Source organism: Urocampus carinirostris, chromosome 6, assembly GCF_059441175.1.
Source record: "Urocampus carinirostris isolate Australia breed hairy pipefish chromosome 6, RoL_Ucar_1.0, whole genome shotgun sequence".
Lineage (NCBI taxonomy): Eukaryota > Metazoa > Chordata > Actinopteri > Syngnathiformes > Syngnathidae > Urocampus > Urocampus carinirostris.
The window spans coordinates 32,565,900-32,851,431 of NC_142354.1; the positions used below are offsets into that span (position 1 = coordinate 32,565,900).

General features: G+C 38.8%; 6 protein-coding genes, 1 long non-coding RNA gene and 1 pseudogene across 9 annotated transcripts; 5 read left to right on the top strand and 3 right to left on the bottom strand.

The window, feature by feature from the left end:
- Positions 1-484: 484 nt before the first annotated feature.
- On the bottom strand, positions 485-38,320 carry LOC148364612 (mitogen-activated protein kinase kinase kinase 12-like). Its single transcript, XM_088338768.1, has 14 exons — positions 37,988-38,320; positions 34,241-34,768; positions 27,476-27,659; positions 24,469-24,660; positions 24,230-24,388; positions 17,590-17,748; positions 17,395-17,503; positions 13,701-13,810; positions 10,974-11,090; positions 10,766-10,897; positions 7,320-8,019; positions 6,449-6,516; positions 3,689-3,977; positions 485-2,139 (listed from the first exon to the last, which is right to left on the bottom strand). Exons 2-14 carry the CDS (start codon positions 34,740-34,742, stop codon positions 2,062-2,064), a joined length of 2,799 nt encoding a protein of 932 aa, XP_088194894.1. The 5' UTR covers positions 34,743-34,768; positions 37,988-38,320; the 3' UTR covers positions 485-2,061.
- Positions 38,321-63,491: 25,171 nt separating this feature from the next.
- myg1 (myg1 exonuclease) lies at positions 63,492-99,781 on the top strand. Of its 2 annotated transcripts, XM_088337229.1 has the most exons (7): positions 63,492-63,829; positions 66,846-66,958; positions 75,735-75,894; positions 79,968-80,117; positions 81,403-81,525; positions 81,605-81,786; positions 99,263-99,781. In XM_088337229.1, the coding sequence occupies exons 1-7, from the start codon at positions 63,560-63,562 to the stop codon at positions 99,450-99,452; spliced, it is 1,188 nt and encodes a 395-aa protein (XP_088193355.1). In that variant the 5' UTR covers positions 63,492-63,559; the 3' UTR covers positions 99,453-99,781. The 2 variants fall into 2 exon arrangements, with proteins under 2 accessions (XP_088193355.1, XP_088193356.1); XM_088337230.1 differs by lacking the exon at positions 99,263-99,781 and having other exon boundaries at positions 81,605-81,790.
- Positions 82,500-84,756, top strand: LOC148364614 (uncharacterized). Its single transcript, XM_088337308.1, has 2 exons — positions 82,500-83,192; positions 83,992-84,756. The coding sequence occupies exons 1-2, from the start codon at positions 82,752-82,754 to the stop codon at positions 84,754-84,756; spliced, it is 1,206 nt and encodes a 401-aa protein (XP_088193434.1). The 5' UTR covers positions 82,500-82,751.
- An 8,444-nt stretch (positions 99,782-108,225) lies between the features above and the next one.
- On the top strand, positions 108,226-108,311 carry LOC148364615 (U2 spliceosomal RNA; annotated as a pseudogene).
- A 3,953-nt stretch (positions 108,312-112,264) lies between these two features.
- Positions 112,265-126,966, top strand: LOC148364616 (leucine-rich repeat-containing protein 3-like). Its single transcript, XM_088338773.1, has 3 exons — positions 112,265-112,408; positions 119,032-119,148; positions 122,631-126,966. The coding sequence occupies exons 2-3, from the start codon at positions 119,115-119,117 to the stop codon at positions 123,413-123,415; spliced, it is 819 nt and encodes a 272-aa protein (XP_088194899.1). The 5' UTR covers positions 112,265-112,408; positions 119,032-119,114; the 3' UTR covers positions 123,416-126,966.
- Positions 126,967-128,706: 1,740 nt separating this feature from the next.
- col2a1b (collagen, type II, alpha 1b) lies at positions 128,707-194,718 on the bottom strand. 2 transcript variants are annotated; one of them, XM_088338775.1, is made up of 54 exons: positions 194,402-194,718; positions 189,049-189,258; positions 184,976-184,992; positions 184,633-184,665; positions 183,268-183,300; positions 183,106-183,159; positions 181,954-182,055; positions 181,141-181,221; positions 174,926-174,970; positions 173,499-173,552; positions 172,915-172,968; positions 171,756-171,809; positions 170,543-170,596; positions 170,401-170,454; positions 169,581-169,625; positions 167,638-167,691; positions 167,520-167,564; positions 167,249-167,302; positions 162,396-162,494; positions 162,269-162,313; positions 162,089-162,187; positions 161,913-161,966; positions 160,168-160,275; positions 158,844-158,897; positions 156,989-157,087; positions 155,216-155,269; positions 154,805-154,903; positions 153,289-153,342; positions 153,163-153,216; positions 152,998-153,051; positions 151,411-151,464; positions 150,897-150,941; positions 149,967-150,065; positions 145,911-146,018; positions 145,700-145,753; positions 144,306-144,359; positions 144,172-144,225; positions 144,037-144,090; positions 142,263-142,370; positions 142,100-142,153; positions 141,974-142,027; positions 140,604-140,765; positions 138,123-138,230; positions 134,952-135,059; positions 134,308-134,361; positions 134,126-134,233; positions 133,989-134,042; positions 132,832-132,939; positions 132,712-132,765; positions 132,534-132,641; positions 132,172-132,460; positions 131,203-131,390; positions 130,648-130,890; positions 128,707-129,092 (listed from the first exon to the last, which is right to left on the bottom strand). In XM_088338775.1, the coding sequence occupies exons 1-54, from the start codon at positions 194,490-194,492 to the stop codon at positions 128,946-128,948; spliced, it is 4,476 nt and encodes a 1,491-aa protein (XP_088194901.1). In that variant the 5' UTR covers positions 194,493-194,718; the 3' UTR covers positions 128,707-128,945. The 2 variants fall into 2 exon arrangements, with proteins under 2 accessions (XP_088194901.1, XP_088194902.1); XM_088338776.1 differs by lacking the exon at positions 189,049-189,258.
- A 43,979-nt stretch (positions 194,719-238,697) lies between these two features.
- nckap1l (NCK associated protein 1 like) lies at positions 238,698-275,999 on the top strand. The gene is made up of 32 exons (XM_088338777.1): positions 238,698-238,842; positions 242,707-242,817; positions 242,905-242,997; positions 244,308-244,364; positions 247,275-247,417; positions 247,493-247,583; positions 249,526-249,663; positions 250,218-250,266; positions 250,366-250,522; positions 252,043-252,099; positions 252,164-252,260; positions 253,424-253,533; positions 253,634-253,766; positions 253,847-253,928; positions 257,223-257,281; positions 257,400-257,545; positions 257,615-257,747; positions 257,833-257,952; positions 258,035-258,174; positions 260,281-260,412; positions 260,903-261,121; positions 261,530-261,660; positions 262,183-262,280; positions 265,802-265,895; positions 266,590-266,672; positions 268,829-268,909; positions 270,848-270,941; positions 271,003-271,119; positions 274,493-274,602; positions 274,853-274,933; positions 275,697-275,831; positions 275,912-275,999. Exons 1-31 carry the CDS (start codon positions 238,753-238,755, stop codon positions 275,811-275,813), a joined length of 3,363 nt encoding a protein of 1,120 aa, XP_088194903.1. The 5' UTR covers positions 238,698-238,752; the 3' UTR covers positions 275,814-275,831; positions 275,912-275,999.
- On the bottom strand, positions 270,609-277,848 carry LOC148364619 (uncharacterized). Its single transcript, XR_015850772.1, has 3 exons — positions 277,698-277,848; positions 274,473-274,648; positions 270,609-271,261 (listed from the first exon to the last, which is right to left on the bottom strand). It is a non-coding gene; the product is annotated as an uncharacterized LOC148364619 (long non-coding RNA).
- Between the last annotated feature and the right edge of the window lie 7,684 nt (positions 277,849-285,532).

Genomic DNA, 285,532 nt, shown 5'->3' on the forward strand with positions numbered 1-285,532 from the left:
ACACCCAAACAAGTTAGGCACCTCGGCACCTAAGTTGGTCTTGCTTGTGTCCCTCCAGATGAAACGGGACACCAGAAAGCGGCCATGTCACTCGGGTCAGGGTGACACAACACACTCTTATTCAACAGCAGGTCCTGACAGCTTTCACTGGTTTACCCCTGCCGCATCATACAGGTGCCCTGCCCATCCCTTAGAACGCGTCCAAACATCCCACTATCCTTTCACAACACTTCTCCACTCATCCCTATGACCAACAAGAGCTCTAGCTTCCACTATATTTAGACCTCTTTCCTGAAGTGCATTCATAACACCATCCATCCACGTCAATCGCGGCCTTCCCCTTGGTCTCCTTCCATTGACTTTTGCTCTGTAGATGTAAAACTAAAATGGAATATTCTGATACAAAAAAAACAATATTGCGATAAAAGGTTGTGTTTTGTGACTCAAAATAGACGAGCAAATATAATTTTGGATAACAAAAAAAGACAAAAACAATTTAGCAAAAAACAAATCTGCCATCTTTATTGTATCCATTCAGTGGTCTCTCCTTACAAAACTGCTTCCTTAAACAATAAATATCCACTTTTTATATACTAGAAGCATGCTTTTTTTCTTTTTAAGTATATACATCCAGTGAAACCGTTCAGTAAATGCTTCATAAATTAAAGGATGTATTGCTGCTTTGTTCACATGACGCTTCAGCTTTTGTTCTCGAGCAACGATACATTCAACTAACAAAAAAAGCTTCGTCTGGTCAGAAAGTAAAAACGTCAGCACCGTTTTTGTTTGTTACAATCTCGTATGTTGGAAACGTGTTCTTTTACACCAGTGGCTTTCGTGTGCACGTAGAAAATGGCAACGTAATCCTTGAGAGGCCGTTTGAGAAGTATATCATTCTTGATTTCACATATAATATCATACTCTCAACACATGAACTCCAATGCTCTCAAATACACAGTCATACCCATGCACAAACACTACTATACTGTAAGAGTATAGTAGTGTGTATTTAGAGTAGTTGTATGTGTGAGATAGAATAGTGGTATGTATGAGAGAGTATTTTAGTGTGTACGAGAGTACCATATGTATGAGCGAGTGTAGTAGTGTTTCTGCATGGGCATGCCTGTCTGGACAGATGCTGCTCAACCTACGAACAAGTAAGTTCCGGACGATCGTGAGTTGAATTGGTTCGTAAGTTGCTTTAGTGCTATATTTTGTATGTTTAAGGTTTGCATAAGTAACCTGTATTGTTCTGTACTAAAAATTAAACCTTTCATAAAATAATCTGCTCTATAAAAATAAAGCGAAGTTTCATTTACTTTTAGGAGATGCACTTTTAGAGGTCCTCTGTGGTAAAAAGTGGCCGAAGAAAAGTTTTCCGACCATTTTCTCAACCGCATCAAGCTTTCTTATTCCACTTTCATTTCAAAAGAAACGGCTTGGGTCGTTTTTACACTTTACGCCAACTATATTGATCGGATGGAAGAGATATTCAACAACAACGTCAAGGTTTTTAGCGTGCTAGCGATACAGTACATGTTGTAAAGATTACACATGAACCAGGAAGTAGAATCCGGATTTCTTTTTCGGGGTGGATGCTGGGTGACCTCTCGCAGCGCGGCGGAAAGAAGCACTACAGTCCTGTCCTGTACTCGGGAAAAGTTGCACAATACAAAATCTAACTTACAGCAATGTCCGGATATTTTTCCACATCCCGAAAAATATGTTCGTATCTACCGTTTTACATAAGTCGAATGATCGTGAGTAGGGGAGTGTCCGTATTAGCGTATAGTTGAGAGTATCACGTTTTTTTTGTAAGGGCAAGAATGATTTACTTCTCAAACGGCCTCTCATAGTAATCCATGATGACACAATGTAAACATTCATAATAACAAATAAGTGCATGATCGCCCCCCCCCCAAATAAAATTAAGTCACGTGACACAGTTAGAAACAACATCTATTGTTCGATTGGCTCCTCAAGCGTCCCGCCTTGGCGTTTGTGCGTGAAATGAGCCGTTGACTGCCGTAAAATGTGCAGTTTTGGGCTGCTGGTCCGTTTTCACCAGTTCTGGTTGGTCTCCCCAAGGCCCGGGTGGTCCAGTTCGGCGCTGTCACAGTCTGAATCGTCGTAGAGAACCTTGGAGGGGGAGAACATTTTGTTTTTAACTGGGTTATGGCTTTTACTTTCAGATGTAAAATACCGTACTTTCCGCACTATAGGTGCACTGGATTATAAGCCCTCTAGAAAAACTATTTCGTCATATATCTAGTATGAATCTTATCTAAACTTAGATATTTTTGAATCCTGCTTGTGTGTATGTGTGTGTATTCGTATGTTCCCTGCTTAGAACCATTAGATTATTGTTTACAGGCCTTTTTCGGACAAGGCACACTTTCAATAAAGGGACAGTATGTAATATTTAGTCAAGTCATTTGTTATATGTGGCGCCCTTAATCACAGACCACAGATTATTGCAAACCACAGACTATTATGACCAGGGTTGGGTAGGGTTACTTTAACTTGATCACTTTAAATTACTTGTGGATTACTCCAATACCAAATATGCTAATAAAAGACAAAAGAAACTAAATATGAATAAAATGACTAAATTTTGTGCAGGCTTGGGGAGTAACGGAATACACGGCAAAAATGATGTTGGCAAGCTGTTTGGATCTATTTTCATTTTGTTTCTGTCGCATTTTATGTTAGTTTTGCCGGAGATCAAAGAGATCAAAGCCAGGAGAGAAAGCTTACCACGTGTTGTGAGTCATCATTTTATTCATATTTAGTTTCTTTTGTCTTTTATTAGCATATTTGGTATTGGAGTAATCGAAAAGTAATTGAAAGTAATCCAGTTAAAGTAACCCTACCCAACCCTGATTATGACACCATCCCCTGATTTAAAACCTACATGTTGTGCCTTCTAGTGGTACCAAACAAAAATGCATAATACATGAACAATCGTACCAATGTTATTTTGTATTAAAAATCACAAGTGGAGGAATTCTTATTTCTTTTAAATAGTGGAATCCTTACTTATGTCGCTTCCATGTTTGTCTTGTTCCTGGCACTGGTTTTCGTTCGCACTAGCCAACAGGGCCATCTAGTGGTCAAACAGTATACACTGACGATTTAGGAAAAAATCAAGGCTAACTGTCCGTCAAAAATAATAATTCCCGGCACGAATTAAATGTTTATTTTAAAGCATTAATTATCACGTTGCCTAAATAGACAGTTTGATTTTCCCAGCTCTGTAGCCTAGATGGTAGGGCGCCGGTTCAAGCCTCGGCCGAGTGATACCTAAGACTTACAACATTGGTACTCATTGCCTCCCTGCTTGGGGCTCGGCATTAAGGGTTGGAATTGGGGGGTTTGCTCACCTAATGACTAAAATGGCTGCGCCCTGTTTGGCTGCATCGACTCGCTACAGTTTAACTGTACAGGTCAGGTGTATCGACATTTTGTTCTGTGTGCATGGTTACAAAGAATGACAATAAAAGTAAATTCTATTCTATCCTAAATCTTTATATTTCCCAAAGAAAGGATTACATCTTGATGGGTAAAGTTTGAACAGAAACTTGTTGGACTTAGTGCCACTCCTGATATGTGCACAATCATAGTGTCCCATGTGACAGGGCTATGAGAGCCCCCTTTAGCGCCGCGCTGCAAAGGAAGTTAAAATCACCTCGTCGTATGTAAGCTCATTCGTGGCGAGCTGCGTCCTGACGTGTCGGACGGCGGCTTCCTTCTCGGACAAGCCGTCGGATGCAGCGGGGTCTGCGGGGATCTCGGATCCTTGCGACAGGAGATCGTCGCTTTTGTCGTCCAGGCGCTCGTCCGTGTTGGTGCTCATTACGTCAGGCGTGCCGCTGTGCGAGTGGTCGGTTGTGTTGCCTTCCTCGCCATCCGACACCGACAAATTCTCAGAACTGAACGTGGACAGCGACTGGCATTTGCTCATGCTCGCCGGACGCCTGCCGGAAAAACAATTCAAAAACAAAAGTGTTGGCCTATCAGGATCAGTGATGTGCATTGAAGGGAGGCAGGTGAGACAGTGCCTCACCTGTCAACATGGAAAGATAAAATTAAAACACAGTAATCCTGTTTTTTTTTGCAGAAATTAAAAGCCTTTTGTTAGCCTTAAAAAGAAGGAAACACATACTGAATGTGTGTGTCCTTTTGCCCTATAATAGAAACAACGTTATTTCCCATTAGCAAACCTTTGTGCAAAGGCGCCAGGGAGCCACTAGGGAGCGCCAAAATGCACATGCAGTTCGACAACAAGTTTAGCAGGTGGAGAAGTCCAACTTTTGCTTTCGTCAATCCAGAGCATTTTGATAACATGAAAACTTTTAGAGAAACTTGAATTTGAAAAAGATCCGTGCAACTCAGGCCGCAATATCATTGACGCGCAGGTGACACAGGCAAAATGATGGGCGGGGATACGGTTGAGCCGATCAGAATACAGGACACAGTGCATGTTACCAGCTCAGTAGCCTAGATGGTAGGGTGCCCGCTTTGAGACTGGGAGGTCGCTGGTTCGCGCCTCGGCCGAGTCATACCTAAGACTTATAACATTGGTAAAATGGCGGCGCCCTCTGTTGGCTGCGGCTGCATCGGCTCGCTACAACGGGTCAGGTGTATCGACATTTCGTTCTTACAAAGAATGACAATACAAAGGAAATTATTATTATTATTATTATGTTGAAAATCTGCAAAGTAGCGAATCAGCGACACATTCGGGATTACTGTACACTAAATGGGTATATTTATTCAGTGGTATGATGATAAGATAGAAACCTCATTGTACGTCACACTAATCCTGGTATAGCTTAGCGCAGGGGTCACCAACCCTTTTGATGCTTAGAGACACGTTTTTGTTACTGTTACGCTAGAACCAACAGTTAGAGAGGCATTTTTAAATTAACAAGTTTTTTAATAACTGTTACTATTATGGGGGCGGCAGTAGCTCAGGAGCTAGAACGCTGGTCTTGGGATCAAGGGATCCCAGTTCGAATCCCGGCTTGTCCATGTTACATGTCGAAGTGTCCTTGGGTAAGACACTGAACCCCTAATACCCCCAATAAGCAGGTTAGCGTCTTACATGGCTGCAATAAGAGGCCGCTATTGGGAAATGTGGAGCACATTGTAAAGCGCTTTGGGAAGTCCTTGACTTGAAAAGCGCTATATAAATGCAGATCATGTCATTTTATTTCATATTATGTTATTGAGAAGTTGTAATTATTACAAGTAGGGTTAAAATAGGCTCAGTCAACCACAGACACATATCAGTTTTCAAATTTCCTAGAAAATCACAATAACCTAACATTGGTGAGCTGTTTTCATAACCAGTCAGTGGACTATTTGTTTTTAGGGGGTGTCCCCTGGTAAAGCAATTATACGTTCATACAAACTTTTAGCATATTTAAATGTTTTACTGCATATATTAATAATTTTCTGAGTTTTTCAGTAATATCCTTTTCATTCTTTTTAATCTTCGCATCAATATTTTAAATAGGTTCATAAATCAAAGGTAATTACAGTAATGCATTTTATGATCAAACATATTTTCAAATTCACTTATATCACATATTTAACAACTTATTAATTAAGCTAGTCGTTATACAGTCTCTACACTGTTCTAAATGGTGTTCCGAGGCGTGTTCAGGAGAGTGAGTGATTCCTACCGCGAGCTATCGCTAGCTTCTGAACGGCCAGTGATTATTGAGCGCTCGCGTGCCCGAGTAATCACGGGAGAAAGACCGCTTACTTTGATTTCCAACATGGCGTCGACAGTGCAGAAGATGGAGGATCTCACCCTGACGAGTGCTGTTGGCGATGTAATATATCGTCTTACATTGCCTGGTAATGTTTGTGAACAATGCAAGACAGGTATGACCCTTCCACTGCGTTTAGGATAACCTTAACTGTGTCAATATGCGAACTGTCGCTCATATCAGCCAACTCGCTCAAAGCAAGCTGTAGAACGAAATCCATTGTACTGTCGTCGGCCATTTTGGATCAGTAAGGCAATCACAATGAGCGATTACAAAACGTTCAGCAGTGCGCGGCAAGCGATTATCAAGAGACTACATGTCTGATCACTCTCCTGAACACGCCTCTGATTTACTGTTAGGAGGGAAACTGGTGCCTTGGCGATTTTCCACTAACTTCTGTGTTCTGCTCCTTTGGTATATAAATGATCTGCACTTTGAAATCGCACTAGAGAAAACATTACTCCTTGGTTCTGTACTCCCAAGTCCAGAATATCAGTATTATTTATTTTATTTGTCTTATTGTAGTAAAAACTTCAAACCGATCACGCCGGAGCTTGTTCTTACCCATCTTGTCTGGCGAGCCGGATGTTGATTCAAACACGTTAAGCAAGAAAAAGTCTGTCCTACTTCCTAAATACAGACTCAATAAAAAAAGGGTGACCACTCACCATCGTCTGGGCAGCTCCACTTCGCTATCTACTTCACCTTCCTCTTCCTCTGATGACAATCCACGTCTCTGCGGGAAACATTCACACACTTGGTCAGTCAAAAATTCAGAAGAATACCTCAAAGCAAGAAAATGTTTCAGATTTTTTTAGACCGCTTGTGTCAACGCAACTATATTTGTACTTAACACAACAGTGTTAATCAGCATCCAACACGCTAGCTCGATTCGGAAACCTATTACTGCCACGCTGACTAAACAAACACAAAAATGAGCAGTAAAGCATGAAAAGCTACATGAGTGATCATCAAACATAAAAACAAATGATAATGGAAATACTAAAAGAAAACCTGTATCATAATCTGGGTGACATTTCTGACCAAAACATTTCTCTATCCATCCATCCATCCATCCATCCATCCATTTATTATGTCAAAATTTGGCATGATTAAAACGATTATTTGTAACACTTTGACATGATAATTCATACCCAAATGGTGAAAGTAAGAAAAGGACTATTTCAAAGAGTCCAAACATTAAACCCGGCAAGAAGATTAAAAAAAAAAAAGAACAGTTAATCGAGCTCATTTAAGAAATCCACGTATTTGCATGAAGGAGCTTGACAGAGGCTGCAATGATGACTTAAGCCAGAAGATGGCACCAGAGAGTAGAAAATGTCCAAATTCTGGACAGCACCTTTAAGTTTCATATATGAATAGGACAATTTTCCTAATTTTTCCCCCTATATTACGTATTCACGTTATAATAATTTCATCAAAACTTGAAAAACATTTTTTTGTTTTTCAGCAATATGTTTGTCTAGCGCCCAGCTTGAGCTTGTTGTGCTCATTTAGCGTCCGTGGCGTTCATCTGACCTGACTCCGCGTGACAGCCGCCCGGTAGAGCAGTGCCGATGGCGTAAGGCGTTGACTCCTGGGCGAGCGAGTGATCACCGTGCTTTCCTCTTTCTCCTCGCCGTCCTGTGGTAGGCGATGGCTACCGGCCGAGGACGGCCGTCCCACCGTCGCCCCTCGGCCGCACGGCGAGTCAGGGCTGCTGGTGAACGGCACGGAGGCGGCGTCTTCGCTCGGCGTGTCGCTGCGCGGCGGCGTCTCGGCCGGTTCACCCGCCCTGACGCTCACGTCCGGTCCTGTGTTCGGCCTGCTTTCCTCCAGTCCGGCGGAGGCGCTCTGGCTGCCCGCCCGGTCCAGGCCGGGCACTGCCTGGCCCTTGCGGCGTCCCTCGGCCTCCAGTGTGGTGGAGATGAGGTCGGGACTGGAGGACGACATCTTCTTGAGTAGGAGGTCGTGCTGCAGGCCCCGCAGTGCAGCGCCGGGGTCCAGCCGCTGCTTGCCGCTGGGCACGGAGGCGGTGGCGCTGATTATGGCCAACGAGGACGACAAGGTGGCCTTGAGCTGAGCCAGCTCACTGCCGCTGCCTTTGCCCGCCTTCCTGTAGCGGGGCTTCCCTCGCCGGGAGCGGCCGGGGGACGTGGAGCTTTTGGTCGGGATGGTCACTTGGGTCATGGACGAGTCCAGCTTGGGAAGGATAACTTCTGACTTCAGCAGGTCGGGCCTAACAGGAGACACGTTTAATATGTTTTATCAACAACTTAATAAATTGAGGCAAACATGAAAGAGGAGGTTGATGCAGATTCTGAGATTCGGTACAACGATACATTAATAAATTCCTTTTAAAAAAACATAATAAATACCGTAAAATTATCAAAATATGACATACCGTAAATTCCAGACTACAGAGTGCAAAAAAGCCGCATTTCATCGTTTTTGTCAACAAAACTTCTAGAAGTTGCAGGTGGCGCTGTTTTTTTGCATGCGTTCCATTTGGTTTTGTTGCAAAATCTGCTTTAGATTGTTCCTCAATTTTTGCGATGAAAAAATCTGTCAAGGGAATGCCCGCCAATGGACAAATCATCCACAGTAAAATTGAAGGCATTGCCCATCTGCTCTTTATAGCGAGCTCAGTGATCACTCTGTGCTGTGATTGAAACGGCTTTTTGGGGACCAAATGACTTTTTTCAAATATTGAAGTAGACAAAAAGACTCTAAAACAAAAAAAGTAACTAAAGCAGCAGGTGTTTTCTGAAAATAATCATAAAGGTACTCCTAAAAACCCCAAATTGGTGACACATTTTAACCAGTGCACGATGTATACTGGAAAATCCGGTGGATACAATTGGAAATACATAGTGATTGCAAGTGGTCTGCCTTTGAGAAACATACAGAGTGATATTGGCGGCTGGGTGGTTAAGGCGCAGCCCCACCGTACGGAGGTTCAGGGTTCAAGTCCAGCTACCACAGCTTCCCCGTGTGGAATTTGCATGTTCTCCCCGTGCTTGCATGGATTTCCCCCAGGCACTTTGGTTTCCTCCCACATTCCCCAAAACATGCATTTCAGGTTAATTGGCCGGTCCAAATTGTCCCTGGGTGTGAAAGAGCGAGTGAGTTGTATCTTTCTGTGCGCCCTGCGACAGTTCAGGGTGTCCCCTGCCCACTGCCCGAAGATGGCTGGGATGGGCTCCAGCACCTCCGTGACCCTACTGAGGATCAGCGGTGCAGAAAATGGATTGATGATAGCGTGATATTGAAATGCCCTCTTGTGGTTAACGTGTTCATTGTTTGCCAACTCTTGAGCGTTCATTACCAATCCCCCTTTTTGTTACTTTTGACAACAATTGTCCGTAAGTGGGGATAAAGGAGGGGATTCCATTGTCCTATTTTATTGTACGCTGATTTTTTTTAATAGTTTTTAAGCAGCACTTTGAGTGGCAATACATTTATTTGATTTTATTGCATATGTATACGATTCAGGGCAAAAAATGAAAAGAATGACGATAGTGTAATCTAAAAGTTAATTTATATTTCCATTTTTTATTTTTCGAGGAAGATGATAGTTAACTGGTGTTGTCTTTGGCTTTCGAGCAAACTGTTCCTTGCTGTACATTAAAACGCCGCAAGAGGTCAGTATTGTCGTGCAAACGCTGTTCATATTTCCCCCCAAATTCATGGTAGTTTAATTAAATGGTATAATATAGTAATAATAATAATAATAATTTCCTTGTATTGTCATTCTGTGTAACAATGTACACAGAACGAAATGTCGATTGCACCTGACCCGTTGTAGCAAGCCGATGCAGCCGCAGCCGTCATTCTGTGTAACAATGTACACAGAACGAAATGTCGATTGCACCTGACCCGTTGTAGCAAGCCGATGCAGCCGCAGCCAACAGAGGGCGCCGCCGACCACTTTTTAAGTCTTAGGAATGACTCGGCCGGGGCGCGAACCACCGACCTCCCAGTCTCAAAGCGGGCGCCTTACCATCTAGGCTACTGAGCTGGTGTGCAGGGGTTTCCAACTCTTTTCAAACCGAGGCTATTTCCTTTGTCACTAATTAGTGCAAAGGGTCTCAGTTTGAAATGCATTTCTAAAATAACATCTTATCATGTTATTACTATGTTTTTACAAGGTTAATTATTTGATTATTGGTTCGATAGACTCAGTCAACCACTAAAAAAATATTTTACTAGAAAGTCACAATTACCCAGCACTGGTGAGCTGTTTTTAGAAACTGTCCGCTGGCCCCTCAGCTGTCCTTAAGGGGTCCCCACAGGCACCACATTGGAGACCCCTCATATAATGGCTAGCTTCCTGGCATTTCACATGTATGCAATTGTTACCTTTAATATTGCAATTAAAAATGAATCAGGTTGCAATTTGGAGTCATTTGGATTTGTTTTTTTTTTCATTTACAAACGTAAAAACATACAGATAGTATATATCACAGCCCAGAAAACCAAGGGCTGTTCTTTGCCATGTCTGGGGGACATTGCTGGCTTGTGATGAGCAGCAGAGCCATTACCATTACAAAAGACTCTTATCACCCTGCCCACCACCTCTTGCTTACATAATCCTTCTCTCAGGTTTGGTTTCCCCTCTTTCTCCCTCTCATTTGCCGTTAACTTATTTGGTCACTCACATCCTGGCTTTAATTTCATTACCCTCCAATCACATCTCTCCCTCTTCACTAATTACTCGGTGCTAGTCCATTGGCTCTTTTGTCACGTGCCAAGCCTTGTTGTACTATTCCTATACAGTTTATGAACTCTCATCGCAAACAAGGTTCAGAGGGCTCTTTTATCCTATTTTTCTCTTTAAAGTATTTATTAGATGCTTATTCTGGAGTGCCATATTAAATCTCATTGCAAACAATGTTCTCTATGTTGCTATCAATGACAAAAAAGACTATTCAATTTAATTTAGTTTAACAGCAAGTTGATTGCAAGAAATGGCTAATACTGACCTTTTGCTGTGCCCAGGGAGCTTCTGGGGAACGTTGCGCTTCTTCATGAGTTTCTCCATGGAGTTGGAGGAGGCCGATTGTCTGTGGTGTTTGAAGCAGCCCGGGTATTTCTTGTCCAGCGACTGCTCCCTCCTGATGACACAAAAGTCAACGTTCACCAGTGACATCAGGGAGAAACCGAATGCTGACGTGACGTTTGTTTTCGTACTTGAGCAACTCTTTCTCCTTGATCTCCAACTGCAGCATGATAGCGTTGAGTTCCATGTAAAGGTTGTTGGCTCGCTCCAGCTTCCTCTCGTAGTGCTCCCGGATGTCCAGAGCATGTCTGTGTGGAGGAAAAGATGGTGTAATGTACAGTAACAACAAGAGATGATTCATCCACTCATCGATTTTCTAGCCTGTCTATCCTGTCTAGAATCGCAGGCGGTGCTGACACCCATCCCTGTGGGCAGTGGACACCCTGAACCGGTTACCAGCAGGGCACATAAAGACATGTAATCATTCCAACGCCCAATCTTACAGTATGTCACAAAAGTGAGTACACCCTTCACATTTCGGTAAAGATTTCATCATAATGTTTGAGTAAACAACACTGAAGAAACATCACTTTGAAACAATAAAAGGTAGTCTGTGTGAAGCTTATATTGCAGTGTAAATTTATGCTCCCCCTCAAAAAACTCAAAATCTAACCATTAGTATCTGAACCCCTGGTAACAAAAGTGAGTGCACCCTTAACTAAAAGTTCCTGAAGTTTAATATTTGGTGTGGGCACCATCATTTTGCAGAACGACCTTAATCCTCCTGGCCATGGATTTCACCAAAGCCTCAGAAATTGCAGCTGGAATGCTCTTCCACTACTCCATGTCTACATGACTGAATTAGGGGATACTCAAAATCTTGTACTTCTCCACCCTCCGCTTTAGTGTAACCCAATGATATTCTATTGGATTAAGATGTGGAGACATGCTTAGCCAGTACATTCCCTTTTCCCTTAGCCCCTTTAGAAGAGCCTTGGTCATCTTAGAAGTGTATTTGGGGTCATTGTCAGTTGGAACATTTCCTTGCAATACAGTTTCTGGAGGGAGGGGATTATTCTCTGCTCCACTTTTTTAAAGTACATCCTTGAGTTTGTGCTTCCTCTAATGAAAGGCAACTCCGCAATTACAATTGCACCCATGCAGCCCCAAACCATGATATTCCCACCACCATGCTTCACTTAAGGCACGCCACTAACATGTTTGTACCCTTTGGTTTCCGCCACACACGCTTCAAATCATCTGAGCCAAATCAATTAATCTTTGACTCATCAGAACAGAGGATATCTTTCCAGTAACCTATGGCCGTTGTTGACAGACTTCTTTGTGTGGTATCAAAGCGATGTTTCTTCTGTGATGTTCTATTAAACATTATAATGAAATTGCTCCAGAAATGTGATATACTGTACATGGGATTTATTAATTCATTAATTATTTGTATGTATTTCATATGTACTTTATTACACAGTTCAATTTTTTTGTGTGTTTTCAAAAAGTCAAGCTAAATGAATGTAGTGAAAAATTAAAATATGGGAGTCATTTTTCCTGGTAAAATATAATTTTGCCATTTTAATATTATTTTTCTTATTTTTCACATTATTTTATAAACTATCTTAAATATAAATGAACAACATATGGCTCATATTTCTCATTTCATGACTTTATTTCGAGGATATGTTTGAGTGAAATAAGAAAAATAATACTTAAAATGAGTGAAAATATATGCGCACTTTAAATATTATTTTTCTTATTTTGATTTATTTAAAGAATAAACCTGAGTGAAATTAGAAATATAATACTATGATAATTATCCCGTCACAAGCCATTTCATATAATGTTGCTCTTATTTTGATATCGTAAAAGAGATAAAATAAATATTGTTTGAAATATTTGTAATTTTGCAAAGTAATCAATATATTACATCATGCAGAAAATGAGAAAAGGTACTATTTTACTAATAAAAACGTGGTATTTTAAAAACAATATTTGAAATGAATGAAATGATCTTCTTACAAAAACAAAGTTATAATCCAGGATCAATTACAATAGAACTAATATAAAAAATGCTTTAAGGTTAACTGTTATGTGGAATGTCCTTACTATTGTGTTTTTTAGTGCTTATTAACATTTAAATATATTTTAGATAATGTTGCTCTTTTTTAATTCTGACAAAGAAGAAAAAATTATAGATAAATAGCTAGACCAATAAGAAAAAAAATATTCATAGGTTGAGAAATCAAGACATTGCAAGAAGCCAACAACGAGAAAAATTACAATTATAAATAATAGCTGTATAAAAAATATATAGTAATATAAAAAATAATATCTGAAATAAGAAAAGGTATTCTTTGACAAGAACAAAATTATAATCCAGGATGAATTGTAACAGAATGAATATTAAAATGTTTACAGGTTTACAGTGAGTTGGAATGATAATAATATTGTTTTTTTTGTGGTCATCTATATTTAAATATTATTTCCCCTTATCGAAATTAGGGAATGTACAACCACAGTACAAAAAGGTGTGGACATTATACACTGAACATATTCATGAAATTTAAATCTATGTTTGACTTTTCAAAATAAAAGCAACTCTTCCCTGTTTTGTTTTCTAAAATAAACCAATTTTGGTACTCACAAATGTATTCCATAGGATATTGCATCATGTGTTTTCCAGTAACAACTTCGCTTCATTCTCTAGGCTTTTATTTTGTAAAATTCAAATGCCAGCAAGCCGGGGTTCTCATGTAAAATAATTATTAGATATGACTAGAACATGTTGATTTTGAAAGCCCCAATATTATTGCGTGTAAATTTACTTGATTTTAAAAATGTGCTACTTCCGAAAATGTTGCACACTCAATCAAAATGCTTAGTTCATTTGAGTTTTCTATTGTGACCTGAGTTCCTCTCTCCTTCGTTTGATGAGTTCCTCATCCAACCGGTGAAGACAAGTTCCCTCCGACTTGATCTTCTCAAAGTGGTGTCTGACCTCGTCCCTCCACTCCGCCTACAAGGAAAGAACAGAAAACCCCGATCAATACTTTTTGGAACAAAAACTGCAACATTTAAATAACAATCAGCTTCTCCGGAACGTCAGCAATCTTCATAGGAGGGAAAACCCGTTCTCTGCAATCGACAATCGATATTCAGGGAGCAGAAGTGGACATGAACTGACATGCCGCAAACACACACACAAACACGGACGGTGAATTTGATATCCGTCACGGTGCGGGGGTCAAATATTTGCGTGTGCGCGTTTGGCCCCGTGCAAGTGCGACGCGCTCCTTATTAAGCTAATGGACTGGATGTGCGCTCTTCAATATCTCCAGGCCCTTTTTTGTGCTGCTGGCTCCACACCATTAAAGAAATCAATACACTCCAGCAGCGGCAAATTTTTTTCCCAACGTCACAAGAAAAACCCATTACGGGCCGGGGGAGTGAGGAACCGTGGCGGATCGAAAGGAAGAATAAAGGGGCGCTTGATGGGGATTTTGTGCCGTGACCTTTAAAGGAAATAAGCAATTGGTGTGTTTTTTGGGCTCACACACCCTCCTGCTATGACACACTCCACTGGCTTAAAATGACGGAGGTTGGCCCGGAATTATCGAGTGAAACGTGACAAACACAAAGCAATAACAGTGGCAGTGTGTCGGCAGGCTCAAAAGGAAGCTCAATCATTAGCGGGCTCCCGGGAGGGCAGAAGGGGCCCCCCGATAGAGCCTCACCAGACTGGAAACAAATGTCACGCCTTTGACGGCCAATTATTAATGGGAGCTCTTCACGGGTTTTCCAGTGGATAAACATTTTGCGAGGACAATTTAAATTGAGTCGCTTTTCATTGGTGGGATTTTGTGCAAAGCAGGTGCCGCTGGAATGAGCTCAAGAGCTGTTTGAGGATTATTTCTGCTCTTAAAAATGGGGTAACTGGAAAAACACACAACATTAAACACATCAGTGGAAGCAGACAAATAATACATGGGAATCGTATAAGTGTATTCCGCTTTAATACTCGACACTTGCCAAAGAGATTGCATAGGATGCCAGTTTATTATTTGGACTTTTTGTTGTTTTTGACTATTATAAACAATTTATATCATTTTCACTTTCGGCTATTCATGTTTTCCACAGGCTTTAGGGCAGAGCGTTTTGGGGAATCTAGAAGATTTAAAAACAAAAGCTTCGAGGTCAGGAGGCCCTTAAAACAGGATGGAATCTCTTATCTGAGGGTTGGCTTCTCTCCGCAAGTCCAAAATCTATTGATGTCTCCTCTCCTCATTCTGAGTGTCTACTAGACTTGAAACTTGTCAGAAACCACTTCTCATCAAAGTATGTTTTATACTAAGGGAAGAGAAATATTACGAGTCAACAGTGAAAAAATGCAAATATCACTCAACTTGTACGTATTTATCAAAATGAGACTTGCTAAGAACCAACACCAATAACAATTTAGAAATAGTTTTAGTTTTAAATATAAATGGGGTATTTGATGAGAATAAAAAATCTGTTATGTGTATTAAATAATTTTTTTGAGCTTCTATTGTTTATGAGCAAAATATATATTATACGAAAATTTATACGAAAAAAAATAAAATCTCACGGTCAAATGGTCAAAAAAGCAAACTAAACTACTTGAATTTACACTACAATAGTAGTGCTATTAAATTTTACAAATGTAAAAAGGTGTCTTAGTTCATCGTATTAAAAAAGCAGTATCTTATGAATTTAATTTTCACTAAATAGTGTATCTGTTACCTTAATTGATTGCCTGGGTACCAGCTGACCTTTTGGGAGAGAAGCAGGAAGCTCTTCTTACTATTCCAGGCTGCTTTGAAATCTCAAGGGTGCTGACAACCAGGCCTCCAGGCTTCCTGTTCCGCTTGGAGGGGTTTGGACTAAAAGATTCACCCTTTTATAATATTAAAAGCAGTGGTGTCGAGGCGTCTTCCTCTCAGGGCCATATACATGACTATCGAAGGATGTAAATCATTTATTTTTAATTTAATTGTTCACAAACACTAAAATTCCTAAATGTAATTATTGTATTTTGTTCACACATTTGTGTTTTTGTATGAATGCACCTTCAATACAGTTATAAAATTGTAAAGGTTTTCACAATAAAGTCAAAATAAAAACACACAAAAATCGATTCAAAATTACTAATGATGTTCAATACCTTATATTTTCAGGGCAATGCCGATCACCAAATATTGAGTAGCAATCGAAACTGATACGGCATAAAAATATTATTAGTACATCATTTTGAAATACCTTGGAATAAAAAAAAATTCTTTCTTCAATTTTGTGTTTTTGAATGGCAATTTATAATTCCTATATTATCAGGTTTCTGATTGATAAACAGCCATTAGAAAGCACCTGATAAAGGCATCAGCTACCATAAGAAGTTCTGATACCTTAAAGGGACAGTGTGTCATATAAACATGCATGTTTTGAAATACTAGCAGGTTGATAAATACAGGTACTAGAAACCTCAAAAAGGCTGGGCAAAAATTTAAGAAATAAAATGGCGCGCTTTGGTGACTTTGAGTCTGTAGTTTGTATTCCATCTTGATTTTTATAGCACTCAATTTTGGTTGCACCAGCAGCAACATTTAGTGGTCAAATAATACACACTGTCTTTTTAAAACAAGCTGGTATTGTCACAGACACCAGACATTAATACAAGTAAAAAATACATATACACTGTATATACTCAGTGCAGCACGGTGGTTAGCACGTGTGCGGCACAGTTCTGAGGTCATGAGATCAAACCTTACTGTGTGGAGTTTGCAAGTTCTCCCCGTGCTTGCGTGTGTTTCCTCCGGGCACCCCGGTGTCCTCCCACATTCCAAAAACATGCATATCAGGTTAATTGGCCGGTCCAAATTGTCCCAAGGTGTGAATGAGTGAGTGGGTTGTCTGTCTCTGTGTGCCCTGCGACTGGCTGGCAACCAGTTCAGGGTGTCCCCTGCCGACTGCCCGTAGCTGGGATGGGGTCCAGCACCCCCGCGACCCTACTGAGGATAAGCTTTGCAGATAATGGATGGATGGATGTATATACTCATTGAAATACAACAGTTATTTACATCTTAACCTATTTGAAAACTATACATAGACCCCATTTTCTGGAATATAAAGTGCACCAGATTATAAGGTGCACCCTTAAAATATTCCTTGATAAAAAAAAACAACAACATAAGGCACACCTGACTATAAGGCGCATAATATTAAAACAATAGCAAGAGTGAAGGTTGCCCAAAATATATGTCAGCAAATAAAAAATCTCATTTATAGAACATAAATATTAGAAAATCTGTTTCACAACACAAATGATTTGATTCATTCATAAATCGTTACCATATGTAGAAGTAATTCATTGTGACTTTATTCACCGCATGTCCAGTCTATAAGGCGAACCTGATTATAAGGGACACTTGAATTTCTGGGGAATGTCATTTTTTTAGATGCGGCTATAGTCAGAAAAAATACGGTATATTTGGTAGGCCATGAGTGGCTCCCAGACTATTGATTGGACACTGCAGCAATAAAGTCAGCTGAATCTAAGTGAGGGCTTTTCCAAGTGTAAAATTTCACCTGCGACTGGAAGTATGTTTCTTGCGGGGTCGACAAGATATCCGCCGACGCGATGTCCAGATGCAGGAGAATCTGGCGGAATGAAGGCCTGTTCCGCGGTTTGCCATTCCTGTTGAAAAAAGCCAAAGTGATCAGTGTGGTGGCAAAAAAAGAGCTTATTTAAAAAGATTTTCATTCTTTTGGGTGTACGCTCACCAGCTCTGCCTCAGGAGCAGTTTGAAGCTGTCAGGGCAGCTGTCAGGTACGGGCAGCTGCAAGCTGTTGTTGCCTACCCCCCAGATAATGGCAGAGGAGTCCACGTCCTTGTAGGGCACCTCTCCCGTCAGCATCTCCCAGAGCACCACACCGAAAGACCTGCACATAAACACGCACGTTTATTCCTCAAAAACATGAGACTAGATCGGTGGGCGGGATGCCAGGTATGGCTCTTCTCAAGAGGACATCTGGCTTTGAGGTAAAATACCGGCCACTTCGCAATTTTTGTGGCCGTAAAGCTAAAGCAAAACAATAGTCCTAGTTCGGTCCAAAATAAATAGGGCAAAGTTTATACTCCGGTTTATACAGTCCCGGTGTTACATCAACAGTCCCTGTTTAGGATGCACGTCCTTTTTATGGAGGCTCAATAAACATCTATGATGAAAACCCATAGAAAAAACTGTAAACACCTGAAATATGTAAGGGAAATTATGCTCTAAATGTGCCTTTTATAATATATTTTATATTCTTATAACCAATATATAACTTTATACTCTTATATCTTATATCCTCTTATATCTCATATCTTATATCTCTACGTTTATCTTCCAGTGGGGCTAAATAATTGTGTGGTTTTATGATTTCGCAAACACTTTCAAAGTCAGGAGAATAAGTTCTCAGGCACCCAGGAATGTGCCTCTGATTAAAAAGCTACAAGTTGAAGGCCACTATGAGGCCTGCTAGCTGGTTAATTAGAGATGGCTTTGACTCCCATCAAGATGGCTTTGACTCCCACATTTCAAGCCGGTCAAACGCATGCGTTTCTTCTCACAGAGATGCATTGTGTTTACAAAGTTTCACTCATTTACTATACTCGCATGCCATCTAGCAACCAACATTATGCACTGCATTTAAAAATGTGATTCCTGTCTAAACCAATCAGATTCCTTTCCTGTGTTCATATAAACCAATCAGATGTGTAGTTTCCTTCTTGTGTTTTACAATAAATAAGCCTCCTGGAAAAAGTAGGAGCAGGTTTTTTCCCTTTGTCGATCCTGGAAAAACGAACCTCCGATCAAAAACCTAAATCCTCGACTCAAAGTGTGTTCTTTTCTTCATTCTACTACAATCTCAAGTTTTAATCTTGACAAAAAGGCCATCTAAATGCCGTGATTAAGTGAGCAGAAGGGATGGGCGGATGTCTGCACACATAGCCCACTCCCCTAGATACAATTGTATCCTTCTCCTTTGCAGTATTTTGTGACATTTTTACATATGAACTCTAGTCGCCCTTGATTTGAAACCATTATTTACAACGAAAATGACGGTCAAAATGAGCTTCAAGTGGTATATTTGTTGATATGGGACACAGGCACGGGCATTATTATTATTTCATAGATTTTATCAAATCATAAATCAGTGAGATAAAATAGGCTGAAGAATTACTTTTGTCTGAAGAGCGGGCTTGGTAGTTTTGTTGAATTTTGTCTTAAAATATGCGGTGTGGCTCTCAAAAATACAATACAAATATTTTGCTTTCATTGCTATCTGAATAAAAAGGGTTCCCGAACCCTGGACTAGATGAAAGGTGGCATTACCTAAATGTCACACTTGAACATTATGGAAATGCATCATGCCTTCTTTGCGATTATTATCTATGGTTGACACTTTTGGATATGGAAATCGTACATTTACATTTCAGATGTGATGACATTTTTCTCAGGTATGGCCAAAATATTGAACAAATTATTGTTGTCATCGATGAGCACCCCAGGGGAGGTTAGCGTTCTACAGAAAGTCTGTTGTTGGCACCTTGCTTCTGTTGCTATGGTGACAAGATTTCCAAGGAGCCAAGAGCATCACTCACACGCAGCATCCAGATGGCGTGTTTACATTAGTAACATTGACATCTCGCAGCTCGTCGGCTTCTCGGCTTGAATTATCAAACATCTGATCAGCATGGTTGCTTGTTAGGGTTGAAATGCCACGGCTAACTTTTGATAAATACCAGCGCTCGCGTTTCTAGCTTTGTTACGGTGAATTCAGATTGCTTACTTTGGTAGGACGCACTGGGACCTCACCTCACAGGTTCATGAGCTTTCGCATTGGTGCTGCAGCTGAAATGCAGCATTTTTCTATATTTTACTAAGTAGCAGTAAATGTTGGAACATTCTAATAATAACAATTACACTGTATCATTGTTAGTTGTGTTAGCATTTACCTGTTAGCGTGGTATTTGGGTCAAGCTTATGCAGGGTATGGTTGCAGTATTTAGCATTTACAGCAGGCGTCCCAAACTCAAGTTACTTGGGGGCCGCCAGAGCTAGGGTCGGTGTGACATTGGGTTTAGTCGGGTTTCTCACAAGAAAACCTGTGCTAAAAAAAATCCACTGTACTCAAATATCATTAAAGAATGCATATTTCTCAGCCTGCGAGTATTTTGAAACATGTACATGGTTCATGTATTTTTTAAATCAATATTGTTTTTTTAATTGGCTGTAGTTTGAGCTACCCTGGCCATGATTTCTGGTTTTGACCCCTCCTCTGTTACGACAGCTCCAAGAAAATTAAATTTGGTGACAGGCTCCAGCTCTCTGTGGTTGATGGTGATGATTGTGGTGATACCTCGGGAATTTTTGGTCATTACTTTTGTTTTTTTCCTGTGCCGATTACCATCCCATACTGGTTTGATGCTTTCTCCAAGTGATTGACCAGATCTCTGAGTCCCTGTTCATCTCCTCCCAAACCGGCAAAATCGTCAGCAAAATGGTGGTAAGTGATGTTGTGTCCCCCAACACTGACTGTACCTTCATGTTGCTTCAGAGCTTCGGACATTATCCTCTCCAGGAAGATCTTGATAAAGTTGGAGAGGGAATGAAGCCTTGTTTCACACCCACTGTGGTTTCAAACCACGCTCTAATGGTACCATTGATCAGTGCCGCACTGTTGGCATTTCATACAGTTGTTTAATGTCAGAAGTACTTTCAGGCCCATGTTGGACTTCCGCCTGGTGGCCCATAAATCGGCTTGCCATACTCTGTCTAACGCCTTCTTGAAATCAACAAAAACGTGATAGAAGTTTCTCTGGTGTGGTTAAAACTTCTCACATAAGGTGCGCAGATTAATAATCTGTTCTGTGGTGCTCCTTCCCTCCCTGAAACCTGCCTGTTCTTTGGCTAGGATGTTTTCAGCTTGTGTCAGTCTGTTCAGTGAGATCTTTAGCATAACTTTACTTGCATGGCTTATGAGCCTGATTTTTATGTAGTTGTAGCATAGTTGAAGGTTTCCTTTCTTTGGTAGCACGATTACAGAGATTTTGTTCATGCAGATGACCTTTCTGATTTCCAGATGTTTCTGCAAATCTTTGTCAAGATGTCTATAGTTTGCTCACCACCATTTCGTTTGAGTTCTGATGGGATGTTGTCGATTCCTGGAGACTTTCCGTTCATCAGCGAGTTAATTGCTGCCTCTACTTCTTTTTTGAGGATAGACAAGTCGTCAGTTTCCCCTGGGCCGGAATTCTTAAGGACCTGAGGGTCTTCTTGTGCCGGGATCTTGTAGAGTTTGGAGCAGTATTCTGCCCATTTATTCATGATCCCTTTTCTTCAGTTAGCTTATTCCCTGCCTCATCCTGAATGCTGCGATGACCCTTCGTAAATGTTAGATTAATTTAATACTGTGTCTTTAAACGTCGTGGACAAAATTTTAGCTGCAACTTTCGTATGACCCTCTTCTGGAATATTCAAGTAGCACTGAGAATATGATCACCAATGAAATCTGGGATTGTAACAGCTCTTGTAGTATTTAAGATAAGTGTAAGCTAAGTGTGTGCTCAAGTGACCAGTGATCAAGTAATTTACATAGATGAGTAGCCACTCTATAACATGCATAGGCGATGTGCTCTCGTTCTACATCGGAAAAGCTTTTTAATCCTGTTTTCACCTCTTGCCTAATGCACTGCTGGCCCCGGGCCAAAGCAGCCGCAGGATTGGAAGGTTATTCCAGCCTCTCCTGAGCACTGCAGCATCTGGCAAATCAATTATTAAATTAGCCAGGCTCCTTTTTACGACAAGGGAAAGAGTGATGCAGGGATGAAGAAGGAGGGAGAGTGAGAGCGAGGGATGAGTAGTGGCAGAGCCGAAGGTTTAGCACAGGGCAACCTATCAAACATGGCAGGGAGCCTATAGGATTTCTTGTAATGAGATCTTATGATAGATTTTCTTGAAACAAGATCCCTTGCTTTGTACAGTAGTAGGGTTTTTTAAATTGGGGTGAGCAGTTGCCAGGGGGAATGCAGAACTCTTTGTAAAACCATAGAATCACCAATTGGAAAACGGTTTAAAATCAAACAAATAAACACCATACACTTCAAATAAAGAGCAATTAAATTCTCCAATGTGATTCTCAAAAATACAGTTAGACTACCCTCATTCTTTGGTAGTGTTGACAAATGTTGAGGAAACACCAATTAATTTATGTTTTTTTTTCCAATCTTAAGATCTGTGATAATGATTCCACAATAACTGAACAGCTAAGTAGTAAGGGTTAGTGATAAGGCAGCATGGCGTCAACAATTTTTTTGTCACACTTGAACATTATGGAAATGCATCATGCCTTCTTTGCGATTGTTATCTATGGTTGACACTTTTGGATATGGAAATCGTACATCCCACATGCCGACATTTCTTGTGTAAATACCATGTAAATTATAACTATAGCCTTATCCTATTTGTTTTATAACCTTATCTTCTCTGTTCCTTTATCTTCTTGGCTCATACCTCACTGTGAATGTGTAAAACTGGAGTGTCATGCCCAATTTCGTTGTCACAATATGTTAACCCATTTTGTAACAATGACAATAAAGGTATATTCTATTCTATTCTATTCTAATATAAGGGTCTCTTCTCACCCGGCCACTTCCTCTTTGACCTGTTGCCCTCTGGAAGGCGCTACAGATTTCCTTTAACCAGGATGGATAGCCTCGTAGACAGTTTTCTCCAGAGGGGCAAAAGCACCCTAAACACGCACGCAACACTGTGAAAATATATATCTTGCGACTTATTTGGGAATTTATTTTTGCTAAATGTTATTAAACTACTTTTCATTTCACTATTATTGCGATGCACTATTCCTTCATTGCACTATATTTATAACTTAGACACTTCGTTGGAGCACTACATTTAAAATACTTTTGCTTATTTATCCAGATAGTCTTTTATCAAAATTTTTTCTTTAAAGTCTTTATTACACGTTTATCCTTGAGTGCCATTTCTAATCGTGTTGCATACAATGTTACACCACATTGATATTAATGACAATAAAGACAATTCAATTCAATTTAAACTGTATTACATGAATCACATACGTCTGACATTTGTATACATAAACTACATTCAAGTTTTTTTCAGATGTTTTAATATAGAAAAATAGCATTATTATTCCTAATATTATTATTGCTATTATCTCTATATTTAAAGTGTTTTTTTTCTGGATTAATCGTGACATTATTCAGAATGAAGTTGTATTTCTTAAATATATTTTTTCTTCTGCTGTTAAAGTTTGTCTTCAGTACTACAATTGAAAAATCCACTCTACCTCTTGTAGGAGGTTTATCCAGCAAAGATATGTCTATGTTGTAAAGAAAAATCTTATTGTGCATTTTTTGTGAAATCAATAATGGACTACTAAATTCTGATAATACATATTTTTTCATCCCCCAATTTCTTCATTATAAATATGCATTGTGTTTATTCTTTTGGCTCCTTGGCAGGCACATTGAACATATGGCCCGAGGGTCAGAGCCGGCTAATTGGAGGGTTGAATACAACCCGCCATAAATTTCTGAGTAGGTCAAAAAAAATAAGAAGTGAGGCTATAGGTCATTTTTATCACAGATTATGATGTTTTTAATTATACAAACCAAGTGCTCTCTATGGCCACTAGAAGGCAGTGTTCAATTTGTATAGCATGGTAAGTAGGTTCAGGTGTAAAACTGCATTCATTACAACTGTTAAAGTAAAGCAGTCAACACATTCAATGCCAAACATGAAAATCTTTGTTCCTATTATCTATGAATAAATGTGTTGTGTTTAGAAAATATTCCGAGTCATCATAATTATAACATGTAGGGTAGGTTACAAAACTAGGCAGAAGGATAAAGCATAAAACTGAAAAACATAACTAATAATTTGGGGTTGACATTCTTTTACTAATCTGGCCCAGAGTCAAACTGAGTTTGATATCCCTGCTCTAAGGTGAGCATGTGATAATTGTTATGTTGGTTTTAAAATTAATATCTTAAAGGGCACGAATTTTTTAAATTCATTTTGGGAAACACTTATCATAATTAGGGTTGCAAGGATGCTAAAGCCCATCCCAGCTAACAATGGGCAAGGGACACCGTGGACTGATTGCCAGCCAATCACAGGACACACATACAGCGATTCACCCGTGCATTCATACCTAGGGACAATTTGGAGTTATCAATGAACCTGCCATGCATGTTTTTGGAATGTGGCAAGAAACATGCCTAGAAAACCCATGCACAGGGAGAGCGGTACCTGAAATAGAACTCAAGACCTCATATATGTGAGGTGAACAGTAGAATACACATCAGAAAAGTCCAAAAACCACTACTTACCAAATATCAACCTTCTCTGAGACAGGCTCATTCCGTATGACCTCTGGAGCCATCCAGGCCACCGTCCCGGCAAATGACATCTTGGTGCTCTTGTCGCTGAGCTCCTTAGACGTGCCAAAATCAGAAATCTTCACTGCGTCATCATACGTGATGAGAATGCTGAAATGGAAATCATCATCAGAACACGTTGACACAATTTTTGCCTTCTGTTAATTTCCAGAAACAAACGTGGAGCTCACTTTGGTGATTTTAGGTCTCTGTGGATGATCTTGTGTAAGTGAAGGTAGTTCATCCCACCAGCTACGCCCATAGCCCAGTCCATGAGGAGCGACGGCGTGATCTTTCTGCCTGCTCTTAGCACCTCGTAGAGCTGGCCCTGGGCGCAGTACTCCATCAGGATGCAGTAGCATGGAGCCTGGGTGCAAATTCCTCTGTTGGAGGGATTTAAGCTTGTCAGTGGACAGCAATCATGATAGGACACATACATTTTTTCAAAGAGCTTATGAGACAAATTCATCCAATGAAGAAGCTCTTGTTTTGGGGTGCTTTTTTAAATTGAACCAAAATCACATTAATCCATTCTACAGAATAAAAAAAAACCCGTAATCATATAACCAATGCTCAACTGTTTGTCAGTCATCAATACCGGAACAAATGTTACAAACCCCTTCCTCAACAATTTGGAAGAAATGCCTACAAATTCCAACATACAAAATGTGCTTAAAATTTCAAGAAATTAACAGGCTTAGAGAAGAGAATATTATTCCCCAGGTCCATCACCCGCCTAAACAAGAGTGCAAAACTGTTAAAAATATATCTTGGCAGCTCCATCAAAAAAAGTGTATTCAAATCTTTTTTCGGCTTATTTTGGATTTTTTTGTTGCTGCTGAATGTTACTGTACTATTTTTATTGCACTATTATTACAACTTGGGCCAGTCTCCAAGAACTACCTTGTAAATATTTTGCATCTCATTTCAATATTTTAAGTCTTTATTGCGTGTTTAGCTTGGAGTGCTGTCTAATTTTGTTGCAAACAATGTTCACAACATTGTTATTAACGACAATAAAGTCATTTTAATTTAATTCAATTCAAAATAATTAAAATATAAAATTCATGTTTCTAGTTCCTGATTGTAAAATTGACATTAATAAGCAGCTGATACTTGTTTCAGCCAATCACGAGAATCTCTTTCTTCAAATAAGGCAGTCATGGGTATTCGCCTATGCTGAATTTTTTTTCCCAAAGTAATTGTTGCAAAGAAAAAAAATAAGATGGATAGAGCCCTGCAAAGATTAATACCTTATAACTTTAACTCAAAAGTTAAAACCCTCAATAAAGTAGGTTAAAGCATGTTTAACTCAGAGTTAAAGATTCAAATGTTAGCCCAAAGTTAAATTTCTCATGTTTGACACCATAAATACAACAGTATAGAACAGGGGTCGGGAACCTTTTTGACTCAAAGAGCCATAAAAGCAAAAAATATTAATTTTATTTTGGGAAAGAGCCACACCATATATTATGAGACAAATTTACTAAATTGCTAAACCCGCGCCCCAGACAAAAGCTTAGTCTTCAGCGCATTTATTTTTGATGATTTGATAATGCCAGAGCCCCTGTCCCAAAATCAACAAACATACCACTTTAAACTTGTCTCTTTCTTGCAATGACTCAAGATCGGTTAAACTCCTTTTGACCCTTTTTTATCATACATATTGGTTTCAAAACCAGATGCAAGCATTTATTTTGTAAAAACGTCACAACATTCTGAGAATAGGGAGCCTTATGTGCTTACCTTTGGCGAGAGATGGGAGGGAATGCTTGTACTTTTTGCATAGCTCCACCCATCCCTCCCACTCACCCAATCAAATGACTAAGTTCTCTTCCGGTGTTTTGGCGTATTTACAGTTCTGTGGATTCATCATAAGGTATCTGAACACTGAACACAGATTACATAGTGAACTTTTATATAAAGGATTTTTTTAGCGTTGTACAGCTAAAACGAGTTTTTTTTTCCCCATTTTTTTGTGTGACACCTTGACTGTAAATTGTAGTGAAAAACGTGCCATATATATACTGCGAAGTAATCATTTATCAGTAAGTTTCGGTTTGGCTTTGCGTGTAACTTAATGGGATTGACAAACCAAGTTTTGGACAAGATGGAGAAATTTTGCATGCAATCAAATCTGTCTCTGAGCCACAGATACTCGTAGAAAGAGCCATATATGGCTCGCGAGCCATAGGTTCCCGACCCCTGGTATAGAACATTAACATAACTAAATAGAAATAATTAATTAGTGGTACACTAAGATGATGTTCACTGCTATAATCATAATTAAATAGCTTAGTCATTTTTCAATAGAGTAAAGAATTGTATTTTTAAAGATTACTTATGAATAAATCAATCTGTCATTTTTTGTCAATAAATTGTCTTTCTTTTGGACAAAAGCTAAAACAGTCTGCTTTCATGGGGGACTACTCTAATTGGAGACTATGGCTAAAACCCTCAATTAAGTAGGTTAAAGCATGTTTAACTCAGAGTTAAAGATTCAAATGTTAGCCCAAAGTTAATTTTCTCATGTTTGACACCATAAATGCAACAGTATAGAGCATTAACATAAATAAATAGAAATAATTAATTAGTGGTACACTAAGATGACGTTCACTGCTATATTCATAATTAATTAGCTTAGTCGTTTTTCAATAGAGTAAAGAATTGTTTTTTTAAAGATTACTCATTAATAAATCAATCTGTCATTTTTTGTCAATAAATTGTCTTTCTTTTGGACAAAAGCTAAAAGAGTCTGCTTTCATGGGGGACAACTGTAATTGGAGACTATGGCCAAAAACAATCAATTCTAAAAATAAAAGAAAGACTCGCTAAATATCTAGTAGCCAACTGCTATCATCAAACTCACATTTGACAGAATTATTTTTGAGTACAAAAAATATTTTCAGCAAAATCTGGATGTTTTTATGTGCTTAATGTTCCTGCTCCCATTCGGAACTGTTCAAACAGAGGTGTAGCACTACCAGTGTTGACAGCAAGCAGCAGCATGATGACAGATCTCAGGAGAGATCAGATAATGGAAAGAGGCTGGAGTTGATACTAGCACTGGGTGCTATTCGTTGCAGTTAGCAGCTCTTTATCATATAACATTTGGTGTTTTCATTCATTTGACACAAAATGCCACGAAACAAAATAACAATGAAAAAAAACCTAAATGATAAGCAATAGTGGACTTACTTGAAAGTAATGATGTTTGGATGCTTGAGTTTGCGAAGGTGCTTGATATCCGTCTCTTTGATGTTTCTCACTTTCTTCACTGCCACTTCCTGTCCGTGGAGCTTGCCTAGGAAGACGGCACCCTGAGCCCCGCTGCCCACCCATTGCAGGTCTGAAATCTCCTCAAAGGGGACTTCCCAAGCCTCTGCAAATAGAAAGTATGTGTGAGCGTCACTGTGTTCCAAAATCCATTTTAATTGAGTACAAAGTTGACTGTCAGGTAATATTCGTAGAAGAGTTGTTGGGCTTTGGCAACTGTCCTGCTGATTCTGCTTTTAGTATTGAACACCTGCAAAGGAAACTGCATGACATGCCTTCTCTTAATTTTGACTGTTATACCTCACTGTTGTTTGTTATTTTAACAATTATGCATTGTTTACTTCATAGTCACTATTGGCCAATAGCTTTGCTGTTCTTTAATTACCGCACCCTTTAGGGCGTATCTCCTTTTTATAACCTTAGAGATTTAATAAAAAATAAAAAAGTCAGGGTAGGGCTTTTTTATCTGAGGGTTGGGTCCTCTCCTGTTCTAGGTGCAAGTACAGAACCCATTGATGTCCTCTCTCCTAATTTTGAGTGTCTACTGAACTATAAATCAGCTGCACAGTACACACAAACATGATTAAATAATCGGTTTCTTTCATATAAACAAATATCAATTACCATGTTTTCCTGACAACATTGCATTAGGCCAACAAATAAACAATTTTAAAAATACATACATAATCTGCACTGCAGTTTAAAGGGCAGTTTTGCTGCCTCCGCAACAATGTTACTTTAAGGGGTAGCAGATGAAATTTGTAAACAATACATCACTAGTTTTCGAACAAGAAGTTGGTTATTTTCTCATAGTCGAAGATGAGCCTTTGCTTGTATTAAGAAGTATGCTACCATACTTCTGCTCGCTATGCTCGCTATGCTAGTCTTTGGGTCGCTTGAAGCACAATTTAACACACATGGAAACTTCAAGAGTGTTTTATGTATAAATAACTAAGGTGAATATGTTGCAGCAACTGCAACTTCCAATCTACAAAATCGGCTATATTAATCATTAGTTATTTTACCAATAGATTTGGGAGAACTTTTTATGCCCATTGTACATAAATTCTCGAACGCAGACAACGTTCACTACATTGTTATCAATGTCAAAAAAGACTATTCATTTAAATTAAATTAAAGTAAATTAGCCCTGCATCTGGCTTGCAACCATTTCAGGGTGTCTCCTACCCACTGCCTGAAGATAGCTGGGATGGGCTCCAGCACCCCCGCGGCCCTAATGAGGATAAGCGGTGCAGATAATGGATGGATGGATAAATAAAATTAAATAAAATCAAATAAAAGTAAATAGAATTAAATTTAATTCTATTCTATTCTATTATATGTCTTAAAGTTGCAATTACATGAATTTTATTTACTTTTTGCAATTGCAGAGAATCAGATTTTATCAAAACTGCTTGCATTTTGTATAATAAGTTACATTCAAGACTTAAGAACTAGGTTTGTGTGATTATTACACGTTCAAATATCAAACATAAATAAACTAAAATATTTCCGCCAGTCCATTTGGAATTTATAGAGTTTTTCCCATTAAATCTTTGGTGCTTGATAATGAAGATAGATAAATATATGTATGAGCTATATTGGATTCATTGGAGTTAACCTTTAAAAAAAAAAAAAGAACACAATTCATTCAGGAAATTTATATTGACACACCTTTTTCTTGCTGTACAGTTAAGATTTAATAGATGTAATTATTAATATGTATGTAGCACGTTTACATCCTGATCAATCCTCCCGAAACATTTTCATTCCTGCAAAGCATTTCAGGTGCTTTTCTGCTCTTTGCGGTAAACCTAAATGTAATAAATTTGTAGCCGGCGCCGAAGCTTTTAATCTCCCGTGTGTAATTCTGCCTCAGCCTCCCAAATCCTCCTTAGAACATTTGTGGGGCTGATGCAAAACAAGTGTACATCCCTCAGTAAGGGGGAAGGGGATGATTTGAGATCTCTCGAGTTAAATGTACAGACGGGGAGTAGACGGGTAAAAAAGAAGTGTGGGGGATCTCATTGAGGGGCGGCTGATGACAGGCTGTTAATGCTGATGCGAAATACAACAAGATTCAGACACATTTGTCATAAATAATCAGGACGCCATGAATGATTAATGCTCGCTATGGCTAATGAGACGTTTAATGCCTTTAAGGTGAAGTCTTATGATTGATCTCCGCTGTTTTGCTTTGTGTGGTAAATGGAAGAAATCCAGGGCAGTCGGATGAAAATCAATAAAAGGCAATTTTGCAGCCTTTTCTCTCTGCAGAGAGAATAGCTTCGTCACCATGGAGCGTCTCAGAAGACCATCTATTTTTTACGATATTTTACACCTCTGCCAAAGAGGCTATTACTTAAGGCGACTTCACTGATTTCTACAGCTATGCAGTCTTTACCATATTTATTAAACCACCCGTCATAAAGGGAGCATTGCATGGTGCATTAAAACACTCTTTACATTTTAGTGAGATCTTGACATTGAACCTTTTTACGGAGGGCTTTTACAGTTAATTTAGTCTTCAACCATCTCGATAATGGGTGGAGATGTTAATTTCTTAATTTAGTTAAAAAGGGAAACTTATATTAAATAAATTACAGAAGTATCAATTAAAGAAAATACTTTTCCAAAATCCAAATTTTACCAGGACAGGAGGATATTTCAGTTTTGTTGTGGTTAATGAAGCTCTATACACTACTAGAATAGTTGAGTCTTATACTGTATAAAAATGGTCTACCCTACAGCCCGTGACCTAATTGTGGCAGACTGGCCATTTTCTTTAGCCCACAGCATATACTAAAAAAACTAACCTGGGAAAGTCACAGACAGGAAGTGTCGTACACTTTGACAAAAAGAACAGAGAGCTAGGAAAAAGAAAATGTAATGTATAAAAATATATAATGTAGTGAATAAAAATAAATGAAAAAGAATTAAAAAAACATGGTGGTTTAGGGTTCAATTCCAGCTACCGCAACATCCCTAGGCTGAGTTCTTCACATGCCTGCATAGGTTTCTCCTGGTACTCCGGATTCCTCCCACATTCCAAGAAAATGCATTTCAAATGAATTGGCCGGTCCAAATTGTCCCTAATTGTGAGTATGTGTCCTGCGACTGGCTTGCAACCAGTTCAGGGTGTCCCCTGCCCACTGCCCAAAGATAGCTGGGATGGGCTCCGGCACCCCCCGTGACCCTAGTGAGGATAAGCGTGCAGAAAATGAATGGATGGGTGGAATGAAAGAAACATACATAATCTAAAGAAGAACAAACATGAACATGCCAATAGGGTTTTGTTCATGAAGAAATGAAGTAAATTAGAGCTCAAAAAACAGCAAGCTACCAAATACAGTTAAAAAATTCAAAGTGGCAGCAAGCAGCATCTTAATTCTATTCATTATACGGCTGCTATAAAAAGGCTTCTAAATTAAGTCTCACCATGGCGATGGCCTAATAAGTAGTAGAAATGTCTTCATAGAATGATTTAGATATCACATAGAAAATAATTGAAAAAACCTATGTAGTCTGAAATAAATTAACTTTCTTTACAATACTTTTTACTGAATCTCCTTTGTGAAGGTCATTGAGTTAAAATTCACGAGTGAGAGGGTGCTGATCAAAATTTGGTCTGCATGACCTTGGCTGGATGTCATGATGCTTGTATATTTTTTTACGAGTGAGGGTGCCGATGAACTGGGAGTGATAAACAGTAGGGATAAAGGAGGGAGAGAAAGACAGAGTGGAGGAAACACTGTACAAGAGGACATGGATGGGATGGTGGAGAATAGCAAAAAAAAAAAGAGAGAGAGGGTATTAAAGCGAGTCATAAAAACAAGGGTATGTATAAATCTGCCACCCGCGTGAGCAATGTGTAATGTCTTTAGTTTGACTTCGTCTTCTCCCACTTTATTGGCTGGTGCCAGGCGGTGCTTATTAAACGTTTTCTATTTGCAGCGCTACGGGTATGCGCGTGCTTGAGCGCATGCGTTTGGCGGTGCGCGTGTCAGGTTAATAGAGATGAGAGGCAGAGGGGTCAGAGCGTGGACATGCATAATACATGAGGCAGATTTGGCAGAGGAGTCCCATGGGATCGCTGCACTATTGTAGTGGCTGCAGACATAAACAACAGTGCGTCAGAGGGGGTTGGCTTCATTAGAGGGCTGCAGCGGGATGGATGGATGGATAGAGATGGGGGCGGGCACGTGCATGTGAAGCTGGGTATGGGGGTGGTGAGCATCAGGGGGAAAAGGAGACAGGCGGAGCTTTTGATAAAGGATCTTTGAATTGTGAAGAAACTGCTTGTTTATGACTATTTATATACAGTTTGCTTTCAAAACATTCACATACGAGAACAACAAACCAACAGGAACTCAATGGCACAAATGTGAGCAGAGAATTTACGTTGCGTTTGGATCTTTTTATTTGTAAAATTATTTTTGCAAAAGGGTAGCACGGCGGCGCCGTGGTTAGCGCGTGTGCGGCACAGTTCTAAGGTCTTGGGAACCTCCTGTGTGGGTTCAAATCCAGCTACCGGACTTCCTGTGCGGAGTTTCGTGGGTTTCCTCCGGGCACTCCGGTTTCCTCCCACATTCCAAAGATATGCATTTGAGGTGGATTGGCCGGTCCAAATTGTCCCTAGGTGTGAATGAGCGAGCGAGTTGTCTTTCCCTGTGTGCCCTGCGATTGGCTGGCAACCAGTTCAGAGTGTCCCCTGCCCACTTCCCGATGATTGCTGGGATGGGCTCCAGCACCCCCGCAACCCTACTGAGGATAAGCGGTGCAGCTAATGAGATGAGATGAGATTTGTGCAATACACATGCCCGGAAAACATAACTTGGATAGTACCCAAAAATGGAGAAGGAGATCTTGGAGTGATTTGAAGCCCAGAAATAAAATGGATATGGAGTGTCTCGGCTAAGTGTTTATTTGCAAGCTTTCAATATACCACAAGTCAAGCAATATTAAATATGAGTTCACTGCTTCCGCAGGCTGGTGTACACGTTTTCGTTTATTTCTCTTTTTATGTTCCTATTTTATAGTAGTTTTAGGGGGTCAGCTTCTTTTTAAGTGTATATGGTCATTTGTAAGTAGTCACTTTCGGAGTAACATGCCACTTTTTGATGTTGGTAATCTAGGGGGTAACTGAGTTACTTTTTAAATGAACTAGTCATCAATAGATCTGACGGAGAGCGCTAAGCAACGGCCTCCATAGTTACGGTATCCATGTATCACAAGCGTAGCAAATAGGACGGCCGAATCAACAGCAAGCAACTCTTTAGTCGCTGTTTCTGATAGCATAGCCAGATTTTTTTTTCCTTAATATGCAAACTTATTTCAAAAGACAGTAAAAAAAGGTTCTCAATCACTCTATGCAGAGTTACGTTCATGGCATCAAGGTGTCCAAAGACACTGATAACCTTGTGATGCTGGCGATCTATGAGGAAGTCGTCAGCACTGTATCAACTTCATATAGAAACTGATTCAGATTTGTCAGCTTTGACGGACTCTTACTGCAGATGTAAGGCAGGGTATATGCACTTTATTGTTTTCCCTTCTAACAGACCTTACGTTTTAGATATGTCACCTCAATCTTATTTCTTGGCACATATAATGCGATGAGAAAAGCAACATTTTTTTAGGCTGCACATAATTTTAAAAGTTCATATCCATGACAGTACGAACCCAATCCGGATTTTTTTAAGGTGTGTCCAGGTTTCTATTTCATGGTAATATAAATTAACGTGGCAGGGAGAAGCTACATGTCATGAAGTGAGGCTCATAGGGTGCTGTGTTATAACCGACCCAACAGCAGTGTAAACTTCAATTTAATAAAAATAAAACGCTTACAGTAGCACTTATGACTTTATTCCAGTTCCCATCAATCATCTTCATTTTGAGTTAAACGTGTCAGCAAGAGGATGCCTTTATGCACTTCCAACTCTTCTCCAAAATAATTTTTGGCTGAGGAAATAGGACAAATCTCACCCCTGCCAATCATTTTGAATACCTCTGATCAATGTTCCAAGTGCCCCAGACACATTGTAAAACCATTTTTGATACAAATCTTTCAGGTTACAAAGCTACTCCCAGAACGAAAGAAATTCGTAACTAGACATACCAAGATACAAGCTTGTGGATCAATGTGATACAAAGATGGATGACCGGCTGTCGTCATCTCCCTGTTCTGATTGGCTGAGAACAAGCGCTGCTGGATCTTTTAATTGTAACTAATTACTTTTTTTCAATATTGAAAAATGAAAGTTAAATATTTTCTCTATTAAAGTGACCGTGTGCAATATTTAGTGCTTTCTAGTGGTACAAAAAAGTTTCATTCAGTAAAAAGAACATTAATTTAAGTTTATTCAAGTGTGTCTAAGAAATGCACGTACTTGCACGCACATCATGAATGAGCTGACTAAGGCTGCGATCATGACTTTAAGCCAGGAGATGGCAGCAAAGAATAACAAAGTTTCAAAGGTTGTACTGCTCATTTATGTATGTTCCTTGAAAGATTTAATTAAATTAACTGATAGGGGGATGATGCCCTACCCCTGGTATGCAACTGTTTCATGAAATTAATCTTGGAGGTATTATCATTTAATTAGCTTGAGCAAAGTGGCTGAGTGGAATTAAACAGGTATGCTAATGATATCCTGAAGGGAAAAGCGAGGCATCGACAAAACCTACCGTCCAGATCGTGTTTGTGTTCAGTGGAGTATGCCTTCCCAATCATAGTCCAGACAGGTCGCAGACAGCCAAACAAGCCCTCTAGGAAGCCTCCACCTCCTCCAGTGGACTGGCACTGAAGTCTGGCGTTTTCCGCCTCACGCCGCACAACGCTGCAATCGGCTTGCGTCCCTTCTTCTTCCGTCCTGGTTGGACCACCATCGTGGTCGTGCAGCTTGAGGACGCTGTTTGCAAAATGTTCCTGCTGCTCATCGCCTGGCGTCTGGTTGGGCCCGGTCGTCGGCCCGTCTCCACCTTCGCTTCCTCCTCCAACGGTCTCTACCGTGCCCCCCATGTCTATAGAGAGGACGTTCCGGAGTACGCATTGGGTGGGCGTTAGGTCCATTTCGGGGGTGCACGGTGTCTCTGCATCAAGCCGGCGAAAGGAAGGGGGGTCAGAGAGTGGGGTGTTGAAGCCAGAGAGGGATGGAGATGGGGCACGGGGCTCGTGAATCAGGGCCATGGGGGATCAACTGGAGAACGGGCAACCTTGAAAGACAGGGGGAGGTGTGACGAATAAATTCAGTGTTAAATAATTGCATCTCTGCATGCCAGACCTGTATGCAGATGTAATTATCCCGCAAGAGTAAAAGTCAAGGCAAACATGCAGTAACATGATAAAAATATCATTATTTTCTGGGCTAATAGGCACACCTAAAAATCCCCAAATTGGACAGAAATTTAAAAGTGCACCTTATATAAAGGAAAACGCGGTGGATAAAGTTGAAAATGTATCCTTACAATTATATCATACTGCATACGTAAATTGTTCTGCCTTTGAGAAACATATCGAGTAGTCTTCAAGTGCCCTCTTGTGGTTAATATGTTAATTGTATAAACATGCTTGTTGATGCAAGGGTTCTTATATTAACCAAAATGCAACAATAGTACCAGATTTTTCAGAAAAAATATATTCTTTGAGATGTAAATATCACAGAATGTACATGATTAAGGCAACCGAAATTAAAAGTAATCATGTTAAAGATCATACAATTTGATCTTATAAACCTGACTGAGAAATTCAAAAGCATGTGAATTACATGAACAATTTTACAAATGTTCAATATGCGCACTACCTGGGAAACAATGAAGCATATCTTGGGTAACAGTCTCCTGCAGATTACTATTTATTTCATTTTTATAAAAAAAAAAAAAAAAAAATTGGCCCCTGAATTAGTTCAGGGAAAGGTGTATATTTATTATGATAATTGATTATTAATTTAATTTTCAGGGCTCTGTCAATTATTTGAGAGCTTTTCATGCAACAATTTGTATTTCTCAATTGTGTATGTTTACTCAAATACATATAGCTAATGTTTGGTTCACAATCATTTTTGCCGGAGTTAGGTCACTGTTCTGCCTTTGAGAAACATATAGAGTAGTCTTGGAGTGAGTTATTTTGGTTAACATGTTAATTGTTGGTTGCTTAAAGGGATAAAAAGAAAAACACAGAAATTCAACGGCAGAACAGAAGCTGACTTTGGAATATTCGTTGTGAATTATTTTTTTGTTGTTTTATGTTGTTCATTAGCTCTTTAGCGGGAGAAAAAGGGCAGCACGGTAAACATTTATGAAAAAATTAATTTTAGTGGTGAAACCATATGTCTTAATGTTAATTTATGTTCTATGAAAGACATTATTTTAATTTAAATGTATCAGTTTATTTTTTATGCAACCCCCCTAGTTTTGATTTCACGCACCCTATTAGTCCAGTGTATGAAAAATACATTGGCGGTGCGTTTTACAGTGTGTAAAATATGGTACTTTTATTTCAAATTGGATTATGTCAGTGAAAGAAATGAAATTGATAAGTGGAAAGGTCAAACTCACATTTATGCATCAATCTCATAAAAATAAACTGCATTTATGGTGCGCTCCACCACTGACTACTACACACTAGAACTCCAATCACCCTTTTAAGGCGCAATATAATTAGAAGCATATAGATGCATGGTTATGAAGAGAGCTCACACTGTTGCCATGACACCTGTGAGGCTATATTTATACTCACGTCCAAGCTAGCAGTCAAGTCATACATCCTAACAGCACACATAAATCATCTGATGAATACAGGAATGCAGTTTTTTAGTGACAATGTGAACTGCGAGGCTTATTACTCTATTAAAATTGGGTACGTGACACATCTGGTGCCACCCAACCACCTTAATAACATAACCAACAAACTGATTGTGAAAGCTGTTATACCACCTTGCATGTATTGAACTGTGAGCATAGGATATGCTATTAATACAGACAATAAAACCAAGCTAAGTTAGTGGGCTTGGTCTACGAGAAAATGGGGTAGGAATGAAGGAATTGAGTATTACATGTATGTGCTGTGTAAGTTATGTTTAACATAAATGCTAGGTTTGTCACCATGTAGGCAGTTGTCCCTTGCACCAAGAAAAACGTATTCCGTAAAAGGAATTCAAAAAAAGAAAGCGGGAACCCTATTTTTTTAGAGTTAAGGTGTATTATCAAGTATATCAATCTGAGGATCACAAATAAAATGCAGTGAACCCTTTCTATAACTTGGTACACTTCAGAGTCTCGCTACTTCATTGATTTGCACCGTGCAATGTGTTCTGCGTTCTGAATGGATAAACACTCATTCCTCTTTGAGTTTACATTGATGACAGTTCATTATTTATTAATGTAAATAAACATTTATTCTGCACTTGTATTTTTTTAAAAAATGTTTAGCATGTAAAAGCCCTTGCCGTTTGGTTTCATAGTAAAAACGGAAGTTGAATGTAATTCACATTTAAGAAGCCATTGTGAATAACATATTTGTTGATGTGATGCCATTCTTTCTTATTTTGTTTGTATTCATTATTTAAGATTGACAACAATCAACCAATCCATACACTTTCCATTTGGCTTGTACTCAATAGCATTACGGCTTACCCTATCCTTGTTGTTTTGGGGCAAATAAACCCATTGACGAATATCCCCTCACCAAACTTTCACCCCACCAGTGACGCAAGCATTTACGTATTTTATATGTTTTTTATGATCATTTCAACTTGTTTGTATCACAATTGTTGTATGGGTTATTTTAACGAAAAAAAAATGTTGATTTTTTGTTGGACCCAGACCAGTCCCCAGACATCAGTCCCAAGGGGGGCATATCAAATGCATGTGGGGCACAATAATTATTACATACAAAACAAAAAAACAAACAAACAAAAAAAAACACAGAATAAATTCCCAGTGAGGGGGCACAAGAATTTGGACCAATCTCGTTTTATTCATTTCGGCTTTTACCAAGATTGTCTCAGTCACTGGTAGCAGACAAAAACGTCATTGTAAACTAATAGTATTGTAACGGTATTCTAAATAGTCTGTCTTGTTGTGAGTAAATAGGTGCTGCACTGTGTTTGTAAGGTTTAATAAAGCTTCATAAAGGGAATCACATCCATTAATAAGAGGAGCAATTGGTTAAGGTTGATAGGTATGTAAACATGCACATTTAACTTCAATCAAGTATTGAGACAACACCAGTGTAATATGAAATGAGCAAATAACATGCATCCCAATACTACTGGAACAATACAAACAAACGAGCTAATCAAATCTGACAACAATATACAACTCACTTTAGGCCCCGTACCATTATTTTGAGAACCTTATCAACCTCATGTCACGTTATATGCTAACACGACTGCTGCATATTTACCAGCTAAATAGAGGCAACGTTTCTCTTACCTCAATGTTGAGAGCTCACATCCATCCCTCGTGTAGTTAAATCCTCGTTTACTGAATGGAAAATGATGTAAAAACACGAGTAAATTGTGTTTATTTTTGCGTAACCGCCCCTCCGCGTCAAGCTAGGCGCATCCTCATCCTCAGCATCCAACCTTCAATCACGGTGACATCGACTAGACTCCTCGCGTCAGTTCCTCTTTTTTTCTTGTTTTTGTTGTTTAAAATGATTGTTTGGTTTTCTTACTACACCTTTTCCATCTTCTCTCCTTTGAGAATGCTACGTGTCCACACCGGGATTATATACGGCGACCGTAGCTCACGTTGTAGTCAGTAAACAGGCTTAGAGAAGGGAGGAGGACGACGCAGATGGGGCGGGGTTTCACGGGAGCTATTACCCAATTGGATAAGAGATGTCTGATGACGTAGGTAATGCCAATGCAGGTAGACGGGTGGATGCGAGTGAGGCTACTCTTGGGTATGGGGTGGGGGGAAATCTAGATTGGGGAGAAGGAGGGTCAGCTGGTATGTGAGGTGATCTGAATGATGTCATCCACAAAGCACGCAGCAATTGACTGGACAGGGTCATGTAAATCCTTTTCAAGCCCTATTAACGCCTTCTGGATGGAGTTTAATTGGTGCATAATCTGAGAGACAGCTACCAACTACCCGCCCCCCCTTCACCTTCTGCCACAATGGGAGTCACAGGGGAGAGAAGGTTATGTTATTCTCCCTACCCCAAGGTTTATTCGTTTAAGCAGAGTTGGGCCCGTTACTGAAAAAAGTAATTAGTTATAGTTACTAGTAGATTATTCAAAAAGTAATTGTGTTACCCCCCCATATTACTGACACACAAAAGTAGCGTGTAACTCTGAAAGTAACTATGTAGTTACAAATGAACGCATATAAAAATGACCCCTGAGCCATAGGTTAGATAGATAGATAGAGAGATAGAGAGATAGATAGAGAGATAGATAGATAGATAGATAGATAGATAGATAGATAGATAGATGGATGGATGGATGGATGGATAGATAGATAGATAGATAGATAGATGGATAGATAGATAGATAGATAGATAGATAAATAGATAGATGGATAGATAGATAGACAGACAGACAGACGAACAGATAGACAGATAGATATATAGATGGATAGATAGATAGATAGATAGATAGATAGATGGATAGGTACTTTATTCATCCCCGTAGGGAAATTCACACTTCCAGCAGTATCCTTGTGTTGAAAAATGAGATAATAAAATAAAGATATAGAATACAAATATACCCAATATAACGTTTTGCTATAGAGTATTTAAATAGTGCTATGGAAAATAACTATATAGTTACAAATTAACGCATTAAAAATTACCCTTGAGCCCTAGGTTAGATAGATAGATAAATAGATAGATAGATAGATAGATAGATAGATAGATAGATAGATAGATAGATAGATAGATAGATAGATAGATAGATAGATAGATAGATAGATGGATAGATAGATGGATAGATAGATAGAGAGATAGATAGATATAGATAGATAGATAGATAGATAGATAGATAGATAGATAGATAGATAGATAGATAGATAGATAGATAGATAGATAGATAGATAGATAGATAGATAGATAGATAGATAGATAGATAGATAGATAGATGGATGGATAGACAGATACTTTATTCATCCCCGTAGGGAAATTCACACTTTCAGCAGTATCCTTGTGTTGAAAAATGGAACAATAAAATAAAGATGTAGAATACAAAAATACCCAATATAACGTTTTGCTATAGAGTATTTAAACAGTGCCACGGAAAATACACACTGTGATGAAAATAGGGTAATATTCTAATGTGGGGGTGGGGTTTAATGTGGGTTTTTACTCCCCCGGGTGGAGTTAAAGAGTCTCATGGCATGAGGAAGAAATGATCTCCTCAGTCTGTCCGTGGAACAAGACTGTAACAGCAGTCTGTCGCTGAAGCTGCTCTCCTCTTTGGAGATGATGCTGTGTAGTGGATGTAATGAATTGTCCATGATTGAGCGCAGCTTGTTCAGTGCCCGTCTCTCAGCTACAGTTGTCAGGCTGTCCAGCTCTATGCCCACAACACTGCCTTCCTCACCAGACCAGTGATTTTCAACCACTGCGTCGCGGCCCACTAGTGTGCCATGAGAGATCGTCAGGTGTGCCGTGAGAAATTATCCAATGTCGCTTTTTAAAATTTAAAATTTTATAAAACATTCATGAATCATTTTCTGCAAATATTATGTCATAGTCAAGTGTCTGTGCTGTAAAAACTGGGGCTATTATAAATGATATTGTAATCAAACGTACTGTTCTGTGTCATTTTATAAAATTTTTGGCTAGTGGTGTGCCGCGAAATTTTTCCAATGCAAAAAAATGAGCCCTGGCTCAAAAAAGGTTGAAAAACACTGAGTTAGACAATACTGATTTGAGAAATGAACACAAATGGTACCACAACTAACACTCACAAATCCTTTAACACATTTAAACCGACCACTAGTACTGCTTAAAAGATTCCAAATAATAACAAAATAGAAGCTGTAGAAGCAGTGAACTCTTATGTTCCGGTCCAGAGCCTTCACTCTGAAATTGCTGGTCAACTAATAATCCCAAGAGCCAAGAAGAGAACCGCACGCTCGAGAGCGTTCTCCATTCGGGCCCCGGTGTTGTGGAATCCTTTGCCCCCTGAGATTCAATCAGCAAACTCAGTGGAACTGTCTAAATCTAGGCTTAAAAACACTTCTATTCTACAGCTTATTTCATGTTGACAATATCTGTGTATTATTTGTTATTTCAACATCCATTGCATCCTGGTCATCCTGGAAGGGTGATTGCCTCATGTGTGGTTCTTCTGAAGGTTTCTTAATTTTCTTACCATTAGGGTTAGGGTTAGGGTTAGGGTTGTGGGTCAAACTAACTTCTTATCATTATGTGAAATATTCTTACTGGGACTGCCAGGTGAATGTGACCATTTCAATGTCTTGATTAGGCCTCTGTACTCGTCCATTCCTATAGATAATTTCCTGTTTTGCAATATGTAGATCCATTAGTTATTTTTCTCTTATTTTGCACAATGTCCAAAATGAGCAAGAGGAATCACAGAACTGAACCAGTGCATCCATGCATGCAAAATATTGCTTTATTTATGAGGGTTGTGAACATTGGCCAAAGAAAATGACGATTAATAAAATAAAATATTTTTCTGTATGTATGTATTTAAAAAAAGTTAAACCTAAAAGAAAAAAATAATCTAGTTTTTAATACATGTTTATTGAAAATGTTGCTCAAAAATTTGCATAAACAATAACATTTCACAACTTTACAGGTATGTACTACGTCACAATCAAAATGGCACAGTTGTCTTTTTTATGAAAATCAAGACAGAACTACAGTCATTGTGGGGTGGAATCCTTGCATTGACTCATATTTTTTAGTATACAATAATATTTTCTTGGCATAACCCAAATATTGATACATTAAATGAATGGTAGCATGTGAAACAGTCCGCACAAAAACTGTAATGTACCAAGAAAACCAGATGCATGTGTTTTTGTTTTGTTTTTGTTTTTAAACATAATCATGAAATTCATTTCCATAAGGAAAATTCATTATTTGTTTAAATGATCATATTTATAAAAAAAAACAAAAAAAACAAAACATGTACAGACAAAATAATACTATCATGCAGAAACTGAAAAAAATGCCCCCTGAGCCAAAGGTTGGACAAATGATACCACAGCAAACACACACAAATCCTTTAACACAACTAATCTTCGTATATTCCTTATCCTCTGCAAAGAATAGCTAATATTACTCTGGAGCTCAGAAGTTGAGAAATTCCAAGCCCACAGTCAATATTTCTTTTTGAGTTAAAGATAACTTTCTAATTTATCACACTGTGATTGACTAAAATGTTAAACATCAACAACCAATAATAATCAAGGTAAATTACATACTGCCGTAGAGTATACAAAAAAAAAAATCCAGATTCATAATAGTTATTTTTGTCTTTGTGGGGGAAAAAAAATCTATTGTCTTCTGCTATATAAATAAAATAAGTCGAATTGGAAAGATTTGAAATGATGGTATCCCAATGAGGACAAAATATTCCACTATGGACTTACTGTAAAGAAAGAAATTAATATCAAAGTGAAAAGGAAACATATTTTTATTTGTGTTACAGTCGAGATCACTTTGTGTTGGTGTGTGAACCTGATGGTCAGAGCTACATGACCCTTTTTGAGTGCTAAATCCAAATCCTTTATCTGTCGGATTTGGCTGGGTTTAAACCCCAACGATGACCTCATCGTGCTGCTTGTAGACAGTGGGGGAAACCCTAACCAGCGCATGTGCATGCCCATACAAACACATGCACATGCGCACACATGGTACAGGAGTTCCATGAGACACAGAAATGTTTAATGTCTTAATCCTCTTTCATTCCAATTGCGCTATGCAAAATAATGATAATAACAGAACAGTTGTTAATTGCTTTGCACTGTAAAATCTCTGTGAGGTTCATCAATTTAAAAACCAGTACCACCACTTTCTATTGTACTTAATTGGACTGTAAAATCAAATCATGCCGAGTATGCAGTATTTTATTTCTATGATGTTGATATTTTATGAAAATACCCTGTTGTACCAGTGCTACAAGTCAAGTCAAGTCACATTTATTTATATAGCCCTTAATCACAAAAATGTCTCAAAGGACTGCACAGGATTACAATTACACAATTGCATAATTACCTGATCTTAAACCAGCATGCGGGTAAGGAACAACTCAAAAACCTCAGCGTGAGGAAAAAAGAGAAACCTTGATAAAGGACCTCACATGGGGTTCTCCCCCTTCCAGGATTGACGAGGGTGAATCGCAATTAGCATTACTGTACACAGAATAGTAAACACTAGGTAAGATGTTGAAGATGTCCGGAAAGTGCAGGACAGCAACGATGCCCCCAGCCTGTAAACTAGTCCAGAAAGTGTATGACGGCCACGACGCAGCTTCCCATCTCTGTTAGCTGGTAAATGCAGGGGTTGACATGCAGGGGAAAGCAAGAATTATGATTCTAGCATGCATGGTTCAAAAGTTATTGTCATTATTAAATGATGCCTTTTTTGAGTGTTTCAGGCGGAGATAAGCTCAAAAAAAGCCATTTTCAGCCTGTAAGTCACACTTGTATACACTGGATATAGAAATAGAGAACAACTCATAAACAAAGTGAATCATTTAAAAATAATACCGGCTTCACTGTTCCACAGTAAATTACATCTGATCGTGTCTATATCATGATACTACAACACTTTTTGTTAAAAATGACTAAATGCACTGTTGGAAGAACAATCAGAAGCTTACAACAGTCAGGAATTAGTAAGAAATGTACAGGCCTCTGCTGTGAATGACTTCAGCACATCTCAGCCACAGGATAGCACAAGTCTATCACACTGCTCTCGTGATGTTTTTAGTCCGTTCATATTTCGACTTCCTCCACAGTTTGGTGATTGTAGTGGGTTTCTTGACCATAACCTTGCCAGCAAGGATTTTCCAGAGGTTCTCTTTTTTGTTGAGATCAGGACTCTGAACAGGCCATGTCATTCGTTTAATGTTTTCACCTTCAGGAAGTTCTTTACCCTTTTTGCTGTGTGACATGGAGCATTGTCCTGCATGCAGACTGATGGCTGATTGGGCGATGAAGTAAGGGACCATGTGCTGTTCAACAAGGTTCTGATACACATTCGCACTCGTTCGGCCATGTAGCTGTACAAGAGGCACAACTCCTGCTGCAGAAAACATGCCCCAAACCATGACAGTTCCTCTTCCACCTTTCACTGACTTTCTTAGACACTTTGGGTTTAGTCTTTCTCCAATGTGTCACCGAACATATTGCTCCCAATGAGACCCAAATAAATTAAATTTGCTTTCATCACTGAAATGAACCAGTTCTCAGCTGTCCACATAACAGTCTCTTCATCATATCTCAGTCTAGCTTTTTTGATTATTTTATTATGCTAATGAGAGGTTAGGTCACTGCAGTGTGGGCCTTCAGTCCAAACGCTCTTAAACGGCAATACGCTGTACATTTAGACAGACATGTTTAGAGCAAATCGAGGTGCACTGTAGAAACTATTACCCATTGACATTCTCCGCAGTGACCAGTCCTCTCTTGCATTTGTTTTCCGTGGAGAACCAGTCTTCTTGTGCGACCTGAATAGGTTTGTAGTTTTGTAAGGATTCAATATTCTTAAAATAAGAGATTTGGAACTATCAACTTGTCTTGCTATGGCTGATATGGTCATCACTTTTGTTTACATCTGTACAACTTGCTGCCAGAGGCCATAAGTCACTTTAGAACAGCCCAACGTCTTGCAAAGTTGGTGTAACTGGTAGTTAGAATGCCAGTTAAATAAGGGTTGACAGATGATCAAGGAAATTAGCACTATGTGCTAGATTGTCACCATTAATTTTGAGGCACCTGAAAGTGTTCTCAAATTTTGATAAGTGCAGATTTGGCTAATACAGTTTTTTTTTGTTAAAATACTTAATCTATTTTATAAAAAAAGTGACACAACAAAATGTCGTTAAACATTTGAGTGGTAAAGCTGCCTTTTTTTTCAGAATTACTCAATTGTTTGTAAGTTGTTCTCTGATTTTGATCTCCATGAATGAATGGAACAGCGAGCTCTTATGATGCATTTTTATTGAGAAAAAAATCCGGGTATATGTTGAGAAGTTAACATAAAACACTTTACCTTTTTAATTACCAGATTGTTAGGCTTCACACTACACACTTATAACTCTTATAAAGCAACTTCACTACACACATTTTAGGTAGGCTAGTTGAAACAAAAAAAATCCTCTTAGCAAAGCACTTGTATTTGCAACTTTGTTGATGACAATGTTACCGTCTAACGACATGAGAATTTACTTTTCAGTGTACATCAGCAGGAAGGCCTCCAAAGGTTTCTGAGACGGTGAGATTTTTAGCCTAGTTTTCACACATTTTAAAGCAGTGAAGCTCTGCTTACATGCAACCTGAGTACAGGAAAGGCTCAACAGTAATTTATATGCCAGCCCAAGGAAATGGTGGGCATCTGTGAGGAGGTTAAATTGTGAGAGGACCTATTTTTTTCTTCTTTTTCCATTTCTTTTTATTTCTTTTCTTTTTCCTTCTTTTGTTTCTCTTGTCTGATTTTTTATTTTAGCATTTTTCCTCTTTTTCTTATTTATTCTCGCTTTTCCTTCTTTTTTTCTCAATTTCCCTGTATACTTTTGATTCTTCTAGCCTTTTTCTATTTTTTTCTTCCTTCATTCATCATTTTACCTTTATTTTTATTTTTTTCTTCTGTTGTTTCTTTTTTCATGGTCTTTTTTTCTTCTTTAGCTTTATTTGTCTCCCAAAACTATTTTTGTGCATAATGTTACATACAGTTTATGGATAAAAGCAACAAAAACAATCTAAAGAAGCTGTTGTGAGCCAAAAAAGCCCTTTTTAGTGAGCTGAGGTGAAAGAGCTGCTTCTCGAAAAAGAGGCAGAATTCCCATCACTACGAACTTATTTGAGTAACTGTTAAATTCGGCACACAACCGAGGACACACAGATGACAGGCAAGCCGTGCAGGATGAGTGAAATAAATGATAACATTCCATCTTTTAACACCTTTTGATGTCTTTCCCCGGCTCTTTGGGCTCCAACTTGCACCTTTCTGCCCTATATGGTACCTGACTCATATCATTTGCACTCTTGTGTTCATTTTACCGCTACAGAAAGGAAGAATGGTTGTGGGTCAAACTAACTTAAAATTTGAGAGGTGAGAATTCCCCTAGATGGTAAAACTCATCTCATCTTCTACGTTGTTGTTGCGCTGAATGTGGCCAAATAGCTGACTAGAGATTTAATGCACGAGTAAGGTTAGATAGTGCAAGTGACAGATACATGTACATGTTAAATCATTTTTCTTATCCAGCCAGCCCAAACTGTCACGAACCAGGACAGGAAACAGGAATGGAGAACCCAATCGCGTAACTTACTCACAGTTTATAAGGGAGAGGAGGAATGTGCACACACTCGATCCGGGGTTCTATGGTCGCGGAAGTGGATTGAAATCCGAACAAAAGAGTTGTCAAAATCAAACAAATTAGGCAAATTCACAGAACTAGGCTTTTCACACAGGGTTTAACGGCAGTCTTGCAGAAGTTTCACAGACGCTCAGACCACTAACGGCTCAAAGGACCGCGTTTAAGTACTCCCAAGGAGCAATCAGTCAACACGTCTCAGCCGGTGTCCATGGGCGGGGCATACTAGGCGCCATGGCAACCGTGACACAAACTCCACCTTGACATTAGCCGACCCTTCCCGATTAGCCACTTCGGCATTGGATGAAGGTAAAACTAAATTGCAATGCACACAATAATCCTGAAATCAAAAACAAACAAACAATCAAAGAGCAAAACTCCTGGGTGAATACCAATTATGAACATGTGTTGGGTTAGGTCATGATTAGCGTCACTCTTCTATCTTGACACTGAGGACAATCGTTCTGATAAATCCAAACGAGGGAATGACGAGGGAACCTAATTATGCATGGTTTGATATTTTACACCCATGTATGACACAGGAGGAAGTATCACATCACTGTCATTTAACATCATTGATTTATTGTCTTAACCCTATTCTTTGAAAAGATGCGGTAATGTTACCCTCAGGATGACTTGGTTGACATATTCATTCATTCTTGGAAAATTGTATCTGATAATCAGTAATCAATCTGAAATACAGTTACAACTAGTCCAGAATGAAACTGCTCTTGTTTTGAAGGGTATAAGGAACGTGCATGTCATAAATATGTGACGTACCCATCTCTGAGTTGTTAATATGGTTATTAAAAAAAAGTTAAAAACAGAGTAAAGCTCAATATTGTTCAATGCCAAATGTATGTAAACGTTAAGAAACTTTCAGACATATGTGCTTTACGGAGTTTTTCCAGAACCAGAACCAACCAAAATGAAGCAGCATTCTTTTTTTATGCTACTCAACTCTGGTCCAATTTTATGAGAATGAGATGGTCTCAAGGTGCCAACATTCAAATATCTATCCAATAAATTGTTCACATTATTTGAGGAAATTTTGACAAAGTGTTTGCTTTTACTTAGACAGTTAGTTAGTTAATTACTTATTGACACGATTACCCATTGCCCTCATCTGTGCCTGCTCGTTTTGCTTCAGCTGCTGCTCATCACCTGATTGGTTACCGTCCTATTTCAACTCAGTACTCCATTGGGGGCGGCAGTAGCTCAGGAGGTAGAGCGCTCGTCTTGGGATCAAGTGATCCCGGTTCGAATCCCGACTCGTCCGTGTTACATGTCGAAGTGTCCTTGGGTAAGACACTGAACCCCTAAGACCCCCAATAAGCAGGTTAGCGCCTTACATGGCTGCAAGGCCGCTATTGGGGAAATGTGGAGCACATTGTAAAGCGCTTTGGGAAGTCATTGACTTGAAAAGCGCTATATAAATGCAGATCATTTCATTTTTTCATTTCATTCACTCCTTGTTAGTCCGTCAGCGAACCGCCGCACACGCAAGGCAAGCACTATTTGACTCTGGCTCCTGTCTGTACCGTCTTTACCTGTATCATGCTCATCTGCCCCTGGCTTCCCAATCGTCTCGGGCTCCCTGACCTTTTTCTGCCCATCGACCACGCTCCGATTGCCCGTCCTGGCTACTCAACTCGTTCCCGCCATCCGACCACGCTCTGATCCCGTGAGCTCCATGCTCCTCCTGCCCAGCGATCGCCCGATTGCTGGCACTTGCTTTCCCATACCTAACTTCTCAGCTTCCGCAATAAAGTTTATTGTGAAACGTTACGCGTTTGGGTCTACCCTCTGTTCTGGTTCTGACAGTTATAGAAGGTTCTGTCTGTGTGAGGCCAAAGATTGCACTATAGTGCGTTATTTCTTATTCCTATTATAATTCTGAGGGGAATTAGGACCCAAATTAAGATGAAGGGATGGTGTCATAATAGTCTGTAATAATAGTTTGCAATAGTCTTTGATCTATGCAGCCCTTTGAGACTCTTTGCGATTAAGGGCTATACAAATAAACATGACTTGACTTAAAGGGGCAGTTTGTTTTGTCTGACCACTAGATTTCACTGTATTGTAGTACAACCGAAAACGGGTGCTACAAAGTACGGAGACTTAAAGTAACCAAAAAACACACTTTACTTATATTTTTTTTGCCTAGCCTTTTGCTATGTTTTCTTACCATTTTTGTTTACCTACGAGTATTTAAAAAAAAAGGCACGTTTATATGATAGCGAGTGATAATGCAAAAACTTGACAAAGAAAGTAAGCTAAGTAAGGGACACTGACTTACAATTCATCAAAGTATAGCTGACCCAAGGGAGATAAACAACAAGACACATGTGGACTTGATAAGGCTTAAAGTCAAGTCAAGTCATTTTTATTTGTATAGCCCTAAATCACGAAGAGTCTCAAAGGGCTTCACAGATTATTACACTATATTACACAGACTATTTTTCAGCCAACGAGAAGAGTAGGTTATTCATATGCTATGGAGTAGAAGTGAGTTTTAAGCTTCGACTTAAACATTTCCATAAACATTAAAAAATAAAGACTTTAGGAAGTACAGAATATAACACATCCTTTTTAATTTGAACTTTCATTTATGTAAGGATTTTACAGAAACTTAGTATTCTTTTAATTTATTCCTGTTTGTAGTCATTTTTCTTTGCTTCAGAAACAGAAATTTGTGTATACATGTTGCTCAAAAAGGGCAGCGCGTTTGCGGCACAGTTCTGAGGTCGTGAGATCGAACCTCCTGTGTGGAGTTTGCTTGTTCTCCCCGTGCTTGCGTGGGTTTCCTCCGGGCACTCCAGTTTCCTCCCACATTCCAAAAACATGCATTTCAGGTTAATTGGCCAGTCCAAATTGTCCCTAGGTGTGACTGAGCGAGCAAATTTTCCGTCCCTGTGTGCCGTGCGATTGGCTGGCAACCAGTTCAGGGTGTCCCCTGCCTACTGCCCGAAGATAGCTGGGATGGGCTCCAGTGCCCCCGCGACCCTACTGAGGGTAAGCGGTGCAGATGATGGATGGATGTTGCTCAAAAATAAATTTGAGAACCAAATAATTTTCTCACATGTTTACAGTCTTATATATCAGCTTCTTTATGAATATTTTAACATCTCTGATATCTGTTGTTTGAATCTCAAATGAAGTAGAGGCAAGGGCAACAAAAGAGGCACTTCAATTATTCCTGTTGCACTCTCAAGGATCCCTTCAGTACTGCATCTTCAGACGATGGAATTGTGCACTCTTTTGTGTTGTTTTTCCAAACTTTGCTAATGATTTATTTATATGGCGCTGGCGGATCAGTGCTGCTTCTGTGGTGATTCCACATGGACCAAACCAAACATGCCCTATATTGTTGAAATTAATGTGAAAGCTCAACATTCGCAACATGAGAGGTGTATTGAAAGCAGCTTGCTTGCATCTCCTCCCAGAACATTGCAGCATGTTTTGGCAAGGTGCCTTTCGATCTTGTAGGAACAGATTAACATAAAACCTCCAATGAAGGATGCTGGGATGTCTTCAATGCGCATAGTGTAGATGCCTTCAAGTGCATACGAGTGTACAGTGCCAGCCAGGCCTTGTGCCAATTGGATGCAGATTGCTTTCAATTGACTTGTATAGTGGTGGAGGAGAGGGTGATTTCTTTGGGTCCAGGATGGTGGATTGAGAAAGGGGAGGGCTGGTCGTGACTCACGAAGGCTATTTATGGATCCTCATCGAGGGCCCTCATGTTCGTCATCGATTGTCAGTTTCTTTGCAGCAGAATAGATTGTCAATCACCCACATCCATTTGGTCCTGTACCGCAGAAAGGAGACAAAGCAACATTAATTAATTATGGAAGTAAACTGTATGGCAAAATATTATTGCAAAGAAAAGGGAACAAAGATAACACAAAAATTATGCTTTTGTTGTTTAACTCTTTTGAGTTGCATAAAAAATATGGTAGATGCGCTAGATCAGTACACAGATAGACAGTAAGTGGAGTTAAAGCTCATGACTTCCCTCAAAAGTGGGCCCTTTTTGAGTGATTGTTGTTGATGTTTTTAAAAACTGTTTATGAAGGTTGTTATTGACTGTCACGATCTTTTAAAAAAATCTGCATTAATAACTAATGCACAAAAAGCTAAATTTTTAAGATTCATTTTTAACTTAGTATTTAAGAAAAAAATACCTGGGAGATGATTTTTCTCGGGGTTGTTTAAAAAGTTGCTTTTCTAATTAGTAACATGCACTTCCCTTTCTAAAATGTCAGCATTTGTAAAAAAGCATGGGAAACCTACATTTTTTTTGCATTGTAATGCATACATTTTTAAACCATTTCAAACCTACTCTGTAAAATACGCAAGCTTATTTTTTATATTGTAATTTAACAATACAGAAGTTATTTGAAAGAAAGAAAAACATTTTATTTGTTAAAAAATACTTGAGCATTGAAATATGGTTTGTTTTTGAGAAATAAACAAATAAAGTTTTTTACTTTGCAGGTTTTGAAAATCCCAGAACGCAACCCACTCAAAAACAAGGAGTAACTGTATTTTAAATTAAAAGAAAGGTACATTTTTTAAACAATAATGGCACATACACACGTAAAACAAAATCAGCAAATAAATATATTACCACACAAGGCCAAACGTGAATTCAAGTGACTAAGGCAAGAGAATAAATACAAATAAACGTCAAAGCATTAAAAAGAGTGGATCAGCCTTCAAATCTGCTCCCTAAATATTATTTATAACTGATTATGAAGCGGCTGCTTGTCACTTTTCCAACATTCCCTTTGAAACTATCCATTTAGAGCCCCCCGTTTACCTCAAGTGCGTTTTAAAGGATACTTATCTGGTTACATTTTTGGCCGTTTTAAAATGCCAATTCTACACTGGAAAGGAGGTCAACGTGCTGTTTTCACTCATTTGCGAAAAATCCAGAACATTTATTGCGCTCCAACCAATTACTGGATATTTTTCATTTAAATTTTTTTGGGGTATTCTATTACTGAACCCACAAACTACTGTCCTTATAAACTGACTTATTTTCAACAAAAAGTGAACATTTACACATTTGGGAAAGCAGATTTTAATGCCATACAGGTAAATATCTCATCTCATCTCATTAGCCGCACCGCTTATCCTCATTAGGGTCGCGGGGGGGCTGGAGCCCATCCCAGCCATCTCCGGGCAGTGGGCAGGGGACACCCTGAACTAGTTGCCAGCCAGTCGCAGGGCACACAGAGACAGACAACTCATTCGCTCATTCACACCTAGGGACAATTTTTGGACCGGCCAATTCACCTGAAATGCATGTATTTGGAACGTGGGAGGAAACCGGAGTGCCCGGAGGAAACCCACGCAAGCACGGGGAGAACATACAAACTCTGCACAGGAAGTCCGGAGCTGGATTTGAACCCACGACAGGTTCCCATGACATGAACTGTGCCGCACAAGCGCTAACCACTGCGCCGCCGTGCTACAGGTAAATATGTTTAACTATTAAATTTTATTGATCCCTCTTTATTGTCATTTATATCAAGGAGATTAAACTATATCTTTGTTCAGTTGTAATGTCTGAAAAATTTGATCAATATTTAGGCCAAAATTTGTTCTCCAGATTTCTTTTTACCAAAGTCACCCCAAATGAGGAGGTACAGTAAATGCATGTGTTGATGTCAGAGTACATTGACCTTGAAGAAGAAGCATGTCATCAATCAGTAACCCAATATATTATCTGTATTGTCTACTGTAGGATTCATTAAGAATGGCGCCATCCAAAGCGAGTTTGGCATGAAGTGGATATGTAATATGTAGTAAGAAAAACTCTCCATTGCAATGAGATGATCTCATCTCCTGTCTGCTACACAGGAAGACGAGTTTTCATTCATAAACTTGATGTGGTCATGTGGCAACGTACATACTTAGCTGGCACTACCGGCAGGAAGTGAAGGATGCTGCCATGAACAAAAAAAGGAAAGTGAGTGAGATCACTGCCGGACCATATAACGTTATGGTCAATCTTTATTGGATTCATTTAAGGGAAGAACACATTTATTGATGATGTTGATAAAATACATAAATAGAAAAATAGATAAATAGATAGACGGACGGGCAGGTAGGCGGGCAGACAATGGACGGACGGACAGACAGATAGATAGATAGATAGATAGATAGATAGATAGATAGATAGACAGATAGACAGATAGATAGATAGATAGATAGATAGATAGATAGAGAGATAGAGGGATAGAGAGATAGAGAGATAGAGAGAGCGAGAGCGAGAGCGAGAGCGAGAGCGAGAGAGAGATAGATAGATAGATAGATAGATAGATAGATAGATAGATAGATAGATAGATAGATAGATAGATAGATAGATAGATAGATAGATAGATAGATAGATAGATAGATAGATAGATAGATAGATCAGTCAAGTCAAGAATGGTGTTGGGAATGTCAAGGTTTGGGGCTGTACGAGTGCAACTGGAATTGGGGAGTTGCATTTCGTTAAGAGAAACACAAAATTAAGAATGTACAGTAAAAAAATGGAGAAGAGAATGATCCCCTCCAGAAACTGGGTCGCAGGGAAATGTTGCAGCCTGACAATGACCCCACATACACTTCTGAGATGACCAAGGCTCTTCTAAAGGAACTAAGGGTAAAGGGGATGGACTCGCCAAGCATGTGTCCACATCTAAATCCATCAGAACATCTTCTGGTTATCCTTAAGCGGAAGGTGGAGAAGCACAAGATTTTGAATATCCCCAGGCTCAGTCATGTTGACATGGAAGAGTGGAAGAGCATTCCAGGGGGGATTTCTGAGGCTCTGGTGAAATCCATGTCCAGGAGGATTAAGGTTGTTCTGCAAAAGGATGGTCGCCACACCAAATATTGAACTTCAGGAACTTTTACTTTAGGGTGTACTCACTTTTGTAACCAAGGATTTAGCTTCTAATGGCTATTTTTCTAGAATTTTTTGAAGGGAAAAATAAATTGACACTGCTATATAGGCTTTCCACTGACTACCTTTCATTGTGTCAAACCACTGTTTCTTCAGTTTTTTTCAATTAAATATTCTGATGAAATATCTGCAGAAATATGAGGGGTGTACATTACTCACTTTTGTGACGTTCCGTAGGTAGGTATGTAGCTAGGTACTGTAGGTAGGTAGGGAGGCTCATTTTATTGAGGCAATCAAAATACTTTTTTTCCCTAATTGTTTATTAGGAGGATCTTACTTTCTTTTATTTATTGGACTTACCTGAAACATGACTTGTTTTCATAAAAAAACCTATCTTAAAAAAATTAAAGATGGTTCTCGAGCTCTCTCCTATTCCTCAAATGCTCTTTGGGCCGAGTTCAATAATGCACCAAGCCAGGGGTTTGCAACCCAAAATATTGAAAGAACCATGATGGTCCGAAAAAGAAACAAAAGCAAATATGTTCTATTTTTTTGCAACAATATTTTTCGATCAAATAAATAAAAAGTCTCTCTTTCATAAGGATTGGAAAACGCTGTTTGTCTCATGTTTGTCCTGTTGCAGAAAAACACATTTTATATATATATATATATATATATATATATATATATATATATATATATATATATATATATATATATATATGTATACATGTATATAAAGTCCCATATTTTTCAGTTTCCAAACATTTCTGAGAAGCTCCAGCGAGCCACTAGTGGAGCCGAAAGAACCTGGAACTGCAGGATGCTGGCTCCCGGACCAGGAATAGGTGGTCTGGACCCCCTACTCTAACCACCCTTGCTTCTGAAACCTTGGTTCCCCACTTCTGACCTTGAAAACATTACTACAAGGCACAACCCATAATGAGTCCTACCATACAAGTGGGTGCCTTGGTAACTGATTCACTCCGATGCAATTTAAAAATATGCTAATGCAAACATTTCGATCAAGGGATGCTTTGATCTGACAGGGGGAGATTAGAGAAGATTCGCCTCGGAACACTTCGAGAGCACCGAGGATGGCGAGGAGAGGGTTAATCGGCATAGAGGGGGAGCTGGGAGAAGCCTTCCTGACAGTCACGTGGTCCCTGCCGGGAAAACGATGGAGAAGGAGAGGGGTGGGGCAGGGTTGGGGAGCATGTTGCCGTAGAAACAGAAACCTCATTCGGCCAGTGTGAAGTCAGCTGCGCAATATAAGGTGGTGACTGCAGTTGGATGGAGGTGGGCGATAGAATCCGTGTGTGACACATAGCGAAGGACGCAGACCGAATTTTAATGGACACACACACACAAGCACAGAAACACACAAATAATTGGCGGCATTGTTTACAGCCCAGGTGGGGAAACATCTGACGGGTTCAGCCTTTGTTGTATGTTTTTGTATTACAGAACCTTGGATCTAAGGGTTAGCACATCTGCCTCATTTTTTGGAGGGTTTGCGATTTAGATATTTTTGTCTGGAATAGGCATCTTCTACATTTTTAATGCAGTCCTGTGAGGTTCATGAAGTCATGAATTTTTGTTTATGTGATCCCCTTTGCAGGTACACTCCAGGGGGATCCCTCTTCTCTTGCGATATTCTAAAAACAGGCTTTCTAAACAAATTTGGAAAAAAACTCCAAAATCTGCATAAAATAATTTTCGCCCCCACCCAAAAATACATTAAAAGAGGGGTTAACCAACCTTTTTCAAGCTGAGAGGTACATTTTGTTATCAATTGCTCAAAGAGCTACCAGTTTGATTATGCATTTCTAGAATAAAAACGTATTATGTTATTAATACTCTGTTACTATCTGATTTATAGAAGTAGAGTAAAAAAGGCTTAGTCAACCACTAAAACTTGATTTCCTAGCAAATCACAATGACCAATCACTGATGAGTTCTTTTCAGAACCTGTACGCTGACTACTCAGGTGTTTTCAGTGGGCCCACTGGCATCACATTGGAGACCCCTCGGCAACAGGGTATCAGAAGGTTAGCACCAGAGTTGGGTAGGGTTACTTTAACTTGATTACTTTCAATTACTTTTGGATTACTCCAATACCAAATATGCTGATAAAAGACAGAAGAAACTAAATATGAATAAAATTATGACTCACAACACGTGGTAAGCTTTCTCTCCTGGCTTTGAGCTCGTTGATCTCCGGCAAAACTAGCATAAAATGCGACAGAAACAAAATGAAAAGAAATCCAAACAGCTTGCCAACATCATTTTTGCCGTTCCATGTGTTCCGTTACTCCCCAAGCCTTCACAAAATTTAGTCATTTTATTCATATTTAGTTTCTTTTGTCTTTTATTAGCATATTTGGTATTGGAGTAATCCAAAAGTAATTGAAAGTAATCAAGTTAAAGTAACCCTACCCAACCCTGGTTATCACCATTTAGTTCAGATGAGTAATTGTCAAACAACAAATATTTATAAATTCATGTTTGTACTTATGTTCCTAACTGCTTGTCTTCACTAGTATCGCGCACAAGGACAAGTAAAGAAACAATATTAACATGTGTTTTACACATGAACAGAAGTTTTAAAAATCAACCTTATCAAAAATTTGTGGGCTTTATTTGGGCCAGTAAGTTGCAAAAAAAAAAATACCCCTGGAGAATCCAAGAACCCTTTTATTCTTTGTAAATGTATAATCCATGGGTTCTCCAGGGTAAAATAGTCCTTGTATAATTCTAATTTTCTGTAAGTGTCTGTCAAAGGAAAGGTTTTGATACCTCCGGTCTCTTTAATAGAATGTCAACCGTTACAATTTCTTTATAGTTTGTTATAAGCATTGGCACGAGTATAAAAGAAGCATTCTATTTACTATTGCGCTCGTAGAACATGCCTTAAGCAAAAAAGACCCATTTAGATCCATTACAGTGGACAGTCATATTGTTACTTGCTGTCTAGAGAAAATATACTTACAGCAGGTGAAAAAAATGCTCGAAAGATTAATAAAAACAGGTAAATATTGGTTCTCATCTCATATCAGACCCATAGACTTGCTTCTGTTTGCCTGATATAGTCCAGCACCCATGAGAAGATCACTGTTGCCGGAATAGAATTTTAAATTGGGCATTCAGTGCAAGTGATAAGATATATTGTACCAAAGGAGCTGGAAATAATGAAAAACCTGGCCCTAAGGGTACATGTGCAAGTGGGAAAAATCTTGATTAGTGAATCAATTGGAAAATACTGTGTTTAACACAACTGGACATCGAGAACATTGAGGAAGTTTACCTGCTGTTCTACATGCTCCTCAGAGGAATTTTTGTTGGCGTTTTTATATGGAGTTTGTTAAAACGGCTGAGGAATATGGCTGACCAAATGCTCAGAGATCAGACCGGCGAAATTGAGGTTTTACTTCAATGTTGTGATGTCCTCCTGGCAAACACAACCGCAGAACAGAAAACCACACTCGCAAAATGCCTTGATCAAGCTGAAATCTGATCTCCACAAACAAATTTGACCACAAGTTCTATGACTAGAAATTATACATACATACATCAACCTGTTCAGGTAGTCAGCGTTTTGTTCTAGAACGGTTTGTTCTAATTCTCGCACCACACATCCTGTTTCATCCATCACGCGCGTCATGCAGATAAGCAGCATCCTCCAACAAAACACTCTATGCTTATATTTTGATTCCCTGTAATGCTTGTATTTTGATTTTCCTTTAATATATATATGAAATGAAATGATCTGCATTTATATAGCGCTTTTCAAGTCAATGACTTCCCAAAGCGCTTTACAATGTGCTCCACATTTCCCAATAGTGGCCTTGTATTGCAGCCATGTAAGATGCTAACCTGCTTATTGGGGGTATTAGGGGTTCAGTGTCTTACCCAAGGACACTTCGACATGTAACACGGACAAGCCAGGATTCGAACTGGGATCCCTTGATCCCAAGACGAGCGCTCTACCTCTACCACCTGAGCTACTGCCTATCTATCTATCTATCTATCTATCTATCTATCTATCTATCTATCTATCTATCTATCTATCTATCTATCTATCTATCTATCTATCTATCTATCTATCTATCTATCTATCTATCTATCTATCTATCTATCTATCTATCTATCTATCTATCTCATCTCATCTCATCTCATCTCATCTCATCTCATTAGCTGCACCGCTTATCCTCAGTAGGGTCGCGAGGGTGCTGGAGCCCATCCCAGCAATCATCGGGCAGTGGGCAAGGGACACCCTGAACTGGTTGCCAGCCAATAGCAGGGCACACAGGGACAGACAACTCGCTCGCTCATTCAATTTGGATCGGCCAATCCACCCTGAAATGCATGTCTTTGGAATGCGGGAGGAAACCGGAGTGCCCGGCGGAAACCCACGCAAGCACGGGGAGAACATACAAACTCCGCACAGGAAGTCCGGTGGCTGGATTTGGACCCACGCAGGAGGTTCCCAATATATATATATATATATATATATATATATATATATATATATATATATATATATATATATATATATATATATATATATATATATATATTTATATAAAATTTGTTGTATTATTTGTAAATTTCTGTATATGGATAGATTTTTTTTTTTTGCATTGACATTGCCCCCTCATATTTGATCAAGTCTCAATTTGGTGTAAGATTAATTTCTACAAGAAGAGCCAAAGGTTAATCTCGATCTGATCAAACCAGTTTAGCTGGTCTGTCAGGCAATAGTTTCCATTTTTATGTTGAAGACCTCAAACTAGTGGTTACATTTGGTTGCTTTAACTCAGTTAAAAATGAGTTGACCAAAATTCAGGAGGGCCTTTACAGTAAAACAAAAAGGAAGTCTGGTATTTCAGTTTAAAGCAGCCATTTTATACATCCTTCAAAGATTAATTTGTCTGATTGCGACCCAATTTGCTCAGCATAAATGAGCAGTGATAAATTAAATCTATCTATGCAGTTTATAGTTTGATGACTAGTCATAAAACAGTGAACTCCGGTACATATATTCCATTAGAATACCGATGCAAAACCAGCTAATAAGGCATATAATGAATTGAACATATTATTGGTGAATGCATTACTGAGTGCTCGTTTAAAGAGAGGCAATTTCTTAAAAAGGATGGACACGTTAACTACTACAGAGTAATTGGTGATGGTATAATTGCATAGGCCTGCCTATCCTAATTTAAGATATAATCTGCATAAATCACACTCAAGATTACTATTGGATTAACTACATTTGCCAAATACCCAAGAGTATAGAGGCTCACCAGCTGCGAAGATTGGGCGTGGAAGCCTTAATAATGACATAGACCATTATTATTTTTAAGATCTTGTTTTGAGTGGAAAAGGGGTGCTTGTAACAAATCAGACATGCCGTGACCACAAACACAAACAAGAACACAGCTCAAGTTACCAAACATGTCTTCATGCTGGTAATTAGACTGAACATTTAGATTAAATCCCAAATATATAAATTATATTACTTTGCGCAGAATAAATACAGCCTTATGAATTATTCATGCTATTTTAAAAATCAACTGAATGGCATTGTGTGTTCTTTCACTAGATGTATTCTTAGGTCCAAACACAATAAGCTGAGCAGAGAATTGATGCAATTTACCGTGTTTATTGTCGTATGAAGAGTCAAGATATATTTTTAGCTTGCGGGGTTTTCACTTATTGCCATCCACATGGAAACTGACACATATAAAATAAATAATGAGAACAAAAAATTCAAAACAAAATCAGAATACAATAAAGACATTATATCGCAAAAAGTCATATATTGCAAGGTTGGAAAATCAATATAGAGAATGCAAAAAACCTCCTGCGTGGGTTCAAATCCAGCTCCAGACTTCCTGTGCGGAGTTTGAATGTTCTCCCCGTGCTTGCGTGGGTTTCCTCCGGGCACTCCGGTTTCCTCCCACATTCCAAAAACATGCATTTCAGGTGAATTGGCCGGTCCATATTGTCCCTAGGTGGGAATGAGCGAGCGAGTTGTCTGTCCCTGTGTGCCCTGCGATTGGCTGGCAACCAGTTCAGGGTGTCCCCTGCCCACTGCTCGATGATTGCTGGGATGGGCTCCAGCACCCCCGCGACCCTACTGAGGATAAGCGGTGTAGCTAATGAGATGAGATGAGATGAGATGAGAGTTAATGACACACATGGATTGCTTTGAGGGCAGGAGGTATTGAGAGGGGGGGAAATTAAACAAACCATATTTGTGAGGGGGGAATTCTGAAGTACAAAATAGAGCTTTTGGGCATTTCCATAAGAATGTGTACATTTAATAAATAAATAGACATTTTGATATACGCAAATGTTAATGGTTCATCATTTTGTAAAAGGTTGGCTGTTTTTGTATTTTTCACCTCAGTAAACAGTTTTGCTATAATTTCTTTTGAAATAAACTTTCAAAAAGGGGACTTTTTTGCCAAGGTGCAAGTGTGGTAGCCGCACTTCAAGTCTATCTCTGTATGCCACTGATGAGTGTGTAAACGGGTATGATTGAAAAACATATGTAATTTTTTGGAATACAAATCGTCATTAACTTAGTAAAAAAAAAAAAAAACTTTGCGAGTTAACTGTAAGGTAAAAGCATCAAACTTGGGCCAGATGTAGTCCATCACATGATTTCATTTGATGAGGTCCAACTGTTTGCTTCGGTTTCACCCTGGTTGATAATTAAATGTCATGTTTATTAATGTTGAAATATCACAAGGATTTTTGCTACTGATCTACATTCAGAATTACCCTTCAATGTTTCAAGAGTAAATATATATTTATAAAGAATATGTTGGAGTCACAACACATTATCTCTCTCCTTTTTCTTAGGTAGGTAGATACCAGACATGGGGACTTGAGACTTAGTGACTTGGACTCGAGTCGACTCGAGTCGCTGTTTTTATGACTTGTGACTTGACTTGGACTTGGCAATCTAAGACTCGGGACTTGACTTGTGACTTGACTTGCCCAAGAAAAAAATACTTGGGACTTACTTGGGACTTGAAGGTGAAGACTTGAGACTTACTTGAGACTTGCACATGTGTGACTTGGTCCCATGTCTGGTAGATACAATACACAAATGTTTTGTGTTTGCCACTGCGACAAAAAACAAAACAAAACAGTGCCCTTGAAGCTCATAATTGACGTTTTGACCGAGTATAGGAGAGTCACTCTCTTCCTTTTAAGGCAAACAGAGAGCAACTCATTTCCTGTTATCGCCGCGTGTAAAACTGGAAGCAGTGAGCAGAAAGAGGAGGAGGGATGGGGAATAATTCTCAGAGAGCATGTGATGTTTCTGCACCTCATGGTTTTTGGGTTGTGAGGGAAAATGGGGATGGGGACCAATGGAGAGGGAGCATTGTAGGAGGCAGACCGATCAATATTCATTCCCGGGCTTGTTTATTAAGGTTTATCGGTGTGCAGAGTGACTGGAGCAAACCATCTACTTTATTTCGTTCAACAGCGGTCAAAAACAGAATTCAGTACAGATCCAAGCAAAAGTCAGCACTTATAATCAGCTAAAGACATGATAATCTTTTTAATTAGCATATTTGTCATCACAAACCAGAGACAGCTGCATTGTCTCCCCTTCACTTGTTCTCTTGTCGCCAATCGTACATAGATGTGCTAATGAGCCTCTTGACTGTGTGAGGCATTAGCGAAATGAAGGGTCATTTATTCGGCTGAAAAGGATTTAGTTGTGACAAATTAGAAAGAAAGTGTCAGTACAAGACAGATTGTTGTTTTTTTTTGTGTCTAAAGGGATTAGCTGCGTAATCCCATCAGTAAGAGAAGAAACGTTTATTTGAAGAGCGGATATAGGACGCTGTCCGTGGTGCTGAATTAAGTCTAAAGCCTTAAAGTAAATACTGCTGATTGCCCCGAAGGCTGCATGGTCACTACATCACTCATCTAGAGAATCCACTCGAAAAAAACTTTCAGGCACCCAATATTGGGACACGAATGCTGAAACGATTGCAGATGGACATTATAAAGACACTCATGACAGAGGCATGTATTATTTATTCTTTGTGAGTGGCAGACAAGGAGCCTAAAGCATCCCCGCATAGTTATTAGACTGCCCCCAGATGGTCAAAAGCATGCACAACAGAAGGAAGATTACACTTTACATTAATATTGAAGCAAATGATGCAATAAAGTTTCAACATTTATTTCCGTATTCAATAATTTAGCTATTCCACATGTTTATTATGTTTGGCAATCCGTTTTCTGTCTTATAAATATCTTAAAGGTTTTTATTTCTTATATGCCGTGTGGGAGCACACTCATATGCCCCAAAAACAGCCGGAAGATGGATGGCCGGCACTAGGCTGTACTGAGACACACCAAAGAGTGTAGTAGCCCTATGACCCAGGTAGTTGAGGGATCTGTAACACCGTGAATGGAGAAATGAATGTCATTTTTAATCATTTCATAATTAAATAAAGAGGATTTTTGATGCTTCGAGTTAAGTCTTTAGTCAGAAAACGCGTTCAACTGATATGTCAAGGCCCCACAGTTGCCTATCTGGTTCTACCTAATACTCGGACTTTACATAATTTTGCCCACAAACCATGTTACTTGTGTTCACCATATTATTTTGAAACGATATTTATCTATAAATGATAAATGCTAACGTTCAATATAAAAATAAAAAAAGTAAATTTTCGTATAAAAGAATAAAACATTTCCAAATCTTGACTCTAATAAAACAACCGCCACCACCAAGATTGTGCTTGTTTAAAGCATCTTGAAAATGCAATAGCCTTAGCCTTCACTCTGAAAATGCTGGTCTACTAGTGATCCAAAGAGCCAAGAAGAGATCCGCAAGTTCTACAGCATTCTCCATTCGGGCCGGGGTGCTGTGGAATGCTCTTCCCCCAAAGATTCGATCTGCAACCTCAGTGGAACTGTTTAAATCTAGGCTTAAAACACGCTTCTATTCTATGGCTTATGAATGACCTTTATTTCATGTTGACAATATCTGTGTATTATTTGTTATTGCAACATCCATTGCAGCTTGGTCATCCTGGAAGGGGGATTACCTCATGTGCAGTCCCTTCTCAAGGTTTCTTTATTTTCCGCATGTTGAGCTTTTTGAGTTTTTGCCTTGCCCTCGTGTAGGTTTAAGATAAAGGAATGGTGTAATAATAGTCTGTGGTTTGCCAAAATCTTTGGTCTGTGTAGCCCTTTGAGACTCTTTGTGATTAAGGGTGTCATAAATAAACATGACTTGACTTGAGTCAGTTATTTTTTGTACTGTACTTTGCTTTTCAAGGCTTTCAGTACTTTTTGTCGAGACAGTGGGGGTGGATGACAGGCTTCAATACGATACAGAAAAAACTTTAGTGTGTCTCCACACTTTATTAGAATTAAAGCACATTGTCATTTTGTGTGTAGAATACACTATACATACAAAGCAGCTTTGCCCTAAAAAGTCTTCACACTAAAATAACTATTCAATTTGAACATTTTGGGGGTTGCACTGTTAAAGAGATTCTTATATTATATTCTTATATTTTTATTGTTTACAGATGATAAAAAGCACAAGGAAGTGACAAACCATGCTATTATTCTGCCATTCTCCCCCCAGTCAAGAGGTATTTGGGCACCAGTAGCAGCAAGATGACGAACAGTTCTTTCAGCTCACATCTAGAAGGAATTCATGTTGTGTGAAGTAAATGCTAATTTCTAGACCCACAAGTATAAAAAATGCACGTCTACATGATAGTTCATGTAATTTTGCTTACTATTTATATAAATGTTTTTTATTATTCTCAAATTAGGATTTTACCACCAGTATGCACTAAATAATACACACTGTCCCTTTAAAGAAGTTAAATATGACTAAGGGGTTTCAAACCAAGCCCAACAGTCACGGATGTCTTAAAGTACAGCGCGCTCTACTGGTCATAACCAGTACTATGGGTGGCAAGTATCATTTTTAATTTCTTTTTTAAGAGTTCCAGAGCACCCAAATTAATGAATGAATGAATGGATGAATGAATGAATGAATGAATATATACTATGATCATTTGCGGTTCTACACTGAATTACTCCCTGGGTATACCCCCGGCAGTTGGCCTGTATTTCCAAAGTTATGCGTGATTTGCGTTATTTGGAAGACAGAAGCCCCAAACTAATTTATTTATGCATAATAATGCAGTGATTCTTCCCCATGCACAAGTGAGCACAAATTGTATTTAAATTTGTCGCAAGTCGACGGTTTGTATAGAACGAAATAGAGAGGGGGAAGAGAAGGGGACATACTTGACGGCTCTATTTCTACAAAGAAAACAAATGAAAACACAAAATACGAAAAGAAAAGCTTTTCCCATACATTTAAAATAATGCTTGGAATCTAATTTCAGATAACATCGGTTTTGGGGAGTCGGAGAAGAATAAACGTAATCACCCGACTTTAAAATTTCCTGGAACTAACAAAGGTATACTATTTGTTTCTACCGATCTCTAAAACTACTGGACTGCAACCGGTCCTACCCTTAAATCTGCCCCGCTCAGCTCGTCGCATCAATGAGGCGTGCGTATGTGCTAACAAAACATTTTGCTATAGCAATTGACACAGCAACTTGTGTTAAACTTCCAAAACTCACTCCAACGCATCCCTGTTATCAGCGTGTCGCATTTGCCTTCAGCGTCTCAGGAAGGCGACACATGTCAAGTGAAGCTAAGAGGTTGTGCATTGACACCATGGCCGCCAAAAAGATCGGAACACATAACGGCACTTTTCACTGTGACGAAGTACTTGCTTGCTTCTTTCTCCGGCAGCTACCTGAATATAAGGTAAACGAACTTACTATCTGTGGTACAAAATGCACGGCTTTACGATTCATTACCGGCGAATTGAGTGTTTGGCATTGTGCCACATAGAATTAGCCAGGTAGTGGCGCTGTTGTAAGACACTTGGCGCAGGGGCAAAAGCACGTTATTTGGTATTATGCTATACTACTGTATCAACATGCTTTTCACTTAGAGAAAGTGATTCTGTGATGTTAATTTTATATTGAAGCATTGTTCGATTAGCTTGAATTTTAGCGTACTCATTTGCTTTACATTCTAATAAGAGAGAAAAACAAAGAACCGTAAACAGTGTTCCCTCTAAGCTGCGCGCGTGCGCAATTGCGCACTGCTCGCACATTATCAGCGCACAAGAAACTCTAGCCAGCGCACAAAAATGAGGGCTCAAAATTACTAATTAAGAAGCGATTTAAGTCAAAGTCACAGTGCATGAAGGTAAAATTACATGGGTTCCCCTGACGTTGAGTCCTAAATGCGGTATTTTGAAGTCGAGTCGAAGTAGAACGAAGTTGAGTTAGTAGAGTTTGTCGAGAACCGGCTTCTTCGGCTCGGCTCACTAAAAGGAACCGGCTCTTTCGGGTCCTAAATGGCTCTTCGGGTTGTTTTTGCTTCTTTAATCCCAACATGACCAAATATTATGTAAAATTATGCACAAAATGACTTAAAGGAAGGGGGGAATAGAACAAAAAAGAAAAAAATATCAAATTGAAAGAGTAGTGAAAAGCTGAGAAAAAAGAAACAAAAGGAAGAGAAAAAAAGAAGGAAAATTTAGAAAAAAGCCAGAAAAAAAGAAAAATGTAGGAAAAAAGTAAATAGAGAACAAAAAGAAAAAAGTAACAACTCGGAAAAAATAAACACTATGAGATTTTTTTAAAGGAATTTAAAAAAAAGTTGAAAAAGAAGAAAAAAATTGTGTTGCATTCAAATAATTTCCAATTATATCAAGTGAATCTTGTTGCCAACATTGTACTTCCACTAAAAATGTGATAAAGTACAGTTCTGGACCTTACAACCGACTAAATAAGCCCCCCAAAATGTTAATATTATGCGACAAAATATATCAGGAAATAAAAAGATATGGATATCTTGTGAAAGAATTGTAAGAACAAACGACGTTTGTAGGCCGTACAACCTTTGCAATCGTACATGAGTCAATTCATTCAAAAGAGAAAAATAATTTTGCATTGCCGGAAACTCAGCAAAATGTAACGTGATGTCAAGTTTTGGACATGTTTGATGGTTGCTCACTGTTGTTTCAAGCGTTGCTCACCGACTTTGTGTGAACGCTCAGACCCGTGGAAAATTAGAGGGAACATTGACCGTAAATGCAACGACGTAGTTTGGGCATGCAAGAAAGGGACATGTCCCCTCCAATAAATAAAAAAACATTGTTTTGTTCAAACTTACACTAAATTATAAGCTTCAAAAACTGTGTCTATCGAGCAATCCATGTTTTGTCCCCCAAAATTTTCATCCATCCATTATCTGCACCGCTTATCCTTAGTAGGGTCGCGGGGGGTGCGAGAGCCCAGCCCATCCCATCAGACAGTGGGCAGGGGACACCCTGAACTGGTTGCCAGCCAGTCGCACAGAGACCTAAACTCACTCGCTCATTCACACCTAGGAACAATTTGGACCGGCCAATTAATCTGACATGCATGTTTTTGGAATGTGGGAGAAACCCAGAGTTACCATAGGAAACCCACCCAAGAACGGGGAGAACATGCAAACTCCACACTGGAAGGTTCGATCTCATTATCTCAGAACTGTGGCGCGGACGCGCTAACCACTCCGCCGCCGGGATGCCCACAATAATATTATGTGCTCGCTTAAAATGTGCTCTGCCAAAATTCAATCAGAAAAACTGGACAAATATTAAAGTACAAGTAATATAAACAAACACACATAGAATTGCACTGTTTTGCCTCTCTATTTCTCATGTGTTTGCTATCTATCTTCTTTCATTACTTGTTTCAATTGCTTGCTGATATTGGTAAACGACTTCATATGTACTTCAGGGCTCCACAAGTGTCTTTAGCTAGGTTTCGTGTCAAGGCACCCCAATAAATTAAAAAAAAAAACGACAAGCATCTGCTTTTGTGAGGTTCAGATTCAGATTCAGATTCAGATCTACTTTATTGTCATTCTAGTACACGTGTATACAGAACGAAATGTCGATGCATCTGACCCCCACAGTTTCCTTGAATGTACAGATATAAATAAAGTTGTATTGTATTTTGGCTACGTATAGTATTTTACCATAGTGCCGATAGTGCAAGAAGAGTAGCTAACCAGATGTGCAAAATGGGCAGTCAGGTTAACAAGTCAGGTACACAGTAACATTAACACTGTAACAATAACGCTGTAATTACAATAGTGCAGAGAGCAATGTGCAAGGAGTGGCAAGCTATAAAAAACTGCCAGTAGTTCAACACACTCTGACTGTCAAATTGTGTACTTAATCTCCTGACCATCGACCACTTCAAACAGCCCAATGCAATCTTTCGGCTCAGTGTTGCTGGGCCATTTTACTCTCTCTTCTATTTATTTTCTTGTGTTTTACTGTAATAAAATAACTGTCATGGATGGGTCTCCATACATACATCCAACACATGCACGTATATCAAAATGGAGATGCATTATTTTTTGTAAGGGTTAAGACGAAAGATACAGCAGCTCTCTCTTGGAATAGAGCTTGTGGGATTTTGCAGAAGTCCTTATTAATGAACACTGCTAACTGCTCCAAGTTTAACCAATGATTGATTGGCTAATTTAAATATTTAACTTGGTCCCTCCTTTGAGTCCAATTAGGATGTTGAGTTCAACAGTGTGCAGCAAGCGCCAAACTAAGAATTATAAAAATTCCTATTCAACTACAGCCAATCGGTTTAGGACAGGAAAATATGACACTTAGATGTCTCCAGCTGTATTTTTCTCAATTCCTTTCCCATTTGACTGTCACTTGCTAGATAATTGCATGTCTGTTCCGTTCCCTACACAGGATGCAGAGATAGTGCGGACCAGGGATCCTGCGTTACTGGCTGGCTGTGACATCGTCGTTGATGTTGGAGGAGAATTCGACCCACAGAGGCACCGCTACGATCATCATCAGAGGTATGAGATCATTGTTTATGGCAGTACGGAGGAATTTATAGCACTTTCTGCTTAATAGTATTGTCCAGTGGGAAAAACCATTTTGTTGAACCAGATTTACTGCTTTTAAATTGTTTATGAATCTTTGTATTGAAGATTGGCTGGGGGTGTTGTGATGGGTGAGCTGTCAATGTCAAACGCGCTGTTCAAGTGAAGTGGGAACACTCATGGAAGTTAACCCGATTTCCCACTTCTTATCTTTAGGTGGTGATCCAGTGTCTCTAACACATCCTTAAACTCTCATTTGGTGCACACACATCTTCGAAGTAAGACTAATGCTTATGCAATTTTAATACACTTCAAAACATTTTTTTTCACTTTAAAGGGGAGCTATTATGGAAAAATATGTTTTAGTTTTGAACTTATCTTGAATAATACATGCATAGTTCCTCATAAGACCAATGGAGAGTACTGATTTTGTTACCATGACAACTGGAAGTGGGGACCTACTATATCTTCTACTAGTTGGAACAGTGTGGGGAAAAACTGAGCCTGAAATTCACTCAGGGTGGTAGAGCTTCAATCAGTACACTGCCTGCATGTGGCACGCAAAGAGATTACCAAACCATAAAAATGCCCCAACTGATCGAACACATATTCAAGTCAAGCAGACATGCAGGAAATGTCTTTAGAAGTTCAGATAACTTTGCATTGTCGTGCAATAAAGCATGTATAATGCACCTATAATTACCTTGGCTTTTACAGCAAGGTCATAGAACTAATGAGGATTGTATTATTATTTATTTGCCCATTTATTTGTGCTTGCATGTGGAAGATTATCCTACACTTTAAAATAAAAAAAAATATTTCACATCCAGAGGAGAGCCAGGCTTTACTTTGAAATGACTAGATAATCACATAGCCTCCCTGGTCATCATATTGGCAGAAATACTTTGTGTGGGGCTACCTAATGACCGACTATTACTTAAAAAGTGTTTTCTTCTTAACAAAAGTAATGACAAAATATAGCAGATAAAGATTTTTGGTTTGATAATTTCAAACTTGATTGTTTAGCTGACAGTTCTGCGCTCCAACTATTTTTATGGCCACTTAAAAAGTCCACTTTACATAATATGGTCCCACAAGGCATGTTTTCCCTTGCTTTATAAGTATTTGGAAATCATAGAACTGTTGCATTCACATCACGTAGGGTTGCAGACTCTTATTCATAGATCCGACAGCGAGCGCTAAGCCACACCCACCATGGTTACTATATCAACGCATCACAAGAGTAACAAAATACAGCGAGCAATTCTTTAGCTGGATCAAATCTTCCTGATTATGCAAACTTCTCAAAAGTGAGTATAGAAAGGGTTATATTTATCATATACAGAGTTATATTGTTGGAATCAAAGACACTAACCTTAAAAGGTTGGATGCAAAATGTTGGCGATCTATGAGGAAGTCAGATGCCCCGTAGCAACTACGCATAGAAATAAATTCAGATTTGTGAGAGAAAATGGTCTACAGAGGATATACAATGAGTGATCAGTATCTGAAATTTATGAAATGAGTGATGTAATTTCTATTTGGTCCTAGTCTCCTGCGAGGAACAAATGGAAATTACATCACGGGTTTCATAAATTTGATGTACTTTATCACAAGTTGCAAATCCTATTCAACCCATAATTTACAAGTTTTACTTTAATTACGAAACGTCACCTTTGCTTGTTATTGTTTTTGTCATATGCTAACAAGAGCACAATGATATACTCAAAGAAAGTGCAAGTAAAGTGTCCGCAGTAACTTACAAACTTCATGCCGGTAAATGAAGAACCCATTGGTTACTGTAAATATTTATTCAACTGGTACAAAACACATACAAGAAAGTTATCTGTTTATTTTAGACAAATTAGACATTATTATTTCTGCACATTAAATACTGCGATAACTGCATCAGCCGATCTCCGACCACGAAGTGACCGATGTCACATCAGGCCAAGTTTTTGGCCAAAAGCTAATGGTACCATATTCTCTTACTGACAACTAACCAACCCACCAGCAGCGTAATAAAAATAAATCACTTAATGTAGAAAAAAATAACATTGTTTCAGTTCCCATCGATCCTCTGCACGTTGAGTTGATCTTGAAACTGCCCGCATGCCTTTATCCATCTCAAACATTTTTCCAAATTAGTTTTTCCTGAGAAAAAGGGACAAACCTCTCCTACCAATTGTTCTGAATACCTTTGATCTACATTACAAGTGCCCCAGGCACACCGCCCAACCCTTTTTATACAATACACTGTATAAGCGTGTGGATCACATGTGCATCGTCTGTGATGCAAAGGTGGCCGACCTAAATTGGCAGCCATAGGCTGTCGTTTGCCTCGCGTTCTGATTGGCTGAAAACGAGCTCTGTTGGATCTATGAATTGCATACATGAACCTTGTCAAGCCTCTCGGTGTATTGAACGCCCTCATTGTGTCTCGAGCCATTTTAGGAAAAATATTTCACACAAAGAGGAGAGCCAGCTCCTTAAATATTGGTCACATTCACTCTCTTGTAGTGACTGGTCAGCTTGGTGTCCCGATGTTGACAGCCATACATTCCCAGCCTCCAACAACTACCTGTATGATAAAGCCATAGCGGGTCCCTTTTCTCAGCAGGCGGCTGTTGATAATTAGTGCTCTTCTATTGATCGTCCTTTCCCGCTGGGCGTTCACGAGGCACATCGGCTGCCGCCACACCACCGGGGGCCCAAAGGGAAACGTGGATGTCACTCATATTGCACATGGTAGATGTTAGTAAAAGGATTAAGTGGCTAAGAACAAAATCAGCTTAACAGATGGTGATGGTAGCCAAAACATTATTTGTATCTGTTAGCGTCGAGCATCAATTTAGTGACTAGTGTCGTGGCTGCTACGTGCATTAGGGATCGTCCTAGAGAGTGACATCAATATTGTCTCTGTGTTGCTTTGGTTTAATTTGTTCGTATCGCATGAAAATGCTGAAAGTACGAAAAGACTTGCTCCAAGAAGAGTCCAAACGCTAAGCCAACCCCGAAGACGGAAAAGAGTTTATCTGTGCGCGTCCAAGAGATGAACCTACTTGCATGCGCATCCTGAATGAGCTGGCTGAGTCGACAATGATGGCATAGGCCAGGAGATGGCAGCAGCGAGTAAAAAAGACAAATTCCGTAGAGCTCCCTTGATCTTGATATGTTCACAAAATATGGATCTGCCTAAATAGATAGATAGATAGATACTTTATTCATCCCCGTAGGGAAATTCACACTTCCAGCAGTCTACCCCGTTGTTTATTAACAGATTAACATGATACCCTAAGGGTGCTTGTAGCGGAGTGGATGACGTCACGCCAGTCCAAAAGTTCGACATCCCTGCGGCAGATGGAAAACTTTTCTTTGTGAAAATCCAGGGATACACCACCTCGTGTATACCCGTTAAATTTCGGACGATAGGGCACATCTGATTAAAAGCCGCAGCCCGTATATTTTCAAAGGAAAGACCATTTTGTACATACATAAGCTGCTCCTGACTATAAGCCACATGTGCCTACATTGAAACATGAGATAATTGCGTCACGACCAATAATTGGAACGCTTAAACTCTTTTGATTAAAGATATGAAGACTATTTTAATATATAGTCATCAGAGAAAAATCACTATCGGTCTGAAACAAGATACCAGAGAACTATAAAGCCGAGGTAACTCACCATTACATCCCCTGGGCGTCTTCAACTTATTTGAATGTCCGCGTAAATGACTTATTTACATCAAGGACAATCCATAGAATCCAACCATGTAGAATATATACTCCAAAACACACGATGATGCCGACAGATAAAAAGGAATCTACCATAAACATTTCTGCTTCGTTGGATGTTGCTCTTTGCAATCAGTTCGTTTCGCCACATTATTTCTGTTTACATATAAACCACAGGTGTCAAAGAGGCGGCCCGCGGGCCAGATCAGGCCCGCTAAGGGATTGAATCCGGCCCGCGAGGCAACACTCAGAGAAGCGCAAGAGAAAAACAAGCTGCAGGTTGAAATATGTCCACTTGATGTTGCCGAAGCCAGGTGCCTCAAAGACACTGTACTTGTATCTCCTCTCTCTCTCTCTCGCTCTCTCTTTTTTTTCTTTCTCTTTCTCTTTTTCTTTATTTTACTCCTTTTTCTTTTTTCTTTCTTTTTCTTTTTTTCTTTCTTTTACTCCTTTTTCTTTTTTCTTTCTTTCTTTTTCTTTTTTTCTTTCTTTCTCTTGAATCTACAAGTCTGGCCCCCGACAGAATGTTTGTTCTATCACGTGGCCCCCGAGTAAAAATGAGTTTGACACCCCTGCTCTACTGGTTCTAGGACTTCTCTCTCTTACTCTCTCTTTCTTTTTCTTTTTTTTTCTTTCTCTTTTTTTCTCTTTCTTTTTTTCTCTGTCTTTCTTTCTTTTTCTTTTTTTTTCTTTCTTTTTTTTCTTTCTTTTTTTCTTTTTTTAATTTTTTGTCCTTTTTCTTTTTTCTTTTTTTCTTTCTTTCTTTTACTCTTTTTTTTCTTTTTTTCTTTCTTTCTTTTTCTTTTTTTCTTTCTTTCTCTTGAATCTACAAGTCCGGCCCCCGACAGAATGTTTGTTCTATCATGTGGCCCCCGAGTTAAAATGAGTTTGACACCCCTGATATAAACAAACTCGTAAAATGATTCCCAGTACAGTACTTATCCTTCCCCTTTCGATTGATACCTTTTCCATGATGAGGGTCTGCTCATGCTAGTTTTATTTATGGATAAAGCGCGAAGTTACATTAAACTTGCGTCTTTCTCGACACATATTACACCCGTTTCACTCTTATTGCTCGGGCGCCATTGGCAGGCGTGAGAAAAAATGCACAAATTAGCCGCATCATAACATAAGCCGCAGTTTGGGAACAAAGTTGCGCCTTATAGTCCAAATTTTACAGTATGTTACTTGTCAGGATGAGAATCTTTTTGTGTCAACCAGAAACTCTTTCAAACTCTTTTGTCCTAGTCTGAAACATTGTTAAACTGTTCTTTTGTTTTTTCAATAGTTCTAGGAAGGGTATACAACTATAAGGTTTTGAGCTCTTTAAGTAAAAAAAAACATTTTATTGGTAAGGTAGGGGTATTTGGCCAGAAAATATCATGTACAGTCTGGTAAGAGGGTTGTCTACTCCTCTGAGGCCAACGCAGACTAATTTTGAATGCAGTGAACATTTAAGAAAAGGAGCAATGGAACTAAGTGAGATCTGGCACTAATTTACCAGACAAAATCAAAATTTTACTTGGAATCAATATTGAAGATGAAAAAAGGACATGGATAACAAAATCAGACTTTCTTATTACAATCTGCATTAGCAGGGTGGCACCTTGGCCTTACACACACACATTCGTCTTATTCTCTACCTTTCTGTTCACTTCGCCCCTTACTTGGTAATGAACACGGGGATGCTTCAGCTTGGCCAATTAGTATCTTTAATGGTGCTTATTACCCCCCACCCCCGCCTACCGCACATGTCACTCATTCACATGTCAGTTATTGGTTTGCTGCAGCTTGCTCGTGTCTTCCAATTAGGCCTTAGTCAAATGGCTAACAGTGCCACAATGCAGCCCGATAAGCAAACCCTCACCCCCCTTTATCTGTGCACATGGCTGCTTATTCATGTGCACTTGTGTTTCATGGGCACGCTGCACCACCCGCTATTGCTCTGTCTTTGTTCAACGCTAGCTGAGAAAAAAGCTTAATGAACTATTATGGCATACATGATAATGTGATTGTCATTGAAGTAAACACACCCAGTAATGCATCAAATATTTGGATTCACAAACAAGTTGAGAGTAAGTTTACAGTAGAAAATAATAAAATATTGTTTGAACCATCCATCACATCCATCCATTATCTGTACCGCTTATCCTCAGTAGGGTCGCGGGGGTGCTGGAGCCCATCCCAGCCATCTCCGGGCAGCGGGCAGGGGACATTCTGAACTGGTTGCCAGCCAGTCGCAGGATTGTTTGAACCAAAATCTTATATTTATTTTCTCTTCCTGACCTCTCCCCTACTTTTTAAATTCAAAATCATTGGTAAAATCGAAGGTGACATTTAAGTATTTAGCTGTGTTGATCTATGTATAATGCCCATTAAAATGACGTGCACCCCTATTTTTTTTTCAAGAATTGATATACATTTTTTTTCTTTCCCCCAACTTAAACTACTGATCATAGGGGACAAACTTTGTTGAATACATGTGGCCATATTTATAATAATTTAATTGCAAAGTGAACTATAAACACAATCACTGTTTACAGGTCCCTTTACTGCCAGGGACGTCCGGGTACCACTTCTTGTGGTGTGTCTTGGGCAAGTACAGCCTGGCGACATCCATCCTTCTCCAGGCCGGATTTTTGGTTAGGGGTTTGCTCCCCCACCTGAAACAGATAGCACCAATTTCCATGGTTAACAGTAGCAGGAGAAACCTCCTGATCTCACTCAGATACAGCACCTTTATCATCTGGTTGCTGTTGTTTATCGGTGTAAAGCGTCATCTTCCTCTTCAGAAATTAGCCGAACCTTGCATCACACCTTTCCCCCCAAAGCTTTCTAGTATGCATATGACACCGATGGCTGATAGCTGATCCTTTATCACTGGGGAAACTCAAAACGCTTATTTTTTGAGAACATACGGGAAAAAAAGCCTAAATCTGTTTCCAAAATTTTAGGTAGGATTGTTTCCTTCTAATTCACATCGTACAATACGCATTGCATCAATTGTGGCTTTCAAGTTTTGGTTAAAAAAATAAGGAATTTATGTAATGTTCTTCAAAGTCTGATTAATCTTAGGATACACCAAATGTTTTTTTCCCTTGTTGTGCTTTGTTGCATTTGTTTTTGTCTTTCGGGACAAGTTTCTGTTTTCTCCATTACATAGTGTGTGATAATGAGATAAAACCTAATCCCTTTTATATGTTCTAGAACTGCAACGAATGATTGTTTTAATAATCGATGAATTGGTTGATTGTTTCGATCCATCAGATTAAAAAAAAATAATAATAATTTACTCCTACATTCAAATATTGAAGTTTTGAGCTAATGGAAAAATATAGTCCACAACACAACAGAATATTCTTTAATATAAAACAATAAAACAAAACAAGTGTTTTACAAATAATAAAACAAAATAAAATAAAAATACATACAAATGAATGCTATACACCTGCAAATGTGTAAGATACATTTTTTTCTACCAATTTATCCAAAGATCATATTACATTTAGATTCATCACACAGAATAACTAAGAGCAATTAATGACATGTTGATCAGCCCAAAACTATTTAAAAATGTATACCCCTTTTAAAACTTGTCATTAACTTTGTTTTTTGGGTGAATTATTTGATTACTGACGCTGCCCTACTTACAAAAGAGATTCCGGTGTCTGATGCTCGTTCGTAAGTTGAATTTGTTCGTAAGTTGCTTCATTGCTATATTTTTTTATGTTTAAGGTTTGTATAACTATGTTTAAGGCTTGTACAAGTAACCTGTATTGTTTCGTACTAAAAAAATAACATTTCATAAAATGATATTCTCTGTAAAGATAAGGTTGACTTTGACTTACTTTTGGAAGGGCATTAAGAGATTCTCCTCTGTGGTGAAAAGTGGCCGAAAAAAGCGTTCCGACCATTTTCTCAACCGCATCAGGGTTTCTTATTCCACTTTCACTTAAAAAGAAACTGCTCACCTCTTCTTTACACTTTACACCAACGATATTGAAAGGATGCACAAGATATTAAACAATAAAAAATGTAAAAGTTCTTAGCACGCAAAGATTCAGTACAGTATATTTACCCTCGAACTAGGAAGAGGAAGCGGATTTTTTCTTTCGGGTGGTTGCTGGGTGACCTCTTACAGCGCCACCAGAAAGCAGAAAGAAGCATTACAGTAATGTCTTGTATTCAGAAAAAGGTGAACACAATACAGAATCTAACTTACAGCAATGTCCGGATATTTTTCAACATCCCGAAAATAATGTTCGTTTCTACCATTTTTCGTAAGGCGAATGGTCGTAAGTAGGGGAGCGTCTCTATTTGCGTTGATGAACATCCTTGGTGGCTCGAGAAATCGTTGAGGTAATTAGTTGCCAACTTTGTTAATAATCGATTTTAATGATTTTTTTTCTTCTATTCGTTCTTGCAACCCTCACATGTTCTTAATATTACTTGTTGTCTAGTGATAAGGATCTGGTGCTCTCCCACGACCCGGGTTTGATTCCAATTGCATCCAATGTTTTACAAAAGTAGTCAGCGTAAAATATTGTATATAACACGTGCCCAAACCTTGAGTTATCTTAGAAAAAGAGCGCGTTATACACAGATAAATACAGTATTGAATCTCAGTCCAATTGTATAACAGCTGGGTTTGCTAGGTTTTGTGTTAGGAGCGTTGATTTCATTGTTCTTAAATCATCTCTAATAAACTAAAAAAAAAAAAGAATCAATATATCGCCAGGCCTATGTGGAACTGACAGAAACAAATCATTACACTTTAACGAAGAAACACACTTACTGGAATCTGGGTGTTTAAGCATGCCGATGCTCCCAAATATGCATTTTTTTTTTTCCCAGCTCGACGATAACCAAGCAAGTAAACTTCAGTCCTTAGTGAGGCCGTTGTTTCTTTCAACTAATGTGTCAAACACGGCAATGAATTTTAATGATATGCATTGGTCCAGAAATCATGGGAACGTTCATTTGCCTTTCACATTATCTGTCTTTATGTTTAGGACCTTTGAAGAGACCTTCCACAGCCTGCGTCCTGACAAGCCATGGGTGACCAAGCTCAGCTCTGCCGGCCTGATTTATCTCCACTTTGGCCGTCAGTTGCTGGCTCAGCTTTTGCAGCTGAAGGAGGGAGACAAACAGCTGGAAATCCTCTATGACAAAGTGAGTTTGACAGGACAGATAATGTGTTTGACGCTTCTCAGGGATTAGCGTGCATTGTGGTCTGCCTGATGCTTTTTCGTATCTGACCCAAGCTGAGGAAAAAAGTCAATACACAAATAAAAGGGGACGGCAAAATTTATTTGGTCGCAAATCTCAACAACTTTAGTTTCTGAAAGTCAGGATGTTGGAATTAGTGCTTAGATACCAGCCTAAGATGTAATAATAGTGCAATCTTCATGAATCAAAGCATAGTCCATCGTAACAATAGTGCAATAAAACAAAGTGCAATAACATTAAGCAGCAACAAAAAAAGAAAATAAGTCACAAGGCATATATATTTTTACACTTGCGTGCTATTGCATGTGTTTTTGGTTTTGTGTAGTAGCAGCAAAAAACAAGTCGTAAGATATGTTTTCAGGTTTGTGCGCTCATTTAGGGGGATGATGGCTGCAGAAGAAGCTGTCCCTGAGCCTGTTTGTCCTAGTTTTGAGGGTTCTGTTGCGCCTACCACAGGGTAATAGGTCAAAGAGTTGGGGGCCGGGTTTACATGCTGCGACTAGTAGGATTAAGAGCAAAATTTTGCCAAAATATATATTTTTTAAAGCCATGTAAATGCTCAAGGTTATCAGAATATGCTCTTATTCGGACTGCTAATTGGGTTAGGTTGAGTTCATAGTGTGATCACTTGTTCATGTCAACACATTCTGCTCATCTGATGATTTAAGCTCATGCTATATTTATTTTAATCTGTAACTTATTTCTTCATTGATACTACCAAGAACTTTGTACAGAATCACATTTTACATGCCAACTCTGGTTGATCTATACATATCTGTAAAGCTCTAAAGCAGGGGTCGGGAACCTTTTGGACCCAAAGAGCCATAAAAGCAAAAAATGTTTTAAAAAGAAATTGAGAGAGCCACATCATATATTTTCAGACAAAATTGAAAAAACTGCCAAACACGCTCTCTAGACAAAAGCTAATTCTTCAGCACATTTGATTTCACTGTGTGTCATTTGATGATTTAATCAAATGTATGAAATTATAATAATGCCAAATCCTGTGCCCCAAATCAATGTAAATTTGCCATTTACAACTTGTCTTCCACCTTCAGTTAAGATTGTTGAGGCAATTCTTTTCCATGAAATTTGTCCTTAACGGTTTCAAAACAATGTGCATGCAAAGTTCTTTTGTAAAAATGTCACAAAAACTGCAAATGATAAGCATATCGTCATATTCACTTTCGTGTAGACTGCACGGAGCGAGCGAGCGAGAGAGAGAAAGAGAAGGAAGTGCCTTGCGCTGTGTGCAGGGATCCGCCCACCTGTACTGCTCACCCAATCAAAATCGTTTGCCACCGTTTTTATTTATCAGGTTAAATGGTTTCTTATCAAACTTCTGCATTATGTTGCTTCGGCTTTATATGGACCAAAATTGGGAGGAAATCACTTGACTTTTAAACGCCACAGAGAGATGTGCAATAGTTATTTTATTTCGGAGCCATACGTACTCATGAAAAGAGCCATAGGTTCCCTACCCCTGCGCTAAAGCATAGGTCTCTGTGCAATTGAGTTTGACAACCCTGCTCCAAACTATACAAAACACAAAGCTAATATTCCTAAATACATTTTTAGCGGGTTACAGTAAAATAGCTGGCAGGCTGCAAGTGGCCCTATGGGGCCAGAGTTTGAATCCCCATCTTCTAGCCAAAAATGTGTCAGATAAAAGATTCCTATGAAATTTATTGCACACATTTGCATTACACCTATTGCACGGACTATTCTTGTGACTATAATTTTTCCATATGTTCTGGACCCCTAGTTGCGACTTCATTTAGCTCGTCCCCCAGTTGTCGTACTAACCAATACTAATTGGCCTCAAGTAAAGGGGGTTGGTGAACATTTGCTAGGTAAGGTTTGAAATTGACTCGCATATTAAAGACATAAACTGTGACGTTCTGTAACCTGCAAATAACTTGGTGTCTCCTTAAAGCATTAACAGAACATTTTGTAAAAAATAATTTGCAAGTTTGTGCCGTCCTTTCTCCATCTGAAATCTGGCAGTAGGGAAGGACCAAAAATGAAAGCAGCTCTTCTAAAGTGTGACAATTCCGTTGAGCCAGGCTCCCAGCTGAGTATACTGCAATTCTATTTATTCTGCTTTGGACCTGTCAGCAGGAGGCTTTTATGCACGCCTCTTTGCACGGTTCATTAGGCTCTCCAAATCTTTGTCCGCCATCATTGTACCGTATTTTCCGCACTATAAGGCGCACATAAAATCAGATTTTTTTTTTTTTAAAAAGCTGACTATGCGCCTTATAATCCGGTGCGCCTTATATATGGATCAATATTGAATTACAAGGTCTCGCAACTTACGGTAAGCAGCCACCGACTCCATTTTTCGCGTAGAAGAAGTGCACTGTGCATACTGGGAAATATTAAACAACGATTCTCTTTTATTTGTGCGTTTGTATAAAGACCCTGAAATGGCTCCTATTAAGAGACACGCTTACAACGCAGAGTTTAAACTCAAGGCGATCAGTCACGCAGTAAAACACGGGAATACAGCGGCAGCAAGAGAGTTCAACATTAATGAATCGATGGCCAAATAAGGAAGAATAAACAAAGTTTCCGTGGCAATAAAAGCGAGATGGCCACAGTTGGAGGACACACTTGAACAGTGGGTTGTTGAACAAAGAGCAGCAAGTAGAAGTGTCAGTACAATAACTATTCGAATGAAGGCAACAGCGCTGGCACGGGAACTTAACATTAAAGAATTCAGAGGTGGTCCTATTTGGTGTGTGTTTACGTTGTAGCGGGCAGAGACGGGAGTCGTAGGTGGAGTGTCAAACAAAGGTGCCAACGAAAGCTGCTTTAACGACATTTAAACTTGCAATCGAAACTTACAAAACAAACCAAAACACGAGAGTGGCTCGAGCCGGCAGAATTAAGAGTCCCCCTAGGAACTCGCTAACTGAACAATGGTTCCATGGGTGAATTATGTAAAACCCACTACAACGTTTTACATTTTACAGTTATTATGTTATCGCTTTACTGTTATTGTTTCGCACTTGTTGTTTTTGCACATTACGAGTGTCAGTATATTGCGATTGCACTAACGTTTAATTTACCATAACAGTATCAGACGTTTTTTTTTGCGTGTTGACTAAATGGAGGAAAAGTAAAATGTCATGCCTTGTTGTTGTTCAAAGATGTTAAAGATGTGTCACGAAAATGCTTTACCTCAGAGAAAATAATAAAACAGCTGTTTATTCATTTTGGGAGTGAATGGAGTTGTGGAAAGCTTGTTTGTTATCTATTAATAAAGTTTGACTGTTTTGTTGACATTCCCTTTAGTGCGGCACCATCTAACGGTTGCATCACGTAACTACATCCTCTACTGTAGCCAAGTCAAATCAAGTCACATTTATTTATGACGCCCTTAATCACAAAAATGTCTCGAAGGACTGCTCAGGATTACAACTACAAAACTGCACAATTACCTGATCTTAAACCAGCATGCACTTATAGCGCCTTATAATGGGGTGCGCCTTATGTATGGAATTAGTTTAAGAATATATCATTCATTCACGGTGCGCCTTATAGTGCGTAAAATACGGTAATCACTATTAGCTTGCATCAGCTCTATTCTCTGTGAATATTTCACAATGTTTTGTCCGTGCCTTTTGTCTTTTTTTGTTTTATCTTGCGAGAGTTTTATCACCGTATATACCCCTTTTTTATGTCAAATGATCAACATGTTACCTAGGATGTCCCAAAGGAAAAGAGGACATTTTGTATGAACTACATCTCTTTTGTTGCTCTTCTATGGCTCCCTGTCTAACATTTTCCAGTTAACTGTAAAATAGCAGCTGTTCTCCCTGGTTTAACAAGCTTGCAGTGCACTTAGCCTTCAGTTACCTTCAATACATTGGATCTTAATGGCCCCTAATGTCTTGTTTCCACTACCCCTCGTCTTGCAAAAAGTGTTACATCCATGGTATGATGTAGTAGTTCCTATTTCAATGTCGTTAAGCGTTTATTAAGCCCTCCATACTTGTCCTTCCTGGCAGCTCTATGAGAACTTTGTGGAGGAGGTGGACGCCGTAGACAATGGCATTTCACAGTGTGACGGTGAGGCACGGTACGCCATTTCCACCACGCTGAGTGCACGTGTGGGCCATCTCAATCCGCGTTGGAACAGCAAGAGTCAGGACACCGAGGTGAGCGTGTGCGTGCTTTGTAGTGGAAATCGCTGCGTCTCATCAAAAAAACACCATGTGGAGCTCAACATAAAAGGCAGTCACAGCTCAAACGTCGTGATTGTTGGCGAAGCTCAAAGACTTCTATACCATCCCATTATTCCAAATGTCACCCTCTAAGCAGAATTAATAACTTTGATAGACACAACGGTGCTTGAAGTTTGTTGGCTAAATGTTTGAACAATGTAATAACTATGTAGGCATTTGCAAATGAAATATACAAGGCTTTATTTTTTCCTCTGTGATAAAGCATAATCCCGTTCATTCATAGAGCGTTGATATGTGTAGCGTGATGCACAATATTCCCCTTGCTGTCTTGAGGTTTGACTCAGTGCACCGGGTTTTTTTTTTTTTACAATAAAGACATATAGATAAAACAAAACATCAAGTCAAATTTACGCTTGCATTAGATTTTGCTACTTAGATGAAAAATGACGCCTCGATACTTTGGTTTGACCATCATGGCATTGATTTCTAGTTGTAAGTTTTATCTCTTGTTGATCGTTAAAACGGTACAACGTAATTGATTTCAGCGTCTATGCATTGTACACCGCTGGTGCTGCATTCGGTTTGTTTCCCCTGTTGTGTGTTGTTGCTTGGTTTTGTCCTAGGAGCATATTCCACCTCCCAAACGTAATTTGACCTGGTGATTGGTGACCCTAGGAATGGGAAATCCCGGTAAACTCCAAATCAAATAAACTCCATTAATTCAGCATTGTTAAAAAAAAATAATCAAAATTTTAAGATAAGCCTAATTGTGAAATCAAGATAAGACATTGAAAGGTTGCTCAAAGATTTTTTTTTTTTGCACAAGTGTCAGAATGCTGGATTGGGTGGTTTATAGTACATGGAGTGGGAACGAATTAATTGTGTAAGAACTACTTGATTGTGGTCAGGCAAATCCTTCAATGTTTTTTTGCGCATACTATGAATATTAATCCTATTTGATAAAATCAGCTATTTTGCCAAAGCTTTCTGTGTAGGATTATTTTTGGCATTAATCTTGGTTTGAATAAATGACTGATTGATAAGGATCTTTACTGAGTTTAAAAATCAAAATTCCCTGTGATGAGTCGTAACATCAAGATGATCACAGGCAAGCTCAATTTGAGAAGTACACTTGTTTTTTAGGAATTAACAAAATACAATAAGCAAACATCTAGCAGGGCAAAGTTACTATCACACAGTGTGACAGCACAATTGTCAAAATATATCAAACATGCTAATAGTACTCTTTTATCCACAGGAAGGGTTCAAAAAGGCCTTGGCTTTAGCTGGGGCTGAGTTTCTAGACCGTTTGGATTTCTACAAGTCCTCCTGGTTGCCGGCTCGTAAGATCGTGGAAGAAGCTCTTAATGAGCGGTACAAGGTACATAAAGTACAAAAAGCCCATTAAGTGTTTTAAAAAAAAACTTGATAAAATTCTGATGAGCCCCTCTGGTTTCCAGGTAGATCCCAGCGGACACGTGATGGAGCTCTCCCTGGGCGGTTGTCCCTGGAAGGAGCATCTGTTTGCCCTTGAGAAGGAGCTGCATGTCGAGACTCCTGTCAAGTACGTGCTGTACTCTGACCAGAACGGACAGTGGAGGGTCCAGTGTGTCCCGGCGGGCCTCAACACCTTCCAGAGCAGGTGATAACAGATTTTGAAATAATGTCTGCTTGACAGGGTCCAGCTGTTAGTTACTGTCTGGATACAAAGTATTGACAGGCTAGTGCTCTGAAGCATCCCTGATGTGTTAGTTGACTCACTGCTCAATGGACCGTTTGACAACAACTCATGGAAGTACAAAAATCGTTGTTTGTTGAAAGAGCCAAATCCTTTAGTTGAAGGGGAGTTCATCGCTCTGGAGAGAGCCCGACTTTCAAGATGTAAACACATCCTTGTTGCGTCAGAGCCACCTGAGCCCTGGATGTCAGGTCTGTGAAGCGCTATATAACCCCTGAGCCTACTTGACACATGCTTTCATTTACAACCACTCCTTTTGTAAAGGTGAATTTTAATGAATGTGAACACCACAAGTGTAATCTCGCTAGCAACATCCCGTTATTGAACCAGGCTCTTTAATTAGGCCGTTACTATAGGCGACTCGCCTCCACCCTTGGGAATGCAATGGAACAAGTGCAGGCCAAATTTGCATCACTGTATTTGTCAATGTCCACACATAATGACATTGGAAATGCATGTCATCTTCCTTTTGTGTAGTCTCGCTTTTACTTGTATAGATCGTCAAAGGTTTGGGGATCAAGAGCAAGTGATTAAGGGTATAAAATATTAATCGAGCAGCATAGAGCAGGGCTTTGGGACACACATTTCCTTTACATTGTAATAGTAGAAGTGCAGGGATGTGATTTTTCCGCTAATTCGCGGAATTCCGCTTTTTTTATCTCCAAAAATAAAATTTTAAAATTTCCGGTGTTTTAATTGGTAAAAAAAAAACGATTTCGTCTCGACAGCATGCCATTTGAGTGTTTCCGTAACTGAAATGAAACGTACTTGCGATTGGTTGAAGTCTCGTGTTGACCAATAAACGCGCTTGTTATAGGAGTGTGCCATTGTTCATTTCTCACACGTTTTTGCCGGGTGTTTAAAGAAAGATGTCCGTGATCGAACGCAAAGATGCTCCGCGAGCTAAAGAAATTGATAAGATTGTAAAAAACAAGTTTCGATGGGACTGGTTGGAGAAGGAATTATCTACGAATGTTGGAAAGAAGACTGTGACGAATTTGTTCAATGACTTTATTCGGAAGATCGATCGTGCCGGGAAAGCACTTTGCATTTGGTGTCATGATACCATCGACTATGGTGGGAGAGGTTTCAAAGCTCTTGAAAGTCACGCAAAGAGCAAAAAACACGTGAAAGAACTCCAGTCAAGAACGACAAATTATTCCATCGCTGGAAGTTTCGGTGCCCAAACGAAAACTCCAAAACTTTACGGCCTCCATCCCTTATTGACATCACAATCGGAAGCGGTAATAAAGAGACGTGATCCACCCCAACAACCTGTACCAGTTGCTGATAGAGTCGTGAATTTTGAGGTAGGTGGTAAACTTTTCAAATTTATTTGACAGTTTTCCCATTTTTTTCGAAAATATTATAACGTAATAAAAATGGCCATAAATATTTAACAATTACAATAATAGATTTTCATGTGTACATTACACCAACACTTTACTGTAGGGCCTATACTTATTGTACTTTCATTTATCAAATACTTGGATACGCTGCTATTAAAGAAATAAATTATTACATTTAAAATATGATTTAGGAAATTTAAAAATATTATTAAGCCTAATAGTAATCAAAACTATTGTCAGTATTTATATTTTTTAAATTAAGTACTTGTATGATATTCTACCATTGATTTTCTTAATGGCCACGATATTATTATGGTACATAATTTACTTAATATTAATAACATGGTTAATCATTGACACAAACTCAAATGAATGCTGCATGTTTGCACTTTTTAGGTTTCAAGATGTTGAGTGTCTTGATGTATGCAGTTACAGAGATGATCTTAGTCGAATGCATGATTGTGTTTTTATCAGAGCTTGCTGCATGAGGTATTTTATGTTTTTGTTATCCATTATGTATTAAGAATGATTGATTAAATGATTTATTGCATGGTAAATATTATTTCCAATGGTTTGTAGCTAATTTTCAACATTTTTTTGTCACCATAATAAATACTCTGACATGTGAATGTGCATGAAAGTTTAGACTAAATCCTTTTTTATTTACTTTGGTCGCATGACATTTTGGATTATAATTCAAATAATTATTTAAATTATTTAATTGTTTACTGATTATTGTTAAATTTCTTTTATTCTTCAGGCAATGCTGTTGGGAGTGCTGGCCGAAAATTCTCTTCCGTTCACCATGGCCCCAAAGCTCATCACACTGTCAAAGGAACTGGCAAGGGATCCAAAAGCTCTGAATGGACTGTCCATGGATAGAACCAGTGCATCCTACAAAACAAAGTATGGCCTTGCCCATACTATGCTTGATGAGACTTTAACAAACTTAAGATCCTCCCACTTTTCAATGAACATTGATGAGTCCACCAGCAACAATCTACACCGTGTCCTGTGTGTTCTCGTCAGCTATTTCTCCCCGTCGACAAAGTCTGTTGTGGTGGAACATTTAGCATCTTTGAGTGTTGTTAAAGTTGACGGCAAATCTCTCTTTGATGAACTCTCAGCCCTCATGACCAAGAACAATATTCCCTGGAGCAATTTGGTGTCTGTGTTGATGGACTCATGTGCAGTGATGCGGGGTTCCAAATCTGGAGTTGAGACGCGTTTGCGAGAGGGACCAGCACCACATCTCCTTGACATAGATGGGGATACCTGCCACCACATCCACAACGCCTCTAAGCATTTTTGCAAGCCATTTGAGTACAAGATTGAAGGACTCCATAATGATCTCTTCAACGATTTCAAGTGGTCAACCGATCTGAAGGAAGCTCTTCAAGAAATTTGCTTTCTGACAGGCATCACCTTCACCATGCCAGAGAGATTTGTCAGCCATCGATGGCTTTCAAACTATAATGTTTCAATGTCCACCTTACGCCTCATGGGGAAATGTTTTTTAATGTGACTGATTTTGAGTTGACTTAAACTGTAATTTTATATGGGATAGTTCAATATACATTGAAAATTTATGCTGTTGTCTTGTCTATTTCTTTGTCATCTGAGTGCATTGAAAGTACTTAAAAAAACCCATGAGCTCCGGGGGGGGGGCTTCGCCCCACTTTTCCCCCCACCAGGGCACTGCCCTGGTCCTACCTGGTTTCCCCCCCCCCCCCAGCTAGCAATCACCCCCCCCCCCCCCCCCCCCCCGCTAATTTTCAGATAATTTCACTTTGGTCAAATCACATCCCTGGAAGTGTCCTTGATTATTGTATTTAATGCACTCAGTTTGACGATGAATCAAATTTTTATCTTTATTTTGGCTTGATCTGTTAAACATAATGGTCCAAGAAACATGATTAAAGTTCCCTACTTTGTAAAAGTTCAAGAGGGCACCATATTGCCAGTCATAAGCCTGGAGAAAAGAATTCTGCTGTCCCTGTGAAACTTCAAGCTTCCAATGACACATAAGTTGGAGGTATCTTGAAACGAAACACTAGACATGAGGAATTAAATGTATTAGGGTGCTGGAGCTAATCCCAGCTGACTATGGGCCGTGGGCAGGAGACACTTTGGGCTGGTTTCCAGCCAATCTAAGGGCACAAACAGACAGATAACCATTCTACATACACTTATTGTACCTGGAACTTTGATCAGTGAGGCAGAAAGTCTAACCTGTCATCCAACTTGCAGCCACCATTATTAATTTTGGGGTGATTTATTTGGGAACCGTACAAATGACGAGAATAAACATTTCAAATCAACCATCTGTGCAATCATCTATCCAATGCCATTTGTCCGCTGCACTCTGAGCTAGATAAGGCCCACCAGGTGGTAAGGTGCACTATCAAATTTCTGGCCATTTTGGGGAAAATATGGCAATTTTTCTCCCACCAATCTTACTGATTTAATTGAAGTGACAATAGTAAAAAAATTGTCTATGGGCTTGTCAGATGATTAGTACCCATCAATAAAAGCTAACGTTTATCCTAAGAGAAAATGTTTACTTGCCGAGCCTGTCCGCCAAGCTTTTTATTTTACATCATCAGCGGCCTCAACGGAATTTTATAGTTGCTATTATTGACTGGTTCCCAGCATGCCGCACTCACGTGAGCTTATTAAAAATATCACCTTTGTTTTCCTCACTCACAGCCCGTTAGTCTCTTTTTAGCTGTGAGTTGTGGTCACTGCCCTGCCATTGTTGGCGGCTCTGGCCGTTTGTGGTCAATCCCAATTTATCCCGATGATGCAGCACCACCAAATGGACACGGTTTTGGCACATGTTGACTTCAACATAAGTGCCTGTCAGATTGCTGCACAGCAGAGCGCCCGAATGCCGGCTGCCGTTCTTTGCCTTTTTTCTCCCCTCACTCCTCCGAATGCGTCTCTTTAAAAATGTTCATAGCGGCTTTTGTCTCCGAGCAGCTGTTCAATGGAGACAACCTTGAAACAGGTGTAAGGGCCTCATTTGTGTTTTGCCAAGGTGTGGCATTGAATGGCATTGTGGGGACCAGCAATTACTCTGCACAAACAAACTCGGATAGTGCCCTGGGGACCAAGCTCCAACAATAATTAATCACTGTCATTTCCTCTTAACTACTTGGCCTCATAATTTCAATTGCAGTATTTTGCACCCTAGACCTCCAAATTGGAAAGATTATTGATCGTGCGCCTTATAACCCGGTACACATGGATGGTTGTTCACAATTGCATTATATTAGATACAACAGGAATTAAACCAAGATTGCTGTTGGAAGAGCGCTGGATCCCATCCACTAGTGATACAGACAACTCTCAAAGGAATTAAGTCTTATCTCATCATCACACTATTTTTAGTTATGGTACAAAATGTGTTGGAGAAATAACAAAAAGTGATTTATAACCGGTATTAAATGTTCTTTTACTTTTTCTCAGCTAAAATTAAACATAGTACTGTGCCTAAAGTTTTCAATACGTACTACCAAGTGTTTATTCATATATTTTTAGACAACACAATTACTTCCTACGATGCCTTTTTTTATTCTGTGTAGAATCTCGTGTTTCTCGTGAAAAATTTGCAAGTCGCGATGCAATACTGTATTTCATTGATTCCCAACCTTTTCTGTATCATGAATACCACCATATTCTCGCAGCCCGGCCCAATTATAACATCAACTATTTGGTACCATGTCTAAAAACATTGTGATGATGAGATCAACCCGAAGCCTTTTAAAAACTCATCTGTATCCCTATTGGTCTGATAGATGGGAGCCGGTGCGGTCACGGCGACTTGGGTTTGATTCCTCTTGAATCCAATGTTATGTTATTGTAACCTGGGAACCAATGTTATGCAAATGGTGATCAGTGAAATATCACAACAGGTTCATTAATGCACAAATGCGGTAATTATTGAATTTTTGTAAAACCTTAGCCCTAACAGTATTTATAGTTATAATTCCCTGCGCCTTACGAAATAAAAATGGCAAAAGATTATTTTTAGGGGTGCGTTTTATAGAATTAAGTCGCTGAAAAAAAAAGGGCAACGGCAAAAATTTATAAGTGAGGGACACCACATACTTCTAAGGCTTTCGGTTTACAAGCACAAACTAACCTGGGAAAAATACTGTTTTGTAAAATCAACATACCTATTATGATGAGAAGTATGTGCCTGTTATAATCTCAAAGTAACCAAATGGCACAAGCCATTTTGACGTGGTCTGCTTGGCAAATTGCCACATTGGTGACGTAACAATATACAGGTAGACGTTTGGTTGTCCAACTACTTCAAAGATGTTTTAACGTTTAAGGGAAATAAATGTCCCGAGGCAGAAGAATCTCACTCCTTGCACTGGCTTCCGCTGGCTGTTCTCACATTATATCAATAGTTTATACTTATTTTTGATTACGATCCCATAGTTGGTTCTGTTGGTGCAAAATGTTACCTTGTTGTTACACTTTTTCTTGTTAGATGTCCTTACTTAAAATCCTTGCCTCATTTTGGAATATAGTCAATGTAAAACATGCTGTGTTTTCCTTTGCAATTTTGAGGATTGGGTTTAAAAATCTCTTATCAAGTTTACATTTTGTGATATTGACTCCAAATCATCTCAGTGAGATTGCTGGCTACAAAAAAGGACGTCATAGTTTTTAGACCTCAAGTATCAGCTGACCACAAGCAGTACTTTAGAAAACCGTAATTGGGTTTTTTTCTTTAGAGAAACAGAAAAAATGAAAGTCTTTGTACAGTGATGATATTTATATAAAAAAAAAACTGCTTTTTAAGTAATTAAAAGAGGGAAAGCTAAATAAGTTTCAAAACTGGAAGGCCTGCATTACCGAGTCTCCCTCTTATGGTATTAAGACACGTTTACTGCACATGCATAAGACACACAAATATAAATATTCATGATTGCATGGGGAAAAAACACCAGATGGCTGTGTTAAATGTTATCTGTTGAGTCCAAGCACAAAACACTAATTATTGTTCTTCAAGGTTGGGGTTTTCCCCATGTGAACAAATACAACTGGAGGCCTTCCTATAGGAAAAGAAGCATTTTGAGATAAAAGACCATATAGCACAAATTCCATCACAGATCCTTCCCCAGCTCTGGGCAACTTTGTCATTTAAATGGACTTGCTTTGGCCAAATAGCGACCTGCCAAATAGCGAACTTGTACAGCAGCTCCTCCTCCACATTCATATTCTATCAAGGAATATTCAAAATATATGAACAAGTAGTACAACTGCTTCTTTTTGGTTGAATTAATCTAACAAACAAAAACATTTGACCAGTCACTCCCTGCACATAGTTTAAGGTAAAATTGAAAATGTTTTTTCAGGGCCTTGGTTAAAAATGAATGCATTATCTATAAATCTTGATTCAAATTAAGGAATGTAGTCAATTGGAATAGAATTAAACTCTTTACAATCAAATTCATAAAGATGATTATTATTGACAAGCATAATGGCCAGGCGTTGCCGGGAGTGGTGCTATTTTTTTTATGCCAGTGAGCCACTAGGGAGTGACAAAGAGCAGTATGAATGCATGCAGCTCCAGAGATGCTTTTACACCAATGGTTTCCCAAACATTTGCAGGCTGGCGCCCCTTTAGGTCCCCAGTGTATTTCTATAATTTTTAAGGTGCTGGTACAAATTACTTGTGTTTCCTCTGGACCTAGCGACTATGCGAAAATAAAATCTGCTACGGGCGTTTTCTTATGTTCCACGTCCGCTTCGTCAAAACCAAAATAGGTCCAAACAACTGATGTACCGCCCTTCTTCAGTGCAAGTTTCGTTTCTTTCTTGTTTGTTGACTCTGGGACTATGTTTACGGAGACCGCCATGACACTCAATGAGCTCACACGGTGGTTGTGGCATAGTGTCGTGCTTGCAAACTTTGAATCGCATTTATTGGCTTGTGCTATTATTTAAACTTGCCTCTGATTGGTCGGCGCATTTAAAACTTGAACAGTATCAATTGTGGTTGGCCAAAACTCACTACAAAACCTTGAAAAAAACGCAGTGCTTTGCGGTTTCACAACCGCACTATGTTCAAACTTCTGACTTCGGACTGCCGCCCCCCCTACCGCCCCTTTTTCCTCACCGCCCCCAGGTACACGAAAGTAGATGCTTATCGATTCTGTTGATATTGTTGGGGTAGCCTCGTCGCGAAACCTAGCTGAAGATACTCCTTGAGGCATAAGTACTACTGTGTAACTGTTTCCGAAAATCAACAAATGAACGCACACATACACAAACATGAGCACCCACGCAAATCGTGTTTTATAGTCTAGATTTAGATTACCAATCCTAGAAATTTCTCATATTACCCAGAAGATCAAAACATTTTGGATCCCATATTAGTATCAGAGGTGTCCAAACTTCTTCATAAAAGGCGTGTACAAAAAAAAAACTTCCATTAGGTCACTTTTTTTAATGAACCAAAATCCAATTTTTCCATGTTTTTCAAAAAGAAACCCAATGTTAATTTAATATAAAACAATGATCTATTTTCTGGAAAACAATAGTACAGTGTGTAAAATTAAAGAACATGTAATAGTCAGTATATGATTCAGGAATCTAAATTATGCTCACTGGGCCGCAGTTCTGACTTTTCTGGTTGAATGTAAATCTATTTTGGTCCCAAATCAACTACAATCAAGTAAGATTTTCAGGGTTTGTACCGGTGCTTTAAATCATTGAAAATACTTGAACTCTATTGTTGTTTTCAAGGTTTTAAAAGTACTGCTGTTTTGGCGGAAGTCCTTGTAAATGCTTAAAATTGTTGCCACATTTGACATTAAAGCTGCTTAAAAATGACTTCGTCACTGCTCTGGTGGCTTTGCTTAGCCATAGCATTTCCTCCTGCGTGATTATCGGCAGCTGGCATTCGTTTTTATGGTATTGTCCTGTGAATTGTCAACACTCCCTATGCGTCGCTACACCTATACGGGGAACTATAAAAGGAAATGTGTATTAGTGCAAGTATTGTGTATCAATTATGGACATTTATTATGGAAAAAACTAAGGTAGCATTTTGCAGTGATAAATTGTAATGAGAAGAACTTCACGCAACTGGGGGGAGGGGTGGGTGGTGTTTGGTGGTTGGTCACCTAATGACACCCAACTACAGGCTTTGCGACACATTGGTTGGGTTGAGCGAGCGGGCTGGGAATCCCCTCCCCTGTATCAATTTCCTAGAGTCGAGAATGTGTGTGTGTTCTCGATTTTAGCCACCTTCTATTGGGGGGATATGGCTCTGTTAAATACATACAATACCTATAGAGGGAGATATTTGTCATAAACAAATATTTGCAATTTAATCAAGATCCAAAAATCAAATGTCTTGAGTAACCTGTGCAAAATAAATGATTCTCACTAGACTTTTTCTTTTTAATGATATTGGAGAAATTGGAAAATCGTCTTTGAAAGTCCTTAAAAGGGCTTGAATTTGGCCATAAAATGGTGTTTGGACCCTAGATTTAGAATTATTTCATCTAAACAACTTCCAAATATTCTTATATGTTCATGTTTAAAATGTAATCAATTACTTGCCATGCTATAAAAATCAATCGCTAAACATTTGCAATTAATCATTTGTGCATCAAATCCAACAAGTCAGGCACGCATGTGTCGGAATAAAATGATAAATACATCACCCTATTACATGAAACGACGTCTAACATGCATGTTCCATCTTCACTCGCCCCAACACGCCGTTGTCACTTCACTTACTCATCTCCCAGCAGTGAAAGAGCAATTTGCATGTTCTTGTGCATATAGCATGTTTGGGCGGTAGCAAGTGCTTATTAAATCGTGTTGTTTTCAATTTTGGTTCCTCCGCCTCAAGCTCGAATCATCCACCATGCAATTGCTTTTTTTGTACTTTTATTATTGTGACCTCGATTTTCCATGTATAGCCCACCTCCTAGTCTATACACATATTCACCCAATTCTTTTCGTCGCACGGTGGATAATTTAATTTCAAACCCTGACATGATTTATTTTATAAACAAACATTTTCCCATTATAATATAGAAATGCAGTTTGTTTCTGTCTGGCTTCTACCCGAAGGGCTTCTTCTGTATAAAAGAGGCGATAAGGTTCTTCTAGTATTTGTTGGTAACCTGTAACTTTCTTCTGTGTTTAAATAATTGGCTACTCATTTTTTTGTAATGTGATATAAAAAACAATAATGTCCTACAATTTTTAACTGAAATACTGCAAATCCTTACTTCAAAATTGTTGATTATGGCTTACAGCCTACTAGTATACTTTTTCATTAAATTGTGATATTTTGCAATGGGATATTTCTTTGTGCCATGATCAGCAATAATAAAACGATAAGATGCATATTAAATTCCAGAATGTATGGCATGTTTGTTAGCGCCGGTGTTTCAATCACAACTTTACTTTTCATGGTGTTTTTACTGTTGGGTTGCTGTCTTTTAGCCTGCATTACTTCTAACCTGCACATCTGCAGAAAACGTTAAATAATGCTGCGAAATCACACAAAAACATTTGAATGGTCACTTGATCCCAAACATGTTATCAACATAACTTGAAGCCTCTCTGAAAAGGACGACTGGGGGAGCAACCGACACTGACAATGGTGCTGATCACCAACGGACTCTCATATTGTATGGAAAGAATGCCACCTATAATCATGTGCACCTTATGTGTGTTAAATACAGCAGTGCCACATATAACTGAGCCTTTTACTACAGTATGTCTTAAATAAGTTAAGCTATTTTCAAATTTGTTCCATGTCCTAATCAGGTATTCTTTGTGAGGCTGACTGGTGCCTGCGGGTACCACTTTGGTGACCCCAGCTTTAAAAGCTGAGGCTGTATTTTTGACTTAACCATTATTTTGAAATACTTGCTTGGCCAGACTTGTCATTAGAGGTAAGATCGGGCCAAAAAAAGCACCCGAGCCCGACGCAGGCCCGAGGGGTATTAAACCCGACCCGGACCGAGCCCGACTAATTAACTGGATTTGCTGGCCCGGCCCGAAAGGGGCCCGAAATTACATATTTTATTTATAAGGAGGGGTGATTTATGATAACAAATTAAACTCTGCCTTTTGTTACAACATCTAGGCCTAAGTTAAATAAAACTGTATAAACATTTACATCTTTTATATTTCTGTGTCTGCACTGCAGATGTTACATTAAGCGACAATCTGTCATTGACGTTTTTTTTTTTTTGAGGTAGCGAAAACATTTAAGGGCGTCCGTCATTTTGACGACTTGATCATTGGGCCATAATCCACAGCAGCAGTAGTAGTACGTCCTTAAGATTTTAGCGCAGCACTTTCATTGAGGGGGTGTTGACGTGTTGTGCCCTTTTCCGACTCCTATGCAAATTCCCCCCCCCCCTGATCGTATTCTATATAAAACGCTTATTAAAACAATAAAGCGAGCTAATTATAATAATTGGGAGATCCTAGTCTATATAACGCGTTTATTTAAACAATAAAGCGTGATTTTATTCTGCAAATTGCGTTTTTTAACGCGGATGAAAATGTCACCAACGTCAATGTACGCTTCCGACAAAAGCGATCGTATTCTATATAAAACGCTTATTAAAACACTTGTCTGTGATGGCTTGCTTAGCGCGAAGAGGGACTGTCTTTGGGACGAATGATAATATAGATGTCTGACGTTCATTACTTTTGCCAGGACAGCTTTTTAAATGTCTGATCAGCGTCGAGGTCCCAGTCTTTTTGCTATCGTATGCGAGCAAATTGCCACATTGACACTCAGCGAAGCCAACGCAAGTCTCTGTATCATTTTCTACTATCAATTTGAAATTGCTCCACACTTCACTCTTACCAGAGTGCGTTTTCCTCGTCAGTTCTCCTCTCTTGAGTTTATCCTTAACTTCTTGTTGGTCCGACTCCATATCGGGGATACCAGGCCAAAATCACGCGAATTTGCGGAGGGGAAGATTATTAAGAGGACAGCATTCACGTCACGTCACGTGCACAGAGCAGAGCATGCTCTGGCTCCGTTAAAAGCAATTACAGCTCCTTCTCCGTTTTATCCAAATTATTTATTTTATAACAAGTATTCCTTGGTCTAGTATCCATACATAGTTTAAGTATATATTTTTAATGAACATATATTTATAATTATTAATTAATTAAAAAAAAAAAAAAAAAAAAAAGCAGGACCGAACCCGACCCGACCGTATGACTGACATTTCAGGCCCGACCCGGCCCGAAATTGCCTCGGGTTCGGGTTCGGGCTCGGGCCATAAATCTTAGGTCTACTTGTCATAACCAAGACGACGCATGCTAGAGCTAATACTTGATGGATATTTTGCCTTAGCTCAGTACATGACACACACTCAACAGGAGGACCGTGGCAACGTTATTGTAGTATTTCATTTAAACATTATTCATTACCAAGTCTCCAACATTCATTGAGCATAGGCATTCATTTGTAAAATATAATTGCAGTTTTTTTGCAATAAACTTACAAACGGATTTTTTTCTTCTATTGCATCCCATTAAATGGTGTTCTGGCCTTGGGTCCATGCAGCGAGTGTGTCCCGCTGATTCACTTACAATTTGCCAGTCTGCAGGTGATGCAGACCATTTTACCTCTCCCTGTAGCCTTTGTAGTTGTTGTTTTCAACACAGATGATCGTTCCACGATATAGAAAAGTATGGGTACGGTGTCATCAGCGCCTCCCTAGAGGATTTCAGAGAAGAATGATGCTAATTTGAGATGGTGGGTTAGGTCTAATTGCCACCTGTGAATCACCCGCCTGTCTTCTTTTATCCTCATATTAAAGATTCAAGAATAGAAAGAGGCGTGGACCATTGCTGTACTATTTTCACCTTGGTCCACGGCCTACATTGAACCCCCCCCGCCCCTATCTGCAGTGCTCCAATCGCCCCTAACCCACCACCTCATCTTGTCTTTAAGCTGCAGACCCAACCATATCAGCTTTTTCCACAGTGGATCTTTTACCATCCACACCCTATCTCCCTGCCTCACCTGTCACATGTACCATCACTCGAGCTCCTTTCCACTCCGCTGCAAAATCTCATTAGCAGACTGCGCCTGCTGAAGTCAACTCTGAAGCTCGCCGAAGCTTTAATTTGATGCAAGCAGAAGCTCCCATGATTAAATAAGTGGCTAAATGGCTAAGACAAATGTTGAAAAGAAAATGGCTTTCTCTTTAAGATTCTCAGCATCCTCCAAAGAGAGCTATGCCATTGGTCTTTTAAGGGTGTTGTTATCACCTGTGTCCCTGCCGCAGCACCTGTGGTGGAGAGCGGGGAGAGGTTTATTTTTATCAAAAATGTGTGCAAGGACAGGAACCAAAACTGGAAGCAGTCCTTCCTTGGAAAGGTGATGCAAGCGATAGGTGAAGCAGAAAGGAAAGATACGGGCATGACTACAACATATTATCCTGCACTCTTTTGCCCAAAGAATTTGCTGTAGAAAAGGCAATAGGGTAATTGTTTTCCTGTTTTTGGTGCCAGAGATGTCAAGGTTATTACTGCTTGGGTATATGAACTTATTGGAATGTTTTTATCCACATCAACAAGTTTATTAGTCTGCAAACATTTTGTTTGCCGAGATGTTTTAAGGAGTGTTGACATTTTTATGTGTGTGACCTCTCTTTTCAACAAAAACATTTTTAAGGGCAAGAATTTAAAGCCAGATTCCAGAACCATCTCATTAAGGTGGGCAGTGGTTGGAATTTGAAGGCTGAACTCCTCACTTGATATCTTGATGTCAGGCCAAAATAGAACAAGAGCAATTTGATTTAAACTTTGCTTATTTGGCACCTAACCACCCTCCATATTTGGACGTACAAGTCTGGACCAAAGATTGACAAGATTTGGTCAATGGGTTTTTTCTGTTAATTAAACCCTTCTGCTTTAAAAAAACAAAGAGCTGTGATAAGGTGATGTTTAGAGTTTAAGCAATTAAATTGTTTAAATAAAACAAAAGAATAATGTAATTAAAAATTAAAATAATGCATTGATTCAACTAATTAAATTCATTAAATTATTTGGAAACCTGTCCAGTACTATCTGTTTTAAGTGAATAAACGGAGCCCAACCCCAAAAAACTGCCTGGTGTTATGGTCACCGCCAGGCTGTCCTTACCCAACACACACCCAGATGTAGTGCCCTGACAACCCTGGTGTTTAATGGATCCATGAACTGTGAATTAAACTAATTTTTCTTCACATGGGAATTGTACATCACCCTATGGTGGGGGGTCTCCAACCTATGGCCCGGGGGGCAATTCCGGCCTGCAAGACCATAGTTTGAGGCCCTGGCTTAAATATGAAACACAGATACCAGGCATAAATACTAGTAGACAAAATTCGCATGCCTTAGCAAAAATAATCAAAGGAAATAGGACTACTCCTACCTTCCAAAGGACAGTATGTATAATCAAGCACCATCTAGTGGTATTTTTTTCTTTTTTTATTTAAAACAATGACATTGATTTAAATCTTAAGCAAAAATACACAAAATTAGGATATAAACTTACACATTTTAAAATAATTGTTGGTCGAGAAATTGGCATTTATTTTACATAACATTAGCCTCACATAGAGGGAGCTGACTGTTGTCCGCCATCATGCTTCTACAGGTACCCAAAAAAACAAGTACCTCGCAAAAGGCTGTCCAAAAAGAGTGAAGAAATATAGGGCAGTATGGTCTCTTTGAGTCTCATTAGTTTGTATTCTTCCTTGAGCTTTGTAGCACTAATTTTCTGTTGCACTCAAAAACGCAGTGAATTTTGGTGGTCTAATAATAGTCTTTTTAATGTTTGTGCAGCCCACATAAATTATGGATTCATGTTTTACTGATATTTTTCACATTAGTTTTTGATATTTGAGAAGACTTGAAGGTTTTTATCAACGGTTTTCTTGCGGAAAACCATTCAGCCTATCCTCACCCAAACCCAAGCTTTGGCGACCCCCATGTAAATCAAGTTCGAGACCTCTGCTCTTTCCCTTATTTACCACTCCCAATAAACTTTGGAAGTTCTACGAATATATCTTTGATGCATTGTCTATGCCTTGTCTTAGAAAATATAATATGCCGATAATTCTACTCCGTAAGTCGCATGCTCTGTTGATAAAAATCACTCATATCCCAGGCAAAGCAATTATTCACTAATTACACTGGATTCACAGAAAGTTCAAACACTAAAAACTCAGTCAGTTAATGTATTCAAAGAAAAAACTCTTTTTTTTCATTTATGTTCCATAAGTCTGACGTCTATTTGCATCTTTCAAATTATGTTTTTCAAATGATCTTTACTTGATAATCACTATCACAAGCATGTCCGAGGAAACAAACGTACAGTTAAGGGTTCCCAGTGGTCGCACTCTGTTATACTCTTATAGATTTTCATGAGATTGGAGGGAGAGAAAAAATGCGCTGGAATTCTCACAGGATGATTCAAGCGTTGACTTTGTGGAGCTAGGAATTAGCAATTTTAATTTGGAAAACGTTCCTAAAGGGTTTATTCAGTTTTCCATCCGTACATAAGATTGCTAACTGCTGTCCAACGGTAAGGTGGGGTGCTACTTCAAAAATATAGTCTTAAATCATCCGTCTGTGCTGATGGTAGGGACAAAGAGTTGTTGTGCTATTAGAGGAAACTCATTCCTGCCCTTTGCAAGACCTTGTCCTTTCGATCACGACATGCAGCCTGTGACAATAAGAGTGGGAATGTAGATTGACCAGTAATTGAACCCTAATCCTTCTCCACAGAAATTGATGATATTGGATCCATAAAAAAGGGTTTCTCCTGAGTCCAAAACCTAATGGAAGCAAATCTGAATTGGGTCACTACACACAACGCATTCCTCATTTTTACACCCATACCTGTTGCCGGTGCTGTAGTTTTGTCATATTCATTTAAATTTTTTTTAAATTTGAATAACCGATAATTTTCTTTAATTGGTGAGACATTTTTAGGCTTCCGTTTTTGGGACAGAATCACACCTCGTAGTGCCTTTCACAATCTTGCTGTACAGCGAAGGTCTACACAGCTAATTAGCTTATTTCGGACTTTCTATTTGGAGCGGTCATTCAGGATATCCCGGCTTCCTGACCTGTCATAACAGCCGCTGCAAACCCTCCCACTCCTTCCCTCATTACAGAGGCTGTTGACCTTTTCCAGGAACGCACCCATACAATGGAGATATCGACCGCTTGATTCATTTAACTGGGATTATGGCTGTTCCTTGCTCAACCACTCTAGGTTGCCTTTATGGGGATGAGCATGAAGTGACACGATTTCATCGCACTAGGGGCCGGAACATGATTGTGTGGCACCTTACTAAAGAAACAGAATTAATTCTAGGTTGACAACAACTGGACATTGTTCAATATCAATCTTGTCAAATCATCACACTGTCCTAGAGTTGGTAAAATAATTTCCAACTGTGAAAAAAGTTCTGTCTTTTTTTAATATGACAATGCTGATAAATGCAGCTACGCTGTCTTTGATGACTCCATTGATCCTTGCTAAAGATCTTGATACTCACACTTTTGGAATTATTTAAAGGCAATATTAAAATGGCATTCAACAATGTTTATATACAGCACAAAATGACTACCTGGATATGTGTCAATTCGATGCTATAAAGGTCCAATTTCTTCTAAGACTTGGACTCAATCCCATTACTCCCATCCCCCTCAATTTTACTACTTTCTTTAGCAAAGTCAGTTCACAATGGAGGTATCTGAGTCCCAACCTTCTAAAGTTTAGTGAAGGGGACACAAGCCAGATTGAGAGCACCGTAGCTTACTGACCAGCTGAAATCAATTGTCGGATACAATAAGCCAATTATATATGTTAAGAAGAAAGAAGAAGAATAGAAATAATGTTAATGTGAACTCCTACAGATTGTGCTCGGAAAACAAAAAAAAATCGGAGGCACAGGAGAAGTGGTTGCGGAAAGATAAGGAACGATAAACGAGTGAAGCGCAGTACTTATGAGGCGGCTTAGTTATTTGTTTTGTAAGTTAAATACAACAGCTTGCTTTACTCACACTGCTTTGAGGTGAGTGAAATAAAGAGGAAAGAACAGTTATCTCATGTTGTGTCATGATGGGCATAGCTAAAAGTGATGATCTGATCAGCTGGAAGTATGTTCCTTATTCCCAGAGGAATCATTCCCTTGCCCTCACAAAAAAAGTGGGAGGAGGACGAGGAAAAGGATGAAAAAGACAGATTGAGGAAGAAGTAATGGGATTGAGCCTTAGTTTACGCCAAGACACTTTATTTTTTTTATTTTTTGCAACAATTACAAATGGCTGGTATTGGAATCCTCCAGCCCTGCTTACTGAATTAAATAAAGATCAATTTCTGATACCTGTTAATTTGCTGTACCTTTAAATTGTATTCATGCTGTGATTACTGTTTATGAGGAATTTATAAATATCGATGCATTTCTATTTTGTTACACGAGTTGCCAAGCCAACGGTCATATAGATAAGCAAGTGTTTAACGCATAATTATATATGATCATAAGGAAATCATAAGCAGCAGAAGTGAGAGCTGTGTCAGAATGTAAAATAGCAAGGTAATGATCATAAAAGGCACATCACAATTTGCAGCATGTGGATAAAGATGCAGAAACATGTGTTTTGCTTTCAATTTGTCATGTGGCAAATCATCCTTTCACTATTCTCGGGAAAAGAAGCATATTCATAAATATAGCTCCCGTCAAGCGCTTAAAAGAATGCTTTAGAGATGAGGTCAGCCAGTCGTGGAGTCATTTTTCTCCCCTTAACAACAGTAGACTCCGCTGCCCCTGTGTGTCTCTGATTTTTCACGTAATTGCAGGCGAAAAAAAGGGCTGATTGCTTCTACTGGCCTATTTGCAGCATCTGATTGAGGCCACTCTACGGTTCACGCCCCTCAGCTCCAAATTAGGAGCAGCATAGACATAATATGTTTTGTACAGCGTGGCGACTGACCTCTCTTTTGTCTACAGGCTGCCCCTGCTTGAAGAGTGGCGCGGTATCCGCGACGACGAGCTCTCCCGGCTCAGTGGCATCGATGGCTGCGTTTTTGTGCACGCCTCTGGATTTATCGGTGGTAACAAGACGCGGGGAGGCGTCCTGGAGATGGCCCGAAGGACCCTGCAGGCCGCAGCCAAGTCGGCTTCCAATGGCGACTGCTGATAATTCGCTTTGACTTTTAAGTTTTTCTTTTTCTTCAGGTTAGTCCACAGATGATTACAGCTCACATTATTAAGTCATGAGCCTGACCCAAATTTTGGCCTGGGTCGGTGCTAAAATGTCAATCGTTGCGTTTGGGTTAGGCCAGGCGTCTCCCTCTGTTTGGGCTTTAATACCCGCGGGCCAGGGTCAGGTCAGGCTGGATTTTCTAAGGCCCGGTCTTACCTCTGTTAAGTACATGTGCATGACCAGATATGACATTTTTTGTATTTTTTGGTGTTTCTAAACTCAATGACCTTTACTGCCATTTCAATAAAATCCACTTCTTAATACTTTGTTTTATGCCATCTTTGTCCAACAGAGAGGCTGCTGCTTTGCTAAATCAGATTACGTTATTGCTGTCGGTCATCTCCTACTTTACCTTCGAAGCCACCTTCAAACCACATATATTCGCCTTTCAGGGTAGTGCACTTCACTCAGGCCGCTTGCAAGCTACAAAGGTGGGCTCGGGCTCTTTACACCACGCTCCCAATCACAGAGTCAGCACAGAGTCTTGATTAATACAGAGAAATTGAATATTTAAAACTATCATGGTGGCAGGCCAAAGAGACGCGGTCTCAGTTTGTAACATATTCTTCGGGTCATACTGCTACTACATCGTTTTGTGTTTGCATGGTGTTGTCAAAGCTATATTTATGGCGGGGGTTCTGCAGTCCAGATTTTTGCTTTCTTCTTTGGGTGCAATGCTCATTTACAGACTGTATCCTATAAACGTGGTTTGCTCAGTAGAAATAGCATCTGAAGAATATTAGTTCCCCTAAAATCGCAATTCAAGACGTGCCCAAAGTAAATTGAATGCTGTTATTGAATTATTTGGAGAATATGGATGGTTTGCGTCTCTTATTAAAGGTAATACTATGAAGTTTTGTCTCAAACTCAATCACTACACATTTTTCTAAGGCGTCTCCAAATTACGGCAATTTGAAGACGACCATTTTACTGCACTAAAAGCTTTGCAAATTTGTGAGAGTTGTAAATGTTTGACTTCTCTTGCCCGAAGTCAAATAAATGATTGTGCACACTTGCAGGCTGGGGGCGTCGCTGCTGTCATGCACTTTCCGGACAAATTTTCAACATGTTACCTAGTGTTTACTATGTTTGTGTACTGTAATGCTAAATGTAATTCACCCTGGTCATCCTGAAAGGGGGATTACCACTTGTGAGGTCCCTTCTCAAGGTTTCTTTTTTTCCTCACGCTGAGGTTTTGAGTTGTTCCTTGCCCGCATGTTGGTTTAAGATGAGGTAATTGTATCATTGTAATCCTGTGCAGTCCTTTGAGACATTTTTGTGATTAAGGGCTATATAAATAAATTTGACTTGACTTGACTTGCGCGTAATGGTGCGTAAAAATGTTGTGTAAAATGATTAACAAATTGCTTTGCACACGTTTAATTTCGGCTATCATTTAAATACACATTGAAAAATCTTTTACATTAATGTTGGAAATTTTATTAGATAATGTGTCAATCATCATTCGAAATGGTTACTCCTGGCTGAAGATATTTGGACCAGTAGAGGCGATATCTGTTTTATCAAACCGGTCCATATAGGCTAATGTGGGCTGTTCACCGTGAAAAAAAACCTGCTACAGTGGAACCTCGGTTTTTGAACGCCTTCCAGTTCGAACAAATCGGTTCTCGATCCAAAATTTGGAGAAGTTCTTGCTTCGCTTTTCGTTCAAAAAATCGGAGTTCGAACGCCGGTACGCTAGGGGCGATGCTGAGCAGCGTACGGGTGTAGATTGCCCCCACCCCTCTTGAAGAACTGTTGTCACGTGAGTGCGCATTCCTTTTTGCTCTCGTTTTTAATATCGGTGAACGTAGTGTTTTAACCCCTAATTATGCCTCGGAAGAAGGTCGGTGCAAGCAGCAAAGTTGCTACAGGTGAAAAAAGAAGAGTAGTGCGTACAACTATTGCATTTAAGAAAGAAATAATTGCAAAATATGAAGAAGATGCGCGAGTTTCCCTTCTTTCGAGAGAATAGAGCATGGCTTGTGCAGACCACCACAAAGGTAAGAAATCCTATTCATAAATCTTTTCTTTATCCTTTAACCGCTCACCACTTGTTGTGGAGACCCGGGTGCTAAATGACGTGTAAACGACCTGATTTTTTTTTTACACAGTCATGTTAGCGTAATCTTTCGTACGGAAGATTACGCTAACGCGAACGTACGATTAGCCTGGGTTAGCTCCATGTTTACGGTCATGGTAAACATTCAAGGGTGTTGGAACGGATTAAAAGGATTTTACATTACTTTTAATGGGAAAAACGATTTTCGGTGATCGACCATATCGGTTTTCGAACAGGGTTCTGGAACGGATTATGGTCGAGAACCGAGGTTCCACTGTATTTGCAAAGAAAGTTGTCAATCAAAGAAAAGGCTAACCACCATATTGGGAATCATTTTACGTTTACAACAAACCCATGTATAAGTTATATGCGCAGTTCAAGCCGGTATAATAACGTAACTGTATCGGAAGTCATCTACCGCAATGATGAATATTTTATTACAATTTGATGGGATAATAACATTTAAAATGTGGCAATATCTAAATGGAAAAATCGCAGACCAAATATGCAGTCCTCTTTGTTTTTCCCCAAAAAAACATGGCTACTTAATGAAAACTCAAAGCAATGGCAGTAGACACATGCAAAGCTTGTGTGAAAAAGTTGCCAACGATTCATACTAAAATAGTCTCCAATCAGTGCAAGCGTAATGTCTGTTATTTTTATTCTTGGTAATCACCTATTTCAGGTTTTTTTGGTCCAGGCACAGCACAAAACAACATCAACCACTAATTAACAAAAGGAAACAACAAATTATATGCAAAAAACAGCTGTACAATACAATATTATAATACATAAACATCTGCCCAAATGGAGTAGGTTGAAGCGAAAGCCTTTAAATGCCAACCCCTGCATATCATTTTTCAGGGCAGCACGGCGGCTGGGTGGGTAGCGCGGAGCCCAAGTGCGGAGGTTCAGGGTTCAAGTCCAGCTACCGCAGCTTCCCGTGTGGAGTTTGCATGTTCTCTCCGTGCCTGCGTCGGTTTCCCCTGGGCATTCCAGTTTCCTCCCAGATCCCAAAAACATGCATGTCAGGTGAATTGGCCGGTCCAAATTGTCCCTAGGTGTGAATGAGCGAGCGAATTGTCTGTTCCTGTGGGCCCTGCGACTGGCTGGCAACCAGTTCAGGGTGTCCCCTGCCCACTGCCTGAAGATGGCTGGGATGGGCTCCAGCACCCCCGCAGATAATGGATGGATATCATTTTTCAAATTAATAAATCAGGCCACGTGTCTATACAATACAGCAGCTTTCTTCTGTAATCGCATGAGCCATTATATATATATATTTTTCTTTCTATTTCTGGCTGTCGTCTTCTTACACATTTTATTCTTTGTGACCACATTCCTCGTTTTCACCTGCTCAGCCAGTATATCTTGCACATTTAATAGTTTTTATGGGACGGGAAGGGACTCACTCTTCAATGCAAACATCATGTTGAAATTCTTTAACTAAATGTTGCAAATGTGGCTTCACTTTGGCCCCCGTTGCGGTGTTTGGACATTACTGGTATAAGTACAACATTTTCTTATATTATTAATTAGGGGCTGTCCAATTACTGGGAAGATAAAGCTTTTGTACCTTACTCCCATTCCTTGCTGTCCACTTTTCTTTGTGGTCATTTTGCATCTCTTGATTTTTTGGGGGGATTTTTTGTTTTCCCCTCAAGTGGTATCCATCGTTCTGTCATATTTGAATTCACCGCAATTACTGTGCCATTGTTGTATGGGGAGTAATGAATGATAATCACTGACTATGGAGGATGAAGCAGCGCTAAGGTCTGCTTCGCCGCAGACTCTTATTATAGGAAGATTTTAATTAATAAAATATGCTCTAATAAGTCTGGCACCATCATACATTCTCTCACATCTGGTTTATTTATAAACTGTGGCTGCCCGCTGAAAAATACCTTCAACACCAACTTTAATTACACGTAGAGGAATTTATTTTCTTCCTTGAGCTACTCTGGAATGATTCCCCAGATCCAGATGGTCCAGTTTTGGTCGTTGCAATGTGTGAGGGCATTCGCTCCTGTTATTCTGTGTTATTCTGACAATAAGATCATTTTTATTATTTTAGAGTTGGGGTGTCAAACTCATTTTAACTCTGGAAGCCAGGTGAGAGAAAAAAAACAATCTCACAGGGGCAATCATAAAAGAGCATCATAACATGAAACAAATACATGTTAACATTAGAATACTGAACAGTAAACATAAAACAAGAAGCACTTTATGTAAAAAAAAAACAAAGAATACTGTAAAGGAAGTAATAAAAATTTCTTTTTTTCCTCACGTTTTTTGAAAAACTGTTCCAACGACGTCTGCTTTGCCAATCCGTCAGAAATGCACGGGGCAAACGTCGCAATAGCTCGACTTGTCAACACTTTTTCCGGCCGATTTCTTTCCACAAATTCCGAGATTTGTTGGAATTTTGCTTTAATTTCTTTAATTTGGGCTGACTTAATGATGGCTGCGTCCTCTCTGCTATCTTGCCAGAACTCCCCCTTGTCATTTCGGAACTCTGAATCGTGATGGTGATGACACCAAGAGCACGCTGGGAGCACACATGCGCACTGGGTTGCCAGGCACGTAGCCAGTTTGTTTACATTCGGGAAACTCTGGGATCGCCTATTAGCTGCGCATACTGTACTTAACTGTATTTTCAACTTTGTATCCTGAAACTCCTTTGCAATATCTTCATAACCTGAACCTTTTGTATTTAGAGACATTCATAAGTAGAGGCACCCTTGCATATATATATGAATATATATATATATATATATATATATATATATAAAAATGTTTTCATTTATTGATATGGAATACATGTGTATGTGTTTATTCATACATTTATTTCTTTAGTTGAATTTCATTTGATATTTGTTCTGTCGTTTTTACAATGGCAAAATCAGATAACATCGGAGGTCTTTTTTTTGTCACGTGTATGGTTACAGAACTCCGACAAGGGTAAGGGGTCCCGCGTGGTGGAAAAAATGTCTACAGAACCACTGGCTTAGCTGAACACCTGCCCCCCCCGCTGACCCCTTGTTAGTGCTTTTAGTCCCACGAGAAAAAACAAGAAACGCTTCCATGCTTCTCCCCTATCGCGTTCTTGCTGCGTGTTGTCTCTCACTGATGTTGACTCGGTCTTTTGTGTTTGTCGCCGTATCATCTTTTCCTCTGTTGACAAATGAGCGCCGGCTTCATTTAGTTTGCTCGGCTATGTCCGATTAGTCATCAAGTTTGTCCGGGCTGACTGGTCCTTGCTTCTTCTTTGTTATCTTCTTGTTCCTCAATTTTTCTCATCGCTCTCGCTAGAAATCCGTGACAATAATCGGTCTGTTTTTTATCGAAAAGATAAAGTAAAAATCTGCGCCCCAGAAATCTCTGAGGCATGACTTTATGGAGACATGTTTCCCAGAGCTATATAGTTTTTATTTTTGTGTTTTCAAAGGGAAACTGTAATACTGGACCACTAGATGTGTCTGGGCCAGCATGGCAGCGCAGCGGTTAGCGCGTGTGCAACACAGTTCTGAGGTCATGGGATCAAACCTTCCTGTGTGGAGTTTGCATGTTCTCCTCATGCTTTCGTGGGTTTCCTCCGGGCACTCCAGTTTCCTCCCACATTCCCCAAAACATGCGTGTCAGGTTAATTGTCCGGTCCAAATTGTCCCTAGGTATGAATGAGCGAGTGAGTTGTCTGTCTCTGTGTGCCCTACAACTGGCTGGCAACCAGCTCAGGATGTCCTCTGCCTACTCCCTGAAGATAGCTGGGATGGGCTCCAGCACCCCCGCGACCCAACTGAGGATAAGCGGTGCAGATAATGGATGGATGGATAGATGTCTCTGCATTATGTAGTGCAAACTAAAACGAGTGCGATAAAGCACAAGGATACAAACTCTTTCTTCTCATTTTTTGTCCAGCTTATAAATTCCTTTGTGGGGGTCGGGGGGCATTTATTTTCAGATTTCATATATCATATTACATGTATCTCACAATTTATGATGTTGTGAATGTTCTCATTTGCCAATCCAAGTCTCCCCCAGAAGAGAGTTGAGAAAAAAGGAAATGACGCAAAGTTAATTGTCAGTTATTTGCTGGTTAGTTCCCTACTGCGGCAGTATGTATTACTTGACCACCAGATGTCACTGTACTGTGTAGTGCAGATGAAAACCATTGTGATAAATAATAATGATAATAATAATTTCCTTGTATTGTCATTCTGTGTAACAATGTACACAGAACGAAATGTCGATTGCACCTGACCCGTTGTAGCGAGCCGATGCAGCCGCAGCCAACAGAGGGCGCCGCCGACCACTTTTTAAGTCTTAGGAATGACTCGGCCGGGGCGCGAACCACCGACCTCCCGGCCGAGAGCACAAGGAAGGATACAGGTAATTGTCAACATAGGCAACCATTAACCATAGATACAGTATGTAAAACAAAAACAAAACGCTTTTCTTGTTTTTTAAAGGATTTATTTCCAAGTTAGTGTTGAAAATACGTATTTGGCCACAAGATTTCTGTCCGTCAAAGAGGTCTAACTTCTTCTAACTTCATCTTCTGTATTAATGGTATCTGTTTGATCTATGTAACCGTATAGAAGACACCTGTCCACAACTTCAGTCAGTCTCACTTCAAACTCCACTATGGCCAAGACCAAATAGCTGTCGAAGGACACATGAGACAAAACTGTAGACCTACACCATGTTGGGAAGACTACATCTATAATAGTAAAGGCCTGGTGAAAATAAATCATCGGTGAGAGCAATTATTAGAAACTAGAAACATAATAGACCACTGATAATCTTTTTTGACCTGGGAATCCATGCAAGATCTCACCCCTTGGCTTTAAAATGATAACAAGAACAGTGAGCAAACATACCAGAACCACGGAGGGGGACCTAGTGGAAGACCTACAGAGAGCTGCAATTACAGTAACGAAGGCGACTGTTGGTAACACAAAGCGCTGCCAGACGTGTCTCTTGCTGAAGCCAGTACACATCCAGGTCCGTCTGCGGTTCGCTAGTGAGTATTTGGGAGTGGCGTGGTCAGATGAAAACACAATAGAACTTTTTTTTCAATGTGCTATCAAATTTTACACCAATAAATCATTGTTTCTTTTGTGCTGCGTAAAAGTATTTCTGTAGACTGGAATGAGCATATTTTAACAGTCATCATTTTGAATTGATTGTCAAGCCTGAATCTCTCACTCGTCTGAATTGGAAGCCCCTTGATTTTAGTTTGAAAACGAAAAATGATCAGGCCACTCGAATACAAAATGTCCTACTTCCAGTTTGCGTTTATCCATTAGTAAAAGGCAAAACCCGAGACTGTTCCCAGTGCTGCCTTCTACCTGCATCACATTGATCGCAACTGGGCCCCTTTCTGGTTCACTCCAGTTGCGATCAATTCGATGCCCCGAGAATAAAATGAGCTGGATGAATAGAACATTCACAAGCAGCCTGCACCCATTTATTTTTCTATAAGAGGTCATTTGACAACCAGAGCAAGATTGATACTTAAACTGGGAAAAATGTCAAAAAATATAACAATTACTTCGTGTAGGGGGCACACTGCTTTGCTAGCTTGACTTATTCTCGATGAAGCATCACCCATGAATAAATCATTTTGATACTTTTTTTGAGTGAGTGAACACATATAGCACCCCTGCCATTTTCACCGACGGACATATCAGCGATATAGCTGTTTTCAAAGGGTAAGATTCAACTCACAAATGTAGCTAAATGTATTACCGTAAATTCCGGACTATAAGCCGCTACTTTTTTCCCAAATGTTCAGCCCTGCGGCTTATTCAGTGAAGCGGCTAATTTATGGAATTTTACTAACAGCCACCAGCGGCGCTGGAGTATAAAAGGTAAGATTAAGACCAGTAGAATATGTGCGCCAAGAAGGACTGCAACCTCTAAGTTTAAGCATACATTGTAAAGTTAAGGTACGTTCCAATAATGAGGAAGACGCCCTTGATGGCGACAGTTATGAGGAGGAAATTGAGGACGATCTTCCGTGAATTTCACATTTACGGGATGCTTTTTATTAACAGACACGTTTGATAAATTGCGAGCGTGATCCTACTAGCGTGTTGGTACCTTTCAAAGGCACGGTTTGGGATGAAAGTTATATTATTATTATTAAAGCTTTGAAAACTCTCTCGGTGTACCGTCTTTCTTCGTAAATATGTGTAACCATGTATGATATGTATTTGCAACTGTATATTTTGGTAATGTATTTATTTTAGAGATTTATTCTGTTATGTGTACTACGGACGAATCAAAAAGGAGGGGCGGAGCAAACGCAGGCTGATGGGAATTAGGGTAAAGCTGAGTTACCGGTAGATCCGTCTGTTGTCGCAGCGGACAATAGTGGACATATATTTTTCCCACCCTTAACTTTGGAAATATACATTTTGTTACCTTGGATTACTTTCAACAGGACCCAGACTTTACAAGTCTGCATCATACGTTAATTATGGGTATCATTTTCCAATTATGATGTAAACTGTGGTTCTAAAATTGTGTGCTATCTATGTAGATACAATACTTATGTGGCAGAGGAGATACCATGTTCATGAAGGTGGTCAAATGAGAGCATTTAAAAGTGTTGACATGTGGCCTTTGCCATGATCTTCGATTTTTGCAATCCGGAGATGGAATAAGAGCTTGCTCTGTCCACTCCACGCATCGGCCCGGTATTGCAGTACCTCCGGGAACGGTGCATTCGCAATGATCGCAGCAAGGCTTTAGGGCTAGGACCTTAGCTTGGCCTTTTGGCTGAGAGTAAGTGTCCCGGCTCCTAGACTTTGTAGCGTATTATGAACTGACCGATAACGGATAATGGATAATGAATAACGAAGATAGATCAATAACCCTTAAAAACCCCAAAACCCCACAATCGTGGAATATTCAACCTAGTCTGGATTAAACACGTGATTGTGTCTCAAGTGTTAATGCATCTCAATTGTTAATGCGGGCGCACGCGGTTTATACAAGGGTGCGAATTATGTAAGTACAAAAGTGGCAAATCACCTAAAAAGTGGAGGGTTCGGCTTATAAACAGGTGCGCTCTGTAGTCTGGAATTTACGGTATATTGCAAACGTATCTTCTCAATGTAAAATAACACTGAATTTATCACGTATTCAAGTCGCAAAAATGACAGGTATATAATATGCTACTACTACATTAAGTCTAACAAAAAATACAAAATCTTCTTGGATATTTCTGGCTTAATTTCTCAATTTCACCCATTAGCGTTTATATAGAAAGACTAACATGTTGTGGAGCTTCATGGAAAGTGTAGTTGAGAGGCATTGTGGGGAACAGGATTGGCCCAAGCCTTCATGGGGGCCTAAGCAAAATTAGATTTGGGGCCCCCTATTACTTGATCTTTTGCATCCATACTAGAACTCATTCCCTGTTCTACTCCAGGGGTGGGCAACTATTTGTAGTCAGGGGCCTCATGTGACATGTTATACTTCCTTTTAAATAGATTAGTTTCATCAAATTGGTTTTGAAACGACCAAAATTAGAGCAAGAGAGTATATTAGGTCTCTGTTTTAAGCACTTTATTTGTTATCTAGTTTTGAAGTATTACTGTAGGTTTCCTTTTTTTATTGCTTCAGAAGTCTGATTTTTATTTAAGTTCTGCAGTTTTTTTGTCGTCACTGTAGTTTTATTTTTGTACTATTTTTGTGGTATTTCTGAAGATATTTAGTATTTCCATAGTCATATTTTTTTTAGTAATTCTGTAGTACTTTTGTTGGATTTCAAAACTAGATTTTTTTGTTGTATATCTGTAGTGTTTTCGTTGTATTTTTGTATTAATGCAGTAGTTTTATAAATGTAGTATTATTCATTATTCATTCATTCATTATCTACACCGCTTGTCCTCAGTAGGGTCGCGGGGGTGCTGGAGCCCATCCAAGCTGTCTTTGGGCAGGGGACACCCTGAACTGGTTGCCAGCCAGTCGCAGGGCACTCGGGACTGAAGGATTTTATACATTTGACTATAAAGGATTTTGTACGACCAAATGCAAATTACATTTAAATGCAAAAGATATTCACTTGCTGAGCTGTTGTTCGAGGTCAATTCAAACTAGTGGAGAATGATCTTTATAGGAACAGCGGGGAACTGGGACAAAGGGCTGATAAGATAATCAGCACTTCTCGACGCAGACGGCCCTGGCGACGTACAAACGCTCGTGGATGTTTTGACTATTTCAGACATCGAGGCGAGGGGGCTTTCCTGGCACGCCCATGGGAGGAGCTGGCACACCAGCTCACGGAAAAAAACGTGGGCCAGGAGAAAGAAAGCAGAAGATCGAGAGAGGAGGCTGGTCGGAGACTCGAGCGACACAAATTCGGCTAATTCGATGGAGTTCACTTAGTTCAGTTATTTAAGAAATTAAATCTGCCCCCGTGTGGAAATGCCGGTCTCTTGTTCATTTTTATATCAAGAAACGAGCGTGCATTGTTAGGTGAATGCAGGTTGTGTTTGGTTAACGGAGTCAGATAACTAATTCGAACAATTTGGTAAATGGTACATCTTAATATTTAATTCCTAACAGGACAGACAATTCACTCGCTCATTCACACTTCGGGGCAATTTTGGACCAGCCAATTAACCTGTCATGCATGTTTTTGGAATGTGGGAGGAAACCGGAGTGCCCGGAGGAAACCCACGCTATCACGGGGAAAACATACAAACTCCACACAGGAAGGTTCAAGCTCATGACCTCAGAACTGTGCCGCATACGCGCTAACCACTGCGCCCTCTGTAGTATTATTTTTTAAATGTTATTTTTGTACTATCTCTGTTTTTTTTGTAGTATTTCCATATAAGAAGGTTTGCTGTATTTCTGTAGTTTTTCTGTAGTACAGTGTTACTGTAGTTTTACTTTTTTGATATTTCCATAGGATATTTTTTACTATCACTGTATGTGTAATTTGCAGTATTTCTGTTGTGAACCTCTTGTAGTAGTATTTTTGTAGTAACATTAAGCACTAAATTTGATCTTTGGTTTTGTAGTTATAGTGTAGTACTTTTGTTGTATTTCCCTAGAAGTATTTTTGAGTGGACACACGAAGTGACAATGGGGACAATGTTGGCACCAAAAAGGTTAACCACTCTTGGGGGCCCCCTAGTGGTTGCAGGGCCTCAAGCAGCCGCTAAGCTTGCTTATGTCTTGGGCCGTCTCTGGTGGGGATGGTAGTTTTTGGTGAAAGCACTTCTTTGACTGTTTTACTTTCAAGCTCTCCTGGGCCAGACAAAATGGTGTAGCCGGCTAAATTTGTCCCGAAGTGCATGAGTTTGACACATTTGATCTATAGCAATTACAGTGGTTTTCGACCGCCTCTCAGTTCGAACAAATCGGAGTCCGACCAAAAATTTCGAGAAATTCTTGCTTCGCTGTTCGGTCTAAAAATCTGAGTTCGAACGCCGGCAATGTGTGAGTGTGTACGCCAGGGTGTGATGCTGAGCGGCGTAAGGGTGTAGATCGCTCTTTTCGTGACCAACTGTTATCGCGTGCGGATGTGCTTCGTTTTGCTTTCGATTTTAATATAGGTGTACGAAATGTTTTAGCCCCTAATTATGCCTCCGAAAAAAGTCAGTGCAAGCAGCAAAGTTGCTACAGGTGAAAAAAGAAAAGTAGTGCGTACAACTATTGCATTTAAGTAAGAAATAATAGCAAAATAAGAAAGAGGTGTGCGAGTATCTGATCTTGCCTGCGCCTTCTGCTGACCACCACAAAAGTAAGGAATCCTATTTATAATTCTTTTCTTTATCCTTTTTTTTTATTTGTACACGTTTATGTTAGTGTAATCTTTCGCACGGAAGATTACGATAACGCGAACGTACGATTAGCCTGGGTTAGCTTTATGTTTACGTTGAACATTCAAGGTAAACTTTCAGGGTGTTGGAACGGAGCCCCCTTTCCAATGAACCGCTCACCACTTGTTGTGGAGACCCGGGTGCTAAATGACTTGTAAACGACCTGGGTTAGCTTTACGTTAAACATTCAAGGTAAACATTCAGGGTGTTGGAACGGATTAAAACGATTTACATTATTTTTAATGGGAAAAATGATTTCGGTGATCAAACAAATCGGTTTTCGAACAAGGTTCTGGAAGGGATTATGGTCGAGAACCGAGGTTCCACTGTATAATGTACTTGGGAGACTATTGCGGGACCTTCCTTAAAAATCAATATTTTTATCATGACTTGTTGCTATTCAATTCCGTGTGCTGCTCCTTGTGGTGCGCCCGCCTTGGCCACCAGGTGGCAGTGAGGTGCGCAAGTTGCTCCACCGTGTGGAAACCTGATTGTTTTTCTTTTAGATTTTCAAATGTCCCCTATATAATGTTTATTCTTGTTTTGGAATCAACACCTTCACCCACACTGGGGCATCTTCTTGAAATATCCATGCATTCATTTTTCTTTTGACGTCACCACAGAAGACAACAACAACTTGAGAGGGCGCATGACGTCTGTAATCAATAAGATGATGATACTTTGGTTCACATGGCGCCCGAGCGAAGATGCTGACACGTGAGGAGAGGAGATGCTCCCGGGTGAGAGAAAATGTGAGCCGGTGCGAGATTAGACACGCCCTCCCTTCTCCCTCTCCTCTTTAACACAGGCGCTCCTTCGCTTGCGCTCCACTTACGGATGAGCGCCTCGAGCACACGCATCAGAGTATATCGCGCAACTTAATTTGGTTTTATGAGCACTTCCGAAGACGATCGGCGGACTTTCGAACTGCACAGACATTTGGAGGAAATTGAAGGAGCGACTTTTGAGCGGCTCATTCACGCGTGAGTTGATCGATGTCGTGCGCGCAGAGTTTTTACGATATCAAATCATTCAGATTTGCTTTTAGTGTCTTGCATACACGAATTTATGTGCAGGGAAGTAACGTTATCTCAAGTAAGTGCAGTGCACTACTAATTGGTGGAGAGAATGATATAGGATAGGATGGGATGGGATAGGATAACACAGGGTAGGACAGGATAGGATAGAATAGAACTGTATTCATTGTCATTTATATCAACCCGGTGAAATATGCAACAATATGCATGGCAGTCCAGGGTAAATCATGTAAAAACGACTTTGAAAAGAAAATGAGGTAAAAGACTAAATAGGCAGAAAAAGAATGTGCGGCATCATAATCATTTGTTGTTTTTCGCTTTGTGTTCATGGAACCATTATTTATTATCACGATTAAATACAATGGTATGATGTATTTTGTCGTGACGTGCAGTCAGGTTGGTGTCTGTCTGGTAAGTCAGTCCGATTTACAAATAAATGAACCTACATCTTTTTCATCATGTGTTTGACAGAGCAATATATAATCTGTAGCATAGAAAAACATGTTATGGTCTTACCTTAACTTATAAATGAAGTCTCTGTGGTGCTTCTTTTGAATAAAAGCAATAATATATAGGTAATCTTCCATTGTGAAAAATTTCCGTACAGCGAGAAATAAACCACTGGTTGGCTTGGCTTGTTAGCTTGTTGATACTATAACTAATTATATTATTTCGGCCTGATTAGTGCACCAGATATGAATCCTAGGTTTCACTATCACCTTCTGCCAAGAGGCAAGAGAATCGCGTGCATCATCCTTATCTGGTTTCCTATCAGAACAATTATACGTCACACACTTCTCCTTTTGTGTAAGAGCAACAATAGATAGGTAATCCTCTATTATGAAAAAACATTCGTGCAATGAAAAATAATTACGGTTGGGCTTGATTTGCTGTTAGCTTGCTAATACAATCGCTAACTCAATTATTTGTGGCTGAGGTGTGCCAAAACAGAATCCCCAGTCTCACTATGCCCCTCTGACATGAGGCAAGAAAAATGTGTGCCTCACTCTGTATCTGCAGATACAGTATCATGTTACATACCAATTGTATTAATAGTACTTAAAATAAAACGTGGAAATTCAGAAAGTTTAAAAAAGAAAATACCCAAATTGAGAAAGAACTTCAGTACATTAAATTTACCAACATATTTTATTTTGATCTTGATATTTCCGTGATGGCAGGTGAGGCACAGACTAACATGCCTCCCATGACTTAACAGCTTTGTGTTTTTGCTTCCTAGATAGCTAACATTGTGTGGTCGATTTTGGGGTTTGTATTTCTTAGCTACCAGGAAGCAGGACAATATGATTTTTTTTCCTGACGATAAAGAATGTTAGTGTTTGTAGCGCTCAAATTTAATCCGCACACAAGATTTTCAGTGTTAAAATCTTGTCAAAATGTCGACCGATTTTGATTTTACTTTTATTTTCTGTCTTACAGCGAGTTATCGTAGGAATACGTATTTAACAATTTTAATGTTTTTAGGTTTTATTTTTTATTTTAAAGGGACAGTGTGTAATATTTGTCCATGAGATGTCACTAAAATGAGTACTGAAAAGCAGAAGGAAAATTAGTTACTGAGGAGACTCAAAGTGACCCAAGACCAAAACATTTTTCCTATCAATTTTTTGCTCAGGCTTTCATGAGGTTATTTGTTTTTTCGGGTATTTTTAGTAGCAAGATGTCCGAAATTTATATCAGCTCCTCGTAAGTGAGCCCCATGTTATGTAAGATTAGTACAATTGTTTCTACTTCGAGTACCATGGTTTAAAGAAACCTCATTTATATGATAGTTTGTGTATTCTTGCTTATGTTTAAAATCTTAATTGTTTAATCTTACCACTAGGAGGCGCTAAATAATACACACTTTCCCTTTAAATGTCCCTATTCCAGAGAGTGTTATTAATATATAATTTTTTTTATAAACTCTTCAACTCTAGAGTTGTCTTTGATACAAATTCCAGATGCAATCCCTCCCAGTACACAAAACTCCTTCTCTCCCAACACGATATTTTTGCTTACAATCCAATCACATTAATGACAGTAGTCAGTAGTAAATTCAAATAGTCAGACAGCAGTAGTAGTAAATTTTGATATTATTGGTACTCCCAGAACCTCAGATTTGATTTCTGAATCTTTTTTCCATGTTTTGTTCAATAATAAATGCACTATAAATTCATTTTTTTCCCACTATCCCATTGTCTGAATTTATATTTTTATTTGTGTTATTATATTTTCCTCAACTTCTATAACCAAAATGGCTGTTTTTCTATATCATGACTTCCCATAAAAGCAAATGAATGCCCCTTTTAGAGGGGGGGCATCATTCTTTTCGTTGCCACTTGCCGTCATTTAAAATGTCATCACGTCGCCTAAGGGCTCATTTCGTGAAAATTGCATTCACAACAAAATCGCTAGTGTTAGATTAACACAAACGAATGAGTGTTACATTTTTTACCTTTTCACTTTATGATAATGATGGCGTTAAAAGCATCCTATAAATAAAGTTAAAGGGACAGTTTGTATTATTTAGCGCCTCCTAATGTAACAGCATTGATTTAGATAATAAGCAGAAATACATGAACTATCGTACAAACATGCTTTTTAAAATACTCGTAGGTCGAGAAATGTGCATTTTTTACATAAAACCAGCAGCACATAGAGATCTGACATTATTGTCCGCCATCATGCTGGTACAGGTACCCAAAATCTTTCAAAAAGGCAGGGCTAAAAATGAGAAGAAAAATCGTTCATTCTGGTCACTTTTGAGTCTCTGTAGTTTGTATTGTTCCTTGTGATTTTTTAGCACTCATTTCCAGTTGCATAACCCCATACAGCGAAATTTAGTTGTGAAATAATAAGCACTCTCCCTTAAACATTGGTGTTTTAACACATACTTATGACAACATACTCCAGTGAGTTGAAATATTTGCATTTGCTAATGCCTCTTGAACTAAATTCAGAAAACAGTTGATTCCCTCTTAGACACTCTGATGTCATTTGTTGCAAAATGTCCGACCCCTTGAGTTACATTACTAGTAGGTTGATGTTTCTGTATTATTTCTAAAATTTTACTAAATCACAAAACAGGTACTGTACTCTGACACGTTTCATATTTTTTTTTCTATTCAAAACATTAGCGGACCATGTTAAATAAAACAACAAATATTATAAATAAAAACACAATTAGAACAGAATCCCCTCATGTTACAAAAACAACACAACTATATTCATATTAAAATGCACAACAATTGGAGAAGTTACCTCCTCTTTAAATGGACAATGTGTATCATTAGACCACTAGATGTTGCTGTAGTGTGTAGTGCTACTGCGCTAAAAAGCACAAGGAAGAATACAAGCTACAGAAAGTCAAAGTTACCAAAATGCTCCATTCTACTTCTCATTTTTTGCCCAGCCTTTTTGAGGCTTCTTGGTACCTGTTGGTGTACCTGTAGGTGTGGTTTATTAATCCATCCAGTAGCTTCCGCCTATTCGGAGTTTGGTCGAGGGGGCTGCAACCTCAGCAGGGAAGTTAAGGCTGCTACCTCCCTATCCCCAGTCAATTCATTCACCTCATCCAATGAAATCTCCAGGGGATCCCCGGGCCAGCCTAGAGATGTTGATTGGGTCGTCTTCTGGGCCTCCTGTGATGCTACTTGGTGGATTTTCACTTCTTGCAAGTGGTTCTGGGCCCCATTAGTTGCGAAAACCAAGGGATCTCTGTATAAAAAAATACTCATAGGGTAAGGGATTTGTATTTATTTTACATCACATGAAGCTTACCTAAAGGGTGCTGACATGATTATCCAGCATCTTGCTGCCACAGGTACCCCCGAAACCCTAAAACCTTGCGAAAGGCTGGGCAGAAAAATGAGAAGAAATTTGGTGCCGTGTGGTCACTTTGAGTCTCTGTAGTTTGTATGCTTCCTTGTACTCTGTAGCACTTTTTTTTGGTTGCACTACAAATTACAGCGGCATTTGGTGGTCAAATATTATGCTGTGTCCCCTTAACAATGGCTGAGACACTCCACTCTATTGAAACTGCAAGGGGTCACCAGGTCTTTCTTCCACATTAATCCTTTCCCCTTTTTCTAACCTTAGTCCACACAAAGCACATGTAATAGGCAGCGGCACTGCAGTGAAACATGATGAAGGGGCAGAGGCATCATGGGAAATAAAGAGCGGCGGACTAGAGCGCATAATGTGATTCTTTTCTTTGGTATGAAAAGGCCGCCGTTCGTTGTGTTTGCGGATCTCCGTGCACAAATTAAACATTTGCTGTTTGCTCAACAGTCACGTGTTCTGTAGCATGCAAAATTAGACAAGTCGCTGAAACCTTGACCAAAACCCATTTTTAATTTTGTTGTTTTCTTCCAGCAAGTTGATGATCTGCCTTTTTTCTTTCAAGAACCTGGAGTAGACCTATTTTATTGGATCAGTTTTAAAATAAAAAGTTAACATTTTTTAAAAGAATGCCGTGCCCTCGCACACCTCACGCTGTTTTCAGCAGCGTCGCTTTTCAGTTTTGCTCCCAGTTGTTTAGGTCTTGTGTTTTCGGAACATGTGACCATTCAAGATAACGATTCCAAGGACGAGCACATACAGAAAACAAAAATAAAGACTGCATCGTGTTAAATGTGAGCCCTACATTTCTAGACGATAGCGCAATGGCAATCAGGAGTTCCAAAATTGCAACACAGACACGTCTTTTGTGTTATGGTTATTGGTGGTTTCTGCGGTAATGGACAAAATTGCATTCGCTTGCCATCGTCTCTCGAGGAATAAAAGAAACCTTACATTGATGACCTTACATTGATAGTAATGATACAGAAAGAGAACTGTATCATTTTTATGGTTATTTTCCATTTGGATGGATAAATTGAGGACTCGATTTCTGGAGGAAAACGTTGAAATAACGTGAGTACGTAGTACATATTAAATAGAGTACCGTCAAACCTCCCATTTTGCTGCTTTCTATGTAATATTGGCAAAAGTATTTCCTCTGGAACATAGATCTCCAGCCCTTTTCAAGCTGAGAACTACGTTTTTAGTTTCTAATTAGTGCAAAGGGCACCTAGTATGATAGCGCAATCACCTGCCACTTAAAAGGTCCCCAGTTAGAGCGGATGGAGTGCCCAATACAGATAATGGAGAATCATTTCCAAGTCAATTCAAGTCATGGTTATTTGAATAGCCCTGAATTACAAGAAATCTCAAAGCGCTGTTCAGGCTACAGACTATCATTACACCATCCCCTGATCTGAAACCTAAATGAGGGTAAGGAAACACTCAAAAACCTCAGCTTGTGGAAATGAAGAAAATTAAAAAAGGGGCTGCACAAGAGGTGATCCCACTTCCAGGTTTACCCAGCTGCAATGGATGATGCGAGGGGATTTATGTCATTACCAGGTTAATTTTTGGAAGTAAGGTTAAATAGACTCAGTCAACCACTAAAAAAAATCATGTCACTAGAAAATAAAAATGACCTAGCACTGGTAGGCTATTTTCAGAGCTGGTCTGCGGGTATCTCATTTGTCATTAGGGGGCACTCCAGTTGGAGACCCTTTCTCTAGAAGGACATGATAAATATTTTCAGACGTCATAGCTGTGTTTTGTATTCATATAGCTGTGTTTTGTATTCATAGCACATGTGTTAGGGAAAAAGAAAGCGCGCAGTGTTCCTCGGTCCCCTGCACACTTGAGGAACTTGGCGACGAGTGCCAAAATGATCAAACAAGTTTTCTGCCAAAAAGTGCCCAAGCACACTTGATGCCAACAGCAAAATTGCCAACGCCAATGGCATCACAAAAGATTGGCGCCAAGAGGGGCTTTAGCTTCATATCAAGCCTAATAAATCCTGATTTATCTAAAGTTTTTGGTTGACAAAAAATAATTGGTTTGGTAAAAGATCAGTATCGCTGTTAGTTCAGATAGGAAAACATGGTACAGTAATAGTAAGACAAATACAATTCTAATAGGTTTTTGATCTATTTCAGAAAGGTTTTGAAAAATCTGCTTCTCTTAAATTTCAACATGACCGGAGTTTGTAAAATAATGCAGAAAGGGCTCTTCTGAGACATGTAAATTGCCATTGCCCTATGTAACTTTCGGATAACTAAAGATAGAAAGAGCGCAAGCTTTGTGGAGAGGAGCAGCTCGCCATTTTTCTCTGTGCCGCCACGGATAAAGAAAATATAGGTCTGCAATGGATTTAAAGCTGCAGCTTTTTAAAAAAAAGTCAACTGGCTGAGTAAAAACAAACAATAGATGTCTAAAGTGTGGCCTTAGATATAAGATGTTTCATCCAATTTGTACGAAACCCTGTTATAAATAATAAGCAATAAAAATAGAAATTCAAAGTGTTTGATTGTCCACAATCTGATACAAAGTTTTGAATGTTGCCCCATTCAAGAGGTCCTCTAATAAATGCTCGACATTACAAAAAGTTGACCTTTGCTAAACCCATAAGCTGCAATGATGAACACAAGTCAGCAGATTTGTCAGAAAGGAAAATAGATTGCACCAAAAGTAAGCATGCCTTCTAATTTTTCTTCCCTTTATGGTACCAGACGGTGCCGGTGAGGTGCGACCGTGGCTGCCAGTCAGCAGGGGGCGAGGTCGAGGCCATGAGCCACGTTTTGCCACACCAGTCATGGAGCGGACCGCGAAAACCACAAGACCTCCAGGTGAGGCTGCCCGGCCTTCTGCCTTTTAAAAGATCCTGCCATATGAAGAACTACATAATAAATCATGTAATATCTAAATATGAGATTGACATAAATACAATCTATTCATATACAGTATTTCTGCATTTTGTCATTTACTTTTCCATGTATTTTTGCGTTTTTTTTTGTCTCGTTTAGTTTGTGTCGTATATTTTGCATCACCTATTTTGTGTCACCTATTTTGTGTTGCGTATTTGTTCCTTATTTCGTCTCCTTCTTCGACTTGTGTAGACATACCTATTTTGACGCGCATATTCTGTTGCCAGGGTTGGGTAGGGTTACTTTAACTTGATTACTTTCAATTACTTTTGGATTACTCCAATACCAAATATGCTAATAAAAGACATAATAAACTAAATATGAATAAAATTATGACTCACAACACGTGGTAAGCTTTCTCTCCTGGCTTTGATCTCTTTGATCTCCGGCAAAACTAACATAAAATGCGACAGAAACAAAATGAAAATCAATCCAAACAGCTTGCCAACGTCATTTTTGCCGTTCCATGTGTTCCGTTACTCCCCAAGCCTGCACAAAATTTAGTAATTTTATTCATATTTAGTTTGTTTTGTCTTTTATTAGCATATTTGGTATTGGAGTAATCCAAAAGTAATTGAAAGTAATCAAGTTAAAGTAACCCTACCCAACCCTGTCTGTTGCATATTCTGTTGCAAAAATAAAAATGTTTCTTTCACATGGCAAACAAGATATGCTCTGTTTTAGTTTACATCAAGAGGATGTTGAAACCCAATATCATTTTAATGGCTAAGCCCCGCCCCCTTTACACACTCAGACAAACATTAAACATTTAACATTTTGTGAAGTGTCACTGTAGGAGACATTTCGCAGGAGGCAATTTATACTTTTTGGGCCCAGAGAGATCACATATCATCTTAAAGCCACCAAAAGGACCTAAATTATGCAGTGGAGGGTTATATTAATGATTTAATTTTTGAGAAAGTTGATGGAAAGCTTTAGCTGGTCTAAGTCTAAGCTGCATATTTTCCCAGGACAAGCCTTTTTATCATTTGTAGGCTACTCGGAGTGACTCCGCGTTAGTCTGTTGCTGCAGTATTTAAGTTGAATCAATCAGCATAACTTTGGCAACATTTGATATCTTATTATAGTTATCTACAGGTAAAAAGCAAAAGTTGATGTGTAGGCTCGGTTTACACTGCAGAGCTTAATATTCAATTCCGATTTTTTTGGTGGAATCCGATGTTGACTAGAGCCCTTTGGGCAACAGCTAATAATCAGGTATGATTAACAACGAACGAAACATAGTACATAACAGGCCACTGAAATCCCAGTACACAAACATGATGTATTACGCGGCTAAGAGCTAACCTCAGCTCAGCCTAACGTTAGAGATGTTAACGTTATAAATAACTTCATATTTTTCTCCAGCAATATATAAACATATGTTCCCTTAAATAATATGTTCTAATACCTTAGGACGGATGCAGATATCCTTTTGAATCGTATCCACCTTGAGTTGGTGCAGTGGTAACTGCATAACTTTATCCAAAGCAGACACTTATCTCGATTTAGACGAGGCTAAATTGGGTGAAGAATATCACCCATTGCCCAGCCTCTCAGGATAGGTCGTATCAGATTTACTTTGACCCAATGCACACCGTTTGACCGTTTTAATGTTTAACATGTTAAAAAAAACACAAAAAATGAACAAATACTGCCAAACTGCAATGCAAATAAATGGACATGCTAGCAGAGTTTGTCCGAGTGTAAGGAGTCTCCTATGCGTTCTGTGATTAGCTCATAGGGTTTGAGGGCAGGGCTTAGCCAAAGGTCGATTGTTCACTTTCTAAGTTTTCAACAAATCTTTTTACCTGTTTGAAGTGAGTTCGCCAAACCTCTTGAAAGTACAGTATTCCGATTTACGTTGCTAATTATTCTCAACACATAAAAATACAGTGATCAAATAGTGGATTTTGAACAACTATTAACTGCAAAATACTAGCGAGCAACTGCCTAGTGCCCAATACGCTCACAATAGCAGCCTCACAAAACTGCAGACTCACGCCAAATCAACAAAATGAGTGCCACAATGAAAAATAAATCAAATAAAGTCAAAGAGAAAAGGGCTTTTACCTGCAACACACTCTGACAAACATGCACTGGTAGACAAAATGCTGATCTTTACAATCTGTGCAACAGAATCGGCCCGTGTGTGTGTGTAATGCTAATCTCTGTCTCTCCTGTGTCAGTGATTGAAATTATGACAAGATTGGTATATCAGCGCATTATGTAAATGAAATACAGTTTCAAATAAATTTTTTAGTCTGCAAAGTAATCATTTTTTAGAGCATTTCAAGATAGTGTTTATTTAAAATGATTTTTTAAAGGGACAATGTGCATTAAATAAAGCTTCTTAGTGGCAAAAAAAAGGCAATTATATAAAGGGATATTGATTCTAAAGATTAGCATAAATACATGAAGCATCATATGATCGTGCCTTTTTTAAAATATACTCGAGGGTTTTGAAATGTGTATTTTACATTGCAAAAGCCCTGCGATTGACTGGCAACCAGTTCAGGGTGTCCCCTGCCCACTGCCCAGTGATTGCTGGGATGGGCTCCAGCACCCCCACGACCCTACTGAGGATAAGCGGTGCAGCTAGTGAGATGAGATAAGATTGCAAAAGCCACACCTAGCGGGATCTGACATAATTGTAGACTATCCTGTTGCTATGGAAACACACTAAATTTTGTGAAAAGGTGGGTCAAAAAAGAAAAAGAAAAACAGTGAGTTGGGTCAAAAAATTAACATTTACTTTACATAGAGGGAGCTCACATGGGCGTCCACCATCTTTCTGCTAAGGGTACCTTGAAAAAAATCCATAAAGGGCAGGGCAAAAAATGAGAAAAGAAATCATGCTGTTTGGTCACTTTGAGTCTCTGTTGTCTAAATTCTTCCTTGTGGTTTATGGCACAAATTTTTGTTTGCATTAAACAACACAGCGACATCTAGTGTTCACATATTACAAAATATCCCTCAACAGCTCAATTGGACGGACATAATTTATTATACAATTTGACACCAAGTTTCAATAGATGTTAAGTTTAAACCTTAGTAGACACTCAAAATAAGGAGAGAAGACATAAGTGGATTTTGGACTTGCAAGGATGACTGGGAGGAAAGCCTTCAAATAAGCCTTCTAAAGTCCTATGCTGAGCCACTTTTTTAAAAAATGAAATCTTTAATTACAAAAAATAGATCAGCCCTAAGGTGTGTGGTTATTAACAAATGGCAACATGATTGGCTGACAGCAACAATGATGTAATGGTAAAAACATAGTCAAAATAAGGAACTGGACTCCTACAAAATGTGTTTTGAATCTGTCCAATATTAAAAAAAGAATCAACCAATCAATAGTACCACACATTTGAGCTTTCCTTTCTGTCTACCTGCATATGTACCAGGAGGCCGGTGGCTGTTGGGCGTCTTTTTCCTGCTTTCCTTGTGGAGCTCTGCACGTCCGCAGTGTCCTGACGGCTGCCACTGCGCCTGGGACACGGCCACGGTGCTCTGCTCGGATGCCGGTCTCCAGGAAGTCCCTTCGGGGATCCCGCCGGACACAGTGTCACTGCATCTGGAGCGCAACAACATCCGCAGCCTCCCTGAGGGAGCCTTCGTGGAGCTGGCCCGGCTGCGGGACCTCTACCTGGCCCACAACCGCATCGACTCGCTGTCCTCGGGGGCCCTTCGCCGCCTGGGGCCCGAACTGCGCCTTCTGGACCTGTCGCACAACCAGCTGAGGCAGGCAAGCCGCGACGAGTTCGGTGAGACTCGGGCCAAAACGCGGCTCTACCACAACCCCTGGCACTGCGATTGCACCCTTCAGGAACTGATGGAGACGCTCAACCTAGAGCCTGAGACAGTCAACGGGATCGTGTGCGAAAGTTCGGTGCGGGGACTGGGCGAGGCGGGCCGCTGGGAGGACCCCGGGGTCCTGGGCGAGCACGCTGGACAGCCTCTGGTCCGCTTGCTGGACTCGGGTGTCAACTTCTGCAACCTGCAGCGCAAAACCACCGACGTGGCTATGCTGGTCACCATGTTTGTCTGGTTCTTCATGGTCATCGTCTACGTGGTCTACTACGTCCGGCAGAACCAGGCCGAGGCCCGCCGGCACCTGGAATACCTCAAGAGTCTCCCGAGTCCCCGGAAGACCCCCACTGAGACAGACACCCTGAGCACCGGCTTCTGAATGGAATCAACCTGGCCCCTGAAAAAACGGTATAGCTTTTTGGTGGATCCAAGAAGGACATTTTTGGGTCAAACCAAAATCACGGACCCCCACTAACAATTCAAATACACCAAGGATGTCCAATCTACGGCCTGCTGGCTTTTTTTGGCCCACTGACCATTTCTCTGCATTTACTACACTGTACCCCCCCCAAAAAAATATGCCATTGGCAAAACCTATTTTAGTTATTTATAATTTTTGTAATTTTTATCTCAAATTTGAAAACACTTTTAAAGGGACATTGTGTATTATTTTGGCAGGGGTCTTCAACAGGGCACCCGCGGGCAGGTTCTGAAAATAGCTCACTAGTGATGGGACATTGGGATTTTCAAAGAAATTTGATTTATAACTGGCATGATGCTTTAGTGGTTGACTTAGCCTAATTTAACTCAACTTCTGATAATTACTACCTGGTTATAACCTATTAACAACATAGTAATTACACAATTTTTTAAAAAAGTGTATATAGTGTATATCAAAATTGTAGCCCTTCACCCCAACACTAACAAAAAGTAGTTCTCAGCTTTAAAAAGATTGTTGACCCCTGATTTAGTGCCTCCTATTGGGAATAAAATGCCCACTCAATAAAAAAACAATAGTAATATGAATAACAATCAAAAATACACAAACTATTTTTTAAGAGTTTCCTTTTTTTGAACTCGTAGTTGGTGAAATCTGCATCTATTTTACACACCATGAGTCTCCCCTAAAGGGGGTTGACTTATTTGTCGACCTTCTTGCTGCTTCGGGGACCCCCAAAAACCAAAAACCTTGTAAAAGGCTGGGCAAAGAAAGAGTGAAGAAAAATGAAGCAGTAAGTTATGTTGAGTCTCTTTAGTTTGTATTCTTCCATGTGATTTGTAGCCTTTGTTTTCAGTTGGACTACACAATGTAGTCGCATCTAGCAGGCAAATATTACACTGTATCCTCTAAAAAAAACTTGTTTTTGTTTACATTTAGAGCAACACAAGATAGCTCACAAAAACATGTCTCCAAGATGTGCGTTGGCAATTTTTTTGGGGCGGTAATTTTTTCGATTATTGTTTGGATAGCAATGGGTCCGATTATTACCACAGATTGCTAGCCGGAACTACGAAAAAAACAAGAAAAAAAAACAAATGAGAACATAGGAGAAGAAGCAAGGACCAGTCAAGCTAATCAGCAGCATCTAGTGGTCAAATATTACACACTGTCCCTTTAACCCGTGTTTCTCGTTAAATAATAATAAGAAAATGGTCAAATATGTCAACTAACGTTGTTGATTTTGGTAAAATTTTGTGAGTAAATGATTATCTAGCACAGGGGTGGCGAACATGCAGCTCTACATCCACATGCGGCTCTTGGCCAATAAGAATTCGGCTCTTTGCCTTATCATATTTTCTATTTAGTGTGGCTCTTTGCCTCGTTTCATGTTTAGTTTTTTTCCCTCTTAAAACACACTTGAATCCACCAGAGTTAATAACAAATAAAAAATAATATTTTGAAATTAATTTGGCAGATTTGTTGTTTTTATGCTGCTCCGGACAGATAACTGACTGCCAATCATCTGCGTTACATCTAATGCCGGTCAGGTCCTGGTGTGGCTCTTTGACTCTCACGGTTAAAAATTTCGGCTCTTTGTGTCAAACTTGTTCGCCACCTCTGATCTAGCATGTATAATGTAGTTGAGCATTCATGATCACTTTGTCAGTTGAGAATATCGTAAACTGCTAAAATTCTAAGCTGACAAAACAAAAACACATTTTTGTATGTTAGCTAAAAATGTGTAGGGAAGCACTGACCTGCACAAAACTGACCCGAGAGTGCTTTAGACCTCAGGCACTAGACTGTAGCAGAACACTTAACAAATTGGAGCCACCAGGGGGCGCTGTAGCCCGGGCTGTCTAAATTAGAGGCAAGAATATTTCAGGTCGTAGAGTGGTCAAGAAAAAGAACAAATCAAAAGTAAAAACTCAATAAAGACGCTTGATATGGCAGGGGGTGGTATTGGAGAAAAAAATGACAAAAGAAAAACTTTGCTGACTTCCCCTTTAAGTGATCCATTCCACTGTGCCCTTGAAGTGTCTTTGCAAGGTCGAATTGGGATGAAGTGACACTTGATTGTCGTTCTCATCGTCATCTGGATTGTTTGTCACTGTATTGATGTGTAAACAAAAATCTGGACTCCAATAATAGTGTGTTTTCACTGCTATGAAAGGGGACAGTGTTTATAATTTAGCGCCACCTTTTGGTAAAAAAATCATTCATTAAAAAAACAATATTGAATTAGTAGATCAAAAATGTTGCCTTTATTTACATGACATGAGCCTCACCTAAAGACAGCTCATTTAATTGTCCACTGTCTTGCTGCTATGGGTACACAAACAAACTCCAAAAGACTGGGCAAAAAAATGTAAAGAAAATGGTGCTTTTTGGTCACGTTGAGTCTCTGTAGTTTGTATTCTTCATAATTCGTTTTTGGTTGAACGACAATCTCCAGCAACATCAAGTGGTCAAATAATACACACTGTCCCTTTAACTGATTTAACTGGTGATTCATTTTTCTTTTAATAGACCAAGCAGGGACTTTTTTTGACAAACTTTTCTTTTAATTGGTAATCAGAGGCTTTGTTTGTATTCCTTTCTTTAATCATGATTTTGTTTTGTAATGCAGCATTTGTTTATTGTAGCAGGTGATTTATTGCGTAGCAAATAAAAAACAAGACGATTAGGCAGGGGATTTTTTTCATTTTGAGGTATATTTTATGATTTCAACTTTAAATGTATTTGATAAGCAGTCCATTAGTTTTATTATTATTTCTTTTAGACATTATGAATGAATGCATTATTAATAATATTTTCTTTGTATTCTTATTATTAGCAATATCATTTTCTTTCTGTAACATTTAAGCACTGGACCAGAAGAACTGTTGATGTATCCTCAGGAATGTAATCATATCATTTTGGGGCTCAAATGAAGTGTGTTACAAAGTATTTTAAAAATGTATTTAATACCAAATTCAAATTATCTAGAAAAGCAATTTCGTCCCTAAATTCAAAATTCAAGCTTCTCGCAAGTGCCTGCGTTTAATTTTTGTTAACGTTTTCTATGAAGTCCTTTATGTTTACGTTTCTGTGAAAATACTTTTCTTCCTGCCTCTTGCTCGGAGGTTCCTTTTTCCTACGTCTTGGGTCATTTGCGTAACAATAAATGATGTGTGCACGCTGTATAGTCAAATCAAACGTAATGTAATGTGCTCTTCGTGACATCTACTGTTGTATAAGTCTAGTGTTTTGTTTTTTTGTTTGTTTTTTATAAATGTTCAGTCCTCCTACTTTTTTATTATTGTCATGTAAGCGTCACAATAAATATGTACATGGAATCTGTTTTTTTGTGTTAATGTAACAAGCAAGCAGTGTCGGTACTAACGCGTTACAAAGGAATGCGTTCTGGAATGCAACGCTTTATTAATAATATTCGGTAACCGTACTTTCGTTACCATGTTAATTTGCTACTTTATGACTGCAGATCGTCGATTTTAATGTCCTCTAATTTCTTAGTACTCTTGCTTCACCTACGTTGTCACATTTTCCCTGAAGGATGTTAATATTTACCTACAAAATAGGGCTAAATACAGAGCTATGGTGGTGCCATCTCAAGCACGGAGTGAGAGCATGCTGTATTTCTCATGTAGATATTCTCCTTATCATATATACTAGTACCTTAGCCAAATTCACATCCATAAAATAAAATACTGAAGTCGTGTCAGCTTATATGTGCAAATTTGGTTGTCTATAACCAGCAGCGAATGGTAGGCAACGCGTGGGCAGGGGGTGTGGCTTATACAGGAATAAGGAAATCAATGGGGCAAACCTAAGCACAGAATTTACGGTTATTTGGCTGAATATTTGTAGACCTATTTTGCAATACATCATCCCTGGAAGAAAAAAAAACAACTAACACAGTACCCAGAAATAGAGAGGGAGATTTGAGAGTGGCTTAAATCCTAGAGACAAAATGGATATGGTGTGTCTCAGCTAACTGTTTATTTGCAAACTCTCAAGATTGCACAAGCCAAGAAATATGAAGGATTTACTGCTTCCACAGGTTGGTGTACAAAATTCCTTCTATTTATTTTATTATGTTGCTATTTTGATGCAGTTTAAGAGAGTCAGGTTCTATGGAAGAATTTATGGTAATTTCTCATGAGATAGTTACTTTTAAAGTAAAGATCGACTTTTTGGTGCCGGTAATAGGGGGTAGGTTAACTGAATTAGATTTTAAACAAAGTAACTAGCAACTGTAACCACACCTTTTCATTATATACGCGCCTAACACTGCATACTAGGAGCACAGGTACCTTCATACATGGCAGTCCAAACTTTTGGAGGCACCTCTAATAAAACTGGTTGGGTGAATCAATCTGTAAAAATAAGACACCTTTATTTTATTTGAAAACTCCCAAAAATTGACATTTTTTTAATGACAAACTGCTTTTCTTTAAAGATATATTTACCCAGTTTTTAAAATAGTCCAGATTAAAATGCACTGGAAAATGATTAAAAACGTATCTTTTTGCCTAAAATCGTCGTGCTTTTTATTTTTACTTTCTCTCGTTTTAAACAAAAGTGAACAATAAAACACTGAACATGTCGCTAAAACTGAGTCACACGCTTTTAATTTCAACGTATTGATTTAATAATCCAAAAAACAAAAATCAGCCTTCACCTTTTTTATCTTTTATTTTCCAATTTACATTGACAAAAAGCCAACATCATATAATTAATATAACCATACTTTTATCAATTTTTTACTATCAATATTATAATTATTTAAAAAAATGTAAAATATACACAACCTCACGCATGTGTGTGAGTTTAAAAAAGTCAAGTCACACCTTGTGAGGATAACAAGCTTCACTCCTTGTTTTTTGGGGCCTTGGGGGGTGTTGTCACTGTAAACAAACATTTGGTCAATTTTGGTCACGTTTTTGTCGTTGAGTGAGGTAGCTTTACAATTGGATAACATATGAAGGGACAATGTCCGAGTTGGTTGTGTAAACAAAACAACGCCGTAAGTCTGCCCACATATTTATTTCTTGGGAATAAACGAGGTTGGGAGAATAGCACCGTGTGAGCAGAGACAATCTTTGATCTCGTGATATTTTCTTTTCTTGCTTTCTTTTTTTTTTTTTGATTGTGGCGAGCGACACGTGTAAGCGGGCATTTTCTTGACTTAAAAAGGAACGCACAGCCTGAATAATAAATAATAAAAAGGGACACATGAAGCTTTGAAGGTGAGATGCTGCTGCTGGTTGCTGCCATTCAGTGCGGGGCGTTTGGTACGACTTGAACTCAATTTCGTGGGTAGGGGTACATAAAATACTTTTACTTATAAAAAGAGTTCCCATTTATTAAAGGGAGCAAAAAAAGTGTCTTAATTTCTCTCCTCGTGCTGCGCTTTCATTTATTTGGATTTTTCCTCGCCTCTTCTTGCATTTCGGTGTTGGGCTTATAAGAAGCAGACGGCGCCGACTTCGACTCCGAATTCTTGATCGGAGCCACCGATGTCCAATGGAGCGATATCCACGATGGGAAGGCGAGACGTCTTTTGCGACCGATACTCCATAACTGTCTTGCCCCACCGGCCTGTGTGTCTCTGCAAAAAATGGCACATTGGATTTCTTTCAAGACTCGGTTGCAATTCATTACAATCATGATAAATTTGTGTAAAGATTCTAAATTACTGTACAGGGATTTCCAAAAGTCTTGGGTACATTTCAAGTACCCATATCTCCTTAACTATGAATGGTGATAAGCTGAAAGGCTATTGATTTTTTTAATTACTTTTCAGGCCCAATTAATGGCGTTCACTCAACCAAAAAAGGCGTTTTGTGTACTTAGAGTCACAAAAACTGAATAATGGATTGTTGTTCAATGTGCATTTCACAGACAATTAGGAAAGGAGAAAGAAGGGAGGAAGTCCATTGTGAGATGGCATGGTAAATTCATAACGAATAGGTGCTTATGCCCAGCTAAAAAATTGAGGTACCCTTCAAGATGTGATTGAACATGCTCAAACTACTTTATAGTGAAGACAATGTAAATTGATCAGAAGATCCAGGGGGGAACTTCAGGTTCCTCGATTAACTTTAGTGTGTCTTAAGATTATAAATAGACATGTAACCTTACTTGATACAGTTAGTCCAACAGTTGAAAGACACTGATGCACCTTGTTGTGACTTTTGCATTGCAATGCAAAAGAAAATGGAAGATGGCGGATTTGACGACCGGCTTGTTTTTAGCGATAACAACTTTCCAGGTAAATGCCAGAGATAACAAGCATAACTCTCGCATATGGGGTACTGAGAACCCACATGAACTCCTTGAACACCAGCAAGATTTCCCAAAGGAGACCGTGTTTGGTGTCAAAGAAAGCTGTTTATGGACCATTCTTCTTTGAAAGAGCAATAGTCAACAGTGATACATACCTCCACATGTTGGAAAACTGGTTAGTGGATAAATTGAGTGAGTCTGGTGACTTTATTTTCCAACAGGATGGGGCGCCACAACATTGAAGCTTGAGGGTTAGTTACTGAACACAGCACTGCCAGACAGATGCATAAGACAGTCTGGGCAGAATAGTGATCTAATGTCCTAGCCACCCAGATATCCAGACGTCACAATACATGATTTATTTTTGTGGGTATTTTAAAAATGCTTAATTAGTCGATGTGACCCGTACTCTACGATTTAGTGTGGCTAAGCTGAAGGCATGAATAACAGAAGCTTTTGCAACCATTGACAATAAAATGCCAAGATGCATTTTGCAATAATTTGATTATTGGCTTGATGTGTGTTGTGTAACAAATGGTGCACACATTAAACATATTTGTCAGTCCATGTAAAATTTAATCGTTTTTTGTGCTCGATATTACATATTGTCACCATGGGTCAATCAATCAATGCTGTACTTTTTTCAATACCCTTTAGGGCGGATCTACTTCCATAACCTAGAAGATTTAATAAAAAGAAAAGCCTCAAGGTAGGGCCTTTAGAATAGATCGGAATTTATTACCTAAAGGCTTCTTGTCCTCCTTGCAAGTTCAAAATCCATTAATGTATTCTCTCTTTATTTTCAGTGTCTACTTAAGTTTAAACTTATTAACTGCCCGTGTTAAAAAGATTTCAAGGCGCTATTTGCAAATTCCTACCGTGCATCCGTCTTCCATGACACTGTAGGTGAAGCGGCTGTTGCCCTCGGCACGTATTTCCACGTCATTGGAGCCCTGCAGCAGCACGGCCTTCTTCAGATTTCCGGCTGAGGCGTCCATGTAGGCCACGCTATTTTTACAATGATACGTGACGTTTTGCGACGCTTCGGTAGACAGAAGGCGCAAAAACGTCATCTGGATGGCGGCCGTGTTGGGCGCAAGGTCGTCGTCGCCGTAACTGAACTGCCGGGAAAGCCAACACAGAATGGTTAGATATTTCCAGAGTGTGAGTGGAGCGATAGTAAAGGAGGACAACCTAGAGCACAGTTGGGAAAACTACACCCTGTGGACAACATGCTGCACATCATGGCTTCTTAAACATTGCATGCCAAATGTTAAGAAAGATAATGATAATGTGTATAAAATGGTAAAAAAAGGACTACTAATAAAAATGTGTTCATTTGGTGCCACTCATGTCCCCAATGTTTCCAAAATTTAAATAGGTGGCTACTTTTTTCTTTATTTTGCTTTCCCCCTCATTTTGCAGGAGCTTACATGGAATCCGCCGTTCATGGTCTCTCCGAACCAGACGTGTTTGCGGTCTTTGCTCTTGCTGGACCACCAGTTCTTGCGCGGGATGCTTGGCGGTCTGGGGCGGACACAGGACTCGCCCGTCTCCATGTCGCAGAAGACTTTGATGGCATCTACGCTGCTTCCCTGGTTGGGATCGATCCAATAATCTCCTGCGGACCCACGCGGAAGACAACACCATTTGAAAACATATTAAGAAATTGTATTACAACCGTGCACAATATTTTGAAAATAATGTTAGTTGTGAAAGTTAAGTGTCATGTGGGTCTCATTCCCAGTATTTGGCTTTCGGGTCCAAGGAAGAAGCCCTTTTTGCCCTGTTGCCGTAGTGCCAACAGGTTTTTGTTCAGGAACAGTAACATTTTTACATTTTTGGTTGCCGCTCATTGCCCCCTGCAGGGGAAGCTTTTTTTCTGAGTGCTTTTGTAAATTTGTGGTTTTGCCACAGTAGCGCACCACTTTAAAAGCCCATAAAAGCCTGCGCTTCCTGTTTGCCTCTCATTTATAGTGATCAGGCTGCTCTTTCTCTCTCCCTTTGCCCTTTTATCAGCCTGGCAGGCGGGATAAAGCAGGCCTGCCAGTAGAAGAAGGGGTTAAAAGTGTGCCTGTCAGTCACACACTCGGCTATAGACTCAGTTGCAGAGGGTGCTGACTGAGAGGGAGAGCGGGTGCATTATCTGGGCAGAGAAGAAGCGCTTTCAGAAAATTGGTGGAGGAGGAAAGTATCGATCTAGGACAATGGTACAAATCTGATCCATGTACTTGTTTAGTATCAATAATTTCGATATTTGGATTGATCTGCCTACCCCTAATAAAAAAGCAGAATTGAAATGATTTGATGCTAAGTAAGCTTTAGCAAAAACTAAGCTGAGCTAAAATACCATTTTTTTCTTCCTCAAAATCTTCAACGCTAACAGCTTATTTTTAACGCACCACTCTTCCAGTCAGGATGGCAGAGCTTGAGGTCCCTGCAGGTACGAGCTGGGTTCTTCTTGGAGCCCTCAGGGCTTCGGATGTTCTCGATCTGGTTGTTGAGGGACTTGAGTGTGGCGTCCACCTCAGCGTCGTGCTGACGCAGGTTTCCGGAGGCTTGGTCAGCTCTCATGTACCGGAGAGGATCTGGAGCCTTCTCCGTGTGACCCAGTCCGGCAAAGGCGGACATGTCAATTCCAGGGCCTGGGGGACCGGGAGGACCAGGGGGTCCAGGGTTTCCGCGAGGACCCTGATAGAGAAATTCAGTCACTCATTTGCTTGGTCAGTAGATTGATTGCATAAAGCCTTGGGTGTGTACTTACTGAAGGACCGGTCTCGCCACTGCGTCCACGAGGTCCCGGTGGACCGATGGGTCCTGGCATACCGTTTGAACCCTCCTTACCTCCAGGACCAATCGGCCCTGGTGGTCCCTGTTTTAAAATTATACAATTTAAGCCACCATCATTCTGCAAAGTCAAGAAGAAATGTTGGTCTCCTTACTCTTTGTCCAGAAGGCCCAATAGGCCCAGTAGTACCCTGGTCTCCAGATTGACCCTAGAAAAGGCAAGTAGATGGTTTTTAATTGCTCTTAGTATCAAATTTAAGAAAGGGGCTGCTTACAGGAGGTCCGGGCAGACCCTGCAGACCAGTAAAGCCTCTGTGACCCTTCTGTCCTCTCTCACCAGACTCCCCACCTTCACCCTTATCACCGCGAGGTCCTTGGGGCCCCTGGGAAAAAAGTCACTTTATTCTTTGTGTTTGAGTTCTCAGTGTCTACGAGACCAGTGATTTTCAACCAGTGTGCCGGGACAAACGAGTGTGCTATAGGTCTGGTGTGCCGCAGGAAAATGCCCAATCTTCCATCCATCCATTTCATGCACCGCTTATCCTCACTAGAAATGCGGGGGTGACAGAGCCCATCCCTGCTATCTTCCGGCAGTGGCCATAGGACACCCTGAAGTGGTGACTCGCCAATTACAGGGGCATTGGTTCAATATTTTTGCGTTCTTCTAATGATCAGCTGAGTAGCTGTAACATTCATCCATATCAGTAGGTGGCAGTAGATGACTTCTTTTCATTGATATACTAATTATCTGTTCATGTGGTAGTACAGCATATTTTTTGACAAAGCCATTTATAATTCCACTGCAAAAAAATAATAATACACATTAAATAAACGAAAAATCTTGGAAATAGTTTTGCTAGTTTTAGTGAGTACAAAAGACATTTAGCAAAAAGGTATTATTTGGTCATTTTTATCAAAAAACAATAACGAAAAAACTTGAAAAGCAGGTTAAAATATAGTAAAATCCAAAATGTCAGAAACATATATTACTATATTCATTCAATAATAAAACAATTTTCATCCAAAGGTTTTGGGGTATGTTATAAATGAGGACTGTGGTGACATGTCTAAATGGAATGTGATACCCCTCTTTTTGCAATGGTATGCCCCAGCGGCAGTGTTTTAGTGGGTGACATTGTGTCACACTCCCTGGAGTTCGATACAGTTTGCTTCAGCATACACTTCAGATCATCATTATTTCTGCAGCTCATCCAGACATAAATGGCCCGCTTGGATGTATTAATATATATTTTTTGTGCAATGATTTAACAGACAATGATATCGGTGACAACAATCATAAAAAATTGAATGCAATCACATCTTTTGACCCACATGATACCAATGGTCTATTTTAGTATCACTATCCCCCAAAACAAGTGTGCCTTGGCTCAACAAACGCTGGGAATCACTACTAGAAAAAATGGTTACATACAGGCATTCCTCGGGCTCCAGCAGGTCCTGGAGATCCAGCAGGTCCTTGTGAACCCTAAGCATGACACACAAGGGAGAATTGCATTGAGATTTTCAAAAAAGAGTCAAGAATGTGACTACCGCCAAGCTGGCACTTACAGCCTCTCCTCTGTTGCCTTGTTTTCCAGTGGGACCGACTGGGCCGGTGGTGCCAGGAGCGCCCGGGGCACCAGGAGCGCCAACAGGACCGGTATTACCGCGGTCACCCTGAAGCATTCAAAAGCAAGGTAAAAACTTTTGACGACCAACTTAGTGACGACAGTTGGGATGTAAAGTTTCACCTTGATTCCGGCCGAGCCGTCTCTACCAGGAGGTCCATCAGATCCAGGATTGCCCTGTCACATGAATAATAGATTACTGGGCTGTTTTATGGATGCTCTTAAAATAGTCTCCCTTAACTACATACCAGGCCTTAATTAATCAGATATGTCTCCCCCAGAGTATATATCCTCCCATCTGATCATGTTTCAATTTAGATGTAGAACACAAGGAATGGCTAATCCTCTTTTATAATGTAATGGTAACGGTAGACGAAAAATCCCGATCATTCAGGAAGCGCAAGATATTTGGACCGTCCATTTATAAATGAATTCCTTTTTCAACTGCTTGTCCTCATGGGGGTTAGCAGACATTTTTGTGACCAACTTTAAAAATTTGCCAACCCCCGCATTAAAATATTGTTTTAGAAATACTGCATCACGTTGGCTGGCCTAAGAGTGCTATGTCCATTCTTTTACCAAATTAATATCAATAACAACAACGACAATTGTATTTTATTCTATTCTATTCTGTGAAATGAATGAGTGAATTAATTAATAAACGGCATTTTCTCTGTCCTCAAGTAGCCAATTCATGTCACATACACGTGCCAAGAGGTGTTTAATGGCCTGTGGACACCCCGCCAAGCTCCTGGCCTTTCACCAACCTCTCTGCCAGGCTCTCCTGAAGGTCCTGTGAGTCCGGGTGGTCCAACAGGTCCGGGGGGTCCTCGGTCTCCGCTGCCGCCGGCAGTTCCTTGTTTTCCGGGCTCACCCTGCAGAGATATGGATGTGAGTCATCGCATGCAGGCCCCCACTGACAGAAACGCCAGTGTTTTGAGTCACAAGTGTGCGTAAAAAGTCGCCGCCCTAACTTGTAAAAATGTGACGGGAAAACAAATATTTTTAGTAAAGTTGCTTGTAATCAAAAATTGTGCACCGTCACTTCTCCTGTCCCCAACCTTTCCTACTCTTGCACCTTTACATCATGCTCACACATTCATTACGGTGGTGATTCCCTCGATATGGTAAGTGCTCTTAATAAACTCATTTTATTGCACGAATATCATCTTATTTATTTTATTACAAGTTTTTTATTGTTTAGTTACTATTTGAATGTGTTTTTAGAGATCAAGACGGTGTGTTTTATAGTTATATAGGGTTCACTTTGAGGTTTGGAACGGGTTTGGAACGGGTCAATTAATTTTTTACAATTTCATATAGGAAAAATATGTGCATTACACAAGCAATTCAGGCTACAAGCACAATCCTGTAACAATTTCAGCTCACAAGAAGAGGTAAGACTGCTAAAACAAATGAGCTGATGCTATTTCTATGAAATGCTCTTGTTCTTTGACAGATTTGGTCAAATCACCGCAGCGCTTCCGTCTGCCAGTATTAAGAAGATGATTCATCCTTTTTACATTTTCATTGGATTGCATTTGGATTCATTAAAAAAAGACTTTTTGTCTTCTTTTACAACAGATTATAAATTTTGTGTAAAATGTTGGGCGTACATGCACAATTAAGACACCAAATTGAAATGGACATAAGCTTTATGAAGATAGAACTTCATTTATATGCAGTGTGTTCCTAACATTTACATTGATTGCCTTGAATTTTGATAACAGCCACTAAAAATGCTTGCTCTTTGAGAAATAGGCTTTTAGATGTAACAACATTTTGCTGTGCAAGTTTATGGTGTACTTTTTTGATTATTTTCATTTGGATGTTGCTTATAAACATCAAAGACCTTTTAATCCTTCTTTTATGTTTGTTTCTTTACGGCAGCAGCACAAGTGTCATAATAATAATAATAATAATAATAATAATATAATAATAATAATAATAATTTCCTTTGTATTGTCATTCTTTGTAACAATGTACACAGAACGAAATGTCGATACACCTGACCCGTTGTAGCGGGTCGATGCAGCCGCAGCCAGAGGGCGCCGCCATTATACCAATTAGGTATGTCTCGGTCGAGGCGCGAACCAGCGCCCTCCCAGTCTCAAAGCGGGCACACTACCATCTAGGCTACTCAGAAGAGCCCTCACTGCATTCTTTGACTGTATTTCACATTGTTTAAAACTTGGGCTATGTTGAAATAATAGAAAGAGCAAATTGGTCAAAAACTTTCCTAAATAAAGACAAAAAATCCTTATTACCATTGTCCCACTATATTTGTAACTCATGAAAGCTCGGTACAATGTTGTCATACCTAATACTAACAGTGATACTTATAGGTTTATTCGGTTTTTAATATTGGACACCTGCAATGGAGATTGCATAGGTTGCCAGTTCGTTATTGTTATTATTATACCTTCATTGTTGCTTGTTATTTTGCCTTTACATTTACATCATTGTGAGCGTCAGCCAATAATGTTGCTGTTCTCTGATATCCACGCCTTTTATGGCGGATCTGCTTTTTGTAACCTAGGAGATGTAATAAATGGAAAAGGCTCTGTGTAGGATCTTTAGAATAGGTTGGAATTTCTTATCTAAGAGTTGGGTACTCTCCTGTTTTCCTTTCAAATTCAAAACCCATTGATCTTTTCTCTCCTTATGTTGAGTGTCTGGTTGGTTGGATCCCTTAACCACTTGGGTCTTAGAGACACCATTTCCTTCGGTGTGTCTTGAGCAAGTAAAGGTGACGCCCAATGTTCCCTGTAATTTTCCACAGGTCTGAGCGTTCACACAAAGTCGGTGAGCAACGCTTAAAACAACAGTGAGCAACAGCAATCCCAAGTGTGGCAACTAAGTCATTATCAAACATGTCCAAAACTTGACATCAAGTTACATTTTGCTGAGTTTCCGGCAATGCAAAAAAAATTCCATTTCTTTTTTTTCCTGGTATCTTTTGTCGCTTAATACTAACAGTTTTGGGGGCTTATTTAGTCGGTTGCACGATACAGAACTGTATTTAATCAAATTTTTTAGTGGAAGTACAATGTTGGCAACAAGATTGACTTGGTATAATTGGAAATTTTTTGAATGCAACACAAACCGTTTCTTCTTTTTCCCTGTTTTTTTTCTATTTTTTTTTTTAATTCCTTTGAAAATTTTTCCTAGCTGTTACTTTTTTTCTTTTTGTTCTCTATTTACTTTTTTCCTTTCTTTCTTTTTTTTTCTGGCTTTTTTTCTGAATTTTTCCTTCTTTTTTTCTCTTCCTTTTGTTTCTTTTTTTCTCAGCTTTTCACAACTTTTTCATTTTGGTATTTTTTTTCTTTTTTGTTCTATCTACCCCCTTCCTTTAAGTCATTTTGTGGACAATTTTACATAATATTTGGTCGTGTAGGAATTAAATAAGCAAAAACAACAGTTTGGGACCCGAAAGAACTGGTTCTTTTTAGTGACCCGAGCCGAAGAAGCCGGTTCTCGAAAAACTCTACTGACTTTACTCAACTTCGTTTTCCTCAACCTGTGTATTTTTACCTTCATGCACTGTAACTTTGACTTAATTTGCTTCTTAATTAGCAATTTCGAGCCCTGATTTTTGTGAGCTTGGCTAGATTTTCTTGTGCGCGGAAAAGCTCTGGGTAGTGCGCAATTGTGCCAATATATGTTTCCGCGCGGTCTCGAACCGGGAACCTTTCGCATGTTAGGCAAATGTGCTAACCATTGCACTACGGAAACACATTGTGAGTGTCTATAAACCATGAACCTATCAGATATCATTTTTTTTTGCATGGACCAAAAATTAAAAAATCAAATCAGGATGTATTATGCTGTTTTGGAACTCTGAGAATAAGTCTAATCAAGAAAACTGGGATTTTAATTGCTGCCTATGCTCAACTGCAACATGTGTTCAAGATTCTATATTCTGTTTATATACTTACAGCGGGTCCGGGTAGGCCAGGGAAGCCTCTCTCACCACGCTGTCCGGGTAGACCCACGATACCGCGCTGGCCGGCCAAACCTTGAGGACCAGAAGGACCCAAAGCACCCTGGGACGGAAACAAGGATGCCGTTAAATGTTTGCCATTGCACATCAATTGTCAAACCACATTTATTTGTGTAAAACACACTTTTAATTTTTGATGAAAAATCAGTATACAAATTGTTTTCACTTTTGCTCAGCTCAAGCTAAGCACCGTAAGTGACAAATGTTGTTGAATACTCACAGTCACGATAAAAAATATTCATTGACAACTTAAACTGTGAAAACATTACCAAAATAATATTTACAATATGTATTTCATGCCCTTCAAAGTCTGATTTATCATCAGATACTCCAAAGAGTTAATTCCCTCGTCATGTTTTTTGGCTTTATTCATATCTTTCACTGGTTACTTTTAATGGTTATAATGGGCAAAAAAAAAAAAAAAAAAAAAATTGGAAATATTGTTTTTTGTATATAATGTTTATAATACTGGTTTAAGTATTTATGGTTGATCATGAAAAACCCTAACCCTAACCCTAACCCTAACCCTAACCCCTAACCCTGTAATTGGAATTGGCACAAAAGAAAGATTGGAAATTTTCTGTCTTTTTAGATATAATGTTTCTAATACTGGTCTAAGTATTTATATTTGATCATAAAAAAACCCTAACCCTAACCCTAACCCCTAACCCTGTAATTGGAATGGGCAAAAAAAAAATGGAAATGTTTTATTTTTGATATATAATATACTTATATATAAATATATCATGAAAAAAAACCCAACCCTAACCTCAACCTTAACCCTAACCCTAACCCTGTAAATGGAATGGGCAAGGGCAAAAAAGAAAAAAAAAGTTTGGAAATTTTGTGTTTTTTTTGTATATAATCTGTGATCCTGATACTGGTCTAAGTATTCATAGTTAATCATAAAAAAAACCCTAACCTTAACCCTAACCCTAACTTTAACTCCTAACCCTGTTATTGGAAGTATTTGTGGTTGATCATGAAAAAACCCTAACCCTAACCCCTAACCCTGTAATTATAATGGGAAAAAAAAAAAAAAGATTGGAAATATTGTGTCTTTTTATATATAATGTTTCTAATACTGGTCTAAGTATTTATAGTAAATCATGAAAAAAACCCAACACTAACCCTAACCCTAACCTTGTAATTGGAATGGTCAAAAAAATTGAAATGTTGTGTTTTTTTATATATAATGTTTCTAATAATGGTCTAAGTATTTACAGTTAATCATGAAAAAACCCTAACCCTAACCCTAGCCTAACCTAACCCCTAACCCTGTAATTCGAACGGTCAAAAATAAATTGAAAAAAAAAAAGAAAAGTCTACAGACTGGACGTCAGTTCTTCTAAACATTTACTGCCTTTTAGCGGCGGGAGGGAGCATTTGGTTTGTATTTATTAAAATATCATAAGTATTGATGAGCAAGAGGCTAGCTTTTCTTTGACATACTTAGAAATCAAACAGGAATTTAGTGTTTAGCGATCGCGGTCTGCGATATATTCGAATCCATGCGCAAATATAGTAAGCCGTAAGCCCTTGTGTCTAACGCGCAGATAAACTTTGAGTTATTTTCTCGGCAAAGAGAAACGCATGTTCAGGGTTGGGTAGGGTTAATTTAACTTGGTTACTTTTAATTACTTTTGGATTACTCCAATACCAAGTATGCTAATAAAAGACAAAATAAACTAAATATGAATAAAATTATGACTCACAACACGTGGTAAGCTTTCTCTACTGGCTTTGATCTCTTTGATCTCCGGCAAAACTAACATAAAATGCGAAAGAAACAAAATGAAAATAAATCCAAACAGCTTGCCAACATCATTTTTGCCATTCCATGTGTTCCGTTACTCCCCAAGCCTGCACAAAATTTAGTAATTTTATTCATATTTAGTTCATTTTGTCTTTTATTAGCATATTTGGTATTGGAGTAATCCAAAAGTAATTGAAAGTAATCAAGTTAAAGTAACCCTACCCAACCCTGCACATGTTATACACAAATAAATACTGAAATGATGTTGCATTGGGTGACCTTCTCAATCCAATTTCGGTTTGGGAGGGCCTGACCACAGAATAGAATACGAATACAGCACGTACATAGCGGATGGCAGGTGAATCAGTAATCATTTGTCAGATGTTATTTTCTGGACAGGCCTCTCGTCGTCTGCCATTGTAAGCGTGTGTGCGTCTGACGAAAGCCGAGGGGCCCGCCATCAATCTGTCAGTAAGACGGCGCCGTTCTCTTCGGCAAAGGCCTGCTATTACACTCAATGACAGCTGGCTGAATTAATGGATAGAATCGTCTCTCTGCACCAAAGACGCCACTTACAAAATTGAAACGGACATTGAAAAAAGGCTCGCTGGTATGCCAAACTACAAAAATAGCGCAGAAAGAAAAAAAGGTGAGACTCACAGGGGGGCCGTCCTCTCCGGCATCTCCTTTTTCTCCAGGAGGCCCAGCAGCACCGCGAAGTCCGGCGTCTCCTTGTCGACCATGGGGGCCGCCGTCTCCTCTCACACCCTTAGGGCCGTCTTTGCCAGAAGGGCCGGCGGGACCAGCAGGTCCTGGGTTGCCCTAGGACACACAGTAAAAAATATGCTTTCAGAGTGACTCGTGTAAGTGTAAGATGTTCAGATTCACTGGGATTATAATGTCATTAATCAAACCATGACGGACTGTAATCAAAATCAAAATAGATAAATAGATACTAACATTCATTTAGTACAGGGGGGGTGCTCCGCCAAGGGGAGTGTGGGTGCGTTTGATTTCGGAGAACTATTCTTTTAGTTTTTCCAGAATAAAGTGCATCAACACCTCCACTACACTAGGGCGCAGTAGCAGAGTGTTTTGTTTATTTATCCTCCACACGGTGCATTTAGCACAGAATATAAGCATTGAGTATGAAGTGTAAACAAAAAGCAGACCCTCAAGTGACCCCATGAAAAAAAAATTAACACAGATGTGGAAGAAACGAGGAAAACTGAAAAATAAAAGTCTCCTCGGGAGGCTAAGACGAGGAAGTTTGACAAAGCATACGTAGCACTTCACTGCGACCACGGAAGGGGCCCGAACAAAGGCTGGTGTGCTTGCAATGTTGGCAGCGGACAGCACGAACCCAAATTAATTAAGCTTTCATTTAAAGACTTTACACCCCAATCATGCCAATAAGACGCATACATTTTTTTCAGAGAAATGTTTGTTTATATTCCACATAGTTCGTCTCTCAGTGAGTAAACATGGACTGTGTTGTGTTTGTAAGCTTTATTATCGGTAAAAGAGGGGATTTGTAATCAATAATGAGGGAGGCATTCGGCTAAGGTTGCGAGATATGCCGAAACGAAAAAAAAAGAATTCGACTCTAGTGACCATATTCCAGTTATAAACTAGATATCAGAACAAACCCCCAAAAAGATAAAAAAATAAGGGTTTATTCGAGGGCGTCTAAGAAATGTACTTGTGCGCAAATCATGTGTTATTCTGCCGCCATGTCCTGGCTTAAAGACATGAATACAGCCTTAAGTTTTCAAATGCTGCACCCAATCTTTAACAAAACATCGATTGATTGACATTTCATGATTTTCGCTCTGTTTATCCAGATACAAGGTAGCAATGAGTTCTAAATCAACAACTCTACAATACAATAAATTAAAAAAAAAACTGAAAATGGGCTGACTGGTAAAAAGCTGGAGATGAGCTTAGTCCCGTCCGATTGACTGTCTAAACACTTTTCACAATAAAATACCACATGAACAATTATTTTGGATATTTGTATGGCAACTTACATTAGGACCAGGGGGTCCGACTCGGCCTGCAGCTCCAGGGAAACCGGTGGCGCCCTGAAAGACAGCAAGGTAATAAAAGCAAATCCAACAGAAGTTCAGTAGAACTGAAGTCGTGAGATCACTCACAGAAGGTCCCTGAGCACCACGGGCACCTTTAGGTCCAGAAACACCAGTCGGGCCCTGGAAAAGAAATTAATATTATCGTCCGTTATTTGACCAGATTTGGTCGAAATGGTTAATTCCACAGATTAATATAGTAATAGTATTATCTTTAAAATTGGTGACTCACGGCGGGCCCTGGAGCACCAGATGGTCCTTGTGGTCCAGGAGCGCCAGCATCTCCCTTCTGGCCAGACTCTCCCATCTCTCCCTTAAGTCCAGGTTGTCCATCTGAGCCCTGGGGGAGGGACATAAACAGATTTCAGTCGTCTTATTGACAAGGCAATTAACTCAGGCTGTCTTACAATTGACTTTAACAAGTTACCCTCTTTAAAAAAAGCGAGGTAAAAATAAATGAATCAGAGGATATTTCAACATTGAAAAATATACTTCAATTTGATGGGGAACCTAATGTAGTAAATATTCAGCAAGAACTAATAGAACTTTCGTCATTGCTCGCTTTGGGCAGAACACGCACGCCAGCATAGATGACAGACCTAACTTGCGATTATCTAGCAAACGTTAGCAAGAAATTGGCTTCGAATCGGAAAACCAAATCTCTCCTTTGCTTCTTTTTTATTCCACCCAGTGACGGTGTGTTTCACAATAGACGTAACACCCGAACTTGACAATTGTTTTTAATTTCCATCCGAGAAAAAATCCACGATTTCTTGGACGATAGGAATTCTCGTGATCCGATTTGAGAGCTATACAGACCAGGAATCCAACAGGGATCGGATTTACATCAAAGTTATGGTAGGAATTGGATCATTCCTTTGATCTTGACTGTGGACCACTGAACTTTGAGAAACCAGCGATAACCACGGATTTAGGAATCCCTGAATTGGAAAACATTGAAATTGTGTTTTCATTGCTAATTTGGTGAACCTTATCGTCATTCATTTGAATCCATTTGAATTGTTGATATTTTAAGTGTATTATTGTGTGAATTTTGACACGAAAACAGTCTCATACGGATTCTAAAACCCTATCAGTGCACATAAAATTACATTTTCGCAACTAAAATTAGAGTACAAAAGCGGTCATTAAACTGAAGTAGAAATAAGATTGGGTTAGTAAACGAAGATAACCAAATTTAGAACTTGACACTCAACATCTTAAGCCAAGTAAGAATGTTCTTTTACTCTAATTTATGTTAAATATTGTCTATTGTCCTGTCTTTTGTTCATTACATTGCCGGCTTTTGTTCAAATTAATTTTGACTCTTGTGTTTCATCTTATCATTTTACCACTCATCAAACCTAGAACTACTTCTTCCTCATGCCATGAGGCTCTTTAACTCCACCCGGCAGAGTAAAGGCCCACATTAAACCACACCACCTACATTGGATATTACCGAATCTTACTGCAATATGTATTCTGTGTAGCACTATTTAGTTACTCTATATAACACGCTACAGTGGGCATTTGCACGTCACACTGGGTATTTGTATATTGTATTCTTTTGGCTTTATTATTGTACTGTTCTCAGCTCAGGGATGCTGCTGGAAATGTGAATTTCCCTTAGGGGATGAATAAAGTATCTATCTATCTATCTATCTATCTATCTATCTATCTAGTCCAGTAGCTTTTCTTCCCTCTGCCTCACAGCATAGGCGCTACATCGCCCAAACAAATTTCATGAATGACGAATGCGTCTGGAGTAGAACTGAACTGAATTGAAAATCTGCAACCCTTTTAATTAAAACTGACTCATTTACAAGTGAAAGTGACAGTAGGAGACTTGTTTTTGTCGCATCTCTATTTTGAGTGCGTGTGGTGATAGGCCGCGACTGCTATAAATGGCAGAAGAGCGGAAAACACAAGGACAATGTTGTGCGTCATCCTGACGTGAGTTCGGTAATTAGCCATGATAATATTGCGCCCGTTTCCGTGGTACTTACAGGGGGTCCGGCAAATCCAACAGGGCCGGGAGGTCCAGTCTCACCTCGGTCACCCTTTCGGAATACAGAAAACGTGTGAATGTACAATTAGATCGTTTTGCATTGATTTGGCGGGCTTAATGGGGAAACATTTACAGGAGCACCGCGAGTGCCAGGAGCTCCAGAAGGACCAGCAGGACCAGATTCACCCTGTCAAAAAGCACAAGAACCGCATTTTAACTGCATAGTTTTCAAGATGAAACGTGTATGTGAGGAACATTCAAATATACCTTTTCCCCATTGGGACCGCCAGGACCAGGTGGGCCAATGGGACCAGTAAGACCCTAAAAATATAGATTAAATAGATGATATTTAATCAAGTATTTACTTTCTGTTGTCATTATTAATAAGTGTGATGACAACATTTAAACGTCAGAATTGTGTTACATATTGTAAGCATTTCTCCTGAAGAGTCACCCATTTTTATAAGATTGGAGATTGTTTTCCATTGTCTTGTTTTGCCGGAGTTTAATGTATTACTTACCCAAATTGCTCAATAGTTATTGGACACTATTGACAATGAAACAAGATGGGAAGTGTTTGAGCGTGTGTTACCTGAAATTAAATATTGTGATTAGAGATATTGTGTATTACTATTTAGCACTTACTAGTAGTAAAAAATGTACTAAATGCAAAATTGAATATTGCTATTTGTGCATCTGCAGAGAAAACTTCTATGACAATAAAATACACAAAAGGTTTCTTTTAAAAAGGCTATCTACTCCTATTGGAATCTGACTACAACTATAAATAACCATTTTTACCCTCGTGGACATTTTCTCAACAATTACAGCCTGCTCATCCTATCATTTTCTGAAGTAATTAGAAAAGTTTATTCACTCTGCAGCCTTATCTACTGAGTCACCAAATTCATGTTACACAGTGTGTGCCAGAACTCAGAACAGTTTTGCACAAGGATACATTTTAGAGTAATTTAAGCCATTAAATTAGAACAGAGGAGTCACAGTCAAATGCACAGAGGGACAAATTAAAAGAAAAATGCTACATGGTGACTTATTGAAGGTTGGAAATCTTTTAAATGACGCATATACAGCAGCCTAGTGAACCGAAATGAACCCACGGAAAAACCTATCAAATATATTTCAATATAATTAGATAAATAAGCAATATTTTTAGTGTTCTATCAGTAACTTTTAATTCTAAACAAGAACAAAAGATACATTTATTTTGTGTAATAATGTCCATTAAAAAATGAAAAATAAATTGAAAAAAACAGACAAAATTATTCAGCCAGTAGCCGTTTTTATTCTAGAAAAAGTGGGTGAAAAAACACAAATAATAACAATTCTCTATCATTCGCTTAACTGAAATATTTGTTTAAATATAATTGATTTGAAGCACAATAAAGTGCAAAAATCTATTGACCAAAAACAACGCTTTCTTCAAGGACATGTACAGGAGAGAAATACACAATGATTTTTTGTTTTATAATACAATAAAGTGGTGACATAAGTGACATATGTGGTGTAGAAGAGAATGCCTTTGGGACACTATGGCCCCGAATGTGACCTCAGTGGTCTGCCGGATTCAAATACGCAAAAAGTTTTCTAGGAATATAGAGCTCTATAATGGTGATTGGCTTTTCACAGTACACTAAACTCACCCTGCCACCGTCCTTTCCAGAAGCACCTTCTGGTCCTTTCTCTCCAATGTCACCCTGTAAAGGTTAAAAAACAACGCAAAAGATTTTATTCTCAACTGTAGATATCCCCTTAAATCCAAATCAAGTCAAGTCACATTTATTTGTATAGACCTTGATCACAAAAGGTCTCAAAGGACTGTAAAGGCCACAAACCCAAGAGAATGATCCTTACCCTATCTCCTTTGGGTCCGGGAATTCCGGAGCCCCCTCTCTCTCCAGGCATTCCCTGCAAACCCGGGGGTCCCTGAGCGCCGCCTCCTCCAGCAGGTCCGATGGCTCCCTAAACAGTAAGAAGAGTTGGAGAACATAATGATATAAAGCGGTAGCAGTATTGGTAACAAGAAAATCGATAACCAGATTCATGCTAGAATTTCTGAGCAGTTGTAGGCGCCCTGCACACGATGAAAAATAAACAATTTTTTACGGATTTTCAATACAATTCACCGCTTATTTGTATCTAAAGTATTAATTTATTGTAGGAACTTCTAACTCATGCACTTACAGCGTGAATATAACAAATTAAACTGCGGACCTTGTTCAAGCTGATAATATTATGATAAGATGGGATCCAAGGGCATGAATTAGGAACCAATATCAAACACTTAATGTTTGGTCTCCACTAATATTTAGTGATTTATAAAATAAAGGAGTTCAACATCCTGTTTACATAGCAGCACATTGGGGTTAAATCATGTTTTCAGTTTAAGCGCTGACTCACATGACCAACGTGATTGGCTGTGCCTTTCTCATACTTCACATAAGACTTGTGTTTGGTCTCTAAAAGGGTAAAATTGTCCGTAAGTCCTCTAATAGTGCAGCTAATTTCAGAATACAATCGTTAGATTAGTTGTTAAATTGTCATGACACAATCATTTTTCTCTCTCTCATGATAACATAACTACGTTAATGAGGCATTTTTCCACTACTATGCTTTTGCAATTGTTAGCTGTGCAGTGGTCGCTCACCCTCGAAGCCTGAGTGAAAGCACTTGATGCATTGCATAATGACGACAAGAGACAAAATGTTTTTTCCGATTATATTTTTATAAATCAGAATCATAATCATAATTCTGAGGAAACATTGAGAAGTAAGGTAAATGGAGTTTTGAAGAGTGTGTGAAGTTATGTGTGAATGTTGGGAAGAGTAAGGTGATGAACTGTTCACGTGATGGAGTGGGCATGGTGTTAGAAATAAGGTTGCACGGACAGGTGCTGGAAAAAGTTGAAAGCTTTAGGTACTTGGGTTGTGATGTGGCCGCAGTTGGTGGTATGGAGTGCGAGGTATTGCACAGAGTGAATCAAGGAAGCATGGTTTCGGGTGCTCACAGTGATGAGCAACAAGAGTATGAGTATGGAGGTTAAGAGGGGACTGTATAAGAGTGTGATTGTACCGACTGTGTTGCATGGTGTAGAGACTTGGAGCCTGAACGCAGATTTGAGAAGGAAATTAAATGTTTTTGAGATGAAGTGTTTGAGGATTATGGTAGGAGTGACAAAATTGGATAGATTGAGAAATGAAACTGTGAGAGGCAGAACTGGAGTAGTCGTGGAACTGAGCGAGCGTGTGGATAAGAGAGTACTCGGTTGGTTTGGACACATGGAGAGGATGGATGAGAAGCAAATGTTGAAGAGGATATACAAAGCAGAAGTAAATGGAAGGAGACCAAGAGGAAGGCTGTGATTGATGTGGATGGATGGTGTTATGAGTGCACTGCAGGAAAGAAGTCTAAATATAGTGGAAGCTAGAGCTCTTGTTGGTGATGGGAATGAGTGGAGAGGTGTTGTAAAAGGATAGTGGGATGTTTAGACGTGTTCTAAGGGATAGGCAGGGCACCCGTATGATGCGGCAGGGGTAAACCGGTTAAAGCTGTCGGGCCCTGCTGTTGAACAGAAGAGTGTGCTGTGTCACCCTGACCCGAGTGACATGGCCGCTTTCTGGTGTCCCGTTTCATCTGGAGGGACGGAAGTATGACCAACTTGGGTGCCGAGGTGCTTCACTTGTTTGGGTGTTTGGGCATTTGGGTTGGCCAACGTTATTTTCTTTGTGTTTTTTGCTCCTTTTTCCCTTTTTTTTCTTTGTTTTTGTATGTCTTTGTCTTGCTGTCGGTCACCCCTCTTGGGGGATATGGCCAGGGTAGATAGATAGATAGATAGATAGATAGATAGATAGATAGATAGATAGATAGATAGATAGATAGATAGATAGATAGATAGATAGATAGATAGATAGATAGATAGATAGATAGATAGATAGATAGATAGATATTTTTATGGAATTTATGGGTTGTATGATTGAAATTATGCAAAAAGTCACTTCTTTGCTTGGATTCCTGTAGTTTGATACATTGAGAAAGATGATTTTGTCTATTGATTGTTACTTTTGATTTCTGGACATCAGCACCAAGTTATTCAATGTTTCGCGTTTTAACCTTTAAGTGTGAGTATGAAAACACACGTGTGAGGCATTAGTTATACAGTAATCCCTCCCTGTAACGAGGTTCACCTTTCATGTACTCACTGCTTCACAGATTTTCATTGTGTGCTCTGAATTCTGTTTGACAAAAACAGTTCCTAAGAGAGTAGGTTCAGCAATCCCTTGCTGTCTCATAGTTTACTTTTTGTGGTTTCCATACTTCGCAGATTTTGATCGTGCATTGTGTTTTGCAGATAACTCTCACAAGCCACCCCTGCCAAGCCTAGATCTCCCCAACGCCAGACCCATTACCCATGAAACAGTTGACCTGGAGCAATAAGTCGTGGGAAACCGCTATTCATGATATTTGTAGAACAGATACATGGGTCATTTCGAGGATCCCCAATGCTAGCATGCAGATAGCTCTCTAGATCGCTTTCTTACACTATAGGGGAAACTCAACAAAGTCTTTGTTCTATTGTATAATGACAATTATTCAACTGCAATTCTGTGTTCTGTGATTTTTTTGTAGCTCTATAGTTGTTATTTTGTTACAGTTGTGTAACATCGTGAATTAATATTTACAGGTACGGAACAGTATACTGTACTTAAATTTGTAAAACAAATGCTTGAGCCTGTAAAAAATGTTTGTTCTTTGTATTTAACTGTATAATACTGGTAATTGTAAAATAAAATAAAGGTTTTTACGTCATGGATTTTGCCTATCAAGGGTTCTTTTTGGAACATAACATCTGCGATATACAAGGCTTCGATGTTCAGAATGTCAACTTACTTAACGTAAACTTCGGACTATAAGCCGCTACTTTTTTCCAAGTAGGGGGGGAGAAGAGATTTTTTAAGGGTTATTGCTCTATCTTCTTTATTCATTATCCATTATCCATTATCGGTCAGTTCATAATACGCTACAAAGCCTAGGAGCCGGGACTCTTACTCTCAGCCAAAAGGCCAAGCTAAGGTCCTAGCCCTAAAGCCTTGCTGCGATCATTGAAGTTTGGCTTGGATTAATTTCGTGATTATTTGATGTGGGTGCATGCGGCTTATATACAGGTACGGCTTGTGTGTGGACAAAATCGTTTTTTCCCCTAAAATGTCATGGGTGCGGCTTATAATCAGGTGCGCTCTATAGTCCGGAATTTACGGTAATACGTGGTCGTTGTGGCCATGGGATTGTTATGATTTGCTCTACATCCATGCGAAGACGAAACCTATGCCCTTGATTCTTGCAGAGCAGTAGACTACCAACATTAAGGCTTATCCTACTATCTTATCTGGTTTTATCTTCTCTGCTCCAAAAAGGTGGAATTAGATCCCTTCTACAAACGCCTTAGAACACTGTGCCCTTGTGGAAATGGATTCCATAAAACAGCTGAGCTGTACGACTGTCATCGTCGTGAGCAGTTGATAAAACTCAAGCGACTCACTCAGACATCAGGTTTATCTTGTCTTAAAGGTCCCGCAGTCTGACATTCAATGCAGATAAGGATATTATGTGAAATAACTGAAAGCGTGAAAGTGTTATCTGTTCAACCGTGTTGTTGCAATTAAAAAGGCTAGACGCCAGGCGGTAAGATTAAAAACACACAGCAGATTGCACCTGTGTGAAATTGATTTGTATTTAAATAATCAATGTTTGCCGTTGTGTGATTTCAAGGCTTAAAACGAGGATTCTCTTCATAATGTTTCCCTTGCAAGGAAAAACAGCGAAATTGAAACTCAGCAGTCGATTATTGATCTTAGATGTAATAAATGGACAGCTGAGCTGTGTTGCACTTATGACTCATGATGACTCACTCACCTTGGGGCCGTCAGTTCCAGGGGTTCCGGGCAGACCTCGGGGTCCCTGAAGGCCCTGGGTTCCAGCTGCTCCTCTCTCTCCAGGGAAGCCTCGCTCTCCCTGAAAACGAGGGACTGATTTTGGTATTACTAATTATCATCATTAAAAAAAATCACCAAAAAGATGCATAAATACATAATTAAATAGAAGTCTCTACATCTTCAAGACATACAAACAGGGTGTTTTGGTATTTTACAGGAAAGTTAAAATCTTTTAAACCATAAGAATTAGCAGGTGGCATTACATTTTAAAAATGAGTCAAGTTCCTTCCATTTTTTGCATGTATTCGATTTTCTTAAAGGATTTTCCACTTGTTAAAGAAAAACATTCTGCAGAATTAAAATGTTCACTGTTTATTTGAGTAGAAAAACAAGATATTCTCAAGGTCATGCAAATAGCCCAGTAAAACCGCTGAGATCTCAGGGGTAGTAAATATAATACTGTAATGTACATAGTGTTGTACTGTAGTTACAAAGTTTTAACTTTTGCTAGGATTATCATTATAGGGTAGTATTTATTTGAAAAAATAAGTTATTTTTTTGTAATTCTCTGATAACAAAGAATTGACTTAATATTCAGAATGCATAATGTTTCAGTGACTAAAACAACACGTTCAATCTGTTAATATTGTACCGCAAACACGGGTATCTAAAATAATACGTGTGCATAGCCATATGATTAAGCATTTTGTCGTGGAGTTAGGCTAAGTAGACACTGGTAAATGGATGATTTCAATACATGACATGAAATTCATATTGTGTTCCATATATACTTTGACAGATAAGTTCACCTGGGAAAATTTTTAAATGAAAAGTGTTTAATATTTGCCCAACTGTGGCTTGTTGGTTATCACAGGTGAGTTTTGTTGTTGCATTTATTCTGTCAACATACCCTGGGCCCAGTAGCTCCAGCACTTCCGCCTTCTCCTGGAACTCCCTGCAGAAGGAAACAGGAAGTCGTATAGTTGGAAACAGGAAGTGGGTATTTAATTGTTATTTTAATGTTATCTGTCAGCTCAGGAACAGGCGGAACCCAGTCTTGTTGCAGTGTTTAAAGACAAACAATCAGTTATTATCGCATTGATATGATGAAAATATAAGGAATATGTACATTACAATGTACACACAGACTAAAAAGGTCAAAGAAATAATGAACAAACTGATTGCATCAGCCATCTTATGTCAGATAAGAAAATCAATAGGATTCCTTCTTAACCCAAGAAAAAAACACAGGACATGTGTGGTAAGATTAAAAAAACCTGACATGGAAGGCAGACTGACATAGGGCAAAAATCAAGGTTGATTGTCCAATCTTAGTCTTGGTCCCTTAGGAATGATTAAGACCGTCCTCAAGCTCCCGAGTGGCTGCTAGACATGATTGACTAACTGCTAAGTCTGCACTTTACCTGATCTCCAGGCTTGCCTCCCTCACCGGGGGGACCAGGTGGGCCAGGTAGACCCTGTATTGACACAAAAAAATCATCACAACGTGTACTAGCATACGTCTATATATCGGTATCACAATCGGATATGCTAAAACAGTAATATTGCAATAATACATAGGCCAGCTACTCTCCTGTTATAATTAGGCAAGAGTTTGTGGTTAAAGGGACAGTGAGTATTATTTGACCTCTCGGTGTTGCTATATTGTGTCGTGCAACCGAAAACGAGTGCTAAAAGCATGAGGTAAAATACAAACTAGAGAGACTCAAAGGGACCAAACTGCACTATTTTTCCTCTCATTTTTGCCAAGCTTATCCTAAGGTTTTTGGTTACCTCTAGCACCAAGACGACAGACAATTATGTCAGCCCCCCCCTAGATGAGACTCATGTGATGTAAAATAAATACAGATCTCTTGTCGTATGGTTATGTTTTTTAAAAGAAAAAGCACGTTCATATGATAGTTAATGTATTTTTCTTATTATTTAAATAAATATATTTTTTTCTAAAAAATGAACTTTCCTTTACCACTAGGGGGCACTAAATACACACTGTGCCTTGAATGTTATGATAAAAAATGTTTTTTCCCCATTAAAAAGTAAAGATCACATTTTAGCGGTAGCAGTTTACTTTCTTTAATTGTATACTTGAAATGCATGTATCCGAAAAGGTTATTTGTTTCTGTCTAATTTATTAAATATTGACTAATGTTTGAAAAAATAATAATTATTGGTTCATTTTATGAAAATAATAACTAATCTGATAACATCACTTTGAAGTCAAATGTAGGTAGCATTAAAAACCGTATGTGACTTTAAAAGAACAGTGTGTCTTATCTGACCACTAGAGGTTGCTGTATAGTGTAGTGGAACTAAAAACAAGTGCTAAAAAGCACAATGAAGAATTACTCAAGAAAGACTCGAAGTGACCATAAAGCATCATTTTAATTTTTTTCATTTTTCTAAAATGGCAGACAATTATGTCAGCGTTCCTCTAGGTGGAGCTCATTTTATGAAAACAACATTTTCTTGAGTAATGAGAATTAAACAAAGCACAAATATATGATATTTCATGTATTTTTTAAGTGAATTATGTTTTGTATTACTACTCGGAGGTGCTAAACAATACACACGGTCCCTTTAAAGTATTCAGTATTCAGATTATGTTTTTTTACCACAATTTAAAAAAAATATTTATTTTCGAATTTTATTGCCAATATTGATTTACAGCAAAAAACATATAAAATATTTATTGAAACAACTATTTGACCACAATATTTGCTAAGATTTTGAGATATTTGTTTTTAACTAACTGAAATAAATGTGTGAGTTGTCTGTCTCTGTGTGCCCTGCGACTGGCTAGCCACCAGTTCAGGGTGTCCCCTGCCCACTACCCGAAGATGGCTGGGAGGGGCTCCAGCACACCCGCGACCCGACTGAGGATAAGTAGTGTAGATAATGGATGGATAGATGGGTGAAATAATTTTTGGTGACGAAGTTGATTTTACTTGATACGGACGGTATGTGAATAGGTGCATGAGAGGAACTTTTACCTGGAAACCAGAAGGGCCAGGCTGACCTTGCTCTCCTCTCTCTCCAGCAGGGCCCTAAAGATAAAAACAACCTAATCAACTACTGGCAGAAAATACATTAAGGGAGAATCCCTTTAGGGTACTAGTCTATTGTTAAACCCTAAATGTGCATTTATTGATACATACAGCAGGGCCAGGGGGGCCGGCGGCACCCGTTTCACCGTCTTTTCCAGAAAGACCCTACAGAGAAGGACATGAAATGTCTGTTAAGACGTGTGACATTTCTTTTGTGTACAACTTTTTCACACTTACTCTCAGACCATGAGCTCCAACCAATCCTTTCTCCCCAGATTTGCCAGGCTCGCCCTAAAAAACCCCGAAAAGGGTCAGAATGTTAACAGGAGAAAATATGTTGATTTGTGCACGTTCAGTTTTCATGTGAAAAATGTATACCAAAACAAATCCTATCCCACAGCCATTGGCAGATCATTTTGCAAAGTGTAAGAGTTAATTTTCTTATTATTTTACGAAAAAACAATATTCTAAACATAAAATGAGCAGAAATATCTGCTAATTAAATGACTTTAATGCAGTATATCTATATATTTTTCATTTGAAGTCACCCAAACCATGGGTCACCAACATTTTTCAAGCTGAAAGCTACTTTTTGCTACTCTTTGTTGCAAAGGGATACCAGTTTGATACACATTTTTAAAATGACAAATTTTCATGTTATTACAATGTTGTTACTATGTTATAACCCGGATGTTATTTTTAGAAGTAGAAATAGGCATACTCAAGTACTGCACTATGTAAGAGACCCCTGACATAAACTATGCCAGTTAGTATATATATAGTTAGTATATATATATATGTATATATATATATATATATATATATATATATATATATATATATATATATATATATATATATATATATATATATATAATCGATTGTATTTAAAAATAACAATAACAACAATAACAATAATATTGATGATAATAATAATAATAATAATAATAATAATGATAATAATAGTAATAATAATAATAATAATAATAATAATAGCATCGGTATAAAACCCACATCAAATGCATAAACATTAGACCACAAGGGATTTAGATGATGTAGGAAAATGCATTAGATTTCATTTTATCATCACACTATCTCTACTCACAGTGCCACGTCCTACAACACTGTAATGAGGCATCATGGGAAAACGTTCAGCCAAAGCAACATTTTTTTGCTCTAATGCAGGGGTCCCCAATATGGTGCCTATGGACAAAAGTGTGCCCTCTAAGGACAGCTGAGATGCCCGCGGACTCGTTCTGAGAAGCTCTCACCAGTGTTGTAACATTGTGATTTTCTAGTAACATTATCTGAGTATATTTAACCCTGCTTCCAATAATTAACCTGGTAATAACATAGTAACAACATAGTAATATCATAAACAGTTGTTATTTCATAAATGCATATCAAAATGGGTGCCCTTTGTGCTAATTGGTAACAAAACATAGCTCTAAGCTTGAAAAAGTTTGGATACCCCTACTCTAAATGTAATTGCAAGACTTTTCATTGCACTGTTGTTTAAATAAAGGCTCTTCTCCAAGCATTAGTTTGTAAATATATTTGACAATTTTTCCTGCCTGTCTTTTATCTCACTTTCCCTTTAAATTCTTTATGATGTGTTTACCACATCTAATCCTTTTGCATACGATATTTACCATTTACCAATGGCGATAAAGACAAATCAATATGCACATTCGTTAAAATCAAAGAACTGTCGTCACAAAGCGAGCGTTTGAGGCTGTGATTCGTCATTTACATGTGCTCCTTTGGGTCCAGGGAATCCCATGACGCCAGGCTGCCCACGGGCACCCTGCGGGCCAGGAGGTCCCGGTCGTCCGTCTTCACCAGCAGATCCCTGTACGGTCCAGAAAAAAAAGGTCAATTACAGCACTTACACCTATTAAAATGAAAAGTTGTTAATATTGAATAGATGAACTCATCCAGAAAAATATCTTGTGGGCCATAAAGCGCAGCATTAACATATTTGAAGTGACACATGGGGACTGTGGGGGTAATGATCAGATTGGTCATTAAGGTTGGATGGTTTGATTCCTAAAAAGTCTCTTGGTGGCAACCGTGACGCTAAATCACATCGCAGCCTTCAGACGAATCTTGTTTCTCTGTGATTTACAGCTTTCACAAAACAGAATGGAAGGTGTACACTCACAGAAGGTCCGACTTTGCCTTGGGGTCCGGCATCACCGGGACGTCCTGTAAGACCCTGCAGGAGCACACAGAAACACAATCAACAAACGTTGGGCTCATTTGCATCCAGATGAGACGCAGGGCTCCAAAGCGGGGATTGAGTCGACTGCCAAATTGCATGACCAGCAGGTTACTACCGCGGGAAATGGAAAATACATAAATAAGTTTAAGATGGTGGAACCGGTTTACGGTTTAGAGATAAACCACAATAACGTTTGTAATCATTGTAATTATTTTTTTAGTGTCGATGAGCGTAGCGATTTTCTCACGACTCCTCCTACGTAAACACTGGAATAATATGATGAGAACTGATAAAGGTGACAAAAAACTAGTGAAATTCAAGTGCTTGTTTTCATTTTAAATATTTTCCAGGGATTCTACATGTATTTTTATATATATATATATATATATATATATATATATATATATATATATATATATATATATATATATATATATATATATATATGTATTTATGAATACGTTTTCTATCTCACAGTTTGTATTTTTTGTGTACGTTTAGTTTAAATGACCACATTTATACTACTTTAACGATTTTTATAGTATTTTTTTATATTACAGTACATTTTTATAATCAAAAATATTTTATTGAATATTACCCAAATTATACTACATTTTCCTCTTAGATAATTGTAATTATCTAGTAAAAAAACTGCTTTGGATTGTTTACCCATTTACTTACAGCTGTAGATGTTTTTAGATGTCTCTGTATTTATATTAAGTATTTTTGGATTATTTCTTTATGTTATACTTTGTGTGTTTTCATTTTAAAGGACCGCCGTTCCACTACTTCTACAATTTTTTTGTTTTTTGTTTTTATAGTTGAATGCATTTCTGTAAAATATGTTTCACCCAAACTATAAAATGTTTTTTCTTATATACTTGTCTAGTATCTTTTAATGAAAATCACTTATATATTTTTATTATTTTCTAAAACGTGTCTGTTTTTTGTTAATATTTATATTTCCATTTTAAAATCTAATTGCTTTGTAATTATCTTTTGGAATTCGTTTTGAATGGTGGTGCGCAGAGCAGACACAAAAATGTGAGTTTGATTTAAAAACTACACAACAAACAATGAGAAATTTAATTATTCGAAACAGACTAACAGTTTTTCAACCATTTTGTAAACAAGTTTAAGTAACACAATATTTGTATTTTGTTTAAATAATTTCTTTTTTTCAGTAGTTGTAGTTTTTTATTATACTAAATATTGAGTTTTGAATAGTGGACTTGCAAGGAAATTTCATACGATAACAGTTTATTTTTTGCACCGTTTGTTGTTTTTACTATTATATCGTTTTCATTATCGGCCAATCATGTTGCTATCTTTAGATACCACAACCTTTGGGGTAAATCTGCATAAAAATATAAATCTCTAGAAAAGGTTAGACATACTTATATGAAGGCTTCTCAAAACCCATTTAAGTCTTATCACCTTAATTTGAGTGTCTACTAAAGTTCATACTAAGCAATATAGGCTTAATTGTACTTCGGTATAATGTATGCATGTATATCTGCAAGCACACAACGTTTTGACTCAAATATGATGTTAGTCTTTCAGCGATAATGTGAGATATCATAGATGATATAGATATCATGTAATCTTGATATGACACTTTCATAAAGCCATCATTGACCTTCTTCACTGATAAGAATCTTAAGTTCAAATCATATAAAACACAATTCATATTTTTTTTACTGTAAAACCTACTCTGGCACCAGGCAGTCCGGACTCGCCGGGACGACCGGGATCACCATTAGCACCTTTGGGACCACTGGCTCCTGCAGGTCCTCGCTCACCAGGGGCACCCTAAAGAGACACAAAGAGAAGAAATAGTGTGTATGTGAGCAGGCCTTACTCCAACCCCTAAAAATCCCTGCAGGTCTAGACAAGCTCTTTCGATTGTGTGAGGACCTTTCATTGACACGTTGAAGATGAACAGATTCAATTCTGGCAGGTTCATTTGGGCGTAAATGAGATGTGCGTGGAGGGAGATGATGTTTAATGAGATTCTGCTGCTGACATGAGAGCCATTTGGGTCACTGGCGTATATCCAGATTGTGAGATATACTACCCTCTGGCGGTCAGATGTTAGAAAGACATGCTTTATTGCAAAGTTTGAGTCAGTTACCTTTTTTTGCACGGGGGCAGTTTTTATTTATTTCCTAAACCATCCACCTGTCATTTTCCTTATTCTAATCTCCAGATTCAGGATTAATAAATATCATAATTATAACTTTTCCAAGCAATACTTTGCAATGATTATTATTGAATTTGCCTATTTATCCTGATAGTCTTTTAGCTTTTTCTCTTCACAGTATTTACAACAAATTTTACCCTGGAGTGCCGTGTCTAATCTCGTTGCATACAATGTTATACAACGTTGAAATCAATGACAATAAAGACAATTCTAATTGTAATTCTACCGAACCAGGTTTGAACTCAACAAAGTAATGTAGTCTACTCCATTTAGAAAAAGCCTTTTCAAACTAAAGTAAATGTGCTCAAGTGAAGGTTTCAAATCAAACCCAAAATTAGGTTAGCAAACTAATGGCAATAATTGGTACAATTACCAGATGAAATACTGGACAGCTTTTTTACAAACTTTTTGGGACCGCACAACTGTTTTACATTACGTGTCACGGTTGCCATGGCGCCCAATTGGTCCCGCCCATGTGGCGCCAGCTGCGGATCGTTGACGGATTGTCTTTCCATCTATTTAAGATCAGTGCTCTCATTCTTCCTTTGTCGGTCCATCAACGAAGCTCTGCCCTGCAAGACGTGGGTTCTGACTAGGGCCTGTTTCCTGTTGGCATTTCCTGTTCGGTATTGTTCCCGTTTATTTTTGTCCTGTTCAATATCGGTTTCCAGTTTCGCTCCCGTCTATTTTTGTTCTGTTTATTATTCTCTCCAGTTCTAGTTTGTCCTGTTTTATTCCGATATCCTGTTTCATTATCAATCCTGTCTGTCCCGTCGTGTTCGGTATTGACCCTATCTGTCCAATATCTACTCGGGCTATTGGTATCGATCTCGTCGGCCTCTCCCAATAAGCAGGTAGGGGCCTTGCATGGCTGACTCTCTATTGGCGTGTGAGTGTGTGTGTTAACGGGTAAGTGTGAAGCACATTGTAAAGCTCTTTGGGAGGTCTTCATTGACTTGAAAACCGCTAAATCAATGCAGACCACTTACCATTTAAAATTTCCTAAACTCACACAAGCTGCATAATACATGCTGATGTGATATTGTGAGTCTGCTGAAATTAAAGATAAGGCGCTTTTCTTCTGACCCTACAGTCTTGTAGTTTGTCATTACACTATATGGCAAACGCATTTCCGGAGGGATTGGTATTTGAAGGTATGCAGAGGATTAAAATTGGATTACAACAGTGCTGGAAAAAGATAACACTGACTCATGGATGACATTTAGCGAGCATAAACTTGCAATTGTAATACGACAAGGTTGCACCCAATGAATGATCAAGCACGCATGTCTTTATCTCACATTGATGCATTTTAATAAGGGCAACATTTCCATATTTGGAAGTAATCACAAAAACATGACTCACCTTGGGACCAGCCAACCCGTCTTGACCTGGGAAACCACGGTTACCGGGAGAGCCCTAGAAAAGCAAACCAATGCTATAAACCACTCCTATTCATTTTAAAGGTTTAGAAACACTAAACGATCAATTGATTTGTTATTTTCAAAAGAATGGTTGGTAATAAAGCCCCCTTTTTAGAGCAAATTAGAAAATTCGAGTAGATTCACAGCAATACCCAGTCAATACATTTCCACGAAAAGTTAAGTAATGGTTCAGATTGCCACAAGATGAAACTACAGTACTCATGTCCTTTGTTTTGACATGGTTATGGCTTGAACAAATGGTAAAGGTGGGCAGATCGATCCAAATATTGATATTATCGATGCTGAGTAAGCACTTGGTTTGAATCCATTCCAATTTCCTGGGATCGATACTGTCCTCCCATTTTAACAAGCAGTATGATAATCTTGGTAATGGATTGTAAGATTGTACATACATTATAACTACTTAAATTACATCTACTAGTCTTTAGCCTTGACTTGCAGTGCTGACTTTGTTTTCAAAATATTATGAAATGAAAGGTATATTAGGTATCTTGTTGACATAGTTAAACAATATTTGTTTTTTGTTACATTGCTGCTTTTATGGTTTGACTGTCCTGACCTTTGTTTTGAACCAGTTTATTAATAAAAATATTTCACTTTTTATAGTGGTAAAGGTTCTGTTTTTTAATTGCGTTATTTATTCTATTTCAATTTACTGACTTTATTTTTAAAATATGTGCATAGATGATATTATGTTGACAATGTTCTATTTTTAGTTCTGCTACATTTCTGCTTTTATTTGACTCTTTTAACTCTTGTTCTGAAACCATTGACATAAAGATATTTATATATTTTTTTATTGCTAAAGTTCGCATTGCAGTAATTTAAAAAACATTTTAGTACCAAATATTTGTGCTGTGTTTATTGAAATTAATAAATAACGCGAAGGGGTTTAATAATTCAATGATCATGAAATTTCACTATCAGATCGGTATCAATCGACATTACCCAGTTTTTACTCGGATTGGATTGATACCAAAATTCCCATGCATCGCCCACCCCTAATAAATGGTCGTCCCGACTTCATTTCAATGTAGGTACTTGACACACATATGCCACTAGATGATGCTCATGTAACACGTTAAAAAAAGATTCATGAATTTACGATTCAGACTAAAAGCCAGAGATATTTTTGCATTATGTCATTTCTGTGGCTGTTAAGGTTGGCCATACACAACTACTGGTACTAGAGAACCTTTGTATTGTTATCCTGTAGTATTTGTTAACATTATTTCACTACTCACTCTCTCTCCAGGTGGTCCAATTGGTCCTGCAGCGCCAGGTTCGCCTCTGGGTCCTCTCTTGCCCTCTTCTCCTTGTGGGCCAGGAGCGCCCTGAAGACCCGCGGGACCCTGCACAACATAGCCATTATAAGTATCATTAATGTCAGAATAGAAAAAAACAATAAAATGTGTTCATTATCCATGAAACTGTTACAAAAATGATATTTTGCTTTAAATAGTAGGTGACATAAGAGCAGATACATTTTCATGCAATGCTATTACAAAAAATAAAGAAATTGCAGCAGTCCAATTCACAAACTGTCAAATTCCAAACAGTAAAATGACCAGTGTTGGAAGTAACGCATTTTAAAATAATGCGATCCTAGTATGCAATTACCTTTCTCTGTAACAAGTACTGCAACGAGTTATTGATACTGCATAAATAACAATCAATGATACAATTTAGTAACTCGCCTGTCGTTACAACATGGTGCGTTACTCCACTCTTTTTAAAACCAGGCCATGTATTGCAATGTCTTCTGGGCTTTGGCGATTCTCTCTTTGCTCATGATGCGACATGAAACCCCAATTCCGCTAGCAACATAGTATATGATACGACAGCTAAGGACGGTGAGCCTGTGTCAAGCACAGAGTGCGAGGACACTGTATTTTCCCTTTTGATATTCTGATATTTTTCCTACCGTATATATTCATATTCAAGCCGTATTTACAACTATAAAATTGGGGGGGTCAGTTTACATGCGCACAGTAGCAAATGGTAGCACTGTGTGGAGAGGGGCCGTAGCTAATACAGGAGCAACTAAACCAATGGGAAAAATGTGAGCATAATGCTGAGTTCTGGACTTTTTATCTGTAAACACTTTTTTTGCAATACACCATGCCTGGAGAAAAAAAGAAAATGTCTTGGACATTACCTAGAAATGGAGAAATAATTATTTAAGTGGTTTGAATACAAAATAGATATGGAGTGTCTCAGCTGTTAGTTTCCAAGCTCTCAAGGTTGCACAGGCTAAGAAATATGAAGGGTTGCTGCTTCAACTGATTCATGTACACATTTTCCTTTTTTTTGTATTATTTGGCTATTTCTAAGCAGTTTAATGAGTATATACGGTAATTTGTAACTAGGTAGTTACTTTCGGAGTAGCACACTATTTTTGGGTGTCATTAATCTTTGGGGCACACATTTAGTAATTGTAACTATTTACTTTTTCCAGTAATGTGTCCAATTGACAACCCATGGATACAATTTCTGTAGCTTTTGTCCATTTGGCAGCTGAAGTGGAAAGGCTTAAACTGTACAAACAAGTCCTTAACCACAAAAAAGGCTGCATTAAACCTTCTGAACAGGATCCGAAAGGGATGAGCCAAAAGAAACCAAATACAACTGAAACATGCTTCAGGGAAGCCCTTAAAACCATAGCAAATGCTAAAGTTATCTGACTCAAGTTTATTTCATAATGTCTGTTGATAGCATTTCACACTTGTGCACCTAAATAAAAGTGATGAGCAGGAACCAATATTTATATCGGACCTAAGATGAATGGACGATCGTCTTTCAGTGTCTGTACGGTAAATGACATGCGGCTAGTTCTCGACCACGCTTCTCTTGCCAACAGTCAGCCACAAATAGATGCCTGGAAATCTACTTGCTATGACGTCTAGTATAATGGCTTATGCCTCCATAACATGAGGAAAATAAGTCTCCCCGAACAAATGTCAATAAATTAAAAAGAAATAAAACTTACAAACTCTCCTTTAGGTCCAGCCTCTCCCTTGAAGCCCGTGATACCCGGATCTCCCTAAAGGACAAAAGACACAAAAAACAGACAGTGCTCTTCAAATACTTTTCAAATGCAACTTTATGTATTTTCCAGAGTAAAAACGCTATCTCTGGTGGCTGTATTAGGCCGTAATGACGTACAGATGTTCCTTTTGGTCCGAGAGGTCCGGTGGCTCCCTGAGGCCCGGGAGGCCCGCGAGGTCCAGGAAAGCCAGGAGCACCTGCGATGCCGGGACCACCCTTCAGAGAAAAATACAGCCATTTGTCTTTTATTTCTCTTTTGATTGTCTGCTATAATTAAGTTAATGTTTGTATACTTACAGATGATCCTTTTGATCCAGGGATACCATCAGTTCCTGGGTTTCCCTTTGAAGAAAAAAACACAAAGTAAGTCCCGGTATTATAAAGAAAACCAGGATACGTCAATAAATCGTATCAAATCACTCACAGAAGCGCCAGAAGGTCCAGATGAGCCAGGTGTGCCAGACTCTCCACGGGGTCCTTGTGCACCCTCGGGTCCACGAGCACCAGTGGGACCAGCTTCTCCCTTTAGATATAACAAAAGAAGATGCAAATAAGATAGAGCTCTCTCCAGTGGTATGTGTAAGAATCACAGCCCAAGTCCAATACTTAAGCCCCATATATGATTTTTATTTGCCGTGTAAAGGTGAGGTAGGAGGCATGTAAAGCTGTGCCTCCTCTGTCATCATTTTTAAATTAAAATTGTATTAAATGATTTTATTTATTCAGTGTTAAAGTTATCATTTAACATTAGAGTTTTGGGATTTTTGCTGAATTCGTATGCTACAAGTATCATTAATCATAATCATAATAGAGGATTACCTATCTATTTATGTTTTTATTAAAAAAGAGCAGTATGTAACATATTACTGTGGTGAGCATCTGCAGAAGCAGAGTGAGGCCAATTTTCTTGCCTCATGGCCGAGGTGGTAGTGAGACCAAATAATTCTGATTTTGCTCAGAACTTACAATTTTTTTCTTGTTGCATAAACTCTTTCATGATAGAGGATTTTTCAGTATCTGGCACGCCACCTTTGCCCAAAGGGCGCCAACCACGTGTGGAGCAGGACATATTTAAACCCATTCTCCACACACGTGTCCCTAATCACACTGTCTTTAATTTGACTGGCCGGACAGGACACTACGTCAGTTTATGTGTTGCCATTTCTGGTTTAGTCTTTGTTTCTGCTTAGGATTTTGTCAGGTTTGATTTTGTTTGGACATGTTTTTTGTTTTGACTTGACTTGACTTGTTTTGTTAACCCTTCTTTGTTTGTTACTTTGTTCCTGGTTTTGTCATTGAATACCATCCTTATTTTGAGCACCACTGCCTCCATTACTGCCTAACTTCATTGGCGTTCACCCACAAAATTTAACTGGATGACCTGTCTGTTGATGCTTTTATTTGAAAGGAGCAGTATGTGACATATTACTGTGCTGAGTGTCTTCAGATGCAAAGTGAGGCACAAAATGTTCTTGCCTCATGGCAGAGGGCGATAGTGAGGCCAAAGAATTCTGATTTGGCACACACCGCAGCCCCAAACAATAGAATTACTGATAGTATTAGCTAGCTGTCAAGTCAAGCCATCCAGTATTATTTTTCTGGTTGCATGGACTTTTTTTAATAATAGAGGATTACCTATCCATTGATGCTTTTATTTAACCGGAGCAGCGCATAGACTCCATTTATAAGTGACAGTTCCTCACCAGACACAAACCTCACCACACGTCACTGCCATATATTTTAATTCGATATTTTTGTAGGTGCATTTTTCCCAGCGGTATGCTGCATGTTTAAGCTGCAAAAAATTTTAGAGATGATGAAATTTACGTCCTAGGCTTTAATCCTCCATTTCTGCCTTCTTGTATGCATTTGTTGTTGGTGGTACTTTGAGAGCGATTTCTCGTTCAGGTGGTTCTGGATGATAAGCATTTGAGTAAAGTGCATTAATATGCTTGAGAACCCCCGGAATAGACAATAAGTAATTTTATGAGGACAATGAGATTTAATTAGTTCTGAATACACTAGCAAACATTAGCATTATTTAGGATTCCAAATATAGTTTGAAATTACTTTTTGTTCTTTTTGGTTCATTTAATTCTATTTTTAAACCCTCTAAAACATCACCAAAAACATTTACTGTCATTTTGGCTGCTTGGGATTAGCACCACCTGTGGACACTGTGAGGATTACAGCATGACGCATAAACCCTGATATGTATGATCTGGCCCTGCATCGTGTAGTGCTACAGAAAATGAGTGATATAAAGCACAAGGAGATATGCAAACTACAGACAGTCAAATTGCCCAAAAAGCAAAATTGTACTTTTCATATTTTGCCCAGCCTTTTGGGGGTTTGTGGGTACCCGGAACAACTATGTCGCTTGCTTTAAGTTGAGGCTAATGTTATGTAAAATAGATGTTAAGACAAATATTTAAAAAAAAGTGCACGTTTACATGATAGTTCATGCTTATTATTTAAATCAATATTGGTATTTTAATGATTTCAGTTTTTTAATCACTAGGAGGCCATAAAAATACACACTGTCCCTTGAATCGATGTAATTTTTAGCTGAATATATTGTGACATATGTGTTGTTTGTAAATCATCCCAGTTATTGCATTTTATTTGTGATTTGATGCAATAATTTGTTATTTTTTTAAAGCACGTCCACATATGCTAGTGCTAGCTTCCAAGACAATTATGATGAAATATTGAAAAATATTTACAGTTATGAACAGTGAATTAGAGTTCAACGAAGTATCATTGCGATACAAGTGCTACTATAACATGCTCATTTTTTATGAAACGGCAATAAGTGATTCGAAAAAATAATGAAAATGAATAATATAATGATATTTACGCAGATCTTTTGTTGAAAAATGTTCACAAAAATATCCAATTTCTTCCCACTAACTATGAACAAAATTTAGTTTGTTACAGACTAAAAAAAAATAACCTATTTTCTTTTTTATTTCTTTTTTTTTTTTAACTATTTTTCTACAAAAGTAAACATTTCTATGTTTTGTGATGTCACATTTTTATTTTTTTCATTTTTTAAAATTGTATTTATTTTTTTATCCGGCATTCCTTCATGTTGAGTGGGTAGGGGTGCATTTCTTATGTATATTTAATATTTTTATACAGCACTTTAAGTTGCATTTTGGTGTCCTAAAGTGCTACACACCACAGTTAGTACACGTTTTTCATGGCCAAGTTTAAGCACTTTTTTTTTTGAATTACTCCAGCACCATTAAACAAACGTATCCTGTGTGAATCATTTATTTTCAAGCTTTACAAAAATATCTGCAATTTATAATGGGTTTTTTGGGTTCTAGAGAGTGATTTCACACTCGTGCTTGTCGTTTACTTTTAGTCTAGGATGGAAACGGTGAAAGAAAAAAAAAAGAATGTTTAAATACAGTCGAAATGCAAAGCAAAACTACCAAAAGGATGAAAAGAAGAAGAGCTTATTTGAGTGCGTCTAAAAATTACATGTAAGTGCACGCACCACCGAAGCATCTTGACAGTCTGCAATGATGAGTTCAGCCAGATGATGATCATTAGCAAGTGGAATATTTTGAAGCTACAGAAACCACCTTTAAAGTTCTCAAAAGTGCAATTTTCCTTGTCTTGTGACAAAAAATACTGCCATGTTCAATGATAATTTCTCCGAAATGATTGGTCCAGGATTTTTTGGGGGAACAATTTTAACTGGTTCTTAGCTTACAGAAAGTATGAAAAAAGAACTATGTAAACTATGCAGATGTTAAAATGACAAATTATCGAAAGATAGTTTCCATTTGTGAATTCTCAAAATATTGAGAAGATGGCAAAGGATCAATGGCAGGCCAACAAGACTGTCTGCACATTCTGGGCAAATAAATCAGATTTGGGAGGGGAGGTGAAAGTGAGACCCTCAGTCCAAGATTCCATGAAGACCAACGCTTTTAAAGCACTTTTCAATGCAGGGTACGTTAGTCTCATTTCAAAGATGGACCGCTTGGGCTTTATCTATTCAATTGAATTTTATTAAATGCACCTGTATATTTAATGTATTTGAATTTAAACTATTTTCTTTTGGTTGCATATAGAGGATATTAAAGGAAAAGTTATTATTTAACCACTAGTTGTCGCTGTATGGTGTAGCGCAACCTAAAACGGGTGCTGAAAAGCACAAGGAAAAGTACAAACTATAGAGATTCAAAGTGACCAAAAGCTTTTCTCATTTTTTTGCCCAGCCTTTTTGAGATTTTTGGGTACCGGTAGCAGTAAGACGGCTGACAAATATTTCAGCTCCCTTTTAGGTCATGCTTATGTTATGCAAAATAATCACTAATTTTGGGACCTCTGAGTATTCTAAAAAATGTACGTTTAAATGGTAGTTGACATGTTATTTAAATCATTATGTTATTTTTTTTCATTAACGATGTTTTTCCCACTAAAAGGCACACTGTACACACTATATGTTTATTTAAATCAATGACATTAAATATAGTTCTTTTAAATGTATTTCATCAAAAGGAAATATTTGACATTGACATTTGGATTTAAAGTACTGTATATAAGGCGCACACCCAAAAAGTATTCTTTTGTCATTCTTGTTTTATATGTAAGGCGCACTGGACAAAAATGGGCATGGAATTAAAACTACTATATGAGCTACTGTTACGGTATATACATTAGTCTATTAGTGCTGATTGAATGATCAGTCGAAAAATATCGCTGACCAAAATGGCAAATTATCGCATGCTACGGTAATTGAGCCAGAAAGAGAGGACCATAACCTAACCATTTGAGCACAAGTTATACGGATAAAATATGAAAAGGCAATTAATTTTCTCTTCATTTATATCTTTCAGGATGACTTTCTGTTTTTCTCCATTCTCTAACATTGCTTTCTGGCAACGTGAGTAATAACAGTGTGATAATGTGATAAAATCGAATGTCTTTTCATATGTCATCTGTATTACCGAAGGTCTAAGGGTAAGGTTTTGGCGCTCTCGCTGAGGTGACCGGAGTTCTATTCCCATTGCATACAATGGTTTTCAAAGATCAGCGAAGTCTTTCAATTGATCAATTATTGCACAAATACGGTAATGTACCATAAAATTTCAGGCACAACTGGTTATATGATGCACTTTTACATTTCTGGCCAATTTGGGGTTTCAATGTTTGCCTTAAGGTCTGGAAAAACACTACACAATGACTCCCTGAGTAACAACAACAACAAAAAACACAGAAAAAAACGAAGTTCCTTAGTGAGTGTCAGTGACTGACCTTTGAACCAGGTGAACCAGGGAAACCTGGCGCTCCAGAAGGACCTACTGGGCCCTAAAAAAAGACAAAAATAAAAAACTGAATAAAACAATTAAAATAAATAAATAAATTGATAAAAAAATGACATTTGAGACAATCAAACTAAATGAATGAAATTAAGTATGTGAGAACTACAAGCTATCAGCATCCCCTGAAGAATTTGTTTGTGAAATAAAATGCAAATGAGAAGACGTGTGAATGTTTTCAGTTCAAAAGGAGACCGCACACCTACCGGGGGACCAGCAGGGCCAGCCAAACCATCATTGCCACGGGCACCCTGCAATAAGCAGAAGAGAAAGTCAGTTCTTGCCAGATTAAATTTCGATCACTGGTCAATTTGAAGCACTCACAGCAACACCGCTGGGTCCTGGACGACCTCTTTCACCAGGAAGACCTCGGGGTCCCTGTGCAGGGGACAATGATGTTATTGACGCTAAACTCGGAACGCATTTGATACTAAAGGATTCTAAGCTGTAATTACATTAGTCTCCTTTTTTAGCGAATAATAAAAAAGATGTGCCTTCGGGTTGCACCATTTCAGGGGTCGGGACTGTAAGGCTCGCGAGACTGATATGGCTGTTTTCATGAGTACAATTGGTTCAAAGATAAAATATTGCAGAGAATAATATTTTTGTATCATTCCAAATTAGGTATATGCGAAACTGAAGCGGCATGTTTGAGGCCTGGGTAGGTCCAGAATATATGGGTCCCAACTACAACGTATAGTCAACAGACCGCATTTTGGCTGTACATCTCTATGTAATCCTGTGTATGGTATCTCATTTAAAGGTGTATGTTCACTGCTGAAACATGTTATGACAAAAACCCACAGAACAAATTGTAAACACCTGAAAACGTAGCCGAGAACCCAGAGCAATTTGCTTTAGTCAGCTGTAGGGGTAAGCGGATCCCTGCACACATAGTGCACTCCCTTCTTTCTCGCCCAGCACCCTCTGTGCTAGGTACGGGTCTATCCATGAGTACATCTTGCTTGTGGATGAAATTCACTATTTAACGCATTAGGTTTAGGCCAGGAGTGCAGTATTGTGTTTCTACTATTTATGGCAGGGGAGCAGTAGGACTTTTCTATATTTTAGGCTGGAGAGAAGGAACATCATTCGGATTTATTTAGTCTCTTAGCCAAAGAGATGCATTAAATACACATGTGAAGTTGACGCCTGCTTTCTAGAATTTTCTGGATATTTTTTTCAAACATAAAGTAGTTTGTGCAAGTTAAGAAAAAAAGATGAATAATAAAAGAGACGTTTGAGGACTTTTAAAATGAATGTTTTTCAAATTCAAAGATGTCGAAGATTTGCATCTATAAAACGGAATGGAGGACGGATAAAAAAAACCTCCATTCCCAAGTTTACAACTTTGACCACTTCACATAGCTGTAGGTAAATATATCCGTATCCTTCTGGTTTGCAGTATTTTGTGACATTTGCACCAAAAGATCTCTGCTTGCACTTTGTTTTGAGACCGTTATTGATAACAAAAGTGAGGGTCAAAATGAACCTCAACGATCTTAAATAATGGCAGGAGGAAGATACATTTGATGTGGTATATTTGTTGATATGAGACACAGACTCTGGCATTATTATCAATACATAGATGTTATCAAATCATCAAACGTCACACAGTGAAATAAGCCTCTACATTGATGATAGTTTGCTCTGTACGTTTATCTAGTAAAGTCATGAAAAGTAACTCTGTTTTTAGGTTTAGTAAAAAAAAAGGAATATTTGAAGACACTTGCTTTTCAAACTGCTTCTTGTAATTGTCAGCAAGCTATCGTATAATGTAGCCAGCTAGACTGATAACATACCTTTTTGAAGACAACACAAGACAAAAATAAGTAACGTAATTACCCGACTGTGAACTGCAATTTTTGTCACTCAATTCAAAGCCTGCATCTTATGCGGAAATGCTGCTTTTTTATTTGCTGTGCTACAGGACTTGTGTTGCATCTCAGTGACTTTTACCACTGTATTTTTTAATCAGCCTTGGTTTTTTTTATTGTGTTACTTATATCGCTGTGTCTCAGTGCCTTTTCCTTATGTGTGTTTGTTATTAAAACTAAGTAAACAATTTCGGTGTAACGTATTTCGTTGTGGAAATCACATGTTTCAATGTGGCCTTGTGCGGCTAATATTTAGGTGCGGTTTATGATGTACAAAATATTTTGTGTACAAAATGGGTGCGGCTTATAGTCGGGTGTGGCTAACCATCAGGGGATTACGGTGTGTTAAATAATTTCCAGTTTATATAACGTATTAAAAAGCATGCATACCATTGGTCCTGGGGATCCACTCTCTCCGGGAGCGCCAGACTCGCCCTGCACAGATTCCAGGTGAATGTCACAGTCATCAAAATGTTTAATAAATACAATTCAAATTTATAACCAGGGAAAATTAAACGCAAAATTTAAAGCAATAAGTAACTATGATAATATAAATTTTAGGAAGAAAAATACAATTCCTTTTCATTCACATTCTTTTTTAGAAAAAATCTTGATATTTGTTTTTTCCTTTGTGGGATTAATAAAAGTTGGATTAAATAGACAGTTATATATTTACTATATCAATTCTGTTTTTTTTTGTTATTATGTAAGACATCTGACAAAAACCTTTTTATAATGAGCGTTGTTTTAATTAATTATTTGCATTCGGTAAGATAGAATTGCTGATTTGGTTAAAGGATTCTGAAATAAAAATAACTTTTACAAGTGATTATTGTTCTGTTTTTGTGGTAAGGTAATTAGTTAATAATGATTAGGCCCTTTTTAAAATTGCAATAAAAAATAATAACATGGATTAATTACTTTCATATTTTTATTTTTGTCATTTAAAAAGTTTTTGTATGTTGCAAACGCCTTGTAATATCATAGTAGTACAGCATATGCAAAGTAAATAGTTACTATACTTTTGAGACTTCACAAATTTTCTACTTCATAACCATTTTATGAATTGAATTGGAATTGATAAAAATCCATTTATAGTTAGATATTTTTTTCTAGAAAATGTTAAAAAAATCAATCAAGTAACACAAAGAGTCCACTACAAAAGAGTAAATGATACATAGAATTTACATAACAATACATCCTACGCTACCTTTGACCCAAGAGCCCCAGTTTCTCCCTTGAGACCATCAAGACCAGGATAACCCTAAAACGGACACAGAAAACATCAATTATGATCAAATCCCCTCAAAACTTTGGAAACATCAAGAAGGCCCTGAATAGCTTTAACTTACTCGATGTCCTTTGATACCAGGTAGTCCAGGCGTCCCAGGGAAGCCACGAGCTCCCTGCAAAACATGACGTCAAGGTAAGCACGATTTCATTATTTGTGCTTTTCTATCTTCCAATAGAAAATCATTGACTTTTCTATGCTCCCTAAATCTCACAGACATTGATTGACCAAATTGATGAAAATGGTTGAAAAATCGGTAACAAAAATACAGTGATCCCTCGGTTTTTGCGGTTAATAGGGACCAGAACCACCCACGTAAAGTGGAAATCTGGGAAATAGTGATGTACCATTTATGTTTCTGGGTGGCCTTCATTAGAGCGTAATTAGCGACTGAAAAATGAAGAGAGAGAGAGAGAGAGAGAGAGAGAGAGAGAGAGAGAGGGAGAGAGAGAGAGAGAGAGAGAGAGAGAGAGAGAAAGAGAGAGAGAGAGAGAGAGAGAGAGAGAGATTCAGCATGACGGGGCGGGATAAAACTGCTTAGTGAGATGCAGGTGAAATCAGAGCAGGTGTCCAGTCTCTGTCTGATGCTGAGATTTTAATTCATGCGTTTGTTACCTCCTGTCTCGATTACTGTAATGTACTACTCTCCAGTCTTTTAAATTGTAGCATCGAGAGCCTGCAAGTGGTACAAAATGCTGCAACTATGTTTTTGACTAAGACAAGGACATTTGATCATATTATCCCTATTTTGGCTCCCTGTCAACTTAAAATGTCATTTTAAGGTTTTGTTGATACTATACAAAATTATGCATGGATTTAAGTTAAATATTTCTTTCCCGCAAAGGAATGAACCGAAAGTAGCGAGTGGCCCCTTTACATACAATAAAATAGGAACACAAATTAATGTATTCAAATACCTCAGGGGCATGTGTTTTCCATCAGTGCTCAGGAATATTCATTCTTCAAAAGCATAAGGATTTATTGTGTCTGTCCTCCAATTAAATATCTATGTGGAAGACTCAATAACCAACAGTGCCTTAAAAGAAGACCAAACAAAGTGGCTTAGCCTTTCCAACCGTCTCTGTTGTTTAACGATGTTCAATAAAAACGAGCCAAGCATGGACTCGGACTCACAATCACACACGAAAACACAAAGACAAAAGGAAAGGGTATGGATCTTCACTTTGTCAATAAATTTGAATTAAAAAATAAATGAACGGAACTACTGTTCTAATAAACTCACAACCTTGGCAGTGAAGAAATTTGCCACTCACCTGAGGCCCGGAAGGTCCACGCTCGCCTGATTTTCCAGGTTTGCCAGCTTCACCCTAAACCAACAAAAACAGAAACTAAAAATGAAACTCTGTAAATATTGTAAATCAGTCTACAAGCTTGGTTTCAAAAAAACTTTTGATATATTGGAGAATCTACGCTCCTAATGGATTCGGAGTGAAATCTAATGTTTGGTGCTACCCACCGAAATACATTTTGGTGTCAGGAAGAGGTGCCGATTTAAAAGAAACGATTGTGCATAATTCCGTTTTACTCGATTGACCAGTCAATTATCTGCAATGAATTGACATATTAAAAGTACACTTATTATTCTTATTCTTATTCTCATTCTGACTCTTACTCTTACTCTTACTCTTACTCTTACTCTTACTCTTACTCTTACTCTTACTCTTACTCTTACTCTTACTCTTACTCTTACTCTTATTCTAGTCTTATTAAAATTTTTATCATTGCTATATTTTGTCAGTTGTTTTTTCATTTGTTTAAATCTAAACTAACTCAAAAACGTTGTGGCCAGAAAAATTATGTTGAGATCCAATGAACAAGTCAAAATAATTAAAATCCCCCAAATTATAACAAAACTACCAACATAACAACAGTAAAATATACAAATAACAATGACTCAAACATTTTTGTTTAATTACAAATGCGGTTAAACAAAAAGTTCGTGTTAGACCTCCAAAAATACATTAATTTGATTTAAAGTGTTATTTTTCATCAATAACTCAACAAACAAAACTTTATACTAATTATGAAAGAATGAATGAGTATATAAAAAAGTACAGAAAAGAGGATTGTGCATCAAAAAATGAAAAATTACAAGTACAAATAAACACCGCATACAACATGTTTTAAAGAAACTATGATGAAAGTAATTGCCGAACATATTTTCATATGAAAAGATAAAAACGTATGAACTCAAATTAAATGAGACTAGTATAAAAAAAGCTGTTCAGTAATCTAGCAAAACCTACTTGGTGGACCTTTTGCAACATTTTAGTCATTTTTGAATCTTTTATTTTCAATCCAGGACTTTTGACTTTCAAAGCATAAACTTTGGTCAAAGCCGTGTCTAACTGTAATCCCGAGGTAACAAAAATACATTTTCATGCCTTTTATTTGAAACTTTTACACACTCACATCATCTCCAGGTTTTCCAGAAGGCCCTGAGGGTCCGCGGGGTCCCATGGGGCCCTACATACCGTGAGGAAACAAGCATAGGTATGAGCCGTGGATAAAAGTGGCATTTTGCAAGAGTCCAACTTTCCCTATTTGCCAAGCTTTGATTCTAATCACACATAATCACAGCGTCGGGGGGAAAAGCGGGATAATCCCAAACTCCACAGGGGCAGATTAGCGCGGCCCCAGGTTCAGTCGACCTGCTGAGGAATTGGGCAAAGAGCGTGTGATTTCTGGAAGCTTCATTTGGGACAAATAAGATGGTAGTTGGAAGTCACAAGTGGGATTGGGAGTCCATTTTGGCATAAAACAATAAAAAACAAAACAGATGTGAATACAATCAGCACATGGACACTCGCGTAACTCATCTTTCAACAGAAGTCCACTAAAAGACGGAATTTGTTCAGAGTCGTAAACGTAGAATGGAATAGGAAATAGGTGGCTGTACAGAATTCCCTAAAGCTATGGTGACACCGTAAAATGACTTTTTGAATTTATTGAATTGACATACATATGTTGTAACTTGAGGTGATAATGATACTCACAGCTTGCCCGGGCTCTCCAGCCTCTCCTGGGCTGCCTTGGAATCCTTGAGGGCCCTTAAAAAAAGTTTAAAATGAATGAATAAATTGGTGAATGAATGAATGAATGAATGAGTAAGAAAAAAATATATATTCATGTGTGCAATCAAATACTAATTATATACAATGGTTAGCAAAAAAATCAAGTAAAAAAAAAATCAGAATAAAATAATTGAAAAACTAATCTAAAACGTTTGCATTAAATACAAATTCTTCTTGGTTTGATATTACATTTATTACAATGGTTTTAAAAGACACTACTAGTAAAGGTACCGTGAAAATTAAGAACAAGTAAAAGTTACATGACTTCCTCGTAAAAGACAAAAAACCCACAGGGTTGTGTAAATGTTGACGAAATAAATATAGTGTAAAGTAATATAATATAATAAAATAACATTTATAAACGATGTAAGCTATAAATGTGTAGAAAATATTACAAAACACATACAAAGAAAAGCCATTCATGTGGAGTAATTTCGATCCTAAAGATTTTAAACAATAATATTCATGTTAAAAAAAGGTTGTCCATTTGAATATTTAAATTGCAATTTAGACATCAGTATTGTACTTTGCATAAGAAATAATTTTCATATTCAAGTATGTTTCAGATCCAAATACTTAAGGTTGTTAAAGGTGGGGTAACTTCAAAATATTCTACTTGCTGACGCCATCTTCTGGCTGAAGTCATTATTGCAGCTTCTGTCAAGCTGCTTGCATGGCGTGTGCACATACGTGCCTCTCTTTGATGCACTCAAATAAACTCTTCATTTTTCATCTTTTTAGGGGTTGGGTTGACATTTGGACTGTATTTGAAACAGTCCTTTTCTTACTTTCACCACTTTTATCCCAGAAAAAATGAACACCTCGAACATGCAAGGAAATACACAACACAATGTAACAATATTCCCCCAAATTTGGTCTGTTTCCTTATGATCTTTTTTAGCGACTGCCAGGAGCAGCAGTTTGAATCTTAATTTCTGAATCATATCGTGACACTCATGTTTACTTTTTGATTCCAAAAACATATAATCAACTAAAACTGCTTCGATTAAACAAAAGCATTGGTTGAAATACGCAGACAGGTTTTTTTCTTCTCTCTTGAAAGCACCCGGAGCTTTCCAAACATGACACACATCCTTGTACCTACTTCAAGTCAAGACCCGTTTGTGGGAATCGCCTGTCTAATGTTTTTCCTCTGCAGGCTATGAGCAACTTTGCAATGCCTAAATGTTAGGAGGAGCAGGTGAACGGGGACTAGACATACGTTTTTAGGTGGATAGAAAAAAACAAAAATCTGTTGCTAAAAGTATTCCACGAAGTTTGCCCTGATTATGTGATGTATATGTGACGATAAATAACTGTAAAATGTATTAGGCAGATACTGTACTTACCGGAGATCCAGTGGGTCCAGGCGGTCCTCGGGGACCCATTGGCCCCTAAAAAGAACAAAATAAAATACAATTAAAAATGAAAGGTGAATACCCAGATCACGTTGATTTGGTTACTGTAAATTCATTACGCAATTTACACACACACAATGGAAGAAAATTACACTTTCCTAATCTAGGCTTAAAACACACTTATATTCTATAGTTTATGAATGACCTATATTATATGTTGACAATGTTTGTGTATTATTTGTTAATGCAACATCCATTGCAACCTGGTCATCCCTTTTATTTTATTTTTTAAATTTGATATTATACCTTGATTGTTTTGTATTTGATTTTTTTAATTGTTTATTAATTTAACATCCGTTGCAGTCTGGTCACCCTGGAAGGGGGATTACCTCATGTGTGGTCCCTTCACAGGGTTTCTTTTTCTAAAGCTGAGGTTTTTGAGGATTTTTAGTGTTTCCTTTCCGTCATGTAGGTTTTAGATCAGGGGGTAGTGTAATAATAGGCTGTAGTCTGTACAGCCCTTTGAGACTCCTTGTGATTAAGGACTATACAAATAAACATGACTTGACTTGACTACTCTATATGTCTAGTGACACACCAATAGACACCCCAAAGGTTGTGTAGGAAATGCTATCACATAATGTAGTTTCACTTATCTAGATCCAGACCTCTCTTGTCTAAAAAATAAACAAGGTTTTATGTCTCAATAACATAATTTTAGGTGTGCAATATTCTAAACTGCATCAACATTCTTGAAAATAATAAAACATTTATAAAAGAATGGGCCAGGAGTGAAAAAAAAAAGATTACACTCAAAAGATGCATAATAGAATATTTCAAAATATATTTAAAAAATAATCACATACACACAGTATAAAGTCAAACAGTGCCAAGGCAATATCCTAAACGAACACTTATATTTCATTTCGCCCGACATCTTGTATTGGTAGAGAGCGAGATTACTGTTTTCAATCTTTATTTTGGTCCTGTTTTCAGACGTTTTAGAAATCTGAAGTGGAAAATTATTTTCTTACACGTGTTTTTTTCCCCTTTATATGCATTTTCAATGCCCCATTTTTCCAATTTGGGGTGAGCCCTTAATTGGGGTTCTTCTGAGGTGTAATATAGGTAAGTGAACCAGCTTTGAAAAAGCAATCATTAAGAAATCTATGGCTCAGCCTTAGGAAAACTGTTTTGATTCTTGGGCCTAACGGATGATATGCTGCGAGTAAGTCGTGTCTGTCAGCTTGAAATTGAAGGAGATCACTTTTTTTTCCTCCACGTGTTCATTTTATATCTGGGTTCTGCAAAGCTAGCACTGGATTTGAGCAGTTCCGTTGAGGTTTTATAAAACAAATAAAAATCCATAAAACAGAATATTCTGGGCTCATGAGTACAGAACATGGCTGTAATTGTTCGAAATAGTGAACAATCATTTATATATCAGATGGTCAGAACCTATATAGGATATGACAAAAAAAAAAATTCAATGGGAAGTTGCCACAATGCCAACTTCACACGAGTCGTGTGTCCTGACTGAATCCTCTGTGGTTTGAAAAAACTCAAGGCATGACTCAAGACCTCCTCCTGGCAGTAAATCATAATACCAGTTAGAACAATGTAGAGATAGTATAACAACTTAATGAGTGGATACATTGGGATGTCAAGTGAATAAAAAAACAAGTACGGTAAATTAATAAATGACTATATTTATGAAAACTGCTAAAACAAATCTGCATTGTTGGTTTTGCTGACTCTGTAGCTTTCCCAGAAAGACATTTTACTCTCTCAGGCCAAAATAACTTTGGCCAGGATCACAATCTTTTACAAGCAATCAACTAGGTCACTCAACAGGTAAAAATGGCAAAATAAAAACATTTAAATATTTGTTAAAAATACAAATACAACTTTTATAGCTGCCAGAATTTTTTTACAATAAATAAATAAAAATGTCGATACAACCAAGATGACTTAACTTGAAAGGAAAGTGCAAAAAGAAATGGACATTTCAATGGAGCTGGAGAATTAGAAAGTGTGGGAACTTCTGTTTAAGAGCCAGATTGACAAACTGAAATTAAGAGCTAATCTCTCAGCCTCCAATTGTAGTGTGTGTTTTGTGCTCTCTCTCAATCACAAGCACACACGCTTGATTGACGAACTAATGTTATGATAAGAGCTAATGCACTGTATCAGTCTCCACCTGGATGTGTTTCCATAAAAACAAGTTAACTACACTTTTGACGCTATCTCCTAATCACAAACATGCTTTTCTATCACAGAATTATACAATCAGAAGGAGAGGGTGGGTAGCAAGGAGGAGAGGAGAAGGGCAGGGGAGTAGGAGGGGAGGAGTAGAAGATAGGGAGAGAAAGCCTGGTCTGTATTCTGTGGCTTGATAATCGGCCCCTTAAGAAAATATATATCTGATACGGATGTCTGTATTTCCCAAAGAGCGACCCGCCCGATGATCGCTACACCTGTAATACTTAATACTCCTCTGAGAGTGACAGTATTTAAAACTCTCATTATCTCATCTCATTAGCTGTACCGCTTATCCTCAGTGGGGTCGCGGGGGTGCTGGAGCCCATGCCAGCAATCATCTGGCAGTGGGCAGGGGACACCCTGAACTGGTTGCCAGCCAATCGCAGGGCACACAGGGACAGACAACTCGCTCGCTCATTCACACCTAGGGACAATTTGGACCGGCCAATCCACCTGAAATGCATGTCTTTGGAATGTGGGAGGAAACCCACGCAAGCACGGGGAGAACATACAAACTCCGCACAGGAAGTCTGGTAGCTGGATTTGAACCCACACAGGAGGTTCCTTAGAACTGTGGCGCACACGCGCTAACCACTGCGCCGCCGTGCTGCCCGGTATTTAAAACTCATGACAGTAAAATATTTAACATTATTTTTTAAAGTCTGATATAAAAAGAACTTGGTCTTTTCAGGCCTAGAACTACACTACCTCCAAAGGAAGAAAAACATGTGATATTCAACAGTGTCATTCTTGCAGGTAGTGGAATTGACAGCTGAACAGCATGTTTAAACTCAGCGTGATTTCTCTTAGGCACCCGACACGGAAATAAGACCAACTTCGGTAAACTCGTTCCCCTCAGCAGCAGGTGAGATTTCTACAGCTCATTTCTCTTCCACTCAACCTCAACCTCAAGAAATTCATATTCTGTAAAGGTGATGACCCACTCAAGTGAAGAAAAAGACATGTGGAATATAATGTGAACGAGCTCTTTAAATGCCGCACTGTAGGCAAATGGTTCGCAAATCCGGCTGTACTGTATTGGAATCTGGGTCAGAGCATTCCTACCTTGTCATTGTGCTTGTGTGGAATTGAATCCTGCTAGTCTGATAACTGCGACCCCATAAAACCCATCTACAACCAGGAGGAGTTAATGACATTTGGAATGGATTGGGAAAGTCCTCTTAATGCTTGCAACTTCAACGAAGCATAACAAGCACTAGATTAACACAAGATTACACCAATTTATATTAGCCCAGTTTGAGTCCATCTTGCCAGGGAATGTTAAGAACCAGTGACGTGCAGTCAGGGGAGGCAGATGAGGCACAGGCTCACCTGTTGTCACGGAAATATAAAATTAAAGATATATTTAATTGTGATATTATTTCAGTGTTCAGGTTCCTCCTCATTTAACATCAAAACCTTTGGATTTCTTTTTTGAATTGCTGAATTTTCACATTATTGTAATGGTTTTGTGATGGTGGGCTGTGCTGCCCTTTGAGGTTTTATGTGATTAAAGGCTATTCAAATGAATGTGGCTTGACTTGAATATTATCAATACAATTAGGATTTAGCTTATTTTTGTGCTCTGCATCTTCAGAGTGAGGCAGACAATTATCTTGCCTCATGCTAGAGGGTAATAGTGAGACCAACAATTCTGATTTGGCACACATCCCAGCCCCAAACAATATACAGTAATTCGTGATAGTGTTAGCAACCTAAAAGCATGTAGAGCCATCCAGTATATTTTTTCTTGTGGCATGGATTCCTTTTTTTACTAAGGACTAGTATGACCCTTTTATTCAAAAGGAACAGTTCATGGACTTCATTTAAGTTCAGGTAATAAAATTGTGTTTCCAATGCTCCAGTTAACATATAACTTGAATGCTTTATATATTAACAATATCTTTAATGTTTCAAAACTATTGAAAATAGTCATAGACACTAAAATTTTCTATTCAAATGATAACTATATTGATTTTGCAACCTGTATTAATCGTGAATTAATTAACCTAAAATGATGGATGGATATAAATGAATTATCTTTAAATTTAAATAAAACCAAAGTAATATTCTTTGGTAATCGCAAGGCAAATCAAGATTTAAAAGTAAAAATGCATGGTGCTGCAATACAAGCGGTATCAGAAATTAAGTTTTTAGGGGTCATAATAGACAATAAATTAAGCTGGAAAACACACATTAGACACATATACAAACTAAAGTATCTAAAAGCATTTCAATAATTAATAAAGCCAAATTCATTTTAAACTATAATGCATTGTATTTATTATATTGTTCTCTAGTTCTGCCATACTTAACATATTGTGCAGAAGTCTGGGGCAATAATTACAAAAGTTCACTACAGCCCCTTTTTATCCTCCAAAAACTTGCAATTAGAACTATACACAGGGTAGGATATCAAGAGCATACTAATATTTTATTCCTGCAGTCCAAATTATTAAAATTAGATGATTTAGTAAAATTATTTACTGCACAACTGCTATTTAAGGTCAACAAAAACATAGTGCCGGAAAACATCCATAAATTATTCAGTCGGAAAGAAGTAAATTATAACTCAAGGGGCCGTAGTGAATTCATGATCTCAAAGGTGAGAACCACCAGGAGAAATATGTGTGTGTCTGTGTGTGGAGTCAAGCTCTGGAACGGTTTGCAAGACGAGATCAAACAATGTCCAACTACAAAAAAACATTCCTGGCGGAATACAGAGATGAAGAAAATCCGGTATGAGTGATACGAGAGATTGGGAATTGTGAGTCTAGAACTATGATTTACTTTGTGTTATTGTTGCTATTGTTATAACTGTAATTATTAATATTATTACTATTGTTGTTATCATCATTGGTGTATTTAATAAGGAAGATGAAGGGGTAGGGAATATAGGAATATAAGCATTTGCTTCTGACTACCCCTTTTCGAACATATTATGTAATATTATTTTGTTGTTGAGTTATTGTTTTTGTCCTGTTTTTATTTTAATGCTCGAAAAAGTTTTCATTCATTCATTCTTTCAATGCTCTGCCAATTAAATGATGAATAAGATTTAGGTTAATTTATTTGTAAATGTGACTGCGCCTCATCAGACATGAACCTCAATGTTAGTTTGAGGGCCCCTTCTTGATAGTCCTCGACGTCTTTAGCTGTCAATGGCAGGGAATGAGTTCAAACGTATGGAAGTTCTTTAAATATCTGGTTTGACTCAAGATATTTGACTTCTCCCTCTGAAATGTCCAATCAAAAACAGGTCTTTCAGCATCTTGGCTCAGTTTTAAAATAACTCCCTCAAAAAGTAAAGTGGTCTTCACAAGTTGTATAAAAGTCACCTTTCAGGAGGAGTGGGAAGGCTTCACCACCATGGTTTGAGGATTATCAATGGTACTTTGTCGGGTAAGAACTTCTACATTTACTGTATGTATGTATTTAAGACGCTCATAGAAGAGGTGTTGTTCAAGCCGGTTAGTTTTTTTAAAATTAAATGTCACTTTTGTAGACTCACTCGGAGCCAAGGTAAAGCTGGTCTTAAACTGGTCTTAAATCCGTCTTCCAGAACCTTTCCAACCACATTAATTTTATTTAGTTGGAAAATCTTGTTGCTCACTTGATTATTTTAGATCCCCAATGTTGTGATGATGATAATGATCATAATGTGTTCATCTCGCGAAGCTTCCCGAGTTCGATAGGTCAGTTTGTGTCCGGTTTTGGTTTGGCCTTAAAGTTTTTAAGTCTCCAAGAACTTGCAAATATTTATCCTGACATTATTCTTATCTTAATTTTCTTTTTAAAGCTATGTGTTTATTGATGAGTGCCATGTCCTATATCAATGTAAACCATGTTCACCACGTTGTTATCAATGACAATAAAGACAATTAATTTCACAAGCTAACAAACACAACAAAACAAATGATAATAAGTGGGTGTTCCTGGCTCACCATTGGTCCTTGCATCACTCCCATCTGAGCCCCGCCACCGGCTTTCTCGTCGAAGCCTCCTGCCATCTGAGCAGCAAAGTTCTAAAAAAAACAAAAAACAAAAAACAAATAAATAAATCAAGCATGAAATAAATTATTGATTGAGTTGCATGCTTTTGGTAAATTAACTGGTGGAGTAATACGTTCAAGATTCTTATTTGACAATTATCTGAATTATCATTGTCGACTAGTCAATTAACCAGAGGGGAGTAAAGTAATACTTATTTTGTCTGCTAGGTGACACTGAATTTTATTATAAAAGCATGCTTACGTTTATTCGATATTTTTTAAATTATCGTTTACACAAGTACTTTAAATAGCAATGTACTCTGATTTCCATAGAAGAATGTATATATGGCCATAACAAACCTTTTGGGCAGTGATGTGGTCTATGTGTTTGTGTGGGACCAACACATTACTAGAATAATCAAGTAATTAGCCAGGAAGTGCTATTGGTTTTGTTTACACCAACCTTAGAAGATCTTACCGGTATATAAAAATTGCTGACCTTTATGAGAATTTAACATAAGAGACGGCATGAAGATGTTAAAATGCCTCACTTTAAACCATTGTTTTATTTGTTATTTCTCTTGTCCAGCAGACTTAGCTGACATTTACACAGCAATAAAGTTATTTTAAAGTTATTGTCATCACACGGACTCCATCTATTTTTGCTTCACAGTGCTGTTGTGCATGCAATGACCCCCACCCCCCATTCTAAAGTTAAGCACCCCAATATTCTTGCGAATAATCTATTTTTCTTGGGATACTTACTCCGCCAAGGCCAGGGGGTCCGTTCGGTCCAGGTGGTCCAGGGGGTCCAGGATTTCCAGGAGTGCCAGGTTCGCCATCTCTTCCACGAGGACCGGGTGTTCCCTTGATTCAATACAAAAACAAGAGTTTAAAGAGTTGTATTACGCCATTTTTTCAGGCAGGTCATCAAATCCTATCAAGTACTGTACCTAGTTTAATCCTAAAGGACTACACAGTCGTGGTAGGTAATATGGCAAAACCTTCCTGAATCTACTTTTACAAAAGTCTACTTTGCACATTTTATGACCAGTTTACCCATAGCAAGTATGGACAAAATGTCTTACGAGATGAAGTTCACTATATTTTAGATGTAATATTGTTTAAATAAATCAATAAGTTTTCAAAATATTTTAACAGAGAAGTCTGCACGCTAAAACTGCTGTGCAAATACAAGCAATACACAAAAAGAAGTATACAAATTTGTTCCAGGTTTATCTGATAATATCTCAACTTTGATTTTGAAATAGAAAAGGACTTAAAAATATACAAGTATTGTCTTTACTGACATGTTGAATGAGGCAGACATGGGGGCAATTGCAGCCTTCACTAGGAGGCGCTGAATAATATAACAGTCCCTGGCGGATTATGGATTCATATTACTGAAAGATTCATTTATTTTCATTTTTTAGATATTATTTTGTGTAAGGAATTTTAAAAACAATATTTGAGAACAGTGGAATGTTTTATCTGAACTCTTTAGTGGAAAACCTTATCTGGCCCAACCTCACCCAGACCCGAGCTCCAAAAGGCCCCCAAGTAAAAAGATTCTGAAACCCTTTTATTTACACAGACTGGCCACGATTCCACATGTTGACAAATCACAAGGACATACTAAATGTCAATGTGTTACATTTGTATATGCATGCGAAGTGTGCAGAAAGCATTTCTCAAATGCTGTGCAAGGTTGTTCCCCCATCAAGAGGACTCAAGATTCTGACAGGTCCACTTGTGGTCAACAAGCTCGGTGGACCTCACTAATGTAAATGCCAAGTGACTGTGCCAAAGGACACCGTTCTGTACTCATATTTTAGCCAATAATACCGTAGAAGGGAAATATTGCAGCTCTCGAACTTGGTAAAAAAAAGGAAACATATCGAAATAAAGCTAACTGACCTTCTCTCCCTTATCTCCTCTTGGTCCGCGATAACCCTGCTCTCCTGGTGGGCCCTGTTTGAGCAAATCACGCTAGAACTAAGGATGTCTTGCTTTTTATACAAGCCAAAGAATCCAGTAAAAAAAATGATTTAATGAAATAAAGTATGAATGAGATGAGACCATTGGGCCAGGTTGTCCTCTTGGTCCTACGACCTGTGTGATAAGAGAGAAAGGAAGATGTAATCATTCTCGAGAATGACATGTTCACGCAAGGTTCTGTATAAATGCAAATATATAATAAATCCACAAATACTTAAAATAGCAAAGGAACACAGTAATGTACTATTCAGGGATGTTTTTGGGGCATTGAAAATGTCGACCACTGACAAAAAATATATTATTAATTTGCACACATTTTTGTATATTTTTTTCCTTTTTTTAACCTAGTTATTTGCATTTTGTGTCTTATTTATTGCACGTTTGCACGTGGGGTGAGAAGAAGTGATTTCATCTGTTATTGAGTGCTGGCAACAATTTATAACTTTAATTTTACTAAGATTGTTTAACTCTCCCAATAAGTAGAGAATGTTGCTTAGTTTGAGTATAATTTTCTTCATCGTAAGATTAGATTTTTATCTTGGTTTTCTCACTAAACAAGAAAATACACATTCTAAATCACACTCTTAATTAAAATAAGCAAAATTGTGCAATTTTAAACCTTTTTTTCATGCCGGTAGAAAAAAAAGTAAAATCTTCTTCCAATGAGATAAGACTTGTGTTTTTTGCTTTTTTCTCTTAGGTAAAGGCTGTAATTAATCTTATTACACCAGTTAGGAAATGTTGCCCAAGAAAATCCCGAACAATGAAACATTTGTGAAGCTGAGAAATTGATCACGTTCTGCATTATATTTTGCAATTTTTTATTTATTATTTTGAGTGGATTTACTCCAATTGTTTAAGAAAATACTGAAAGATGATTTGAATCTGTAAAATGTGACATGCATCCGAAAATATATTTGAAAGAGATTTATTCGATTGACATTGGGCCCTTGACAGTCGAAACACTTTTCACAATAATTGATATAATTCAATTCAGAATTTAAATTGAAAAAAAAAAAAAGAAATGGAAATGTGGAGTTTTGCAAATGTTTTGACTGATATGAAACTGAATATTTTGTTTTTTTTTTAAAGGAGAAGATTGTCTGACAATATGTTTTAATTAAATTAAACCTTGCAAGGATGCATTTTTTAACTTGGTTAAAAGTGCAACAGCTGAACTTCAAAAGCCTTGCATATTTATAAAGAAGCGGATCAAGGTGATCTATCCCTCGTCCCCACTCTCCAGAAAGCAAAGCAAAGCGTTTAAGTAAAGATAGGATAAACAATTCCGTTTTTATTTGCTTCTGCCATTTAACATGTGCTCAGAGGGGGAAATCATTACCATGTGACAACACTTTAAAAAGGCCCTTTAAAATAAACTATTTCCATCCCACAGAGTACAAAACAAGATTCAATATATTGTGATTGTGATTGATGTTCACCTACATCGGTAATATCTCCAGGTTCGCCTTTCTGGCCCTGTGTGACATAGGAGGAAACCTTATGAATTAAACAAGATGATAATAAATGTTGTTTTGCCATCAGTCTTAATCAAATTGATTTGTTTAAAGTAAAAAAGATCATGGTGACCTGAAATTCACTCGTTGAGTACAACAAATATTACTTTTCTTTCGTTATGTGGCCCAATGACCATCTTTAATTTACTTTAAAATACATTATTACAACCAGATTACATGCACAGTCATTATGAATCGAGGTCTACCACCGAACACAACAACATGATAACCACGTGCACACACATGCTGGCAGGTCTTTATATAAAGCTCACCTTAGATCCAGGGGATCCTGTGACAATGCAGTAGAGATAAAGGTAAAAGTTAGCACGAGGTTAATTGAGCATGTGTTATCAAACAATGCAAAAACAACATCTTAATTTTCTCAACAGCTTCATTTGGGTCTCCCGCTTTAATATAACTCATATAGAAAAGCCCTATCCTTGAACGAATATGCTATTTGGCTAGCCCTGATTGCCCATTTGGGTGTTGTTGACTCTCCATCCTTGGTGTACAAGTGTTAGAGCAGAAAGCAGATGTCTGATACCATTGGCTATGCAGCAGCTGACTATGGAAGGCACAATACTTTACTTACAGGGTGCACCCCTTAAAGTATCCACTCTTATAAGACATGCATTATGTCTTGATAAATGTGTTCATTGTGGTGCTTAACACAATATATTTCTTTATATTTGTATTAAGCACCAAAGAGTGATACCAATTTGGGGGCACCTTGTATATATTTTTCAGTGAATGTATGTATTGTTGTTCTTGCTTGAAAACATGGTCTGGTAAAGGAAGGGAAATATATTTACACTGTCCAATGAAACATGTTTTGAGTGTAAGTATCAAGAAAAAAATCACACACCTACAGGAAGGTTCAAACATTTTTGCAAATAGTGCATCTTCTGTAAAACATTGTGTCTTGAGACTGAGTTATAACTTTATCAACTTCTAACTTTTTTCGGGTGTATTTTCCCCAAAAGATGTCATTTAGACTAAATTGTTCATATATGTGAATGACAAAAGCTGTTTACTCATGTTGTGTTTGCCATTTGCCTGGCAACCAGTTTACCTCTCACGATGCCAGCTGGGATCGACACTCTAGTGACATTACTAAGGATAAGTGATGCAGAAAATTAGTTTAAGCTGAAATATGTAACAATGTTGCCCATGTGCAACTCAAATATGGAACACAGTAAATGAAGACCTAAGATTTTCACATTCGGTACTGCAAGCCTCTGGACATATTTCTTTGACTATAATAATTGATATCTACAATTATTGGAGTTAGTTTCTTTCTGGGTAACTTATACGGAACAGTATCTATTTTTTTTCTTTGGACTGGGTTTTATTCAACAATTGCGTAATGTAAGATTTGGGGGGTATTAAAGCAAGTCCATTAGTCCAAATATTGAATGATTAACAAAAGGTAGCATTCATTATGAAAAACCTTATTCACTAACAAAAATTGTCCAACTGATAAATAGTTGACATTAAAAAATGTTATAATTACAAATATCAAGAAAAGTCTTACGTGGCTTTTTTTCTTTTCTCCGCCACACGGAAAAAACACAGTTAATCTGGGGATGTATAATCTCATAGTTAGAGACCTGTTTGATTGTGATAATATTTTTGCTAAACTTTTTGTGTTTATGCTAATCCCAGTATTAAAACAGACTAAATATCAAGATATGTAGAACATGTTGTATTTTTTTAGTCATTTAATAAAAGTTTTAATAAAAATTGTGTACTTTTTTGGCCAGACGTGGCAGTAGCAAATTTTTATTTATGTACTTGCATTGAAAACCTTTGCATTTTTAAACTTTGAATAAAAATCTTGATATTTCATTGGACAGTGAGGGTATAAAAAATACATATTTTATTATAATATCCTTGGGGATTTTACTGCAAGTCAACAAAAGAAATACTAGTGCATAGAAAAGCCAGCTTTAAAAAAGAGCTTCATTCCTATTAGAAAGCAAGTTACCCTTTTCTAATAAATATATGCAGTTTGTGACTACAGTATTACTGCCATTACATTTTGCAAAGCTAGCAAGCAGAAATTGCTGGTGTCGAGCAGAGACATCTTTTAGTAAAGATCATCCCCTCACAAATCCTAGAGGTCAATCCCCACCTGTGAGTCATATTTATACGAACCATTGAGTAATCTTTAGTGTTGAAAATGTCTGACTCTCTTTGATGATGCAATGTTAATGGTTGAAAAACGATTTGAGGGTTTTCAGAAAAGCTTCCGCTTGACACCAGCAATATGAACTCAAACTATAAAAGCGTCATATTCAATCAACATGGAGGCGCCTGATTTCATTCATGCTTCCCCAGAGAGTTTTTTTCCCTTTCAAAAATAAGCTTCATTCACGAGTCCTTGACACAGGCTGTCACACTTTCCTCCACACATCGACGCATAAGCACAGCGAGAGTGAGGGATGTGGAGAAAAAATGTGAAGCTGTGTCTCCATGAGGTATTTCCTTTTAATGCAGGGGTCTCAAACATGCGGCACTAAGGGCCAGTTGCGATCAGCAGGACAGTATTGTAAGGCCCACGCTTTAATATGTTTAATCTTAAGAGCTTGAAAGATCTTCCCCCTTCGGGGAGGAGATCATCATCAGTATTAAACCGGACTTAAAAATAATTTGGAAGCCCCTTGCACTTAACTTTCAGTGCCTTAGAGCAAAGTGTGTTATCTGTTTTGAAATGTTTTATCTGCTTGAGCATGGTTGTAAAACACAACTTGGCCTTATTTATTATTGTTGTGTCATCATGCATCACATGAGTTAAATGTTACATTGAATTATTTGGAAAGAAACCAAGTTAAGGAAGCTGTACAGAATTTAAAACCTTGTTGCTCTCTGCTGCCATCTTCTGGCTTAAAGCTACAATTGCAGCCTTAGTCAGCTCATTTATTATAATAATAATAATTATGTGCATGCAAGTGAGTGCATTTCTTAGACGCGCTCTAATAAACGTCTTTTTTCAGTTTCTTGGTGTTTGGGTCGGCGTTTGGACTCTACTTAAAGCTGGCTTTTTCCTACTTTCAACATTTTCATGCTACACTGACCAAAACCAAAACAAAATCGCGACGGTGAGGAGCATGAAGTTACTCTCCAGCACTCCCCAATCCCTCTAATCTTGAAAGAAATGGGTTCCGCCCCAAACAGTTTTGATAAAAGTAAGGTGGAAAACAAAGCATAAGGGCTCTTTGTTTCTCAGTTGGGCATTTTTAGCACATACTTAAAAAAGAAAATATTTCACACTTAACTTTTTAAGGACACTTTAAACAACACCACAGCTATGTACCTGTTTTATCTGATTGAGCATGAATATAAAAAACAACTTAACAGTATTTGTTTCTGTTGTGTTATCCTAAATTATAGGAGTTAACCAGTTTGTGGTCAACAAATTTCTGTTTTTTTTTCTGTTCATAAAAAAATGTCACAAATAAACAAACAAACAAAATATTAAGGTTAAAAACACACATTAGAATCGGAATCCAGTAATAATAATTCAGATTTTCTACTTAAATATGTAGTTTAAATGTGGGGTGCATGGTGTGAGGTGTCCTTAAAAAGTTGCAGGGAGAGTATTGTCACCACTAAGTATGTACTACCAATGTCCAACTAAGTTTAAAGAGCCTTATTACATTTTTTCCAACTGTGCCCTTCCACTTTTATCTTACTTTTAGCAACGCTGTTCGGGATGTGCAACACATTAGGTAGAAGGAGAGGGGGCAGTTTTTTTGTCAGACTAGCAAAAAAATGGTAAAAGTAAAAAAAGCATGTTTCAAAAAAAGTCCAAACGTCAGCCTAAACCCCCAAAAAGATAATAAAAAGAAGAGTTTATTCAAGCGCATCTAATAAATGTTCGTACTTGTATGTGCATCATGAATGAGCTTACTGAAGCTGCAATCATGACTTTAGGCCAGGTAAATTTGTAATTATGCACAGCATCCTTAAATTTTTATTTAATTTGCTGTATTTTTTGTATATATTACTAATTGATTATTTTCTTTTCTTTATGATTTTCAGAGATAATTTTGTGTAGAATTTCGCCCCAACCTTATGCACACACAAGCTTCGCGACTTTCACAAAATTTGAGTTTGAGACCCCTGCCTTAATGTCTCCATATGTTTGTTAGTTTGCGCGGTGCAAAGAAAGGGCCAAAATGAGCTTGCGTAAAGACAAAAAAACTTTCGGGAAGCATTTCAATCAAATCTCTCTGAAACAAGTCATGTCTTTACTTTGAGTAACAAACTAAAAGTAAGCGACATGATCCTAAAGCAGGCGCGTAATTTATTTATGAGAGGATGGAGATAAATAAATTACAACCGATAGGCGGCGAAGGGTCAGCGCCGCAGATGGGACAACACTCTCCGAATGGGATCTCGGGGTTGGGGCAGCCTCGGAGCTCTTCGCAGACGATTTCGTCGCACAGGACCGTTCCGGTGTCGCATACGCAGATGCGACATGGCTCGGGCTTCCACACGTCCTTGTCGCTATAACGTTGGCCGTCCTGCAAGCAGCTAGGAGGGTCCCCCTCTGCGCCCGGCCAGGGGGTGAGAGGAGGTCACAGTGTGCTAAATTAATAAGACAGGTGCATTCTAACAAAGTCAAACATAATACAGTCGTCTGTTTGATTTCCCATGTTCGACTGGAAACGTTAATTCATTGATTTACTGTATTTTTCGGACTGTAAGGTGCACCGCAAACCCCCAAATTGGCCAGAAATTCGAACTAAATTCGAAATGTGTTACCATATATGTGCAATTATTGATCAGTCATAATTGCATAACAATGGCAGCAACAGAGTTCAAACCAGCTAGCAATGGTAAGAGCATTAAATCATATCCACCAAGCCGCTACAGGCATGGATGGATGTTCACAATTACAAAACGATGAATGCAACGCTAAACCGACAGCGGCGTGAACATTGATTTCTAGCCAAAGACCACTCGAGATGCCTCCGCCACATGAAAAGGCATCAGGTCTTATTTCATTATCACACTATTTTTAGTCAAGTTACCAGACATAATAGTGTAGAGAGAATGTTGTTTTATTTTTTATCAGCCAAACTAATCATTGTAAGTGACAAACGTTTTGAATACGTGCGGACGCGCGTTTATTTACATAATTCAGGACAAATGAATTACTTCCCACAATGCGTTTATTGTCGATTTACTGTTCCACGTAACGGTTTAATGTCTGACAATATTCTTGCGGCCCGGCCCAATAATAACATCAACAATTTTGTAGTTTGACTAAAAACAGTATGATGATGAGATAAGACCCAATGCCTTTTCATGTGTTGTCTGTATTTTAAGTGGTCTAGTTTAGAAGATCCAGCACACTCCAAGCCGTTATATGGGTTCGATTGATATTGTATCCAAAGTTATGCAATTGTATGCAATTGAGATAAGTGATATTTTCCGCCTGAAGGCTTTTTTCCCATTGGTCATTTACCGTATTTTTTATTCCATGCGCCTTACAGTTGGGTGCTCCTTATAAATGAAAACAATATAACAAAAGATTTTGGGTGGGTGTGCCTTATAACAGGGTAGACTTTATAGTGCAGAAAATATGGTAATATTGGTTAAAAACAATTTTTATGTCATGTTTTGCTTTATTTAGTAGGGATTTGGTCGGATAAAACAAATCACAGAACATCTTTACATTATGAATACATTTCATTATTTTAATTGACTGACGGAAATAAATATCTTTCACACAATTCCAAAGTAAGGCTATTGGCATTCAAGTTATCCACTCATAAGCTAAATGGTATTTTCTTTGTCATCCTGAATGCCTTTAAAGGGACACTGTATACTATTTGACCACTAGATGTCTCTGTATCATGTAGTGCAACTAAAACGAGTGGTCAAAAGCTCAATACATTTATCATTATGAATTTAAATATGCATCTTTTTTCTCCATATTTACAATTATTCCTAAAGAATATTTTTTTACATAAATAGGACAATTAATAATCACAAAAAGTTCTCTGCCAACTGGCACATAGGACTTTTTCAAATTAGCATGATTTTATCAGAAAACAAGTTTCAAAAAGAACTAAAAAGGTTCAATATAAAAACATGGGAAATACAAATGTTTTTCCTCATCAGTATTATTAATCAAGTTCATAAAAGAAACAAAATTAGTGGAAAAAAGGAAAATAAACCCCCGAGGGTAAAAAAACTACAGTTTTGAATAACAAATTAAAATTGTATTTACGAAAATTAAGTAAAATTATGTGCCATTGAAACAAAATTAGCTTTTACTGAAACAAGCACATGACTCATCTTAAGGGGAGTATATTAATATGCTAGATAGAGGAAAATATCCACGCACATAAAAAAAAAACCTTGATCTTGTGATCAGTTTATGAAAAGGAAAATATTACCCACAACCCTCAGTGCTGTGGCCATCCAACTAAAACCCAGTATATTTTAATCAACATGACATGATCCATTGGCCAGCCTTGATACATTTACCTTAAATACGGTATTTTGATGTCTTGAAATAAAACAAACAGGCAACAAAGCCTATGAGAAATTCCAAAGTCCAAAAATCAATTAGGCAGGAACAATTCAACCTCATTGCCTTGTTCACATACACCAAAATCCAGCCAACCTTTACAATAAATAAAATATATAAAACCAATTATCAAAATCATTACATCAGTTCATATTTCAAATATATTACCGTTCAATACTTCTCAACAATGACTAAAAATGACAAACGACATACATGCATCATTAAATGAGTTTCAACAGGCATCAAATGGCATAGTTAATTCCCTGCACGACCCATCTATAGAAGAACCACTGGATGGCGTTGTTACATTGCAACGTTCAGCATAGCATGGGTAAACTTCAGAAGAGTTGGAGCCAAGCCATGAGGGATAAAAAGAGAAATGTAGGGCTGGTTTACATTTATTGGACACAAGAGACAGACTTGGCATTCACATGTAAACTTGGCACGATTATCGGATGCCTTTCAATGCTGCTACTGTACATTAGTGAGCAGCCCCCCTATGCGTGGGGTTGATTGATTTTGATGCTCAAGGATGCAACTGGTTTTATATATTAAATCCATAAATTAATTTCATAATATATTATACTCATCCCAACCATCATATCAGCCGCCTGACAAATACAGTAGCCATGTTTACTAGTTGGGAAAGTGTTTAGGTGGAGGTGACCTCAATCTCCACTGCATTCAACAGAAATGAATGCGGCCTTTTCAGAAGGGCTCACGGAGCAGGCAACTGGCTATGTTGTTTTTTACAACCCCACCTGGGTCCCAGGGGTCACAGGTTTTAAAAACACAAATCTTTTGATGTGCTGCCGAACTGATCTAAAAAAATAAATGAAGCAAACCCTACCTTGACGGTGCAAAATCAACACCTCTCTTTTATGTTGTCAGGTTTGCAATCCAGAAATGAGTAGGAGGGTTTTGGGGATAAAAATGAATTGCATAAAGTGTTCCCAGGTGCATCCCTAGAAGCTGCTTTTCATCGTATGCTGTCTGCTTAGTTTTTTGCACTCCAGGCTCCTATTTTTTTTCCCTTACTAAAAGCGACCCAAGCCTCCTCAGATGACTTTACTACCAGTCTGCAGCGAAAACTGTCTTCCTCAAGTTAACAGAGAGAAAAGAAAGGGCTGCATTATAATACAGGGGCCTGGGTTTTTCTGAGGGTAACCTGAGCCCTAACTGGCTTTCACCTTGGCTCATTTTTAGGTGTAAATACACCTTGAATTTGCTCCTTCTGCAGAAGATAACAAAAGCCTCTGTTTTATTTCCCCCCCTTCTCTCAATCATTCCTTGCTTGCACGCAGACCGACTGTCACATTTTATGGCCAATCTTTAAAGCAGATGGAAAACTTGCTTATGGAAAGTTCTTCTCGAAGCCCATTCCTCTGTCTTAAATCTCTCGCCGATACTGGAGTTGACTTAGAGGGACTAGAGGGCCAATAGTTGCGATTTTTAATGGAGTGACGTTGATTTTAATTTTTCACGCAAATATTACTAAGCAGCAAACTTGAAAAGAGGAGGCAAGCTCGGATTTGCCTGGCTGCCCTCTGACGGCAATGGAATGTGATCACTTTTCTCCAAAGGCCCTTGAGCCTGACCACCTTTTACTTTCTTGTGTGTGTGTGTGTGTGTGTGTGTGTGTGTGTGTGTGTGTGTGTGTGTGTGTGTGTGTGTGTGTGTGTGTGTGTGGATGGGGTAAATAAGGGGGACATTGCCTTCTGATGAACACCCTAGTTCAGAGGTCTTAACCTGGTGTACTGCAAAAGAAAATTCGAAAGCAAAATTATATAAAAATTAAAAAATCTTACGGTAATGGTAGGAAATTCAGCTAATTTTAAGGATGACATATTTTTCTTGTTTTACAAGGAAAATTATAAGTAAACTTATTTTGCGCGTTTTAATTGTTATATTTATTATTTTACACAAATTACAAAAAATGAGGGCGTGAATCAATAAGGTTAATTTAAAATAATTTTGATCATGTTATGGCCAGGGTTTTTTTTCATTTTACAAAACAAATGACTAAAATAAACTTAATAACTAAATAATACTAAATATTGATTAAAATGAGCAAAAATTTGTATCTGGTAAATGGCAGAAAATATTAAACATTTTAAGAATTGTTTTAGTAAGATTAAAAGTGTAAACCTTAAAACGAGCAACATCATTTGGCAGTAACCACATAATAAAATAATCTTTTTTCCCATCAAACAACAAATTGCTGTTGTGGTAAGTTAATTCTGTTATTCAGTCATAATACTAGAAAAAGCACTCATAATAAGTAAAATTATAAAAAAAGAAATCTACTATTTTCTGCAGTATTGTGTGCCAAATAAATCAGTCAAACTGGTACATGGCACATAGATCTATAAATGTATAAACAGACAGATAGACAGACAGACAGACAGACAGACAGACAGACAGACAGACAGACAGACAGATGTGGGGGAATAGATGGAAAGATGGATGGATGGATGGATGGATGGATGGATGGATGGATGGATGGAGAAATATAGAATTGGACAAATAGTATTTTTATGATTGATTTTTAATTTTATCTTCAAATTAATGGAGTATTATACTCTTTAGTACTGGTGCTCAGTGTCAACAACAATAACATAATATAACATAGATATATTAGTTCCACATGATTCAAATTTGCACAGAGGGTTTAATGTCCTCTTTTCTGAAAACTTAAAGCATAAGTATCAGAATAGGCTATAATCAGGTGCATTATATCAAGGATTTTTTTCCAATCATGCTTTGACCATAAACACTTTGAGACTTATTAGACAAGCAAATCAATAGTAAAAGAAGGCTTAAGGCACCCACAGCTGTTCATCTTAATACAGCAAAAGGAAGAGGAGGGAGAGTGAGGAAGGCGCCCAGGGAGAGGTCAAATGAACTTTTTCTTAGGCTCCAACTCTTGTCCAAGTAACCATTCATCACTTATACTCGTGTATTACATTATGCTAAACATCACCAATAAAAGAGGTTGGCCACTGGCAACAATCCCACATATTACGCAGAAGATCCATAAAACCACCAGGCACAAAGACACAAGCACCTGTTCTTCCAACTCCTGCGCAGAAACTGCACTATGATCAAAAGTAACATTTCAGAAGCACCCAGAAAAGTAGTGGTCACTTACGATTGCCGCCCTGACATCTCACAAGGGCTAGTAGGCACACTTGTGCAGCTGCAAATAGCAGTAGAGTCCTTGAATCCAGGAAGCCGACCATGTCTAAATATTAGACACGCAGCGACCCTGGAGGGAAAAAAGTTCTTGCGCGGATGGAGTCGCTCAAGTGCGTGGGTCTTCAAGTGATTTCAAAGCAGCACCATTCGATAGTCACCCTCGAGGAGTGGAGATGTGGGGAGGAGAAAGGGAAGGAGGGGGACAATCCAGCAGGCAGGAGTCGGACCTGCGGAAACAAACTCGGCACCGACCGCTGTGAGGGCCACAAGCGGTAGTTTTATGTCCCCGTTGCATTCAATGAATCTTCGTATATCCCCATGAATCGCCCCGGCCCCTTACCCCCAGTCAGGCTGAAATATGAGCCCGCTCACCCCCCCAAACATACACACCTCCCTCCATCAGTACCAGACCACTCCTTTCCCCACGTGCTGCCGCTGAAGCCCCCATTCCCCCCAAAAAAGAACTTTCCTCCCAACTTTGATGCCCTCCCCCTTTCCTTCCTGTAGGGTTCATAGAAAGCTTTTTGTGCATTTTCTATGATTTGTTTTGACCTCATTGCACTCCCAACAGGTGTGACCAAAATACGGAGTATCATTAAAGATGTTTCGGTCTGCAAATTTACGTTTTGGATACATAGCTGTATCTACAATGACAATTTCATCTCGCACAGTATGATTATGAGGCAGAAAACGCAAATGATTACACCCTGAGGCTAACTTGAAACGTTTTGCCTCAACAGGTTTGTTCAAAAGTGCGCATATTTTCGAGTGGACCACAATAATTTATGGAAATCTTGCTTGGGCCGAGAAGCGCCACATAGCTATTGCCATCATAAAACAAGACATCTACAGAACGCGAATCAGCATATAGAACACACGCGTTTGGCCTCTGTGCATATTTTCTTTACTTTCCCAGAATCAAGTGCAAATGCACCTCCTGTTGTCTCAGGACCAGGACAACTTGCTGTGGTTGACAGAATAATGCATTTTGGTGTTTCTCAAAGATCCTGAAGGAGAATGTCTGCCCTCAAACTCAAACGCTCTTGGATCATGCAGCAGGTTAACGATCCGAAACAAACCAATGGCTCAGAAGAAAAATGAAGATTCTGGAGTGGCCAAGTTAAAGCCTGGATTTAAATTCAATTGACCTCAAAATGGCAGTTCATCATGGTAGAAAACCCTTGAATATGGCAGATTTGAAACGATTTTGATAAGAAGTGTGGGCATAATTCCTCAACAGCTCTGTAAAAGACTCATTATCAATTACCAAACTAATTTGGTTTCTGTTATCGCTGCCAAAGGTTGCCCAACTCGCTATTAGGTTCAGAGGGCATTTACTTTTTTCACATAGGGCCAAAAAGGTTTTGATTTTTTGTGTGCCTTAATAAATGGAATCAAAATTTTAAAACTGCATTTTGTATTTCCTTTGGTTTTATCTGTATGATATTAAAATTGTTTTGATGATCTGAGTATGAGTGATTACATATGCAAAAAACACAGAACTCAGGAAGGGGACAAATACTTTTTTAGTGCACTGTACACACTATATAGTTAGTGAACATGCCATTATTTTCAAACCGTCTGGTTTAGCAAGTGAATGACTAGTAATTAACGATTGGATGAGGGAACCTACTGTCTTTATTTGGTGCAATAAGAACAGTGAATGAATGTTCTAAATTGTTCCTTTTAAATATTTTATTCAAGTGATTGATTTTACACACACTCATGCCCAACCATACCAAGTCTTGGTCGGTAGACTTGGAGTTCTCCTTTAGAGCATTAAATTAGTTGATAGCATTATCACCGTTAGCATTTTCTAAACTTCTCAAAACTAAAGGTGTTGTTGCTTTCGTATGAAATTAAATATCTCCAAAAATCTTTGGGAGGGCGATTACTGTCCTGTTTTTCACAGCACATGTTATTCATCATTTGATTCGCAGAGCCAGAAAGTGTGCGCCAAATTTTAATGCTTCGTCTCACTGTTGCCCTCTGCCGTGAGGCAAGAGAAATGTGTGCCTCACTCTGTATTTGCAGACGCCAGCACAGTAATACATTACAAACTAATTGTATTAATGATATTATTGATACTCTTATTATTCTGCAAAAGTTGAGTGATTTTGAGAAAGAAAAAGAGAGTGTTATAAGGGTTGGGGGTGAGCCGCTGCTCATTTGCATGAAACCGGCCCACGGCTTCAAAACGGATTACAAATCCAATTCATCAAAACAAATGTGTTAAGCACTACTTGAGCACAACTATATGTTGAAAACAGATTATTTTTAATCAATATGATTCGTTTAAAAAGAAAAAAATCATGTTTTATTTCACAATTTGCTCCTAAATTTGAATCAGACAGAAGACAGTTTTGGCTCCAACTTTTATAAGGGTACTCTCCTCAGCGCAGGTTGCAACCTACTAGCTTTGACCTTTGACCATGTTTTTGGCTAGGTCAGCAGCTGGTCCAGCTCTGAATCTATTATATACACATTTGGCTGTCAGAGGGAAAAAAGGAAGAGAAAGTGCATGTTTGTTTGTGAGAGCTGTTAATTGAGTTGACATAATTATGGGGATATCCTGTCATTAACACGAGCAGCAGGCTCAACACTTGAACGACAACTAGCGCCAAAAATAATTCTAATAATTACATCATTTTTGGAGCCAAACAGAGTAACATTTGGCTGAGATATTTTTACATGCTCATTTTATTTGGTGTGTTTGATCATGTGGTTAACTCATCTTTATTATAGGTGACCTGCATAGAGACAAACTTACCTGACAATTGGTTTTCAATTATATCCATGCTCTTGGCACATGGCAGGCAACAGATTCAAACCCACATTCTATGAAGTTGAGGCATGCATGTTAACGATCAAGTCACGACTTTGTCGTCTGTTTGACTGCGTAACTGCAATTTATAAAGGTTTCATTTTTGCTACTGCGGCGGTCCCAAAAAGCCTGCAGCTTAGGGATCAAAGTCACAAGTTGTCTTAACTACCAATTACACATCCGTAGTCTTCAGAGCTAACTTCAGCGTTGGCCTACCCTGCAATCGGGCTACAAGTTCTGAACTTTTTGGTGTGGATTTCACGTGTTTAAAATTTTAGCTTCATTGATGTGTTTAAAGGATTGACACTGGTGGGGCGTCAGGCACATAAAACATGTGGACTACATACCAGGAAAATGACTTTATCCTAAAAAATGTAACTTTTAAGCCAAAAAAAATGCCAGAATCTAAGATCAAAAATCATCATCAGTAAAACCCAGAAAGTTGTTTATTTGACAACAAGATGTCAAATTCCACTTCCTAATACAAGCAGAGAAAGGACAATCAAAAAGGCAACTAACTACCTACGGCCTTACCTAAAAACGTACCTAACTATGTAAACGGGAAGAAAAAAAATAAAGTCTTACAGGACAGGACAAAAAAGTATAATTCACAGATCATCAATGGAGATTTGAAAACATAAATGGACAATGGTCATAATGGAATCTATGCAATAATAATAATGCCATATTATCAACAAATATAACATTTAAAATGCGTCCCCTTCTGTCATGTTTGTTGTACAGAGTTTGTAAAAATGTCACAAAATACTGCAAACAAGGACAGGGATGTTTTTAGGGGAGTGTGCTATGTATGCAGAGATCCACCCACCCCTACCTCTTATCCAATTAAATTGCTCTGGGCGCTTGGCTCTCGTTTTCAGGTGTTTACAGTTTGTTTTGTGTGTTTTCATCATAACAGGTCACAACAGTGAACATACATTCTTTTTAATGAGCTTCCATACACAGGATTCGCACAACCAAAACAGGGTCTATTGGAGTAACACCATGACTGTAAACTGTCATTTAAATTCTGCCCTATAGATTCTGGACCATACTGTAGACACACAGCATAGCTTCAGCTTTGCATACACTAAAATTTGAAAGATGAGTAAAGTTTACTATGCTCGTGAACCATACGTTCCTGAGCCTATAGTAAAGCATTATTATTTTTATCCAGCAATGTAATTAGAGGACCATCATGAGGTCAAGCGAGTGTGAGAACAAATCAAGTAGACTTTTAAAGAGGGAAAAATGTTGGGAACCGTCACCGTCTGAAACGGCTTCGGAATGAGCTCTGGAAAGACAATCATTGGGAGAATGATGGGAGAAGGAAGAGGGAAGGGGTTGGTGCATTTGCAGGAATTTAAGAAAAAGAAGAAGTAAGGTGGGCGGGAATGCAGGAGGAATTTAAGGAAAGAGGGAGGTTTTGGTGGGGTTAAAATGGAGGAGCAGGTGTGTTGGAGAATGACGGAGCAGAAACCAGGGTTAGAGTTTCGAATGAACATATGTGACATCATAGCTTGGATAACAGCATTATGCCATCACAGCCTGAAACGGCCTTACACGTTTGAAACTCTTGGGCTTTTTTTAGTATTCTTTTCGTCAGTCAAAGCCAGGCAAGAAACACATTCTGTATACTCCAATAAAAAAATCTTACATGCTTTTTTTCATGTGTTATTTTTTTAGTTTGAAGACATTATACAATTTGTTTAATTGTACATCATTTTGCCTTAAAGGGAGACCGTATTATTCGACCATTAGGTGTCACAATTTGGTGTGGTATAACCAAAAACGAGCACTACAAAGCACAAGGAAGAATACCAAGTACAGGAACTAAAAAGTAGCCAAACCACACATTTTTTTCCACATTTTTGGCCAGCCTTTCACAAAGTTTTTGGTGTTTGTGGGTACCAGACTCAGCAAGATGTCAGACAATCATGGCAGCTCCCACTAGGTGAGCCTCATGCTTTGTAAAACAAAAAAATAATTTCTAATCCTACAAGAATCTGGAGAAAAGCATTTTTATATGTTAGTAAATTTATTTTTGCTTATCATTCAAATCCAAATTGTTTATTTTAAATTAGTTTTTTTTTACCATTATTAAGTGCTTAATAATACGCAATGTTCCTTTAAGTCTTTTTCTAATAATGATACATAATACTGAGCAAAATTATATTCAATTTGCAATATAATATTTTCCTTTTTTTCGAGAAACAACAAAAAGGTCATAAAATAACACAAAATATACTTAAATGAAGAACAATTCTCTGCCAATTGGGGTAAAAACTTATTTTGCAGTGTAACTTCGACGTATGATCTGAACATTAAGTTCTGTATAGTTTTAGTTGGACAGGAAAAAGGCTTTGCAGGACACTGATTGGATATGATTAGCATTGCCTCTTCAATCAACTTCACTCTGCAAAGGAAAACGAGAGCATGTTTACACCTTAAATAACCCAAAACTCACATCCGCCCGCAAATAACATTACCCTTGTCTTATGAACTGCAATGTTTATTGATGGAGAAGGCAGGAAAAGGGGTAGAGAACGGTACGCTAACATGCTTTCTGTCCAGCTAAATGAACTAGAAAATTTCTAAAAAACAAAAGCTACTTTATTGATGTGCAGGACCGCCATGAGACTGAAGCTTTTGAACCATACATTTATAAACAGTAGCTACTGCCTGCGTCAGTGCCATTTTTCCCAGATTGTGAAAAGCCGCCCTTCGGCTGAATAGAATACAGCATCATTCAACTGAATGAAGCATCGCGGATGGAAATGTTTCTACAAGAACCTCAAGTTTGCCTGAGCACACATTTGTGTGTGCGGCAAAATGTCAAAGAGGCCATCTTTGTGTACCTGCTGCAGACCCAAGACACACGCCTCTGTCTGGCTCACATCAGGCAGAGTCAACAGGCGGGCCCTGACGTGTTTGCAGAAGTCGGTGGCCGTCTTGGACAAAGCTCGCACTATTCCGGCAGGCAGGATTCGACTCCAAAATCCTTGTCCAGCTTCTACCAAGGACATTTATCAGAGAGAACCTCACTTTGATATAGAGGTTTGGAGGCTTTTTCTCCAAAAGTAACATGACGGCATTGCTTGGATTCTTTTTTTTTTTTTTTACATAAAGGTCAATGGTGCATTGTTTCTATTAGAAATTAACCAATATTATACAAGCACCTCTAAACATAAGAATTTGTATGTACGAGTTTTAATTGGAACAAAAATCTTGCTCACTATACAAAGGAAGTTTCAGGTCATGAGCAGTCCTGGCGGCTACCACTAGAGACCGGTTGAGACCCCTCACCGCTTTTGACCGCTTGTGACCGTTTGTGACCGCCTTTGATCGCTTGTGACTGCTTCTGACCATTCACCACTTGTACTTGTACTTGTTCTTGTTTCTGCATTAACTCAGGGTGGATTTAGCTGCGTTCACCATGTCCTGATGACCCAGCCTCGCCTATCCTCAGTTGAGACCTGGCGAGCTCCAGCCATTCGCGATTCCAGCATCGGATGCTTTAGACTTGGGGTTTTCACCATCGCTAGCCATGTTTTTAGTTGTACTTAGTTGAACTTCAATTTCTTCCAGCTTGTGCAGCGACTGGGTTGACTAGCTGGCGAGAGATTTCTTCTTGCTGGTGGCGAAGGATGTGACCGGACCACGGTATCCTCATTTTGAGGAGGGTCACCTTAAAACTAGAAGTGTGACAATTGAAATCCACATCATCACGGCGGCGCCCTGTTCGGCTGCGGCTGCATCGGCTTGCAACAGTTTTTTTACACGTCGGCCATAAGATCCAGTCTTCGACTCAGTTTTGATGGCGCACAAAGTCGGCTCGAACTGCAGATTAAGATACGATCGCAGTTTTTTTTTGCTGGATATGCGATCATCCAGACATCAAGCGCTCGGTGTTTATTAGCCACGGACTGCTATGTCAACAAGACCCAGCGACCTACAAAGCAGCGAAGCAGAGTGGCAAGACAGCGGCGTGACGAGGAAGCGGGCCGGGCTAACAGCTAGGCTAAAGGCTAACCCCTCTAACATCCATTTTGCGCTCCAACGTTCGCTCTCTGGACAATAAACTGGACCATTTAACAACTGGAAGTGGCATCGAACCGAGAGATGACGAACTGCTGCGCTAAAATTCTGACGAAGACATGGTTAATCTTATCTATCCCGGCTGACGTTCAAAGAACCTGTGCGGGTCAGATGTATCGACATTTCGTTCTGTATACACGTGTGGAATGACAATAAAGTAAATCTGAATCTGAATCTGAATCTGATTAGCCCAGATAACAACATTAGGGATTCGGTCAATCAGACGGATATTGAAGATCCGTCTGAGGCAGTTCATGTCGAAGGCCTCAAGGCGTTGAATGTCTTTCTTGCGGAGAAGCCATGTTTAACACTAGTAAAGTATGATCGAGCGAATGAGTGCTAAAAAGATCCTACATCTGGTTTTTCGTTTGATCTCCTTGCGGGACCAGAGACAGCGATTTAGCCGGTAGAACGCCGAACAAGCTTGGTTGATGCGAATGGTGATTTCATCTTTGGCCTGTCCTGTGGCGGTGAATGTGGCCCCGTGATATTTGAACTGATCAACATCTCTTACAGTGGATCCGTTGAGAGTGATAGATAGGAGATTGGCATGGGGGATATCCGCAGAGAGAATTTTAGTCTTTGCAACGTATATTTTCATGCCTACTTGTTTCACCACACTAATGATTTTGTTGAGGACCTGTTGAATGGCTGTGAACAAGAACCCAAGAACTTCCACATTGTCGACGAAGTTGCTCTCCCTCATAGCCAACAAGGCTGTTTACGAGGATCCAGTCGATTATGTAGTCTTTGATGAGGTTAAGTATTTTAGGCGTGAGGCCATAGTGGCTAAATATCTTCCAGAAGCTGTCCCAATAGATTGAGTCAAATGTTGTTGTGAAGTCAATAAAGGAGGTGAGATGTGGCTTTTGCAATGCCCAGAAATGTTGGCGGATTTTGCAGAGCGAGAAGATTTGGTTTGCACATCTTCTACCTAATCGAAACCCCGCTTGGTTGGGGTGGGTTCGATTGTCCCTTTGGCCTTGAAAACAATTTAAAAGTACGGTGGTGAAGATTTTTGAGGCAATATTGATAAGGCTGATTCAGTAGTCCCCTTTCTGAAAAATGGGAGATGAATGGCATCACTCCAGTCTTGGGGAAGCTCTTTTGTGCACCAGACCAGGTCTAGGGGTAATTTGCCCATCACTTCTAGCCAGCATCAGCTGGTTGCAGTTTGCACAAGCAGATACCTACAGGCAAAAAAAAGAGATGCAAAAATGTGTTGTCTACATTCATTTAAAGTTACAGCAACTGAAATTTTGATTTTACAGTAAGTGCTAACTTAAATGTGCTGCACAACATTTGAAGTGTCTTTAAAAGGTTGTATATAACAATATTTTCTCTATTACGTATGTGTTAACAATACTCAACTGAGTTCAAAGAGCCTGTATTAAAAACCTTTTGCTGAGTATATCTACTTTCAACTTACTTTTAGTACAGTTTCAAGACCTGCATCACATTCGGAAGCAGAAAAGGGGGAGAGGAGGGGAGTGATTTTATGCTTTTAATGGTTGTCTCGTGAGCATAACATGACAATAGTGAAACTAAGAAGAGGCCTGTTTCAAAAACAGTCCTAATGCCCACCCCAAAAATAAGAGTTTACCAGTACTTGAGGAATGAGCTGACTGAGGCTGCGATCATAACTTTAAGATAGCGGTATAGAGTATAGAGAATACTGCGATGTTCTTAGCAATTCTAGATGATGTTGTCGTCTGCTACCAGTGGCCAAGACAATCAGGATTGGAGCTGAAAAGGGCAAGACGCGATTTGTCTTTTTTTTCTTTTTTTTTCCCCCGATAAATTCTTTATGGGGTGTACAAAATTTAAAATGATCAAAAAACATAATAAACACGGGGAAAATGTGTATGTTGTCATGTATGCAATCTCTGTCACCCCTCCTTGCAACAAATTAAGCTCCTAGGAAGCACTACTGTGGTGGCTTCCGATTGCGGACAAAGCTTCTTATGATTTGAGATCATAGGGTTCTGAAAGCAGCCCGATGTGATGATGTATTTCTATTGAAAGCAGGAAGCCAGGCAGCCCGACTGAAATAAATACTTATGCACATTTAAAAGCTAGACCTGCTGCAGAGGAGGGATGGCCGACACACTGATAGACAAAGCAGATGCATTCAAAGCAGCAGACAGAAGCAAGGACTAAAAATCTGTACTTTTGAAGTTTCAAACCTCCCTTGCTGCAGTCAAGTTAGGACCCTTTATATTTGGGGCTCATAAATCCCTGTTTGAGGAGCTACCCCACCACTAATAAGTTCATGAAAAACAGATATTAATTAGTGATTATGGTCAAAAGGATCCCTTGACCATAAAGAAACCAAATAATCAGTTTTGAGCTTTCATGGTCGTCAAAACGGGTTGGGAACATGATTTGCGTATTCATAATATGAAAAAATGACGTTTAGTCAATTTTTTTAAAAAGTTACTTCTACAAGTGCTTATACTAAACTTTGGAGTCTGCCTTAGTTGTTGTAGAAATGCTATTTAAAATGCCATTGGGTTATTTTTATATTATATTATACGATATAATAAGCTAAATATAAGATTAACATTTTTGAAATGAGAAAAAAATAATTCATATGTCTTAAAATTCCATTGTGTATTACATAGCAACCCCTGCCACCCTAAAAACATTCTTCATTCATTAAAAAACACACACAATTGTTTTTGATAATGAACAAAAACCAACAAAACATAGACCACACATACGTTATTTATGAAATACTAAATATAATGTGGTTGTTACCTCCCTTCTGATTACTGTAATGTACTACTCTCCAGTCTATCCAGCTGGTAAAAAATGCTGCAGCTATGCTTTGAACCAGGACGAGAAAGTTTGATCACATTAACCCGATTGCAGCTAAATGCACTGGCTCCTTGTTCGTCTAAGATGTGATTTTAAAGCTCCATTGGTATTATACAAAAATGTGCATTGAGTTGCCCCCTTCTGATTTCATTTTATGTTCTTGCTCAGAACCTTTGTTTGGAAAATGCTGGTCTACAAGAGCCAGGAAGAAATCCTCAGGTTCTAGCGCGTCACAATGCTGCGGATCTGCTCTGCTCTGCCCTCTAAGATAAAGTCAGCAACTTCAGTGGATGTGTTAAACTAAATATGATGCAAATCAATTCATTTGAACTCAATTTCAGCCTAATCCATCTCCTGTCAAAGCCTCTCCCTCCTCAAAGATTTGAGCAAGAACCTCACTGACCATGTAATGGCATATGCTCATGATGAAGTTGACAGATGCCGCTGCACAATGAAACTTAAATGAACCTGTCTCAGCTATTTATAGATATTTGTGCAAGAAAATTCAGGCACGGGTAAAGAAAGTTCCCATGTAAGTTTCCATAGATAGGAGAGACAACAGTCTGTGTGAAAACAGGTGTCTGATCAGTTTGTTTGTAAAGATTGTAACATTTCATCTTTTAGTTCTTTTTCACAACAGTCACGCGCATGGGGGGTGAGTTGCATATGATACTGTGAGAAAATACGTTGTTCTCACTGAGAAAGGAGGTGGGGTCAGATTCTGACCTAGTTTTGTGTTGTTCTACCTTGCCGGGTCAAAAATCACCCTAACACCACAGTTGTAAGTTTTTTATTGCTTAAATGTGTGTTGTGGAGGATTTCATAAAAGCTTTGTTCTAAAAAAAATCAACTACTTGGTAGTTATTACATTTTATAACCTTGAAACGGGTCACTGGAAACCCTAACACAACCTACCTAAACAGGGTAGCCTGGAGCATCTGCCAGAGGGCAGCAGAACAAACAGCTGCTGAATGGAATGGAAGGAGTCCTATAAGTATGAATAAGTAGCTACGTAAAATGCCATTCATTAACATAATCTATAACCATCCATCCCATCCATCTGTTATCCGAACCACTTATTTTCAGTAGGGTCACGGGGGTAGTGGAGGCCATCTCAGCTGTCCTCGGGCAGTGGGCAGGAGACACCCTGAACTAGTTGCCAGCCAGTTGCAGTGCACACAGAGACTGACGACTCACTCGCTCATTCAAACCTAGGGACAATTTGAACCGGCCAATTAACCTGAAATGCATATTTTTGGAATGTGGAAACTGGAGTGTCCAGAGGAAACCCACGCAGATACGGGGAGAACATGCAGACTCCCCACAGAAAGCTTTGATCCCATGACCTGAGAACTCTGCCGCAGACGCTCTAAACACTCATCCGCCGTGCTACCTAGTCTATATGCATATTAATAAGCTATTTACTATGCCTGAAAAAAGAAAGAAATGAGTCCTCTAGATTGAGCCCACTGCAGAGAAAAGTATTAACCGCATGCGCTGCCAAAAATGATGTTTCCAATATTTGATATTTATGCTTTGAAAGTCATCTCGCCTGATATCAACTTGCCCCATCACCAGCTGAATCAATACAATCCTGCACTGTCACCGCTGCACACATGGTTCCACTCACTCCATTACACACACAAAAACAGGCAACATATGCTTCGTCATGCGGGCGGACACACTCACACGTACAAGACAGCAGCCATCCCCAAATAGAACATTCCTCACACCCAAACGATATTCTGAGCTTCTTCCTCGGCCCCGTGCCTTTTTGGACGAGCAGAGTCGGGCAGTGTGAAAGACGTGTTTCTGAACAGAAGGGTGACATCATAGAGTCTACAGCTGCTCTCAGATGGGCAGTCTTCCTGACTGGCTTTTGAGTGTTTTTACTTTTGCGTGCCCTGAAATGGGTAACCGGCATCACATTAGAAGTTTGAGGAATAAACACTGTCCATCCATCCATTATCTTATGTTTATCTGTGGTCGGGTCGCGGTCGGGTCGCGGTGGCAGCAAACTCAGCAGTGAAGCCCAGACCGCCCAATCCCCAGCTACTTCTTCTAGCTCATCTGGCGGGTTCCCTGGGCGTTCCCAGGCCAGCCTAGAGACGTAGTCTCTCCAGCGTGTCCTGGGTCGTCCCCTGGGCCTCCTACCGGTGGGACATGCCCTGAACACCTCCTGAGGGAGGCATCCAAGCCACCTCATCTGACTCCTCTCGACGCGGAGGAGCAGTGGCTCAAAACGGAGACCCTCTCAGATGACTGAGCTTCTCACCCATTCTGTAAGGGAGAGCCCAGCCACCCTGCGGAGGGAATTCATTTCAGCCATAGGTGAGGGTAGGAATGTAGATCTTCAGGTAGATTGAGAGCTTTGAATAAACACCGCTGATGAGCAAAAGCTTCAAATTGTAAATTGAGCCAATCTAGATTTAGGTGAGACGGGAGATGATCGGGTAAAACAAATAACGTATTAGTCGTAAGGTAGATGACAAATTAAATGCAAACTATACTGCGACTTAATTACTTAAAACTTATCGGTTTTATTGAAATTTCGATTTAAATTCTGGAGGATTGAATCCAGGCAACATATTGGCAGCACATCAAACTTTTTAAGACGATTCGGGTCAACATAATCAACCTTAGTTTTTAAGAATCAACCAGACAGACTTTATTGTACGTAATTGCAGCCTATTTGATTTTAAAATTACATCATTATACATTGCAATATCAATACCAATTCAATGTTTCACACCTACTTGAAATTGATTTTATTTAAAATATAACATGATATTCATCTGAAATATTAAAATTCAATTAATGCTCCCTAGCACATGGTGACATTTTGAAAACACAGACAAAATGGCATTCAATTATTATTGATTCAATAAATCTAAAAATAAAATTAAGGCGTTGACATATTTTCCTGTACTGTTCTGTAATCAACATTGGGGGAAAATACAGTTTCCCCTAAGACTATTGATCTAACACTGTAGCTAAATTAAAATGCTGATTTCCACTACTGTTATTTGTAACATATTAAGATCTTATATTATAGTCGAGTTAAAACAGCTTTTGACAATGAGAGGAACGTTACACTTAGAGTGACATTTCTATACCTTGATGTGTTCACAGAACCTTTGAACAAAACATTGTAGCATGAACTAGATTACAGCCCATTTGGATAAGTGTTACAGTACCTGCTGCCCTCCCATCACTGTTGTTATATTCAACAGCCTAACAGGGCTCAAACCATCCACATGGTACTTTATAAGGTGAGAGAATCCCTCAGAGTGGTTGTTCCTACTTTTCACTCGCAACCTAAGCCTTTTAGGAATGCCAAAGTCACAGCTTTGAGCGTGCATTGTACCAATAGTCGGGAGTTTGAAAATGGTGCATTGCGCAAAGATGTACACTATAATGATAACTTGACATCTACATTGTTCTTGTAGAGAAGGGACATCGTCTTGCTTGTAGTCGAAAAAATGCTTCGCTGTTCAAGGCCAATTGTTATGTCTCACAGATTTACAGAATTATGTTTCTCAGTCACAAGTGGTAATCTCTCAAATGAATTCAGTGAACCCAGTGGCCTGGGGGTTGCTAAATTGGGTCAGTGCTCACTTGAAGCACACAAATTGTACTAAAAAGAGGACAATCTTCTCTTATGGACTCAAGGTAAGCCTAAAAAAGTTGTAAGAATGAGATATCTTATAAATACCTCCTAAAAGTATTGCAACAGTGAGGTTGCAGATGCTCTTATTATAGGCTGCTGCACCCAGGCGGAGGTGTGCTCTGTCTGGCATCTCAGGTATTTTATAGATGAGGTGGCGGGCCGCCTCAAATTATCCTTCAAGCCCTCCCTCCATCCGCCCTTCCTTACTTCCTCTTCCCCCTCTTTAAAATGTCTGAGCTTCATCAATGGTCTTTTTGAGTCCAGAGGTTTGGTTATAAATATTCCTTTAAAAACAAGAAAATGATGTGGAGCGTGTTGGAGGAGGCTTATGCCAGAAGCAATAGAAGCAAAAGCAGGAAAAAAGAGGAATGAAGGTGGGCATAGGTCATGACATGATGGTTAAAAAGAGGGTTATGTAGGCCTTAGTTCTGGGCTACAAATACAAACTTGCCGACGGTAAGGTTTGGGTCCTGTGTTGTCCTCGGGAAATGGCAGTAAATTGATCTTGTGTGTGCGCATGTAAATGTGCGTTTGGGAGAGGTATCCCAAGGTGGCACGCCTTCGCCAGCCCAGCAACACAATGAAGCTCTTTATGGAGAACCTGAGGAATGCCAAGGGATGGCAGGGCAGGAAAGAGGGGGTTTAAAAGAGCCGAGTGATGGGTTGGGGAGTGGGGGCCATGGAAGGGTAATAATGAAGATGACAGAAATTAGCTGGCTTGCCAATATCCGCACTATGATCGGCAACAGTATATAGTGTGGTATGATAAGTGCTGCCTTCACTTTCTGAAACTTTGTTGAAACCAAACAATAGAAAAACATTGCATTCCGCCATAGGGTGTCACTGTGTGGTATGCTGGGAGCACAGTACAAAACAGAAAACCCCCCACAAATAGTAATCAACACAGCCCAGAAGATCATCAGCTGGAGGACGTTACCGGTTTGCAATACTGTAGCAGAGCCATCAAAAACAAGAAAAACTCTTCCTACCCCGACCACCCGTGCTTTGACCTGTTGCCAGAGCTGTCACGATTAGGAAATTCTGGAGACGATTATTTGTCAGACAAATAAACACGATTGAAAATGAATTGTCCCATCAGACCTCACAATAATTTCCCCTCCGCATTATAAGCCACCAAGGTGTTAAGAGCTTGATACTACAAATAAGGTAAATCTTAATAAAGCAGAGCAATGTAATGGTCAAGAAATATTTTAAAAAATCATTATTAACTTAAAAGTTCTGTTCCTTTTATTAAAACAAATGCAACAGTGCAGGATTTCAGCCTGTTACATTAAAACCTTTTGAGGAACAATGCCCAGGTGAAGGTAACAGGTCAAAAAGTCTTTGACTTAACTTTTCTGTAATTAAGTACAAAATTGAACAAAGTGCAAAAGGATGTACACATGTAAAAATACTCTCATTTCAACACACGCAATCTTAAAGTGAGTACAGCAGCAGAAAAATTCCTCTTTTTTATTTTTAGGAATTGAATACAAAGACTGGTGAACAGTAAAAGGAGGTATTTAACTAAGTAAATACAGAGTTTCTCTTAAAAACTGTAAACAAAAAATAAAGATTTTACATTTTAAGCTCTGTTAACATGACATCAACTTGAAAATGAACTTAAAATTGTTTTGCCTAGCGGGTCGTACAAATTATCAAACGTGTACAGCATGTCTCTGAATGCTGGTTTATCAACCGTATTGAACGGCGGCATTTCAGTAGTACTAGTAATGTACCATATAATACAATTGTTTTGGTGAACCGCCCCCTATGTTTGTGAAAGTTTATCTAGGCCTTCCAGAATCTGAATGGCTGAACCCAAAGCAATATCACAGCAATGTTGTGCTCCAGGGCCTCTTCCTCAAAAAATAAAGACCTATACGTTATGCAGATGACACTCAACTGTATGTGCCACTGGAAAAAAATGGACATTTAAGTTTTAGAAATCTGGAGGCTTGCCTTACTGAGATTCAAAGATGGATGTCAAATAATTTTTTACGCCTTAACCCAGAAAAAACTGAAATGTTGATTATTGGTCCAGCTCACTGTCGTCAGTTGTTTTCAAACACTACCCTGAACCTAGACAAATGTAATATCACCCATAGTGACTCGGTCAAAAATCTAGGTGTTATATTTGATCCTAATCTGTCGTTTCAGTTACACGTGAAAAATATTACTGGAATAGCTGTCTACCACCTCTGTAATATTGCGAAGATTCGTTCGATGCTGTCCCAATCAGATGCAGAGATTTTAATTCATGCGTTTATTACTTCTCGGCTTGATTACTGTAATGTATTGCTTTCTGGTCTCCCGATGTCTAGCATTAAAAGTTTGCAGCTGGTTCAGAATGCGGCAGCTAGACTTTTGACTAAGACCAAAAAGTTTGAGCATATTAATCCTGTATTGGCCAACTTGCACTGGCTCCCAGTCCACTTAAGATGTGACTTTAAGGTTCTCTTATTAACATATAAATGTTTGCATGGGCTTGCACCCTCTTATCTCTCCGATTTGATTTCCCCCTATGTTCCTGCACGGAGTCTGCGCTCGGAAAATGCCGGTCTACTTGTGACTCCGAGAGCCAAGAAGTCTGCGGGCTCGAGAGCGTTCTCCATCCGGGCCCCGGTGTTATGGAACGCCCTGCCTCTGGAGATAAGATCTGCAACCTCAACGGAAGTTTTTAAATCGAGGCTTAAGACACACTTCTATTCCAAAGCATATGATTGATGCCCACCTCATATTCTGTTTTGTCCTGTCTTTTTCCGACGCCTGCCTGGCTGATACGAAGGAGAAGGATGATTTGGGATGGGTCAGCGGACCGGCGTCTGACCTGCGGCATGTCAACCCCTGCATTTACCAGCTGGCAGAGACGGGAGGCAGCGTCATGGCCGTCATAGACTTTCTGGACTGGTTTGCAGGCTGGAGGCGTCGTTGATGTCATGCACTTTCCGGACATTTTCAACATCATACCTAATGTTTACTATTATGTGTACAGTAATGCTAATTGTAATTCACCCTGGTCAATCCTGGAAGGGGGATTACCACATGTGAGGTCCTTTCTCAAGGTTTCTCTTTTCTCCTCACACTGAGGTTTTTGAGTTTTTCCTTGCCCGCATGCTGGTTTAAGATCAGGTAATTGTGTAATTTTGTAACTGTAATCCTGTGCAGTCCTTTGAGACATTTTTGTGATTAAGGGCTATATAAATAAATTTGACTTGACTTGACTTGACCTGACCTATAGGCAGATTCCTGAACCTAGCAACAAGTAATCCTGAAATGTGATTGGTCAAATGCCAAGATATGAAAACACATGTCTGGAAGAAGCGCATCATGGGGAAAAGCAATAAAACTGACGGAAAACTTACTGTTCTTTGTTTACTATCATTTGTGGCTTTATTTAGGCAAAGCACAAAAACACATCAGTCATTATTAAGCAAGTGATGGAGGACAAAATATAATTAACATCATTTGATTCAGATATTTTCTGGGCCACTAGGGAAGGCCTTGCAGGCCCTCACGGCCCACAACTGGTTTTATTTATTTTTTCTCTTTTAAGTCTTTATCCAGAAGTGCCATGTGTAATCCCGTTGAAAACATTGGTCACTTAGCTGTTGTCAATGACAATAAAGACAATTCTAGTTCTGAAAAATTACTTATAGTACACTGTATCAAAGGGGCAGTGTGTGTATTTGTGTTTGATGATACGGTATGTAGACTATTTCAAACACTAAATAATAATGTGTTTTAAGGTTTAGAGTGTGAAGTTCTGTGTTCATGAGTCAAAATACATGTAATGGCTTGTTTTTTACTTACTTTATTTTATTGTCCTTTTTTATTTTATGTTGGCCAACAAGTCATTAAGTTGTAACCAGCAAGTTCCAACTCTGGACATCACATTAGCAAAATTGCATTTTTAGGCAATAACAAGTTAAAATAAAGAAAAAAACAGACTCCCTAATGTACACCTTTACATTCTTACACGCTTAGTTTTAGCACTTAATGATGTCTTAGTTTATATCACAGCCATGATGAAAGGTGAGGCTGTCAAAATGCTGCATTAGGGCAGGAAAGAGGCTCTAGAGAGAAAGAGAAGGGCAATAAAGTAAGTGACCATTAAGGCAAGGAAGAGGGAGAGGTGATAGTTGATTTGTTTACTGACTTGCCTACTCCAAGCAGGTTCCTAGGATCTTAATGGAAAATGGGACTGACCTGGAAAAGCAACATATGTTTGCGTATTGTATCTGCTTAAGATTATTCATTTTATTTTGTTTAGAAGTTAATTTACTGTAGGGGTCCCCAACTATGTTGAAGCTGAGAGCTTATTCTTTGTTGAGATATATCAGTTAGTTATAGATGCATTTGTGAAAGAGTTGTGATGCTAATATCCCTAAATTATAAATGTGTGCCTCTGAGAACTTCCCTCCAATTTTTCAATTTTTTTTTATACAGGGATTTTGAAATATAGCAGATCACTTGGCCAATTTAGAACACAACCTGCATGTCTGGACAAAAACACAATGTTTAAGTCACATTAATACCCATTTGCAGAGATTGCACTGGAAACTCAAACACGACCTGGCATACCATCCGTTCCGCTTGTGATTTAAGTTTTTCATATGTGTTTGTGAATTCCGTGCAAACCTTTGACAGTGTTGTGCGTAAGTGATGGCTGGAAATGGGGAAAGTTGTATTTAGGTACACTTTTGGAATGACTTCCCTTGTGTATGAGAGAGCTCAATTCATGGTCACCTAAAGAGACACTATTTGCGTTGGGGAATGATGCTCGGGGAGTGTATTTGTAGACAGAGCTGCTATTCACTTGTACAGTACACTCTAATGGTCGTATCCAAAAGTGGCCCCATCGTGGTAGAAATGCACTGTGTCGTCAGCAAAGAGCACCAATCCTCTAAGCTGATTAGGGTGCACCATTAAGCAAAATGAATAAGGAATGAAGCAATCTAGCTAACTAAGTTGCAGGGGGTGATGAATGGAGGAGCTGGCTTTATCATCTCTTTATCATGGAATAATAGAATGAAACAAAACCGTTTTTGAGCCGTCTTAAGAGGCATAAAGCAGTAGGTAATTGTTAGGTGCTTTTGTGACCTCAAAACGAAATGTCATTGCTTTCGGAGAGTGCATTTGACTTTTAATGGAAACAATATCCCCAAGAATAATGGCACTTTTTTAATGTTATATCTGACGTTGTTTTTCACCTTAATTTGCCATGAATGTTGTCTAATACTTTAGGACTGCGTCATGATGAAACTAGATCGGGTACAACTCCTTTATTGTGTTTTTTTTGACACTTGAGTTTAAATGTTTGCAATGGACAGACCAAAATATCTCCTAAATGTTAGCAGCGGCAAACCAACAGTATTAATCACACCCGTCATACATTTACCAGTCATTTGAAATTATGTGCGCCATATTACAATTTTGTACAGGGAGAAAAAAAAAAAATTAAAAACATTCACCAACTTGTTTTTTTGTTAGACCGAGCTTGTCTTGCCCATTTCGACTCTAATCCGGATCCTATTGGTCACTTCTAGCAGATGACAACAGCTGTTTACTTTCCTATGTTTTCTCTTTGATTGAAAATATAAAAAACATAAGAATGTACATGATATGTACTTGCAAGCCACGCGAGTCACAAAATACTATATCGTTTTTCAAGAAGGGAAGAGAAAAAAAGCCTAATATGCATTTATTATGATAAAACATTTTTTTAAGCACAGTCATCCGGGACGATGAGGTGGCTTGGGTATCTGATAAGGATGCCTCCTGGACGCCTCCCTCTGGAGGTGTTCCGGGCTGTCCCACCAGCAGGAGGCCTCGGTGGCAACCCAGGACACGCTGGAGAGACTATGTCCCTAGGCTGGCCTGGGAACGCCCCTGGAACCTGGATGAGTTGGAGGAGGTGGCTAGGGATAGGGACGTCTGGGCTTCCCTTTTAGCGCTGCTGCCCCCGCGACCTGAACCCGGATAAGCGGAAGACATGGATGGATGGATGGATTGTTTTTTAAATCAAATAAATTTGAATATTAATGTGAGATGGATGCTGATGAGTTTATTCTGTTTTTACAAAGCATATTACATTGGATGCCAGTTACTTAATTTGACTCACAGTGTCACGAAATGGAACGGGAGGCAGGAAGTAGGAACTCATTTGCGTAGACTTCCTCACACTTTAATTGAGAAAGGAAAGTTGTCCCAAACACAAACGGACCAGACCAAAAAACAAAACGGGTCAAACACTGGCAAAACTACAAACTAGGCATTTCCAGAATTAAACAGAACTTGCAGGAATCTCTCAGAATGTTACACCAAAGTGCAACAAAGTCCAACAGGCACAACAAGTATAACCAAGCATAAACAAGTTTTCAACAACGATCTGGCAAAGCGCAGTTCAAAATAGAACGTTTAAGTACCCACAGAAGTAATCGGTAAATGCGAGTCAGCCGGTGTCAAGGGGCGATGCCAGCTGGGTGCCATGGCAACCGTGCAGAACCTGACACACAGTTGTTCCTTGTTTGGACTATTACATCATTGTTATTATTGTCGTCGTAGATTGCTAATATTGTCGTGTTTTCTTGTTGTGAGTAAAAAGGTGCCACGTTGTGTTTGTAAGCTTTATCATCTCTTAATAAGGGGAATTGCAATTACTAAGGGGAGTAATTGGCCGAGGTTGACACGTATTGTATAGATAAAAAGGACAAGTTTAATTCAAAATGTTTTCCAATTTTCTGTTCTTATAATATCTGATTTTTATACATACAGTATTTTGAAGAAATTGCTGGGATGAGCTCCAGCACCCCCGCGACCCTACTGAGGATAAGCGGTGTAGCTAATGAGATGAGATATTTTCCCCTTTAGTTTCAATCATTTCCATCCTTTCCAAAAGGTATCCAAACGATCAATCGTTTATTAAAATATAATATGTAATATAACTGAATCCAATTAGCAGTCAAATAGAAAATTAGCTGTTGAACCCATAGTTCAGGTGATTTCCTCCTTTACCTGTCTTTAAATATTATAATAGCGAGTTGTTGGAAAATTTTTGATGATTGTTACATACACAAAGCTATTGTTTCTCAGGTATCAAATTGTTTTCAGAAGTAATTGATTCCTGCAGTCTTTTCGAAAAATATATATGTACAAAAAAAAAAACAAGACGTTTTTGTCAAGTCAAATTGTCCCTGCACTTCCCCTCCACCAAATTCATTTTTAAGGAACTTCAATTCAATACAGTAAGTCAATGCCAGACCATCTAAAAGTTTGCTTATTCGTACAGTATTTCATGATAATCATTTGGAAGAAAAAAAAGTAGTTTATCATCATGTACACTTCCTCTACAAAGAAGCCCTTATATACATGCGACTTGAGGAATCATTTGATCGTGGCATAGGAATGACGCTGCTCCCAGGTAGCTCAAAGTGCAAATTGTGACTACAAACAGGGAGAGCGTTTCAGGGAGCAGAGAACAGGGTTGTGTCAATACTGGGTAACTGGATGGGACAAGGTCTTGATTTATCCGAATGTGTCGTACGATAGAATTAGTTGCAATGCCTCTTTCCAAGTCGGTTTGAAATGCTTACATTTCTTCAACTAAATAATAGTGCAGTGAAATAAAGTACTGCATGAACATTTTTATCAGTAAATGGATGGAATGAAAGGGTAGTATTTATTTGCTTCCACTTGGTGAAATTATTCGCAATTACAATATTAGTTTCTATTGATATGCAGATGACGCTCAACTGTATCTGCCACTGGATACAACTGTTTTGTTAGGTCGTAGAAATTTGGGGGCCTGCCTTACTGAGATACAAAGATGGATGTCACTCAATTCTTTTGCGCCTTTATGTTGATTGTTGGTCCAGCTCATTGCCATGAGTTGTTCCCAAACATTGCTCTGAACCTCGACGAATCACCCAAAGTCTCATCTCATCTCATTAGCCGTACCGCTTATCCTCATTAGGGTCGCGGGGGGCTGGAGCCCATCCCAGCCATCTCCAGGCAGTGGGCAGGGGACACCCTGAACTGGTTGCTCACCCAAAGTGACTCAGTCAAAATTGTAGGTGTTATATTTTGTTTCAATCTGTCATTTCAGTTTAATGTGAAAAATATTACTAAAATAGCTCTTTTCCGCCTCTCTAATATTGCAAAAAGCTGCTGAGATTATAATCCATGCGTTTATAACTTCTTGGCTTGCTTGTTTGTAGTTGGTTCAAAATGCAGCAGCGAGACAATTGACTATAACAATACAGTTTGACCATATCACTCCTAAATTAGGTAATTTCCACTGGCCCAAAGTGCGCATACGATGTGACTTTAAGGTTCTCTTACTAAGATGCAAATGTTTGCAAGGACTTGCGCCCCCTTATCTCTCAGATTTGTTTTCCCCTTATGTTCCTACACGGAGCCTCCAATGAGAAAATACTACTCTACTTGGGACTCCAAGAGCCAAGAAGAAGTCTGCAGGCATCCTCCATCCGGGCCCTGGTGCTGTGGAATGCTCTGCCTCCAGAAATGAGATTTGCAACCTCAATGGAAGTTTTTAAAACCTTTACTTAATACTTACTCCTATCCAATAGCTTAGGATTGATGCCCACCTCATACTTTTCATTTCCTATGACTAGTGCATCAGACGCTCAGACAAAACAGACACTGTTGGTTTTTTTTTTTCAAAGCGGAAGAAAACTTTTGAGAAGAAACACATTCCCCAAATTGGTTGCTTCTCAATTATAAGGGAACTCGATTATGATCTCTGTGTCGATTGTGGACATCCATCAGATGTGCTGCTGCCCAGCCTTTGCACACTAAAACTTAAGACAATCTTGAACTTCCAATTCCGCATGATGGCTTGATGCAAACTTTCCCTTTCAAATGTTGAAGCCCTGAGTATTGTAAAACATGGGAGTTTTACTTCTTTTCGTTTTCAAACAGTAAAACAAAAATGAGAATGACATAAGAAGGAATCAGAATTCTGCGCAATGTTATATTCGATTTTACGATTCAGGTTTCTCAACATTACTCAGGAACTCAAATTACAATTGATCAGTTCACAAAAATTAGACATATCATGGTCAATATCTGTTTTCATTAAGAATATATTCAGCCCAACAGTCAGTAGCAGTCGGGCAATATCTGTACGGCATTAACAGAAAGGACGGAATATGTTTTATGGAGAGTCAGAACATTTTTCCCTCATGACAAAATTCATCCCAGTATAAATTTGCCTTGCCTCCTTTCACTGGCTCTTCAAGAATCAACCACAATAAACAGAAGCCCCCCTCTCCCCTGAATGTCCACAAAAAAAAACAAGCAGACACAGCCGGGACAAAGCATTATTAGTGGTCAGCTGGTTCCCCTTAGAAGGGCTTTGTGAATCACTTTTGCCTCTCAAGAATCCCAAACAAACTGACCCTGGGCTCTGTTTGTTTCCTCGTAACCTATCGCCAAATTGGCCATGCCTCTTCAAGAAATATCCCTGGAAACCCCAGCCTTCCCATAAAACAGGGGTAGGTCTCTGTGACTTTTTGGGTCAGTGGTGTTTTTTATGATTACTAGGATATGGTTGTTTGGTTGGTTGGTTGATTGATTGGTTGAATCCCTTAACCACTATGGGTGGTGAGGCACTGTTTCCTGTGATGTGTCTTGGGCAAAATTAGTTCTCTTATACCTAGCCACTCCTTTGCACATCTGTTCTCCTTTGCACTGTCGTACTCCAGTGTTATTGTTATTGTATAGTGACTTGTTTACCTGACTGCCCATTTTGCACATCTGGTTAGCTGCTCCTTTTGCACTCTTTGCACTACTGTATAATACTATACATAGCTATAATTATTTAGCATATTATTAGTACTTCAATACTCAATAACTCAGTACAACATTTATTTATATCTGTACATTCAAGAAAACTGTGCGGGTCAGATGTATCGACATTTCGTTCTGTATACACGTGTACAAGAATGACAATAAAGTATATCTGAATCTGAATCTGAATCTGAAGTACAGCCTGGTGGCACCCATCCTTTTGCAGGCCAACATATTTGTTTAACACTGAACACATGCTTATAAGGGGCCTGGCAGACTTGGAACCTGTTGCTAATGGCTTCATGGGGTGGTTTTCTGTTCTTCATGAAACATTGGAGTTAAGATTTAGAATCTTTAATTCATCAATCAAACAGGCCTTGACAGTACATAACTGAACAATAGAAAAACAATCTATTCTAAAGGTTTACACATTCATTTTTGTTTAGAACCCTACTACGAACAAATTGTGTTGTGGAGGACTCTTCAAAATGTTAGTTGTTAGTTCATCTCAACATCAGTGGAATAAAATCAGTTTGAGTGAGTAAAGAATGTGATGAGATTTGTGTGACACATGAAAAAACACATACCGTCTTTTTCACTACATAAGCTTGGTCAGGCTTGAAAGAATAAGCAACCTTTGTTCAGCCCCCTGTTCCTATTTGTGTTTCCAGATGATCTCATTCCCTTCAAAGGTCTTCTTTGGATGGACAATAAATAACATAGAAAATATACCAGTTCTGAAAGAGGAAAAACGATGCATTGTGCGTAGAACAAGAGCAAAAAGTATGGTAGAGAGAGTTTAGGGGTATAATATGGTGCGTGGTCCATAAGATGTATGAAGTATTGGCAAAAACCATCATGGAGGCCAACCAACAAAGCCACCATTCATATTCATTCCCTGGTAATGGAAAACGTTTGAGTGTGGGGCAAATTTGCAAAGACAACAAAGAGGTTGCCTTTACTGTGGATTAGGATCTGCTTGCTGTGAGCCGCATTTAGATTTGAGAGCATGTGAAAGAAACCCAAACATCTGCACTGTGGACTAAAGAGAAGCTTCCTCCATGGGTGGTAGGCATCATGTGGCCATGAAGGCCTAGGAGTCCAGCGTTGGTGCCGTGTTTGTCCAGACCCCACCTCGCAATTCCACGTGGTATAATTCCGCCCAGTTTTCTTAAACTAACATGCAGGCCAAAACACTTGCAACCTGAATGCGGTATATCATGACTAAGAACAATAGAGAAGTGCAAGAATTACACTGATACGTATGACAAACAGACTGATTATGCTCAGCATCTGAGTGCTTTTCATCAATGTTATTTCCCTCCATATCTTTATTAGTTTAGGGAAACTTTGTTTTGGTTGGAATCAACGCTGCCTCTCAGATGATATCAGGATGTAGCGGGGATTAAAACGGGTAAACTATTTTTGGGTGGCCAGCGACTGAGATTGTGATTGCCTCACACTGAGTTTTGGAAACGGTTTATTTTGTTTGGGGGTCAAAGTTGTCTTAGGGCACTAGTCATAGACAGGATATCCTGTTTTGTGAGGGAAGGATGTTCTCATCTGTCGGTCCTGGGGCGCTACTGACAGCGTTGGACAAACTTGAAGGTATAAGGTATTGAGGTTATAAATAACCTTGTGATTGGATATCAGAATAAAGGAGGAACCTAATTGATCTCCCGCAGCCACATTAAAGACTCTGATCACCATTTGCAAAATTCATTAGTTCAGTAGTTCATGTGGAATGAACAATTGGATTTATGCCACATAGGAAGAGACACTTCCAGAACAGACATTAACGTGTAACCTTTTTTTGAAAAAAATGGTGCAAAAGATTAGTGCCAGCAAATTCAAAAAAATATGCTTCAGTTAAAGTTATATCTGTTTTTTTCTTGTTTTGTTTACCTTTTTGAAGAGATTTCAGTCTTGCTATCCGCAAGCGTAACTACCTGAAAGCCATCGCAGACAAATTGCAACACAATTCCCCTTTCTTTTGTAGTGGATAAATGTTTTGTCTTGTTCTCCAGAGTTTTTCTTTAACAAATGCTGATAAACAGAGTTAATTGAGCATGAATCCAGACCAAAAATATATTTTTTGTGGTAAACACAAACTGTAACTTGAATATGACATGTTACCTTTACCAGAAATACAACACAATAATAATTGTGGCGGCCCAAACAACATATATTTGGTAAGGAATGTTTTGGGTTGACTTCCCACTTTAAAGATGCTTGTATGCTTACCAAATGTTCGATCGTAACCTTATTTTTTACTCATTAAATAAGACTTAATACAAGCAGTAGATAAAACAGAATTCCAAAAGCAACTCATATACCAGATTCTCATTTTATCTCAAATAGTTCTCACGTGGCGGCACTGCAGATGAGTGGTTAGCGCGTCCAAAGCACAGTTTTGAGGTCATGGGTTCAAATCCAGTTACCAGCCTTTCTTAGCAGGGTTTGCATGTTCTCCCCGTGCTTGTGTGGGTTTTATCCGGGCACTCCGGTTTCGTCCCACATTCCAAAAACAAGCATTTCAGGTGAATTAGCCGATCCAAATAGTCCCTATGTGTGAATGAGCGAGTGAGTTGTCTGTCTCTGTGTGCCCTACAACTGGCTGGCAACCAGTTCAGGGTGTCTTCAGCCTACTGCCTGACGATAGCTGGGATGGGCTCCAGCGACCCTACCGAAGATAAGGGGTGGGTGGCTGGATAATTCTTACGCTAAAAAGCTTGAAACTGAAATCATAACTTTAAAGGGAATCCCTTGTACTGTCATGTCATTACAACACGCTTCCTTTTTACCGACCAAAAATTATTATCACAAATGCCTTTCTTGTTTGCACCGTTTACTTAGGCTTCAAAAGCTGATGTGTTGGTTTGATGGGTACATTTATTTTGTCTGTATTCATCTTGCATCATCACCAGCCTCATCAATCACTCGACTACCAGTAATGTGATGATAGAAAAAAAAAATCCTCTCCTTGAACCTATTAATCAGCATGTCAACTGTAAGCGTACCCCAACTGAAGCACTTTGAATATCAAATACACACAAACAACTCTAGCTTTAAAATAATTTAAGAGCGCACGAAAAGCTTTCCATAAGGCAAAGCATGAGAAGGCGAATAGTTTAGCAAAATTAGGCCAGATAGAAGATGGAATGGGGCATTAAAAAAGAAACAAATTAGCTATGTGGGGGGCAGAGTGGAGGGAGGGTCCTATTTAAATTCAGTTGGACTTCAACACTGGGCACTTTGTGGTCTGCTGAGGTGATGCTATCTTTACCTCTGCGATACAATGGCCACATAGACAGCTGACATTGCGCAATGCCCCAGCTGAGGCAAATGCCAAGAAAAGTGCACCACCAAACGGCATTCGACTGAGAGCCTAGAGAAATGATGACAAATAGAGTCAGAGTTAAGCGCAGGCTATTCTTGTTTGAATTCAAGAAGATATTTAAAAAAGACCCAAAAGACATCCTACATTAATAAAGTTGGTAATCCTGGAATGGTCACAGGTCGCACACGGAAACTTTCACTGACACAAAGGGAATAATTGGGGTCTCCACATAATCAGTTTACATACAGAGAATAGTCAGATTAAAAATATGTTCTGGCCGACATTCGGGTTCTATAAGGTTATGCAAATACACACAGAAAACCGAGAATGTTCTTTTTTGGACTGCTAAGTCTGATTAGTAAGGTTGAGTATCTCTTTTTATAAGCGGGAATCCGATTTATATACCATAAAACCAATTGCTTATTTCAATTCCTTATTCATATGCTATAGTTGTTCGGATACTTTTCCTCATAAACCTTGGTCTTGTAGTATAGAAATGAATTATACATGTTAAGTCTGGTTAGCCCACAAAACAAAATGTATATGAATTGCTGAATCTGATTTTCTGTCTCAATCGGCAAAATGGAACATTTGGTGTAAATTAATGCTTTTGGTGAGCATTGGAACAACAAACATTGTAAAAGCAAGATACAAAGCAACCAAGCGACATTTTAGAGGTAACAACGAGGGTATTCCATGTAAAACTTGTCATGTAAATGTTTTTCTTATCGGCCAAAAAAATTCTCATTTCAAGCCAACTGTTCCTTTAAAGAAAACCAACTCAATGTCAGATTTTTTTTAAAGAAAACACAAATTAGAACAAACCATGATCAAGAAATTGTCAACCATCTGAACAAAGTGCCATCTTTTACCAAACATCTGAACAGTAACTATAAGCTACTGTATGTCAAATCTGCAGAAAGGCTCAGAGAATCCCGCGCTGAACTCATGCCTGCTAGCGAGCGAGCGTCCCGCGCTGAACTCATGCCTGCTAGCGAGCGAGCGCCTTCTCTCTGGCATTCCATAATTCTCTTCTCGTGACGAGCGGCACCAGCGGGCGGGAGAACACTCAGACTGAAGGGAAGTTTTTATTGACAATATAGACACATCAAAACCGCTTCCGTGTCAAAAGCAATTGCGCTAACATAAATCAGTGTTTTCGTTTGCCTGTGTCCCTGCGTACTAGACGCATCATTTCTGCTGGGGACGCATTGTGTCAAATCAACGTACGTCCCCGGGACGCAACTTGTTTGACACAAAATTGTCATTATTACCCAATTACTTTTTTTTTTAATTTTAACAAAGATTTATCGCACTCCAAACTTTTCGTCAGGCAGATCCGCCATTGTTGTTTTGGTCTCGCGCCAATCTCGGCAAACGAGATCTCGTTGATTTGAGATGACGTCATTGTTTTGGTGGTTGTCGAGTGAAAGTGAAGTATGCCTCCGTAAATACAGTTGGAATTAGGTGCAAATCAACAAAAAATTAGTAATTTCTTCAGTGTCGGTAATAAGTCGAAACATAATACAGAAAGTGGTAACAACAGCAATAAATCCGGCACGAAAAAAACGTCTGAGAAATTCTTCAGAAGACAGCGAAGGCAAGGAAAACACGTGTTTTCAAGCAAACGATTCGACAAAAGATAAACAAAAGAATACTCCTAGCAAGAAAAGGACTTTTCTGCCAAAATGGACTCAATTATATTTCTGGTTACGCTATGAGGAGGATGATAATGGAGGCTACATGTTCTGTGATGCGTGCACCCAGCATGACCAAAAAACTGGATTGCATAAATCATTTAGCAATACGAACTTTCAGAAAAGCACATTGGATCTGCACAACGACAATAAAAACCACAAATTAGCTATGGAAATTCTGTTGCTGCATATGGGACTTGAGATGCATTACAACTGTGGCGGGACAGCAAACCACGAAGAATATATGAACTGAAAAATCTGAAGTGATTAAAACTGCATTAATATATAGACTAGTATTTCAGCAATATTATTTTGTATAATGTACAATATTTTTCTGAACGAAAAAATCTGAAGTGATAACTGCTTTGTATTACCAATTAACTGTGATGATTAAAACTGAATGAATATATAGGTTTATATATTTATTGATATATTTGTCGCCGATTTACAATTTAAACCCCGATAACACAAAATTTTGGGTACCCATAGATCTCTGTGGGACCCATAGATTTTTGAGCATGCGAGTCCCCGGGACCCATCACTTTTCAGAGGTAAAATGAACACTGCATAAATACACAAAAAGCATTGTCTGCAAAGTGTTGCGTCAAGTCATTTGTGACATTCTACAATGTCACAACGATTCTCTGGGACGGAAACCTCATGTCGGATAAAGAATGTCTTTCCCACTCCACTCACCTTCTTGCGTTGACTGCTGCCTCCTCACCTAGTTTCCCCTCCTTTTCCCACCATCCTCGCCATCATGACATTCCTCAGTTCTGATCTCCTCCCACTTCAATTCACCTGCCAGATGTCAGCTGATTGACTGAAACGGCATTTTCCAGAAGTGAATACTTGGCTGCAGTGCGCAATAGTGGATCACAGTCACTCACTATAAATTAAAGAGCCTCCAACTAATGTCAAAGGGGAGTTAAAACAAAAAAAACAAACAAAAAAATATTTTGAAATTCAGTTTGTGGTGTGAGCTGAGCTACTGGTGTATTGCTGGCTCGTTTATTCTAAGCCACGACGTCTGTGAGCAATTTGCATTCTTCTTAAAGAAGATGAGATGATTTTGACGTAATCAGGGGCCAGCGATGTGAAGGGGAAGATTTAACCAGCGAATATACAATTACAGTTTATTGGCTATTATTTACTGCTATCTGCGTATCTGTCAACCTCAGCCAATTGCTCCCCTTATCAATGATTGCATTTCCCCTTATAAATCGATAATAAACCTTACAAACACAAGGCTTCACATATTTACTCACAGAAAGACAGACTATGTAGAAAAGAATATTAGTCATCTACGATGACGCTGTGTTCGGCTACGAGTGACCAAGATGATCTGGATTAGAAAATAAATTGGCAATAATAGATCAGTCGTTTGAAAATAAAATGTAAAAAAAAAAAAAAAAAAAAAAAATGAAAAAAAAAAAAAAAAAAAAAAAAATATATATATATATATATATATATATATATATATATATATATATATATATATATATATATATATATATGTATATATATAGGCAGCACGGCGGCGCAGTGGTTAACGCTTGTGCGGCACAGTTCATGTCATGGGAACCTCCTGCGTGGGTTCAAATCCAGCTCCAGACTTCCTGTGCGGAGTTTGTATGTTCTCCCCGTGCTTGCGTGGGTTTCCTCCGGGCACTCCGGTTTCCTCCCACATTCCAAAAACATGCATTTCAGGTGAATTGGCCTGTCCAAATTGTCCCTAGGTGTGAATGAGCGAGTGAGTTGTCTGTCCCCGTGTGCCCTGCGATTGGCTGGCAACCAGTTCAAGGTGTCCCCTGCCCACTGCCCAGAGATGGCTGGGATGGGCTCCAGCCCCCCCGCGACCCTAATGAGGATAAGCGGTGCGGCTGATGCGATGAGACATATATATATAACAATAGGGCAAATATGCATAACTGCCAACCAATAAATGAGCATCCAGGGCCCTAGGTTTCACGTTTGAGTCATCAAACCAAGCACCATAATTTGGGTAAATAAAGGTAAGCAGGGCTACAGTTTTAAAATATATTACTGTGACCTTCAATCACACCTTTTTTTCTTCATTGGTTTGCCTTTCCTGCAAACATATACACTGGAAAGACATATGCGGTCTTTTTTCTACTAAGGATGAGGCACACTTGTGGTCATTTTTTGGCCTTTTCAAATATCAAAGAAAGCCACATGGAGCGAAACACCAACTTGACAATGTATTTCATGAGGAAATAACATTTTAGAATAGCAAAAACCTCCTCTGATTATGTCTACTTTAAAATCCAAATGTTAATTTTCCAAAGTTTTGGAGAAAAAGACCTATAGTGGAAACAAAAAATTTACTTCGTGAGGTTAAAAAAACAACAGAAATTGGATCTGACTAGTGGCATGCAGGGCAGCATGGCGACGCAGTGGTTAGCGCGTGTGCGGCACAGTTCTGTTGTGGTGAGATCGAACCTGCTGTGTGGAGTTTGCATGTTCTCCCCGTGCTTGCGTGAGTTTCCTCCGGGCACTCCGGTTTCCTCCCACATTCCAAAAACATGCATATCAGGTTAATTGGCCGGTCCAAATTGTCCCTAGGTGTGAATGAGTGAGCGAATTGTCTGTCCCTGTGTGCCCTGCCACTGGCTGGCAACCAGTTCAGGGTGTCCCCTGCCCACTGCCCAAAGATTGCTGGGATGGGCTCCAGTACCCCAGCGACCCTACTGAAGATAAGCGGTGCAGATAATGGATGGATTCATGGATGGATAGTGGCATGCAGTCAGGAGTCATGCAGTCGTTATGGAAATATGAAATAAAAAAAGTATATTAAATGTTATTATTTATTCAGTGTCAAAGTTCTTTGTCATTTAACTTCCCAATTTTTATATTTTCTTTTTCAATATCACTGAATGTTCAACATTAGATTATTAATATTATTAATACAATTAGTATGTAACATATTGCTGCTACATGTATTAACAAATCTCCGCAGATGCAGAATAAGGCATGTAATTCTCTTGCCTCATGGCAGAGCAATGTTTCTGATTTATTGCACACATCAGCCCTAAACAATAGAATTAGTCATAGTAATAGCAACCTACTGCAACAGTAAGTTAAACCATCCAGCTGCAGTTCATATATTGATTTATTGATCGGCAAATCAAATGATGAATAACGTGAAGGTTAATTTATTTGTAAATCATACTGTGCCTCACCAGACACGAACCTTAACACATGACACTGGATCTGCCAAGCTTTCAAAACAATGGAGGGCGGGTTATAGATTTTTTTTTAAAAAGCAAGGGATATTTGTATGATTACTAATTTTTGCTGTTGTTGATTATTGCAGATGATACAATGATAAGTAAGACCCTCAACACGGAATCGGCGATCATGAAAAGTTGACATTGGATTGCATTTTTTCTCACATTGTTTTGGAAAAAAAAAATCAGAGAGCTAGTGGGTTGATGGTTTGTCCATCTGTGAGGAAACAGTCGCTGCGCAAACCTGCACATTTTGCAGCTTATTTCATTGATATATTCCAGTCATCAGCCTCACTTGAGCCCCATTGTTATTTCGCTGCCTGAACTTCCTCCGTCAACCAGACTTTACAGGTCACCTATCCCCCTAGACAGAGTTTATAACACGCAGTTGGCAAGACTGAAGTTGCCGCCAGTTCGGAAGGATTACTGTCAAACCGAATCATTCAAAAAGGCCCCACATTTGCTCGTCCCCTCCTCCCTGCAACCTGACCTCCATTTTCACCTCTGGAACTCTGTCTTTCTGCTGTGTGCTGTGTGAAGCCATGCAAGGTGCACAGTGTGCATTCACTGTATTTATTTAGAGACTGGTGTCCACTTGTAAATCATGCATTGGCCTATAAACCCTACAGGGAGATTTTAGTTATGACTGTCCCAAAATACAATGCAAAGAGAGAGAGATATAACGAAGTGATCAAGTATTTCAAAAATGCACACATAGTAAGAGTTCTTCTTTTCATTGGCTGATACTTATGGCATCAAATTGTTTTTTTTTAAGGTTAATTGCAATCAGGGTTGGGTAGGGTTACTTTAACTTGATTACTTACAATTACTTTTGGATTACTCCAATACCAAATATGCTAATAAAAGACAAAAGAAACTAAATATGGATAAAACTATGACTCACAACACGTGGTGAGCTTTCTCTCCTGGCTTTGATCTCTTTGATCTCCGGCAATGCGACAGAAACAAAATGAAAATAAATCCAAACAGCTTGCCAACCTCATTTTTGCCGGTTGACGTAATATTGGCAGAACCAGAACAGATACAGGACCCAATCGCGTGACGTTCTCACACAAGCCTTTTATTTTATGGGAAATGGGGAGTCATGCACGTTAGGAAGTGGGTCTGGCGTGGAAGGACAGTAGGCCAGAAACTGACGGGACCGACTCCAATTGCCTGAGTTGATATCGGACAGATGGAGTCGATAGCGGACAGGAAGGGACAGACAGGAATGACAACAAATCAGGATATCGATAACTAACAGGAGAAACTAGAGAAAATAATAAACGGGACAAAAATAGACGGAAACAATACTGGACTGAAGAAATCAACAGACCGAGTCAGAAGTTCGTTTGACGGGCTGACAAAACAGCAAGAGAGCGCTGAGCTTAATATAGAAATAAATCCAATCTCTCAACGAGCCGCAGCTGGCGTCCCACGGGCATGGCCAATTGGACACCATAGCAACCGTGACAAACACGGGCGGGGCCAATTGGGCGCCATGGCAACCATGACAAATATCATATGCTGGTCTGCCATTGATTTGCGTCACAGCATCATGAAGATGCTGATATGCTCTTATCTGAACCCCTTTAATAAAATGCCATCTCTATCTTAATTTTGTTTAAATAGTTTGTGCTTTTTAAATACTTTACGAGTCAGCTGGCCGATAGTGGAGTATTTGTGGTACATTTATTTGCGATTAGTTACAAGAATTAGAATAATCTTGCGAATTTTAATACAGAGAAGTAACATGAATTGCTAGCATCGCTAAGTTGCATGGCCTTAATCAGTCGATGATCAGGACAATTATTAAGAGGGCATGACAATCCTCACAAATGAACATTTTAAAATAGTTTCAATTGTTATACACCATCTTCAACACCCCTTTGCATCCACCCGCTGACTCCACTGTACCAAAGGCACATATGGTTTCATTTTCCTTTGCATGCATATTAATATTAATATCAACATTAATTACATAAAATTAGTATTTTATACTCCTTTTGTTACTAATGTATAATATGTTTTTACAATAACAATGTTTTTACCTCAGGTATGTGGAATGTTTTAGCTCATTAACATAGGTTTCTATCTCATGCCAATAACAATTTCATGTTGTGATCCCCTCCTCAGAATGACTTAATGTCAGATCCATGGGTTATACTTCTCATATTATAAGGATCTGCCATGTAAATATGCGATCTTCTGTGTTTGCTTGTACATCAAATACATTCCACTGAGCAGTACACGTGTAAAGATTCTATGTAAACGTTGTCATAGCCTGTCAAGTGAGATATAATTTTTCTAATTGCGCTTGTCTGTGAATTTTCTTCCTCGTCAGGTTTTCTTCCTTTCGACTATGTGCCAACTTATTGTGAAAAATGCATTCTCGTTCAAGTACTTTCATCATTCAACAATGGAGATCCATAATCAGAAAGGCTTACTGTGTAGAGCAGGGCTGTCAAAGTCAAATGGATGCAGGGCCAAATAAAAAAAATGATTACAAGCTGAGGGCTGGACTGATGGAATATTGACAAATTTTAAATTCAACTTACAGTCTTGTGAAGCTAATTGAAGCTACTCAAAACCAAAGAAGCGTGGTTGCCGTGCAGGTAGATGTGTGAAGGGTGCGAAGTCTAAGCAGCAAGATGGACGCGAGGATGTAACTAATTCCACCATTCATTCCTCGCCGGACAACCGAAGCTTTACACTCAGCGCGCACGAAAAGCAACAACCGCGGCCTCTTTTGAAGATCTCGACAAAGACTACAAAGAGTTCAGCTAAGTCAAATGATTCAGCAAAGCTAAAATTTGGTCTGTTAAATATTATATCGCTTGCTCCAAAAGCTTTACTTGTTGATAACATTATTCGTGATTATAAACTTAACTGTATCAGTCTTTGTGAAACTTCGTTACGCCCGGATGAGTATTTAGCGCTAAATTATGCTTCTCCCCCAGACTACGAGAGTAGCCATGTAGCACGCACGTTGAGAAAGGGTGGCGGTGTCGCGCTCATTTCTGAAAAAACGCTCAAATTTAATCCTCGTACCTCTAATAATTACAAGGCGTTTGAGGCTCTTGTGATGCGGTCCTCTCTATTGTCAATTTATGTAATAACTATCTACCGCGCACCTGGGCCGTACACAACTTTCTTAGACGAATTTGCTGAACTTTTGTCTGAACTAGTAACCTATGCAGACAAAATTATAATTATGGGGGACTTTAACATTCATATGAACTCCCCACTAAGTTCACTTACTATTGCGTTTAAGTCTCTAATTGATGCATTTGGTTTTAATCAACTGGTTGATTTGCCAACCCATAAAGATGGGAACACGCTAGACTTGATTCTGACTCGAGGAGTTTTAACCTCAAACATTATGGTGTTACCGTGTACTACCGTTATCTCGGATCATTATTTAGTTACATTTGAGGTGCTAGCTTAATGTAGTGTTAAAAAAGCTGAAGGATTTAGCGGACGCAATATAAGCACTGGCACAGTTTCTGAGCTCTTTGAACTCCTTCCTGGAGCAGTTGCGTCCTTTCCTTCATACAATGGCTCGATTGACTCACTCATGAATGAGTTCAATACCACCCTGACTAGTGTCCTGGATTCAATAGCGCCCATGAAGCTAAAATCACGTCCTAAAAGACGCACGCCATGGTTTACTGATGAAACTAGAACCCTTAAACAAGAATGCAGGAAATTGGAAAGAAAATGGCGCACTACCAAGCTTGAGGTTTTCCATCAAACATGGTGTGACAGCTTGTTAAAGTATAAAGCGGCCCTTGCCTCTGCAAAATCGGCCTATCTTTCGAAGGTGATTGCGTCTCAAAAGAACAATCCCAAAGCCCTTTTTGACACTATAGCATCGCTTACAAGGCAACAGACTACTGCAGATAGTTCGACGCACTCTGCTCATGACTTAATGGTCTTCTTTACTAAGAAGATTCAATGCATACAGGAAGAAATTGCTAAAGAAATTATTAATACCACACATACTAAAGGGCTGAAATCTACAGATGCACGACAGGGTGGCTGTCCTGGGAAATTGTCCCGTTTTAGTGAACTGTCACTTGATGATCTCAAACAGGTGGTGAATGCGGCCAAACCGACAACTTGCCAGTTCGACCCGCTCCCAGGTTCACTTATTAAAAGTCTTTTTGGCGTCCTTGGACCTTCAGTTCTAAATATTATAAACATATCACTCTCCTCAGGTGTAGTTCCAGCAGCTTTTAAGTCCGCCGTTATTAAACCCACACTGAAACGACCCAGCCTTGATCCAGAAATCTTAAGTAATTATAGACCTGTGTCAAACCTACCTTTCCTCTCTAAAGTACTTGAAAAAGTAGTGGCACAGCAGCTAAATGTTTTCATATCCGAGAATAACCTTTTTGAATCCATGCAATCAGGATTCAGGGCTAACCACTCTACTGAGACAGCTCTGATCAAGGTAACAAATGATCTCCTAATGTCAATGGATTCTGGCGCTTCATCACTTTTGCTGCTGCTGGATCTTAGTGCTGCTTTTGACACAGTGCACCACAATTTCCTACTAGAACGGTTGGAAAAATGGATTGGTCTCTCAGGAACCGTCCTCTCGTGGTTCAGATCCTACCTCTCAGATAGGACGCACTGTGTTAAATATGGTGAAATGACATCTGAGCCCTTTAATGTTACCTGCGGTGTTCCGCAGGGTTCAGTGCTTGGCCCCCTTCTTTTCAGTATTTACATGCTTCCATTAGGTGATATTATTCGCAAGTACAATATCAGCTTCCACTGCTACGCAGACGACACTCAACTATATCTTCCGTTGGAGGAATCCCCCAAACTAAACTGTGGAAATTTGGAGGCCTGCCTCATTGAGATAAAAGAGTGGATGTCACTCAATTTCTTGCGTCTTAACTCTGAAAAGACCGAAATGTTAGTCATTGGTCCATCTAAATGCCGTGATATATTCTCAAAAACTGCTGTGAACATTGACAAATGTCACATCACACAGAGTGACTCAGTTAAAAATTTAGGTGTCATATTTGACCCTGATCTATCCTTTGAAATGCATGTAAAGAAAATTACTAGAACCGCTTTCTTCCATCTTCGTAACATTGCTAAAATCCGTTCAATACTGTCTCAGTCTGATGCGGAAATTATAATTCATGCGTTTGTCACCTCCCGTCTCGATTACTGTAATGCACTACTCTCTGGTCTCCCGAAGTCTAGAATCAAGTCACTTCAGCTGGTACAAAATGCCGCAGCGAGGCTTTTAACTAGGAAAAAAAAGTACGATCACATAACACCGATTTTGGCTAACCTGCATTGGCTCCCAGTTAGCCATAGATGTGATTTCAAGGTTCTCTTAGTATTGTACAAAATCATACATGGACTTGCTCCCTCTTATCTTTCAGATCTGATTTGCCCCTACGTCCCGGTCCGAAGCCTACGATCTGAGAGTGCCGGTCTTCTGGTGATCCCAAGAGCAAATAAGTGTTCTGCTGGTTCGAGAGCGTTCTCCATCCGGGCACCGGTGCTGTGGAATGCTCTTCCCCCTGAGATCCGATCTGCAACCTCAGTGGAAATGTTTAAATCTAAACTTAAAACTCACTTCTACTCCATAGCATATGAATAACCTACTCAGATTCAGATTCAGATTCAGATTCAGATCTACTTTATTGTCATTCTAGTACACGTGTATACAGAACGAAATGTCGATACATCTGACCCGCACAGTTTCCTCGAATGTACAGATATAAGTAAAAGTTGTATTGTATTATGGCTACGTATAGTATTTTACCATACCTTCTCGTCGGCTGAAAAATAGTCTGTGTAATATAGTGTAATAATCTGTGAAGCCCTTTGAGACTCTTCGTGATTTAGGGCTATACAAATAAAAATGACTTGACTTGACTTGACAAAGAAATATATTGCAATATAATGAGAAAGATAAATCAATATTTTCTTATGGCTCTCTCAGTAACATTGCATTTTCAAGGGGCACAAAAAAACAATTTTAATTAACAGGAAAATCCCCGTAACATGAACATTAAATGAAAGAAGCTGCTATTGTTACTTGCTAAAGTTGTGCTAGTCTCAGCTAACAACCCCTAAAGTGTCTGGGACGTCAGGTGCTAAAGCATCAATAGTTGCTAATGTTGCGCTAGTCGAACTCTAATGCCAGACAATAAAAATACTCAAGCTAACAGGTAAACGCTAAATCGAAATACGTGCTTAAAATAGAAAAGATTAATTTTTGTGATGTATCAAATGCATTCATTTTCAATTTTCAAGCCAGCTAGCCTGCTATTAATTAGGCACCATCAGTAGCCTATAGTTTTTATTTTAGCAAAAGTAGATTGACTTCCCAGGGGAAAAAAATGGCAATTGTCTAACATTCTATCATCCATTCCATCCATCCATTATCTGCACCACTTATCATTAGTAGGGTCGCAGGGGTGCTGGAGCCCATACCAGCTGTCTTTGAGCAGTGGGAAGGGGACACCCTGAACCGGTTGCCAGCCAGTCAAAGGGTTGACAGAGAAAGACGACTCACTCGCACATTCACACTTAGGGACAATTTGGACAGGCCAATTAACCTGACATGCATGTTTTTAGAATGTGGGAGGAAACGGGAGTGCCCGTAGTAAACCCACGCAAGCACGGGGAGAACATGCAAACTCCGCACGGGAAATTTGGTAGCTGGATTTGATTCCATGACGTCAGAACTGTGCCACGGACGTGCCAACCTCTCATCCGCCGTGCTGCCCAGCATTCTATCGACTGAAGTAATTTGTAAAAAAATCAAAATACAATAAAGTGCAAACCTCTATTTTTCATGAATGACACTTTCTTCATAAAGAAGTATTGTACAGTAAAAAAAAACGTGATTTCTAGTAACACAATAATTTCTCAAGATCAAATCAGGGCCGTAGAAAACCTTCTCGCACGCGACATCCGGCCCCCCTGACCTTGACTTTTTGACTGAGTGTCATAGTGGGCCTTTTAGAAAAAGGTTGAGTGGCTCATTTAACTAACTAACTCACTAACTCACTAACTCACTAACTCACTAACTCATTAACTAACTACATGAATACATATTTGGGAGACTAGAACAGAACTAAAAAATGGAAAGTTGGTTCTTTGTATCTATATCCATCCATCCATCCATTATCTGCACCGCTTATCCTCAGTAGGGTCGCGGGGGTGCTGGAGCCCATCCCAGCTATCTTCGGGCATTGGGCAGGGGACACCCTGAACTGGTCGCAGGGCACTCAGGGACAGACAATTTGGTCGCTCATTCACACCTCGGGACAATTTGGACTGGCCAATTAACCTGACATGCATGTTTTTGGAATGTCGGAGGAAACAAGAGTGCCCAGAGGAAACCCATGCAAGCACAGGGAGAACATGCAAATTACACACAGGAGGTTCGATCTCATGACTTCAGAACTGTGCCGCACACGCGCTACCATTGCGCCACTGTGCAGACCTATCTATATCCACTGCAACGTCAATTGCAGTTAGCAATTTCAAGTGCAGTTAGCACTGTTCGCTGGTGATAGCAAATCAGAATTCAGATTACAAGTACGGTAAATGTTTTAGATGCATAACCAAATTATATATGATTTGTTTTCTGTTTTGGGATGTTTTTGGATTTAGTTAGGTATGCTTGAACTTCAGTTTTTTATGCTAGAACGATTACATGACGTAACCCCAAATAGTGAAATAATACTGCATATTTTGAGTGCCCAGTGTCTAAAAGGGATACATTCATAAATCTGACATGTCTGCAAAGGTTTTCTGGGCAGCTTACCGTTTATTGAAATCTTTGAACTTGCCCAAGAGCTTCAGACATCTGGACGGCAGCCGAGGCTTGAAGCATTTGCCAAACGCTTCCCCTGCAATTAGCATTAGGTCACTATCTCCTCTTACTGTAACTATGCGGACATATTTTTATAGAATCATGTGTCTTTTTCTTGGTTAATAATCATGCTGTTTATGTTCTGTGTTGCATATAAAAACTGTACTTGACATTCTTGTATCATTTGCCTTTTTTGAATCAATTATGAGCGCAATTTCAAATGAACTTTTCAACACATAATTAAAATTGTCATTATTGTAGATTTCTTTGTCCAACATGCATCCACTACAACACTTAAATGTGTACAATGAGCACTGTCTTAACTGTCTTCATCAAGAGTATTTGTCTACAATTTGGATTGAGTGGTACAATGTTCACCTCGACACAGTTTTCGACCAGATAAGACAGCTGTGTGGAAAAAAGGGTTGTCCCTCCCATGTACAGTAAAACAATATAAAATATTGAAAAAAAAAAACACACTACTATTCTATAGCATATGAATAACCTATATTCTATGTTGACAATATCTGTGTATTAGTTGTTATTGCAACATCTATTGCAGCCTGGTCATCCTGGAAAGGGGGTTACCTAATGTGCGGTCCTTTTTCAAGGTTTCTTCACTTTCCTCAGGTTGAGGTTTTTGAGTTTTTCCTTGCCCTCATGTAGGTTTTAGATCATGGGATGGTGTAATAATAGTCTGTGGTTTGCAATAATCTGTGGTCTGTGCAGCCCTTTGAGATGCTTGTACCTTAATCATTAAGGGGTATACAAATAAACACTTGACTTGACTTGACTTAAAGGGAGAACATTAAAATTTCCTTTGCAATTTTATTTAGATGACTCTTTGTTAATTTTCTCATTGCTGGTAGCAAGTTGTCATGATGATGTGTACAGAATAAAATAAAGTATAAATAGAAAATTAGAGTTAATAGTACAAAACTTCATGAAAATCAAGTGTTTTTCTTTAAATATGTAGACATCACTTTTTCAGTTCATGCCCTTTAGTTTTTGCCTCAAAAATAAAAGACCAATTACAGTGGATAATTAGTTTTGTTGTTGTTGTTTTTTGTTTATTTCTACCTGTATGTTTTGAAAAGGTGGCTGCTAATTATTCTTTTATATTTTACATAACAATATTGTCTTTGTGTTCTTACATCCATAAGGTCAGGTGAGGATCTTCTTACCACTCATTCTTTTCCCTGATCCTGCTTATTCCACATTCATGTCTCCTTTTTGAGCTTCTGCCAAAAAGGGACGTATAAAAAAGACGATTAGGCTTTTTTCCTTTCTTTGTGGTTGCCTCACATGGAGACGACAAATCCCTATGAGCAGTTTTCCATTTAACCACTTAACCTATTAGAGATCCCATTGAGTCGCTCGCGGGAAATTTGGAAAATAACACTTGGATGTCATGTTAGTTTTGGACTTTTTGTGTTTATGTGATAAGAGAGTGAAGTCACAGTAATTAAGTCACAGAACAAAAATGAAGAGGAACAGACTCCACTTTTTAAGGACATTTCTGACAGTCGAGAGGCCAATAGAGCACAATTATGTACTCACAAAACCACACAATACTAGTTCAAGTCCAAACCATAGTTGTCAACCTACACAGTTTGTTGTATTTTAAACACATATTTTTCCAAATAATTTCAAGAAGATTGAAATGAAAACAATTTTCATTTAACTAAGAATTTTCTTGTCTAACTTTCTTGAAAATGATTTCATTTTATTTTTCTTTGGCCATTGATTACAAAATCTTATAAATCTCGCAGGCTTTTGCGTTCCCATTCGTTCGTTTCAGTGATTATTTGTGCTGAATTTGGACAAGGTGGTGTGTGATCTACAGCATCCTAGAAATGTAACCCCTGAGGAAAAAGGGGTAATCAAGTCATCGAAATGACAAGAAGTGTGACAAGCGCCTTGCAGTCTTAGTAAAAATTATTCGACAAAAATAACAAAACCAAGGCAAGGATCCTCTTCGTTACATGAATGGAACGGGTGAAGATGTTTTTCCGCACAATAGGGCGCACCGGGTTATAGGGCGCACCCCCAAAAAATAGTTTTTGGTCCTATATCTTCCATACATAAGGCGCACCGGATTATAAGGCTCTACAATGGGAACATCGACAAAACAGTCAGATGATTCAGTCAAACTGATTACCCCCTTAACATTCCCAAAGCTTGCAAAGAAGCAAATACGTGTCGAGAACACGTGCGGATGCGGTGTCCGAACGATGTCACTCAAATGCATCGTTCCAAATATGATTCGGAGGGTTAAAGTCTTGGGATTCAAGAAATGCCAACCATTCCTTAGTTTCTATTTTCTTTTTCGCTCGCAACTTTACTGTGCATATGACAATAAACACTTGGAATTGAGTTTAATTTAAAAAAAGACCCATCACAGAAACATCGATATCACTCTGAAACAAGATACTGGGAAAATTTACAGCTCGAGTAGCTCACCGAAGTCGTTGCGTTCAATAATAATGTGCAACCATGGTCCTCTTATATCCATCAGTGTAGTAAATCCAGGAGAGTAAAATATTTACAAATACAGTACATAATAGTAAAATACTGTTTACTCTATGCCGTGAGTTCTACCCAACATGCTATTCACATTCATCTTTTTCGGCCAATTGTAGGCTTTGTTTTGTCCCTTTAGCCTATGCAAGCCTGTAAATGATAAAAAGGATCCGCCCCCTTTACCTCCGAATAACTTTAGCCAATAGTGATCGATTCAACTGATGATTGACACATCTCTTTCGGCCAATTGCAGGGTTTGTTTTGCCCCTTTAGCCTATGCGAGCCTGTAAATGATAAAAAGGATCCGCCCCTTTTACCTCCGAATAACTTTAGCCAATAGTGATCGATTCAAATGATGATTGACACATTGGTTAGCCAATGAAACGCCGGTATATAAATCCCAGCATACACCTTGGACTACTTCGCGTTTGGAGGAAAATCTAGTCGGCGGCTGCTTGCATTAGTTGCAAGACTTTGCGACTTAATATTGATCCATATGTAAGGCGCACTGTATTGTAAGGCGCATGGTCAGCTTTTGAAAAAAATTAAGACTTTTAGGTGCGCCTTATAGTGCGGAAAATACGGTATTCAACACTCAGTATTTTTCTACACAAAGTATTTTACACTAATTGAATTCCCCAAGAAAAAAATATTTTAAAAAATGGGGTCATTAATGGTTGACAAGTATGCCTGACTGTTCTGGACATTAAAAGTGTTGACCTTTATTTTTACATGTATTGAATAAAATCCCCACATAAAAAAATACAATTTTTGGGGGGGATACAAATGTAACTTTACTTGTGGCCCATCTTAGTCACTCAAGGTTGACAGTTATGTTGAGCTGTCACACATTTTTAACGAGATCCAGATAACTATAAAACATTTTTCATAAGGGTTAGTCAATTGATTCAGGAAAGCATAACCCTTGATTTGTACATTTTAGTATGTCACTACGAAATAGTTCCTCTGCGGTTCCAGGTGTCAAAATTTGTGAAATGACCCCATCTAGTGGTTCAAAAACATGTCCAAGGTTTTCTTTATTGTTGAGTTGAAAAGATGTGGGGGTAAAATAAAAGTGCCCGTACTAACACTGCAACTATAATTATAAAAGGGTAACAAAAAAAAGTGTATTATTTGTATTGCCATTACTATCATTAGTAATCTTGATAGTATTGTTATTGTAGTAGTACAACAATAACTATTTAGTACATAAATAGTTCTGAGGTCATGAGATCACACCTCCTGTGTGGAGGTTGCATGTTTTCCCCGTGCAATTTGCTCGCTCATTCACACTTAGGGACAATTTGGACCGGGCATTTAACCTGCCATGCATGTTTTTGGAATGTCAGAGGAAACCGGAGTGCCCCGAGGAAACCCACGCAAGCACCCCACGCAAGCACGGGGAGAAAATGCAAACTCCCCACAGGAGGTTTGATCTCACGACCTCAGAACTGTGCCACACACGCGCTAACCACTGCGCTGCCGTGCTGCCCTGTGCATTCCGAAAAAAAACTTAATTCACAATAAAAAATATTGGTCTGAATAATAGGCAAATATACATGAAATATCATACAAATATGCATTTGTATTCATATTGCAGGTCATTACATTTGCATTTATTTAACGTAACATAAGGCTCACTGTGACAAAAACCTTGCGACAAGCTGGGCAAAGAAATGAGAAGAACAATGGAATGGTTCACTTTGAGTTTGTAATATTCCTTGTGCTTTCTAGCACTTGTTTTCAGATGCACTACACAATACAGTGATATCTAGTGGTCAGATATTACACAAAGTGTTCTTTCAAATAATGCTGCCTTGTTAAATTTAATGGTAGTAAAGTAAAATCTTGTTTACATGTATTTTCGGCCTGATAAAGAAATTTATTTTTTTATTTTCAGTGAAGACCGTAAGAGAGTAAGACAGTTCATTATCAAGTGATCTGCATCCGGACAACTAGAGTAAAGGTGGCCATGCTGGATGGGTACATACCTATATGTACATAACTATACATGTGTGTTAAAAGCAGGGGTCTTGAACTCAATGGGCGCCGCCGAGCTAGAGTCTGGGTGAGGTTGGGCCAAATCAGGTTTGAGAGAAGGCTCTGAGTCTGTGTCGTCATCATAGTACAAGGTAGATGGTTTGCACAAAATGGTCAGATTAAGACCATGGAGACGCCTCGTAGAAGGCACTTAAGAGACTCTTCTTAAAGAGTTGAACTCGTGTCTATTTGTGCTTGATGGTTTTTCACCAGATGATTGCAAGAAACACAGCAAAACAATTCCAAACTCCTCCCACAACTACAAGCTCCATGTGACCCATAGACAAGAGTGACATCTTGGGTGCACTCATTCGTTTCCGACGTTCTGGGTGCCACAGGCCTAGGCTCAAGCAGAGATAGTGGCCAAATCATGGATAATCATCAGAAACTGGCAGAGAAGCTCACCATTCTGAATGAGAGGGGAAACGGGGTGTTGATACGCATGAACTACATCAAGAAGGTGAGCACAGAGCACAGTCAGAAAAAATAAGGAACCTAAGTCACATTCTCAATTAATTTAAAGATGCATATTTTACATTCACTTTATTAACAAAATTAAAAGTATACAACAGATAAATAAAAGCTTAGTTTACATTAAGTCAATTTAATTTTGGCTCTCCTTTGTTTTGAACTTCTGCTGGTAGCATTTTGACTTTTAAAACATTATCTTGTACCGTGCTATTTTGACATAATTGCAAGTAAACCTGAATAAAAGTTTCTCCACCATGTTGTTCTTTTTGACTTCCTTTCTAAACCGCCATTGCACACAACTAAAGAGGAAGTGCAACCAGGAAGTGGACCCGGGATGTCAGTTGGCAGAAACTGTCAAATAATCCGCAAAGAGACAAGAAATGAGATGCAGCCATGCATTTTCCAAATGATTTAGTTACGAGTAAGATGGAGATAATCTCATCTGACTTTAGATGATGAATGTAGTCTACATCCTGAAATGGTCTCCGGTCATTCTTGGGAAACACATAGGACCAAAATTCTATACACATCTTTGAATAGTTAAGTCTGGTCAAACAAAAGTACATTATTAGAAGAACAGGCTTATATATATATATCTCATCTCATCTCATTAGCTGCACCGCTTATCCTCAGTAGGGTCCCGGGGGTGCTGGAGCCCATCCCAGCAATCATCGGGCAGTGGGCAGGGGACACCCTGAACTGGTTGCCAGCCAATCGCAGGGCACACAGGGACAGACAACTTGCTCATTCACACCTAGGGACCATTTGGACCGGCCAATCCACCTGAAATGCATGTCTTTGGAATGTGGGAGGAAACCGGAGTGCCTAGAGGAAACCCACGCAAGCACGAGGAGAACATACAAACTCCGCACAGGAACTCCGGTAGCTGGATTTGAACCCACACAGAAGGTTCCAAAGACGCGCTAACCACTGCGCTGCCATGCTGCCCTCTTATGTATATATATATATATATATATATATATATATATATATATATATGTATGTAGATGTGTGTGTATGTGTGTGTGTCTGTGTGTGTATTGTCAGAATTATTAGGATTTTAAAGGAACACCATCATATTAGCAATGCTGTCGTGTTTAAATCAGATATGCTTGTTTAAAAAATTATTTAAATAGGGTAGGTCACATAAAAAAGGTTGATAATTATTTCTTCTATGTTACACTGTATCTATAATCACATCTTCTATCCTGCCCTATAATGAAATTCATTAAACAACCAAAGTAATGTGGGAATAGCAGAAATTATTTATATTCATGCTTTCTTGTTTACATCAAAATGTATAGATTTTTTTTCTGCCACTACGTTGCTGCCTGACTAAGCATTAGTGAGCTAGGAAGTCAATTATTCTACACAATGATGGAAAAACCGTTTTGAGACCAGCAATCTTTCTCAAGGTCACCCCGTGGCTTACTTGCTTAAGGAAGAGGCAGGAGCATCATTATTCTGCATCACTGCTGTAAGCTCACTGTCATTCACAAGCTTGCAGCTGTAGATAAACAACATTTCAGAAAAAAATGTTTAGTCAGAGCCATGCCCGAGGCACCTGGCTTATAAAATTTTGTGAAGATGCTATTTTAGTCAAATGCTAGAAGCATTTGCAAAAAAAGTATACTAAAGCAGCAAAAAAAAAGCCCTTTGAAGTAATCTTTCGAAAGGTGGAAAGTTACTGTCACCTAGTGGTGGTTAGAAATACGACTAGGTTGAATACAGCACGGGCAGCACGGCAGGGCAGTGATTAGCACGTGTGCAGCACAGTTTTGAGGTCATGAGAACAAACCCTCCTGTGTGGAATTTGCATGTTCACCCCGTGCTTGCGTGGTTTTCCTCCGGGCACTCCGGTTTCCTCCCATATCCCAAAAACATGCATGTCAGGTTAATTGGCCGGTTTAAATTGTCCCTAAGCTTGAATGAGTGAGTGAGTTGTCTGTCTCTGTGTGCCCTGCAACTGGCTGCCAACCAGTTCACGGTGTCCCCTGCCCACTGTCCGGAGATAGCTGGGATGGGCTCCAGCACCCCCGCCACCCTACTGAGGATAAGCGATGCAGATCATGGATGGATGGATAGAGCACGACAATGCAATTACTTACATTTTTAACCATGGTTTAAGCAGTTTTGTTCTGAGGAAAACTGGAATAGCAGGGGAATAAGAGAAACACTTAATTGATTATGCTGACCCACTTGCTAGCTTTAGCTACTTTGCTAGCATGAGTCAAGCTAGCTTTAGCAAGCCAGTTTACGAGATCCCGGGAGAATGGCCTGCAAGATGTTTTTAATTATTGAAAAATGATCTAGCCTAGCGGTAGGCCGTCAGGGCTAGCAAGGCCTAGTCTGCTGGCCTAACATAACCAAGCATTATTACTATAATCATAGTAAAGGTCAATTTTGTTTTAAATCCATTTTTTCTATATGCTGTTCTCTTTGTGAACTATTAAATCAGTGGCCTATTATGAGGTTTGTGTCTGGTGCGACACATTCAGATTTACATAATAAATGAGTTTACATCTCATTCATTTTTTGATTGGCAGAGCAAGAAAATAACATATAAACTGCAGCATAAAAAAGTCAATACACTGAGAAACTAATTTCTTTATGGCTTGACTTGCTGCTAGCGTGCTAATAGAATCACTTATTCTATTGTTTTGGGCTTTGGTACACGCCAAATCAGAATCATTGGTCTCGCTATCGCCCTCTGCCACAAGGCAAGAGAATTGCGTACCTCAGTTTACGTCTTCAGACACTGAGCACAATAACATATTACCAGATAATAATTGTATTAATGTATTAATATCATGGGTTAGCAATGGTAATTTTTTTATGAGGAAAATTAAAAAATTGTGAAGATAAATGTTAAATACTAAACAAATATAACCATTTGATATGTTTTTCATTTATTATTTCCATGACTATAGGTGAGGCACAGCTTTACCTGCCTCCCCTGATTACACATATCTGTATTATATCCATTTGGTTACGCTCTTTCCAGTGTTGACAGTTTTTATCCGATTTGAATTCCGCTAGATTGTGTCACCAGGATGTATCAACAGTGCGGCACATGTAGCTAAATGATCATTGCCATGGTCAATTAGATCATTTGTTGGGGACAGTTAATGAAGCCAGTAAGATTAAGAAGTTTGTGTCCTGTAATTGGATACTTACTTCATCTAAATGGAGGCTGCGCTGTGCGTATCAACCGAGTTACACATCGTCTGACAAGTAGAGGAGAAAAAAATCATTATATCGAGTTTTTTTTTTTTTTCAAGTTAAAAATAAGTCACGTTAAAACATATAAGCCATAGTGGCGAAAGGAGCTGATAACGTTGATTTGGTCACAGATATATAGTCACGGGAAGTTTAAATTCTCTTTTGTTGTTTTCATTATTTTTTATTAAACATGGACGTCATACAGTGGCTTATTGAATGCCTGGCTTCTCTGTGAATAAATGATAACAACCTGCATCCATCCATTTTCTCCACCGCTTATCCTGAGTAGGGTCATGGGGGTAATGGAGCCCATTCCAGCTATCTTTGGGCAGTCGGCAGGGGACGCCCTGAACTGGTTGCTGGCCAGTCGCAGGGTACACAGAGACAGACAACTGACTCACTCATTCACACCTAAGGACAATCTGAACTGGCCAATTTGGAATGTGGGAGGAAACCCATGCAGGCTCAGGGAGAACACGCAAACTCCACACAGGGAGACATGCGGTATTTTGACTTGGACCCTGGACCTCTGCACCAAGGGGCTGTGCACTAACCACCCAGCAGCCGTGTCGCAGAGGATAACAACAATAATTATGAATTCTAAGGGAACTTCATTTCACCTGTGTTGCAGATCTGTGCAGATGTGAATCAGCGGCCTTCCATCCTGACGGACAAGACTATGGAACCTGCCATTAAATATATCAACAAGAAATTCCCAAACATAGACTTTCGGGGAACCATTGTAAGTATTTGGCTGCTGTCCTTACTGACCACTATGCCATATTATTATAACTCACAGTATATTGTTTTTTATTTCTTCTCACCATAGCAAAGTCTTACCAGCATCCAACGCCAAAAGTCAAAAGTGATGGAAGCCACCACAATCTATTATGACTCCTTTCTGGACGTCATTGAATTCAGGGTAATTGCAAGTTAAAACCACCAAAATAAGGCAAAAATATTTAAAAAGAACTGCTGCATTGTCTGCTGAGGTTTGTGTCTGCTGAGGCACAGTCAGGTTTACAAATAAATGTACCTACGTCTTGTTCATCATTTGATTGGCAGAGCATAAAATCAATACTTAAACTGTAGCATAAAAAAGATGTTTTATTGTCTCACCTTAACTTAAGTCTTATTTACCTTTTGAATAAAAGTATCAATAGATAAGTAATCCTCCATTGTGAAAAAAAGTCCTCGCAACAGGAAAAAAAACTACTGGCTGGTCTGACTTGATGGTAGCTTGCTAAATACTATCACCAATTTTACGCCTGGTCTCACCATAGCTCTCTGCCATAAGGCAAGAGAATGGCGTTCCTCACTCTGCATTTGCATTTCGATCAGCACAGTATTACGTTACATTTTAATTGTATTGAGAGTTTAATGATATAATGTGGGCGGGACAGCGGCTGAGTGGTTAACGCGTCTGCGGCACAGTTCTGAGGTCATGGGATCAAATCCAGCTACCAGCCTTCCTATGCAGAGTTTGCATGTTCTCCCCGTGCTTGTGGGGGTTTCCTCCTGGCATTCCTGTTTCCTCCCACATTCCAAAAACATGCATTTCAGGTTAATTAGCCGGTCCAGATTCTCCCTTAGGTGTGAATAGGCGAGTGAATTGTCTGTCTCTGTGTACTCTGCGACTGACTGGCAAAGTGTTCAGGGTGTCCCCTGCCCACTGCCCGAAGACAGCTGGGATGCGCTCCAGCACCCACACACCTTTCTGAGGATAAGCGGTGGATGATGTAATGTGAAAATTCAGCGATTGAATAAAATAAAATCCTAGAATTGCATTGAAGTTAAATGAAAAACAAATTTAACTCCGAACAAATATAACCATTTAATATATTTGTAATTTTATATTTATATGATTGAGATTTCCTGACTGCACGTCACAGATTTTTTTTGGGGTCTGTTAAGCACATGTAATCATTATGAGGGATTACATTTGCATATAACTTCCCATTATAAAATACTGAAGTTGATTTTAAAACCTGCTAGTGTTTATTATACTCCTACAATCAGTTGCATGATTGAGGTCGAGACATCATCAGCACATCAGATAACATAATCCTTGTGAGGAATTCGTCCAATTTATTTTCAGAGTACAAAATCATCTGACTGTTGAGGCTTGTGTATCGAGTGGGATGTCAGCAAGAACCGATGTGGGCCTAATTGCCTTGCTGGTATCCGTGTTTGGTTTTAATAAAAATGTAATAAAAATCTTTTTTGTTTCAGGACCACGTCTACGAGTTACTGAACACAATAGATGCCAGCCAGTGCTTCTTTGATATTGTGAGTAACAATCCGCAACTGCTTCAAAATAAATCACAGAAAAAAAATCTATTAAAACGTGCCCACAGACTCTTAGATAGTATTAAACATTTCAAGATGTTTTTATCTCACCAACAGTGTCCGGCGCTTTACTGAAATATAGTAATTAGTTATAAAGTTACTACTCACTTCATTTAAAATGTAACCAGTTACCTCCCAGCTTACAGACTCCAAAAAGTAGCGCGTTACTTTGAAAGTCTCTATTAAGTTAGAAATTACCCAATACACTTGCATAAAAGGCCACCCCCTAAAACTGCTTTAAAATAGACAAAAAGTAAAACAAAAATAAGAAAACAACTAACTGGTAAAGGTAGTGAACCCTTCATATTCCTTGGCGAGGGCATTCTTTAAAGCAGGGGTGACAAACTCATTTTAACTCGGGGGCCACACAATAGAACAAACATTCTGTCGGGGGCCGGACTAGTAGCTTAAAGAGAAAGAAAAAGAGATACAGTAATAAGAGAAAAGAGGGAGGGAAAAGGAGAGAGGGCGGGACAAAGAAAGAAAAAGAGGTTAGAGCTTGAGAAACAAAAGATAAAAAGTTGTGAGAGAGGGGGAAAAGAAAGGGAGCGGAAGAAAGAAATCCAAAGAGAAATAGAGGGTATGAAGAAAGAAAGAGAAAAGAGAGAAAAGGAAAAAAAGGAAGTTAGAGCAAAAGACACAGAGAGAGAAAGAGACAAAGAGCAACAAAGGAAGAGAAAAAGAGAGACAGAGAGTGAAAGAGACAGAGACAAAGTGCGAGAAAAAGGGGTGGAAAAGAAAGAGAGAGAGAGAGAGAGAGAGAGAGAGGGAGAGAGAGAGAGAAATAAATACAAGTGCAGAGGCTTTTAGCAACATCAAGTGGACATATTTCAACCTGCAGCTTGTTTTTCTCTTGCGCTTCTCTGGGTGTTGTCTCGCGGGCCGGATTCAATCCCTTACAGGCCTGATGAGGCACGCAGGCCGCCTGTTTGACACCTGTGGTTTAGAGCTTACAAATGAACTCTTAGCTGAGACACTCCCTATTAATTTTGTCTCTGGGCTTCAAATCACTCGAAGATTGTCTTCTCTATATCTAGGAGCTGTCCAAGAAATATATTTTTTTTTCTTCTGGGTTGCTGTATTGCAACAGTGGTTTCACAAATAAAAAGGCCAAAATTCCGCACACTTTTGCCATAAATTCTGTCATCACGTTTGCCCCATTGATTTCCCATTGCTTCCTTGTTCCTGTATAGGCCACGCACCTTTCCCCACCTGCTGCTTACCATTCACTACTGGTGGCACACAACCAAATATGCGGATATAAGTTTACACCCTAATATCAGTATTTTATTTTATAGGTGTAAATTGGGCTAAGATGAGAGTACACACGGTAGTGAGAGTACCTCCATAAGGAGAAACTCAGCGTCTTTGTACTCTGTATTTGAGAAGGCGCCGCCATTACTGTATTCAGTTGAACTTTGTGGGTAAATATAAACCTTTCTACTCCTGGCAGATCGAGGGTCATATGTACCGACGTGAATGATGCAGTAGTGTTCTGCAGTCAGATTTTTTTTTAAATCAAGATCTACAATGACAAAGTAGTAGAATTACACAGTAACAGACCATATGTTTAAAACAGTAAGAGTCAAATAATTTTATCAATAACTTGTTGCAGTACTTGTAACCGAGAAAATGAATCGTATTCCAGGAACACGTTCCTTTGTAACACATTAGTCCCAACCAATGTTCCCTGTAATTTTCCACGGGTCTGAGCGTTCACACAAAGTCGGTGAGCAACGCTTGAAACAACAGTGAGCAACCATAATCCCAAGCGTGGCAAGATAATTAATTATCATACATGTCCAAATTTTGACATCAAGTTACATTTTGCTGAGTTTCCGGCAAAATTATTTTTCTCTATTGAATGAATTGACTCATGTACTATTGCAAAGGTTGTACGGCCTACAAACGTCGTTTGTTCATATAATTCTTTCACAAGATATCCATTTCTTTTTTTTTCCTTATGTATTTTGACGCATAATATTAACATTTTTGGGGGCATATTTAGTCGGTTGCAAAATACAGAACTGTACTTAGTCACATTTTTAGTGGAAGTACAATGTTGGCAACAAGATTCACTTGATACAATTGGAAATTTTTTGAATGTAACACAAACTTTTTCTTCTATTTTCCGTGTTTTTTTCTACTTTTTTTTAAATTGCTTTAAAAAAAAGTTTCATTGTGTTTATTTTTTCCGAGCTGTTACTTTTTTCTTTTTGTTCTGCATTTACTATTTTCCTACGTTTCTTTTTTTTTTCTTTTTTTCTGGCTTTTTTCTAAATTTTTCCTTCTTTTTTTCTCTTCCTTTTGTTTCTTTTTTTCCCAGATTTTCACTACTTTTTCATTTTGGTATTTTTTTTCTTTTTTTTCTATTCCCCCCTTCTTTTAAGTCATTTTGTTCATAATTTTACATAATATTTGGTCATGTTGGGATTAAAGAAGCAAAAACAACCTGAAGAGCCGTTTAGGACCCGAAAGAACCAGTTCCTTTTAGTGAGCGGAGCCGAAGAAGCCGGTTCTCGACAAACTCTACTAACTTTACTTTTCGACTTCGTTCGACATTGACTTCAAAATACCGCATTTAGGACACAACGTCAGGGGAACCCGTGTATTTTTACCTTTATGCACTGTAACTTTGACTTAAGTCGCTTCTTAATTAGTAATTTTGAGCCTTCATTTTTGTGCGCTGGCTAGATTTTCTTGTGCGCTGAGAATGTGCGAGCAGTGCGCGAATGCGCACGTGCGCAGCTTGGAGGGAACACTGGTCCCAACACTGATCACCATCAATATCGCCTCATCTTTTTTTACCTCACTTCCTACTGACTGATGCTTTGGAATTTCTAATTCTAGGGCATAAACTTTGACTTCACCAAAAACTACTTGGACTTGATCATTACATACACCTCGGTTATCATCACACTTGCGCGCATTGACGAGAAGAAATCTCTAGTGGGTATGTTCAACTGCGCTCATGAGATGACCAAAGGAAGCAGGTAAGACTGCATGATATTTATACATTGGGAGGTAAGCATTCAGTCACAGCCACTTTGCCTGCCTACTTCTTGCAGTGACCCCTCATATCCTCGGCTCAGTCAAATGTTTGTGGAGTATGAGCAACCTTGGAAGAAGCTTACTGAGGAGTTTGGCCCCCATACTAAGGTTTAATAGATTTTTTTTCTATATTTTTATTTTATGCTTGTAGTTTTTCTTGACTCTTGAAATTTTGTTGCAAAGTTTCAATGTGTCATATGTCCAAAAATCAAATTCTTAATTAAATTAATCTTGAGCAATTACATATATGATTTGATTTTAAATAAAGCAATAAGTATAACCCAAAAATGATTTATTTAAAGGTAAAAATTGACTTCTAGGAGTTGCTGTATTGTGTAGAGCAATGGTGAGCTGACTACAGCCCGCGGGCTACAGGCTGCCCGGCAGTTTTTTTCATACAGCATACCAAAGAAAAGAGGTCTGAATATAGCGGAAGCTAGAGCTCTTGTTGGTGATAGGAATGAGTGGAGAGGTGTTGTAAAAGGATAGTGGGATGTTTAGACGCATTCTAAGGGATGGGCAGGGCTTGCGTATGATGCGGCAGGGGTAAACCAGTGAAAGCTGTCGGGCCCTGTTGTTGAAGAGTGTGTTGTGTCACCCTGACCCGAGTGACATGGCCGCTTTCTTGTGTCCCGTTTCATCTGGACGAAAACATGACCAACTTGGGTGCTGAGGTGCCTAACTTGTTTGGGTGCTTGGGCATTTTTGTGTGTGTTTTTTGCTATTTTTTCCCTTTTTTTATTTTCTTTGTTTTTGTATGTGTTTGTCTTGCTGTCGGTCACCCCTCTCGAGGGATATGACATGGGTAGATAGATAGATAGAATACCCAAATGAAAATGGTCAAAATATAATCATAATTTAAATAATAGTGAATACAATTCTTCAAATAAAAAAGAATATTTTTAATGCCAACTTTATTCCCATTGACCCTTTTTTGTGTCAATTAATATTAAGCGGGGAAGACTTTAGGCAAACAGAATGCAGAACACAATCCACAATCCGAATATGTGAAGTAGCTAAATCGTGAAAAGCAAAGGTGTAGATTTGCTCAAGGCATTAGTGGGGGCATAGCATGTTTTTTAAGTGATCGCATCCCATTGTTGGGGAAAAAAACAATGATCGCCTGACATTGGTGGGGACGTGTCCCCTCCGTCCATGCCAAACTACTCCCTTAGTGAAAAAAAATCAGGGTTATATTCAAGGATTACTGTATTTAATTTGTACAAAATGAGTTCAGAAGCAAAAGCCATCTTTTTTGTCCTTCTCTGGGGCTGCCATTTTCTGGGGTTCGTGCTAAGGGAAGCTGTTGCCATCCTTTTTTTTGCCAACGGCGATCATTGCCCGTCACGGAATGAAATTTATGTTGCCCAAAGCTGGGCTAAAAAACAATTTAAGTTCACCATCTTCACCTATAGTGGCTCACCTGCAGAGCCACGTTTGGTCATTCGCCTATAAAACATTATTGTTTACATCTCATGACAACAACTCTCAAAATGGCCGCCCTAAGAGACAGGTAAAGAAACAGGTGAATATTGCTAAAATCATAATCTACAAACACAAAATGGTAATTAAATAAATGTATATAATATTATGTTGTGTGGGCAGCACAGCGGCGCAATGGTTAGCGCGTGTGCGGCACAGTTCTAAGGTCTTGGGAACCTCCTGTGTGGGTTCAAATCCAGCTACCGGACTTCCTATGCGGAGTTTGTATGTTCTCCTCGTGCTTGTGTGGGTTTCCTCCGGGCACTCCGGTTTCCTCCCACATTCCAAAGACATGCATTTCAGGTGGATTGGCCGGTCCAAATTGTCCCTAGGTGTGAATGAGCGAGCGAGTTGTCTGTCCCTGTGTGCCCTGTGATTGGCTGGCAACCAGTTCAGGGTGTCCCCTGCCCACTGCCCGATGATTGCTGGGATGGGCTCCAGCACCCCCACGACCCTACTGAGAATAAGCGGTGCAGCTAATGAGATGAGATGTGATTATGTTGTGTTTGAAAATTATAAATGCAAGTGCAATTGTAATAGTCATCATTTGTCTTATCTGCGGCCTCAGTCAGTGACAGCTGCACTGCTGTCTCTGCGGATGATCTACCCTCGGCGAAACTTGCCAGTGAAAGAATGGCGAAGTGCCCAGCTGCTCAGCCTACTCAATGCTGCGGCTACCATGTTGGATCCGGCCTGCTGTGATACAGTAAGTTCACTTGAATTTACGTTGATTATTTAAATCTACTTTCATATTAAATGTGTTTTGTATGGCTAATTGGATGGACTTTGATAATTTGATGATCTCATTGGTTGTTTTAAAAGAATCGATAAATACGACGTTGCTACAGTTACTCAGTAATTTTTTCAACAAGTACTTTTTTACTTTTACTCAAATAACAGTACTTTTACTTGAGTAAAGTGTTGGCTACTCTAACCACCTGTGTCCACAACCACCTTCTTTGTATCCACCTTTGACTCTTTACTACTATCTGTTTATTTTTTATTGTGTTTTTCATTTCAAGTAAGTGTCTTGCTTTGCACCAGCTGGAAGCTCATACCTTTATATACCATTTTTGTGCATGACAAATCACGATGATTAGAATAAATACAATAAGACAATCCATAGTAAAATGCATGCAAAAGTTAAAAAAATGCTTTTTTCATTTCACATGACATTTATATTGCATGAAAGACTTTTATTATTCGTCACATTTGGCATTTTAACTGCATGATGTCAACCCCACACCCGCTCCCTTCTAGATGGCATGTGAATATCTGTCTTTGGAGGTAATGGAGCGCTGGATCATCAGTAAGTGCTCGTCCCACTTAATACTGCCTCCATATTCTTACTGAATAAGAACAACATTTGTGAAGATAATTGTTGAAACAAGCTTTCTTTGTACCCTAGTCGGCTTCCTCTTGTGCCACAGCAGCCTGAACAGTAACCCATCATCGCAAGAGTTGTGGAAAATGGCTTTGCGGAGCGGCTTGTACATCACTGTCACGAGGGATGAGCTTCTCAGCATACACAAAGTTTCTGAGGACCTCTTCGAAAGCATCAAAGGGTATGAACATTCATTGAGTACATGGATAAAAAAATATCAATTCCCCCTCTTATACTCCTTGCCAGAGACAGGATAACATGAATGTATACACCTGCGTCAACTGTGTGATTTTATTGTGTAACCAAGGGCAGTTTTTTTTAAACCAATGTGCTGGGGCACAGTAGTGTGCCTTGAGACTTTGTGTAGTGTGCCCCAGGAAATATCCCAATTATATCTTCACTTAAAAGCACGCCATTGTTCATTAATCCTTGTTTTGTTCCAACGATCAGCCGAATAACTATAATCTTCATCCTAATCACTAGGTGGCAGCAGATGACTATTTTTTTTCTTTTTATATACGAATTATATGTAGGGGAATGTATTAAATTACACCATTTGTCTTATGAAGTCGTTTAAGATTGGACTACAGAAAATATCAAATAATACAAAACATTATTTTTTTATTTAGAACCTAGTAAAATACTTTTTTGGTTCCCTTTTATGCTCATTAGTTTTGTCATTTTTCTAAAAAAAAAAAATAGAAGAAAATCGAATAAAACTTATATAAATGTAGTAAAATCCAAAATTGCTGCAAAATTATTATCCAAAATTAATAATTTGTTACCCCTTATGTCACGAGACCGGACCAGATCGGAGGCAGGAGGCAGGAAGGGTGAACTCATTCGCGTTACGACCAGTTACTTTTATTAAGGAAATAAAAGTCGTCCAACACATTCAGGGACAAAACAAAACAAAAACAGGCTTACAGGCAAACAGGAACTCAGACTAGGAATACTCACAAAACAGGCTTTTACTCAGAACGGGCAAACACAGGTTTCTTCAAGTCAAACAGAACAGATTAATGCAGAACAGAAAACGCAAAGAACCAGCAACCGGCAATACCCACAACCTGCCCTTAAGAAGCACACACGCAAATTAGACGATCTGCTACACCCGGTGCCCAGGGGGCGGAGCCAGCCGGTCGCCACGGCGACCATGCTGGACATGACACCTTAAGCCATGGCATATTAGAGAAAAACAAGCTGCAGGTTGCATGGAATATTTCCGATTTACAGTGTACCTGAAGATTTTTGGATGTAAAAAACAAAAATTTGCCTTAGCTCAAAAAGGTTGAAAAACACTGTTCCAAGGCGTGACTAATTATTTATCTTCAAATATGAAGCGGTTTACGTATATAAATTTAGTGGCTACACTGGACAGACCGGGGGCCCCGGTATGCATATTTTACCGTAATTAATCCAAGCACAAAAATGTGTAAAAAAAACATAAATACATAAAAAAAAGAAAAACTGTGTTGATTCTTAATCTACAGTAAAGTCATTTGGTGATATTATATTCAGTTTCATATAATTCAATTCAATTTCGATTTCCATTTCAATTATGAAAGATACTAAAAGTTCTGAATTATGCATTTTATAGCTGACTGAAAAGGAACAACCTAACATGCCTACACACTGCTGGCTTGTGAATTTTGCAGAACTCAATTTAGTAACCATTTTATATCTTTCTATGCTGACCAGATACAGTAAGCGAGTCGGAGACATCAAGGAGTGTCGTGATCACGCCATAGCCAACAGGTACGATTTTTGTCACGGTTACTTTAAAAAAATAAGGGTTGCCTTAGAGTTTTGTTATCAACAGTGGAGCTCTGCATCGTGAGAGAAGACACTTTCTTAGAGGAGCGTTGAAGGAGTTAGTACTAGTTCTGGAAGACGAACCAGGACTGCTGGGACCAAAAGTAAGAAGCCTCTGAGTATTTACCCAGATTCTTTTTCATCCAGTTCTACCATAAGAAAATCTGAATATCCATATTTTATTCAGTTTTATAAGTGTCTGATGATATCTCAAACTTTTATGCACCTAATACATAGGAAAATTTATATATATATATATACCATTTCCTAAGTTAGTCGAGACAGACTGTTAAATGGTCAATCTAACATATAGTTAACTTAAATCTAAACGGCTGCTAATCTGACTTTTTTGCACTACTGGCAGTTTTTTATAGCTTTTATAGCTTATAGCTTGCCACTCCTTGCACATTGCTCTCTGCACTATTGTAATTACAGGGTTATTGTTACAGTGTTAATGTTACTGTGTACCTGACTTGTTAACCTGACTGCCCATTTTGCACATCTGGTTAGCTACTCTTCTTGCACTATCGGCACTATGGTAAAATACTATACGTAGCCAAAATACAATACAACTTTATTTATATCTGTACATTCAAGGAAACTGTGGGGGTCAGATGCATCGACATTTCGTTCTGTATACAAGTGTACTAGAATGACAATAAAGTAGATCTGAATCTGAATCTGAACCGGAATCTGAACAAAACACCAAAACGAGTGGGCAATGAATGTGTTACGTAATGAATGGATGATAGGTTTGTGTTTGGATGGACAGATACTATAGCGAGAAATTAATATGCACATACTGTAGGTTTATGATTGGATAGATGGTTTCTTGGTTGGTTAATTGCACTAAGGGCGTATTGGAACAATGTATTAGCTATGCCTGCTTGCGTGTCCTCCGGTTTCCTACCACATTCCAAAGACATGCGTGGCAGGTTGATTGGTGACTTCAAAATGACCGTTGTTATAAATAAGCGTGTGAATGGTCTTTTTATGCCTTGCGACTGGCTGGCAACTAGTTCAGGTTTTCCACTGCCCGAAGATGGCTGGGATGGGCTCCAGCACCACTGCGACCCTACTGAGGATAAGCGAGGCAGAAAATGGTACGGATCTTCAGGCTGGAAAGGAAAAGGCTTTTTCCAAAGTGCTTCCACAAAATTGGAAGCATAAAATGTCTATTGTTCCAATCTGGTCTGGATTTTTGGATTTCAAATACCTTTAATATCGTGTATTCTCATATATTATCTGTTAAATAAAATCCCCAAAGGCTCTGTTTGTCTTCATGGCGCTGTCCTTCTCGCGTGATGAGGTCCTGTGGCTTGTGCGACACTCTGACAACATGCCCAAAATAAAAACGCCAGAAGACTATGTGGACAAGTAGGTAGCTCCAGTCGAAACCACAGGAAATACAACTTCCCAACCAAGTTTTTCAGGAGACTCATCTGTTTATTATGGAATGCTCTGTCGTGTTTTGAAGTTTGATGGCAGAGTTACTCTTCCACATGGAGAAACTAAAAGGACTCATAAGAAAGTACCACTACGTATTGCAGCGATATCACATCCAATACCTGGCTCAGTTTGATGCTTTGGTACTCAATGACACAATACAGGTATTTCAGCGGTCACGCATACGCTTCATGCTCATCCAAACCTCATCGGTAGTCATGCCCATTGTCCGTGTCCTCCACAGAACATGCATGTGTGTCCCGAAGAGGAATCAGTTCTGCTGAGTTCTTTTGTGTCAACCCTTTCTGCTCTCTCAGTCAAACAAGGTAATGACCGTCAGTGATAGACCTAGCTTGAATGGAAAACTGCACGAGACCCTTTATTCATGTTGTCTCATTTTATGACATACACACACACACACACAATAAAACACACACAGAGATCTTACTCATTTTTAATTCCTAATGTGATTGTTCACTTTTTTATGTTGAGGCTTAAATTATTTATTAAGTGCTCCGATTATTTATAGTTTGCCCTCTAACGTTTTGATGTGGGCTCTGGGGCATGATTCCCTTAAATAGACTCCATAAAGGGCCGCAAATTCACCGTACGAGCACTAATCATATGGTTTAGACCACTGTTGTCAAACAGGTGGCCCGCGGGCCAGATCAGGCCCGCTAATGATTGAATCCGGCCCGCGAGACAACACTCAGAGAAGCGCAAGAGAAAAACAAGCTGCGGGTTGAAATAAGTCCACTTGACGTTGCCAAAGCCAGGTGCCTCGAACAAAGACACTGTACTTGTATTTCTCTCTCTCTCTCTCTCTCTCTCTCTCTCTCTCTCTCTCTCTCTCTCTCTCTCTCTCTCTCTCTCTCTCTCTCTCTCTCTCTCTTCCACCCCTTTTCTCCCACTCTCTGTGTCTCTCTTTTTCTCTTCCTTAGGTGCTCTTTGTCTCTTTCGCTCTCTGTGTCTTTTTAACTTATTTTGCTCTAACTTCTTTTTTTCCTTTTCTCTCTCTTCTCTTTCTCTTTTCCTACCCTTTGCGCTTTCTTTTCTCTTTTCTCTCTTTCTGTCTTTCTATTTCTTTTTGGATTTCTTTCTTCCGCTCCCTTTCTTTCCCCCTCTCTCATGACTTCTCTTTTCATCTCTTTTGTTTCTCACACTCTTTCCCAGTCCCTCTCTCTTTGTCCTGCCCTCTCTCCTTTTCCCTCCCTCTTTCTCTTATTTCTTTATCTCTCTTTTTCTTTCTCTTTAATCTAATAGTGCGGCCCCTGACAGAATGTTTGTTCTATCGTGTGGCCCCCGAGTTAAAATGAGTTTGACACCCCTGTATTAGACAACAAGGGTCTTTACAAGGGAGTTAGTTAAATGCTCTTACACTGATGGTAAAGGTAAACATTAACTTGTGTAGCCACATATCAGTATTGTAACTAGAAGCAAAAAAAGCTTTTTCTGTCAATTTCAAAACAAAACCACATAATTGTAGCTTTATGCTCAACTAAACAGACCTGGAATAAGTGCATTTGTGAGCAGGTCCCTATACGTAACAAGATAGTTATTACCGTATTTTCACGACCATAAGGTGCACCGTACTGAATGACCCAGTCTTTGTGTTACTCTTCTACATTTTAATACACTTAAGGTGCACCTGATAATAAGGTACAGGCTTTATGTGAAATCCCTGCCCTACACTTTATCCTTTTCAGTTTTTATGGGGGCTGCTACTACGTCCAACTTGCAACCTCAAACACAATTACAAACACTACAAATGTATAGCATAACTGAGTTTGGTTGTGTTTATTTAACTATCAATGACAAAGTACTAATATTTTTTTTGTAATCGGCAATCATTAATAAGAGTGGGTATGGTAAAACACGCAGTAAAAAAGCACAAAAATAGAGAGGGAACAACATTTATTTTTAATTATCTTTTTAATCGGTGCAGCTCCTCAGAAATGATACCAGCGTTTGCGAAAGCTCGAACACTAGTTACAGATGACCCGTTTGCTCCAAAATCTACAATCAATCTGTAATGATAGCGTCTTCAGAGTTAATTTGCTTGACTTGTTTTTTTTTTTGTCTTTCACATTGGCTGTGAAGCACTGTGCAGACAAACACGATTAGCAAGATGCGATTGACAATCAGTGGCATTGGTAAACGGCTCTGCACCCCTGTACCACTGATGCCATTTCAGGGGATGCTTAAAGTTGTTTTATTACATGTTCGGGGGTGGGGGGTCACGTGATCATTTAAGATTACGACATTGGATACATAGCGTGTTTTCATCATTTTACAATGTTATTTAAAGTTCTCTGCAGATATACAGAAAAGGTTAATGTATGTGAGAAGTGTTGCATGCAAAAATAATACAGTGGAACCCTAATCCGTTCCAGAACCCTGTTCAAAAACCGATTTGTTCGATCACCGAAATCATTTTTCCCATTAAAATTAATGTAAATCGTTTTAATCCGTTCCAACACCCTGAATTTTTACCTTGAATGTTTAACGTAAAGCTAACCCAGGCTAATCGTACGTTTGCGTTATCTTTTGTACGAAAGATTACGCTAACATGAACGTGTAAAAATAAAAAAAAAAAGGATAAAAAAATAATCATAAATAGGATTGTTTACTTTTGTGGTGGTCAGCAGAAGGCGCAGGTGGACGGTGGGGAGAAGAAAATCATCAAAAGTTTTTCAACCTCTTCCAAAACTTGCAGCCGTTGCTTGCTTATAGCACTCACTTCCTTAGCCACAGCACTAGATTTCACAGCCTCCTTATTCTTTAGTATCGTACTGATCGTAGATTTAGCCATGCTGTATTCCCTAGCAAGATCAGACACTCGCACACCTCCTTCATATTTTGCTATTATTTCTTTTTTAAAAGCAATAGTTGTACACGCTACTTTTCTTTTTTCACCTGTAGCAACTTTGCTGCTTGCACTGACTTTCTTCGGAGGCATAATTAGGGGCTAAAACACTTCGTACGCCTATATAAAAAGCGAAAGAAAAACAAATAACGCGATAACAGTTGGTCACGAAAAGAGCGATCTACACCCGTACGCCGCTCAGCATCGCACCCTAGCGTACGCACTCACGCATTACCGGCGTTCGAACACCGATTTTTTTTGACTGAACAGCGAAGCAAGAATTTCTCTGAATTTTTGGTCGGACTCCGATTTGTTCGAACTGAGAGGCGTTCGAAAACCGAGGTTCCACTATACACCAAAAGATACCATGGAAAGTACTGTTGTGATTTCAATATTTGTTCTAAAAAATGTTCTACCAGCTCCCATAAGCAAAATGACAATTGTCGATGGCGATGCTCGCAGATGGGATCCTGTGTGTGCAGAGCATGAGATTGGCACGCATACGGTCCAAGTTCAAGAGCGATGGTGATGTGTGGAATGAACCATCAAAAATTCTGCATGACAACAAACCCGCTCTTTCGTACACAATCAACAGCTGCACTTCCCCCTTTTACGTTCTCATTGTGTCCTCGAACATGTCTTTGTAAAACAACAACACACCCAAAGGGCTCACTACACTATAAAGCTCGCCACGCATATTAAAGAAAATCTCATGCTCAGTAACCTCCATATTCGTTTACTTGTGTGTTTGCAGTAGAAAACAAAGAGGAGTTTGACTTCAGACCTCTGAGATTAGACTGGCTGAGATTGCAGGTATGCTTAAACATACTGCACTTTAGTGTTATCCATTATGGGTTGTTCCATTTTAAAACACACTTTTTTTTGTTAGCACGGTACAAGATAATACCGTCTTGCATTTTTCTTGTGGTAGGCTTACACCAGCGTCAACAAAGCCCCTCTTCCGATCAAGGACTACCCCGACCTGGCTAAAGTAATGAACATGATTCAGTTCCACACAAAGATGGTGGATGCTACAGAAGAACTCCTGCAGGAAACGTCAGACGTGTCAATTCTATGGTCAGTTTCTGTGTTTATCAATCAATAGTTCAATTTTTCTACTCTGACTTACATTGACCTTGTGAATAGTTTTTTTCCTCGAATGTTGGAGAAGATGTTTTGCCAGAGCAGCGATGAGATATCTATGAAGCGCTACCTTATGGCCTTTCCTTCTGTCTGCTCTACTTTCCACCAGTGTGGACACCAGCTGTGCCCTGAGGAGGTCACTGTTCACCTCATTCACGTTAACCAGACTGGATAAACTATCCAGCATTTGAGATAAATAATTGTGTTCTGGATTTCTCAAGGAGCAAGATGTAGAGAAAAAGAGTCTACGATTGTGTGCCACGTTCCTGGAGCAGATTGCGCGGCAGACCAGCTCCATTATGTTAGAGATATGTGCAGAGCAGTGCAACCTCAATGACAAGGTCTTAGTCCAGTATTATACAGTGTATTGCAGACTAGTTATGATATGATTGTCTAGTGTGTTTTTTTCTTTACCTCTTGTAGTTGCTGCCGAAACATTATTCTGAAGTTATCAGCGCAGCTCGCTACAGGAAGCAAAAAAAAGCCCTGCCCAAGAAAGGAGAAGTCCAGAAGGAAAAACCAGGAGCCGAAAGTCTGAGGAAGGACCGCACTATAACAACTAAGTCATTGTTTTTCCACGTTTCACCACTGCTATCGAAAACACTCTTTTTCCTATTCAATTAATAGTGTACGTAGAATAAAATTCAACTTTGGGGGTCAAGTGAACAGCTTTTAGAAAATTATATCACCTTCTAATCATCCGCTTACCTCAGTAGGGTCGCTGGAGCACATCATAGCCATCCTCGGGCAGTGGGCAGGGGACACCCTGAACCGGTTGCCAGCCAGTCACAGGGCACACAGGGACAGACAATTTGCTCGCTCAGTCACACCTAGGGACAATTTGGATGCCCGGAGGGAACCCACGCAAGGACGGGGAGAACATGCAAACTCCACACAGAAGTTTTGATCTCATGACCTCAGAACTGTGCCCCACACGTGCTAACCACTGTGCCGCCGTGCTGCCCACCTTCTCATCAATTTTTACTTAATTTCTAATATCACAGCGTGTTTCTCACAATATAATAGTAGTATTTTTTAATCAATTTTCACACTATTTTTAGCATGTATTTACTAATGTGCTTTACAACAGTGGTTCTCAAATGGCAGTAGACTTACATGTAAGCCTGAAGCTATGTGAAGACACTAGTGCATGAATGTCAAACTCAATTGCACAGAGGGCCAAAACTCAAACCACACCTTTGGTTGCGGGCCGGACAGGATATACATTTATTGATTTAAATAAAACTTGACGTTTTTTTAAGCATAAAATGGAATTTAAAATAAAACAGGAATATTATTCCAGAATAAACAAACGTAAACAATAATTAACCTAAAATACCTTTCTCTCCATGAAAATATCACCTGTCAAAACTAAACAAATGGAAATATACACCAAATGTCTGCTTTTCATCTTGAAATTTTGTTTGGTGAAAAACATGCTGGATCTTCATATTCTTCTTCAACGCTTGAACGTTCTGTATATCCTGCTCCGCGTGCCCTTTTACATTATATTCATTCATTACGGCCACATTAGCACATAGGTTTACCAGCAATGTCAGTAAACAAATATTCAGCCTCCCATCGGTTTTGAAAAGTTCAGTGTTAAGAATCAACTTTTCTCTTGGTCATTGTGAGAGTTAACCATCTGTGTTTTTCAAAGCAACAGAAACGTCACCTTGCTTTTCTCCGTTTAGCCGTTACATCGCGATAGATAAAAGCTCATCCTCGGACGTCACGTCTCCACTTCTTGACACTAAAGACTCACTGTTAATGCACACCCCATCTTTTTACCAACTGGCCAAAAGCAGCCTGATTATGGTACCTGTAGTAGATGTATATCAAATGATTTCACAGGCCGGATATAATTATACGCCTGGTGAGTTTGACACCTAAGCACTCATGGTCTAATGTGAGATTTAAAAATTAACATCTTTATAAGTGTCACATAAAGTGTCATAGTTTTTTTTTGGGCTTATGAAAGGAAACACAGTTAGTGGACTATTCAAGTTATTTTTTAAATAGTTATCTCTCATACCAGTATTGTAACGAAGAGCGAAGGTAGTTTCCCCTGTCAACAATTTCAAAAATTTGCTTTAAATGAAAGCAAATATTTTTTTTTCTATTGTTTTCTTCAATGCGAGTTAAATAAATACAACAATGGCAAAGCATGCTGTTTTAGGTCATATTTGATAATATGACCAATTAATGAATCGACAACTACAGCAACAACTACTATTATTAATGAATCGACTAATTTTACCATCTATTTATGGTCTGGATACCTTTGGGTACACTTAATGTTCTGTGTTCATCATTTTCCATGATAGAAAAATAATGATCTTTGTGTTGGATCGAAATAAAACTATTAGTAAAAAAAATGATAAAATGTTCTATTTTTATTATTCATTTCATTTATTTTGTATTTATTTCATTTTTTCACCACCACAAATAACAAAGACCAGTCTCCATCACTACCTTGTAGATAGTTTAGCCTCTTAACTTTGATATTAATTTTTCTCTTTTCGGTCTTTATTATGTGTTTATATTCTTTATCCTGAAGTGACATGTCTAATCTTGTTGCAAACAATGTCTACTACGTTGTTATGAATGACCACAAAGACAATTCTATTCTAACACATCCAAAACACTTTTCACTCTTTCTGTTCTAGCATGGATAAGCTGCACCTGATGCTCAGTGAAATCTGCTACACCTACAGTCTGTGTAGCAACATCCTGGTCTGTGAGCACGTTGTTGTTCCCACAGAGTTCCTCTCTTCCCATCTGGAGGCACGCCTCTCCGAGTAAGGCCAGTGGGAAAATGGGAATATGCAAGTGAGCCCTGACGGTTCGCTGGTGTGCCACTTGGTGACTCTGAATGGGATTTTAACTGTATCCTGTTTAACTTTCTGCTTGCGCCACTTGGAGGCAATCTGACGCTGCCTTGCTCTGTGTCTTTTCGGTGCTAAATGGTGTTTAGATTGAGGCCCTGGCACCGAGACAATTTAATGTTTTTCATATGCACGCTCTCCTTAATCTCCCTCCTTTGAGCTGATGATTATCCCCTCCGTCACCCTAAAATTAGCATCCGCGAGTAATAGAACGCTCACTGTGATTTGCACCTTTATCTTAAACTAAAAACAACTCAATTTAGGCCAGTCAAGGAGAAAAAAGTCATAGGGGATCATAAAGTACAACGGTTGAAAAGAGAATATCACTGCAGCCGATCTTTGTGATAATTTCGGTGTGACCTCATCACGGGTTCATTGATGCAGATTGAATACATTTGTCCAGGATAATCGTGAGAATGGCCAATTACAACCGGAGCATTCAGGAAATTGCCCGTCCCACGGAGCTCCTGGCGGGCGTGACCGCATATGCAGCCACCCTGCAGACCTTGCCCAATTACGTCAACGTGGACGTTGCCCGGCTTCTGAAGAACGTCCTGCTGCAGCAGACACAACCGTTTGACTCACGAGGTGCACCCACGCTAACCAACCTCTACACAAACTGGTAAGTGCTATGTGTTCACCAAGGCGCCTCAGTCAAAGACCTCTAAACATTACAGGCATACATCACTCTATTAGAATTTTTAGCAACTTAAATAACAGTGCAATTCATCATTATCATTTCAGTTATTTGATCTTACAATACTCCGGTAGTGGGCTGTGCATTTCACACCTAGGTCTTCAGTAGTGCTACGTCTGAATCAATCCAACCCTCTATAACTATTCTGTGGCTATAAAACATCTTTTGCAGCTACAACTGTCACACATAAACGTAGCATCAATATAAAATTACAATATTATTGGATATATTATATATTATAGGAATATAGACATATTTAATTCACCAAAAATACTTATAAAAATGTGTCCTTTTTTTCTCAAGAAGATAATTGCACTTTTTATTGGACTGCAGGTACCTGGAGAGCCTGCTGCGCCTGGCCAGCAATTCACTGGTGGTGCACTGTCCGGCCATGCAGTGTTTCATCAACCAAACATCTGACAATGAGCCTGGCTTCAGAGCAGAAGAATTCTCGGACATATCAGGTTAGCCCTGCATTTCATTTTTATTCGTATTTCATTAATTATATTTAATTATGAATTTGAACTCTTGTATGTGATAATGTGAGTGTTGCAGGAGTTTGCAGCAATCAGAGGACACTATAAATCATGCGGGATAAAGCAGAATTTTATTTTCATCAAGTTCCAGTACACGAAAATGAGAAAAGTAATTGTGTTCCAGGAACGTGTTCCTTTGCAACGCGTTATTCCCAACACAGGCTACCACGCACTCAACTATTGCAGAATCATTTTAAGCCGCCCTGCAGGAGTGGACGACCTCTTTATTAACCCCCACACACACAGAACACATTCGCCCTCACAAAGTGTATATTTCAGTGCTTACACTTCTGACAGGATGCGCCTACCTCAAGTGACTCATTGGCACTCAGTCCATGAACTGCTACCTCCAGTGTAAAACAGATGCTCACAGCACACGTGCTTATTTCAAATATCTACATCAGTGTTGGGTCGTGACGTGAAACAAATGCAAGATGTTATTGTAAACAGAGCTGCGAGCGCTTGCTGAGGTGCTGGGACCTTATGGCCTGAAGTTCCTAAGTGAGAACCTCATGTGGCACATCACGTCCCAAGTCAGCGAGCTCAAGGTACCCAAATTTAAATAAGTGACAATTGTAACTATTATTACTGTGGTCAAGCAGAGTCTTTATACAGCCAAAATCAAGACGTTAACCTCATGCGAAAATGACACGACTGATTTTTTTTCTTTTTTTTTTTAGCCTTTTTCGTTTTATGTATAAGGGGGTAGGAAGACATCAAAAGTAATCTCATCTCATCTCATCTCATTAGCTGTACCGCTTATCCTTATTAGGGTCGCGGGGGGGCTGGAGCCCATCCCAGCCATCTCCAGGCAGTGGGCAGGGGACACCCTGAACTGGTTGCCAGTCAATCGCATCATCGTATCAAAATTAATACTATTCTTAATTCCATAGCTTAACTGTTGGCATGTGATAATGGCCTTAACTACTTGAATACCCAGTATGCGATACTGGTCATACTGACATACTGACTGTAAGTCCATTGTCAAATTTTACATTTTGAAAACCATTATTTTTTTGTTAATGTTTCCTACAAACTCATTATGTGGTATCAATACCAATTAATGGATGATTTAAAAAATAAGACTAATTCAGTGCAAGTATTGTTTTCAAAACAGGTTTTAACCTAATTTAAAAAAAACAATTATTCTCAGTAATGCATTGTTGAACGATTATGATTACTTCAGGACAGCACAATTAGGACTGCTTTGTTGAAAAGAAGAGATTCAAAAAGGCATATACTGGTATTTAAATTTGTTAACGAAACAGGATTTTGCATGAGCTACTGATACTGATTAGATGCATGTCACATATAACTTAATTATAATAATTAAAAATATTCTTAAAATGCATTGATAGTGCTGGTGTCCATATTACAAATATACTGCTAATGTATATGCTACAATACACTAAATATAATCCATTAAACAAAAGAATAATGGCAACAATAGTAATTGGGATGTTTGATCCAATTTTATATAGAAAAATTAACTCTTCTCTTAGATAGTCCTTGTTGTTTTTATTAAATACTACTTTTGCATTGAATCAACCAAAATAAAAGCAATATCAATTAAGTTGACATAAATAACTAATTCCAATCAATTTTACCTTAAAAGTATGGTGTGTAGGATTTAGCATCTCTTAGTGGTAAAATAAAAACTTAAATCATAAAAATGTCAATATTGATTTGAATAATGAGCTAGAAATACAAAAACTATTATATTAATCTGCATTTTTTAAATACTTGTAGGTTAAGAAAACTAACAATCTCCCAAAGACCTGGGCTAAAAATGAGAAGAAAAATGTTGTGGTTTGGTCACTTTAAGTCACTGTTGTTCAGATTCTTCCTTGCGCTTTTTAGCTCCTGTTTACCGTTGTACGAAACAATGCAACGTCCAGTGGTCAAATATTCCGCACTGTACTTTCAAATGTTGTTAAAAATAATGGCTATTTTTTCATCTTAGTAGAGTTTCTATTTCTCAAATGAAACTGTACTGGCCACCATTTAGGGAGCTGATACTGTAAATCTTAGTGGCGGTATTATCACTGATATCAATACTCATCCCAAACTAATCATCTCAACAGTGCATTGTTGTTTTCAATAATGCAATTTATTTAATGTCCTGCGATTGCCTGGCCACCAGTGCAGGGTGTTCCCTTGCACACTGCCCTGAGGCTGAGCTGGGAATTGCTGCAGCACCTATGCAGTCATAGTGAGGATAGAGGGGTTCTGAAAATTAATGAGTCCATTCAATTTTGGTAAATTCAAGTGTATTATTAGAAGTTAAAGTAGTATTAATAGTAGAGGTAGTAGGTTGATTCCATGTATTCTTCTTAAAGTTTTGGTATTAGGGCCCGGTCACACAGCCGTTTGCGTCTGTATCGAGGCTGAATCACGGCCAGAAATTTCTGCCTGTGAAGCGGACGCTATTGAAAGCTTTGAAATCGCCATACAGACGAGATACAGCAGTGCTTTATTCGCGGTCGGAAATTCACACGTGGTTGGCAGCGCGAAAAAGTTTTGCGCTGCTCAAAACTTTAGGGCCCGGTCACACAGCCTTTCACGGGCGTATCGAGGCTGAATCACGGCCAGAAATTTCTGCTCGTGAAGCAGGCGCTGTTGGACGCTTTGAGATTGCGATATAGACGAGATACAGCAGTGCTTTACTCGCGATCGGAAATTCACACGCGGTTGGCCGCGCGAAAAAGTTTTGCGCTGCTCAAAACTTTAGACCACGTGTTAACCGCGGGCGGCACACGAGGTAATGACGCGGAAATGACGCGGAACGACGTGCTACAGCCGCGGACAGGGCGTGGTTACACGTGGGTAGGACGCGAAATTTCAGCGGGTAATCGTGGGTGGAGCACAGTCATAACATGTTCTGCGCCTGTATCGCGGTGTTATTACGTGAAATTAGCGTGTTACGCGTGTGACGGTCAAACGCCTTTCTCCGCGTATATACAGCGCGATTTGCCGAGCACACGTCAGTTGTGCTCTAGACGTCAAGGGGTGGACATGGATCCCCGTCACCGTAGTGACCTCGTCTTAATCCATTTTTATTTCTTGACATTTATTTTCATTTCAAAACAAGATCATAAAATCAAAATGAAAAACTATTACAATAATAATATATTGGCTTCTTCGGTGCCATAGCTTGAAATCTTGATCTTCACGGGACTGTATCTTGAGCGGTTATGATTTCTACAGCCCGGTGTTATGCCGAGAAATGCATCCCTGCCGAGATTTGCATCCCCTCGCTCCTACAACCACTTTTACCTCGTTTTATCTCACTTTTATATCACTTTTAGGGAATGTAATGGCGAACATATAACCAAATCCACTTCGTCTTGCATTTGTTGGGAATGTAATACAACTTAAACCATTCCGTCTTTGTTTTTGTTGTGAACGTAATCGAACGGTAATGCACACCGTATATAAATCACTTTTGAGAACTGTTATGCACTCTACCGTAAAGCTTATTATGCAGAAATAAGCTTTATGGTAGAGTGCATAACAGTTTCAATACGAGCGATTTGAATAGAAAAAGGCAAAATAAACATGTTACCTGCTCAAAAGTGATTTGTATACGGCGTGCATTACCGTTCGATTACATTCACAACAAATACAAAGACGGAACGGTTTAAGTTGTATTACATTCCCAACAAATGCAAGACGAAGTGGTTTTGGTTATATGTTCGCCATTAAATTCCCTAAAAGTGATATAAAAGTTAGATAAAACGAGGTAAAAGTGGTTGTAGTAGCGAGGGGATGCAAATCTCGGCAAGGATGCATTTCTCGGCATAACGCCGGCTCGGCAGCTTTTATACCCGTGGTCCACACGAGAAAATGACGCGGAAATGACGCGATGAGGAAGCGGAACAGTCGCCGGCGTCTGTTTTGCGGGCATACCACCGATGAACAGCGGGTTGGCCAATTTTGCGCATTTTCCATCGCGGGCAACCACGGGCAAAAAAAAAACGCTAAATGTTACCCGCGATACAGACGCAAACGGCTGTGTGACCGGGCCCTTAAGGACAATAGAGATATATGCTGTTGTTAATGTCATTAGAAACTGGTGGTGGAGAACATGGATGTCCTGGTGCAAATGAGGAACAACTTTGATAAGGCAGAGGAGATGGCTGATCTTAAGAAAAGGCTAACTGGTAAGGAATTTAACAGGACAGAAGTATTTTTTAAAAGTTGCTGTCTCTTGATTGTTTCACCCAAGTGATGTGTCTGGTGGGATTTAAAAATAAATGAAATTACATCTTATTCACTATTCAATTGGCAGAGAAAGCACTATACAAACTATCAGACACTCAGCAAAGTAATACTTTACATACTGATTGTATTAATAATATTTATAATGTAATGTGAAAATTCAGCCATTTTGAAAAAGAAAATCCAAAAATGGTGAAGTCAAATGAGAAAGAACTTCATCGCTGAACAGATATAACCATCTCATATATTTTCTATTTTAAATATGTATGCGATGACAAGTGAGGCTGTGCCTCACCTCCTACGTTGACTGCATGTCACTGTTCCACACCATTATCTTTTCAGCACGTTTTTTCTTTTACTTGGATTAAAAGAAAAGAAGCAAAGCAACCATATGCACTTGAAAAACATACACCTTCCCTGTGGCCTCAAGCAAGCAACAATAATTTTTGCAAAGGTCCCATTTATTCATTCGTTCGTTCATTAATTCATCCATCCATCCATCCATCCATCCATTCATTCATTCATTCATTCATTCATTCATTCATTCATTCATTCATTCATTCATACAGTATCTTATTACATTCAGTCTAGTCTTTACAAAAGAAATGTGACCAATGTGTGTTCCGATGCCACCAGGAGGAGAAAACCTGCTGAAGAGGATGACTATCATTGGAGTGATCCTGTCCTTCAGATCAATGGCACAGGAAAGCCTCCAAGAGGTGACGCTTAACATGCAATATTAAAAAGTAATTTCAGTTATTACAAATAAAATTGATATTGTGAGAAAAGTAGTTTTTCTATTATTATATATGTATGTTACCCATTAAATAATGGTCACTTGTGTAAATGTTAATTCACCGTAATTTTTTTTCCAAGTTTATTTTTTTAGAGGTGAAAGGTAGCATATGTATGCAATATTCTACTTTCTGATACTATCTTCTGGCTGAAATCATCATTGCAGCTCCTTTTGTTGCGCTGTTCAAGTATGTGAACTTCTCACACGCGCTCAAATTAGAGGTAAAAAAATACAGGGGGGGCGGCAGTGGCTCAGGAGGTAGAGCGCTTGTCTTGGGATCAAGAGATGGCAGTTCGAATCCCAGCTCCTCCGTGTTATATGTCAAAGTGTCCTTGGGTAAGACACTGAACCCCTAATGCCCCCAATAAGCAGGTTACCGCCTTACATGGCTGCACGGCCGCTATTGGGAAATGTGAAGCACACTGTAAAGCGCTTTGGGAAGTCTTGACCTGAAAAGCGCTATATAAATGATGATCATTTCATTTCATTTACAGCCCGACCCGGCTCGCGTGTATAAAAGCCCGAAACAGCCCGAACCCGAGGGAGGAACTTGATTTGAGGGACCGGGCCAGAAGTAAACCCGAAGTTGCACTTTGGCGCCATGCGTACTTTGGCTGAAAGGCAGGGTTTAGGCCCGAGCCCAAAAGCTTACCTCTAGCTCGAATAAACTCTTCCTTTTTTATCTTTTTTGGGGGTTAGGGTTGGCATTTGGACTATATTTCAAACAGTACTTTTCTTACTTTCACCATTTTCATCCGACAATTAAAGAAAACACGACCACACGTGTGATATCACTCTGTATCCCACCCAACCACTTCTCTTCAGCGCAATGCGCTCTGTGGGCAAAACCCCGATAATAAAAATAAGATAAAAGCTGATTGGCATAGAGAAAATACTATATATAAAGGCTGTTTGAACTCAGTTGGGCAATTTGAACACATACTTAATAAAGAACATTTTTATTTTTTTCTCAAACGACGCACCCCACACTTGAAGTACTGTTCTTGAATATTTAGATAACTATTATGGTACATATAAGGTAATACACTTTGTCTGCTAGAAGGTGGTAAATCCACCTTAAAATTACCCCACATTCAATTCCAATGGTACTTATCAATAAATGAATTAATGGAAGTTCCTCAAAAAAGTAAATACTTTTATATTATGTCAGTTATTTATCTATTGATAATTGCTTATTTTATGTCTAGAAGTGGTTTCAAAATATCGATTATTTGATATGACTACAAACGCTACTACTGTACAAATATTTTCCCCTGCTGGACATATTAGAAGACGCTACGCTAGCCAATTGTTGCCTGCGTGCTAGCTAGTTACATCAAAGAGAAACCATAAGACACTTTCATTTTTATCAGAGGTAAAAATAAGAAAATATATCTATTAAAGGTAAAAAATCTTGCACATAATTGTGCTAATTTTATTCATTTTCCTATTCATTAAAACATTAGTAAAATATTTTTTTGTTTCACGTAGATACTTTTTAAAATTTTACAGTTATAGTTTTGTCATTTTTCTAGAAAGAAAACAGTTTAAAACAACCATAACCATTGACAAAAAGGTTTAAAATATCTTAAAACGAAAAAATACGGCAACATTTTTCACCAAAATCAATAACCTGCTGGGACACAGTGACCTCAAATAATAAGAATAACTTTATACAGTCTAAGAACATGATCACTTAATCTTTAAAAACAAAAGAAATGAGTTCTGGAAATTGATTTTTAAATACTCCACGGACAGTCCACCTCAATCAATCAAAGCAGTGTGTCACGAAACGGAACGGGACTGTCTTGAAACGGGTCGGGAATCAGGAAGTTGGAACTCATTTGCGTAGACGATCTGTCACTTTAATTGATAAAGAAAAGTTGTCCAACACACAAACGGACCAAAAACAAAACAAAGCAGGGGGCCAGCTGGGCACCATGACAACCGTGCAGGACATGACACAGTGTGCCTCGGCTCAAAAAAGGTTGTGAAATTCTCTACTAACGATTGTATGATTTTTGTTGGGGTAAATTATTGATTTTGCATACTTTTGGTTGTGAATGTTTCATTTCGCAGGTTATGGAGAAACATTGCCCTTTTCTGATGGGACCCATTGAATGCCTTAAAGACTGTGTCTCTCCTGAGACAGACATCAAGGTAATAACTCTCATTCTCACATAATTTACGCAGTGGAAACAGTTGCAAGTGGAACATACTGGTGTGTATTTATCCCTGTTTACTTGCTTGTGAGGCTGCAGGAGATTTTGCTAATAGGTACAAAAAGGAGCATACAGCAACTGGTGTATTTGTTAAGATGAGAGGATGGTTTGTGGTGGACCAACAAATGTGTGGCCGTCACTACCGGCCAAATTAAATTCTTTATCTCCAGTTGGAGCACTCTGATGGGAACATGACACGGCAAGGCCGATGCAAACCCCCCCCCTTTTTTTTTGATTGCGTCTGGCCCCTGAGTGAGGCATGACAGCCGTGCCACAGCTCAGACCAGGATAACCCCAAAGACGTCAGCAGCCCCCAACCCATCGTGTCACCTCACCCTCCTCCCATCGTCAGGGGGACCACGTCAGTGCAAACGGCATGTTAGTGAAAGTAGGCCAGCATCGACGTTCTCCCTTCAGTTAGCTCGTATCAGGGGTCTCAAACTCAATTTTCTTGGGGCCGCTGGCGCTAGCATCTGACTGAGGGTGGGCCAATTTAGGTTTTCCACAAGAAAACATTTCACTGTTCTCAATTTTTTATGTGCTACACAAAACAAAATCAAAACCAAAAAAAAACATTTGGAATTAATGTGAAAATCAATTAGTCGGCTCCTTCTAGGTGAGTCTCATGTTGTGTAAAATAAATGCAAATATATCAAAGTATATTAAAAATTCACCTTTAAATCAAAGTTTGTCTATTTTTGTTTATTTTCTAAATAAATATTGGTCACTCGGAGGTGCTAAATAATAAACAATGTCCCTTTAAACTTTGATATTAATGCTGGGTCCTCAAACTATAATCCTGTGGGCCAAAACTGGCCCCCGAACTGCAGCATATACCAAATGTATTTGTTCCTCTTTTGGCTTACTGTGAGAAATTTAGTGGGCCCAGTACAGTTCCAATCGCTAGATCCAACATGGTGCCGCCGGTCAGCTGAGGTGCCAACAAACTTGTTCTGTGAATAGTTCACTAGTGTTGGGTCATTGATATTTTCTAGTATTTTTTTTTTAATAGTTGACTAAGCCTATTCAACCCTACTTCCAATAATTGACCTGGTTATAACATAGTAACAGCGTAGTAATAACATGGTGAGTTGTTATTTTTATAGAGCCATATTAAACGGGGTGCCTTTTGCGCTCATTAGTAACAAAAAGTAGTGCTAGACAAACGTGGGGAATGTGTGCAAATTATTGAATATTGTTCTCCCTTATCAATAATTGTTATCATATGTATTTAAAAATATAGGGCCAAACAGATAGGAATTTTTTTAGGTGGCCAATAATAAATAATATAAAATACAATACTCTGCTCAGTATTTAAAAATGTGTACAATCAAGTAGAAAAAGTAGAAAAAAAGAATATCCCATTACCCTTATGAGACCAAGTAAGGAAAATGAATGAAGAATAGTTATTGTGCCTTTAATTTAATAGCCATCTCCAAATGTGTGTCAGTAAGAATTTATGGGGGAAAAAATAGTGATGTAAGTATCACATCGTTTAAAACGCGAATTCAAGATACATTTACGCCACTAACTTTATCTATTTTTTAAAATAATGTATTAAGGGAAAAAAATAGTTTTTCACCCAATTTTCGGAAGGTCATAACCTGTCGATTATAATCACCAGTCAATTATCAATAATTCGTTGGCGCATTAATAACGCTATAACTAAATGTACTCAATTCATTTCTTCTACCATCTACAATGAAGAGTTTTATATGAGTAATGTAGAAGTCGTCAAGAACTAGAGGACACTGAAATTCATGATCTGTATTCAATATGTAATGAAAAAAGGCAATAGTCCCAACACTTCCTGCCTTACAGTTTAAAGTTTTTCCAGGTGATAGAGACTTTGCATATTTAACTGACATGTTTCCAGGTGACACTGAACGTCTTCGAGTTGGCCTCCGCTGCGGGGATGAGTTGCGACGTGGACCCGGCCCTTGTCTCCTCCATCAGAAACATGCAGACAGGTGACCACAAAGACGTGACAGCAACAAACGCATTGAACAAACAAAACCAATATTCATCTAGATAACACATCCATGGACGAGGAGTACAAGCTGTCATGTTTGCTGCTTGTCTTCATCGCCGTGTCCTTGCCCAGCTTGGCCCTGGACCCCAACTCTTGCTACAGCCGAGATCATGGAGGTTCGTTACATTCAATCCGGGCGCCTTGATAAGATTGAATGCTTGCACAGCCCTCAACTCGACTTTCATCATTTTTCATGTGGAGATACAATCAAGAGGTTCCCACAGTTTGCTTTTGTTGGTTCAGGTGTTGGGCGCGTTACTGAAAAACATGAATTATTTACAGTTACTTCATTTAAAAAGTAATCCAGTTACCTCCTAGGTTACTGACACCAAAAGTAACAATCTAGTTACAAATTACCCCCTATAACTGTGTTAAAATAGCCACATAATATTGACCTGTTCTTGAGAGCTTGCAATGGAACACTTGCCAGAAACACCCCATATCCATATTGTATCTGGGCTTTAAACAACCCAAAGATCACGTTCTCCATTTCTGGGTACTGTCTGAGACACTCTCCTTTATTAGTCACGCCCCCCTCCCAATGCACAGCCTACCATTCGCTACTAGTGACCAGGGTTGGGTAGGGTTACTTTAACTTGATTACTTTCAATTACTTTTGGATTATTCAAATACCAAATATGCCAATAAAAGACAAAAGAAACTAAATATGAATAAAATTATGACTCAACACGTGGTAAGCTTTCTCTCCTGGCTTTTATCTCTTTGATCTCCGGCACAACTAACATAAAATGCGACAGAGACAAAATGAAAATAAATCCAAACAGCTTGCCAACGTCATTTTTGCCATTCCATGTATTCCGTTACTCCCCAAGTCTGCACAAAATTTTGTAATTTTATTCATATTTAGTTTCTTTTGTCTTTTATTAGCATATTTGGTATTGCAGTAATCCAAAAGTAATTGAAAGTAATCAAGTTAAAGTAACCCTTACCAACCCTGCTGGTGACACATGACCAAAAAAGCTGACCCTCTGGTATCGGTATTTTATTTTATAGTTGTAAATTTGGCTTGGATGTGAGTATACACGGTAGAGAGATTATCTCCATGAGTACAAATGCTGTGCCCTCATGCTGCTGGAGACAGGGCCGCCATGACTGTATTCAGTTGTACTCGTAAACATGCCAACCTTCAGATGATGTTGCTGGCAGATTGAGAGTTGTATGTGACAATGTGAACGATAGCAGAGTTACAAAATGTGACTAATAACGCGTTGCAACACTCGTTACTGAGAACAGTAATTGCATTCCATGTACGAATTCCTCTGGAATACATTAGTCCCAACACTGGTCAGAAAGCAATTTTGATACTCGCTGTGATGGCTCACAGACACGAAGACGGCGTTAAATGAACCCGCGTGTTTGTGCCTATTACTTTTTCCTGGAGTGTGCGCGTAAACAAGGCACCCCACCCTGAGAGCAACACACGTATCATATTTTCCACTCCCAAGTATGTCTGCGCTAAATGAGAAACATGTGTTTTGTGTTGAGACGTTTTGTTTACTGACGTGCGTCGATAGTCGCTGCTCTTGCCGTGTGCTGACCCCAAACTATTTGTGGCGCTTGAGTTATTTAATTTGGCCCCACTTTCCATTGGGGATGGAGTTGGCAGGAAATTTTCCATTGCGCTTCCTCTTCAACTTAGTGGATCATTGATGGGCTGAGCAGAAAAAATGCAGTTTTATTTTCTTTTTACTCTTACTGTATTACAGTAAGGTGCTTGTGGGGTTCATGTCTGGTGAGGCACAGTCAAATTTACAAATGAATGAATCTACGTCTTATTTATCATTTGATTGGCAGAGCAAAATAAGCAATATAAAAACTGTTTTATGCTGGGTCCTCAAACTACACAACTGGCCCCAGACCAAAATCCATGTGTTCCTCTTTTGGATTACTGTGAGAAATTTAGTGGGCCCAGTACAGTTCCAATTGCTAGATAAGGCCTCTCTAACATGGTGGCCGCGGACACCAGGGTGCCTCATAGGGTCATCTGAGGTACCAACGGACCTGTCCTGAAAATAGCTCACCAGTGTTGGGTCATTGCTTTTTTTTAGTAGTTGACTAAGCCTATTCAATTGTACTTCCAAAGATTAACCTGGTAATAGCATAGTAAGTACATAGTAATAACAATATAAGTTGTTATTTTTTTTATAGATACATATATAACTGGGTGCCTTTTGCGCTAATTAGTAACGAAAAGTAGGCTGGCAACCAGTTCAGGGTATCCCCTGCCCACTGCCTGAAGATAACTGGGTTGGGCTCCAGCACGCCACAACCCTACTGAGGATAAGCGGGACACCCTGAACTGGTTGCCAGCCAGTCGCAGGGCACACAGAGACAGACAACTCATCCGCTCAATCATTCCTAGGAGCAATTTGGACCGGCCAATTAACCTGACATGCATATTTTTGGAATGTGGGAGAAAACCGGAGTTCCCAGAGGAAACCCACAAAAGCACGGGGAGAACATGCAAACGCCACACATGAGGTTCGATCTTATGACCTCAGAACTGTGCCGCACACGCAATAACCATTGCCCTACCATGCTGCCTTCTGGGTAATTTATTTCCACGAATTCCAACACATAATGGAATGTTGCTAAAATCTCTTTAATTTGGGTTGATTTAATGTTGTCTCCATCCATCTCCCCGGTATATTGCCAGAACCCCTCCTTTTCTTCGTCTCTGAACTTTGAACTGTGACGGTGACACGAAGAGCTTACAGGGAGCAGATTTAAAACCATAGCCTGTTTGTTCACGTTCAGGAAACTCTGGGAGTGGGTAATAGATGCGAGTACTGTACTGTATATTTGACTTTGTATTCTAAAACGCCTTTGTAACTAGAGACAATGTTTTTTCATTCAGGTACTTCGTAACCTGAAACTTTCGTATGTAGAAATATTTCTAAGTCGAGGCACCACTGTATTGTTGTGTTCCGGCTGGGGTCTGCTCATGCATTTTTTAGTCCACAATTAGGGGAGAAATATTTATCTGGAATAAATACACATTTCCTTATGTAAGTGCGGATTGAAGGGACAGTGTATATCATTTATGGTTGGTTGGTTGGCTGGCTGACTGGTTGTTTGGCTGGTTGGTTGGCTGGTTAGTTGGTCTGTTGGTTGGATCCCTTAACCACGAGGGTCATAGGGGCACCATTTGGTATGGTGTGTCTTGGGCAAGTACAGTCTGGTGGCACTCATCCTTCTCCAGGCCATATTTAGCGCCTGCTAGTGCTAAAAACAACAAAGGTTTTTCCTTAAAAAAATATTGGTTTAGAAATAAGCAAAAATATATGAATCATCATATGACCGCTGTAGCTTACCTGCCTAACCTTCTGGACGTCACTGCTGTACTGTGTTGTTTGGAATATGACAACCAACAAACAAAGAAATCTATTCTGCTGGTTTTGGAATTAATTGTACACCACCACACACTCATTTGTGTATTTTTACTCACACTGTTTTTAATTCCATCAGGCCACAACAACAACAGTCACTGTTTGGCACTGGCCATCAACCACTTGGCCGCTGCCATGTTGACTGTGCAGAAAAAGAACATCGAGCAGCATCTCAAAGAGTTTCTCCTGGTCAGTGCTCTACAAAACCAGTGCAGATATTTATCTAGAAAAAATCCTGGGTAAAAAAAATTGCGAAATAGTGATTGGAATGATGATAAGGGAGGAGGAACTGCATTTTGATGAAGCAATAAATTGTTCACAAAACATTTCTGGGGACTAATTTAATAGCCGTGGCTTATCTGTCAACATCAACAGTTGCTGTAACAACGATTTTGCAAAACTCGAGCTTTAATTTCTCAAATGTGTATGTTTTTTTCAGCTAGCATCATCTGCTTTGCTTCAGCTAGGACAAAACGTGGAGAGCAAAAACCGAGAATCCGTCTACCTGCTCCTTCACATGGTAAACGTACACCGATTGCACTCAATGTTTTCCTGTCCCGTTTCACAACTCTTAATCCTACAGATAAATGAACGTAGTTCCTGATTAGGGTTCATTTCAAAGCGCAGAGATATTTGAATGCTTGCAAACTAAAAGTGCAGCTGAAATTCTGCCCTATGAAAAAGTGTTCTATTCGTAATGAAATTAAAATGGATTGCATTGAATTATTAGTGGAAAACATTCAAGAAATACTGTATACGTATATCAAAAAGCTCACAACACATTGATCAAAACAAAGTCCAAAAAGAATAATAATTCCCACCTATAGTTGTGGGTGAGGTGCTGTCTTGTTGCTTTTTTTGGTTAGATTTGTTTACTTTTTTTCCGGGTTTTATCCTGTGCGAATGGCTGTTAATCAAAAATAACACGTATATACACAAGTTATATCTGTAGTGATATGTCATAATAATAATAAAACATCTATCTATATTTAAGATACATACCTTAAGTTTATTTTGAACGAAATAGAAAAAAGACAAAAAATCAATGTGTTTGTAAGACAAAAATGTAAATATTAGTTTTTGTAAAATATGTGGAATTATAAATTTCTTTGAATTCTGGCCCCACAAAAATAATAGAATTTGACCACAATTATTAACTGTAAATCTTTTTTAAACACATGAAAAATATCAAAAAGAATGTGAACCAAACAATAGAAGCGTTTGGAAATGAAGCTAATCCTGAAGGACTTCCTAACTTGTGATTCCCGGACTGTACTATTTAGATTGTGGAGGAGTCTTCATTCCTGAGCCAAGACATGCTGGAAAGCTGTTTCCCATATGTTCTACTCCGGAACACATACAGAGAACTGTACAAGTCAAACATCATTACCCTCAGCTGAAAACATTTCTCATTCACGGTAACACCTAATTGAGTCTAAATGTCACGGTGTAACATTATGTTCATTGATTTGCAAAATGTCCTCTCAAAATCCTTCAGGTGTGTTTTGGAGCAAGTTCTCCATGCGAGACTGATGCCCATGTGTACTATTCTTTCTTTCTTTCCATGAATAAAAATCTTAAATATATTTAGTTTGTGTAGTTTTTCTTGACCCCTTAAGTCAACAAGTGTTTCTCATCTGTTTCCACTGCCTAATTCATCAAATTTATTTCAACAAACCAAAATGACTTTAAGGGCTGTAAATAAGTGAGATTACTAAATGTATCAAGAAAACCTATTATTTTATCATTTTGTAATTGTAAAAATAAATAAACAATCATTATAGCAGAATTTACTTGTTCATACACACTGCAACATAAGAAACATTTACTAAACTTCAGTAGGGCCAGCCTAGTAGTTTGATCTGATATTAGTTCACTGCTAAAAATCTTATTTTGTATTCTTTTTTTAATTTATTTCAAAGCAATAGGAAAATTCAGGCAAGCATATTTTTTATTAGCTCCTACTTGAGTTTGCTTATGTTTGCGGTGAGTTGGTTCAGATGTAAAGCTGCAAATATTCAACACATTCTATGTCAAAAATGAAAATGTTTTTTAACATTGTTTGTGAATAAATGCTTTGTGCAAATACCACGTTTTGTCCTAGCTGAAGCAAGGCAGATGACGCTAGCTGAAAAAAACATACATATTTGAGAAATTAAAGCTCTAGCTTAGCAAAATTATTGTTACAGCAAGAACTGTTGATGTTGACAGATAAGCCACGGTTAAGTCCCAAGAAATGTTTTGTGAACTATTTATTGCTTCATCAAGCCATGGTAATAATATTTGTTATCCTACAAATGTATTATGAAAGAGAAAGCAAAATACTGAAAAACAAAGCACTGACATGCTTTTACCAATCCAAACCACCTGAGAACATAAAGTCTGTATCTGCTCCCCAAAGCAAACTGAGTTTTAAATCCTTGGTTATAAGAAAGCACCAATTAGATTTAAAATCAGAGATACATTACCTTCCAATTTTATTTTTTTCCACTAATATGGTATGGTTATAAAGATTATACTATCTCAATTCAAGTTTCAAATGTGGTGGCACGGCACCTGGATGCGTAGCGCGCAACCCCATGGTGTGCAGGTCCAAGGTTCAATTCCAGATAGGCGCAAGCTACCCATGCGGAATTTGCATGTTCTCCCTCAGCCATCGTGGATTTCCTCCTACATTTAAAAAACATATTTGCCAGGTTAATTGGCTGGTTCAAATTGTACCTAGGTGTGAATGAGCGAGTGAGTTGTATGGGATGGTCGTCGCCAGGCTGTACTTGCCCAAGACACACCACAGGAAATGGTGCCCCTTCAACCCTAGTGGCTAAAGGATCCAAATACCCACCCACCCATGAAGGTTTCAAATCAGATTTTTTTAACATAGAATTTTGATCTTAAAACGATAAAAAGGATAACCCAGTGCATAAATTTCTTATTTCTTAGTTATATGTTCATATTTAAATCAAAGTCTTATACATCATACATTTTTGTAACATTGGTTCTAGGTCATATTTTCTCAAATAAAAATAAAATAAAAACATAATTCGACGAGAAGTAACAGTTTTTTTTTTTCACTGAGCAAAACTATTTGATAGGTAATTTTTCTGGATAATTATGCTCATTTTAAGTAATATTTTTCGTAAACAATCCACATAAATACATCAATAATAAAATACACTTTTATTTTATAGATTATGAATGACCTATATTTCACGTTGACAATATCTGTGCACTTTTTGTTATTGCAACATGTTATTGTAGCCTGGTCATCCTGAAAGGGGGATTACCTCATGTGCGGTCCCTTCTCAAGGTTTCTTCATTTTCCTCATGTTGAGGTTTTTGAGTTTTTCCTTGCCCTCATGTAGGTTTTAGATCAGGGGATGGTGTAATAATAGTCTGTGGTTTGCAATAATCTGTGGTCTGTGCAGCTCTTTGAAACTCCTTTTTTTTGGTTTGAACAAATTTATTGACACTAATAACAGAAAACAATCATGACAATCTCAACAGCAATTAAGCACATTCACAATATTATATTCCAATATGACGTTTTTAACAGCAAACACAATGTGAGGTTTGAACAACCCTTCTCGAAAATCTTATTAACAATCCTTGTGAGTAAGAGCTATACAAATAAATATGACTTGACTTGACTTGACTAGATGAATATAGACACATAACTACAAAATGCAAAGTCTTTAATGGACAAAGAGCCTTTGATATGTCACGAAAGCAAATGATGTAACTTCATTGTTATGGAGTTTGTTTTTCACCAAAAATATAAAAGCCACAAGTGATGCAATGTGCATTCTACAATGTGAATGTGAACAAAACAGGTCCATTCAAAATTTGGGAAGAGAATTGAGCTTTTTCCCTTCGTACTATTTGAATTCTCATAGTTCCAAAAATTTATATTTCTCTTCCATAACGTGAACCTTACCTGGAGAGAGCTGACATAATTGTCTGGCATTTTGCTGCCATGGGTACCCCAAAAAAATGAAAACCTCGCAAAAGGCTTATCAAAAAAAGGGAACACTATTGCTGTTTGGTCACTTCAAGTCTCCGTACTTGTTATTGTCGCTTATGCTGTTCAGCACTTGTTTCGGCTGCACTAAACAATACAGCAACATCTAGTGGTCAAATGAGTTACATTGTCTCTTTAAAGTAGGGGTCACCAACCGTTTCAAATTTAAGAGCAACTTTTGGTGACTGATTAGCTTGAAGGGCTACCACTTTGATACACATTCCTAAAATAACAACTTATGTTATTTATATATTGTTAACATGTTATTTCTAGGCGGTAATTATGAGACGTAAAATAGGACCAGTCAACCACTAAAACATCACGCCAGTTAAAAATCGTATTTCCTAGAAAATTACAACTAACTATCACTGGTATTTTCAGAACCTGTCTGTCGGCTACTTAAGTGTTTTAAGGGGGCTACCTGGTGAACCAATTGCAAATTCCCAAATGAAAACATCACCCAGACAAAAAATACTCAAGGTCACTTCTACGACATAAATGTAAATCTGTAAATTGCTTTGTGTGGATTAGTAACTTACATTTTCTTTACTGACATCTGCAACATTTTATATTAAATATCAATGGATAGTAATAGATTTATTTGCTTATACTACACTACCTGTCTTCAGAATATTTAAAAAAGTGCTTTTTTAAAACTGGAAGTGGCAGATTTTTACTAAAAAAGAAATGTTATGCGCTTGTTAGGGACTTAGTCTCGTGTCAAAATAAAGCAGCCAAAGACAAAAATGCTAGTTTCAGGTCAATATTTTTTTGTTTAAATTCTCATATCTTTTGATATGGAAAGGGGACAGAAATTGCCAGTATCGTTCATCTTTACTTGCAAATACACAACATTTGGGAAATATGTTCTTCACAAGCAATGTGAAGTGATCGGCAACATTTGGAGGTACATTGTGCTCTGGAACAAAATGGAAAATCATAACTTCTTCAGATGTTGAGTTAATATTTTGTTGTTTAAATTTGAAAAAGCAGTACATCTTTTTTATTTTTTTTCAACATCGGTAGGCCTTTTTAAGGGGAGAAAAACAGTAGTATAATCAGGGTTGGGTAGGGTTACTTTAACTGGATTACTTTCAATTACTTTTGGATTACTCCAATACCAAATATGCTAATAAAAGACAAAAGAAGCTAAATATGAATAAACTTATGACTCACGTGGTAAGCTTTCTCTTCTGGCTTTGATCTCTTTGATCTCCGGCAAAACTAACTTTAAAATGCGACAGAAACAAAATGAAAATAAATCCAAACAGCTTGCCAACATCATTTTTGCCGTTCCATGTATTCTGTTACTCCCCAAGCCTGCACAAAATTTTGTAATTTTATTCATATTTAGTTTATTTTGTCTTTTATTAGCATATTTGGTATTGGAGTAATCCAAAAGTAATTGAAAGTAATCCAGTTAAAGTAACCTTACCCAACCCTGAGTATAATGCATAAAGCGGTAGTGTTGGTGAGTGTGCATCAATGAAATTGGACTATGAGTGCACCTCCGCAGTGTATTCCTGTCCCGAGACACTTGGACCAGTTAATGGTGGAAACTCTGGTCCTGATATAAAGACTCTCTGCTGATTGTGTTGGTGACGCAGAAACTCTCCTGCTGACTTGTGAACCTCTAAGGAATGCACAAGCGAGCACATTGTACCCACACACACACTGTTTGCATACACAGAGGACAAGGTATGAAGTACTTGTGAGCGTAAACACAGAGCAGCGCAGTCTTACCAACATAAACCCTGGCAATGTATACACATATGCTGGATTTACAGTGAGGCACAGGGAGGGTGAATGCTCATTTTGGGATTAGGGAGGGGGTTTCTGAACATATCCTGATGCCTGAGGTCATGACACACTCTCGCAAGATATGCAGAAGACGGATTGATAAACATCTGATTGCTGCAACATTGAGGACTGCACTGGGCCGGTAATCCTGTTTTTTTCTCCCCCTCTTTCGTAATTCATATCTGTCAAAAGTGTTCCCTCTAAGCTGCGCGCGTGCGCAATTGCGCACTGCTCGCACATTCTCAGCGCACAAGAAAATCTAGCCAGCGCACAAAAATGAGGGCTCAAAATTACTAATTAAGAAGCGTCTTAAGTCAAAGTTACAGTGCATGAAGGTGAGAATGCATGGGTTCCTCTGACGTTGTGTCCTGAATGCGGTATTTTGAAGTCGAGTCGAAGTAGAACGAAGTTGAGTAAAGTTAGTACAGTTTGTCGAAAACCGGCTTCTTCGGCTCGGCTCACTAAAAGGAACCGGCTCTTTTGGGTCCTAAATGGCTCTTCAGGTTGTTTTTGCTTCTTTAATCCCAACATGACCAAATATTATGTAAAATTATGCACGAAATGACTTAAAGGAAGGGGGGAATAGAACAAAAAAGAAAAAAAATACCAAAATGAAAAAGCAGTGAAAAGTTGAGAAAAAAAGAAAGAAAAATTTAGAAAAAAAACAGAAAAAAAGAAAAGAAAGAAACGTAGGAAAAAAGTAAATAGAGAAAAAAGAGAAAAAAGTAACAGCTCGGAAAAAAATAAACAAAGATTTTTTTTTTTAGGAATTTTTAAAAAAGTAGAAAAAAAGAAGAAAAAGTTTGTGTTGCATTCAAATAATTTCCAATTATATCAAGTGAATCTTGTTGCCAACATTGTACTTCCACTAAAAAATGTGATGAAATACAGTTCTGTATCGTGCAACCGACTAAATAAGCCCCCAAAAATGTTAATATTACGCGACAAAATATGTCAGGAAATAAAAAGAAATGGATACCTTGTGAAAGAATTGTAAGAACAAACGACGTTTGTAGGCCGTACAACCTTTGCAATAGTACATGAGTCGATTCATTCAAAAGAGAAAAATAATTTTGCATTGCCGGAAACTCCGCAAAATGTAACGTGATGTCAAGTTTTGAAAATTTTTGATAATGACTTAGTTGCCACACTTGGGATTGCTGTAGCTCACTGTTGTTTCAAGCGTTGCTCACCGACTTTGTGTGAACGCTCAGACCCGCGGAAAATTACAGGGAACATTGCCTGTCAACGTCTGACTCTCCACGGCTTTATATATCATGGTATTTTTACTTGCAAAATACAAAATAATCTTGCACCATATATCTTTTGTCAAATGTGTTTGTTTGTTTTCATAATTGGATGTGTGAATTGATATAGTAGGATATTTTACACTTGTTTCGTTATTTTGTTCTATACTAGGAGTGTCGCTCTATTTTTAGCTCGGACCTACATGGGAGAAAACATTCTCACAGGGGCCGGAATAGTAATTCAATGGCATAAAAAGTGGGCCTCAACTGAAGGGCAGTGGGTCTTTTCAGAGACTCACAATCAGATAATGATTCAGGGATGTAAGATTTGATTATAAAAAAGATTACTGTTCTTTTTTTTCTCAATATATTTTTTGCCTTCTATTTTAGTGTTTATTGACTGCATTCCAAAAAAACTAAAATTTCAATATCCAGTTTTGATATAAATCCTGTCTGTCCCGTCCTATCCGGTATTGCTTCATCTGTCCGATATCTCCTCAAGTAACTGGTATCGATCTCGTTGGTCTCTTGCTTTCTGTTGTTCCACGCCCGACTTCTGTACTTCTTCTGTCGCCCACAATTGCCTAATCACTGGCGTTTTGTGTTAACATGCATGACTCATACCTGTCAAGCTCCACGGCTCCATGCCCTTACAAACTGTCGTATTTTCCCTTACAAAATACAAAATAATCTTACACCATATTTTTTTTTCAAACGTGTTTATTTATGAAGTTTAACATGTTATATTGTACATAATAATAATAATAATAATAATAATAATAATTTCCTTTGTATTGTCAATCTTTCTAACAATGTACACAGAACGAAATGTCGATACACCTGACCCGTTGTAGCGAGTCGATGCAGCCGCAGCCAACAGAGGGCGCCGCCATTATACCAATTAGGTATGACTCGGCCGAGGCGCGAACCAGCGACCTCCCAGTCTCAATATCATATATATTGTTAATTAACATTTTGTTGTGAGATCCTAAGTTGCTCGACATGAATGAGGTTTGTTATAAAAAAAAGTTCAAAAATTAAGTCGCTTGGACGTTCACTGTAGAAAGAAAAAATACATGCAAATATAATTAAGTAGAATACTACATTTTCCTATTCAAATTATTAATTCATTTTCTGCATTAAGGTATTGTTGGTAATATACTGATTAACAGGTTAACTGTAACCTGTCTTTTTTCATTTTCTCATTTTATACTTCCTTTTTTTCTTAACTTCTTTATACAACATAATAATTCGTAATATAATGCATCAAAGCAAGTGAGCCGTTTGAGAGTAGGCTCTCGTTGAGTTGAGCCGAAAAAGCAGGTTCACTAAAAAGGACTTCCTTTCACTACATCAAACCGCTCGTTTCGTTTGCAACGGAAAAAAAACGATACCGACATAGAGGCTACCGCGGCGAACTCGTTTGGCTTGATTGATTTGCCGTTTCGTGATAGTCGGTATATACCGGATGGTAACCATAATTGACAAATTGGCGTTTTTCTGTACAGATTTTCTCATACGTCGTACATCTTAAAATGTATAATAAACGTACTTTGTACAGCAAAAACGTACAGGTTGACGTGTATGATGACTGCTCCATTTCCTGTAAAATAAAAGCTTGTGTGCGAAACGTCACGCATTTCTCCTCCTGTTCCGGTTCTTGACAGGAAAGTGATAAAATAGCATATAAACACTGATTTAAACGATTGATTTAATGATTTCAACATATTTCTCTTTTTTATTATTTTATTTCTTCTAATAAAAGTTTACCTAAGGATGGTAATTTCGCTGTTAGATTTCATATTGCTTATAGAAAGAAGCTAAGGTTTCTTTAAACTTCAGCAATTACACTCAGGTGCTATTTTTGATTTTGTATTTATCATATTGGGGCAGCACGGCGGCGCAGTGGTTAGCGCATGTGCGGCACAGTTCATATCATGGGAACCTCCTGCGTGGGTTCAAATCCAGCTCCAGACTTCCTGTGCGGAGTTTGTATGTTCTCCCCGTGCTTGCGTGGGTTTCCTCCGTGCACTCCGGTTTCCTCCCACATTCCAAAAACATGCATTTTAGGTGAAATTGTCCCTAGGTGTGAATGAGCGAGTGAGTTGTCTGTCCCCGTGTGCCCTGCGATTGGCTGGCAACCAGTTCAGGCTGTCACCTGCCCACTGCTCGGAGATGGCTGGGATGTGCTCTGCAACGAAATGGAAAATCATAACTTCTTCGGATGTTGAGGCATAAATTGGTAACCTATGGTGAAAAAAGAAATGCTTAAAATGTAACAAATTCCAACCCAATTAATCAGAAAATAAATAACTTTTATTATCCTGAGCCACGGTGACCACGGATAATGAGAAAAACTTTACACGGTCAATTTAGGCACAATCGACAATTTAAGATTTGAAACAACAACAAAAAACATGATTTTTAAATATTTTCGTTGGATGGTGTGCCTTGAGATTTCTTTTATAGAAAAAAGTCTACAGGCCCTGCATTCACTACCTAGGCTTTCAGTATTGTTCCCTCTGGATCAATCCAATTCTCAATCACTATTTTATTGCTATACATTTACTATAACTATGGCTACGACACATATAAAAAGCATAAATTATAGCTTTATTATATTGCAATATATTTTAGGAATTTAGCCAATTTTTACTCACCTTTTTATTCGTGCACAAAAGACCTCTGGATAGATTTCTGTCCCCGGCAACAAGTAATGACAGAAATATGAGTTAAATTTTTAAACATGAAAGCACACAGACAGATCATTTGGAATGATTCTGTATATTATAAGTACAAATAGACAAAATATAATTACCATCACATGATTCTGATATTTTTTTTAGGGCAGCAGAGAAGGCCATTCCAGAGGACCCACTACTAATGCTAATGCTATATGGTATCGAACCAATTGCAAATTTTTAAAGTCATTGTTTTTCTTGATTGCTCAAATTAAGTTCTACCTTGGTATGTACTGGTCTATGCTTTAGCCAAAAATATAAATCTGCTGCATCGTTTTCCTTTTTTTTGGGGGGGTTTGCTGCCTGACCAAGTAGTGTAATTGTAGGCTCCTACCATGATGTTGAGAGAGACTCCAGACTGGACATGTAGCTAAAAACATTCGGTAAACTCTATTTCGGACTCTGGTATTAAAAAAACAAAAAAGACCATCCCGTGCCCCTCAGCACCCTCTGCCTTTTGGAAGTTCAGTTCCCATGAGGGAACTTTCAACGTTTTGCAAAGTAATTTATGATGTCACAGGGTAACATTTCTTTCGGAAAGCATCCAGGATCAAAGTGTCCACGTTTGTCATCCTCAAGGGAGGGATAAATAGACCAATATGTAAACCCCAAAAAACGCTGCAACATAAAAAGAAAAATCAAAATTGCAAGAGGCTGCCAACCTGTAATTTAAATTATTCCTAGGAGGACCTTTTGGTATGTTTGTACGTCTGTCTGTGGACAAGATTGCGTACGACCTGAAGAGTTTTCATCCAAACTTGGTTAAGTTTTAAGCATTGGACCAAATAAGAACCTATAAAATCTGGAGTGGATCCATTTTCAATAAAAAATGGAGAGAACTTTACCATCAGATGGCTTGTTTCCAATACCACTCGAATTCAATCCATCAGTGACCTAGCCAATAGCAGCTGTACTTTTCATGACCTGCATCCGTCAGGGGGAAAATTTAATCAACAAGCCAATGAAAATGTTACAAGCTAGGTTTTAACAGCCTCCTTTATAGACAAAACAACAAACTTTGCACCACAAATAAACTATTGCAATAATAGTCAGAGGTTTGAAATTTGGTGGTAAAAATAGGGAGCAGGAGAATTACGGGTAAACATTGATGTGGAAGACGTAATAATGGTCAAACGGATGGCGTGTATTATTTTACTACTTGATACTCCTGTATTGTGTTTTTCAACTGAAAAGGATTTCTAAAAAATACGAGGTAAAATACAAACCACGGAGACTCAAAGTGACCAAATCGCACCTTTTTTGCAGGGAAGAATGACGAAGATTGCATACTTGTCAACTTTTACAGTCCTGAA

Bases quoted from the DNA above. Each gene is read 5' to 3' on its own strand.
- LOC148364616 (XM_088338773.1), top strand. From the start codon at position 119,115: ATGGAGCGGACCGCGAAAACCACAAGACCTCCAG. The intron at 119,149-122,630 runs GTGAGGCTGCCC...CATATGTACCAG, and splicing joins GAAAACCACAAGACCTCCAG to GAGGCCGGTGGCTGTTGGGC.
- LOC148364612 (XM_088338768.1), bottom strand. From the start codon at position 34,742: ATGGCCCTGATTCACGAGCCCCGTGCCCCATCTCCATCCCTCTCTGGC. The intron at 24,661-27,475 runs GTAAGTCCACTA...TCCCTCCAACAG, and splicing joins CCAAACATCATTACTTTCAA to AGGAATTTGCACCCAGGCTC. The intron at 24,389-24,468 runs GTGAGCTCCACG...TTTCCATTTCAG, and splicing joins AGAGACCTAAAATCACCAAA to CATTCTCATCACGTATGATG.
- nckap1l (XM_088338777.1), top strand. From the start codon at position 238,753: ATGGATAATCATCAGAAACTGGCAGAGAAGCTCACCATTCTGAATGAG. The intron at 249,664-250,217 runs GTAAGTTCACTT...GCTCCCTTCTAG, and splicing joins ATCCGGCCTGCTGTGATACA to ATGGCATGTGAATATCTGTC. The intron at 265,896-266,589 runs GTAAGGAATTTA...CGATGCCACCAG, and splicing joins TCTTAAGAAAAGGCTAACTG to GAGGAGAAAACCTGCTGAAG.
- LOC148364614 (XM_088337308.1), top strand. From the start codon at position 82,752: ATGTCCGTGATCGAACGCAAAGATGCTCCGCGAGCTAAAGAAATTGAT. The intron at 83,193-83,991 runs GTAGGTGGTAAA...TTTATTCTTCAG, and splicing joins ATAGAGTCGTGAATTTTGAG to GCAATGCTGTTGGGAGTGCT.
- myg1 (XM_088337229.1), top strand. From the start codon at position 63,560: ATGAGGCGTGCGTATGTGCTAACAAAACATTTTGCTATAGCAATTGAC. The intron at 81,526-81,604 runs GTACATAAAGTA...TCTGGTTTCCAG, and splicing joins CTCTTAATGAGCGGTACAAG to GTAGATCCCAGCGGACACGT. The intron at 81,787-99,262 runs GTGATAACAGAT...TTTTGTCTACAG, and splicing joins CTCAACACCTTCCAGAGCAG to GCTGCCCCTGCTTGAAGAGT.
- col2a1b (XM_088338775.1), bottom strand. From the start codon at position 194,492: ATGGTCGGCTTCCTGGATTCAAGGACTCTACTGCTATTTGCAGCTGCA. The intron at 182,056-183,105 runs GTCAGTTAGCTT...TATTGAATCAAG, and splicing joins GAGGAGATAAGGGAGAGAAG to GGAACACCCGGTCCTCGTGG. The intron at 162,495-167,248 runs GTCAGTCACTGA...TTATATCTAAAG, and splicing joins CTGGTTCACCTGGTTCAAAG to GGAGAAGCTGGTCCCACTGG.